Below are 288,358 nucleotides of genomic sequence, written 5' to 3' on the forward strand. Positions count from 1 at the left end.
TGAACAAATCTAAAGACAAAGAAAAATCTGAAGAAAGACAGATATAATGAAGGTTCTAGCTTAAGGACCTTACTCTATAGATGTCATAGGGAGCATCATAGATTTACCGCCATTGTTGTCTCCATGCCATTCAAAACTGAGCCTTCTTAGTTACATGTTGGATTTTGAACACTTCTTGGGAGAGAGGTACAGAAATGTGGAATCTTACAAGGAAAACAAAACAACTTATAGCAGTGAGAAGCTTGTATTTGACATGGTCACAAGTTATATCCTTACTCTCATCAGTCACTTCACAAAAGAAGGTTAGAAGCATGTGAGGATGAACTAAAAAAAGGACAAAAGAAGAATTGCTTTTGATGAAGTAGCAAAGAGAAGAACAACTGAGCAAGAATACCAATAACACAATAACATAAATATCAAGCCACATTGGAGGAGATTAATAACACCTTGATAAGATGAAAGAAGAATTTTGATAAAAAAATGTGTTGGAATTCCTATCTCATGAAGCAAAATCTTAGAGTCTATAGGCACAAGTCAGCCAACATGTTAAGAACTAAATATGCTCATTAATAGCACTAAGCCCCCTCCACACCAACTACTGAAGAAGATAAAGAGGGAGAAATGCTTACCATTATTGTAAGAAGATAAGGAGGGAGAAAATTCTTACCATTATTATACTTATCGCCTTAATAGGCCTCTACCTTCCAAACTCGTTTCCTCTCATCATCATGAGCCAGCACCTGACACTGAGGAACCTACTAACATAACTTCTTCTTCTCTTCATCATGACTTTCCCACTGACACTCTCATCCCCAAGGAGTCATTGACCTTGAAGCCGACCCCAACGGTGAGCTACACTAAGGTAACACCACCACATTTTACCATGCCTATAGAATATGCAAGAAGCAAAATCCCATGGGGACGTGAGGAGACTACTTAAAGATCAAGACAGATGAAGCCAAGGACTAAGATTGAATACTTTGACATTCAACCAGAATGGCAGAAAGAATTTTTAACAATGCCCAAGTATGACAATATATAGTAGGTGGACCCCCTCAATGTTTCAATCAAAAGCTGGTTCACCCTAGCAACATTTGTGGGGTAAAACAAAAGAGGGATTCCCATGCGTGTTTGAGCCAACATAATTTGACTACATAGAGATTTAAAGGAAGGGACTTCTTTTATATATCAAGACCTGGAGGAGAATTCCAAACCAAGCTGTGGTAGCTGGCTGTTGCTTCTTCATGGAGCTAATTATGGTGGTATTACTCAACCAACAAAAAAAAAAGCTAAAGACTTGTAATAAGGAAGTGCTTTTCTTTAACATGAACAAGGTTCTAGAAGAGAAAGTGATTTTTATATTATTATCATCATCCTCTGATGCTTTCCCAGATACATGCACATCACCTTTGAACACATGATTGATACCTCTTTCTAGATGCCCCATCTGTATTTCAGAGATGCACTTTTTGAAAGCTTTAGTTATAAACAAATTATAGATTCAAGCTTGGGTACATGGCTTTCAAGCCTTATAAATGCTCCGAGGATGGAACATCGGGGGGATTGTAATCCCATTTTGGCTTAACCTAGGCGCTCGTTACTATGAACAAGTTGTATAATAAGTGTTATGTAACGGCACTATAAAAATCATTGTATATATTGTGAGAAAATCCGGCAAATTACCAAGCTTAGTAGATCAGAGTTAAGTTTAGGTGCCCGAGTGTGATTAAGGGCCACTTATATATAAGCAAATTTCTCATAATGTAAATTCCCAAGCTTAGTAGATCAGAGTTAAGTTTAGTTGCCCAGGGCCACTTATATATAAGTGAATTTCTTATGAATGCTTCGAGGATGGAACATTGGGGGGATTTTAATCCCATTTTAGCTTAACCTAGACGCTCGTTACTATAAACGAGTTCTATAATAAGTGTTATGTAATGACTATAAAAAACATTGTATATATTATGAGAAAAGCCGTCAAATTACCAAGCTTAGTAGATCAAAGATAAGTTTAGGTGCCCAAGTGTGATTAAGGGCCACTTATATATAAGTGAATTTCTCATAATGTAAATTACCAAGCTTAGTAGACTAGTGTTAAGCATTAGGAAGTGAATGGGGTCTTCTTGGGCCCTTTACTTTGCCCAAGCCTAATCAAGGTAATTAAGGAATAGCCAAATGGGGGGTTGCCATGTAGACTGAAATGTTGGGTTTGTAAGAGAGGTGTAAGAGTGGTCAAAGGGTGCACTTTTTCCCCCAAAAAGGGGGGGGAGGCAATTTTACAATTTTCAGACCTCCATAACTTCTACATACAAGCTCCGATTTGAGCGGAGATTATAGATCCGCGATCTACGTATCAAGAGCTTTCCATAGATATGTTACATGATATGGTTTTGTCCGCTAGATTTTAAATTCCATTTTCCCTCCAAAATTCAAATTCGAATAAAGTAGCCGTTTTGAAGCTTCTAATTAGAAAACATTTCTTCTTAAGAGAAAAGGTTTGACTCCTTAAACTGCCAAATAAAAGGGCCCAAGAAGCCTTCCATTGAGGTCCTAATGTTTAGGTGCCCAAGTGTGAATAAGGGCCACTTATATATAAGTGAATTTCCCATAATGCAAAAAACACAATCCCCCTACCTATGTACTTGCTTTCTTGTGCTCTTGTCTTGTGTTGGGGAGAGAGAGAGAGAGAGAGAGAGAGAGAGAGAGAGTTGAGAGTTGAGACTATAGTGCATGAATCTTGGTGAATGTGCCTCTTGTTTGTTGTGTTCAGGTGTCATGCCATGAAGAACACAAGTCTTGTTCATAAATTTACTAATGTTAAAAACACAATCCCCCTACCTATGTACTTGCTCTCTTGTGCTCTTGTCTTGTGAGTTGGAGAGAGAGAGAGAGAGAGAGAGAGAGAGAGAGATGAGAGTTGAGAGTTGAGACTATAGTGCGCATGAATCTTGGTGAATGTGCCTCTTGTTTATTGTGTGTGTGTGAGAGAGTGAGAGAGAGTGAGAGAGGTGAGTTCTTGCAGGGAGGTGAAGCAAACTACTTGGAGGATATTTGAGAGATTGGAGCTATAAACTATTGGTGGTGCTTAGAGGTCAAGGAGATCCTAAGCCAAAAGCAAGGTAAGAATCCCACATCAATTATAGGCTATTTCATTATCTGCTAGAATGGGTGAGTTTTGTAAAGAGTAAAAATAGTCAATAACAAGGTCCACTAAGCACATGTGATTGCTACTCTCCATTCGTTGTTGCACATGTGATTTTTGGTGGAGGACTCTCTATATCCACTAAGCGCATGTGGTTGATCTTTCCATTTGTTGTTATAGCCACATTGTTGTTTACATCAGCCTCTATGGAATCCTTCACTGGTGCATACCAACTACTCATGTCACCAAAAACAACATCCTTGCTCACTTGCATCTCACGGGTAGTGGATTCCTCCCTCCAACTTTTGAGGTGTAAAGGTGTAAGAACCTTCCCTTCTGTTCTTGTAATTATTCCCCTCTCTGAAATAAAAGAAAGATCTTGTTTTACCCTGTTTTGGCCTAGAGAGAGATAATATCTAGAGAGAGATAATCCAAAATTAAGATATCTTTGAATATAAAAATCCTCCTAGTGTCTAAACATGATTCCCCTAAAACAAAAATTCAAAATGAACTTTCCAAGGTGCATTTGGACTTAACTGAAAATGTATATAAAGGACCTTAGCCTAAGGGTCTACATTTTCAGAAATTTTTGGATTATGGTCCAATTAAGGTTCTTATGGGCTAATAGGATTAATCCAAGTGTTGGGATGAGATAAATCTAAAGAATAAAAAAAATACCCAAAAATGAGTAAATGCTCACATAAGATGAAGAGTTGACTGAGTACAAGGTTTATTAGTTAAAAATTAAGAGAGATTACTTAAAAAATGAGATATTTTAGAATAATGATGCATTTTTGACACCTTGGTAAGGAGAGGGGGACTCTTGAGGTAGGCGCCTATTTCACACATGTGGAAGGGTTTTTAATTCAAAAAAATTGTGATATTTTTATCTCTCCACCAAATCAAAAAGGGAGCCAAACTGGTCCAAATCTTGTCCAAATTAAGTCAAACTAAACCTGGAAAATTCTAGAACCCAGTTGGACTTGGTTAGTGGCCTCCCTTACCTATAAATAGATCCTTAGTCTTTTGTAAAAAAAATCTGTGAACTATACCATGCCAGTATTACATTAAAATAATAATATTTTCTATTCTCCCTTTAAAATCCTCTACTTTTGGAGAGCTTGGAGCTTCTCTCTCTCTTCAACAACTCTAGGAGCTTTCTTCTCAACTCACTAAACTAATTGATTGGTTGGGGGCTTCACTTCTAGATAAAGAAGCAAGCCAAACCTAGAGGTAAGAAGGAATTTCATGGTTTTTATTAATATTCTCAAATGATTTCACTTCTCAACCCCTCTCAAGCTTGAGAAGTTTCTAATTATTTGTTTTTAATGCAAATCAAGCTTTCTCTAAGAACTTTAATGATAAATCACAAAAATAATAATCTTTATGCTTATTTTGAATGCTTTTTATGTATATCTCTCTCTCCTAAAAGAATATTCATTCCTATGGCTAATTCTTTAGAAAAAGAATGCTTCTCATTGATAAATTCTTAATTCAAAACCAAACTCTAAGCCTGTTAAGCTAGAGGTTAAGAAAATAATATTTTTATGCTTTTATGTTAATAAAATTATGGTAAATTTATGATTTAATTCTATAATTTGGATTTAAGTTTAAGGATAGTTCTTCTATCATAATTGTATTACAAAGTCTTATTCTTTTTTAGAAAAATTAAAAATTATCTGTAATAGCAGCGAAGCTATGGTAAATTTTTTAGAAATTAACACATATCTTATTTTTATGCATAATGCTAAAAGAGGACTTCCTACCATGTTCTAGGATTGGACATCCTATTCAAAAAGAATGACTTTCATCATATTCATGAGAAAGAAATTTTTTTAAATTATGCTTAATTAATTGATTAAGAGAAAAGAGTAATTTTTGGTAAATTTATTTTTATGAAAAAAGAGAAATTCCCATGATATTTGAGAATCAAGTAATTAAATGGAAAAAGAGAAATTTTGGTAAATTTATTTTTATGCAAAAAGAGGAATTCCCATGATATTTGAGAATCAAGTAATTAAATAGAAAAAGAGAAAATTTTGATAAATTTATTTTTATATAAAAAGAGGAATTCCCATGATAATTGAGATCCAAGAAATTAAATAGTAAAAGAGAAATTTTTAGCATAATTCAAATTATGAGTAAGTGAAATTTTGAGCATTATTAATTTTATTGGGAAATAGGGTAGAATTGATTTTTGTAAATCCCATGAATCTTTTACTCAAAAGAAGAATATTGAATATATTTCACTTGAGAAATTTGAGAAAGAATATGAAAATATCCATCGAGAAAAAGTACCTTTAACTAGGCCAAGCAGTTGGCAGAAATTTAGAAAAGTCCCATCATCGGTATCGAAAGTAGAAAATGTTACTAAAAATGAATAGATGTGAATACGATGTGATGAGATGTGAATACAATGTGATAAGATGTGTGGATGTGATAAGATGTAAATGCGATGTGATAGGATGTGATGAGATGTGGGTGGGATGTGATGTGATGTAAATGGATGTGGATGTGGATGTTGTTAAATTTGCAGCAATGTGATGAGCTATGGTGGATCAAATGCTAGAATCAACATCATTAGAAAAGAGATTAGATGATAATTAAGATGTGATTAGTGAGCAATTAACTGATAGCTTAATGTAGGCATGGATAATCAAAAAGAGATTAGATGATAATAAAGATGTGATTAGTGAGCAATTAACTGATAGCTTAATGTAGGCATGGATAATCAAAAACCAGCAAATTCTCATAAGGCCAATGCCTCAATTTATAGGGTTTACATCTCCAAGCATCTAATCCCACTAATCTCTCCCTGATTCACTCCACCTCTTTTGCTTGATTCTCTCCACCTCTTCCCAAAATATCTCTATCCCTCCTAAATCTCCTCATGCTACCCTTTATTCTCTCCCAGTAGATACTTCTCACCTTTTCGCAGCGCCTCTCACATTTACAGATTCTCTTTTACAGCCTCTTGCTAAGGGCTTGTTCCCGCACACACCCTATTCACTTGTATATTTCAACACCTCCCCTCAAGTGAATACTCCTAGCATACCTGGACCCTATACCAAGTTTCCCTCTTACTTGATAGTCTGCGACCACTACCTCAAGTCCCTAAACTCATAGTCCTTGACACTCTCTTTCTCTCTATGTGTCCAAGGCTACTACAAGTGCCCGTGACCTTGACTAAAGTGCTCACACATACATTTACCATATGGCCTACATCATCGGTGGCTCAGAGGTAGTTTTACTCTATTGGGGTAGGTTACATTGGGTTGTGGGGCTAGCAGTGCTTCTGAAGAGTGTGGACAAAGGTGAATATGAAAACATTGTAGCAACATTAAAGAATGTACCTGAATTGAAGCTGCACGAGATAGAAAGAGCTCTACTAGAGCAAGAGACCAGGGTCAAAGAGAAGAAATGGCTGAACTCAACAGCTGGAGAAGAAAAAGCATTCTTCACGCGAGGAGGATTCTCTCGAGGAGACGAGGACGAGGAAGAGGCAGAGTAGGAGGAAGGACCTTCACTTGCACAACTGTGGAAATCCAGGACACATGGCAAGAGACTGCTACAACAAACCCAGTGGAGAAGGAACGACATCAGCAAACTTCATGGAGGCTCCTAATAAGGAATTGGAGTCAGATCATCTTTTCTGAGAGAGAGAGAGAGAGAGAGAGAGAGAGAGAGAGAGAGAGAGAGAGAGAAACCCCACAATGGTTGACAGTTATTGCTTAATGCTTTTATATTTGTTCAAGTGTGTGATTAAAGGTTCACTTTCCTTCATATCCAGTTTGTAGAATTGCATTAACATATTTATCTTTGAATTTTTTGCTTGAATGCCAAATACTTTATTGAGTTCGTCCCATGCATCTTTTGCCCATTGTATCCTTGTGATATGAATGATTTCATCATACAAACTGAGTGCGATAAGTCCTAATGCTTTCTCATTCCTGCTCTTCCACTCATTTTTCCCGCTCACCTCTCGGCATTCATCCCTTCTCTCAACTAGCCCCCATAGATTTTTCCTCATGAGCATCTAGATACATGGTCTTTCTCTGCCATGTGTAAAACTACTCCCCATTAAATTTGGCTATCTCTTGTGCCATACTCATGAGATGATGTGAAGGGGGTCTTACCTCTTAATCCAATTTCAAGATTCAAGGGCAGTGTCTACCCTTTTACAACTCAATCTCGTGTTTAGGTGATGATTACAACAAATTTATCAGCATAAATTCACCAGAAATTACATTAAACCAAGGGTAACAAATCTATACGGAATGGTTGGAGTATCAAACCATCTCCGAATTGCAATTTGAAATATAGGGATCTGTATCAAACACCCAATGGTTAATTTGAACCCTCAATTGGACCAAAAAATAGTGATTAATGTTGATTAATCACTGATTAGCAAATTAAACCTGGATAGTTCTCTCCAAAGTTAAGAATTTCCTTGCAAAAAAAAGAACTTATCAAGACTTGGACTTTTGAGGACAAGCTATGAGGCCTAGCTATAAGGTTTGATATGTCCCAAGGGTGCATTATAGAGGTGTGCTAGGACCTATAAGGGAATACAACATGTAATGTATACTAGAGAACACTCACAAGAAGTAGGATCTTTCACAGTACAAATCTTTAAAACTCAAATTGCACAATAACAGAGATAGAGACGAATACTATATTATTGAAGTGATACAATAGATTGGCAAATCCCCACACTTGTGTACTTATATAAAGGGAGCTTCAAGCTGATGTGGAACTACTAAGATGGAGGTTTTATGCTAATAGAATCTAGGGAGGAGTAAACTCATAGTGATGATGAAGGTTGTATGCCAGTAGAATCTATGGAGTAAACTCATAGTTATGTGACTGATGAACTATGTGGAGAAGGGGTTAACCATGTATCTATATAGGCCTGTATATGTGGGGTTAACCATGTAACTATATAGGCATGTATATGTGGGGTGTCCCTAACATGACCGCATAGGTCAACAATCATAGTTGGTACCATCCACAGTGTAGACTTGGCCCATAAAGGCTCAGTGCCACATCCCACCACAACTACTTAGCCTAGTAGAATCTAGGGAGTAAACTCAGGTGATGATGAAGGCTACATGCTAGTAGAATCCATGGAGTAAACTCTGAGTATGACTAGTAGAATCTAGGGAGTAAACTCACAGTATGACTAGTAGAATCTAGGGAGTAAACTCACAATCTCATAGTTATGACTAGTAGAATCTAGGGAGTAAACTCGTAGTGATGATGAAGGTTCTATGCTAGTAGAATCGAGGGAGTAAACTCACAATTATGACAGATGAACTGTGTGGAGAAGGGGTTAACCCTGTATGTATATAGGCCTATATGCATGGGGCATCCATGGCATGACCGCATAGAGAAATCTAGGGAGTAAACTCATAGTGATGAGATGATGAAGGTTGTATGCTAGTAGAATCTAGGGAGTAAACTCACAGTGATGAGTGATGAAAGTTGTATGCTAGTAGAGTCTAAGGAGTAAGCTCATAGTTATGACTAATGAACTATGTGGAGAAGGGGTTAACTGTGTATCTATATAGACATGTATACGTGGGCATCCTTGACATGACCACGTAGGTTAGTGATCATAGTTGGTGCCACCATCCCCATAGTGTAGACTCGACCCATAAAGGCTCGATGCCACCTCCCAGGCCATTTGGGTTTATCTTGGAGCCTATTCAGGCCCCACAATGTCAGGGTAGGGTGTCCAAGAGTAAAGTCTACCTACTCCATGTGTGGACCATTATGAGATAATGTCCAATGTAGAATGTAGCTTATTTAGCAGTGTGCCAAATCTAATCCAAGCTATCTCTAAACCATATGGCCTCATAGGGATGCTAAATGCTATAGGCCCACCTTCCCCATGTGAATACAAGTATGCTATAGGCCCACCTTCCTCATGTGAATATACAAGTATGCTATAGGTCCACCTTCCCCGTGTGAATACAAGGATGCTATAGGGATTGTGCTCAGGTTGCTCAACCATGGCTACTCATAATAATGGGGCCTGTATAAACATGAGATAGCCTAGTGCTCAGGTTTCTCAACCATGGCTACTCCTCATTATAATGGGAGCCATATAAACATGAGCTAGCCTGGTGTTTGGATAATTTAATATGAGAGTGGAGCATTGATATTTCAATAGGACCTTTCTCTGTCGTATAAGGGATGTGCACTAAATCTTTCCCTAGGAGGTGGTGCCACCTCAAAGAAAATATTGTGATGATGACCCATGGAAGGCCAACTTTCACCTCCCATTGTGTGTGTGTGTGTGTGTGTGTCACACACACATAGACACACATGTAATTATACACACACATTATAATGACACAATCTTTTGTGTGTGTATAATTTCATGTATATGTGTGTAGTTAAGAGAGAGAAAGTATCCAAGCTCGACATGAAGAAATTCTTAAGGAAGTAGGTCTATCGGGTAGATCAATTTTATGCAAATTGTATGATCTCTATGGCTTTAATTTTCCCTTTAATCTAGTATATGATTGCATGCACGTACTAGCATTTTGTTAGCTAGATCCTTCTATGGCAGATTGGGGACACCCAAAATACTATTACACCATACTGGAAGTTGGTATTATGGGTGATTCCATATTAAATACTAACCGGCTAGTGTTATTGGTGTATGCACATTTGGGGTCATGCTAGTGTTATTTTTAGAGCTACTTCAAGCTTTTATTAGGAACCACTTTCAATGGTCACAATATCGCCAACCTTGACACAGATAGAGCATTACACTTTCATGTTCTTCTTTTTTGGACCTCTATTTCTTTTTCTTTAGCTTTTTCAGGGGCTACTAGGGCCTTTGGGGCTTGTACCTCAAACATTTTAGCTTATTACTTTGATGTTGAAGCTTGAACTTTCTTCTTATTAGCCTTAGATATTCCCTTGGATATTCCCCTCATCTTGGGGCTTCAACAACAAGCCTTATGATGTCATTAAAGGGGATTGTATGAATAAGGCCTCCTTGTACACACTCAACAAGTTAAGGTATGTCAAAATGGATAATGCTTGTCTTGTTGGGGTGATTATCACTTTGTTGGGATAATCCTTTTTTTAATAACTTTATATTTATATTAGGTTATCAGTTAGTCCCATAACATCTTACTAGCATCAACATTTGCATACCCAAAGAAAATATTCTCTTCCTTATATATTACATCAGGCCATACAAGATAGCTAACACAGAACTAGCATCAACATTTTCATATGCAAGGAAGAGACTCTCTTGCTTATACATTACATTAGGCCATACAAGATAGCTAACAACAAAAGGGGGAGGGGACCATATATGGGCTTTCCAAACTGCCACACCCATCCTTGCCAAATATGACCATATACATGACACTAATATTAGATGAATTGTGCTCAGTGTATCTCCATTTCTTATAATTGAATCCATCACACTCCACCCCTAGGCCATGATCATGCATAGATTTTGCGTCCACATCAATGAGCTAAAAGCCCTACAAACATCAAGGGTCAGTGTTCATGTCAAGAACATTTTTGCTCTCTAGAAAGAAACCATAATGCTAGAGCTTTTCTTGGATCATGGAAGAAATCCATATTGGAGAGGCTAAAGAGGGTCAATCCCTCTTGTGCCCTTCCTCTACCCTCAAATCAACTAAGTAATCCTTCCAAAAGGTAATGCTTATGCTAGAAATCTTAAACCAACTTCTTCTCCAATCATGCTCAATCACAGTCTCACTTAAGCAATCAAGCATGCATGCACACTCAACACACGCCATCTACACACACAAGCATAAACCTTATAATCAAGCAAGAAAGAAGTAAGAGCTCAAGAGAGCCCTTGAGAAATGATTTAATTCCCCCATTCACATTATGAAAAGTTGTATATATACAAATGGGCTTTGCCCAACCACCCAACTTAAGTGAGTGCCCATTGCCTATCTTTACTCATATATACAAGGCTTATGGACAAGGCTTATGGCTAGATTTTTATACATCATTGGACCATGGCCATACATAATATGAATAAATCCTAGGGTAGAGGCAGGGATTTTAGATGTACAAAAAAGAGTTAACAACCCCCTACCTAGACCTTCTATCCTTAGAAGCTATGAATGACGAGCATGTCAATGAAGGGATCTTCAAGTTATCTTCATGGACTGTATTATATGAAGTGTTGCACTACCTTTAGATGTTGGAGTGGTCTCTCATTGTTGTTGGTGATGAACATAAAATTGTAGCCAGAAAGCATGAACTTGGATAAGTTTGAAGGCTTACACCTTGAATGTTTTCGAAATTGGATGCACGTGAACAACCCATAGATTTGGCAAAGTATGGGACCAAGATTGATGTGAAAAGAAAGGCCCTACACATGAGATTCATCATATTTGTGACATTGCATATGAGATTTATCATATTTGTGACATGGGGCCCTTCTCTTCTTTGAAGTCTTGTAAGCAAACACGAATGGTGTCGAGAGAAACTTAATGGCAAGTTAGATGGCATCATCTCAAGCATCTTGATATGAGGTATATTATATGGATGGTGTTGAGGAACCTGATGGCAGGTTGGATGGCGTCATCTAGGGTGCCTTGATCTGAAGGAATAAATTGGACAATTAGGCCACACACCGATTCTTGTGTTGGGATCATGCTGAATGGTAGAGACTCAAGTTTAGGAAGAAGTTGAGGAGAGGTTGATATTTGTTTTGGCCTCATAGTCCTTCCACCATCATGTGCCTACACAGTGATATGTATATTGGATTTATTATTCGATTAAATCTTTGATTAACTAGGTGTAGCACAATATATGGCATAATATTCTAGATTACAGAGGTAGTGGAGCTACCACTTAGGCCCATTCTTCATCTCTACATTGTAAATGTCGGATCGTTTGGTGGCCTCATGTATCCTCTATGCTCTTTGGCAAGCGTGGTCTATAGCCATTGCTTGAAAGCTTTCTTAATGTCGACCCACACAAGTGGGACCTCAAGCATGTGGATACCAGGGCTATGAGCCTGGTTTTCATTGTTGAGTATTGTAATGTATTATTTTATGTGTGTGTTGCCGATTATCTACTAAAGTTACACCATGGGACTTTATGTTGAGGTTACTATCAATGGCTAAGTTTTTGCACTAGTGTAGGAGGCCTAGGATAGCTGAGGACATGATTTTTAAGCTTTGGCCACCCAAGGGTGTAAACCCTTTAAATGAATTAGATAAGGTCTCTTGTAACCAAAACCTCTTATTCTCTTATGCATAATCAAGAGTGCTCTTCTTCTATACTCTCTTGTCTCTTTCCTATCTCTTGCCTATTATGATTAGAGCTCTTGTATGCTCATTTCATGTGTGTGAGTGTGTGTGTGAGAGAGAGAGATTGAGTGAGAGGAGGGTTGAGTTTCTTTGGTGTGTGGCAGGGTGGTAACGGTAGAGTGGAGCCCATGGGTGCTTCTGTGCCGGTGACAAAACTACCTATGAGAATCCCAAGAAACCTTCTTTCAAGAGGTGAGTGACACACCCTGATTTTGCATTTGTAAGCTATCCCATAGCATAATAGTTTCTTGGTTGAGCTGTTTGTGCTCCCGAGTGCAGTTAGGCAAAGCCCCATGATATTGGGTTGGTCCATGTACATTACTTGAATGGTTTGGCATTGTAAATATAAGTCTTGTATATAAGACATTTTGACTAATGAGAAAACACATAATCCCATTAGTCCTGTGTCAGACACTTTTCTTCATGTGATCTCTCCTAAAAAGGGTCCTTCACTGACTCCTTGGAGAGGTTCTACTAGCATAGCTTGCTACTCATGCTCTAGGACACACCTTCTAAGTATTTGATTAATACTCATTCTCTAAAGTTGCCCAGTTATCACCATGAATGACTTACTCCTAAAGGTAGCTTTTTTTGTTGGTCCCTGAACATGTATTGTGGTGGAAAAGATAAGTTAGTCAAGAATTGCAGCATTTCTTCATACCAATTCAACTTTTCATCATCTACCACAAATAGCTATGCATCTAAAAAGTCATCTTTAACCCCCATTGGGACTCCATCTTGGATATGAAATCTACTACTACATGTTAATACCTAGGGTATGCTTGATCGTGAAGTTAAACTCCATTGTGTCAACTTTCCTACAAAATCTGGTTTGTTCATCACCAGATGCAAAAGTGCCTTATGGTCCACATGGAACTCAAAAGCATTCCCCAATAGATAGTGTCTAAACTTTTTAATGGGATAGATTATTCTAGATGATTCCTTTTCTTCTATGGTGGACCAATTCCTTTTTGCTTTGGACAACCTTCTTCTTCCCTAGTCCAAAAAACGGCCTTCTTGTGCTTCCTACATTAGGGCACTTTGAATTGCCACATCTGTGTGGTATCCACAAAGAGAGATGGAAGATGAGGTCATAGTTGGGTGGGCTATCAAAGTATGGGTGTAAAAGCGAGAATTTTCTTCAAATTTTGAAATGCTTCTTGACACCCTCCACCAAACATACTTTTCATCATTCAAAGTTAAGAGTATGAGGCATAACCAGAAATCTCATGAATCCACTATAAGGATTCACTGGTAACTACACAAGCGCACTTGGCTAGATTTAGGTTAAGCCTAATCTCTCTCTGCATTTTTCAAGGTGGCATAGTATAAGGTGGTGGAGGTGATCTACCTTTTTCCCAAACACACTAAAATCATCCATAAAGACTATTATGAAGGTGGTCTATATTGATCTTTAACTTCTTTTCTCACATGTAAGATAATCCAAGACACCTTCCAATCATTTCATGCTCGAATTGCCTCCAACATCCTCCTCCATTTGAGATACCCGAAGATGAGAGTAAGGGTTGCCCCACAGAGACCACAATCCCAAGCTCCAATACCATGTGAGAAGTCATAATAGTGCTACCCATGTCCAATCACAACCTAGGCCATTAGGATGACTAGGCAATGCACCACTAGTAGGCGACAACCGTCCATAATTAGGTCTTTAGTATCAAACATTGAAAGTTCCACCAACATTTATCTAAGTACTATTTTTTGGAGCATTTTTATCCTATAGCTAGGAAGAACCATATTCAAGAAGAGGCCTAGAGTAATATTGAGATTCATCTTGGTAAGATCTTCCCATAGCTCTCACTCTAGTTTCACTATTCTCTTGCTCAAGCAAGGACTTGTTTCTTGTTAATCCTACTCCACTTTGATCGAACCTTCCATATATTCCTTATCCAATTAACAGAAAATCTTGCTCCACTTTGATCTAACCTTCCATATATTCCTTGTCCAAATTAAAGAAATTATGTGATGCTTTTACTACTTGTTTCACATCTGGCTTAATAAACGTGTCTTTGCTACCTTTCCACCACCCTTGGGTTCCTATTCTTGGTATTGTAGTAGTTATTATCAATGGTGTGGTTGGTATTATCATTTTAGATAGCACACAACTTGGCAAAAAGAGAGATGGAACTCCTTCTTAGTGTTCTTCCTTAGTGTGATCCCCCTCATTCTTACACTTCATATACCAAACATCCGATCTTAATCCAGATCCATTTTTTCTTGTCTTCTGAGGCAAGATTGGCTAGGGAAACCTTCAGCTATTCATGAACATATACATGCTTCCTACCTTTCTATTAGAGGGCTTTCACTCTTCTTTGGTATCTGAATCTGAATTGAAAATCTAAACTGGAGTTTGAGTCAGAAGTGTTCTTTAGACTCCTCTTCTTTCTCTTCTCCTTTCTTAGATTTCTTCTTCTTCTTAGGACTCCTCTTCTTTCTCTTTTCCTTTCTCAGATTTCTTCTTCTTCTTAATTTTCCTCAGGATACTCTTTGCCTGACATTGCTCATGATACTACTTGCTCAAATGTGAGAGTTTCCAGGTCAGGTGATACCACAATTGTGAGCATCTTTTTACAATCCTCCCATAATCCATTGGCTTATAGTAGGTGTGGTGCTAGCTTGTTAACTTGATCCACTCTCATTTTAAGAATTTTTTGAACTCAAGAGCATAGTCTTATATATGGGCCTGTCTTTTGGGCTAGTTTTTGTAGCTTTATCACCAAAACTTTCATGGTTATCTTGCCCTTTTAAAATCTCTTTCAAAAAGCATGGTTGATCTCATCAAATGTCTAGAAGTTGTTTAGACCATACTGCATATACCAATTGGTTGCTTTACCTCCTAGCATTGTTCCAAAGAACCCTATCTATTGGGGCTTTGGTAAATATGTGGTTTCAAATAACACATGGGCATCTGGTTCTTGATCACTCTTCCCTTTGAACTTTGGGTGTTTTAGTGCCATTGCACTAAATGAGGTTGTCTAGCTTCCCTTTGTTCTTCTTGCCCTATGTCTTGTTGCTCTAGCTTTTCTTGATTGTTTCCTTATCCTTCTTGAAATTCTTGAGCTTCCTGAAATTCTTGAGCTTCTTGAACTCCTTGGTCCTGATCCTCTTGATATTGGAGTTGAGCTTCTCTTCCATCTTCTTATTGTTGTGCTCCTAATGCTACTTTATAAGCCTTCTCTCTAGAATTGATTTGTGTGCTATGGGTCACTATACCATTCTATTGTTGTTGTGTTGCTCATGCTATTTTGTAGGTCTTTTCTCTAGAGCTGATTTGTGTGCTATGGGTCACCACCATTTTATTATTGTGGACCTACATTAATAATGTATTGATCTAGATGAGTTTTCATCATTTTCCATGCAGCTTCGTCTCATGGATGTAGGTCCTATCACTCATGACAAATTAATCACATTCTCTCACTACATGATTGGAACCACTCCACTCAATTTTGCTTTCCTATGTAGGTTTTTGTACCCACGTGGTGCTTCTAACTTCTTAAACCTTCCTAGATTTCTAGCAATAAATTTCTAGCACTGGTCATCTTCCTTATAAGTTGTATCTCTCCGGCTTGTTAATTCCCATGAGTAAGACGTCCCCAGCATGATCACCAAAAGTCTCGATGTCTGGTTCAAGGCTCAACACTTCAGTGGTTCTAGACCACCAATTTGGCATAATCTAGCCACACTATCCATATGTGCTCAATGTCAAAAAAGTGTAAAACATACCCAGCACCAGTGTATATGAATGAAAGACATTCTAAAGGTTAGTCCAAATCAGATAGGGAACAATTTGAAAGGCTTTTGGGCAGGAGACAGGAGAGCCTATGGCTATTTATAGTGCAAGGAAGACTTAGCTATGTGAATTAAAATACTCATGGTACATAGATGATCTATATGTATTCTTAATGAAGACCTAATACATTGATTACAAGACTCATCTTCTTAACAAACTCGCAATATGCTACCACTTAGCATAGTAATCTCTTCTATCTATCCTAAACAACCAAAGTCTGACAAAAATGGTCCTTCTTCTATCCTATGAACTAGCCTTTTATCCATCTTAGCTCATCTAGGTACTGCCCATTGTAAAAGGTTGTTACAAAGACTACTAGCTTACGCAACGACGAGTTTGTTCAGGTCAAGCCACCATTCATTCATTGGTCATGAATTGTAGGGTTGTTCAACCACCAATAACCATTCTAGAAATGGGATCTTTTTATAGGTTCATTTAAATCTCCTACCCACCACCACTAGACCGGCAATAAATATATTCTAGCGAGACCAACGGATTATTGTACCAAGATGAGGCTCAGGTTTTAAGAGATAAAAAAGTTACTTTAGTGCCAAGTTTTTAATATGAGATGCTTATGAACATATTTGATTGTCCAATTGAATTAGTGATTGAAAATGAGGCCATCCAAATTGAATTAGTGATTGAAAATGAGGCCATCCAAATTCTGACAACATTATATGATTATTCATAAAATATATATATAGGGTATTACCCTCAATCAAATGGTAAGAGGCTAACCCTTTCAACAAAATCCTGTAGAATATTTTGAGTCGTTAGTGAGAATTGGATAGGTTGGGACCAAAAACTTTGTTCCACTCTTTGGGCATTCTAGACTGCTTATAAAAGTCACGGGGGTTAGGCACCACTTTCCATGGTATTTAGTCTTGAAGCAATGGTTCCCATGGAATTTGTAGTCCTCCCTAGTCTTTGGGTATAACAATATTTTAAAGAGTATCTTTGCAGCAATTTGAAGAGCATCAGATCCAATAATTAATTGCTCTCGAGGAAAAGTGGCTCCAGAGTGTTTGGACAACTAATATCATCTAGCATCTACGAGTAGATTGGAATACTAAATGTTGGATCTTCAAAGTGGTGATCTAGTCTTGTTGTTCAATTCATGGATGGGACTGGATCATAGAATGCTAAAGTGGTCCAAATATTCAAAAGAATTGGATCTAGAACTTTTGAGCTTATAATGCTTTAACAATTTGTATAGTTGTCCAAGCCAGTAAATGGATTTCGTCTTAAACATAATTTTAGAAATTTTCCTATATCAATTTTCTCATATTAAATTTATGCCAATTGCTTGCATGAAGAAACCTTAATGTCACATGTCATTCATGCCTAGATTTATGCAATTCATGATCTACATGTAATTATCATAGTTAGTCATGGGATCTTTGTTGATTTTTTTTAATCGCTCTATCGTTTAGTTTCATGATTTCTTCACTTTAGTGATTATGAATCTACATGGGACACTAATTCCCATTACATTATTCACTTATGCTATATTGTTTCCTTCTATAATTAATTGTTGTGTATTCCTCTCAAGTTTTCTTTATGTGTGTGTTCTCTATGCTCTTTGCGCTCTCTAGTTTTTGCCTTCTTTGTTTGTATGTTCATACCTACAACCATGGTGGAATTCAAGAAACTCTTTGCCATCCTTGGTATGCATATTAATTCCACAAGGATATGGCTAGAGTGAGTTAGAGTTTGTTGCACTTTGCCTCTCTTCCTTTAGGAAAATGCAATGCAAAATGCTAAGGCACCTATTCAGTTGGTAGTTGCTTCCCAAAGATAGAGTGTCTGTTATGGGCTTCCATCAATGGATTGGAAAGACAAGATACATAGGCATAATGGGGATAAGTGCAACGCCTTGTGTTTCATTTGATATATGTAAAAGATAATGAAACAAAAAGATGCTCAAATCATGGTGTATCGCCCCTTTCCCAAAGGCATACAACTTTGCCTAAAATAGCCATATCTTGGCTTTAAATGGAAAAATAAAGAGCTTTTGATTCCCTAATTGCTTCCTCCCCACTACTCCACTCTCTGTGTAACCTCTTGCATGTGTTATAACTTCTTGATCTTGATATGACTTTTAAATCACTAAGCCACCTTAAAACTAAGGATAATATGTTTATACTATTATGGACAACCAAATGCAAAGTCAACATCAGCACGCCTAAGGAAACAAGATAGCATTTGCGAACCCATGACATAGATTCATGTGCAACATATATTTCACTTAGGAGGTACAATGTGTACCAAATATGTTTGCTTAGGAGAGGTACAATGTGTACCATGTAAGACCAAATAATATGAATGGGTAGATGTGTAGCTTCTAAGACATGACAACTCAAAATTAATAAGTAAATGTGTAGCTGCATGATACATGGTAGATATGTAATTGTATGAGACATGGTAACCCAAAATAAAGGATTGGAGAGCATGTCTGGTAAGTATTGCAATATAGTTACCATCAAGTGCATCATATTTTGGAATAGAAATCAAGTCAAGGCCCTCTAAGAAAACCATTAGCAAACACTAAAAGAAGCTTGTAACTTTCCTCTCAATTCCAGAATTGTAAAAATAAGGGGCACTACTATGAACCACCTTAATTGTATGGTTTTCATGTGTGTCATTTTGCATCCATCATCCTCACTGGCATATGATTTCCTTGGTTCCCACCTTCTTCATTTTGACAAATAAAGGAAAAGAGCATGTTGGTGTGCAACTCACTACCTTAGAAAAATCAAGTTGAAATGATCGAGTAGTAGAACTTGGAAAGATAAAGATTTTAAAGAAGAAATCTCTCAATCCAATGTGGAGCTCCGTGAAGATGAATGAATATGAACCTACAATTAATAAAATAAAGACTAGGAATGCAGAGGAGTTGTATGTTGTCCATGTTGGAATTAGGGTTAGGGTTCCAACAATGCACACACACACAAGATAGAGAAGCTTGAGAGCACACAAACTCACTAGATTAGAATAATCAAATGTGTGCCAGATATACAAAAGATAAGTACACACCCCAAAATGAGTAAATAAGAGGGTGTACATACGCACGAGAGAAAAAACCTCCTAGTGAGGAAAAAAGTGTCCCGGCGCGGCGGCGATCCTAAGTGTGTTCACACACATCACTACCATATAATGCTACAATCCCCCTGGAGTGATGATGTGAACATGTACAGGGTATGGCCGATCAATCTTGAAAAGGCGGTAAGCCCAAAGCTTTACGAAAAGCTTTGAACTTTTCACGAGGAAGAGACTTCATGAATAAATCTGCCATGTTATCATGTGTAGGCACATAGACCAAGCTGATCTCTGCTGCAGTAGAGAGTCTTTCCCTGACATAGTACTAATGCACCTCAATGTGCTTAGTGCGAGCATGAAACATTGGGTTCCTCGCAACTGCTAATGCGCTTGGTTGTCAGTGAAAATCATAGTGCTAAACAACTATCCAACACCCAAATCAGCCACCATAAGACGTCTGAGCCACACACACTCAACTGTAGCTGTAAAAGCTACCCTAAACTCAGCTTCAGAGGAGCTAGAGGTGGCTACTGTATGCTACTTGTTTCTGAGCCATGATATACATGAATCACCAAGGCAAAAGCAAAACCCACTAGTGGACACTCGTGTGTCATAACATCCAGCCCAATATCTGAATCACTGAAAGCATGCAACTGTGACTCATCCCCCTTTGGATAAAATAATCCAAAATATTGAGTGCCCTGTAAATAGCGAAAAAACCCGCTTAATTGCCTGCCAATGCTTTATATGCAACTGTGACTCATCCCCCTTTGGATAAAATAATCCAAAATATTGAGTGCCCTATAAATAGCGAAAAACCCGCTTAATTGCCTGCCAATGCTTTATATCTAGGCTATGCAGAAATCTGCTCAACTATGAGACTGCATACTATATCTTGTCTCGTGGTGCACACATAAAGAAGGGATCCAACAGCTTGCTGATACAAACTAGCATCAAGAGAGACTCCTGCATCTTGAAGACTAAGTCGAGTACCTATCTCCATAGGTGTAGCCCCACAGGTTTACAGTCTTCAAGATTAAACCTCTTCAATAGCTTCTGTATATATTTAGACTGCAGCATAATAATGCCATCATTACACTGCATAAGCTGGATCCCCAAATAGTAATGCAAGGGTCCCAAATCTAACATCTCAAACGATGATTGCAAATCAGCCTTAAAGGCTAAACTCTGATCTATGTCGGGTCCCGTGAGCAACATGTCATCAATGTATAAAACAATGACAAAAATGGTGTCCTTTCTGTTGGATTGTTGCAAAAATTATTTGCAACCAAGTATGCATGAATCTTCTCATACCATGCTCTAGGAGCCTACTTAAGGCCATAAAGAGTCTTTTTCAACATGTATATTGTAGACTCTTCTCCTTTCACAACAAAACCAGGAGGCTGCGATACATACATCTCCTCATGTAAATCACCATTCAAGAATGTAGTCTTAATGTCCAACTGATGTACATTCCACCCATGATGTGATGCCAAAGCAATGAAACGCCTAATGGTAGTCATACAAGATGTGGTTGCAAAGGTCTCATCATAATCAATGCCCTTTTGTTGGGCATACCCCTTTGCAACAATTATGGCCTTGTAGAGCGATCAATGCTACCATCTGCTTTTCATGTTTTAACTTGTAAACCCACGTAGTACCAATGGCCTTCTTGCCCATGAGGTAGATCTGTCAAATACCAGGTGTCATTCTTGAGTATAGATTCTTGAGTATAGAGTTATACTCATCCTACATAGCATCCAATGATCATCATCAAAGGAAACAGGTTCCTCCTCCTTACATAAAGTAAAAATAACAACATGATCCACATGAGAATAATCTGCATGATGAGAACCTGCACGAGTTCTGCTAGGTAAAGGAGTTGCCAACTTATCCCTCAATGTCTATTGCACAAGCCATTTTTGGCATGCGCTTGGATTCTTTTATGGCTGCTCTCTCCTCATCCACTACATCTTCAATAATTGCCTCATCAAAAGGTTGATTTACAGGCTAAATTTCAACACTTGGTTAAGCATTCAATTGCTCTACATATGGTTGCCCTCCATTAAACAAAGATAGGAGCGAATCAAACATGTCATGTGAGCATATATTCTGCTATTTTTTGCATGAAAGCATGGGCTGAACTGAGTTTTTGACAAAAACAACATCTCTAGTTACCAAAATCCTCTTTGAGCCGGATGGTAGAGTCTATATCCCTTGCTTTTTGAACTGTATCCCACAAATATGCATTTAACTGCCTTATCACATCAAGCTTATTGCGTTGTTGCTTAGGCACAAGAGCATAAGCAAGACAACCAAAAACACGCAAATGAGCCATAGAGGGCTTCCTGCCATACCAAGCCTCATAAGGAGTTTTAGATTGCAAGGCCATGGTAGGGCATTTGTTCAACACATAGTTTGTGCACATAGTTGCCTCTAACCAAAAACCATGAGGTAAATCTTGGGCTTTTACCATACATCGTGCCATCTCCATGAGAGACATGTTCTTCCTCTCAGCCACACCATTTTTTGAGGTGTGTATGGCACTATACAGTGATGCCTTGGTCTTTTTTAGCGATTTATGCATGAAATTCCTTGGACATATACTCCCCCTCTTGATCTGAACGAAGGGTGACAACTTTACATTCACATACATTTTTAGCCATGGATACAAAGTGCCTAAAGTATATAAAAACCTCTGACTTCTACTTTTTAATGGATACACCCAGCTATATCTGGAGAGTAATCATCAATAAAAGTGACGAAGTAGAGATATCTCCCAATAGATAGTGTCCTCATAGGACCACATACATCACTATGTATAAGTTATAATTTCTTAACATCTCTCACAGATCCATCCTTTGGAAATGATTCCCGATATATTTTACCAAGAATACACCCCACATACATGTCTAGTAGGGGTCTCAAGAGTTGGCAACTCAAACACCATATCATGTCTTTGACGGTGTAACAAACTGTCATAATTCAGATGGCCAAATTGTGCATGCCATAATTCTGCATCTCTCATAGCACGAGTCATAGACACTGAGCAAGCATCATGCTGCAACTTCTCAAATACATCCATCTTGTATAGGCCATAAAACAAGGTACCTGAGGCAATGATAGAATAACCATTATTTCTATCCTCAACTGTACATCTGTCATCCACAAATTTCACCATCAAGCCTGAAAAGGCTAAGGTTGAAACTGACAGCAAGTTCTTGTTAATGCCTAGCACATATAAAACTTTAGAAAGAGTAAATGTGCCTCATATCCTATCAACTCCTTTGATAGGATATGAGGAACCACATGTGTCGGATGGATCCTACACTTGTTTGGGACAAATTCCAGAGATGAGAACAATTTTTTTTGTGAAGTAATGTGCTTACTAGCACCACTGTCAAAGTACCAAGCATCCGATTGTTCCACTGACATGCATACATCATGAAACAGAAGGGTCCTAACTGCAATGTACAGTCCATGCCAAATCATCTTGAGCAAGACTTGCAGATTTCTTCTTCTCTGCACTTGGTGTAGATGCATCAGCCATAGCCATGCCCGATTCTTTCTTTTTCTCCTTCTCTAGCCTTTTCTTACACTCATTTATGTAGTGCCCTAGTTTCCTGTAATAGTGACACTTGCCCTTCTTTTTAGGCTTATCACCTTCTTTCTCTGCATCCTTACCTGAGAATTCTGATTTTGGCTTATAGCCACCATGCGAAGTAGCTTTACCTTTGCCTTTCTGACTGGCAACAAAAGCTTGGTCACCAACTCGCATATTAGTTCTTTTTTGCCTAGACTACTCTTCGTGCAAGAGTACTGAAACCAGCTCATCAAATGTAAGGGCATTTGGATTTCCCTTCATCATGGGTCGATGTTGTTGAAGACACTGTAGATGCTGCTGCACACCAAATCTTTGCCGTCGTTGCACAACCCAAACACCCAAAATCAAGCAGAACCAATCCAAAATGACGCCTCTCCAGATCGTCTAGAAACCTTGTAGTGCCCAAAATGTGCCCGAAACGCGCCCAAATCGTGCCGCAGACCTCAAAAACTTAGCATATAGAACACTACAGTATATACCTTCTTCTCCTAAGAGGGTATCTCAATCGGAGACAAAAAACAAGGTCATGAAACAGGAGGGAGGTAGACTACTAGATTAAGTGTCAAGGAAGCTAGCTCTGATACTGGTTGTTGGAATTAGGATTAGGGTTGCAACAATGCACACACACAAGATAGAGAAGCTTGAGAGCACACAAACTCACTAGATTAGAATAATCAAATGTGTGCTAGATACAAAAGATAAGTACACACACCAAAATGAGTAGATAAGAGGTTGTACATATGCATGGGAGAAAACACCTCCTAGTGAGGAAAAAATGATACAAAAGATAAGTACACACACAAAAATGAGTAGATAAGAGGTTGTACATATGCATGGGAGAAAACACCTCCTAGTGAGGAAAAAAGTGCCCCAGCGGTCCTAAGTGTGTTCACACACATCACTACCATATAGTCCACATCTCTGAAACTTTACTGAAAGAGCGTGGGTTAAGTCCTAAAAAGAGAAATCTTTGAATGTTACACTTATTTCAACATTTCAGTTGAAAATTTAGAAGGAAATGATTTCATTGTATACCTTAGTCATATTACTCCATTCTAGTTTTTAATATCAACCACTAACTAATTATTTCTATACAATGATTGTTAGATATGTTATTTATGTTTTGATGATTAATTTATCTGTTTGTTTGTTTACTATGTTTGATTAGTATGTTGTGATGACTAGTTTATATGTTTGTTTGTTTACTATGTTTGATTAATCATCCTGTGTTGGTTATCCACCAACGGTAATATCAAAGGTGGGTTATCCCGTGTTGGTTATCTACCAACAATAATATCTAAGGTGGGTTATCCCATGTTGGTTATCCACCAATAGTAATACATGGATGTTATATATAGTATGATGATTTATTTAAATAAATATTTGTTTATTGTGTTTGATTGATATGTTAATCATCCCATATTGGTTATCCACATCAGCAGTAATAATAATGAAGGTGTGTATGACAACATGATGGTCTATACATATCTCTCGATTAAGGAGTTTTGGTAGGTAGGTAGAAGAGCTTATTAGGCTACAAAGTATCTAGTAGGGTTGGTAAGGCTAATGGTTACCTTGGCATAGAGAGCATCTGTCATGGTGTTGAAGTCCACCTTGTAGTGTTTCCTTTTGCTGTACCAACAATGACCTGCGTCATGGTTCTCATGGTGCATTAGCAATGAGAATCATACTATTATTGTCTAGGCCTTAGCAAACAAATTCTCTATGTTAAGGCCTAGAAAATGGTTATGGTGGTAAATTGCACACAAAACCATCTCTATGTGGGAATACGTAAGGGTGTCTAGCTTTTGCAAAACAACTAGGGCTAGCCCTGCCAATAATTGGTTGAGCGTATATTTGTCTGCCAACTCATCCATGCCCATATCCTTGATTAGGAATCTTTGGTGGCGGGCGGTTGGTCTCCCTTCACTATTGTAAATGCTTTGAAAGCACATCCTAGATGGCCAGCAACTCGATGTGATTGATGAGGTATCCCTTGTTGTTCAAAGATCCAAAAGACATAGCAGTAGAATGCAATTCAAGAGAATATCATCAACTATGCCATTATGAGTAAGGTGTTGAAGGTTCATGAGCGTAGCTCTCTTCCAGAGACACTAGATGAAGAGTGACTCCATTGTTCATTACCGCACTTGGGACATGATTGTTGAAAGAAATGCAAGATCATTAGTACCCAAGTGTGTGTGTAAATTCGCAAGTTCGATGGCAATTTGGACAAGTACAAGGAATAGCTCATCATAGAAGGATTTACTTAATTGAGGTTTTAAACTTTCAAGATACATTTGGTCTCATAGACAGGTTAACCAAGCTCCAAATGGTCTTTACCTTAAGAGAAGATACGTTTGGTCTCATAGAGACAGGTTAACCAAGCTCCAAACGGCCTTTACCTTAAGAGTAATGTAAATTTGGGTGGTGCTTCAAATGCATACGCCTTTTGCTTTCTTCAGTGAATTCCTAGAGGAGGTCTCCACTTCAACAAACAAGGTCTAGAAACTAAAATGATCACTTTAACAAATTAATGAAATAGTTTCCCTCCAAGGAATGATGCTTCCTTCATTATCAAAGGTCAAAATCGAAATCCATTCTATGACTTTATGAAGAAAGAACAATGCATGATTATTGCATTTTATGTGGAAGATCATGATAACCAAGAGTCACATGGAGAAGATATCACAAATGCAAGAGAGCACCCAAAGATATGGCTACATACACCTATGAACAAACCACCACCTATGGATGCTCATTCAAGAACCTAGGTAGTCACACTCATGATGGGGGATAACACAGCATAAACGGTTATGATAGGGCATATCGAGATAAGCCGTCAAAGAGTTAGTGCCTAATATAGTGAGCCATGGTGCATTTGTCTTTAGTGGAAACCTCTGCTTAGACGCTGTGATGGGGTATTATTGTGACCATTGATGATGGTTAAGAGATAGCCCGGGTTTGGGGGGGCAGGAACCCCCCGAGGCGACGGTATGAGGAATATTCCCTCGGATACCAGTCTATCATTAGTGGGTAGTGGTCGGTGGACCGCATTCTTGATACGCAAGCGATGACCGTGTCTATGTAGTGTAACCGCCGTTGTTGTATACACGTCTACCACACCGCGAACCCGCTCTAGTCTTTAGCGATTAGTGCGACTTATCATTGTCTTTCAGTACTCCGTCCGGATTGTACCACAAGCAAGCTTTGGCACGAGCGATTTGGTCACATTGGATTTGCAGTGCTAAAGGAGATGCAAAAAAGAGGTATGGTAGCTAATTTGCTTGCATTTTTAGAATTGCAGGAACCATGTGAAGCTTGCATGATGGGCAATCAACAAGGCACGACATTTCCACAAGAAAGCAGCAATCGGGCAAAGACTCCTCAAGAGCTAGTACATGTTGATCTTTGTGGTAAAATGTCTACTACTGCATTAGGGGGATCTTCTTACTTTATGCTATTAGTCGATGATTACACTAGGAAGATGTGGTTTATTTCCTTTGGGATAAGGCTGAAGCTTTTGGCAAGTTCAAACAGTGGCATAAGCTTGTGGAAAATGAGACAAGAAAGAAGGCAAAGAAGTTTCTCATGGATCAAGGAAGAGAATTCCTTTCAACGAAATTTGATAGCTACTGCAAGGAGAATGGCATTAAGCGCCAACTCACCACTGCTCACACACCTCAGCAAAATGGTGTTGTAGAACGCCGTGATCGAACTGTCATGGAGATTGCTCGTGAAGGCAAAGGGTTTGCCCAATATATTTTGGGTTGAAGCAGTCAACATAGTAGTTTATGTCCTCAATCGGAGCTACATAAAGGTAATTAAGGATGTTACACCTCAAGAGGCCTACTCTAGTAAGAAACCTTCGGTTTCTCATTTTAGAACATTTGGCTATGAATGTTATGTGCATATTCCACATGCATCCATGACCAAGCTAGATGCCAAAAGTAAGAAGTGTATCTTTCTCGGATATAGTCAAGAGTCGAAGGCATATCGGCTTTATGATATAGAGGGAAAGAAGATTATGTGGCTAACCGAGATGTGGTATTTGCAAAACAGCCACACTCAGTGGAGGAAGGAGGTCCGTCCACTCTATCATCAGCTGGATAAATAGTCCACCATGAGCCCGCCCTCCAATACTTTTTCTTGGACGAGCAAAAAGCAACCTACAGTGGTATCTTCTTCCATAGAGGCTGAGGATCAGGCAACTTACTTTGCTGCATGTGAGGTAGTATGGTTGAGGAGAATCTTGGTTGACATGGGAGTTCATATCAGGGAGGCTATAGTCTTGCGGCAGAGCAAAACCGCGCTGACATCTTCAACAAGGCTCTTGGGAAGGACCAACTCACTCGGCATCTTCATCGACTTGGCGTTGGGCCAAAAACCTAGTTCATCTTTGAGTGGACATGAAGGGGGTGTTAGTATACACTCAATGCCTGCCTCTCAGCATGTATCTCACTTTGATGTATAATGCACATTTGTTAGGCCCCCATTATGAGGAGTAGCCATGGTGCATATGTCTTTGGTGGGAACCCCGGCTTAGACGTCGATGGGGTCAATATTGTGACCATTAATGATGGTTAGAAGATGGTCAAGGCCCCCCTGGTAGGGGTTTGGTGGCGGGAGCCCCGAGGTGACAATATGAGGAATATTCCCTAGAATATTCCCTCAGATACCACGTCCACATTAGTGGGCGGTGGTCGGTGGGTCGCGTTCTTGATACGCGGGCGGTGATCGTGTCTATGCAGTGTAATCGCCCTCATTGTATACGCATCTACCACACTATCTCCAATACTATATATGAACATGGTTGTCATGAGCTAAGGCATCCAATGTTTGTGAGTATTCACCCCCTTTTGCACTTCGTACATCCTCTATCCCCAGTCTGTCTAGATCGCCGTCTAAGTTCTACTTAAGAGCGCATGAGTGGGCAGCACCAACACTTGTACCTCTTTCGTATAATCAGTATTTTTGAATTCTCTCCATTGTGTATCTATTGCATTGTCTATTATTGTGCTTTGTCTTGCTATCTCTTTTCGCTGTGCCATATTCTTATATTGGACTGGTGGGTTTGGGCGTTATTTATAAGCAGTAGTGCTAGATAGACACTAAAAGGTCTTAAATTTGATAGCTCTTAACTTGATGATCCACACAGGATCTACGTGTAGATAAAAACTATTGTCTCTCACTACTACTAGTAGCAATTGGGTGATTAATACACCTATTATTTTTTCAAAAAATAAATAAATACACATGCTTGTAAGAAATGGGGAAAAAAAGGTTGGATTCTAAACCAGATAGTTATTGTTCTATATAGGCCGTGAGGAATACATGCATAAGAAGACATTATTGTTGTAGTTTAATGAGAGAATGAAAGATAATCACACTTGAGAAGTTGAGACTAGGCACTAAAATCTCAATGTCTTCATAGTCTATTGATGTAAAAGAGGTGAGACCTTTATTGATGACACACATGCCATAGTCATGTATAGTACACGATTTATTTTGTTAAAAAAAAAGAGTAAACCTAGTAGTATTTGATCCTTTATGGTGCCATTTTGCATTGTGTAAAACTTAGTATAGTTGTCGATGCATGTGAGAGTACTTTTAACTAGCAAAATGACACAATGAGTGAGGTTTTAGATATGTTATGTATTTTCCTTTTGTACATGTACACTCAACATAATGTTGTTGATCTAAGATGTTAAGAAAGGCACGTTCTGTAAACATTGATGTGAACGATTTCAAGAAACATTCAGTAAAAAGCATGATTTGCATAATTTACTTGTGGTGGTACTTGGATTATATTCAACATGTTTGCCTCCATAGTAGTTGTACTTGATTATTGGCCTAGCAACATATGACTTTAAGTCTTGTTTAAAAGAGGCACCTTTGAATCAAGTGCGCATCCATCTCCTACCAAAGTCTTAAAAACTATATTTTGAGTGGAATGTTTCATTTGAGTAGGTTCATTACTTTATCATTCCTCGTTTCCATTCATGGGATTGTGTGCATAGTTTGACATGCATTGGTCCACATGCTCTTCATGTAGCACACATCACCCCTATGTAGTTTTCAAATGTGATGCAAACTACAAGTCTCCTAACAAGTTTTGAATTCAAATCTAGTTGAGAATCCTTTTGTTGCTAAACTGATGTGTTTGTTGTATATGTCACACATGTTGAATTAACCCTTGTGGATAGGAGAGCCAAGTTCAGAAGACGAATGGAACATTTTTGGCCATGCATAAGTGTATGCTAACTTTAAAAATAAAATAAAATTGAATGCACTGCCAACTCTTAAGGTTGCTTTCTTCCAGCAATGACATGTTTCATTATGCATGAGATGTCTAAGTGCACATTTTAGCTTATTGTTATGTAAATATAGAAGCATACATCATTTACAAAGAGAAATGATTGCCAGAATGTAGCTAACACAGCTTGAGAGACATTATTGCGAGAAGAAATGATTGAGAGAATGTGGCTACCACACCTTGAGAAACCCCCATAAGAAAATTGAGTTTTCATGAAGATTTGTATCCAATGGAGAAAAAAAAAACATAACAAACAAAGGATCCAAAATAGTAAAACCCAAAAAAGTGACATCAAGTCTTAAAAATCAGCTTAAGTATTGATTTTAATAATCGAGTTTCAATTTTAAAAAAGGATCAATAAGTTGAGGCCATCTTGATATCAATAAGAGAATAATGAATGGATCAGAGAAGTAAGAAGAGGAGGGAAAAATCAATAATAAGAACAAGTAATAGGTGGATAGAGCATACATACATCCATGTCACAACACACACACACACGCATGCGGGCACGCACACGCCCCCGCACATATACAACACACACAACACACACACACTTATAGCATACTTACACACACACACAACATACTTACACACACACACATAGCATACTTACACACACACACACACACTTATAGCATACTTACACACACACAACATACACATAATACAAACGCACTTATATATACATCACACACAACATACAGATAATACAAACGCACTTATACATACATCACACCTACACACACACATATAGATATACATATACATATATATAAATAGATATATATGTATATATATATATATACATATATATCTATATATATAGATATACATATCTATATATATAGATATACATATATATATGTATATCTAGATATGTATATCTATATATATATAGATATACATATCTAGATATGTATATCTATATATATATATGTATGTATATCTATATATATATATATGTATATCTATATATATATATATGTATATGTATATATATATGTATATCTATATATAGATATGTATATCTATATATATATATGTATGTATATCTATATATATATATATATATGTATGTATATCTATATATATATATGTATGTATATCTATATATATATATAGATATACATATCTATATGTATATCTATATATATAGATATATATATCTATATATATATATATGTATGTATATCTATATTTATATATATATATATACATACATGTATGTATATGTATATACATATACATACATGTATGTATATATATATATGTATATACATATACATACATATATATATATATATATATATATATATATATATAGATATACATATACATACATATATATATATATATATAGATATACATATATACATATATATAGATATATAGATATACATATATATAGATATAGATATAGATATACATACACATACAGAGAATACACACACTTAAATATACATCATACACACATACACACACATATACATATAGGTATAGATATAGATATAGATATATATAAATATAAATAAATAAATAATATAAATATATCACACACATACATACGTATGTACACAGAGAGAGAGAGAGAGAGAGAGAGAGAGAGAGAGGGCTACTCCGTGGCCCTTTTCGGGAGGAGTGATTACAGGTGGAGAAGGGCGGTGGAAAGAAGGCTGAAGGTCCAGTGAAGGGCATGTGTAACAAGGAACCTTTAGGTAGTGGGAATCCGAGTTGGAGTTTGCCACACGAAAATGGGGCAGGCGGCGGGTGGTGCATTGGAATTGGATGTACCCAAAAAAGGTGGATGACGTGGAAGAGCAGGGTGCAGCCCGTTTTTTCTCTGAGTAGGCAACACTTAACCCAAAAAAATAAAATAAAATTGGGGGTATACTCGGAGGTCGAATTTTTGCTCGTGGATGACGGAGAAGGCCAGGCTCATCATAGCCCAAGCAGAAAGCCAAAAACGGAGGGCGATTCTGAGTGGTAGGGGAAGTTTTTTCTGCGCGCTGGCTATGGCTGCTTTTGTTACACATCGCTCAGGCTTTTCCCTGCTGCCCTGATTGTGCCACAGTATCAGAATACTGCGAGATTTGCCCTAATCCGCTCACAGCATCGCAGGGGCCTCATACTGTGTTGAATCCACTTCGTGACCGCTTGCTGGTTCCTCTGTGATCTCTGAGCTCTTTTAGGGTTTTGATTAAGTCCTGCGAAGGATACAGAAAGAGGCGTCATGGCTAACCTGGTTGATCGAGCGACCAGTGACATGTTGAGTGGACCAGACTGGGCCATGAACATGGAGCTCTGCGACCTCATCAATAATGATCCAGGGTATGCTCACTCAACCTGTTGATTCCCTTTTTGTAGCTTGACCTTTGCTGTTATGAAGAGGCTAAAGTAGGCAGTCACTCACACGATGCATTTCCAACCAGCTTAAGAGAGAACAATTAGATGTTTAGCGCATACTGTGCCTGTGTTCCTTTCTTATATTGTACTCCCTGTAGCTCATTGTGTTACCTTGCCAGTATCAAAAACGTGCCCTTGGGGTTTAGGGTAAGGAAAAGGAAGCGGCATCCATCAGAGTCGCTTGCTGAATCTCTTCCACATTATGTTCTGCTTTTTGTTCACCAATATATAGTCCCTCATGCATTTCATGAGGTGCTTTCTTATTTCTACATTCATAAGTACGGTTGGGGCATGTTCTTGGATTCATCTAGGTATATCTTTATGCTGTATTAGCGGACATGCAAATTTCACATTGTGAAGTTTTCGTCCAGGTTGCGGCCATTTGATATTGTGTTAATTCTTTCTATCTTCAGTGGTATATATGCCCTATCAACTACCTTTTGGTTGTAATAATTCTTTCTATTTTTTACGATCCCTCAGTGCTAGGCTTCATTATCTTTGAGTCTGCCTTGCATCTCCGGAGCTTTGGACAGAAACTCAATACACAGACCTTTGTATGAATGTATGCTCTTATGTGTGTGCACTTGGGGGGAGGTGTGTGTGTGTGTGTGTGTGTGAGTGAGATCATATATTGATACCAAGTTCTGCACCCACTATTGGGCAATGATGATGTTAGTGGGGATGTTGTAGTATCTAGTTCACGCTATGCATGATGGAGTTGATGGTTTATTGTCTTGTGGATGACTACCATGAGGTTATAAATTGCACTTTCTTATAAGGTGAATTTGGGCATGTTCTTGGATTTATCTGGGTATATCTTTATAATGTATTAGTGGACATGCAAATTTCACATTGTGAAGTTTTTGTCCACGTTGTGTCCAGTTCTTTCCATCTTTAGTGGTGCATATGCCCTATCAACTACCTTTTGGTTGTAATAATTCTTTCTAGTTCTTACGATCCCTTGGTGCTAGGCTTCATTATGGCTGAGTTCACCTTGCATCTCCGGAGCTCTGACAAAAACTCAGTACAAAGACCTTTGTATGAATGTATGCTCTTATGTGTGTGTGTGTGCGTGCTTTGCGGGGGTAGGGGGGGTGTGTGTGTGTGAGATCATATATTGATACCAAGTTCTTGTCAGAATATGCAGCAGAGATGATGACCAAATCTTGGAACACAAGAGCAAGAACAGTGCAGAAAAACTAGCACAAGAGAAGGAGAGAGAGAGAGGGGCGTGTAACTGTGCTCTATATACACAAGATCCCGAGAATGTACAAGATACAAAAGTGGCAAGGGGTGTGGGGCCATTTATATGGCCCCCATAGTGCAATCGGCCTGCTCTAGGACAGGCCTATAAACTCCACGGCCAGCACATATACCAGTCGGCCAGCACTATGTACATGTCCACGATCAGTAACACTCAGTCGGCCAACACCAATAGGCGTACAGTTGCAGTCGGCCACCTACTAAGACCTCCTGCCACCACAGAAATGCCACCCAAGCCACAGAAAAATGGGAAAAAATACGGGGAGTGAGGAAAAATGAGAAAACACCTACAAAGGGTGGGCACACCCACAACAGAGGCCCTAGTGTCTGGTAAAGACGGAGATGGCTTCTAACAGTTCTACACCCACGATTGGGCACTGATGACATTAGTGGGGATGTCACAGTATCTAGTCCATACTATGCATGATGGAGTTGATGGTTTATTTTCTTATGGATGACTACTATGAGGTTATAAATTGCACTTTCTTATATGGTGAATTTGGGCATGTTCTCTAGTTATATCTTTATGCTGTATTAGTGGACATATAAATTTCACATTGTGAAGTTTTCGTCCAAGTTGCGACCAGTTGATATTGTCACTATTTGGTCCCTCACCCGCCTCGTCCAGTGTTTTATACACTAGGTAGAAACAAGGTGTGAACAGGGATTTTTCCACAGAAGCAGCAAAGCCACAGGATGGAAGACGCGTGTGTAAAGCCAAGTCTTGTCGCAGAACATGTGTGAAGGCTTGTCGCAGAACATGTGTGAAGGCTTATTTGGCATATTTCTATCTGAAGGCGGATTATAGGACATGAGTTTACAAGATTTCACTCACTTATATGGTTTATAAGGATTTTTGTTCACACTTATTTATAAGTGGGTGGACATGCGGGGATTTGGTCAAGGAATATATATATGAGGTGGACCTGATCTTTTAAACCTTGTGTGAACACCTTAAGTGGGCGCCTGTTTTTAACTCCCAAAAAGAGGGTTTTGTGGTATTTTTGGAGGGGCTGCCACTTTTAGCGATGGGAAAAGCAAGCATAGGCTTAAAATAGAGGGGGTTGACTCTATGAAGGAGGGGAGAAGTGATGCGCATACACACAGGAGAAGGGAGACAGCAAGGCTATCTCTGAATTCGCTGGCCGTACAGATCCTTCAAGCAACAGTCGGCGTTCTCTCTCTCCCCCGATGTTGGACTCTCTTTCTACAGCGCTGGCCGTAGAGAAAGGGCCCCTCTGAGTGTAGAAAACTCATGTGGGAAGCAAAACGCGGCCAAAACACTGCTATCCAGCAAAAATAACACTCCACCGCCAACAGAAGGCAAGGAACATGTAGAAACCGGGAAACCGTGAAGGCCAGGAACAAAACACAGGTATAGATGCTCCAAAATCAGCAAAACGCTGACTGAAATCTGAAATTCAGAATCCTCCTCAAGTACCAAACTGCCTCCAAAGCCACAATCCAAACAAGAAACCCCCTCTGCAAGAGATCTGTGTCCACTAGAGAAGAAAACGCACCCACACAAGGGCTAAAAACCTGAAAATTCAGGTCAACTAGTGTCCACACCTCCTATGAGGAAAAACGCTGAAGAGAAGGTACCTTCGGGTCCAATAGATGAAGCCCAAGTGAAGGTAGAGCTACCAGCAAGATCGGTTCAGAAAAACGCAGCAACCATGGCTGCAAATCTGAAAACGCAGAGGTAAAAGGGGCTGTAAAATAGGCTAAATATGGAAACGCTGAAGCCTCAGATCAAGAACTGCTGCAGAGAACAAGTACAATCAGGGGGGGAGGGATGGCACAAGATAACCAGAAGGGACAGGCAAAAGGGAGCCCAGGGAGCTCCAAGATCAGGGCGAGGGAAAACAAGCCCACACAGGCCAGAAACGCAGCTTGTTGGGACAGCTATGTTGCTGTCCAAACCTGAAAAAAAATGTTTGAGAACCCTGGAAGGTGTCGCCAAGAAGGGCAGGTATGCTGTCCAGAAAAAACCCCCCCTGTAAGGCTCCCTAGGGGCTGCAAACTGACGCCCTGATGAGGAGGATCTGCGAAAGAGGGATGAATCAACCCTTGAAAAGCTTCAACGCAAGCTTCAAAGCAAAAAACGCAGATCTGTCCATAGGCAGAAAAAACGCAGAATTGAAGAGGTAGAGGAGGGAGCATCCAACGCTGACAATCACTGGCGCTCTGATACCATGATAGAATGTGCAGCGGAAGAAGGGAAAGTGGAAACACGAGACAGTGTGAGAGAGAGAGATGGAGAGGAAACACAGGTGAGAACCTGCTCTCAATATCATCATCCAAAGGAATACATGTCCCGAGCAAGAGGGGAGAAAACCTCGTATGTGAGGGACTGCAGCTAGACAAGCTAGGCAAGCAATGAGATATGAGGGAGGCATGCTGGCTATATATACACCTACATGAAGACAGCCGACTGGAGCTAAAATATCTACACGATTGGGAATACCCAAGACCATAAATGGGGAATACATATGGGTAAAATATATATGTGAGGGGTGACCAGCCCCTCCGACTAACATGGTCAGCCCTAGAGGCTAAAGTAGGACACCAAATAGGAAGCCAGCAAGAAGGGGATGATATCTAACTCTATCCACCCTTGGATGCTCAGTGGATGGATCCAGAAGACCTTGAAGATCATCCAGAGGTATTGAACCCTTATTTGGATGCCTTTGAGTTGTGAACAACTGCAGTATAGGGGGGAGGTATGTCACCCACCTTTGTTTGTGACAAACCCTAACCATGTACATGGAATCTTGTATCAAGAATCTTGAAGATAAATATAACTTGGACATGTTGTTTGACCTAGCACGTCACACTTCATGATTAGACATGAGTTCCAAACCCATGAATGGACATGCTTCCATCCCTAAGCGGGGAAGTATGATTGGCCATGGACATACTTCCATCCCTAAGTGGGGAAGTGTGATTAGACATGCTTTATAAAGCATGATGGACTATGCACTCTTACCTTTATGGGGGAGAGTACAAAGTGTATTGAACGGATGGTATTCACCTTAGGCACATGCACATTAAGTTGCTTGATGAACTTGCATCGAATGATGTTTTGGGAATGCATGAACACATAGGCATTCATCCTTAAGCATCTAATGTCTACATGCTACTGGTTGTTGATCTAGCTACTTGTATTTTGCAGGAGGTTAATCATTCTTATCACCTAACAACTTTCAATTTCAACAATTTTTAAAGATATACTAACATTTAGGGTCGAAATCTGATTTAAGGGCTTTCTCTTCATCTTTTGGGAAAATGGAGGTCGGAATCAGAAACAGAACGGTTGAAACCCCCTAGGCAAAAAAAAAATATACTGATGGTTGATTGCTGTTCAAGAGAATTCAAGCTGGCCGACTGCAAGTAGGGACCAAGTGAGGCAGCCGACTGGCTACCTATCCAAGTAGTCTGCCAAATACTGGGGGTACTCCTGAAAGAACTCTTCATCCAGCCAAATTTCTTCATGGGTTCCGTGGTCTTTAAACTTTGTGTAAAACTGTTGTATTCTTTGACTAGATCCATGCTTTCATCTGTGGAGGAAAATTTGCTTTGGCTCTATGACTTCAGCTTCGTCGATCATATCTGGCTGTTGCTTTTTTGATATATCTTGCAATGCTGGACCTACATATGGCTTCAACTAAGAAACATGAAAGACATTGTGCATGGTCCAACTTTTCGGCAAAGAGACATCACTTAACTTTTGAATGACTGGAAATGGGCCGAAACTTCGGAATGAAAGTTTGGGACAACGCTTACCCACTTGCTTTAGCCGTTGTTTCATGATGCGGAGATATACCCAATCCCCTTTCTTAAAGTTGACATCTCGCCTGGATTTGTTGGCTTGCCGGGTATATGCTTCCCGAGCTTTGGCAAGGTGCTCCTTAACTGACTCCATGATTTCCTAGAATGTCTCGGTGGTTTTATTGGCCTCAAGAGATGGTGACACTTGTCTCGTCAAAAGAGAGGAGAACCGGTGACCAAATGTTGCCTCGTACGGCGTCCGACCAATACTCGATGAGTGAGTATCGTTTAGGATTGCCTGAACCAAAGGAAGATATTGTTCCCATTTCGATTGCTAGTCATGGCCGTATGATTTGAGAACGTCAAAGGCCAATTGACTGTATATTTTTGTGTTGGCCATCTGTTTGAGGATGGAATGCGTTAGACAACTGCAACTTAGTAAGCGAGCTATGTCCTCGGCTGAGGCTGTCTGCTTGCATTGAATGAGCATGCAAAACTTACTGAATCTGTCAAAAATTGTCATACATTGTATGTTTCTAGGTGCAACTGAGGCGGGAATCGTACACTAGCTTGGATGATATGCCCCAATACTTGATTTCTTGCAAAAAGAACTCTCTTCTTTGGATTTATGTGCAATTTATGTGCTCTTAACTCTTGAAATACTAAAGTTAAATGCTTCTTATATCCTCTTCATTTTGTGAAAAGACAATAATGTCATCAAAGAAAGTTCCACAAAATCTTCTATGTTAGCGAAAAATTCGATCCATCATTTGGTTGAAGGTAGCTGGTGCATTGGTTAGACCAAGGGCATGACCAAGAATTCATTGAGGCCAAAAGTGGTACGGAATGTTGTCTTGGAGATATCCTCTGGTGCAATTTGAACTTGATGATACCCACTCTTCAAATCAATCTGGCTAAAAACTGAAGCTCCACTTAGTGTGTCCAAGATATCATCAATTCTTGGAATAGGGTATCTATTCTTTATGGTAACCTTATTCAAGGATTGATAATCCACACACATCCTCCTTTTGCAGACGAGAAGCAAAACCAGAGGTAGGAGGGCACTCTGGTGCACACAGACAGGAGGGAGTACACTGCACAATCTGCATCATTAACGAAGGTAATGGGATTCAATCGAGCCCCACTGTGCACTCAGCAGGAGGAGTAGGGTAACGGGCCACATCTGTGCAATAATTGTATTGCATGAAGGTAGAGGTAACCCACTTGTAGCTGCCTTTCTCGTGCTCCTTCAGAGACCATGCCTCCGGCAGCAAAACTGGTGAGCAGTAAGGAGAGTGAGTAGGTCGGACCATGCCTTTCTATAGCAACTCTTGATTCATGATCTCTTCCCATTGTGAAGCACTCACACGGTAAGGGGCTTGATTCGGAGCCGAAATGAGATCTATCTTATGATCTTTAGGTCTCTCAGGCGGAAGTTCTCTTGGAATGGACTCACTAAAACAATCATTGAATCGCTGCAAAAAGTTCATATGTTCAAGTGATCTTGAGTTTGTCTTCATCTTGGCTGGAGAGTGGTACAACATTGACCTTGTGCATCCAAGGCATGCCAAGCATCTCATCACACCCTTGAGTAGGACCTATGAGAAAGTCCACTTGGACCCTCCACATGGTCCAAGTAACTTCCTAGGTGAATCCTCAAAGGATCCTTCACAGGAACAACTTGCGCTTGTTGTTGCCCAGAAAGTGTGTCAGCAATAGTGAATATACCTTTGTCTTTCTCCAATAGACCAACAGCTCGGGCTACTTCTTCAGAGATGAAGTTTTGAGTAGACCCAGAGTCAATCATAACAACCACGGGCTGGTTTCTCAACTTACCAAATGCTTTCCATGGTTTCCTTTCTTTAGCGTCGTGGCTGCATTCGAGAACTTGCACATCAGCGATGGTGCCAACCTTTGGCTTCGATATCTCTTTTTCTTCAGTCCTCTTTTCAGTGTCCTTCTTTTTGCACTCCCATGCCATGTGCCCTTTTTGTCCACATTGGAAGCATCTTCCTTCTTTGATGGGTTGCTCTAGCTCTTCCTTAGTCAGCTTCTTAAAGATTGGTTAGGCTTTTTGGCTTGATCTTTAAGATTGGATGATTTGGAGGCTGGGTAAGGCTTCTTTTCTTGCTTCTCTTGGTTCTTCGCCTTCTTTGAGTGTACTCCTCGGAAGAAGGCCCCTTTCTCTTAACCATCCACTTCATATCACGGCTTTAAGATAAACATCCTATAACCGATTAATGTACATTATCTCCTTGTTGATCCAACTTGTCCCACTCTATGCACACCTTCTTGAAGTCCGTGCGCAAGAATTGAGCTTTGAACATCTCCTTGAACTCCTCCCTGGTTTTTGGATTGAGGTTCCTGGTAACAAGTGCTAGATACCAATTACTAGCAACTTCTTTGAGATGTATAGCTACCTGATGGAGTTTCGATTCTTCTGAATAATTACGATTTTTGATGGCCAAATCAATCTCCGAAATGAAAGCTAAGATCTTTGTGATGTCAGTGTTCTTCCCATCATAATATGGTAATTTTACACTCGTATCTCCTAGCTTGCAAGTCTCTTGCTTCTCCTCCTTGATGTTTGGTACAGCCGCCTTTTTTACCATCATTGGTGACTCCGCTGGTGATAAACTAGAGGGAGCTAGGATGCATGGCTCCAAGAAAACCGCTTGCCGAGATGAATCCAGACCAATGATTCCCTTCTCGTGAAGATATTCCTTTGCAAACACCAAAGGATCACCTAACTTTGACTTCTTCACATAATCTTCGAAATTAGATACCTTTGAATGGATGATGGCCTTTCTTGATACCACTGCTTGCACATCCGGATCGGTTGATAAGTCCTCCATTTCTTTGAGTCGACGAAGGAGCGTCGCTTCACCATTGGCATGAGAAGTATACGGTGTGCGGCTTATCGACCTTGAGGATTGGGGCCCTTCATCATGTACCCTAGTTGCTCTGTCAGCATCACCACCTCTTCTTCTTGAAGATGAAACTTCTACGGACTCACTGAAATGGGCCAGTGATCTTGATCTCTCTCTGTGGTTAGACATCTTCTTAGCAGCAAAAGGTTTGTTCCCAGGGATTTGGGATCAGATCGGACATTTCGGCTCCTATTACTTTCTTTGAATTGTATTTTTAGTACCCATGATGATGTATTTCATGGACATGATGTAAGCTTTTGGTCTCATAGGTCATTTTGGCCTTTGTAGACGTTAATACAACTTTCTTTCTTTCTTTCTCCTCTCTATCCTTCCCACACACACACACACAAGACATGAAGATCTTTGAGCCACCATAGCTTAGCATTGTACTTGCAAACCCTAACCCTAGCTTTTACATTTGGTATCAGAGCTAGGATAAACCCCTATGCTTTAACATTGTTGACCATCCGTAAGCTTCTTCCGCCCTGAACTGGTGCGCGACCTTCATCCCTTTGCTGCCCATCTTCAGCTCGTGTGCACCTCCCGTGCGTGACCACTGACACCACCACGACACTCGTCTCATAAGGGTAGGGCTTCTTTACAGCGGCTTCAGGAGAGTTTCCCAGATAGCCCGTGGATTGAGAGTCAGATAGCCGCCGCCCGCACGGAGATTAGATCCATAGAGGAGAGGAGGGTGGAGTTCAAGTACCATGCCAGAGCTTCCTTTTGGACCCAAGCCGACGACAGAGTCACACAGGATTTCTTTCAGATAGCCGGCCCCCACACGAGAAGAGACAGCATTCGCAGGCTACGTGGCCAGGATGGAGCTATTGTTTCTGATCCCCCCATGTGAGCCATCGCCATTGATTTTTTCCAATCTCTTCTCATTGTTCCGAGTCTATGCTGTGTCGGTTATCTCTCTTTCATTCTTCTCTCTCAAGTAATTGCTGAAAATTTCTGAGTGGTAAGTTGGCTAAGTGTGATTAGCAGTGAATAGTTTGTTACACAACTGCATCAAGTTTCATTGGTATCAAAGCAATGTTATCTTCCTTACCTTGTTGGTAATTGAAGTGTCCAGCTCTCATATCACCCTAAAATATCCCGCATAGGATGTAACCCAATGTAGTAAAGTTGGGCTGGCGGGAGAAAGTCCTGTGGTGGTGGGAGATGATGGCTCTAATCCTCCTGTAGTGATGCGGGCGTGGGCGGGGACCACGAGGTCGAGGGCATCGGGCTCTCCATAGCTCAATGGCTTTGTCTAGTGTCAGTCCTCTCGGCCGAGCTCTTGCAGCAGCTGAGAGAGAGAGAGAGAGAGAGAGAGAGAGAGAGCACGCGTCTACTAAAGACCCAATGGGCCTATGAGACCAAAGTGATACAATAATGTCCATGGTGTATCTCATCATGGAATGGAAAATAAAACAGAAAGAAAACATAAACATAGCTATCTCATTGGGGTGATACAAAACTATCCATGGAAACTCATCATGGAATACTAAGAACATAGAAACAAGAGAGACAGACATAGAAACATGAGAGAGAGAGAGAGAGAGAACATAGAAACAAGAGAGACAGACATAGAAACATGAGAGAGAGACAGACAGAGAAACATGAGAGAGAGAAACTATCCATGGAAACTCATCATGGAATACTAAGAACATAGAAACAAGAGAGACAGACATAGAAACATGAGAGAGAGAGAGAGAGAGAGAACATAGAAACAAGAGAGAGAGACATAGAAACATGAGAGAGAGAGAGAGAGAGAGAGAGAAGAGCCCTTTAGCATTTATGGTAGGCAGCCAAGGCCAGCTACAGACCACGGTGGTCTCTTCCGTGGAGGACTATCGGGCTCCCTATTAGGGGGTGTGAATTGTAGGCTTCCATGACCACAAGTAGCACATTGACCCCTCCCCTCTCAAAGTGGCTTGAACTTCATTGTATCATTCCTCATGGGCTTTACCTCAAAGTAGCCTCCCTCATCTATTGTATCATTACCTCATGAGACAATTGCAATCTACTTTTAAGTGAACGCCATATTTCTACTAATAGGAGGAGCTTTTCTTTAAAAAAAGTAAGCCCCTTCCACCAAGCCACTTGACACAGTTTTTTTTTCCATACTTTTTTTTCTCTTCATTTACTAGCTTTCACAAATTGTGTTTTAAATTTCTTGATGCTGACCCATTTGTTTTCATTTTGTTTTGTTTTGATGTTCTAGCCAATAAAGTTGCGTTGGTCTAACAAGAATATTTTCCTGATCAGGCATGCAAAGGACATTGTAAAAGCTGTTAAGAGACGGTTGGGGAACAAGAATCCGAAGGTTCAACTTTTGGCTCTCACGGTATGATTCAGCTGAGCATATTGGTGCTAGGATTAATTAAGCTTTACCACTTATCAAAGGTGACACTTGGTATTGTGAGAGAAAAATTCAGGTGGAATGGAATATTTTTGGACTTTGGAGAGAGGAAGTGATGAAGAATTTGTTGTTAGCACTAGTCATCAGTGACCAGCATCTAGACTCTACATACGGTTTTAGATCTAGTAAGCGCGAAATTGAAGATGTTTTTAATTAGCAAATTGACAACCTGTACTATACATAGTGATTAAGCAAAACATAAGCAAGGCACGTACAAAGAATTTTTTTGGTAGAAGACGTAGGAATTATTGCAAGAGGATGCAGTTTCCTTGGTACCCGGGACAAAACCTAACCAAATTTTTAATTGGATCCCATCACTACAGTGGTTGGGCGGTTGGCTAACCCATGGGATTGGATGGGGTTAGGCTGGACTGATGGATCCGTAAATCGAGACTCAAACTTTTGTTTTTACGATAGAAAAAAAAAAAAAAATCCCGGACAGTAACTGTTCTATGGATAGGAATCAACGGCTGTGCCTCTTGAATGGGGAAAAAAGCGTTGATCCCAATGATCCAAGTGCAAGTTTCTAGATGTAATTGGATCATCTCGATCAGAAATGATCTTGACTACGTTAGAGTAAAAAGTTATCCTGGTGGAATCGCCCGTGCTTCCGGTTAAGAAAGTTTTTCCGGGTTCGGTTTTGGAACAACCGACGGATTAGTCTCTTCTCCGGATATCCGTGGGCGAGGCCCCGAGTGTGAGACCCTGTCCCGCGCGAGAAGCGCTACTTCCGCTGCCAGTACCCCGAATCCGTTGCTCAGTGGGAACAGGGATCTTACAAAAGAGAAGCCCTTTCTTCTTTATCATCGAAGCCTTCTTCTTCCTTTCCCTCTCGGAAAGTGATTTCTCCTTCCTATTCGGGTGCCATCCCTCTCCTCCCTCCCTGACAAATTTAGTTGGACTCTATTAGACTTGATCATAAATTATGGGACTTCTGCTGTGAGTTAAGCGTAGGAACAAGATCTTTTTGCTCCACTAGCCCATGACTCAAATGTTGGGGTTAACAGTATGAAGTAATCAACCACCGTGCTTCCTTAGCCCTCTTTTGTAAATTTTCCTATGAAGTAGTGGATCAATGTTGGTCCACAGTTATCCAAGAGGAGGGATGTTCTGTAGTCTTCGCGTTAGGGACAACAGTTAGAACAGTTTATAAACATGAGAGATGTGAGTGATCGCATGGAAAAGGGCATCAACAACTAGAGATGCTACTCCAAACGCTGCTAGGACGATCTCATGGGCTACCGAGGGCTTACTTGCACATCATAGCTGGTGTAACCAATGTGTCAAAGAGTCAGCTCTTTGCACACGGTTCTGGAAGTGTGCCTGAAAGCATTCTCTCTTCAAGCGAGCTTAGGCAGCATACCCTGTCACCAATCGTGCCTTGGCAGCCCGCTGCAAAGTGAATATTGGACCAGTGAAGGTGATGAGGGGACTATCTCAACTGCCTTGCCTGTGTATGAGAAAGCAGATTTGTCTGCAATTTGATGCGAGGTGTTAAAATCATAATCTTGATCTTTGCTAAATTCATGGTAAGGTCCTGCGCTTCACAAATGTCTGAAGTACATCCATATGTCTCTGTATTTTCTCCGCTGAATCTGGTACGAGGACAATGTCATCTGGATACAGTACGATAGATGTCACTGCCTGAACAAGTGGTGATTGTGTGCCTCCAAGCCTGTCAATGAAATCTGAAATCTCATCAATGTATAGACCAAAAAGAGTGAGGAGAGTGGGCAACCCTGTTGACCCCGATAGTTCAGTAGAGCTCGCTAGACATACCCTTGGGTTTCGGTACACGGCCCGTCATAGACTTGTATAATGCCATTTCTGAAGGGAAATGCAATTCCTGTAGGCGAGCAAAGAGCCTTGATCGTGGAAAGAAGTCAAAGGCCTTCCTGAATTCACAAGCAACAATAGACTTGTTGCCTTCGTTCTCTCACCTCGTTTCCTCAATGATTGATTGAAGAGCAAAGATGTGGTCTAGGCTCAGTTGTTCCTGTTGAACCTACAAGACTTGTGGCCGTCAACCGTTAGCTAACCTCAACATCCAAAACTGCTCCATATAATTTGGCCAACGTATGACCAATGGTAATAGTCTGGTAGTTATTCGGATTTAAGGAGTCTTCTGGAAGTGTTGGGAAAGCCCTTACCGTAACCAACCTCCTACTTTGTTCTTCAAATTGATCATTGTCTTGCTCAAAACTGTTCCATATGTGAGTTGGTAATTACCAGATAGCTCATGGAGCATGAATTGTGATTTTTATATATTTTAAGTAGCTAATTAAGCTAGAATGCTCATTTCCATTTCCAGGTGGCCATTGGCCAAAAGTTAGAATGCCCAAAGTTTTCCATAGACTAGATGCCCAGATGATTGGAATTAGCACTTGGGTGGTCAAATTGATCAGAACGCCTAGATGAGTGATGAGTGATTTCGAAGGTGAAATCAGATGCTCAAATCATTTGAAGAAACCATGAACATGTGAATCTTTACAAACGAAGTCTTCTTGGATCCAAAGTATGCAACTCCTAGAATCTAGGAGAGTTGCTATTTTTGGCAGACTGATGGAAATTCCGTTCGTATCAAAACATCCGGAATTTCGCAAGGATCAAGACTTACTAAAGCACCTTTGTCAAATTCTTTATGAGTTGGGATATTTTTAGCATAGAAGGTTATGGAAGAATCACTTCTTAAATGAAGGCATGTGGCATCTAGAATGGGACATGTGGCATCTAGAATAAGACAAGTGTCCCTACACTTATCAGTTTACCTTACACTTGTCAATTTGGCTTAACACTTGCCAATTAAAGTAGACACTTGTCATTTGGAGCTTACTCTATAGACACTTGTCATTTGGAGCTTACTCTTTCTATTCTAGAGCATTGAAGCCTCAAACCTATAAATTGGAGCACTCATTCACCATGTCAGGAGAAGGAGAGAAGAGTATTCATCAACAATTTGGAGGTTCTCGACTTTGACGGTGTCTTTTTCAGATTATGAGAAGATTCAAAGGTACAAAGAGCTCGAAGCATATCTAGAGATTCAATCTTTGATGGAGAGGAGCTAAAGCTAGAGTTGAAGGTAAAGTCTTTGAAGACTTTCTTACTGAGAAGGCTGTTGCGATTGATGGTGTTGCTGTAGCGAAAACCTATCTCAACATGAAAGGAGTCTCTACATCAGAAAAGTCAAATACCATGAAATTCACTTCACCCACCATCATCAGAGGAGGTAGTCAAGTTGTAACCTTGAAGTCCCACCATACCTAAGCCGCCTCATCTTGTCCTGAAAATCCACATAAGGACAAGAAGAAAGCCAAAGAACCACAAATGTCCATGGTGGCTGATTTGCCTAAGGTTGTTATGGCGAAAAGTGTAGCAAGGTGATTTTTGCAGTTGATTCTCCTTCTTTGACTTACTAGGGCACTCTCCAGCCATATATCCTTTTTCTCCATAGTTGAAGCATTTTCCTTGGTATACTCTGCCCGCTATTGATACATAAGCTTCCTTTTGGATGGCAGAGGTGGTTTACGACTGTCCTTCGGCTTCTGCTCTTGTTGTTCTGACTTCTTTTGGTCAAACACCTTGGCCTTCTTCTTTAGGGACTCTTCTTTGTAAGACTTCTCAATTGTCCAAGGCATATGCAATCTTTCCGTTTCTATGGTTGTATCTTGAGCTACTTAACCGTTGAAGCGTTAGATGTAAGCCATGGATAAACTTTCTCATCTCCATATTTGAGGGAATTTCATTGAGAGAGGTGAATTTGAGAGAGGTTGCAGCAAACTTATTGATATAAGTTTCAACATTCTCCCCTTGCTTCTGCTTCAATTCATCCCATTCCTGTTGCACATCAGCTTCAAAGAATGAGGATAAAAACTTCTTATTGAACATCTCCTGAGCCACCAATTCAAGGCGGCATCCTTCAAGTATATTCTCGCCATCCTGATCTTGGACTTTTCTGAATAATCTTCACCACCAAAAGCAGCATCGAATTGCCTAATGAAAGAAAAACCTTTTTAAGAATCTCTCTTACCATAAAAAGTATCAAACTTGACGCTCTTTTGTCCAGGCTTGAACACCTGCTTGGTAGCTACTTGTGAAGTTACTTCATGAACTAGGTGAATGCTCTCCGTGAAGAACTTGTGCAACTCGATGATACTCCTTCAGAGAAGAGGAAGTTGTTTATGGCTTGGGGCAAGGTTGCCAATCAGCCTGTTCTTATCCACTTTGATATTGGTGCTACTCACCTTTATATCCATCCTCAGATCATTAAAGCTCTCAAAGTGCCTAAGGAAAGGTTTGGCACTCCGGAAACGTTAGGTGTTGCCTTTGGAGGGATGGAATCTCAGATCACCCTAATCCTTGGGAAACTTGGGATTGAGATAGGGGAGTATGTAGATCATGAGAATTTTGTTATGGGAAATCTATGCCATTGTGATGTTGTACTCCGTATGCCTTGGCATAGGAGAATTGATCTAGCCATTGATTGGGACCGAAGCAAGTGTAGGTTTCCAAGTTTCCAAAGCAATGAAATCTTCTGTTCCGATTTTGTAAAAGACTCTAAAAATAAAGAGTCTGAGCCTAAAGATCCCCTCTCTAGTTTGAATACGGAGAGGATTGATTTTTAAAGAGGTATGAAGATTGTTTTGTAGATTCTTTACCAGATAAACTATTGCGAGAGAGTATAGAAGATCATTAGATCAACCTCTTTCTTGGGAGTTCGCCTCCAAACCGGTCACCTTACCCCGTAAGCCTAGCCCAGCAGAAAGAGATTATGAAGCACGTAAATTAGTTATTGGAAAAGGGTTTGATTAGGCCTAGTTCTTCACCTTTTTGCTTGCCAGTATTGTTAGTCCGGAAGAAGGATGGGTCTTGGCGCATGTGCGTGGATTATAGAGCCCTCAAATAATAAATTGATTACTATAAAGAACGGGTTTCCCATACCTAGGATTGATGATATCCTAGATAGGTTGCATGGATCCAAAGTGTTCAACACGATAGACTTGAAGAGTGGCTACCATCAAATCAGGATTGCTCCAAAGGATGTGCACAAAATAGCGTTCAGGACTACCTTTGGGCCATATGAATTTCTTCTGTTATCCTTTGGTCTCACCAATACTCCTGCTGAAAACCGGCCTGACGGGCGGTGAAACAAACACTCGTACATAAAACACTTCAACGCCATTGAGGACCTAGAAAAGGAAAACAAACAGGGGGAGCTAGAGTGCTCCTGCAAACAGTACACGGACACCGATTGGCCCCAAAACGCAGTGGCGCCCCTTGCGGTATTTCTTTAATTGATTATAAGAGCTTTGATTACAATATAAGGCTGGGAACTCAGTCGTCACAGTAGAACTCCTGAAGCCTGCAAAGAACCTGCATCATGGTTTCTTGTCCACTCGGCATCCACAAACAAGTTCAGCCATCGTTCACATCGAAAGACTCTCTCACATTGAGTTTGCATACAGAAGCTTTCTCCCATGATCAAGGCTGCCACAACCATCCATAGCCTCTCACACTATGAACAGCATCACACCCTGACACATCCAGTGCTTCTGCATCACAACACAGACTCCCAAACTGTCTCTCAAAAGAGTATCACAGCACAGCATACCATACAGTCGACACACCTGTACCAACCCTCTCTACCTTCCAAGGGTACTATCCATCTCTGTCATGGATTCCCTGTCCCCTGCCCAATCAGCTGCATGTGACCTATCTCCTGGAGAAACCCAAATACATGTTTCCTCGAGAAACCTACGACCTGTTTCCACATGAAACCCTTAGGCCTGTTTCCCTTTGAAACTTCTGGCAACATAGAGATGCCCATAACTGTAGGTCCCTCTGTTCCTTTCTAGCAGGAAGAAAACAATCTGCTCCATGAGCACGCAGCCATGCGAGCTTGCATCACTCCCATGCCAAGGAACATAACCAAATGACCTGTACTTGCAGCCAAAAACCCAAGCACATAGCTGAATTTGCAGCCAAACAAAAACAGCCCATAAACTGTCCGAAAACAGTCCCGGCTATGCGCCTCCTTCTGCCCGCCTCCTTCCAAGAGAAAGAGAGCGTGAGAATCTGTTGGCTGGGCGCTTTTTGCAGCCAGCCCACCAACCTCTCTTCCAAGCCAGTAAAGCACGTGTCTGTGCTGCATCTGCCCGCCCAGACCTTCCTGCAGGCCTATCCACTTTTCAGCAGAGAGAAAGAAAGAGAGAGAGAGAGAAAGCAGTACTGGCTGTCCCCACGTGTACGCCTTTGTTTCTCCTGCAGTCCCCTCTGTCCAAGAGAGCCTCCCATGCCCTGTTCAGTCCAACGCCTCTGCAGTTGTGCGCTACCTACAGCTGCCTGCAGCCCATCGCTTGCTTCCATGAGAGAGAGACAGAAGCACGAGAAAACCTGCTCCCCGTCCAGCACAACCTGCAGTCCAGCCCTGTTCGTACACTGTACCAGCAGTCGTACAGTATTGTACCTGTTGTCGTACCTGCCTGCGCTGCCTGTACTAGCAACTGCAGCCGCTTGTAGCAGCCGCCGCCAGTACCTTCAGCATCCGTACGCTGTACCTGTAGCAGCCGTACAGATCTGCATGAGTTCTCCTGTGCGCAGCCAACATAAGCAGTCCACTTCTCCTCCCTTCCATAGTTGCCAGGCGTTTCAGAAACGGCAGGTATGAAACGGGTTTCATACGTTTTGAAACGTTTCATAAAAGGTAAGAAACGGGTAAAAAAAGGTTTCATACAAAACAGAAAAAACATGTATATTTTTTTCTTGAAATATACAAAAGAAAAAAATATTGATAGAACTTTTAAGAGACCACATTGAATTCATTTCAATAAAAACAGAATACATGTAAGATATGATGATATCACAAATCACGTGGGTGATCACTGATGACTAAACAAAAATCAAAAGCATCACCACATGGGTGATGATTCATGACTCTAAATCCAAGATCAAAATAAATAACATGTCCAAAGTTCAAACTAAATAACATGTCCAAATAAAATGATACTGGCAGCTGCTAGCTACTATCTGCATCCTCATCTGCATCCTCATGCTCATCCTCATCTGCATCTTCTGCCTCTGTAGCCTCACTCTCAAGGTCACTGCCGGTAGCCGAGTCCTCAAAGGCCTCATCCTCTAGAGGTGCAGGTGCACCACTAGTACTAGCCTCTCGAGAAGATCGTGTAGTGCGAGCCGGAGCCATGATCTCCTCATAGAGCATAGAATAGATGTCTCTCTCCTCCTGAGGAATGTCGGGAATCTCCTTGCACTTCATGATATCAATCTTATCTGGATTCACTTGGCGAGGCTCAATGGGATGACCCTTTTGTTCTAGCAATCGGAGATTGCAATGACAAAAGACAAGCCTCTCCAATTGTGCTGAGGACAGTCTATTTCTCTTTTTCGTGTGAAAAAGAGCCCATGTACTCCAGTTTCTCTCACAAGGCCCTGAACTGCAATCTTGGGAGAGAACTCTCAGTGCAATCCGTCTCTACATTGCACAAAAAAGAATGTTAAGTTAGAGTCAAAAAGAGAGTAGCATTTGAATGTAGATTTTGAAAGAATAGGACTCACGAGACAAAGATACAAGATTCAAGAATCAAGAAACCTTACCAAGTTGGGTGTCCCAATACCGTATTTCTCCCACCAAGACACTGGCTCCAACTGTGTCTCCCTGAGCAATGCAGTAGCTCGCCCAAACATATGGCTACCGTTGCGGTAAATGAGAAGCTCATCCTCGAGCTTTCTCATCAGCTGTATATCACCTCCCACTCCCACCAACTTGGTAATGTACTCGATCCATCCTGACTCTAGCTCCTCATTGAGGTATTGCTCCTCATTCCTCCAAAGGGGATGCAAAATGTGAGCAACAGCATGGATTGGCCTATGAAACCAATCCCAACGCCGATTCCAGATCTCCTTAATATCTTGAACTCTGCATGTAACATGTGACACACATAAGAGATCAAGATTTATAAAATAACTCAAAGACTAAAGTTAAAGCCCAAGGGTGAGCACCTGTCACGCGACAAGGTAGTGAAATCATTGAGAGCTTCACCAATTCTGTCCATGAACTCATAAAGCAGCCCAATGGTACTTCCCTCCATGTCTGTGAGCCGAAGGACACTATACATGGGCTGAAGTGCCTTCACAAGTCCCTCTGCATCCTGCCACCAAGTATCTCTCATGACCATACGAGAGAATGCTATAGACTTGGGCTCATCCTTGTCCTCCCATGCTGTCCATTCACGACACACAACAGTGCGTAATAAGCCATGTCGCACTCTCACTAGTCTCTCCACCACAATAAACATATATGCAAACGGAGTTTTGGAGGGCTTTAGAAGCTCAAGATCACTATTGGCCCTGTACATGCTCAAAACCTTTGGCCTCTTTGTGACAAAGTTCACCATGGTAGATGCAGCTGAAAATACATGGCTCACCCAATCAAGCTTTCCCACATCCTCAATCATCAAGTCAAGGCTGTGTGCTGCACAAGGTGTCCACACAATCTTGGGGAACTCCTCCTCTAACATCCTGCCCATGGATACACAATTGGACCCATTGTCCGTGATCACCTGCACAATGTTATCAGGCCCAATTTCATTGATTGCCTGGCGCATGTGGGACATAATGAGCTCCCCTGTAACCACTATCCCTGGCACCGATGCATCTATGGCACGAATGAACATTGTGCCTTTGCAGGAGGACACAAGAATGTTGTACACATTTCTCTTCCGCGCATCTGTCCATCCATCACAAAGCAAAGTACAACCATACTTTGCCCAAGTGGCCTTGAGAGGCTCCATCTCCATCTCCACAGCCAGTTGCTCCTTGCGAAGCTCAGTAGTGCGCAATGTCTCGTAGGAGGGGCCATCCCACTCACACCCAATGCGGGAGATAGCTCTCATTGCCTTCTTCCATCGAGGAGTCCTGACAATGTGGAAGGATAATCCACATTGAATAAACAACTTCATCAACTCCCTCGTTGCCTCTTTCATGGCAGCCTTTTGCATCCCTGCCTGTACATGTCCTTTCTTGAACACTGGAAGACTAGTTCTTTTGGCTCGAGGTGCCGAGCTAGAACCACCTGCAACACCACCTGCAACCTCACCACTGGTATCTTCCTCTCTGATATTGCGAGTCCTCTTGGAGACACTTTGACGTGCTTCAGGCTCTCCCAGATTGGGGATATACCTAGCTGCATGGCCTTCCAAGCCTTGAGGCTATCATAGATTTCTTGTGGCACATGCTTACATGGCCCAATGTCGAAACCCTTTGTTTGTGAGAAATGTGCCTTCAACCTGGTGACACTGCCATGGTGCTTATCAGCACAAAAGTTGCATTTCCACTTTCCGGAGCCTGAGCCACCATATCTAGACTCGAAGGTGACATTGTTCCAAAGAGAATCACCTGTTCGAGGCATCCTACAAGACGAGGATAAATGCAGATTGTTGGCCGTGCAAGTGCGACACCGTGGAAGATATGCCATAAATATTGATGGAAGAGAAAAAAGTGTGCTGTTTTGTGAGTTGTGCAGAGAAAACCAACTTAAAGCAAAACAGGACTTTACCCCTTTGGAAGACCTCCACAAGGCCCAAGGACACCAAGGAGCTGGGGGTCGACAGATGCGATGGAAGGACAAGAAGGATGGCATGCAAATCGGCGAACTCGCATGCGGCGGCCACTGGGAAGCGTGATAATATGCGCCGTACGAATCCAGGAAAGAAAACGTTTTTTAAGGTTTTTAAAAACTGCATGTTGTATGAAACGCGTTTCATATTGTACGAAACGTTTAGAAACGTTTCGTACGTTTCAAAAGTGTATGAAACGCGTTTCTATGCAACACTGCTCCCTTCCACGCATGAGAAGTTGCACCCTTTTTTCCAAAAAGCTAGAGAGAGGGAGAAAAGAGAGAGATAGGCCTCCAAAAGTGGAGTAGCCTCTAAAAATTGCTTAGGGGCCTCCCAAGTTTTAAAACTTTTGAAACTTTAATTTTTGGTCACCAAAGGTTATAAAACCTTTTCAATTTAAAGTCTCTTTGCCCCCCTTCACACTTGGGGTTGTACACACATGGGTTTACTTTTTGACTCCAACCTGATGCCATTGACACTGTCCACCATGTCCCCGTGCACACCTGCATCTTGTCCAGAGAAAAAACACAGGGTCGTGACATACCCCCCTCTTGAAAAATGGCAAGCGTCCTCGATTGCACTCAATGGCACAGTAAAGCATCTTATGAGCAAAGACACCCCATATGGCAAAAACAATGGCCCTCCAATGCATCTGGGTGATAAAACAATCATCCTGCACAATAGGCCATACTGTCACACCAAAGTGACAAACACCTCTTGCTTGTTCCTTCAGAACCTACAACAAAAGTCTAAAATCAAATGGAAACACGTTAACTGTGTTAGCCAAAAACAAAACCATGCATCATTCTACATATGGCACACATATGCATGACACACATGCATTCGCAAACAATATGCTCCTCAAGTTGCTCTACCTACTCTAAAGTAACAGTCTAAGGGCTGCTCGCAAGCCTTACGCTTATGGACATCCCGCAGGACCCACGACTGAAGGTAAAACATGAGCATATGAAAGCACTCAATGCATCCAAACACTACATCCACTAAGTACTTTCCCACATATGTCTCATGGCCATCCCGCAGGAGTCACACCCAGTGGTGCATCCATGACATAATAAAGCACTTGATGAATCATACCAGCATACATGCATCACACCACACAGTCCAGAGTATTTCCCAATGTATTCTCAATGGTACCAGGATCCAATGGCACCAGAATACAAAAATACCTCTACCTCAAAAAGTGTATGCATACATGCACAAATAGAGTTCGATCCATATAGCCATGAACCAAACCAACTCTAGGATTGCTCGCAAGACATATGCCCTCCATAGAGTTATTCATAGTTGCAGTTATAGTTCAAGGTGCGGCCAACTATGAACCATACCCAACTTTACCATCTCATGTGTCTAGAACACAAGATCATAGAAGTCCCATAAGCAGATGTACTGTCGGCCTCAGTACCTTCGGGTGAATACAAAGATATCACCAAGCGACTCCTAGATATAAATGAGCCTGACTGTAACAAGGGAGTGGAGGTGCTACCCCCCTCTTGAGCATCAGGCAATGCTCCAGACCTATGCTCTGCTGAACCTGAATGAGCCGTAACAAGAGGCGACTCCAACTCAAAGGCATCAAGATAAAGCTGCAAATCCTGAGGTGAATCTGCTAAGTCACCCTCCTCCATCCACTTCGCATCCATCAGAGGCCAAGACAGATTCTAAGGGGGAGGGATGTAACTAGCCTCCTTCTTTGTTCTTCAAATTGATCATTGTCTTGCTCAAAACCGTTCCATATGTGAGTGGGTAATTACCAGATAGCTCATGGAGCATGAATTGTGATTTGTATATCTTTGAGTAGGTGATTATGTCCGGGTGGTCATTGGCCAGTTGGTTGGTCATAGACCAGACGCCCGGTTTCGAAGGCAAAAGCAGATGCTCAAATCATTTGAACAAACCACGAACAGGTGAATCTTTACAAACGAAGCCTTCTTGGACCCAAAGCATGCAACTCCTAGAATTTAGGAGAGTTGCTATTTTTGGCAGGCTTTGATGGAAATTCCCTTCACGTCAAAACCTTCGGAATTTCGCAAGGATCAAGACCTACTAAAGCACCTTTGTCAAATTCTTTACGAGTTGGGATATTTTTAGCATAGAAGGTTATGGAAGAATCACCTCTTAAATTAAGACGTGGTATCTAGAAGGAGAGAAGTGTTCCTACACTTGTCATTTCACCTTACACTTGTCAATTTAGCTTAACACTTGTCCATTAAAGTAGCCACTTGTCATTTGGAGCATACTCTTTCTATTCTAGAGCATTGAAGTCTCAAACCTTTAAATTGGACCACTCCCTCTTTATTTGGATAAAACACTTCTCCCGTGGTTTGATTGAATAGATTCCTGCAAAAGGTGACTATGTAACGAGCCTCCTACTTTGTTCTTCGAATTGATCATTGTCTTGCTCAAAACTGTTCCATATGTGAGTTGGTAATTACCAGATAGCTCATGAAGCATGAATTGTGATTTATATATCTTTGGAGTAACTAATTAAGCTAGAATGATAATGTCTATTTTAGTCGATTGGTCATAGATAAGATGCCTAGATGACTGGAATTAGCACTTGGGTGGTCAAATTGGCCAAAATGCCCAAAGTCTTCAGTTGATTGGTCATAGATAAGATGCCTAGATGACTGGAATTAGCACTCGGGTGGTCAAATTGACCAGAATGCCGAGATGAGTGATGAGTGGTTTCAAACGCGAAACCAGATGCTCAAATCATTTGAACAAACCATGAATAGGTGAATCTTTACAAACGAAGCCTTCTTGGACCCAAAGCATGCAACTCCTAGAATCCAGGAGAGTTGTTATTTTTGGCAGGCTCTGATGGAAATTCTGCTTGCGTCAAAACCTTTGGAATTTCGCAAGGATCAACTTTCAAGACTTACTAAAGCACCTATGTCAAATCCTTTACGAGTTGGGATATTTTTAGCATAGAAGCTTATGGAAGAATCACTTCTTAAATTAAGACAAGTGGCATCTAGAATGGGACAAGTGTCCCTACACTTCTCATTTCACCTTACACTTGTCAATTTAGCTTAACACTTGTCAATTAAAGTAGCCACTTGTCATTTGGATCTTACTCTTTCCATTCTAGAGCATTGAAGTCTCAAACCTATAAATTGGAGCACTCCCTCTTTATATTGATTTTAAAGATTGAGGCACTTTGTACCCATGGTTTGATTCAATAAATTCTTGCAAAAGGTGACTGAAACCGGCCTCTGGTAGAAACCAAAGTGCGGTAGACTAGTAGTCACCCAATCCAATTGTAGTCCAGCCAATAAACGAATAAACAGGAGCTAGAGTGCTCCAACACAAGAAAGAGAACGACACCTATTGGCCCCAAAGCTTGGCGCCCCTTTCGGTATTTCTTTATTCAATTTCAATGGAAAAGTTTTAGATGATTACAACATGGCCATTCATGGCTCGTATGTCTGCAAGTCCAATTTGCCAATCCTGAGGACCTTTTAGCATAGAGGTTACACAACCTTGTATCCCAAGAACACCACATTGTTATCTCCTCTAATTTGCTAAGTTTGTACATCCATGAGGCCTTGAATATGCATCTGATTGAACCATGCACATAGCCACAAACTCAGCCATGAAAACAGTCCACAAACTCTTTCAAATTAGCCCACAATTTTGTCCTGTTTCCACCCTCTAAACTGCCAAACCCTTCCTCTCACAAAGGGCCAGAGAAAACCACTCCGGAACAGTCACGAGCCAGTGAAAAGAGAGACTCCATAAGATACCACCTGCAGTCCCACCTGCTCACAAAGAGAGAGAGAAACTTACAGTCTTTATGCCACCTTTCTCCAGAGAGAGAAAGAGAGAAGTGAATCGTCAACTGTCGCCTACAGTCAGACCTGAATGCTTCCAACTTTCCAAGCAAGAGAGAGAGATAGACAGAAGTAGCAGGCTATATAGTGTGTGGCCTGCCGTCCACACTAGCCTGGCTGCCCATGACTCCGCATGGGCGTCCTCTCCCACTGAACCCCGGATGGCCACGTCCTCGGCGCTCTGGCCGAGGCGTTGACGCTAAAGCCCCGTCTGGCCATCTGGTCTGCCGTCAGTCACAGGCGTTACAGCCTACGTGACACACTCTTTTCCCAAAAAGCAAGAGATAGAGAGAGAGAGAGGGAGACGTGTACTCCAAAAGTAGAGTAGCCCCCTCCCCCCCCCCTAAATATCCTAGGGGCCACTTAAGGTTTTAAAACTTTCCTATGGGCCACCCAAGGTTATAAAACCTTATGAACTTTAATTCCTTGGTCCCCCTTCACTCTTGGGGTTGTCCACACATGGGTCAATAAACCTTAGTCCCAAATATGAACCTTTAAATCTTTATCCTGCTCACCGACCATCATGATCACACTTATGCTGTACCAATTTCACAGGGTCATAACTTAACCCTCTCTTGAAAAATGGCAAGCGTCCTCGATTGCAATCTGGTGATACAACAATTCAAAGCGGAACCACACTGATAACAAAGGCTGCCCAATACAGTAAGATATCAGCCATGTGATCCAACTAAAAGTGAAATGTACAATATGGCAAGATCAGCGTCCCAATCTCTCTAAGCCATGCATATGTAACAACAATCATAGCAAACCAATGGTGTAGTAATAGTCCAAGTTGTGATATGCAGCGGAAGTCTTTGTATTGGAAGATCCTGTCACACAAATGCTCACACCGTCTTCTGTATCCTGAGTTTCGTGAGTTTAGCAATCCACTTTAATACTTCAAACTTTAAAGAGTTGAGAGAGAGAGAGATGAGAACTGTACACCAGATTGGGTCCCGAATTACCCACTGAAGGGGCCCCTATCCCGATAACGAGATAGTATTTGCTTTATTTCTTTAGAGAGAATGACTTTGGACTGTAGATAAGCCAACGCAAGATCTCGGAGGATCGGAGAGTGGCTGATCTGTACACTGTTGTAGAAACACCTCGATGACTTGATCTCGAGCCTATGCACTCTTCCCAAGGGCATGAGGAAGGGCTGCACACCTGAGGCTGAGAGAAGAAGAAGGTGGACTGTTCTACACTATGTTAGAATGCTGAAAACACATATGAATGCTGTGTTACCTTCACCAGATGACTGTTGCATGTGTGGATGATGCATAGAAGGCTGGACATTGATGCAAACAACAGATTTAGGGCTGGAAACTGCTGTAGACTGAACCTTCAGGGCTGGAAACTGCTGTGGACAGAAACGTAGCCAAGTTATAAATCAAAAGTTGGCGATGGACGATGAGTTCAAAGCCACTTTTGTGTTATGCACTTTGCCAGAGAGTCGGGACACATTCAGGACAGCCACTAGCAATTCGCATGCTATGCTGTCATATTCAGATGTTGAGGGTGCTCTTCTTCAAGAAGAGATGAACAGGAAAAACAACTCTGTTGGAAAGTCCAATGCAATGAATGCACGTGGGAGATCCCAGCAAAGGGGGAAAAGCCAAGAAAGGGGAAGGAGCAAGTCTCGCTCCAAAAAGGATTTGGAATGTCATTATTGTGGCAAGAAGGGACACATTAAAAAGCAATGCTACAAATGGAAAAATGATCAAAAGGAAAAGGGAAAAGGCAAAGACAAAGAGAAAGATGAAGCCAAAGATGTAAAGCCAAAGGGCAAAAGTGGAGTCAAGATTGAAGAAATCAATGTGTCACATGCAGGTGGCAGTGAGGATGAGGTCCTATTTACGTCTTCACTTGATGCCCATTCACTTCTTACAGGTGGTCATGGTATGCACTCATGGATCATTGATTCAGGTGCCTCCTTTCATGTCACAGGTTGCAGAGACTTGTTTGTCAGGTATACTGCTGGCAATGAAGGAGTGGTTTATTTGGGTGATAACCATGCATGCAAGATTCTTGGCAGAGGTGATGTGAGGCTTGTGTTTTCAGATGGCTCACAGCTTATGCTCCATGATGTCAGGCATGTGCCTGAGATCAAGAAGAATCTGCTTTCTACTGGACAGCTTGATGATGCTGATTATGTTACCACATTTGGTAGTGGAAAGTGGAAAATTAGTAAGGGCTCACTGGTTGTTGCCAGAGGCTCTAAGGTGGACATTCTCTACTTTATGCATGCAGGTGTTTGTCACCATGCTAATGTAAATGCAACCGAGCTGCCGGAAATTTCTATGTGGCATAGCCGGTTGGGACACATGAGTGTCAAGGGAATGGAGCAATTGTCTCGTTTGGGTTACTTGCCTTCTCTAAAGTTTTCAAGTTTTCAGTTTTGTGAGCATTGTATATATGGTAGGCAACTACAGTGCCCCCACAAGAAAGCTCTTGGACAGAAAGATGCTCAGTTAGAGCTTGTGCATACAGATGTATGTGAGATGCCTCAGCTTTCTTTGGGAGGGGCAAAATATTTTGTGTCTTTTATAGATGATGCCACACGCAAGGTGTGGGTTTATCCTCTTCGTTTGAAGAGTGATACATTCTCAGTGTTTGAGAAGTTTGTTGCTCATGTTGAGAATCAAACTGGTAAAACACTGAAAGCTTTGCGTTCCGACAATGGTGGAGAGTATATGTCCAAACAATTTCAGGACTTTTGTGATGCTAAAGGCATCAAGAGGGAGCTCTCTACTCCTTATGATCCTCCACAAAACGGGACAGCAGAGAGGATGAACAGGACCATTCAGGAGAAGGTCCGTTCTATGTTGTCACATGCTGCATTACCTCATGGTTTTTGGGCTGAAGCTGTTATGACAGCCGTTCACCTTATAAACAGGTCACCTAACACGAGGCTTGGTGGGAAAGTGCCAGAGGAAGTATGGACAGGGAAGCCTCCGTCATACAAGCACTTGAGAGTGTTTGGTTGCGTTGTGTACGTGCACATACGCAGGGAAATGCGCACCAAACTTGATCCTAAGTCTCACAAATGCATATTCCTAGGATATGGTGACAGAGGTGAAATGGGGTATAGACTTTGGGATCCCATAAATAGAAAGATTATACGCAGCAATGATGTCATTTTTGATGAAACATGCATGTATAAGGAGCCTGCAAGGCAACAGGAGCCTGGCAGAGTCATCTTTGATGATGATGGACATCATGGACAACAACAAAGGGCTGTAAATCAGCCATTACTTTTTTTTTTTTTGGGGTATCAGTGCCAATCTGCAGCTCTCTGCATGTGCAGTCTTCTTCCAACACGATGGTGGGCTAGAGCTGGTGAAGCGGGAGACTAGGCAGTCGTAGGCCTTTGTCCATACTCAGGCGTAGCCAGGCGCCTACTCGCCTACAGCAACCAAGGCTAACACAGCGAGTGGCGCTAGGCGAATACGTCAACAAGCAGGCGGGCGTGAAGCGAAGGCTACCACGTCATCTGAAGTTCAGCACCACTAAGCGAAGAGCAGGCGGCGCACAGAGGCGGGTTCTGTGCAACAAATAGCGCCGACGCACTGAACTCCCAGCAGTGGCTGCAAAGCACATTAGCAATGGGCGTTAGACAACTGGTGTCGAGCGAGGAGCGAAGAGCAGGCGGCGCTCAAGTTAAGTGACGTGGAGTTCTAGCGCTGAGCGTTGGCGAACAGCGTGGAGCGAACCAGGCGAAGCAGGTCCCTCTGACTCGCCGCCCCCTCTCTGCCGCCTTCCTTCTCCCATTCCCAGTAGTCACGCTGGTCTTCTGTCGTTGTGCGTGCTGCCTCCGACAAGCCTGTGAAAGCCGACAGGCAGCTATGGGTCAGGGAGCTTCATAGCAGCCAACCATCTGAGCATCACCAACAATCTGCAGCAACCTCCCACTTAAGGGCACTTTGCCTTTAAGTGGGAGGTAGCTCATCGATATCTTCCCACTCTTCAGCAGTAAGAGAAGCGGGCATTACACCCCTTTCTTTGATAGGCTTGTGCTGCATTTTCTGGAGCAACACATTGTAGCACTGGGTTTGCCAAATATCATAATTATGCGAGCCTTCAAGCTTCTTGATGTGAAGCAATGAAGAGCTCTCACCTGTGGTTGCCATAGCAATATGCAACCTGTCAATGCCTGACTCCCTGCAAAATGTGCAAATACTGCACCAAAAGCACACAAAGTGCTTACAGTTTTTCTCCCAAGCTTTGTCTCCCACTGCGGAAGCACAAATGCAACTTTTCTCCCACTTTATGTGATGAAATCACCAAAATCTGGTTGCTGCAGATTTTGGACAGCACCTTAAATGTGCTCTGTTGCCCTTCCAAAGTACTGTACAGCAGTACCAAGTGCTCACCAATGATGTACCAAACCTGTACCGGCAAGTTCAGCAGCTGAAATTGAACCTTTTGGTCACTCAAAACAGTGTACAGCCATGCCAAAACTTGCACAAAGCTGTGCCAAATCTGTACCAGCAGGTACAATAGCAATAAATGCTCTCCTGGCTGTCCAAATGAGTGAAAATCAGACTTTTACAGTCCTGTACACTGCATACAACAGTCCCGAACAGAAATTGGGCAAAAGCCCCTTGACTGCAAGCTGATTTTTGAGGATTCAAGGCATAAATGTCTTGCATGCTGCTTTGCCAAGCTCAACAAGCATACGAACTTGAAAAGCCCCTTGATTTAAGATCAATTTCTGATCATACATGGTACATTAACGCACATGAAGGCATCCAGAGTCTTCACGATGCTTCCCCCTGGCCACATATACATCCAAATAATGAAAGCCCCTTGATTTACAGGCACATTGAGTGCTTGTAAGGCATCAACACATTATCCACAGCATCAAATGCGATTGCCTGCATGCAAATCAACCAAATCGGCACAAAAGCCCCTTGATTTGCACTGCAATTTGCTGCAATTTGCTGCAATTTTGCCCAAATGTGCGATTTTTCACATCATACAGCATGTATGAGTGCTTAATTGCACAATTACATCAAAATCCCCAAATTTCGACATCCAATTTCCTGCAAATTGATCCTGATTGTGACCAATGTTCTGCAAATTGACCCTGATTGTGACCAATGTCACCCAATTTTGCCAATTTCGCTCAAAATTGAGCAATTCGGCACCTGTATCTGCTCAATTGTTCATTGTACTTGCTCAATTGCAAATCCCAAAAAAAATTGAGGAAAATACCTTGTAATTTTTGATTTTTCTTCAATTTGCAGGCTGAATTTTGATTGCAGATGCTGTTGCAGGAGAGGGGGGCAATTCTTGCTGATGTTGCTGCAGAAAGAGTGCTGCTATTGATGCTGATGCTGATGCTTCTGCAGCTGTAGAGCTTGCGCGAATGGAGAGGGACTGGGCAGGAACAATTGAAAAGGATGAGGCAATTGAACATTTGAGGGACTACGCCATGAATTGGGGAAGCGCACTACACAAGGGACGCCGTGGAGCTTGTGAAGTGCAGAAGATGAGGAGGACCAGGCTACTGTGAGCTTCTTCAAGAAAGCGAGCTTGGCCTTCCCCAATCACAAGGCGTTGAATCATTCGCAGCCAGGCGTCTACGTGCAAATGGGTCTATGAGTCAAGCGCACAGGCGGGCATGACGACTCGAGCAGTTGTGGTGACGCCCAGCCAGCCGACGCTTCTTCGCTCGCCTAGTAGCCTTCGCCGTCGACTTCGCCTTGTTAATAACGATCAACGGCTGCTCAGTTGTGTGTGCTACGCGTAGCTTTGATTGTCAACCCCTAGTCGACCAAAGCTGCCGCCTGGGTTCCCTTCGTAGCCAGCTATCTTATGCTGTCAACTGACGCCTTGTCTGCCTGTTACGCCCAGCACAGTTTTTGCACGCCTCACCACGTCCAAGTGCTCCATGCCTTCGCTGAGCAACCAACGCCCTTCACAAAGCTTCAAGGGCGCCCTTCTCAACACCTACAGGCTCCGAATGAACCAGGCAAACCTCCCTCTAGCTCTGATACCAGTTGTGTGGGAGAGATGGAATTAGGGTTAGGTTAATTCATGTGTGGGAGACATACACAGAGAGAACAAAGGGAGAGAGAGAGAGAGAGTTGTGGGGATAAGTCAACACATAATGATATGAGTGTGTGACTCCCCTATCACACATGTATATTGCACTAGTACACAGTGTGCACTTAGTACATTAAAAGTACTAAGTGTACTATGTACTATAACTATGTATATTGCACTAGTACACAGTGTGCACTTAGTACATTAAAAGTACTAAGTGTACTATGTACTATGGGCTTGTACACACTATAAGGGTGGGCATAGTGCCTTTACCCCAACACGTTGAAGTGTAGGGATGCTGAGGAACTGAAACGCAGACCTGTAGGGCTGCTGTGGACTGAAACGCATGAGCAAGCAGAGGCTTGCAGGCTGCTGCTGTACGGCTGGAACAGAAACGCAGACTGCTGTACGGCTGTGCAAAAACGCAGAGAAGCTGCTGATTGCTGGCGTGGAACTGTGCTGAACTGTGGGCTGAATCTGGGCCTGAACTGTGTGCTGAATTCAGGGCTGAATGATGCTGAAGGCAGGCGCCTAGGGCTGGCTGAAGCTATGGTTCTCAAGGGGCTGGAGAAGAAAGCTTATGGGCTCTAGGGCTGGATTAGTCTTGGGCTGAAAGCAAGGGTGAGGAGAGCTCTTAGCACAATGAAGACTGAATGAGAAAAGAGGCTCTAGGCAAGCCTATTTATACTAACTGGAGGTTGGTCATTTAATAAAGTTAATATTTATAAATGCCCAATAATGCAAATAATGCTAAATAAATACTAATAAATATGGAAAAAATACCAGATAAATCCCAGTAAATTCCCTAAGGCTTTGGGGATGTTCTAAATGATGCACAAGCATATGAATGCATATTATGCAGGATGCAGAGTGCTTTTTGATGCAAACCCTAAGGCTTCTACTGACTCTACATGCATGAATGATTCTCTCCAAGTGGGTTAAGGGACTTGAGTGACTGACTGACCCGCTAAGGCTGAGGAATGACCTACGTAGCTCGTGCCTGACTTATCCTGGACTGAGGATGTACAATGGGGTCACGGCGTACGACAATTATCATCCTATTGGGTTCTAAAGCTGTACAACTGTTGCACTTCTAATGATGAGCCATCTTGTCACCATGCACTGAGTGCAGAGTGCATGTGACATTCCCTCCTGATTAGCTTGGCGGCAGGTTCATGGCTTCCAAGTAGTCCCCCAATAACTGGGGGTACTCCTGGAAGAACTCCTCATCGAGCCATACGGCTTCGTGGGTGCCTCGATCTCGGAACTTCGTATAGAACTGACGAATCCGTCGACCGGAACCATGCTTCCATCGATGAAGAAGGATCTGCTCAGGCTCAATCACTTCTGCCTCGTCTACCACGTCTGGCTGCTGTTCATCTGAAACATCAAACACTTCTGGACCAACATATGGTTTTAGCCAAGAAACATGGAAAATATCATGCATTGTCCAACTGGCAGGCAACTTTAACTTCATTGAGACATCACTTATCTTCTTAACTATTGGAAAAGGGCCAAAACTACGGAATGAAAGCTTGGGACAACGTTTGCCCCCTTGTTTCAATCTCTGCTTCATGATACGCAAATAGACCCAATCCCCTTCCTTGAAGTGGACATCTCGTCTAGATTTATTTGCCTGTCTGCTATATGCTTCCTGAGCTTTGGTCAAGCGGTCCTTGACTGACTCAATGATCTCGGAAAATGCTTCTGTGGTTTTATTAGCCTCTAAAGATGGAGACACCATTCTCGTCAAAAGAGAAGAAAAACGGCGACCGAAGGCTGCTTCATATGGAGTCCGTCCGACACTGGATGAATGAGTGTCGTTCAAGATAGCTTGGACCAAGGGAAGATAGTGCTCCCATTTGGACTGCTGGTCATGACAATATGACTTGAGGACATCAAAGGCCAACTGATTATAAATTTCTGTCTAGCCATCTGTCTGGGGATGGAATGCACTAGACAACTGCAACTTAGTTCCAAAGTTTTCAAATAATGCCCTCCAGAAATGCGAGGTAAACTTGGAATCTCTATCTGATGTTATGGTGCTACTAGCTAGGCAAACCACAAATTGGATACCAATGCTTGAGAAACAGACGTGCTACGTCCTCGGCTGTGGCCGTATGCTTGCATGGGATGAGCACGCAGAACTTACTAAAGCGATCCACAATGGTAAAACACTGAGTGTTACGGGATCCAGTGGATGCTGGTAGAGGCCCTACAAAGTCCATAGATATGTCGATGAAAGGTCCGTCGGGGATAGGCAAAGGTTGAAGTAAACCTGCCTTCTTTGTATGGGGAACCTTGACTTTTTGACAAATCTTACAGGCTTGTACATGTGCATAGACATCACGCCTCATCTTTGGCCAATAAAAGGACCGTTCTAATTTCTCGAGGGTACTGTTGATACCCCTATGTCCTCCAACTAAGGAGTCATGTGCATCGTGGAGAAGAGCGGAACGCTTTTCCCGAGTAACACAGAGACGATTCTTGTAGAACAACCAACCGTTCATACTGAATAGTGGCCAGACTCAGAAGCGAGGGCCAAACTATACTGAGTACCAAACTCAGGGGAGTCGACATATTGGTCTTTCATATTATCCAAGTCCTTCCCTGTGATTTCGAGAATGGTAGCTTCGTGGACTGCCTGGATGCTGGACTTTCGACTGAGAGCATCTGCTACTGGGTTATGCTTACCAGGGATGTATTCAATCATACCTCCAAACTGTTGGAAGATTTGACTCCACCTGGCGTGTCGATCACTCCACTGGGCACTTGGCATAGTCTGAAGCCACTTAAGTGCTTGGTGGTCTGTTTTCACTGTGAAAGCCTGTCCATAAAGAAAAGGCTTCCAATGTTTGAGCGCTGTGATCACACCCAAAAGCTCTTTGTCATATACCGAATAATTCTTTTTGGCGACATCCAACTTTCTGCTGTAATATGCCACGGGTCTATTGTCCTGCTGGAGGACTGCACCTATGGCTACATTGCTGGCATCGGTGATGACCTCGAAAGGTTCGTCCCATGATACTAACTTTAATACAGGTGCTTCTGAGGCAGCGTTCTGGAGTGCACGGAATGCATCAAGTGCCTTACCTGTAATTGAGACTTTCTGCTTGCGAGTCTTCACCCCCTTGAGCAAGTCGGTAAGAGGTGCTGCAAGGTTGGAAAACTGATGGACATGTGTGCTATAGGCTTGACAAAGACCTACGAATGAACGGATTTCTTGGGCGGTCTTAGGAATGTCCCAATCTAAGATCTCCTGAACCTTTGATGCGTCCAGCCTAATCCCATCGGAACCGATGATATAGCCCAAATACTGAACTTCCTTAACACCAAATATAGACTTTTTGGTGTTTATGTAGAGCTGATTATCTCGCAAAAGTTGCAAGACTTTCTCCACATCTTTCTCATGCTGCTTCGCAGTGGCTGAGAAGACTAGTATGTCATCAAGGAATATGAAAACACACTTCCCAATGTGGACTGCGAAAATCCTAGACATGATCTTATTGAACGTTGCGGGTGCATTTGTAAGCCCAAAAGGCATGACTACGAACTCATAGTGACCACGCTCTGTCCTGAAAGCTGTTTTTGGAATGTCAGCTGCAAAAATGCGGACCTGATGGTAACCACTCTTGAGGTCGATCTTAGTGAAAAACTTAGCACCGTCTAACTGCTCCAAAATGTACTCTATCCTGGGCATAGGAAACTTATTCTTGATAGTGAGTTTGTTTAATGCCCTGTAGTCTACACAAAGGCGTGCAGACTTGTCCTTCTTTTGGACAAATAGGATAGGTGCAGCAAATGGGGAGGAAGAAGGCCGAATGAATCCGGCTCGGAGAAGCTCAGATAACTGCTTTTCCAACTCGCCCTCTAAAGTCTTGGGAAGACGATAGGGAAACCTGCTAGGAGGATCTGATCCAGGGACCAAATCAATGTGATGGTCCTCAAAGCGAGAGGGTGGGAGACTGGGTGGGAGATCGTCCCTAAGCATAATGTCCTGGTGTCTGGATAGGAGGTCTGCTAACTGAGGGACTGAAGATGTAATGGATGCTACTAATGAGGGAGGGGCTGTTTGAGCACGAACATAAAGGAGTGCTCCTTCTGCTCCCTTACGGATAGCTCGTCTGGCCTGGAGATGTGAAATCAATGGGATGCCAAGAATGCTTCTATCCCCCCGAATCATGACAGGCTCAGGAAAACCTTTACAAATAGTAAAAGTGTCCTGCCCCCAATTGGGAATAGGCTCATACTGACGGAACCACTGAATTCCTAAGATCACGTCACACCCTAACAGAGGGGAGACGATGAAATCTCGATGAAATGAGGCCTTCTGAACTTCAAAGGCAAATTGCTGTGCCTTCTGGGAAATGTGGGTGCGAAGACCAGGTGTAAACCCGTCCACATCTAGATGATATGGGACTAAAGTGCAGTTCAATTTATTAGCCAACTGGGGAGAGATGGCGTCTTCAGAACTACCCATATCGAAAAGGACTACAAACTGTCGGCCCTGGGCAGAGCCATAAGCTCGGATCAGGCTCTTCTGCGCAGCATCGCTCTCACCCTCCTGCTTAGCATCAAATACCACGGATGGCATAGGATGCATGGAAGGTAAAAGTTGAACTGCATTTGAGGTAGTAGGCGAGGCTGGAGGAGCTGGGGAGGCTGTTGGCAGTTGTGGCAGAAGGGGCTTTGGCAGCTTGTGCCGCTTGCCATTTGTGGCAATCCTTCTTACCATGCCCTATAATATGACAGAAAAAACATCTATTTTCTGACTGGTACTTCCTTTGCTCCTCTGGAGGAAGGTAACCTCCAGTAATGCCTGCTTTAGCCTTTTCATCAGGGGTTTTCTTAGGTTCCATATCCTTCTTACCCCCTGAACTGGAGCTATTACCGCTGTCCTTCTTAGCATCTTTAGAAGCTGCGTTACCTTTCCCTGTCTGTGCAACTGATTGCTGCTGCTGGGGTTTGGTATTGGACTGAGATGCTTGCTTGGGCTTGCCCCCGTTAAGCTTCATTTCTTCATTCTGAGCGAGAGTCAGAGCCCGGTCATATGTACTTGGTTCAAAGTTACGAACTGTGAACCGAATGTTGGAGTCCAATCCACGAATGAATTGCTCCATCTTGGCCTGCTCAGATAACCCTAACTGCTGTGCTAAAGTAATAACCTTATCGGAAAACTGAAGCACTGGGGATCCGTTCTGTCTGAGTCCATAGAACTCGTCTTTCAGACCGGTCATGTACTGGGGCGGGAGAAATCTGGTCTTCAGGTCATGGACAAAGATGTCCCAGTCAAAGGCTGTGACACCTGTGGCCTGGTCAGTATGAATACTAGACCAATGCTGCCACCAAGTGACTGCCTCACCAGCACCAATTTGTACTTGGAGGCACTTGTATTCACAACTCTGCTTCACACATGTGCTTGTACTTGCCTGTATCCTCCTCCTGATGTTCACTCTTATGCTGTCCTTGAAAATACAGATCTGAAAATCAGCATTGTACCCGTCTGTACCGCCTCGGGATACGTGCCAGGAGTTGTACTTGCACAAACAGTCGGCTGTCCTGATTCTGGTCGCCTGAATTTGAGTAACTAGGCCTGTCCAGCACCAGTCCAGCACTTGTCAGCACCTCTGCAGCAACTGTACTTGCTGTACCTTGCTGCCCGTACACTGTACGGCAGCCGTACAATATGTACTTGCTGAAAAACTGACTGTACAGCCTGTACAGGTCCTCTGCGCAGCCAATCCAGCAGTGAAAAAGTCCTACAGCCCTGCGCTCCTCTGTCCACAGCAAAATCAGCAGTCGTACAGCACTGTACGGCTGCTGTACGGCCTGTTACAGCTCACAGCCAACAGAAAACAGCAACAAAACTGGTATTTTGCAGCCGCCTGGAGCTTCTATGCTTTTTCCACGCTAGTGGGTCTGTGATCTTAGCTAAAGGAAAATGAGCATTAAACTGATGAATAAATTGATTAACGAAGAATGATCACACTTACCATCATACTTACTGAAATTTGGTTGACTTCGAATGATGGTGGTTGATGCTGCAGCGGGATGCTGGCTGGTGACACCTATGACTGGGGAGACTGAGGAGAGCTGCTGATACCTCAAGTGTATGGCCTCCTTTTCCCGTTGGTGTTCGAGTAACATACGTTCTCGATCAAGCTCACGTTGGTGTTCCCGAGCGGCGAGTTCAGCCTGACGTCGGTCTTCGTCGATCCTGCGTTGGGCTTCCTCATAGTCCCGTCTTTCTTCTTTTTCTCTTCTCCTTCGGGCCTCGTCCTCTCTCCTTTGTTGTTCCATCTGAAAGAAGAGGGAGATGTAGTCGGGTGCTGCCGGAGGTGTAGAAGGACGTGCTGCTGCTGCTGCCTCCAAGAGTTGGAGACGCTCCATGAGTAGCTGGTTCTGAGCTCTAAGAAGAGCTATGGTGTCTGCTGTAGGCGGAAGAACAAGGTCTCCTTCGGGGGAGACGTCTTCCGGCTGATGAGTACTCTCTCTTGTAGACATGATGCTGAAGTCGGTGGTCGTGCCGGAACGCAATCTAACCATCCAAGGATGCCCCCACGCTAGGATACGGTGTGTGTGGACTATCTGAATCTGATACCAATGTGATATGCAGCGGAAGTCTTTGTATTGGAAGATCCTGTCACACAAATGCTCACACCGTCTTCTGTATCCTGAGTTTCGTGAGTTTAGCAATCCACTTTAATACTTCAAACTTTAAAGAGTTGAGAGAGAGAGATATGAGAACTGTACACCAGATTGGGTCCCGAATTACCCACTGAAGGGGCCCCTATCCCGATAACGAGATAGTATTTGCTTTATTTCTTTAGAGAGAATGACTTTGGACTGTAGATAAGCCAACACAAGATCTCGGAGGATCGGAGAGTGGCTGATCTGTACACTGCTGTAGAAACACCTCGATGACTTGATCTCGAGCCTATGCACTCTTCCCAAGGGCATGAGGAAGGGCTGCACACCTGAGGCTGAGAGAAGAAGAAGGTGGACTGTTCTACACTATGTTAGAATGCTGAAAACACATATGAATGCTGTGTTACCTTCACCAGATGACTGCTGCATGTGTGGATGATGCATAGAAGGCTGGACACTGATGCAAACAACAGATTCAGGGCTGGAAACTGCTGTAGACTGAACCTTCAGGGCTGGAAACTGCTGTGGACAGAAACGCTGAAGTGTAGGGATGCTGAGGAACTGAAACGCAGACCTGTAGGGTTGCTGTGGACTGAAACGCATGAGCAAGCAGAGGCTTGCAGGCTGCTGCTGTACGGCTGGAACAGAAACGCAGACTGCTGTACGGCTGTGCAAAAACGCAGAGAAGCTGCTGATTGCTGGCGTGGAACTGTGCTGAACTGTGGGCTGAATCTGGGCCTGAACTGTGTGCTGAATTCAGGGCTGAATGATGCTGAAGGCAGGCGCCTAGGGCTGGCTGAAGCTATGGTTCTCAAGGGGCTGGAGAAGAAAGCTTATGGGCTCTAGGCATAGTAGCAACAGAACGGGAACGGGAACGGAACGAAAGCCCCATCAGGGGAACGGGAACGGGCCACAAGGGGAACGAGAACGAGGGAGAACGGTAAGGGGGAACGAGAGAGAAAGAGAGAAGGAAAAGTTAAGTAGCCTTGCTGCCTTGCCTTGGAAAGTAGGAGTCGAATTCTAAAGAGAGTCGAGAGAGGAGCCCACTCGTGACTCAGAGCTGTCAAGTACGCACGCTGCACGGGCCTAGGAAGTATGCGGGCAGGCGACAATAGGGTACGTCTTTCAAGGATATCCACGGGCAGCTCGCAACAATAGGTACACTTTTTCTCTTTTTTTTTCTCTTGGCCAAACATAAAAAACGTTCCCCAAAGGGGGAACGGCAGCCAAACGTTCCATGAAACCGTTCCCCCACGTTCCCCTGGCCGTTCCCATGCCAAATCGTTCCCCCATGCACGTTCCACCCGGTTTAGGCATCTCAGCCTTGGGGGAACGCGTTCCATCGTTCCCAAGGGGTGGAAACGGCGTTCCCCTGCTACTATGGCTCTAGGGCTGGATTAGTCTTGGGCTGAAAGCAAGGGTGAGGAGAGCTCTTAGCACAATGAAGACTGAATGAGAAAAGAGGCTCTAGGCAAGCCTATTTATACTAACTGGAGGTTGGTCATTTAATAAAGTTAATATTTATAAATGTCCAATAATGCAAATAATGCTAAATAAATACTAATAAATATGGAAAAAATACCAGATAAATCCCAGTAAATTCCCTAAGGCTTTGGGGATGTTCTAAATGATGCACAAGCATATGAATGCATATTATGCAGGATGCAGAGTGCTTTTTGATGCAAACCCTAAGGCTTCTACTGACTCTACATGCATGAATGATTCTCTCCAAGTGGGTTAAGGGACTTGACTGACTGATTGACCCGCTAAGGCTGAGGAATGACCTACGTAGCTCGTGCCTGACTTATCCTGGACTGAGGATGTACAATGGGGTCACGGCGTACGACAATTATCATCCTATTGGGTTCTAAAGCTGTACAACTGTTGCACTTCTAATGATGAGCCATCTTGTCACCATGCACTGAGTGCAGAGTGCATGTGACATTCCCTCCTGATTAGCTTGGCGGCAGGTTCATGGCTTCCAAGTAGTCCCCCAATAACTGGGGGTACTCCTGGAAGAACTCCTCATCGAGCCATACGGCTTCGTGGGTGCCTCGATCTCGGAACTTCGTATAGAACTGACGAATCCGTCGACCGGAACCATGCTTCCATCGATGAAGAAGGATCTGCTCAGGCTCAATCACTTCTGCCTCGTCTACCACGTCTGGCTGCTGTTCATCTGAAACATCAAACACTTCTGGACCAACATATGGTTTTAGCCAAGAAACATGGAAAATATCATGCATTGTCCAACTGGCAGGCAACTTTAACTTCATTGAGACATCACTTATCTTCTTAACTATTGGAAAAGGGCCAAAACTACGGAATGAAAGCTTGGGACAACGTTTGCCCCCTTGTTTCAATCTCTGCTTCATGATACGCAAATAGACCCAATCCCCTTCCTTGAAGTGGACATCTCGTCTAGATTTATTTGCCTGTCTGCTATATGCTTCCTGAGCTTTGGTCAAGCGGTCCTTGACTGACTCAATGATCTCGGAAAATGCTTCCGTGGTTTTATTAGCCTCTAAAGATGGAGACACCATTCTCGTCAAAAGAGAAGAAAAACGGCGACCGAAGGCTGCTTCATATGGAGTCCGTCCGACACTGGATGAATGAGTGTCGTTCAAGATAGCTTGGACCAAGGGAAGATAGTGCTCCCATTTGGATTGCTGGTCATGACAATATGACTTGAGGACATCAAAGGCCAACTGATTATAAATTTCTGTCTGGCCATCTGTCTGGGGATGGAATGCACTAGACAACTGCAACTTAGTTCCAAAGTTTTCAAATAATGCCCTCCAGAAATGCGAGGTAAACTTGGAATCTCTATCTGATGTTATGGTGCTACTAGCTAGGCAAACCACAAATTGGATACCAATGCTTGAGAAACAGACGTGCTACGTCCTCGGCTGTGGCCGTATGCTTGCATGGGATGAGCACGCAGAACTTACTAAAGTGATCCACAATGGTAAAACACTGAGTGTTACGGGATCCAGTGGATGCTGGTAGAGGCCCTACAAAGTCCATAGATATGTCGATGAAAGGTCCGTCGGGGATAGGCAAAGGTTGAAGTAAACCTGCCTTCTTTGTATGGGGAACCTTGACTTTTTGACAAATCTTACAGGCTTGTACATGTGCATAGACATCACGCCTCATCTTTGGCCAATAAAAGGACCGTTCTAATTTCTCGAGGGTACTGTTGATACCCCTATGTCCTCCAACTAAGGAGTCATGTGCATCGTGGAGAAGAGCGGAACGCTTTTCCCGAGTAACACAGAGACGATTCTTGTAGAACAACCAACCGTTCATACTGAATAGTGGCCAGACTCAGAAGCGAGGGCCAAACTATACTGAGTACCAAACTCAGGGGAGTCGACATATTGGTCTTTCATACTATCCAAGTCCTTCCCTGTGATTTCGAGAATGGTAGCTTCGTGGACTGCCTGGATGCTGGACTTTCGACTGAGAGCATCTGCTACTGGGTTATGCTTACCAGGGATGTATTCAATCATACCTCCAAACTGTTGGAAGATTTGACTCCACCTGGCGTGTCGATCACTCCACTGGGCACTTGGCATAGTCTGAAGCCACTTAAGTGCTTGGTGGTCTGTTTTCACTGTGAAAGCCTGTCCATAAAGAAAAGGCTTCCAATGTTTGAGCGCTGTGATCACACCCAAAAGCTCTTTGTCATATACCGAATAATTCTTTTTGGCGACATCCAACTTTCTGCTGTAATATGCCACGGGTCTATTGTCCTGCTGGAGGACTGCACCTATGGCTACATTGCTGGCATCGGTGATGACCTCGAAAGGTACGTCCCATGATACTAACTTTAATACAGGTGCTTCTGAGGCAGCGTTCTGGAGTGCACGGAATGCATCAAGTGCCTTACCTGTAAGACTTTCTGCTTGCGAGTCTTCACCCCCTTGAGCAAGTCGGTAAGAGGTGCTGCAAGGTTGGAAAACTGATGGACATGTGTGCTATAGGCTTGACAAAGACCTACGAATGAACGGATTTCTTGGGCGGTCTTAGGAATGTCCCAATCTAAGATCTCCTGAACCTTTGATCCGTCCAGCCTAATCCCATCGGAACCGATGATATAGCCCAAATACTGAACTTCCTTAACACCAAATATAGACTTTTTGGTGTTTATGTAGAGCTGATTATCTCGCAAAAGTTGCAAGACTTTCTCCACATCTTTCTCATGCTGCTTCGCAGTGGCTGAGAAGACTAGTATGTCATCAAGGAATATGAAAACACACTTCCCAATGTGGACTGCGAAAATCCTAGACATCATCTTATTGAACGTTGCGGGTGCATTTATAAGCCCAAAAGGCATGACTACAAACTCGTAGTGACCATGCTCTGTCCTGAAAGCTGTTTTTGGAATGTCAGCTGCAAAAATGCGGACCTGATGGTAACCACTCTTGAGGTCGATCCTAGTGAAAAACTTAGCACCGTCTAACCGCTCCAAAATGTACTCTATCCTGGGCATAGGAAACTTATTCTTGATAGTGAGTTTGTTTAATGCCCTGTAGTCTACACAAAGGCGTGCAGACTTGTCCTTCTTTTGGACAAATAGGATAGGTGCAGCAAATGGGGAGGAAGAAGGCCGAATGAATTTGGCTCGGAGAAGCTCAGATAACTGCTTTTCCAACTCGCCCTCTAAAGTCTTGGAAAGACGATAGGGAAACCTGCTAGGAGGATCTGATCCAGGGACCAAATCAATGTGATGGTCCTCAAAGCGAGAGGGTGGGAGACTGGGTGGGAGATCGTCCCTAAGCATAATGTCCTGGTGTCTGGATAGGAGGTCTGCTAACTGAGGGACTGAAGATGTAATGGATGCTACTAATGAGGGAGGGGCTGTTTGAGCACGAACATAAAGGAGTGCTCCTTCTGCTCCCTTACGGATAGCTCGTCTGGCCTGGAGATGTGAAATCAATGGGATGCCAAGAATGCTTCATACTAAAAACCACTGAATTCCTAAGATCACGTCACACCCTAACAGAGGGGAGACGATGAAATCTCGTTGAAATGAGGCCTTCTGAACTTCAAAGGCAAATTGCTGTGCCTTCTGGGAAATGTGGGTGCGAAGACCAGGTGTAAGCCCGTCCACATCCAGATGATATGGGACTAAAGTGCAGTTCAATTTATTAGCCAACTGGGGAGAGATGGCGTCTTCAGAACTACCCATATCGAAAAGGACTACAAACTGTCGGCCCTGGGCAGAGCCATAAGGAAGGTAAAAGTTGAACTGCATTTGAGGTAGTAGGCGGGGCTGGAGGAGCTGGGGAGGCTGTGGCAGTTGTGGCAGAAGGGGCTTTGGCAGCTTGTGCCGCTTGCCATTTGTGGCAATCCTTCTTACCATGCCCTATAATATGACAGAAAAAACATCTATTTTCTGACTGGTACTTCCTTTGCTCCTCTGGAGGAAGATAACCTCCAGTAATGCCTGCTTTAGCCTTTTCATCAGGGGTTTTCTTAGGTTCTTTATCCTTCTTACCCCCTGAACTGGAGCTATTACCGCTGTCCTTCTTAGCATCTTTAGAAGATGCGTTACCTTTCCTTGTCTGTGCAACTGATTGCTGCTGCTGGGGTTTGGTACTGGACTGAGATGCTTGCTTAGGCTTGCCCCCGTTGAGCTTCATTTCTTCATTCTGAGCGAGAGTCAGAGCCCGGTCATATGTACTTGGTTCAAAGTTACGAACTGTGAACCGAATGTTGGAGTCCAATCCACGAATGAATTGCTCCATCTTGGCCTGCTCAGATAACCCTAACTGCTGTGCTAAAGTAATAACCTTATCGGAAAACTGAAGCACTGGGGATCCGTTCTGTCTGAGTCCATAGAACTCGTCTTTCAGACCGGTCATGTACTGGGGCGGGAGAAATCTGGTCTTCAGGTCATGGACAAAGATGTCCCAGTCAAAGGTTGTGACACCTGTGGCCTGGTCAGTATGAATACTAGACCAATGCTGCCACCAAGTGACTGCCTCACTAGTGAGATGGGGAGCCGCTAAGTGGACTTTGTCTTGTGGGTCTGTGATCTTAGCTAAAGGAAAATGAGCATTAAACTGATGAATAAATTGATTAACGAAGAATGATCACACTTACCATCATACTTACTGAAATTTGGTTGACTTCGAATGATGGTGGTTGATGCTGCAGCGGGATGCTGGCTGGTGACACCTATGATTGGGGAGACTGAGGAGAGCTGCTGATACCTCAAGTGTATGGCCTCCTTTTCCCGTTGGTGTTCGAGTAACATACGTTCTCGATCAAGCTCACGTTGGTGTTCCCGAGCGGCGAGTTCAGCCTGACGCCGGTCTTCGTCGATCCTGCGTTGGGCTTCCTCATAGTCCCGTCTTTCTTCTTTTTCTCTTCTCCTTCGGGCCTCGTCCTCTCTCCTTTGTTGTTCCATCTGAAAGAAGAGGGAGATGTAGTCGGGTGCTGCTGGAGGTGTAGAAGGACGTGCTGCTGCTGCCTCCAAGAGTTGGAGACGCTCCATGAGTAGCTGGTTCTGAGCTCTAAGAAGAGCTATGGTGTCTGCTGTAGGCGGAAGAACAAGGTCTCCTTCGGGGGAGACGTCTTCCGGCTGATGAGTACTCTCTCTTGTAGACATGATGCTGAAGTCGGTGGTCGTGCCGGAACGCAATCTAACCATCCAAGGATGTCCCCACGCTAGGATACGGTGTGTGTGGACTATCTGAATCTGATACCAATGTGATATGCAGCGGAAGTCTTTGTATTGGAAGATCCTGTCACACAAATGCTCACACGGTCTTCTGTATCCTGAGTTTCGTGAGTTTAGCAATCCACTTTAATACTTCAAACTTTAAAGAGTTGAGAGAGAGAGAGAGATGAGAACTGTACACCAGATTGGGTCCCGAATTACCCACTGAAGGGGCCCCTATCCCGATAACGAGATAGTATTTGCTTTATTTCTTTAGAGAGAATGACTTTGGACTGTAGATAAGCCAACGCAAGATCTCGGAGGATCGGAGAGTGGCTGATCTGTACACTGCTGTAGAAACACCTCGATGACTTGATCTCGAGTCTATGCACTCTTCCCAAGGGCATGAGGAAGGGCTGCACACCTGAGGCTGAGAGAAGAAGAAGGTGGACTGTTCTACACTATGTTAGAATGCTGAAAACACATATGAATGCTGTGTTACCTTCACCAGATGACTGCTGCATGTGTGGATGATGCATAGAAGGCTGGACATTGATGCAAACAACAGATTTAGGGCTGGAAACTGCTGTAGACTGAACCTTCAGGGCTGGAAACTGCTGTGGACAGAAACGCTGAAGTGTAGGGATGCTGAGGAACTGAAACGCAGACCTGTAGGGCTGCTGTGGACTGAAACGCATGAGCAAGCAGAGGCTTGCAGGCTGCTGCTGTACGGCTGGAACAGAAACGCAGACTGCTGTACGGCTGTGCAAAAACGCAGAGAAGCTGCTGATTGCTGGCGTGGAACTGTGCTGAACTGTGGGCTGAATTTGGGCCTGAACTGTGTGCTGAATTCAGGGCTGAATGATGCTGAAGGCAGGCGCCTAGGGCTGGCTGAAGCTATGGTTCTCAAGGGGCTGGAGAAGAAAGCTTATGGGCTCTAGGGCTGGATTAGTCTTGGGCTGAAAGCAAGGGTGAGGAGAGCTCTTAGCACAATGAAGACTGAATGAGAAAAGAGGCTCTAGGCAAGCCTATTTATACTAACTGGAGGTTGGTCATTTAATAAAGTTAATATTTTTAAATGCCCAATAATGCAAATAATGCTAAATAAATACTAATAAATATGGAAAAAATACCAGATAAATCCCAGTAAATTCCCTAAGGCTTTGGGGATGTTCTAAATGATGCACAAGCATATGAATGCATATTATGCAGGATGCAGAGTGCTTTCTAATGCAAACCCTAAGGCTTCTACTGCATGAATGATTCTCTCCAAGTGGGTTAAGGGACTTGATTGACTGACTGACCCGCTAAGGCTGAGGAATGACCTACGTAGCTCGTGCCTGACTTATCCTGGACTGAGGATGTACAATGGGGTCACGGCGTACGACAATTATCATCCTATTGGGTTCTAAAACTGTACAACTGTTGCACTTCTGATGATGAGCCATCTTGTCACCATGCACTGAGTGCACAGTGCATGTGACACAAGTTGTATACCACTGTGAACTATACACAATCGCAACATCCAATGTGACTAGTACACATATATCATAGATGTAAACCGGCCTCGGACTTCGGACGAAACCAAAGGGCGGTGCAAAAACAAACTTGCACACAAAACACGTCAACACCTTTGAGGACCAAGAAAAGGAAAACAAACAGGGGGAGTGAAACCGATCCCGTCAAGTGGGAAGACTCCGTTGGACACCCAGACGCGTGATAGCACAACTTTAAAACCACAATTTGAAATGGACAAGTTAATACATTTTGAAATTGAAATGAAATGAAATGGAAAGATGGACACCAGCACTGGGGCCGGAACGGGCCGACCCCCCCCTCAATATATGATATATTTATTGGGAGTATTTAACAAATACAATGCTCCATGGGTTCCAAGAACCAGATGATGTCCATGTACATATGAATACAGTACCAAACAAAAAGGCTCGAAGTCGAAATTCGATGTAGATGCTCGAAGCAGAACGACCACTAGCGTGGTCCAGTCTCTACGGTCCTGTGCTTTCACTGAACTGCGCGGAGAGCGCCTCACTGGTGTTCCGAGACCAAGCACAAACAGGCGCTCTCGTACTAACGCCTGGCTCTCCCGATCTCAGCACCTTTCGACCGAGGTTCTCCAATAGAGCTTGGACTACCCGGCACCGAACGGGTGTTACCGAGGGGAATGAATCCCTTATCAGATTTAACACAAAGTACTTTATTTAAATCTTAAAATTCACTTACTTGTGGATAGATGGAAGACCCATACCCGAGATATCTGTCTGTGTGCAGCTATTAGTGGAGGATACTAGGGATGTAGCCACCTGACTCTAAGAATTCACACACAGTCGCCTGGCTGGAGATGAACACCTTGGCTACAAAGAGAAGATGGAGGTGGTGTAGTCACTTGCAGCCTGCTGGACAGAAGGAGCAGCCACTTACAGTCGCCTGCTGCTGGAGATGGCGTAGAGGAGCAGCCGACTGTGGAAGAGCAGAGGCGTGGTTTGTTTGTAGAAGTCGTCTGCAGCCTGTGTTTGTTGTAGTGCAGAAAATTCAGCCACTTATATAGACCTCAGCCGCCTGGTTGTGTGCTGCCATAAACAGCCGCCTGAGATAACTGGCGCAGAGAGGGCAGCCTGCTGGGTGTGCAGTCCAGTTACGCTTGGCTGCAACCTGCGCAGCCCACCTGTAGGAGAGGAGACGGTGTAGGCGCCTAGTTGAGTATGCGCAGCAGTTCAACAGCCGCCTCAGAAAGCATGCGAAGAGATGGTCGCCGATTTCTCCATATTCCATGAAGGGTGATGGCTTCTTTTTTTTATAAAATTAAAGTGGAGTTACACGACTAATGATGGCTGGCTCCCCACGATTGCATGTGGGTGGCCAGTTCCAAAGTGGGTTGGGTAGGTGACCCACCCACACACACACACTTTAAGTGGGGCTCCCCACCTTGGCCCCAAAGGGGGTGCCCACTTTTAAGTGGGTGTGAACATGTAACCTTATAAATCAAAAGGTTAGAAATAAAGTATTAAAACAACATGTGCGATATACTTACCACCTGTTCACATGCACAAAAACTTGTCAGAAGACAGAGCAGACTTCACGACTCACTGGCAGGCGTCCCCGCTCAGTAAGTAACACGTCAAGCAGGCAAACACAAAAATACATGTCATGCGGAAACAGTTTCAAACATGCAAAACATGTGTGCATGTGCAAATAGTATCATGGACATATCTCCCGTTCATGGAACACGTACAAAATATCTCTCGACACAAAATGGCACGACGTGAAATATAAAAACCTGGTCTTCCTATGGAGTGACAGTCCCATAGGTAAGACACAGTTCCAGGCACGAGCCTCCCTATGGTGTGACAGTCCCATAGGCAAAACATGGCACGAATACTGGCTCTTCCATGGCGTGACAATCCCATGGGTCGAACACAGTCCAGGTCATACACGGGTGGCACCAGTCTGGCTCCCGTCCATACGACACCATCCTGCTAACACACGGGTGGCACCAGTCTGGCTCCCGTCCATGTAAGCAAAATACTGGCCTCTTCACATGAGACACTGGCCTGGCCTCAAGTGAACGAGACACAAAATCTGGAGATGGACCAAATGGTCGGCCAATTGGTGACATCCCCCCGGGCTTCTAAAGAGTTGTCCTCAACTGAAAAGCCTTAAGATATGCCTGCAACAACTGTGGGTAATCAACAAAATAATCCTCATTTACCCACTTTGCATCAATAGGCAAATAATTTTTAAACTTCACAAGGTATCTCCTGGAAAGCTTTCCTGCAGGTAGCTTTCTCTCCTTGTGAAAAACAATCTGTTCTGGCTGGAGGATCTCCTCAAGCTCTTCAATCTCTGGCGGATCTTCTGTGTGACAGGCTCATCAGGATCTGGCCCCACATATTTCCGAAATAGACTCACATGAAAAGCATTGTGAATCTTCCAATGACTAGGTAAAGCAAGCCTGTAGGACACTTCATTGATCTTTTGAATCACCTTGAAGGGTCCATAATAGCGAGGAGAAACCTTAGGATATGATCCTTCTCGTCCTGGCCTCTTCCGAAGCCTGGCTTTCTCAAATTTCAGCAAAACCCAATCACCTTCTTTGACTTCCATGTCCCTTCTATGCTTGTCAGCAGCCATTTTATGCTTATCTTGAGATCTTGCAATGGCTGTCTGCACTTGACCAAAGGCTACATCCAAGTCACGAACATATTCATCAGCTGCAAAAATCTCATCCTTGGTACGAAGGATGGGTGGCAATACCACTCTGCCATAGATAATCTCAAATGGAGCCTTTCCCGTGGAAGCATGGATCATATTGTTGTAGGCAAACTCAACAAGTGGAAGATACTTCTCCCATGCACTCTTTTGATCTGCCACATAACATTTCAATAAATCCAACACGGCTGAATTTGCAGCTTCACTTTGGCCATCCGTTTGGGGATGATAAGCTGATGAAAACTCAAGTTTAGTACCCATATTATCAAATAAAGCCCTCCAAAAGAGGCTCGTAGTCCTGGGATCTCTATCCCCAACAATGGATTTAGGCATACCATGATGCTTGAAAATATTAGCAAGAAAAAGCTTTACCATATGATCAGCTTTGATGGTTTTCTTGATGGGCAAGAAATGAGCTTGCTTGCTAAACTTGTCCACAATGGCCCAAATAGCATCATTCCCATGCTGGGATCTAGGCAAATCCATAATGAAATCCATAGTAATACTTTCCCAAGGTTGCGAGGGAATAGGCAATGGCTGAAGCAAACCTGGAGGTTTTTGCCTGTCAAATTTCACCTTTTGGCAAGTGATACATGCACGTTGTGACTTGTCATGTGCATAAGCAATGCCATGGACCTTCTCAAGGCTAAATCCAGAAGGGGCAAACAGATAAAGACCATGAACCAGTAGAAGATAGGTAGAACCAGAATGATCAGAGCTTCAGGTGTATCATCTGAAGTGGACGTGGAGCAGGACAAGTGGGATCATGGAAGGCAGCACACAGCTGAAGCGCATGATCCAGATAAGTGCAGTCGGCTGGCTGCAGAAGTGAGTCGGCTGCAGGACAGGAGGTATCGGCTGCCCATAACATGGTCGGCTGAACCAGCAGATAAGGGGGCAGCAGCATACGCAGGAGGATATCCAGTCGGCTGTGCTTAAAAAAGGCATTAATGAAGTATGAACTGGCCGACCAGCAGTCGGCCAGTTCCCCATGTAGTCCAAGGGCTATAAATACCCCCCCTTGCTCTATGTTGTAGTGATTCAATCCCACTAGGGGTTTGGATCCTTAGAGGTCCCATAGGGGACAGATTTTAGGGTTAACCACCTTTTTATGAAGGCAGCCCATGGCTGCAGATATGTACCTTTTTGCACCATAGTATATACTGAATTTCCAGCACTTCTCACTCTCTCTCTCTACTCTCTCTCTCTACCTGCGTTTTTGCATCAGATGGTGCGTTTTTGCATCAGAAGGTTTCCAAGAGTGTTTAGGGCTGAAAGAAGACTACGCAGAGCTTCCGCGTGTTACATTGGTATCAGAGCATCAGGCTCAGCAAAGCTAAACACTGATTCAGTCCCATATGACGGTGTACAGGTCCAAGGTACAGGAAAGTACACGGATTCGAAGCCCAAGGCGGGAACACAGAGCGGGAAGAACTCCCAGGAGGTTTGTTGGTGGTGTTCCACAGTGCCAGATGGGGATGGCAGTTCCGTGAGCCAGATAGGTTCTCAGGTAACGGTCCCAAGGGAGGTTGATCCTCCAAGGGTGATGTGAGAGTGCCAGACTTAGTTTCAGGAATGAAGTCCAAGACGGTGTTCAGAGTCAGGGCAGGAATGGATTGTGGACTAGAGGAAGACCAGATGCATAGATCTTCATCAGAGACAGAGTGGTTTGGAGAACAGGCCGGGTTTTCAGAGAAAAAGGTTTGCCAGGGATGGATGGATGACAGAGGGACTTCAGAAAAAGGATTGGGATGATGACAGTCATCCAAGAGCAGGTTGGATTCCCGTCATCAAGTTTAGCAGAGGGGGATGTCATGTGCATAAGCAATGCCATGGACCTTCTCAAGGCTAAATCCAGAAGGGGCAAACAGATAAAGACCATGAACCAGTAGAAGATAGGTAGAACCAGAATGATCAGAGCTTCAGGTGTATCATCTGAAGTGGACGTGGAGCAGGACAAGTGGGATCATGGAAGGCAGCAGACAGCTGAAGCGCATGATCCAGATAAGTGCAGTCGGCTGGTTGCAGAAGTGAGTCGGCTGCAAGACAGGAGGTGTCGGCTGCCCATAACATGGTCGGCTGAACCAGCAGATAAGGGGGCAGCAGCATACGCAGGAGGATATCCAGTCGGCTGTGCTTAAAAAAGGCATTAATGAAGTATGAACTGGCCGACCAGCAGTCTGCCAGTTCCCCATGTAGTCCAAGGGCTATAAATAGCCCCCCTTGCTCTATGTTGTAGTGATTCAATCCCACCAGGGGTTTGGATCCTTAGAGGTCCCATAGGGGACAGATTTTAGGGTTAACCACCTTTTTATGAAGGCAGCCCATGGCTGCAGATATGTACCTTTTTGCACCATAGTATATACTGAATTTCCAGCACTTCTCACTCTCTCTCTCTACTCTCTCTCTCTACCTGCGTTTTTGCATCAGATGGTGCGTTTTTGCATCATAAGGTTTCCAAGTGTGTTTAGGGCTGAAAGAAGACTACCCAGAGCTTCCGCGTGTTACACATGTACATAAGCCTCAATGTCTTTACGCATGCTTGGCCAAAAGAAATATCTCTGAATCATGCGTGTAGTAGGCATGATACCTCTATGACCAGCATAAGGTGGAGCGTGACATTTGTCCATAACCTTTGGACGCAAATCCTTCACCACACATAGGCAATTATCCTTCATAAGATAACCCTCGTTGATAACATAAGAGGCATGTGAATGACCAGCCATCAAATCAGTCCATATATGGCAAATATCAGCATCCAAATGATACAAATCTCGCATAGCAGATAAGTCTCCGTGAGAGGCCACTGAGACTGCAGCTACATAAGGCCTCCTAGATAGTGCATCGGCCACCACATTTTTCTTTCCTGGAGTATGCACAATCTGAAAATGAAACATGGAAAGAAAGTTTGCCATTCTCATCTGCTTCTCTGAAAGCTTTGTTTGAGATAGAAAGTATCTCAAGCTTTGATGAGCTGTCTTGACTACAAATTCAGCCCCAAGAAGATAATGTTTCCATATCTTTAAGGCATGAATTACAGCCAAGAGATCTTTCTCATAAATATCCATATGAAGCTCAGCATCATGCAAACGACGGCTCTCGTATGCAACTGCATGCCCTTCTTGATTTAGGACAGCTCCTATGCAATCACCACAAGCATCACATTCAACTACGAATGACTTGTGCAACTCAGGAACAATCAAAACTGGACCACATATGATGGCATGCTTGAGCTGCAAGAAAGCATCGTGTTCCTTTGAAGTCCATTTGAAAGTGATTTTCTTCTTTGTGAGATCATGTAGAGGAGTGGCTATCATAGCAAAATGCCGTATGAAACGCCTATAGTATGAACATAATCCCAGAAAACTACGTACTTGATGTACGTTTTGTAATTCGGGCCAATTCTGAATGGTCTCTATCTTTGCAGGATCCATTGGAACTCCATCCTTGGATACAATATGACCCAGATAATGAATCTCTGAAAGGAAAAACTCACTTTTCTTGGCATTAATGAAAAGTTTATGCTTCCGCAACTCTTCGAACACTGTGACCAAATGAGTTTTGTGTTCCTGCTCATTCTTGGAGAAAACCAAGATATCATCAAAGAAGACTCCTACGAACTTACGATGGGGTCGGAATATCCTATCCATCATACGGTTAAAGGTAGCAGGAGCATTGGTGAGACCAAAAGGCATTACCAAAAATTCATATAATCCGAAGGCTGTCCTGAATGCAGTTTTATGGACATCTTGTGGTACCACTCGTATCTGGTGATAACCACTCTTCAAGTCAAGTCGGCTAAAGCAAGCCGAACCATCAAGTTTATCCAAAATATCATCAATTCGCGGAATTGGGAATCTGTTCTTGATGGTAAGCTTGTTCAAAGCTCTATAGTCCACACACATACGGAATGATCCGTCCTTCTTTTGAACAAGAAGCATAGGGGAGCAGTAAAAGGTGAGGAACTGGGCTGAACCAAATCTTTCTCTAAAAGCTCGTTTACCTGCTTCATGATCTCTTCTTGTTGCGCCGCACTCACTCGGTATGCGGGTTTGTTGGGTGGAGAACTACCTGGCACAAGATCTATGCGGTGATCTTCGGGCCTTTGGGGAGGTAATTCTCTTGGCAAAGTATTAGCAAAACAGTCGTTGAATGCATTAAGAAAATTCAGCCTATCATTAGACATAGCATCCACATTTTGATGATTTGGCACAAGGCTATCACGTACAAAAACCAAGTACGCAGAAAGACTCTTTTTCATTGCTTTATTAATTTGGATGTGTGATACAAGTGGGATGGAATCCCCTTCTTTGTCAGCATCAATAAAATGCATGCGGCCTTTATGCATGAAAGAAATCATATTGGACTTGTAGTCTTTGCGAGGCTCAAGCCTATGATGCCACGGCTTGCCCAACAATACATCACATCCATTTAGTGGAGCAACTAGGAAATGTTCAATATCAAGGTAGCCCTGGATATGGATGCGCAACTTCCCTATCAACGGGGTAACCTGCACCTCTTTACCAATAAATGCAGCTTCGGCTTCAATCTGAGGTCCCATGTTCTCAACCTCAATACCCAATGCAGCTCTTTACCAATAAATGCAGCTTCGGCTTCAATCTGAGGTCCCATGTTCTCAACTTCAATACCCAATGCAGCTGCCGTTTGCATAGAGATGAAGTTATCGGTTGCACAGTCATCAAACATGAATAGTGCGGGCTGATCCTTGATTTGCCCCCAAGCCTTGCAAACCATCCGTTCTTTTGCATAATGACTTGTATTTCCTTGCACATCAGGAACTGCATGTACATTAGCCTTGGTCTGCTTGTCCTCGTGCTTTGGTTTACGATCTGGGCATTGTCGAAACATGTGGTCTTTGCTACCACAAGAAAAGCATTTTCCATCCTTGGCATAGACTGTGGAAGAGCAGAGGCGTGGTTTGTTTGTAGAAGTCGTCTGCAGCCTGTGTTTGTTGTAGTGCAGAAAATTCAGCCACTTATATAGACCTCAGCCGCCTGGTTGTGTGCTGCCATAAACAGCCGCCTGAGATAACTGGCGCAGAGAGGGCAGCCTGCTGGGTGTGCAGTCCAGTTACGCTTGGCTGCAACCTGCGCAGCCCACCTGTAGGAGAGGAGACGGTGTAGGCGCCTAGTTGAGTATGCGCAGCAGTTCAACAGCCGCCTCAGAAAGCATGCGAAGAGATGGTCGCCGATTTCTCCATATTCCATGAAGGGTGATGGCTTCTTTTTTTTATAAAATTAAAGTGGAGTTACACGACTAATGATGGCTGGCTCCCCACGATTGCATGTGGGTGGCCAGTTCCAAAGTGGGTTGGGTAGGTGACCCACCCACACACACACACTTTAAGTGGGGCTCCCCACCTTGGCCCCTAAGTGGGTGCCCAAAGGGGGTGCCCACTTTTAAGTGGGTGTGAACATGTAACCTTATAAATCAAAAGGTTAGAAATAAAGTATTAAAACAACATGTGCGATATACTTACCACATGTGCACATGCACAAAAACTTGTCAGAAGACATAGCATACTTCACGACTCACTGGCAGGCGTCCCCGCTCAGTAACACGTCAAGCAGGCAAACACAAAAATACATGTCATGCGAAAGCAGTTTCAAACATGCAAAACATGTGTGCATGTGCAAAATAGTATCATGGACATATCTCCCATTCATGGAACAAGTACAAAATATCTGTCGGCACAAAATGGCACGACGTAAAATATAAAAACCCGGTCTTCCTATGGAGTGACAGTCCCATAGGTAAGACAGTTTTCCAGGCACGAGCCTCCCTATGGTGTGACAGTCCCATAGGCAAAACACGGCACGAATACTGGCTCTTCCATGGCGTGACAATCCCATGGGTCGAACATAGTCCAGGTCATACACGGGTGGCACCAGTCTGGCTCCCGTCCATACGACACCATCCTGCTAACACACGGGTGGCACCAGTCTGGCTCCCGTCCATGTCAGCAAAATACTGGCCTCTTCACATGAGACACTGGCCTGGCCTCAAGTGAACGAGACACAAAATGTGGAGATGGACCAAATGGTCGGTCAATTGGTGAGAGGGAGCTAGAGTGCTCCTGCAAACAGTACACGGACACTGATTGGCCCTAAAACGCAGTGGCGCCCCTGGCGGTATTTCTTTAATTGATTATAAGAGCTTTGATTACAATAAGGCTGGAAACTCAACCGTCACAGTAGAACTCTTAAAGCCTGTAACTCCAGTAAAGACCCTGCATCATGGCTTCATATCCACTCGGCATCCTTAAATAACTCCAGCCATTGTTCACATCAAAAGACTTTTGACACATTGAGTCCTGCATACATAAGTTTTCTCCCATGATCAGGGTTGCCACAACCATCCATAGCCTTTCACCCTATGAATAGCATCACACCCTGACACATCCAGTGCTTCTGCACCACAAGAAAGACTCCCAAATTGTTTCGCAAAAGAGAACTGGCATTACCATACAGTCGACACACTTGTACCAACCCTCTTTACCAATAAAGCCACCCACAAAAGGCAATAAATGTGAGTACACCATTGTGGCTACTGACTATTTCACCAAGTGGGTTGGAAGACAAAGCTGTTAAAGAGCAACTCCGCAGAAGAGGTAGTGAAGCTCCTCTTCAAGGACATTATTGCTAGGCATGGGTTGTTGGTGGAAATAGTCAGTGAGCAGGGCACACATTTCATGAACAAAGTAATGAAAGGGTTGATGGAGCTCAATCACAAGAAGTCCTCACCCTATTACCCACAGTGCAATGGCCAGGCAGGATCTACCAACAAAGTTCTGACCAAAATTCTAAAGAAAATTATAAATTCCAACAAAAATGATTGGGACCAGAAGCTAGATGCTGCCCTATGGGCATTTCGCACATCTTACAAAGTCTCAATTTGTATTACACCATTCAAGCTGGTTTATGGGTTGGAAAAAGTAATATCCATCTCTGTCATGGATTCCCTGTCCCCTGTCCAATCAGTAGCAAGGCTGTACCAAACATGTGTCCATTCCTGTACCTTCTGCCTGCATGTGGCCTATCTCGTGGAGAACCATAAACATGTTTCTTGGAGAAACCTACGACCTGTTTCCACGTGAAACCCTTAGGCCTGTTTCCCTTTGAAACCTTTGTCCTGTTTCCATACAGAACCATTCACAGCACCATTCAACAATAGTGCCAACAACGTCATACATCTAGTTACCTCTTCCCTCATGAAACATCTGGAAACTTAGAGATGCCCATAACTGCAGGTCCCCCTGTTCCTTTCCAGCAGCAGGAAGAAAACAATCTGCTCCATGAGCATGCAGCCATGCGAGCTTGCATCACTCCCATGCCAAGAAACACATCCAAGTGACCTCTACTTGCAGCCGGAAACCCTAGCACATAGCTGAATTTGCAGCCAACCAAAAATAGCCCTTAAACAGTCCTCGAACTGATCTCAAAACAGTCCCGGAATTGCTCATGTTCGTAGCCACATGCACTGCCACGAAACAGTCCATAAACCCTTTCCAAAACAGTCGCGAACCAAAGCAAAGAGAAGCTGAAAGTTCCATCTGTTGAACGCCATCGACACGAGGTCTATGTTCATGAGGAACCAGCCCCCTGCCTTCTGTATGTCCAAAGAAACCAGCCCCCTGGCCACCTGTATGTCCAGAGAAACCAGCCCCCTGTCTTCTGCAAAAACACGCCCCCTCCAAAAAGCACCAGTGCTGCTGGGCGTTTCATAGCAAGCAAGGGAGGGAAAGAGAAAGCCAAGGTGCATGTGCAGTCCCACTGTTTTTCCACCAGTAGATAGGCGCACCCAGCCATCTGCTTTCTGCAATCCAGCCAGCCAGCGTGTAAGTGCTGTCCTGCGTGTGAGTGCTGTCCAGCCATCAAGAGGTGCTCTGTTTTTTGCAGTCCAGCGCTCTGCTTTTTCACCAATCAAAAAGGCGCCTAGCTGCCATCCCATCTGCTCGCCCTTCTGCAAGTGAGAGAGAGAGAGAAAAAGCCCCAGCGCATGTGTACCAGTAGAGAGGCGCCTCTTTTCTGCTTGCCAGCCCCTCTTTTTTGAAAAAGCACACACGTGGCCCCAATAATAGCATATGGGCCACATTTACTTTCATAAAGGGGATTATCAAGTTTTTAAAGGTTTTCAAATCTTTTGTCCCCTCCCCCCACATGGGGTTGTGAAAAAAAAACCTTGAGTCCTTTTTGACTTCCAAACCGATGCCATTCACACTGTCCACCATGTCCCCATGCACACCTGCATACTGTCCAGAGAAAAACAGAGGGTCGTGACAATAGAATTCCCATAAGCAGATGTACTGTCAGCTGTGAGTACCTTCGGGTGAGACAAAAGCTGCACCAAGCGAACTCTAGATGTCATCTGAGCCTGTCTGTATCAAGGGAGTGGAGGTGCTACCCCCCACTTGAGCATCAGGCAATGCTCCAGACCCATGCTCAGCTGAACCTGAATGAGCCGTAGCAAGAGTCGGCTCCAACTCAAAGGCATCGAGATAAAGCTGCAATACCTGAGGTGAATCTGCTAAGTCACCCTTCTCCATCCAGTTCGCATCCATCGGTGAATAGTTCTTGAACTTCACAAGATAGTGACGGGAAACTTTACCTCGTACCTTTCTTTCCTTATGTGCCAGTATCTGCTCTGGAATAAGAACCTCATCAAGTTCCTCAACTTCCGGCTAAGCCTCATCTAATACATCCTCAGGCACATCCCCACAGAAAGGTCTAAGTAGACTCACATGAAATGCATTGTGAATCCTACAGTGATCTGGTAGCTTCAAACGATAGGCCACCTCACCAATCTTTTCCAAAACTTGAAAAGGTCCATAATAGCGCATGCTCAACTTAGGGAATAAGCGCTCTTTACTCTTCATCTTTTTGAGCCTAGCTTTCTCAAATCGCAAAAGAACCCAATCACCCGATGCAAACTCTAATGCATGTTTGTGACGGTCTGCTGCCTTCTTTTGCTTTTGTTGAGTTTTTTGGAGTGCCAACTTAACTCTCCTATAAGCTTCATCCATGTTTTCCACATACTGGTCAGCCTCAAAGATCTTATCCTTTGTGTGCAAAATGGGTGGTACCTTCTTTCCTCCTTCCACAATCTCAAAAAAGGCGCCTTGCCCGTCGAGGTATGGATGGTGTTGTTATAAACGAACTCCACCAAAGGAAGATACTTTTCCCCTTGTTGCTTGTGCTCTGACACAACACTTAAGAAGATCTAACACTGTGGAGTTAGCCTCTTCCGACTGCCCCTCTGTCTATGAATGCAATAATGATGAAAACTTGAGAGTTGTACCCATGTTGTCAAACAACCCTCTCCAAAATAAACTCGTCATCCGTGGATCACGGTCACTAATGATAGACGAAGGCATGCCATGATACTTGAAGATGTTCGCCATGAACAACTTCACCATGTGATCAACTTTGATCTTCTTACGCATGGGAATGAAATGAGCCTGCTTACTGAACGTGCATATGATAGTCCAAATGCCATCATTCCCCATTTGTGTCCTTGGAAGATCAAATATAAAATCCATGGCAATGCTCCCCCATGGTCTATCTTGAATAGGTAAAGGCTGAAGTAGGTGTCTTCTGACGGTCGTACTTCACCTTCTCACATACGATGCATTGCCTAACAGAGAAGCATCAACATCTCTTCTCAATGTCGCCCAATAAAAGAAAGCTTCAAGTGCCTTTACCGTGGCGTCAATACCTCTATGACCTGCATACGGCGGAGCATGACATTCAATCATAACCTTGAGTCATAACTGTTGGGTTTTATGCTGTGTATGCACCCAGAGGAGTTCTAGTGATCATCAGTAGGTTACTGGGGCACTTTTTACTTCAGTTAGTGGAGGTTTTTTTCCCCAGTTTAGTTCAGTTTCACTTATATGCAGTTTATAAGTGTTTTGGTCCACCCGGCACATTTATGGCCGGACATGTGAACACTTATCCTTTAGGGGTCACTATCATGTGGCTTATACTTCACTTTTCTATCATTGAGATATACAGCAGTCGTGTTCACTCCCTCTCCTTGGTTTCCACGCCTGTTTGCTTTCTGTAAACCCTAACCCTAACCCTGTTTTGTCTTCAATTGGTATCAGAGCCATTGAAGCTTTGCCTTTGCCCATTGCTGTACACATTTACCTTTATCAACTGCCCGTACAACTGCCCGTACGTTTGTCCGTACCAGTCCGCCGTACTGCTGCTTCCGTACCTGACAGTGCCGCCGTACAGCAGCTTCTGTTCCTGTCAACGTCGCCGTACTGTAGCCTCCGTACCTGACAGCGCCGCCGTACTGCAACCTACGTGCCTGTAAGAGCCGACTGTCACCTGCGTGCGTCAACTGTACAAGACAGCGCAGTACTGTACTGCACGCCTGTACCAACTGTGCCTGGTCGCCTTCACTCTGCTATTCAACACGTGTACCTGAGCGCCACCTGCAAGACGTCGCCTGCAGCCCCAGACAGCGCCGACTGTCACCTGCGCTTCAATACAGTACCTGGTGTGTACCTGTTCGCACTGTTCAATACAGTGCTCCATACAGTACCAGCTGAGTACATCGCCGCCTGCAGCTGTGCGACGCCTTCTGTAAAGTGGTCGCCTTCAGACAGGTACTGCATCAGTCAAGCGCCGCCTTCGACTTGCTTCTGTACAGTCAGCGCTATTTGTCACCTGCACAGAGAAATGTGCACTGTGTACTTTCAGTGCAGCATTCAGTGCTGTGTATAAAAGACTGGATGAACTCTAACATGTGGAGGTAACTTAAGTTCATATGCAACCGTGCCAATCCGATGTATAAAATCAAAATGGACCACAATATCTAGGAGATAAATTCGAGCATTTTTCTTTTGACAAAGTCTGAGAATCTTTAGGAGCTTTTAAATAAACCAATGCTCCTGTTTCAAAAAACCAAGTTGAGCGTCCTCTATCAGCATAGAACCGTGCCCTATCTTGAGCACTCCTGATAGAATCCCGAGCTTCAGTCATTATTTCCTGCATATGACGGAAGAAAACAACCTACAGTGTCATTCGGTGGTAAGCATTAAAATTCAATTTTTGGGCATTTTTATTTTCTCTGTGAAAATATACAGGCACAACAGGCAGATTTTCTAGCAAGAAAATATACAAATTTTTGCACAGTTTGGGTGCAGCAAATTTGGGCATTTTTGGGGCATTTTGGCATTGTGTACGCCATTTGCTGCTCTACTCAGTCATTGGTGCATTAAGCTGCACATTCAGAGGATTGAGAGTGCAGGCAGATTTGGGTGAACTGTATTCAGTGGAGTACAGTTGTTATCAGGGTTTTTGCTATTGGGTTTTTTGGTAAACAGGTACAACATTGTGCGTAAAGCATAATGGCAAATCAACAGCAAAGTGATGTATTCACATATTTGTCTAAGGAAGACAAATTGGATGGCACGAACTACTCCTTGTGGAGTTTTATGCTGAAAAATGTGCTTGTGGCAAAAGGTCTTTGGGATTTTGTTAGTGGTGATGAACCACGTCCAGGTCCATTGGCTCCAGAGACTCCTCCTCAAGGGGGTGCTCGTGGACGAGGACAACAGGTACAGGCTCCAGGACAGCCATTGCCTGTTCAGAGAACAAATGCTCAAAAGACATGGGATGCCAGGGATGCACAAGCTTTGTCACTCATTGCATTGTCAGTTCAGAGGTCCATTATACCTCATATTCGTTCAGCTGGCTCTTCACAGAATGCATGGGTGACTTTGGAGCAAATGTATGCTGCTCGTAATGAGGCTAGGATCTCATTTTTGAAAAGAGAGCTGGAAAATCAGAAAATGAATGAAGGAGATGATATGTCTAGCCACTTAAACAAGCTGCAGGATTTGAGAGAGCAACTCATCAATGTGGATGAGATTATTCCTGAGACACAGCTTGTGTCCACCATCTTGCACTCTTTGCCAAGATCTTACTTGGCTTTCCATACCTCTTTGAACCTCAGCATGAGGAATGCTGTTGAACCCCTCAAGTATCAGGAACTTGTTGCTCTCTTACTACAAGAGGAGCAAATGAGGAAGAATATGAATATGAACACAAATGCTGAACAAGCATTTACTACAGGTCAAAAGGGGAAAGGGAAATCTCAGCCAAAGAGTGCAAATCAAAACTCAGGTGATGGTGGTTCTTCACAGGATACCAAGAAAGGTGATGGACAGCCCAAGAAGAAGGGCAAATGTCATTACTGTAAGAAGCCAGGTCACTACATCACGGAATGTAGGAAGAGGATTGCCAAAGAGAAGGCAAAGGAAGCTGGGATGTCTGTTAATGATGCTCCTAAAGCTCCTCCTGAGACTGCTTCTTTTGTTGAGGATAGGGATTACTGTTTTTTTACATGCAGCTATGATGCCTCTTGGTCTTCACAGGCACTCAGTTTGACAGAGCATGCATGTACTTGGTTTTTTGATAGTGGTGCCTCAAAGCATATCACATCTCGCAGGGATTTGTTTAGTCATGTTGGCCCTGCCCCTGTTGGCAAAACTGTTTAGTGTGCCAACAATGCTTCATATCCAGTGTGTGGCATTGGGGAGATTCAGCTTACAGCCATTGATGGCTCCATTCTCCGCCTTACAGATGCCTTATATGTACCAGGGATAAAGAAGAATTTGTTGTCCATTTCTTCTTTAGCACATTGTGGAATGCAAGTCCACTTTGATGATGATAAATGCATGGTCAGAGACAAAGCAAATGCCTTGACCTTGATGCTTACTGGTACATTATGTCATGGACTTTATGAGTTGGATGCATTTCAGCCAGTGGATCAGTCTGCTTATCATGCATTCACTCTTACTCCAGCTATGGTTGATGCGGAGTTATGGCATGCTCGCATGGGGCATGTAAATTTTGGTAGTCTTATGCTTATGCAGCGACATAATATGTTTACAGATCTACCTCTCATGGAGAAGCCTCCAGATCACATTTGTGAAGGATGTATTTTGGGAAAAATGCACAGGTTTTCCTTCCCACGTGATCAGGCTCTAAGAGCAACTGCAAAGTTGCAACTTATACACAGTGATCTTTGTGGTCCCATGCAGACAAAGTCATTAGGTGGTTGCTTTTATTTTGCAACATTTATTGATGACTTCTCTCGTATATGCTGGGTCTATCCTTTGACACAGAAATCACAGGTATATGATGCATTTTTGGCCTTTGTAGCACTTGCTGAGACAGAGTCAGGATGCAAGGTGAAGACTCTCCGTTCTGACCGAGGGGGGGAATATATGTCACATGTGCTGAATTCCTTTCTTGGGAGTAGAGGTATAAAACATCAGTATACTACTCCTTACACTCCACAGCAGAATGGGGTTGCAGAAAGGAAAAATCGGTCACTCATGGAGATGGCCAGATGTATGCTAAAGGCAAAAAGACTACCACATATCTTTTGGGTGGAAGCAGTAATGTGTGCTTGTCATATTTTGAATCGATGTCCCACAAAGGCATTGGTTTCTATTACTCCTTTTGAGGCTTGGCATGGCCGCAAGCCTTCTGTATCACATTTTCGTATCTTTGGGTGTCTCGCATATGCACACATACCCAAAGAGTTGAGGAGGAAGCTTGATGATAAAGCCACAAATGCATTTTTGTTGGGTATAGCCGTGAGAGCAAGGGCTACAGGTTATATGACCCACTATCCAGGAAGATATTCATCAGTCGGGATGTGATTTTTGATGAAAAATCAGAATTATCCATGGCTGGTTATGAGGCAAATCAAGCTGAAAATGATGTGTTTGAAGGTCTACTACCCATGGAGTTTCATTCCACAGTTGGTGATCCAACTCATGAGGGTACTGGACAGCCAGCAAATGATGTAGGTGGTGCAGAAATTCAGCAGCCAAATCAGCCAGAAGCTGAACCAAATATGGGACAGCAGGCACCACAGGTCAGACATATACCTAGATGGTATTTGAGGACATTACAGGACAGCCATTTAGAAGGTCCTCTTGCTGGTCGTACTCGTAGGGAGACAAGGACCAATGAGCATGCACACATCATGGATTTGAATCTGGTTATGGCAGCCAGTTTTGAGGATGATGATGAGCCTGATTCATTTGTGGACGCACGAGATAATGTGCATTGGAACAAAGCCATGCAGGATGAAATTGATTCTATTAAAAAGAATCAAACATGGGATTTGGTTGATCTGCCCAAAGGCAAGAAAGCCATTGGTACTAAATGGGTCTATAAGTTGAAAAGACATGCAGATGGATCCATTGACAGGTACAAAGCCCGTCTAGTTGCAAAGGGCTATGCACAGAAGAAGGGCATTGATTATGAGGAGACATTTGCTCCTACATCCCGTATGTCGACACTTAGGTGTGTCATTGCATTGGCTGCACATCGTGGTTGGGTTGTTCACCAGTTGGACATAAAGACTGCATTCCTACATGGGGACCTCGAGGAGGAAGTTTATGTATTTCAGCCCATGGGATTTGCAGAACATGGTCATGAGGGGAAAGTATGCAGGTTGAAAAAGGCCTTGTATGGTTTGAAACAAGCTCCACGAGCTTGGTATGCAAAAATAGATGCTTTTCTACTCACTCAGGGATTTGTGAACAGTCCATCAGAGACCACTTTGTATGTGAAGAAAGAAGAGACAGATCTGCTGGTCATCAGTCTTTATGTGGATGATCTCTTGCTCATGGGATCAAATGATGACAAAATTGCAGCATTTAAGGAGATACTGCAACAGACATTTGACATGTCTGACTTGGGCCTTGTACATTACTATTTGGGCATACAGTTTGTGCAGGATAACAGAGGCATTGGGTTGTTGCAATCACGTTATGTTGCTAAACTTCTGGAGAAGTTTAAATTTCAGGATTGCAAGCCTATTAGTACTCCTATGGAGCCTGGGATGAAACTGTCACTACAAGATGACAGTGTTTCCTTTGATGCCACTACATATGCTCAGGCTGTTGGGTGCCTCATTTACTTGTGTAATACAAGGCCAGATATTCAGTATGCAGTCTCTCAGTTGAGCAGATTCATGCACAGCCCACGGTTGTCACATTGGCAAGCTGTGAAGCGTGTATTCCGTTATTTGCAGGGTACCTTGTCTCTTGGGTTGCTTTATCCTGAGGGGGGTGACATGCAGTTACATGCTTACAGTGATTCAGATTGGGCTGGTGATTTTGATACCAGACATTCCACTAGTGGGAATTGTTTCTTCCTTGGCGCTTCATGCATTTCTTGGCTAAGCAAGAAACAGACCACAGTGGCCACTTCATCTTGTGAGGCAGAGTACAGAGCAGCCTACACTACTACTGTTGAGTGTGTTTGGCTGCGTCGTCTTATGACTGATATGGATATTTCAGTGGAGGAGCCTACACCTATCTATACTGATAGTCAGAGTGCCATTGCTGTGGCCAGGAATCCTGTGTTTCATGCTCGCACGAAACACATTGAGATTCACTATCATTTTGTTCGGGAGAGACTCCAGGCAGGAGATATCAGTCTGATCTACTGTCCTACAGATCAGAATGTGGCAGACATCTTCACCAAGGCATTACCACGTCCGAAATTTGAAGCATTCCGCAATGCTTTGAATTTGTTTCCTTATGGTGGATGATGTACAGTGATCACATATCACTCCAGGGGGGTTTGTTGGGTTTTATGCTGTGAATGCACCCAGAGGAGTGCTAGTGATCATCAGTAGGTTACTGGGGCACTTTTTACTTCAGTTAGTGGAGGTTTTTTCCCCCAGTTTAGTTCAGTTTCACTTATATGCAGTTTATAAGTGTTTTGGTCCACCCGGCACATTTATGGCCGGACATGTGAACACTTATCCTTTAGGGGTCACTATCATGTGGCTTGTACTTCACTTTTCTATCATTGAGATATTTAGCAGTCGTGTTCACTCCCTCTCCTTGGTTTCCACGCCTGTTTGCTTTCTGTAAACCCTAACCCTAACCCTGTTTTGTCTTCATAACTGTCTGGTAACACACAGACTACCATGCATCAACAAAAAGCCATCCCTGAGAGTATAATGATCATGTTGCTGACCCTCAGACATCTGATCATAGACCCTTCCAAAATCCTCATCCTGGGCATACTGCTCTTTCATCTCATCAAGCTCATGATGATAAGCAAGTGAAACTGTTGAGACCTGTGGCTTGCGTGACAAAGCATCTGCCACAACATTCTTTTTGCCTTCCACATGTACAATCTGAAAGTGGAACATAGACAAGAAGTTGGCCCATCTCATATGCTTCTCATAAAGTTTAGTTTGCGTGAGGAAATAATGCAAGGTTTGATGATCTGTCTGCACGGTGAAATCAGCCCCAAGCAAATAGTGTTTCCATGTAGAAAGAGCATGAATTACAGCCAACATCTCTTTCTCATAAACCTGTACATGCTTCTCGGCATTCTGTAATATACGACTCTCATAGGCTATCACATGTCCTTCCTGCATGAGATTCCTGCATGAGAACTGCCCCAATGCTGTTCCCACATGCATCACACTGGACAACAAAAGCCTTTCGGAGATCTGGTAATACCAATACGGGATCCGAAGTAAGCTTTTCTTTAAGCTTTTGAAAGGGTGCAATTTCTTGATCAGCCCATCGAAACGGAGTTCCCTTCTTTGTTAAAGCATGAAGAGGCGAAGCAATCTCAACAAAATACCGTATGTACCACTTGTAATAGGAACACAAGCCCAAAAAGCTGTGTACATCATGCACGGTCCTCAAATCTGGCCAATTGAGAATTGCTTACTTTCGAAGGATCCATACGGACTAATCTTTAGACACGATATGCCCCAAGAAGTGCATCTCTTCCAAGAAGAATTCACTCTTCTTGCCATTAATGACCAACCTATGCTTCTGGAGTTCTTCAAACACAGTGGCCAAATGTTTCCGATGCTCCTCCTCTGAGCGTGAATGCACAATTATATCATCAAAGAATGTGCCCACAAACGCTCTCTGAGGCCGGAAAATCCTATCCATCATCTTGTTAAGGTGGCGGGAGCATTTGTCAAGCCAAAGGGCATGACCAAGAACTCATATAGCCCAAAGGTGGTCCGAAATGATGTCTTATGCACATCCTCGGGTCTAATGCGTATCTGATGATACCCGCTTTTCAAGTCTATCCGACTAAAGACTGTGGAGCCTTGTAAGCGGTCCAATATGTCATCGATCCTCGGAATAGGGAATCGATTCTTGATGGTGTTCTTGTTTAGCGCCCTGTAGTCAATACACATGCGCCAAGAACCATCTTTCTTTTGCTCTAAGAGCACAGGTGAGCAAAAGGGTGATGAGCTAGGCTGAATCAATCCCTTTTTCAACAACTCCTGTACTTGGCTCATAATTTCCTCTTGTTGGGCTGCACTAACACGGTATGGCGGTCTATTTGGTGGGGTACTCCCCGGAATAAGATCAATAGCATGATCTTCTGGTCTTTCTGGAGGAAGTTCTCTTGGCAATGACTCGGAAAAACAATCTTGGTACTCACGTAGGAAATCAGTTCCGTCTTTATCTAACATAGACAAAGTAGATTTAGACTCATTATCTTTTGCATCCTTTACAAAAACCAAGTACGCGGAAAGATGCTTTTTCATTACTAATGAAATGGTCGAAGTCGATACAATAGGAATAGATTTCCCTTTAATTAAGCTTTACATCCAAAATATGCTCTTTCCCTCTATGAGTCAAAGTAATCTTCCTGTTGTACGTATCCACCACCGCATGTACTCTATGACACCATGGCATACCCAACAAAACATCACACCCATCAAGTGGCTTGATATAGAACTCCTCACTGTCCACATAACCCTGCACATGAAGACTCAGCTTCCCAATAATAGGGGTAACGGGTTTGGCATACACAAGACAAGCCATATTAGCCTCATACAAAGGCCCCATCTCCTCTGCACGGATCCCCAATCTCCAAGCCAAATCTGGTGAGATAAAGTTGGCTCTAGCACCTGTGTCAAAGAAAATCAATGCATTCTGATCTCTAACTTTACCCCATGCTGTGCACAACTCAGTCTCCTCACCACCTAGCTGTTCCCCAACAAGATCAGGAACTAACCCTGCAGAAGGCTTTGCTTTCTTAGACTTGGGCTCCCCTTTTGTGTCAGAGTTCTTTTGGGACTTTTGCTTGGGACAATTGAAAGACATATGTCCCTCCTCAGTACAGAAAAAGCACTTCTTAGCATCCATCAAAGCCTGTCTCTCCTCAGGAGTTCTCTTGGGTATTGGTAACTTCTTATACCGCTTCTCTGCAAGCACTGGTGCATCACGCGAAGCATGCCTTGACTTTTCAGTTTTCTACCTTGTGCGTTTGCTGCCCTTAAATCCAGATGAAACTCCAGTGAGTAATGCATTTGCCATCATGGCATTCTCTATCATCTGCGACATATTTGTTACTCGAGTCTTTATGCAATAATCATGCACTTCCTTAGGCAACCCACAACAATACTTCTCAACCTGCTCAGACAATGGCACTGCACGATAAGAAGTAACTGGGAGTAAAGCTTCCCAAAACTTCTTATTATAATCCTCAAGATTCTCACATTTCGATGCATCCAACTTGTGCCATGCTGTCATTACATCCACCTCAAATGTAGATGTGAGCCACACGGAAGAGAACACCTGTTTAAACTGTACCCAAGTAGATGGTGCTATGCCCTGCAAAAGAAGAGTGGACCACCACTGCAATACATTGCCCTTGAGAAAAGTCGCGGCTTTTCTCACTTTCGAGGATTCCGTGTAATTTCTACTAGAAAAAGCAACATCAAACTACTGGAAAAAGGTAAGTGCCTTGAGCTTGTCTTTGGCCCCCCACTGAATGTGTCAAATTTCACTGCAGCTCCCCCTTTCTTATAATCCTTCGCCTTACCCATAGGTGTTAGATTATTGTAAGGAAGTGGCCTCACAAGATTGCTACCCCCTGCATTCATGCCCATCATAGGGTCAACATTGCCAGTTCCCACACCTGGCATAACATGCATTCCTGCTGATCCTCCCATGTTTCCAAACATACCACTATGCATACCGGGCTGCATGCCCCCATACATGTTTCCTTGCATTCCGGGCTACATGCCCCCATACATATTCCCTTGCATTCTGGACTGCATACCACCATACATATTACTTTGCATACCAAGCTGAGGGTAACCCCCAATCATAGATTGGAACACGGAACCACCGCCAAAATAACCTGGATGCATAGATTGTTGCGGAATAGGTGGCTGTCCGAAAAAGGAACTCTGTGGGTTTGCACCATAAGTGTTCTGCATGTTAGGAAGCGGTCCAAAAGCAGGATCCTGTGGGAAGGCACCACTATTGCCCTAAGGTGGGTTCCTAGAACGCTCTTTCTTCTTCTTCTTCTTAGGCTCAGAAGGGGCTCTCATAAATTCAGCAAACTTCTCACTTTGCGTGAGCTGCATAAACACATCCACTGCCCTTTAAACTGGGCATCATCTTCCTCTTTACTTGGCATGTCTTCTGGCTGCGTTACATCCTCATAACGTGCATCTTCTGCTGCCTGTTCTCTTGCAAGTACATCCTCAGATTCAGTCCTCTCAGGAGTGGTCTCCTGCTCTTCATCATCATCATAAAAATAGTCATCTTCAGTGTCTGACATCTTGCTGAAATATTCAGCAATGGCTTTCCTCGAGACAACCACGAGCTCACCCCCTTAAGAAAGTTGATGATGTCCCAGCAACGGAACCTTGAAACTGGTCTCTGGTAGAAACCAAAGCGCGGTAGACTAGAAGTCACCCAATCCAATTGTAGTCCAACCAATAAACAAATAAACAGGAGCTAGAGTTCTCCAACACAAGAAAGAGAACGACACCTGTTGGCCCCAAAGCTTGGCGCCCCTTTCGGTATTTCTTTATTCGATTTCAATGGAAAAGTTTTAGATGATTACAACATGGCCATTCATGGCTCGTATGTCTGCAAGTCCAATCTGCCAATCCTCAGGATCTCTTAGCATAGAGGTTACACAGCCTTGTGTCCCAAGAACACCACACTGTTATTTCCTCTAATCTGCTAAGTCTGTACATCCACGAGGCCTTGAATATGCATCTGGCTGAACCATGCACATAGCCACAAACTCAGCCATGAAAACAGTCCACAAACTCTTCCAAATCAGCCCACAATCTTGTCCTGTTTCGACCCTCTGAACTGCCAAACCCTTCCTCTCACAAAGATCCAGAGAGAACCACTCCGGAACAGTCACGAGCCAGTGAAAAGAGAGACTCCATAAGATACCACCTGCAGTCCCACTTGCTCACAAAAGAGAGACTCCATAAGATACCACCTGCAGTCCCACTTGCTCACAAAGAGAGAGAAACTTACAGTCTTTATGCCACCTTCCTCTAGAGAGAGAAAGAGAGAAGTGAATAGTCAATTGTCGCCCTACAGTCAGCTTGAATGCTTCCAGCTTTCCAAGCAAGAGAGAGAGATAGACAGAAGTAGCAGTTCAGTTTCTATGCGCCGCGTGCAAGCAGCCTGCCGCCTTGCTGTTCAGTTTCTGTGCGTTGACTGAAAATAGTCCGCCGCCCCTACTGTCTCTCCTATGCTGTCACATGCACTCTGCACTCAGTGCATGGTGACAAGATGGCTCATCATCAGAAGTGCAACAGTTGTACAGTTTTAGAACCCAATAGGATGATAATTGTCGTATGCCGTGACCCCATTGTACATCCTCAGTCCAGGATAAGTCAGGCACGAGCTACGTAGGTCATTCCTCAGCCTTAGCGGGTCAGTCAGTCAGTTACGTCCCTTAACCCACTTGGAGAGAATCATTCATGCATGTAGAGTCAGTAGAAGCCTTAGGGTTTGCATTAGAACATCCCCGAAGCCTTAGGGAATTTACTGGGATTTATCTGGTATTTTTTCCATATTTATTAGTATTTATTTAGCATTATTTGCATTATTGGGCATTTATAAATATAAAACTTTATTGAATGACCAACCTCCAATTAGTATAAATAGGCTTGCCTAGAGCCTATTTTCTCATTCAGTCTTCATTGTGCTAAGAGCTCTCCTCCTCAGCCCTAGGAGCACCCTTGCTTTCAGCCCTAGACTAATCCAGCCCTAGAGCCCATAAGCTTGCTTCTCCAGCCCCTTGAGAAACCCTAGCTTCAGTCAGCCCTAGGTGCCTGCCTTCAGCATCCATTCAGCCCTGATTCAACATCAAGTCAGGCCCAGATTCAGCACACCATTCAGCCTAGTTCAACGCCAGCAAACAGCACAGCAGTCCTGCGTTTTTGCCCAGCCGTACAGCAGTCCTGCGTTCTCTGTCCAGCAGTACAGCAGCAGTCTGCAGCCTCTGTTTCCTCATGCGTTTCAGTCCACAGCATCTCTACAGGCTTGCGTTTCTGTCCACAGCAGTTTCCAGCCCTGAAGATTCAGTCTACAGCAGTTCCAGCCCTGAAGATTCAGTCTACAGCAGTTTCCAGCCCTGAATCTACAGTTTGCATCAGTGTCCAGCCTTCTGTGCATCATCCATACTTGCAGCAGTCATCTGGTGAAGGTAACACAGCATTCATAAGTGTTTTCAACATTCTAACATAGTGTAGAACAGTCCACCTTCTTCTTTTCTCAGCCTCAGGTGTGCAGCCCTTCCTCATGCCCTTGGGAAGAGTGCATAGGCTCGAGATCAGGTCATCGAGGTGTTTCTACAGCAGTGTACAGATCAGCCACTCTCCGATCCTCTGAGATCTTGCGTTGGCTTATCTACAGTCCAAAGCCATTCTCTCTAAAGAAATAAAGCAAATACTATCTCGTTATCGGGATAGGGGCCCCTTCAGTGGGTAATTCGGGACCCAATCTGGTGTACAGTTCTCATATCTCTCTCTCTCAACTCTTTAAAGTTTGAAGTATTAAAGTGGATTGCTAAACTCACGAAACTCAGGATACAGAAGACGGTGTGAGCATTTGTGTGACAGGATCTTCCAATACAAAGACTTCCGCTGCATATCACATTGGTATCGGATTCAGATAGTCCACACACACCGTATCCTAGCGTGGGGGCATCCTTGGATGGTTAGATTGCGTTCTGGCACGACCACCGACTTCAGCATCATGTCTACAGGAGAGAGTACTCATCAGCCGGAAGACGTCTCCCCCGAAGGAGACCTCGTTCTTCCGCCTACAGAGCAGACACCATAGCTCTTCTTAGAGCTCAGAACCAGCTACTCATGGAGCGTCTCCAACTCTTGGAGGCAGCAGCAGCACGTCCTTCTACACCTCCAGCAGCACCCGACTACATCTCCCTCTTCTTTCAGATGGAACAACAAAGGAGAGAGGACGAGGCCCGAAGGAGAAGAGAAAAAGAAGAAAGACGGGACTATGAGGAAGCCCAACGCAGGATCGACGAAGACCGGCGTCAGGCTGAACTCGCCGCTCGGGAACACCAACGTGAGCTTGATCGAGAACGTATGTTACTCGAACACCAACGGGAAAAGGAGGCCATACACTTGAGGTATCAGCAGCTCTCCTCAGTCTCCCCAGTCATAGGTGTCACCAGCCAGCATCCCGCTGCAGCATCAACCACCATCATTCGAAGTCAACCAAATTTCAGTAAGTATGATGGTAAGTGTGATCATTCTTCGTTAATCAATTTATTCATCAGTTTAATGCTCATTTTCCTTTAGCTAAGATCACAGACCCACAAGACAAAGTCCACTTAGCGGCTCCCCATCTCACTAGTGAGGCAGTCACTTGGTGGCAGCATTGGTCTAGTATTCATACTGACCAGGCCACAGGTGTCACAGCCTTTGACAGGGACATCTTTGTCCATGACCTGAAGACCAGATTTCTCCTGCCCCAGTACATGACCGGTCTGAAAGACGAGTTCTATGGACTCAGACAGAACGGATCCCCAGTGCTTCAGTTTTCCGGTAAGGTTATTACTTTAGCACAGCAGTTAGGGTTATCTGAGCAGGCCAAGATGGAGCAATTCATTCGTGGATTGGACTCCAACATTCGGTTCACAGTTCGTAACTTTGAACCAAGTACATATGACCGGGCTCTGACTCTCGCTCAGAATGAAGAAATGAAGCTCAACGGGGGCAAGCCCAAGCAAGCATCTCAGTCCAGTACCAAACCCCAGCAGCAACAATCAGCTGCACAGACAGGGAAAGGTAACGCATCTTCTAAAGATGCTAAGAAGGACAGCGGTAATAGCTCCAGTTCAGGGGGTAAGAAGGATAAAGAACCTAAGAAAACCCCTGATGAAAAGGCTAAAGCAGGCATTACTGGAGGTTATCTTCCTCCAGAGGAGCAAAGGAGGTACCAGTCAGAAAATAGATGTTTTTTCTGTCATATTATAGGGCATGGTAAGAAGATTGCCACAAATGGCAAGCGGCACAAGCGGCCAAAGCTCCTTCTGCCACAGTTGCCACAGCCTCCCCAGTTCCTCCAGTCCCGCCTACTACCTCAAATGCAGTTCAACTTTTACCTTCCCTGCATCCTATGCCATCCGTGGTATTTGATGCTAAGCAGGAGGGTGAGAGCGATGCTGCTCAGAACAGCCTCATCCGAGCTTATGGCTCTGCCCAAGGCCGACAGTTTGGTGTCCTTTTCGATATGGGCAGTTCTGAAGACGCCATCTCTCCCCAGCCAGTTGGCTAATAAATTGAAGTGCACTTTAGTCCCATATCATCTGGATGTGGACGGTTTACACCTGGTCTTCGCACCCACATTTCCGAGAAGGCACAGCAATTTGCCTTTGAAGTTCAGAAGGCCTCATTTCAACGAGATTTCATCGTCTCCCCTCTGTTAGGGTGTGACATGATCTTAGGAATTCAGTGGTTCTGTCAGTATGAGCCTATTCCCAATTGGGGGCAAGACACTTTTCCTTTTTGTAAAGGTTTTCCTGAGCCTGTCATGATTCAGGGGGATAGAAGCATTCTTGGCATCCCATTGATTTCCCATCTCCAGGCCAGACGAGCTATCCGCAAGGGAGCTGAAGGAGCACTCCTTTATGTTCGTGCTCAAACAGCCCCTCCCTCATTAGTAGCATCCATTACATCTTCAGTCCCTCAGTTAGCAGACCTCCTATCCAGACACCAGGACATTATGCTTAGGGACGATCTCCCGCCCAGTCTCCCACCCTCTCGCCTTGAGGACCATCACATTGATTTGGTCCCTGGATCAGATCCTCCTAGCAGGTTTCCCTATCGTCTTTCCAAGACTTTAGAGGGCGAGTTGGAAAAGCAGTTATCTGAGCTTCTCCGAGCCGGATTCATTCGGCCTTCTTCCTCCCCATTTGCTGCACCTATCCTATTTGTCCAAAAGAAGGACAAGTCTGCACGCCTTTGTGTAGACTACAGGGCATTAAACAAACTCACTATCAAGAATAAGTTTTCTATGCCCAGGATAGAGTACATTTTGGAGCGGTTGGACGGTGCTAAGTTTTTCACTAAGATCGACCTCAAGAGTGGTTACCATCAGGTCCGCATTTTTGCAGCTGACATTCCAAAAACAGCTTTCAGGACAGAGCGTGGTCACTATGAGTTCGTAGTCATGCCTTTTGGGCTTACAAATGCACCCGCAACGTTCAATAAGATGATGTCTAGGATTTTCGCAGTCCACATTGGGAAGTGTGTTTTCATATTCCTTGATGACATACTAGTCTTCTCAGCCACTGCATAGCAGCATTAGAAAGATGTGGAGAAAGTCTTGCAACTTTTGCGAGATAATCAGCTCTACATAAACGCCAAAAAGTCTATCTTTGGTGTTAAGGAAGTTCAGTATTTGGGCTACATCATCGGTTCCGATGGGATTAGACTGGACCCATCAAAGGTTCAGGAGATCTTGGATTGGGACATTCCTAAGACCGCCCAAGAAATCCGTTCATTCGTAGGTCTTTGTCAGGCCTATAGCACACATGTCCATCAGTTTTCCAACCTTGCAGCACCTCTTACCGACTTGCTCAAGGGGGTGAAGACTCACAAGCAGAAAGTCTCAGTTACAGGTAAGGCACTTGATGCATTCCGTGCACTCCAGAAAGCTGCCTCAGAAGCACCTGTATTAAAGTTAGCATCATGGGACGAACCTTTCGAGGTCATCACCGATGCCAGCAATGTAGCCATAGGTGTAGTCCTCTAGCAGGACAATAGACCCGTGGCATATTACAGCAGAAAGTTGGATGTCGCTGAAAAGAATTATTCGGTATATGACAAAGAGCTTTTGAGCCTGGCTACTATTCAGTACAGAACGGTTGGTTGTTCTACAAGAACCGTCTCTGTGTTACTCGGGAAAAGCGTTCCGCTCTTCTCCACGATGCCCATGACTCCTTAGTTGGAGGACAAAGGGGTATCAACAGTACCCTCGAGAAATTAGAACGGTCCTTTTATTGGCCAAAGATGAGGCGTGATGTCTATGCACATGTACAAGCCTGTAAGATTTGTCAAAAAGTCAAGGTTTCCCTTACAAAGAAGACAGGTTTACTTCAACCTTTGCCTATCCTCGACGGACCTTTTATCGACATATCTATGGACTTTGTAGGGCCTCTACCAGCATCCATTGGATCCCGTAACACTTAGTGTTTTACCATTGTGGATCGCTTTAGTAAGTTCTGCATGGTCATCCCATGCAAGCATACAGCCACAGCCGAGGACGTAGCCCGTCTGTTTCTCAAGCATTGGTATCCAATTTGTGGTTTGCCTAGCACCATAACATCAGATAGAGATTCCAAGTTTATCTCGCATTTCTGGAGGGCATTATTTGAAAGCTTTGGAACTAAGTTGCAGTTGTCTAGTGCATTCCATCCCCAGACAGATGGCCAGACAGAAATTTATAATCAGTTGGCCTTTGATGTCCTCAAGTCATACTGTCATGACCAGCAGTCCAAATGGGAGCACTATCTTCCCTTGGTCCAAGCTATCTTAAACGACACTCATTCATCCAGTGTCGGACGGACTCCATATGAAGCAGCCTTTGGTCGCCGTTTTTCTTCTCTTTTGACGAGAATGGTGTCTCCATCTTTAGAGGCTAATAAAACCACGGAAGTATTTTCCGAGATCATTGAGTCAGTCAAGGACCGCTTGACCAAAGCTCAGGAAGCATATAGTAGACAGGCAAATAAATCTAGACGAGATGTCCACTTCAAGGAAGGGGATTGGGTCTATTTGCGTATCATGAAGCAGAGATTGAAACAAGTGGGCAAACGTTGTCCCAAGCTTTCATTCCGTAGTTTTGGCCCTTTTCCAATAGTTAAGAAGATAAGTGATGTCTCAATGAAGTTAAAGTTGCCTGCCAGTTGGACAATGCATGATATTTTCCATGTTTCTTGGCTAAAACCATATGTTGGTCGAGAAGTGTTTGATGTTTCAGATGAACAGCAGCCAGACGTGGTAGACGAGGCAGAAGTGATTGAGCCTGAGCAGATCCTTCTTCATCGATGGAAGCATGGTTCCGGTCGACGGATTCGTCAATTCTATACGAAATTCCGAGATCGAGGCACCCACGAAGCCGTATGGCTCGACGAGGAGTTCTTCCAGGAGTACCCCCAGTTATTGGCGGACTAGTTGGAAGCCATGAACCTGCCGCCAAGCTAATCAGGAGGGAATGTCACATGCGCTCTGCACTCAGTGCATGGTGACAAGATGGCTCATCATCAGAAGTGCAACAGTTGTACAGTTTTAGAACCCAATAGGATGATAATTGTCGTACGCCGTGACCCCATTGTACATCCTCAATCCAGGATAAGTCAGGCACGAGCTACGTAGGTCATTCCTCAGCCTTAGCGGGTCAGTCAGTCAGTTAAGTCCCTTAACCCACTTGGAGAGAATCATTCATGCATGTAGAGTCAGCAGAAGCCTTAGGGTTTGCATCAGAAAGCACTCTGCATCCTGCATAATATGCATTCATATGTGCATCATTTAGAACATCCCCGAAGCCTTAGGGAATTTACTGGGATTTATCTGGTATTTTTTCCATATTTATTAGTATTTATTTAGCATTATTTGCATTATTGGGCATTTATAAATATAAAACTTTATTAAATGACCAACCTCCAGTTAGTATAAATAGGCTTGCCTAGAGCCTATTTTCTCATTCAGTCTTCATTGTGCTAAGAGCTCTCCTCCTCAGCCTTAGGAGCACCCTTGCTTTCAGCCCTAGAGCCCATAAGCTTGCTTCTCCAGCCCCTTGAGAAACCCTAGCTTCAGTCAGCCCTAGGGGCCTGCCTTCAGCATTCATTCAGCCCTGATTCAGCATCAAGTCAGGCCCAGATTCAGCACACCATTCAGCCCAGGTCAACGCCAGCAAACAGTGCAGCAGTCCTGCGTTTTTGCCCAGCCGTACAGCAGTCCTGCGTTTTCTGTCCAGCAGTACAGCAGCAGTCTGCAGCCTCTGTTTCCTCATGCGTTTCAGTCCACAGCATCTCTACAGGCTTGCATTTCTGTCCACAGCAGTTTCCAGCCCTGAAGATTCAGTCTACAGCAGTTTCCAGCGCTGAATCTACAGTTTGCATCAGTGTCCAGCCTTCTGTGCATCATCCATACTTGCAGCAGTCATCTGGTGAAGGTAACATATCATTCATAAGTGTTTTCAGCATTCTAACATAGTGTAGAACAGTCCACCTTCTTCTTTTCTCAGCCTCAGGTGTGCAGCCCTTCCTCATGCCCTTGGGAAGAGTGCATAGGCTCGAGATCAGGTCATCGAGGTGTTTCTACAGCAGTGTACAGATCAGCCACTCTCCGATCCTCCGAGATCTTGCGTTTGGCTTATCTATAGTCCACAGTCATTCTCTCTAAAGAAATAAAGCAAATACTATCTCGTTATCGGGATAGGGGGCCCTTCAGTGGGTAATTTGGGACCCAATCTGGTGTACAGTTCTCATATCTCTCTCTCTCATCTCTTTAAAGTTTGAAGTATTGAAATGGATTGCTAAACTCACGAAACTCAGGATACAGAAGACGGTGTAAGCATTTGTGTGACAGGATCTTCCAATACAAAGACTTCCGCTGCATATCACATATGCACTGCATGCAAATATTCCGCCTGTATGTTGTCGCCCCTTGCTCCTCTGTCCAGCCCGTGAGCAACCTCACACGCTTTCCCTGCAAGCAAGACTGTCGCCAGAGAGAGAGAGAGAGAGAGAGAGAGACAGCAAGCAATATATCTGCGCTGCTTGTAGCATGAGCCGGTTCCTGCTCTTCCCAAGTTGTTTTTCCAGGCTTCAAGAATAGCGCTGCCCGCCAGCCTCTCTTTTCCCAAAAAGCAAGAGAGAGAGAGAGAGAGAGAGGGAGGCGTGTACTCCAAAAGTAGAGTACCCCCCCCCCCCCTCCCCGTAAATATCCTAGGGACCACTTAAGGTTTTAAAACTTTCCTAGGGGCCACCCAAGGTTATAAAACCTTATGAACTTTAATTCCTTGGTCCCCCTTCACACTTGGGGTTGTCCACACATGGGTCAATAAACCTTAGCCCCAAATATGAACCTTTAAATATTTATCCTACTCACCGACCACCATGCTCACACTTATGCTGTACCAATTTCACAGGGTCATGACAGTGACTATGTAACCAGCCTCCTATTTTGTTCTTCAAATTGAACATTGTCTTGCTTAAAATTGTTCCATATGTGAGTTGGTAATTACTAGATAGCTCATGGAGCCTGAATTGTGATTTGTATAACTTTTAAGTAGCTAATTAAGCTAGAATGCTCATTTGTATGTCCAGGTTGCCATTGGTCAGAACGCCTAAAGTTTTTAGTTGGTTGGTCATAGACTAGATGCTGAGGTGATTGGAATTAGCACTCGGGTGGTCAAATCGACCAAAACGCCCAAATGAGTGATGAGTGGTTTTGAAGTCGGAACCAGATGCTCAAATCATTTGAACAAACCATGAATCTTTACAAACAAAGTCTTCTTGGACCAAAAGCATGCGACTTCTAGAATCTAGGAGTGTTGCTATTTTTGGCAGACTTTGATGGAAATTTTGTTTGTGTCAAGACCTCCGGAATTTCTCAAGGATCAAGACTTACTAAAGCACCTTTGTCAAATTCTTTACAAGTTGGGTATTTTTAGCATAGAAGGTTATGATAGAATCACCTCTTAAATTATGACATGTGGCATCCAGAATGAGACAAGTGTTCCTACACTTGTCATTTCACCTTATACTTGTCAATTATAGTAGCCACTTATCATTTGGAGCTTACTCTTTCCATTCTAGAGCATTGAAGCCTCAAATCTATAAATTGGAGCACTCTCTCTTCATTTGGATAACACACTTCTCATCTATTGTAAAGATTCAAGCACTTTGTGCCCTTGGTTTGATTCAATAACTTCGTGCAAAAGGGGGAGGGGCTTGTTCCCCTCTCGGTGAGTTCTCGTTTCTCTTTAATATGAATCCTACTTTCTTTCATTATTTGTGATTGTTGATTAAGTGGGTTTGTTACAAGTAGTTTATCAATTTTGTTGCTTTCACGGGTCTTTGCATTACACTTACAAAGAGCTCAATTAAAGATGTGAGCTAGAATAGGAGCTAGCGTTTCCAGCCATGTGCCAGATGCTCTGTGTGGAGTTCCTTTTACGATTCTTAAATCTAACTTTGTGTAGCTTTAATGGGACCTTTGGACAATGGATGTGGTGAAGAGGGTGGCCTTTGAGAGGCATAAGATGTGCGGCATATGGAAGGGGATGATCTTGGACATTATATAGCCCATGTGTGTATGTTTCCCATTCAGCGAGATTTATGCTAATGCTACTTAGCAAAACATACAATAGACAAGTTCCATGTAAGATCCCCCCAAGATCTCCCTAAACAGAAGAACATGATTAGTACCAAATAGGAGGAGTGTAGGCTAGCTCACCTCCCAACCGTAGGTCCGTCCATAAACCACACGGAGTCCTTTGGGCCAAGGCAACTTGGGACCGTGTCCTAGGTCTAGGGACAGGCTTGGCGTTAGCTAACCACACTGGTAAGATACAAAACAATACGGTAGTCCACACAATCGGTTCACTTCACTTATATAGTGTGAGTCAACCTATAAATAGCCGTTTACTCATAAATAGCTATAACTTATGGGATAACACTAAAAAACCTTAGTAGGAGCCTCTACAACACATGCCATTACGAGTAAGTGTCGGTTGTGGCACCATGGGTTTGACTACATACCTTTTAGTATTACATGACAAAGGTGACAAAGATTGACCTATGACTCTTATGCTCAAACATTATACTTATGTTGGTGGAAAGCCAACATGTACTGTTATTCATGTTAACGTATTACAGACAAAGAATATAAATGACTAACAGCACAAATAGAAATAAACAAAAGACAGGTAATCGGCAAACCATCAGTATTTACGTATATATTGTTTCTTCTGCTCTGAATCATACATATACTTGCGCTTTGCGCCATAAGATGTTAACAGGTGTGGTACAAAGCGACACACTTGGGCGCAATATTCTTAAGTTTTGCCTTTTGTTGCTGGCATAAAATTCTTGCCCAAGCAACTAGTTTTCTTGCAAATGCATATAAATATAGGCCCATGGCCCTTCTTGACATATATGTGACTTTATGAGTTAAAATTATCATTTGAATAATAAGCCTAAAATGTAATCTGTTATGTGCCTCATTGTGATTGTTGAGTTTGTATTCTTTTCTGGCACCCTTGGAGCCGAAGTAGAACTCTATATCTTCTTCAATTGTTGGTGGGACCTCCACTGTCCCTTCCAACGACAACTCGAATTTCTGAGAAACATATTCTACCGTGAATGGTAGGCTCCCCCTGCTGTTTTGATAATACTGTTTTTTTGCACCTCAAGCACCTGCTCCAAAACGGCTGGGCCAAGCACCTGTTGATTCCATGGCTGCGAAGCGTTGTAAGTGGCGGCCATTTTTCTGGAGATGATAAAAGATGCATGGAAATTTACTCGGAAGTGTGATGTTTGTAAGCGACTTGGCCAGCCCAACGGAGTGGATCGGACGCCACACAATCCACTGCTACGAATGGAACCTTTTCAGAAATGGGATCTAGATTTTGTCGGACCATGTAAGCCTCTAGCTCAACAAACAGGCAATACATATATTCTAGTGGCTACAGATGATCGTACCAAATGGGTGAAAGCTAAAGCATTAAGAGATAATAAAGCCGGTTCAGTAGCAAAATTTCTTTATGAAATGACCATGACCAGATTTGGGTGTCCAATTGAATTAGTCAGTGATCAAGGTGGACATTTTTTGAATGAAGTAATTAAGAAAGTAACTCAATAGCATATGATCATTCATAAAAAATCTACAATATATTATCCACAAGCCAATGGTCAGGCTGAATCCTCCACTAAAATTTTACAGAGAACTTTGAAAAAAGTGGTCAATGAGAACCGGACAGGTTGGGATCAAAAGCTGTATTCCGCATTATGAGTGTTCCGGACAGGTTACAAGTCAACAACAAGGCAAACACAATTTTCCATGGTCTACGGATTGGAAGCAATGGTTCCAATGGAATTTGTGGTACCTAGTTTAAGAGTGGTGGTGATTGCTTGATTATCTTCCGAAGAGTCCAAAGCAAAGCGATTGGAACAGTTATTGGATCTGGAGGAGAAACAGTTGCAGAGCATCTGGACGTCCAATGTCATCCAACGTCGGAGGAAGCTATGGATTGATCGAAACACAAAATTTCAATTTTTTGATGTTAATGATCCGGTTTAATTGTTTAATTCCAGAATGTGTCCACAATCGAGTAAACTTAAGTTGCAGTGGACGGGCCCATACCAGATATTTTTCAAACTCAGCACCGGCACATTCGAATTAGTGACATTGGATGGTGTGAAATTGCCGAAGCCCGTAAATGGTTTCCGATTAAAGCCTTATTTTGGACGGTTACCAGAACCAGTGTCTCTTCCAGTGTACACTATTTCTGTCATGCACATATCCACCACGTGTCCTAGTCCACGTTGCAATCATGCATTGGTTTGTGCATTTCCAAATTGGGCTATTATTACCATAAAATGAGGCGGCCTTTCTTTAACTTCCCTTCACTCACGTCGTCACCGTGTTCTTTCGAATGCTGTGCATCTTCATTATTGTCATCATCATGAAATCGTGTGCCAATCTTTTGCCTGTTTGGAATATTATTTCCGCATTTTAATGTTCTCATTACCTGCTTTTCATCTTTTGTTTACACTCTTCTATCATAGTTTATTTAGTTGTTCTGGCTTTCACTGCTTCTGTTGCCTTCTTCGATTTCATGGCTTTCATCGCCTTCTTCGCTTTTACTATTTTCATCACCATTAGACCTCATTAGTTATAGCCATGGTTGAGTTTGAGAGACTCGCTGCTATTCTTGATGTCAATTTGAATCTCAATCGAGTCTGGCTAGAGAAGGTGGGACTCCTACAGTTTCTTGATGAGCTTCCAATAAGACAGCTTGTTGCTCATGTGACTGTACACATCGGCGAATTATTTGATCAATGCCCATTTTATGTAGTTGGATTGCAATTACTAAAAAAGTTTTACCACGGAGATCTAAACACTTCCGATGACTTCTAGACATGTCTTCCGGAAAATTTCCTTCTGTCAAGAATATGAGCATTTTGACATACCAATCTCGAGTCACTGCAACGTGAAACAAATCTGCATGTGGTAATTGATCTGATACACCTTCCGGGCCTTTGCCAGTGTCAATGCGAGACAAAAAATCAGCCACTGCATGTTGATTACCAGGTGTATGACGAAGAATGGATTCAAACTCTTGCAATATCAGCATCCAGCTAGCTTATTTGCCTGATAAATTAGGTTATTGTTAGAATTAGGGTTAGGGTTGCAACAATGCACACACACACAAGATAGAGAAGCTTGAGAGCACACAAACTCACTAGATTAGAATGAACAAATGTGTGCCAGATACAAAAGATAAGTACACACCCCAAAATGAGTAGATAAGAGGATGTACATACGCACGGGGGAAAAAACCTCCTAGTGAGGGAAAAAGTGCCTCGGCGGTCCTAAGTGTGTTCACACACATTACTACCATATAATGCTACAAATCCTCCATGGAGTGATAATGTGAACATGTACAGGGTATGGCCAATCAATCATGAAAAGGCAGTAAGCCCAAAGCTTTACGAAAAGCTTCGAACTTTTCACGAGGAAGAGCCTTCGTGAATAAATCTGCCATGTTGTCATGTGTAGGTACATAGACCAAGCTGATCTCTGCTACAGAGAGTCTTTTCCTGACAAAGTGGTAATGCACCTCAATGTGCTTAGTGCCAGCATGAAACACTGGGTTCCTCGCAACTGCTAATGCGCTCTGGCTGTCAGTAAAAATCGTAGTGCTAGACGACTGTCCAACACCTAAATCAGCCATAAGATGTTTGAGCCACAGACACTCAACTGTAGCTGTAAAAGCTGTCATGTACTCAGTTGGAAGTGGCCACTGTAGGCTGCTTCTTGCTGAGCCATGATATACATGAATCACCAAGGCGAAAGCAAAACCCACTAGTGGACACTCGTGTGTCATAACATCCAGCCCAATCTGAATCACTAAAAGCATGCAGTTGTGACTCACCCCCTCTTTGGATAAAACAATCCAAAATACTGAGTGTCCTGCAAATAGTGGAAATTCCACTTGACAGTCTGCCAATGCTTTGTACTTACGCTATGCATAAATCTGCTCAATTGTGAGACCGCATACTGTATATCTGGCCTCGTGTTGCATACATAAAGAAGGGATCCAACAACCTGCTGATACAAACTAGCATCAAAAGAGTCTCTTGCATCTTGAAGACTAAGTCGAGTACGTCTCTCCATAGGTGTAGCCACAGGTTTACAGTCTTCAAGATTAAACCTCTTAGCTTCTGTATATATTTTGACTGCAGCATAACAATGCCATCATTAGCATAACAATGCCATCATTGCGCTGCATAAACTGAATCCCCCAAATAATAATGCAAGGGTCCCAAATGTGACATCTCAAACGATGACTGCAAATCAGCCTTAAAGGCTGAAATGTGATCTATATCGGGTCTCGTGAGCAGCATGTCATCAACGTATAGAACGATGACCAAAAATGTGTCCTTACATAGAGGGTACTCTTTGTTGGACTGTTGCAAAAATCATTTGCAACCAAGTAAGCATGAATCTTCTCATACCATGCTCTAGGAGCTTGCTTAAGGCCATAAAGAGCCTTTTTAACCAGCCAGATCTCTAATCCCAAGAAGAAGTGGAGTAAGCCTAAGTCGGTCATCTCAAACTCCTTTGACAAGGCAGCCTTCGTCACGCCAATGTGCTCCACATGACCTACCGGTGAGAATGAGATCATCCACATAAAGGATGATAATTGTAACCATGCCGTGTTCCTGAAAGAGATACAGGTTAGGATCTGCAATCGATCTCTGAAATCTAGTCTGAACAAAGAAGGAATCAATCTTTTGATTCCAAGCCCTGGGAGCCTGCTTAAGACCATACAAGGCCTTATGTAACGTGTAAACCATCCCTTCTGATCCTGGAACAACAAAGCCTGGAGGCTGCTCAACATACAACTCCTTCTGCAGGTCACCATTAAGGAACGCAGATTTTACATCCATTTGATACACGGGCCACCTCTGAGAAGAAGCAAGGGCAAGAACGGTCCGAATCGTGGACATCCGTGCTGTCGGTGCAAAGGTATCCTCGTAGTCGATGCCTGGCCGCTGAGCATAACCTTTAGCCACAAGTCTGGCTTTGTGTTTGTCCACCGACCCATCTGACGCATATTTGGTCTTAAAGACCCATTTGACACCAATGACTGACCGTTTCGACGGCCTCGGTACCAACTCCCATGTGTTGTTCTTCTCGATGGCATCAAGTTCAACCTGCATGGCTTTCCTCCAAGTATCCTGTGAGAGGGCTTCCTTGACGGAAGTGGGCTCCTTGTCCCGCATAATACGAGACATCAGAGCATGCTGTATTGCTTTTGTCTCAGACTCTGTGTGATCTTCGAGGGCCGTCCTCTGAGGGTAACTCCGTGACACCCGACTCCCGAAGGGTGTCCAACAACCACCTAGGTACTCGTGTTGGGGTAAAGGCGTTATGCCCACCCTTATAGTGTGTACAAGCCCATAAGTTATAGTACATAGTACACTTAGTACTTTTAATGTACTAAGTGCACTATGTGTACTAGTGCAATATACATGTGTGATAGGGGAGTCACACACTCATGCTTTTCATGAGTTGACTTATCCCCACAACTCTCTCTCTCTCTCTCCCTTGCTTCTCTGTGTATGTCTCCCATGAATGAACTCTAAACCCTAATTCTGGTTTTCTTTCCATCAACAACTGGTATCAGAGCAAGGTCTTCCCTCCCTCTTCCCTCTTCCTGCCTCTGTGTGAGCTGCTGGTCGTTTTTCTTCTGTGTGAGCCTATCAGAGTCGCAGCAGGCAGCCAGAAGCTTGCAAGAGAACAGAGGAGAAGAAGTCGAATACAGGACTGTCGACTTCAGGCTGGGCGAGCACGTGGCACAAGGCTAGGCGAAGCTAAGCGAAGTCAGCGCTTGGCGAAGGCAGCAGTACAAGGCGTATTAACCACTTCAGCGTGGAGCGAAGAAGGCGCCAGGGCGAGCGTTGAGCGTTCGCAGCCAACGAAGGCTTTCATGCGTCAACGTGGAGCGAACACAAGGTGGCGAGCGTTAGATTCAGGCGTGTAGCATCGGCTGGTCCAAAAGCGAGCGAAGGCAGCAGCCAAAGCAGGTGGCGCTCATAAGCGTGCGAATCAGTAAGCGACAGGCGAACGTCGAGCGTGGAGCACTGGCAGCAAGGCTAGTAGGCCCCGGCGCCCGTCAACTCGCGTAGCCAACCCGTAGCGTCGTCAACAGTACAGACGAGCGCCTGTAATCAGCAACGAGCACTCGTCATCTGAAGTTCCAAACGCAGAGAAGGGTCCTTCAAGACCGCTGGGCTGGAGTCTCAGAGCTGAATGAAAGCCTTCTGCACAAGGCTTGGCAAGACTCCCTTGTGTCCACCTGCACAGAAGCCTGCAAGCAGCAGCATCAACAGCAAAATCGACGCTCTCCTTTCCTGCAAGAAAAATCAGAAATTTCAGAGGTATTTTTGCTTCAATTTTGCGAATTTCTTATCAATTCAAGCAATTGAGCAGGTACAGGTGCCCAAATTGCTCAATTTTGAGCAAAATTGGCAAAATTGGGTGACATTGGTCACAATCAGGATAAATTTGCAGGAAATTGGTCAAATCAGGATCAATTTGCAGGAAATTGGATGTCGAAATTTGGGGCTTTTGATGTAATTGTGCAATTAAGCACTCATACATGCTGTATGATGTGAGAAATCGCACATTTGGGCAAAATTGCAGCAAATTGCAGCAAATCGCAGTGCAAATCAAGGGGCTTTTGTGCCGATTTGGTTGATTTGCATGCAGGCGATCGCATTTGATGCTGTGGATAATGTGCTGATGCCTTACAAGCACTCAATGTGCCTATACATCAAGGGGCTTTCATGTATTGGATGTATATGTGGCCAGGGGGAAGCATCGTGAACACTCTGGATGCCTTCATGTGCGCCAATGTACCATGCATGATCAGAAATTGATCTCAAATCAAGGGGCTTTTCAAGTTCGTATGCTTGTTGAGCTTGGCAAAGCAGCAGGCAAGCCATTTATGCCTTGAATCCTCAAAAAATCAGCTTCCAGTCAAGGGGCTTTTGCCCAATTTCTGTTCGGGACTGTTGTATGCAGTGTTCGTGACTGTAAAAGTCTGATTTTCACTCATTTGGACAGCCACGAGAGCATTTATTGCTATTGTACCTGCTGGTACAGATTTGGCACAGCTTTGTGCATGTTTTGGCATGGCTGTACACTGTTTTGAGTGATCAAAAGGTTCAAATTCAGCTGCTGAAATTGCCGGTACAGGTTTGGTACATCATTGGTGAGCGCTTAGTACTGCTGTACAGTACTTTGGAAGGGCAAAAGAGGACATTTAAGGTGCTGTCCAAAATCTGCAGCAACCAGATTTTGGTGTTTTCATCACAAAAAGTGGGAGAAAAGTTGCATTCTTGCTTCCGCAGTGGGAGATAAAGCTTGGGAGAATAACTGTGAGCACTTTGTGTGCTTTTGGTGCAGTGTTTGCACATTTGCAGGGAGTCAGGCATTGACAGGTTGCATTTTGCTATGGCAACCACAGGTGAGAGCTCTTCATTGCTTCACATCAAGAAACTTGAAGGCTCGCATAACTATGATATTTGGCAAACCCAGTGCTACAATGTGTTGCTTCAGAAAAAGCAGCACAAGCCAATCAAAGAAAGGGGTGTCATGCCCGCTTCTCTTACAGCTGAAGAGTGGGAAGATATGGATGAGCTGGCAAGATCTACTATCATGTTGTCTGTGTCAGACTCATTACTTTTCAGCATTCGTGAAGAGAAGACAGCTTGGGGAATGTGGCAGAGATTGCAGGACTTGTATGCCCAACAAAGTGCCTCAAGCAAAGTGTATTGGTTGAAGAAACTCATAGGCCTTCAGATGAAGGAAGGGGCGTCTATGACAGCCCATCTCAATGAGTTTAATGGTATTGTCAGCCAGGTCATCAATCAAAAGTTGGCGATGGACGATGAGTTCAAAGCCACTTTTTTGTTATGCACTTTGCCAGAGAGTTGGGACACATTCAGGACAGCCACTAGCAATTCGAATGCTATGCTGTCATATGCAGATGTTGAGGGTGCTCTTCTTCAAGAAGAGATGAACAGGAAAAACAACTCTGTTGGCAAGTCTAATGCAATGAATGCACGTGGGAGATCCCAGCAAAGGGGGAAAAGCCAAGAAAGGGGAAGGAGCAAGTCTCGCTCCAAAAAGGATTTGGAATGCCATTATTGTGGCAAAAAGGGACACATCAAAAAGCAATGCTACAAATGGAAAAATGATCAAAAGGAAAAGGGAAAAGGCAAAGACAAAGAGAAGGATGAAGCCAAAGATGTAAAGCCAAAGGGCAAAAGTGGAGTCAAGATCGAAGAAATCAATGTGTCACATGCAGGTGGCAGTGAGGATGAGGTCCTCTTTACGTCTTCACTTGATGCCCATTCACTTCTTACAGGTGGTCATGGTATGCACTCATGGATCATTGATTCAGGTGCCTCCTTTCATGTCACAGGTTGCAGAGACTTGTTTGTCAGGTACACTGCTGGCAATGAAGGAGTGGTTTATTTGGGTGATAACCATGCATGCAAAATTCTTGGCAGAGGTGATGTGAGGCTTGTATTTTCAGATGGCTCACAGCTTATGCTCCATGATGTCAGGCATGTGCCTGAGATCAAGAAGAATCTGCTTTCTACTGGACAGCTTGATGATGCTGATTATGTTACCACATTTGGTAGTGGAAAGTGGAAGATTAGTAAGGGCTCACTGGTTGTTGCCAGAGGCTCTAAAGTGGACACTCTTTACTTTATGCATGCAGGTGTTTGTCACCATGCTAATGTAAATGCAACCGAGCTGCCGGAAATTTCTATGTGGCATAGCCGGTTGGGACACATGAGTGTCAAGGGAATGGAGCAATTGTCTCGTTTGGGTTACTTGCCTTCTCTAAAGTTTTCAAGTTTTCAGTTTTGTGAGCATTGTATATATGGTAGGCAACTACAGTGCCCCCACAAGAAAGCTCTTGGACAAAAAGATGCTCAGTTAGAGCTTGTGCATACAGATGTATGTGAGATGCCTCAGCTTTCTTTGGGAGGGGCAAAATATTTTGTGTCTTTCATTGATGATGCCACACGCAAGGTGTGGGTCTATCCTCTTCGTTTGAAGAGTGATACATTCTCAGTGTTTCAGAAGTTTGTTGCTCTTGTTGAGAATCAAACTGGCAAAACACTGAAGGCTTTGCGTTCCGACAATGGTGGAGAGTATACGTCCAAACAGTTTCAGGACTTTTGTGATGCTAAAGGCATCAAGAGGGAGCTCTCTACTCCTTATGATCCTCCACAAAACGGGACAGCAGAGAGGATGAACAGGACCATTCAGGAGAAGGTCCGTTCTATGTTGTCACATGCTGCATTACCTCATGGTTTTTGGGCTGAAGCTGTTATGACAGCCGTTCACCTTATAAACAGGTCACCTAACACGAGGCTTGGTGGGAAAGTGCCAGAAGAAGTATGGACAGGGAAGCCTCCGTCATACAAGCACTTGAGAGTGTTTGGTTGCGTTGCGTACGTGCACATACGCAGGGAAATGCGCACCAAACTTGATCCTAAGTCTCACAAATGCATATTCCTAGGATATGGTGACAGAGGTGAAATGGGGTATAGACTTTGGGATCCCATGAATAGAAAGATCATACGCAGCAATGATGTCATTTTTGATGAAACATGCATGTATAAGGAGCCTGCAAGGCAACAGGAGCCTGGCAGAGTCATCTTTGATGATGATGGACATCATGGACAACAACAAAGGGCTGTAAATCAGCCATTACAGCAGGAAAACCAGCCCTTAAATGGTGCTGAAAATGGTCCAAATGGACAGCCAGATATGGCAGAAGATATCCCTATGGATATACCACAGTTGGAGGAGATACCGGGCATGATTTTTCAGCCTTATGGCATGGAACAGGAGCCACCAATGGGTGATATGCAGGCTGGACAGCAACCTGCAAATGATGGTCATTGGGTACGGAGGTCCACTAGACCCTCCAGAGCCCCTGACAGGTTTGTTCCAGGGGTTGACTATTTGATGCTTACTGACTGTGGAGAGCCCTCATGTTATAAAGAGGCTTTACAGAGGGCAGACAAAGCTCTATGGGAGCGTGCCATGAAGTCAGAGATGGATTCTCTGCATAAAAATGGAACATGGAAGTTGGTGCCTTTGCCTGCAGGCAAGAAGGTTTTGCTATGCAAGTGGGTATACAGGCTCAAAGTTGCATCAGATGCTAAGCCAAGATACAAAGCCAGGTTAGTGGCTAAGGGCTTCAAGCAGGAATATGGTGTGGACTTTGATGAGATCTTCTCTCCAGTGGTCAAAATGACCACACTTAGAGCTGTGTTGGCTTTGGTTGCGCATGATGATCTGGACTTGATTCAGATGGATGTGAAGACTGCTTTTCTTCACGGTGATCTCCATGAGGAGATATATATGCAGCAGCCAGAGGGTTATGCAATAAGTGGGAAGGAAAAGCTTGTATGCAAGCTGAAAAAGAGTCTTTATGGGCTCAAACAGGCACCAAGAGAATGGTATCATAAATTTGATACATTCATGAAATCTCAGAAATTCAGGAGAAGTGACATAGATCACTGCTTGTACACCAAGAAAGCTTTGGATGGCAGTCTCTTGATTCTCATTTTGTATGTTGATGATATGTTGATTGCCGGGAAATCTCGTAAAGAGATGGATGCCTTGAAGCAGAGGCTGCATCAAACCTTTGATATGAAGGATTTGGGTGATGCAAATCACATCTTGGGTATGCGGATACTTCGGGACAGAAATCAGCATGTGTTGTATTTGTCTCAGAAGGAATACATTGGCAAGGTCTTGCAGAGGTTCAATATGGACGGGGGGAAGAAAGCTAGTACTCCTTTGCCTCCATATGTGAAACTCAGTGCTATGGACAGCCCAGAGTCAGATAGAGACAGGGCTGATATGGCCAAGATTCCGTATGCTTCAGCTTGTGGCAGTCTCATGTATGCCATGGTTGCTAGTAGGCCGGACATTGCATTTGCAGTGGGAGTGGTTTCTAGATACATGGCCAACCCTGGCAAGAAGCATTGGGAAGCAGTGAAAGGTGTCATGAGATACCTGAAGGGCACACAGGATTTGTGCATTTGCTTTGGGAAACAGGATGCATTAGTGCATGGTTACACGGATTCGGATTATGCCGGTCATCCAGATAACCGGAAGTCTACTACCGGTTATGTATTTACATTCACAGGAGGTGCTGTGTCATGGATATCCAGGATGCAGAAGTGCACTGCCTTATCTACTACAGAGGCCGAGTATATTGCAGCCACAGAGGCTTGCAAGGAGGCATTATGGCTATCTCGGTTAGTGGTTGATTTGGGCTATACAGGGGATATTCCATTGTTGCATTGTGACAGTCAGAGTGCCATTCAGTTGGCAAAGAACCCTGTTTTTCATGCAAAGACGAAGCATGTGGATGTGAAGTATCACTTCATCAGAGAGGTGATAGAGAACAAGCAAATTCAGCTTGTTAAGATTCATACGGATGACAACCCGGCTGATCTGTTGACGAAGAGTTTGCCTCCGGAGCGGTTTGCTCATTGCAGACACTTGATGGGCATTGGATGAGGCCATTTTCAGCCTTGATATGGCCTTGTATATTATCATGTACATGCTGATTTTTTCTTTTCCTTTACTTAAGGGCACTTTGCCTTTAAGTGGGAGGTTGTTGGGGTAAAGGCGTTATGCCCACCCTTATAGTGTGTACAAGCCCATAAGTTATAGTACATAGTACACTTAGTACTTTTAATGTACTAAGTGCACTATGTGTACTAGTGCAATATACATGTGTGATAGGGGAGTCACACACTCATGCTTTTCATGAGTTGACTTATCCCCACAACTCTCTCTCTCTCTCTCCCGTGCTTCTCTGTGTATGTCTCCCATGAATGAACTCTAAACCCTAATTCTGGTTTTCTTTCCATCAACAACTCGAACAGATCGTGGAGCCTCCTGCTGTTGCGGGGGCTCTACTCCAGCTGCGGGCTCAACCTCTTGTGTTGACTGAGGTTGATCAACTGGAGCAATGGTCTCGGAATCATCATCAGACTCTTCTGGATCTCCAAGAAGTGGCGGCTCCTCGACAGTGGATACTGGAACATGCCATCAAAGACCACATCCCGGCTGACAACAATCTCGTTCCTGTCTGGATCATACAATCTGTATCCCTTGGAAAGAGAATTATACCCCACAAATATAAGCTTGCGGGATTTGGAGTCAAGCTTCCCCCTCTGCTTCTTCGGAATATGTACATACGCATCACTCCCAAAAACACGGAAGTGTGAGACATCAGGTTTCCTGCCAAAGTATGCCTCAAACGGAGTCATATTATCTGGCAAGCCAACCACCATCTGGTCTCGGAAAGCTCGCCGCAGTGCGTCCACATTTAAGTGGCCAAAACAAAAGTGCCACAGATCTCCGACCTGAGAACCTGTCAACGAGGAGAGTACAGAGAGCTTGTAGATACCATTCTCCCCACCGCCTTCCCAACAAACCTGGCCAGTCTCACGGTCCCGTAGAGCAAATGAATGCTCCTCAAAATCCACCCGAAAGCCAGTCTTGCATACCTCATGCACTGACAGAAGATGAAAACCCAGAGTAGGGACGTAAAGAACACGAGAAGCATGCTTGCTCCCCTTGCCGTCGGGAATAATCTTCATCCGGCCCTCACTGTGTATCGGAATAGTGGAGTTGTCGCCAATAAAAATGCAACCTGAGTGCCGTTTCAGATCCAAAAAGAAGTCACGGGACAGAGTCATGTGCCTGGAAGCACTACTGTCAAGAATCCATTCTCGGGTATCCTTTGCAGTGAAGCCAACTGCCTCCTCGCTCGAAGACGATGAACCATCGGAGTCCATCATCTCTAAGTGCACAAATGCAGGAGTCTTTGCAGCTGAGGCTGAAGAATCAGCACTCTTCCCAGTCCGCTTAGGACACTTCCTCCAATAGTGGCCTTGCCACAATCATTGCAGGATCGTTCGGCCTTCAGCTTTTCTCGTTCTGTGTAAGGCTTCTTCTCAGAAGACTTCTCCGGTGAAGCCTTCCCTTTGCCCTTGTTGTTATTTCGGCCTTTCGACCGTTGGCCAGATAAGGCCTCCGAACCTCCGTTGTGAGGAGGGTTCGTGAAACGTTCCTCCTGGTCCAAGACCATGGGCACAAGCTCCTCCCAGGTAATGGTGCTGAGCCTGCCACTCGTAATCAAAGAGGAGTAGAAAGCGGAATACTGAGCAGGCAAGTGGGACAGCAAAGTAATGGCCATGTCTTCAGATGATATCTCCTTCCTAGCCTGGAGGACTTCCTGCTGAAGGGCCTGCAGCTTGTTAATGTGCTCCTGCATTGTCGATGACTTTGCAGGGTTCATAACCCGCATCTGCACTTCCAAGGAGATCCTCTTCATGGGTGATACCCTGTTATAAAGAGAAGTCAAGTGCTGCCATATGCCTCTGGCCAGCGTCATATGCTTTACGTGATTGATTACTTGTGGTGTGCAATTGAGGAAAATAAATGACCGGACCCTGGCGTTGATACGATTCCACATCTGTGCCTATGCCTCGCGGTCCTTCTTCATTGACAGTAACTCCCCTTCCTCTGCTTCCGGCCTTGGAACCCTGATAACGATGAAATTAGCAAGGTCATATGACTCCAGCACAGACTCCATCATAACCTTCCAGATGCCGTAATGGCTCCCGTCCAATTGACAGTCCATTGGGAACGTGGGGAGACTCGGGATCTTCACATGCTTCTCAGCCATCTCTAACAAATCTGCCATCGCGGGGATGTAATTGAAATGGGTGGGTGGGTGGGAAAAAAAACTCTAAACCTGCAAGTGGCTGTCCAGCACCTTAGCCCGCCTTCCTCTTGCAACTTCTCTTCCCGAACAGTCCAAACAGTCCACCAATCACGAACGTAACTATCCCCCTCTTGCTCAGGAAACTCCCAAGATCTTTCAAGAGCCTAGGGCTCTGATACCATGTCAAAATACGCAGCGGAAATAATAACCAAATTTGAGACCACAAGAGCAAGTAGAGTGCAGAAAATAGATAGCACAAGAGAAGGAGAGAGAGAGGCGTATAACTCTTCTCTATACACAAGATCCCGAGGAAAACTGAATGAATACAATGTGGGGGCAATGGGGCCTATTTATATGGCCCCATGAGGGTAGTCGGCCAGTAGATGGACAGCCGACTAGACCTGAAATGCCCACGACCAGGAAATACAGCAGTCGGCAGCAGAGAGCAACTGGGACTGCCTGTGACCAGTCGGCCAACATCTGGTACAGCCGACAGGTCCTACACTGCCTCCCACACCCTAGAAAAATAGGGAAAAATGGGAAAAAAATACGGGGAGTGAGAAAAAATGATAAAACACCTATACAGGGCGGGCACACCCACACAGACGCCCTGGTGTCTGATAAAGACAGGAGATGACTTCTAACACATCTGCCCGGCGCTGCTTGTCGCTTGCCCGTCGTACGATGCCTTGTACCGTGCTCTGTACCTGCGCCTTGTGCGTCGTACGACTGTAAAGTGTACCCGCAGATCTGCACCACTCCTGCAAAGTGTACCTGCACACTGGAAAATTCGAGGTATTTGAAAATTTTCAAAAAAATTTCAATCCCATACAGATTTCTAGGTTAACTTTGTGAGATTTGCAAAGTTTTGACAATCCCATACAGATTTCCAGGTTAACTTTGTGAGATTTGCAAAGTTTTGACTTGAAATTGCACAAATTGCTTGTTTAAATTTGGGGCTTTTCACCATTGAGCCTGCAATTGCAACATTGGCACACATGGGCATTGATTTCAGCAGATTTGGTGCATAATTGCACTAGAAATTTGGGAATTTTGCAGAAATTGGCACTATTTTGCTGAAATTGATACGATTTTGCAGAAATTGGCACTATTTTGCAAAAATTGGCACTATTTTGCAGAAATTGGCACTATTTGCAGGCAATTTTGGGTATTACAGGCACATTTGGTTGGCATTGGGGCATTTCCCTCAATTTTTGGGCATTACAGCATTTGGTACAGGTGACAATCGCATTAGTAGATTTACAGGATTTGCGCAGTTGCAGCTCTTACAGGTGTCAGTTGATTGTGTTTTTCATGGCACATGTATACATTTGTGGTTTGCTGCAGTATATGTATGCCATTGTGGACACTTTAACAGATTTGCATCATCATGCAGTACACTTGCAGATTTGGGACATTCATATGTATTTCTCGTGGTGGAGGAGTTCCCTTTTAGTCCATTGGTTATCTTGCTATTTATCTTCCACATTCTTACGGTTTTGCTGGGCATTGCCTACTCTTGGTGACTTGTGACAGATTTGTTGTGTTACCATGGCCAATAGTAATAATGACCTCTTTGGAATGCTATCTCAAGAGGACAAGCTCAATGGGGACAACTACCCTATGTGGGCTTATATGATGCGTCATGTTTTGGTCGCCAAAAATGTATGGCTGTATGTGGATGGCACTGAGGAGCGTCCTCTTGCACCTGCTCCAACGGAAGGTGAAGTGATTCCCGCTCATCCTCCTGTAGGTCCACCTCCTAGTCAGCAGCAGCGTACTTGGGATGCTAGGGATGCTCAGGCCCATGCATTGATCGCTCTCTCGTGCCGCAGGAATATCATTCCACACATTCGTTCTTGCACCATTGCAAAGGGTGCTTGGGATACCTTGGCGGCATTGTATTCAGGTCGCAATGAGGCTCGTGTAGCTTACCTTCGGGGCAAGCTTGAGACTGACCGACTGACCTTCTAACTAGCCCTAGTGACCAACCATCTAACTAGCCCAGTCGAGATTGTGTAGGGGAGGCATGCTTGAAGGTGACTATCGATTAGTACCTTACGCATGTGAAGGACTTACGAGAGCATCTCATTAACATTGATGAGGTCTTGACAGATAGCTATCTTGTTCAGACAGTTATATCTTCATAACTCCAAGCAAATACATCCACATATGATTTTAATAATTATTGGAGATTTTGTTTAAATTCTACGTCAAGCTTACTGCTGACCCGAACAATCTTTGGATGCTGTGCATCTCCCAGATTCATGTCTTCCAGCCCATCTGCTGTGACCTGACGGATGTGCTTCATGTCTCTCTCGTGATTTTCTTCTGCCACGATGAGAGCTTGAACTTCTTCCGATACACCCGCATCATCCAAGACATTGTTTTGGGACGTTGGGGACTTGACCATATCCGGAGTCGGATTGTAATGGGAAATAATTTTATCACTCAATCTTCAATGCAATTTCTACCCTTTGTCCCAAGCAATTCCTCTAGCTTACTCCATGCTTCTAGAGATCACTCTTTGTCAGAGATATGATGAATGTAGTTGTCACTAAGTGCCAGTGCACGGATGGAAAAAGCTTTATCATCTCTAGTGACCCATGCAAGCTCAATATTTTTAGTAGTAGGCTTCTTTTCTTTCCCATTAAATACATTCTCCCTCATAAGATGATATGCTTAACCTTCATTTGCCATGTATGGAAGCCTTGACCATGAAATTTGGTCTAAGTGCATAGAATGGGATGTCGTTTTTATTGAGAAGGAAGGTCTTACCCTGTGGTTTTTCACGGTAGGGCAATGCTTAATCCTTTACAATAGAGATTAGGTGCTTAATGACACTCCGTAAGGACCATTAGTGCAATGCTCCCCCTTAATGAAATAGACAGAAATGCAATGTAAGTTGGAGGTTGTAGTTGAATTCCCAATCAAGGGGGTTTGAAAAAGAATGATGTAGCTTGAAATAACAACTTTCCAATTTCAAATTTGTTGATGCCCTTCGACATGGTGAGAGTTTAGGACCTTGGCAAGATGCCTATGTGGTTAGAATGCCTCAAAGAGGGAAATCTCAGTTGATCTGCTGAGAACAGAGAACTGTATTTTTGCTAAGAGAAAAAAAGCTTGTTTATCACTAATGATGGGCTTAATTATCTACAAATGAGGCTTGGATCAAGATATGCTTTGATACCACTGTTGAGTTGTGATGTTAGAGAGCTTAAGGTGGATAGAAATGATGATAAGACGGTGGTTAATCATGGGGCACACACTAAGCAACATGAGTAACACTAATGAGAAATAATTAAGACTAATGACTCGAATGATTAGCGTAAGTAAGTGTACTTCGTTCATTGATTCATGGTCGTAAATAGGCTCCAAGTACAATCCACTAGGATTGAGGATCCATGAGTTTTTGAGTAGCTAGGAATCAATTCAAATGACCCCATTCTCTCCACAATCATCTTCTTGAATATAGGGAAAAAGGTGGCTACCTTGGCATCTACTTTGTGGTGAATGTAACTAGGGATAACTTGATTCTTTTAAAAACAACCTTTGAACTTTTGCTCAGAAGATCCTAAGAACATTCAATAAACTATTTATGGAAAGGGAGCAAGAAGTAATTATGGCTTGTGTAATTACTTTCTCTATAAAATAATTTTTATAAAACAAAACAAAATACAAGTAATTGGAAACCCTAAAAGACTATGTGTAAGGTCTTTGCGATATAGCCTTTAAAATTATATTGAGAGACTAGATTAATAATGTAAAACAGACTAGTTTTAAGAAAATGCTTAATAAAATTGACAAGGCTTGACATATTGAAATGTTTACACCAAGGCAAGAAAGTACGTGTTCCCTAACCCAGGGTTACTACATCCCCTTATTCCCTAGTAATCATAAGCTCTTATATTCATTCTTAGGCACAAAGGTTCACATTTAATTATACTCCTCAGGTTTACTAGTTTGTTATATCTTAATGTAATGCTTTACACACCTTCAAGTTTTTAAATTCACAACTAAGCCAATTTCACCTTAGATATCTTCTCCTATAAAACACTTATACTCTACAAATCTGATTTTTGTTTCGATTTTTTAAAGATTTACATGATGGTTAGTCTTAACTTTAAATAGGTCCACACACTTTTAGATTTTTTAAGCTTACACATTGTAAAATACGTCTCATAATTTCTTTTGAACTGTTGTAAAGTACCATTTGTACTTCAATTATTGTTGTGGGTTACCATGAACTTCAAAGTGTGAAGCAAACCTAGTACATTTAATTTGCCTGTACACATGGGTATCTTTTCCTTGCTTATCCTATGGTTCCGAAGTAGCTAGTTTGAAATTCCAAATGCCAGGTGTAAATGTGGAAAACTATGCACCTTTAAGTTTTCTTTAAGATTTTGTAGTACTTTATGTTCATCTTTGCCAAGTTTCCTTTCAATTTGGATCTCAAGGTTGACAAGTAGGTGTTGTTTTTGCAGGTTCTAGAGATGATGATAAAAAATTCTGGTGATGTCGTTCATCATCAGGTTGCTGCTAAAGATGTTCTGCATGAGATGGTGAAAATAGCTAAAAAGAATGTAAGGCTATGTAGGGGACCCATGATTATACTTCTGACCATTTAGATTAAACAATGTTACTTCACTTTGCATTGAAAGACATTTCTAGTTTATGTGCATTTAATATTATTATCCTGTTTGATGAATACTTTTTATTGACAATATTTTAAATACTCCTCTTCCTAGTGCTGCTTCTGTCCTAGTGTTTTTGTAAAAGTTTTATGGTTATGATATCACTTTTGTAGGGTTGAGAGGAAGGACGATTCAACAGTCATTTAGCTTATGGCTCCATCAGTTTTAGGCAAACTGTCACAAATCTAGGCGTGCTCCTGTGTGAAAGGGCTCTGGGATTCTAGGGTGCCCAAAATAGTACAAGTACTGAGAATGGGGGATTTTCATCCTGCATGCATATGCATAAATCACGGATGCATGTAAATGCATAAGTAGAGAATGACGTGTTTTCGTGTCTTGCCTGCATGGATGTGTGAAGGGATAGGTAGGGCCAGGGACGCCTGGCATTACATACCGCTTATCCCACCCTTGTTTGCTAACAAATTTATGGTATTTTACAGGGTCTAAAGCATGTGAAAAGGGGCCAAAGAGGGTACATTTTATGGTGACCAAATTATAAGCTCTTGTGTTCATATTCACTTAAATGAGGCTGGACATTATAACTATTGTTGGGCATGTGAAGTGGGAAATTTAGTTAGGATTAAGGATTCGTGTAAAGAAAGAAAGGAGTGGAAGTTGCCAGCCGCCTCCAAAAAAAAAGAAACCTTCCCTTTACGGGGGCTTTCCAAAAACTGACCCGTCTGGACCAATAAAGCAGGTTGATGTGCTCTGCTTCCGCCATGAGCAAACGAAGGCTATGCGTACGGCTCTTTCCTAGTGGTGGCTCCTGCTGTGTGACACCTTTTCTTTCTTGGGGGACCTTATTGTATGGGAGATCACGGTCGCCTGCTGTACGGCTGTGTCCAGCCGTCGTACTTGCTGTATGGCTCATCCCAACTGAAGTAACTGCTGTGAACAGCCGCTCACAGTCGTGGTACCTGCTGTACGGCTATTTCTTCTGCTGCACCACCCTGTGTGACTACTCCATCTGCTGTACTGCCCTGTACGGCTGTATCTCCAGCTGTGCCACTTGTTTAGTGCATGTCAGGGCTACATAAAGGGTGAAAACTGTACGTCAGCACCTGGGCAAAGGATTATCCTGCAGTCCAATTTTGTTTTGAGCTGTTTTCAGGGTATAAACAGGTGCTGATCAACCACTCCGGCCAGACCAACTTGCTTCAGAAGCTGGTCCAAGTATGACAATGATCCAAGGTTCTAGCTGAAGGTGAACTCTTACCCATGGAAGGGTATTGAAGGTGAGCTTAGTGGTCAAGCTATTCACAGAGGACTTTCCAAGAAGAGAAAGAGTTTTTAAATTGTTGAAGGCTTCCCTAGAGGAGAGGATTCACCAGTATTGCTTATCATTGCTGAGTGGCTTGGATAAGCTATCTCTTGTTGTTTGTCTTTGTTTCCATGCATGTGTTGGAAATCTGGTGCATAGCACCCTCATACTTGTACTAAAGAAAATACTCGGAGGAATAAAGTTTTTCCTAGGGGGGGGGGGTCGGCCTGTCCCAGCCCCAGTGATGTGTTGAGTGAGGTTACCTTATCTTTAGTGAGTTTTCTATTCATTTGCAAGTGTATTCAATCTAGGATCGGTACTTTTGGGTGCCTGCACTGTTACACATACTTCTCAATGGCATGCTATTTGGATTGTGAGAAGGTGGTCTTGGCTTGTTGTCACCTCGGGGAAGCTTGTACTTGTTCGGGGGAGTGGCCTCTGAGGTGTCAATGATGCCAAAGGTGGGTATCATTAGGTGCGGATGTCAATCCAAAGAGGGTAGGATTGAGAAAGCTCAACAGGAGTTCATGGTTTATAGTGGTATTCACAAGATCAAAGAGCAACCTATGGAGGGTCAAAGATATCCATGACAGGTGTGTAAGAGTACAATGCAAATAGAGAGATAAGATGGAAGCTCAAGCCATGACAATGGTGTAGAGAGAGAGAGAGAGAGAGAGAGAGAGAGAGAGAGAGAGAGAGAGAAGAAATATATATTAAGCGTCTACTAAAGACTGAATGGGCCTATGAGACCAAAGTGATACAATAATGTCCATGGCAAATGGAAAATTAAATATGAGAGAGAGAAAGAAAGAAAGAAAGAAAGAAAGATATATTAACGTCCTGTCGAGGCCAAAGCTGACCTATAGGACAGATCAGAATACATCTTTGGTTACAATCCACTTCGGGGTATCGGTTAAAGAAAAGTGCATGTGGGATCAAAAAGAAACTAACTTCAAAGCTCTCATGACTCATGAGAGTTACATGTTACAATGGTAAAATCACCATGTGCTTAATGTGATTAGATATGTATAAGTATCAAGTTCATGTCCTTCAAAAGGAGGGTGGACCTTTAAAATCTTTGATGATAGCTTTTCCTCCTCTATAGACCGCCCACTTCCCTTGTTTCCTTGCTTCTCTGACTTTGGCCAGTTCCCCCGCTCTATTCTTTAGTTCTAGTGGGGTCAACTCATCAGAAATCCACACCGAGGTACCTTGCAATGATTTAGTCTGCTTCATTACCTTGATCTTATCAATCATATCATAGTATCGAACCCTAGCCTGTTTCCCTTTAATTTGAATGTCAGTTGGGTCACCAAGGTCTATAAAAGGTACCACTTTAGTGAGTCGTTCCTTTATGATATCTACATCCAAGATGTATCCCTCTAGCTGTTCATCTGTGTTGGTACCTACTGACCAATCTTCTGGCAAGCCCCCAATTCGAACAAAAGTTTCCAGGCTTTTGACCCTTTCATTTTCTTTCAGGACTGACAGTACTTCACTGACAAAGTTCTCTGATTTTACCTGAGGTTTTGTGCTTTCTTGTTGTGTTTCCTGTATTTTTTGGGTTGCTTCTTGGGCTGCTTCCTGAATCTCCTGCTTGTTCTTGATGTCCTGCAATTGAGCTTCGAGGCCAGCAATCCTTGTTTCTTGACTGGCAATCTTTGTTTCCTTGTGTGTCAGCTCAGTTTTGAGGGTGGAGACCTCCTGCTGCAATTTCTTCAGTTCTCCCATGATGAAGATCTCCCATGGGGATTGAGGTTTGATAAGGGGTGGAAGGGGGTGGAAGAGAGAGAGAGAGAGAGAGAGAGAGAGAGAGAAAGAAAACTATATTAACGTCCTTTAGAGGCCACATCTGACCTATAGGACTAATCAGATACATCCATGTGATTACATTCCACTTCGGGGGCAACAAAATGAAAATAGAGATAAAACAAAAAATAGTTCAAATTCCCTACATGACCGTAGGAGAATCCTAGATAACATGAAGGATTTCTCTAGCAGCTACTCTTCATTACCACCATGTTTGGTTGTCCTGAAATCTGCAATAATAGCTCTACCTCTACGGTAGACTACCCATTTTCCTTGTTTCCTTGCTTCGTATACTTTATTGAGTTCTTGTTTCCTGTTTTTTAGTTGTGTGGCTGTGAGTTCATCCGCCATCCACACCTTTGTTCCCTTAAGTGACCTTGTTTGCTTCATGACTTTAATTTTGTCTTTCATATCTGCGTACCTCAAAACCACATGTTTTCCTTTGATTGCCACTGAGGGATCTCCAATGTCGATGAAAGGGATAGCTCCGCACAGCTTTCTTTGTAGAATCTCGCATTCCGGGACATGAGTATCATTCGCAATCTCCTCGTCCTCCAATACCTCCACCTGTTCCCAACCCTCTGACAAACCACCCACCCTAATTTCTTTTGCAATCCATTGCTGCTCGTTCTCTTCATTAATCTGTGATATTACTTCTTTAATGAGAATTTCTTTAGGCTGTGGATCAAGTAAATTTACCTGTGTGATTTCCTCCCTGTTTTCTTTTTCGTGTTGTTGTTCTTTAATCTGTTTCTCCAGGGTTGAAAGATGTTGTTTTGTCTGATGTAGTTCATTTTGCAAGGCTGAATTTGTTTGCTGAAGATGTTGAATCATGCTCAGGAGGTACCGCTCCCATGGTGATGGTTTTTCATTTCTTACATCCGCATACCAAAGCAACCCGCCCTCGCTCTAAGCAGAGTAAAGAGGGAATGAAGAAGCATTACAAAAAGAAACCCAAAATATTCAGATTTTGGGGGACATCCCAGGCAAAGAACCCATGACTAATAACTGGAAATTGATAAATTTTTGGAAGTATAGAAACTTCTAGTGATGTGCTGATGAGGATATGTTCTTTTTCGTCAGCGTTGCCAAGCGATGGACACTCGAGCTATTTTTTTAGGCTTAGGAGCCAAGGCATAGAACGTGTGTATGTACAAATTGAGAGTAGCATAGGGAAAGCCCCAATTTTTTGTTGATGGAGAAGCTCTAATTTGATGCTAGAGGCTTAATGTTGAAAAAACCCCAAAACCTTGTGGGCACTAAATCTTCCATTTCAAACTTTGGTCTCATAGGTCACTTTGGCCTTTTGAAGACGTTAATATAACATTACATTTCATTTCATTTCATTTCTCCCTCTCTCCTCTCAATACTAGCCGTACAACTGACGCTTTGGTGGTTTTCTAGCGATGGCCGCACAATGCCTATTCTCTTTGAGCACTGGTCGTATGTCACCAGCCTAGACATTTCCCAGTATGAAAGGGGTCTGGTGGACTCCAGGATGTCTAAATATTTGGAAAGTACAAGCTTTGGGAATGGGGGATTATCCTAGAATACAAAGGACCACACTCCTAAAATTTAGGAGAGTTGCTATTTTTGGCCCGACTCCGATGGAAATTCTGTTCACGTCATTACATCTGGAATTGAGCAGATACCAAGAGTTGGCAAAGTGCCTATGACAGAATGTCTACCTGTTGGGATATTTTTAGAGAGAAAGCTTATGGAAGGACCCATCTCTTAGATTGGGACATGTGGCAAGAAAGTGGACCAAAGTGAGACAAGTGGCCTGACACTTGTTAGAAAATGGATCAAAGTAAGACAAGTGGCCTCACACTTGCCACTTCAGCTATTGTGTGGCTCTCCACTTCATTGTAGCCTTCTCTTGCCATTTTAGCTCATGGGAGACCCAAATCTATAAATTGGAGCCCTCTCTCTTCATTAATGGAGGCTCTCTTGCTGCACACTAGCCTCTACCACCGTTACAGGCTGCCCTAATGATGGCTACTCTCTTTCTCTCTCTCTTGAAGGCTGCCCATGAAGAATACCGGCTGTTGGGGATTGTTTTGGAGGCTTCCATCGCGAAGAAATACTAAAGGAAAGGGTATTTAATCATTTATTATGATTTCTAGCCATTGTACTTGTTGTACCGACTGTACCAGCTTCGATACTTGCTGTACCACCCATTGTACCGACTGTACCAGCTTTTGTACTTGCTGTACCAGCCACTGTACCTACTGTACTAGTCACTGTACATGCTATACCAGCATTTGTACCTGCTATACCTGCTATACCAACCATCGTACCTGTTGTACCAGCCACTATACCGGCTGTACCAGCCATTGTACCAAGATTTGGCAAAGTGCCTATGACAGAATGTCTACTAGTTGGGATATTTTTAGAGGTAAAGATTATGGGAGAACCCATCTCTTAGATTGGGACATGTGGCAAGAAAGTGGATCAAAGTGAGACAAGTGGCCTAATGATGGCTACTCTCTTTCTCTCTCTCTTGAAGGCTGCCCATGAAGAATACCGGCTGGTGGGGACTGTTTTGGAGGCTTCCATCGCGAAGAAATACTTAAGGCAAGGGTATTTAATCATTTTATTATGATTTATAGCCATTGTACTTGTTGTACCAACCCTTGTACTTTTTGTACCTGTTGTACCAGCCATTGTGTTGGTTGTACCAGACCTTGTACTTATTGTACCAACCATTGTACCGGTTGTACCAGCCATTGTACTAGCTGTACCAAACATTGAACTTGTTGTACCAGCCCTTGTACTTTCTGTACTTGCTATACCAGCCACTGTACTGGCTATACCAGCCCTTGCACCTACTGTACTAGGCACTGTATGGGCTGTACCAGTGTGGGTACTGATTCTTTCCCAAAAACCACGGAGGTATATGGATTATATTGTTGGTTCGGCATTTCTACAGCCTGTGTTCCGGCTTGGTAGCCTCGTGTTGGGCTGTGTTATGGTGTCACGACCATGTGTTTTTCTCTTGACAGTTTGCAGATGTGCCGGGGACATGGTGGACAATGTGTATGGCATCAGTTTGGGGCAAATTGCTTCATGGAAAGATTGTTAGAGTTTTTGGAATCAAAGGAGACTTTATAAAGTTTTTTAAGGTTTCTTTTTATTACCCCATGTGGGGGGAGGGGACAAAAGGTTTTAAAAACCTTTAAAAACATTATAATACCCTTTATGAAAGAAATCGTGGCCCATATGCTATTATTGGGGGCCACGTGTGTGCTTTTTCTGAGGAGGGACTGGCGGGCTGCCCGTAGGTGCCTCTCTATTAGTGAGAAGGCGGAGGGTTGAGCAGCAAGAAGATGCGGGCTGGAGCTGCGGCACATGCTCTCTCTCTCTCTCTCTCTCTCTCTCTTTCGCTGCCTGTCCCCGCTGCCTGCCTGCGCCCCCCCCCCTTCGCTGCCTGCCTCCGCCGCCTCGTCCTCCCTCTTCCCACGCCCCCCCTTCGCTCTCTGTCCCGCTGCCTGCCTGCGCGCCCCCCCCCCCTGCTGCCTGCCCTTTGCCCCTTTCGCTGCCTGTCTACCTGCGCCCCCCCTTCGCTGCCTGCCTCCGCCTCCTCGTCCTCGCTCTTCCCACCCACTCTACCTCAGGCCCCCAAGGCAGCAACATAACTCTCTCTCTCTCTGCTGAATCTCCTCTCTTTCCCTTTCCCCTACCCCCCCCCCCCCCCCCCCCCTTTTGCTGCTGTTTCGCGCTGGTGCCATGGATTAATTTTCAGTCCATTGGCTGTGGGAAGTTCTGCAAAAAGTCATGGCCAAGACCGGGTTTAAAGAGGAGCTCGTGAAGGTGGAGGACAAGCTCGGCACAATTATCAAAGAAAACAAGAAGATGGTCGACTCTTCTGTTACCGCAATCATAAACCGCCTCTCCAAACTCGAGAAGGGATTTGACAAAATCCAAGAGCTCGAAGAGAGATCTTCCAAGCAAGAGGCTGAGATTTTTGCCTTAAAGGAGGAACTAGTGGAGGCCAAATTGCATGCTAAAAGTCAAGCGGCTGAAATCTCTGCCCTCAAAAAGGAGTTGGAAGCTACTTCAAAAAGCAAGCTTGAGGATGGAAAATTTCAGCCTTCCTTTATTGAAGAGCTAAATACCGTCAAGGAACAAATGAGGATCATTCGAGAGCTGGAGCAACATAAAGAGAAGACATCTTCATGGGTGGAGGTGATCACAAAGACACAAAAGAAGATGGACGAGGCGGAGAAATGGATCGAGGTTGCCAAGAAAGGGAAAGGTAAAGAATCGCCACCCATCCCCACTCCCACCATCATCAACATGACCCTTGAAGAGGAGCAAAGGAGGAAGACCCGGGCCTTACATGTACGAGTGTCCGGTCTAAAAGACCGTGATGATGCGGAAGGGGAAACCAAGGAGCTCTTCTCTATGATGGGCATTGAAGCCACGCACACAAAGGCTTGGAGAGTGGGAGAGAAGAGAGAAGGTAGTGGCGAATCTTCTAAGGAGAGAGCACTTATCATTCGTTTCCCCTCCATGGAAGCGAAGAAGGACTTCTTGAAGAGACGTCCTACACTCAAGAAGACGGGAATATTTCTTGGAGATGACCTCACACTCTCGCAACTTGCCCACATGAAAGAAGTTATGCCCGAGATAAGGGCAGCCCGAGAGAAAGGGAAAGTGGCCTTCTATAGAGATGGTAGAGTGGTGATTATGGAGAGGCGCTCTTCATGACGGCGCGAGACCTATGGGACTACACTCAAAGTTGCTACTTGGAATTGTAATGGATCTCTACGCCTTGATGTAGGGGCTTTTGAGGATAGTTTCACTGGGAGGGACATCATCTTCTACTGTGAGACGCATCAGGCTCCTGGACAGTCCATGCCACATGTTAGTGGATACCGATGGGAGACAGCTTGTAGACAGGAGACTCGTTCAGAGCATAGAGGACGGGGCTCAGGAGGAGTGGCAGTATTGTTTAGAGAGGAGCTACAGCCACTGATACATATAGTCCGCAGAGATGAGCAGGCTAGGTACATGTGGGTTAGACTGAGGGCAGAGACGGGCAGATATCTCTACATTGCTATATGCTATTTTGCTCCTAGTACATCAGTGTATGCATCACCTAGCGGGCAGTCTCCCTTTTCTATTTTGGATGATGACATTTGGGAGTTCTCGAGGGATGGTGACATCATTCTCCTGGGGGACTTCAATGCCAGGACCGCCCATAACCAGACAGTATTTTATGATACCTCAGAGGAGATGTTGAGGGAGCTTGATGTCAGGGATATGGGCCTATCTAGACTCTCACAGGATGAGGAACATACTGTGTATGGGCGGTATTTGATAGACATGGGGACTGCACATGGATTGGCCATCCTGAATGGCCTATAGAGATTCCCGACATCGGGCGGTTTCACTAGCTTTCCACATCGGCATGGTGCTAGTACAGTGGACTATGTTATGGCTCAGCCCAGTCTCATTCCCTCTTTTCAGGATTTTATGGTAGGCACTAGGCCGGTTGGAATAGCAGTGGATCATGCTATCTTGTCCTTCACTCTCACATTTCAGTTCAGCACCGCTCCATTGGGACAGGTCTCCACACACACTCGTTATACCTTTAGGAGGGAGATTGACACCGTGTACACGGATGAGATATACAGACGCTTATGTGCCGAGGAGCCGGGACGACCATTAGATGAGCTCACTCAGATATTGATAGAGACGCTTCATGCTGCAGCATCAGAGGCATATCCCCATAGTCAGCCTACACGGAGACGATCTGGGAACATGCCCCAGAACAGTTGGTATGATGAGGAGTAGAGAGAGATGAGGATCAGATTACAGAGAGGTGCTCATGGGTGTTACCACTCACAGACAGTCTCACGGATTACCTTCCGGCACCTAGTGCGACGGAAGAAGAGGGCTTATCTTGCTCAGTTAGAGAGGGATTTGTATCAGTTATTTATGAGTCAAGACTCAGGCGAGGCATGGAGACTATTCCATGAGCATTCACCATCACTAGCCATTACCTCCACAGAGATTTGGGGTGAGTATGCAGCATCCCTGTACACAGCAGCAGGACAGCCGCCCCTGCCAGACCCATCGGAGCCATGCCCAGAGACATGTGCTTTCTTTACTGCTGAGATGGTAAGGAAAGCTATTGACAGGATGAGGACTGGGAGAGCATATGATCATGATGGTTTGGTAGAAGAGCACTTTATTCATGCCAGAGATAGGCTTGCAGAGCTTATTGCTATGATGTTTAACCGAGCCATGTGTGAGGGTTTTCCTGAGACTTGGAATATGTCCACGATTGTGCCTATCTTCAAGTCAGGGGATCCCATGCTTCTTGGGAATTATCGTACCATCATGATTGGTCACACATTGGCTAGATTATATGCATCTATTCTTGAGCAGGAGTTGAGTAGATGGACAGAGAGAGAGGGCATACGTGCATCAGGGCAGGCAGGGTTCAGGAGAGGTTTCTCCACTCTTGATCATATCTTGACACTCAGAGCTATTATTGAGGAGGGCAGATTATATGGCAGGAGGATTTATTGTTGCTTTGTGGATTTCCGCAAAGCTTTTGACACAATACCGAGAGCCAGACTGATGCGCAGACTACAGGAGATGGGAGTGCCTAGAGAGCTGATTTGGGGAATCATGGCTTTATACAGGACAGTTGTGGGGCAGGTACGTACTACTCAGGGTATATCTGAGATGGTTCACTCCACTATTGGGGTGAAATAGGGGTGCCCCCTTTCTCCCACCTTATTTGGGACGTATGTGGATAAGGTTTCGGACTATGTAGAGCAGGAGGGTGACAGAGGAGCACAGCTAGCAAGGACATGGATTCCGTTGTTATTGTATGCTGATGATCTTGTGCTGATCTCAGATTCTCCAGAGGGGATGTAGCGTCATTTGGATGCATTGCACACGTTTGCACAGGACAGTGGATTGTCTGTTAACCTTGGTAAAACCAAGGTGATGGTGTTTAACACCACAGCACAGTGGGTTAGGAGGTCAATACCCACCTTTACATATGGTCAGGAGACAGTGGAGTATACAGATGCATATACTTACCTTGGTGTGGTTTTTAGTGGCCCACTATTTTCCTTGAGGAGAGCAGCGGAGACCAAATTGACCAGAGCTTATGCAGCATTGGGGAGACTAGAGAGGATGTGTTCGCAGGTTCAGTTTCAGGAACCTCGACAAAGCTCTGGCTCTTTGACACTTTGGTCACTTCAGCCATGCTGAATGGAGTGGAGATATGGGGACCCTCAGTGGATCACCACAGCCGAGCTGGTAGCACTGATGGATGGAGACGTATGGAGAGGCCCTTGGTTTCTATGATTTCCCGGATGATTAGGGCCAAGGCCTCCGTACCACATGATATTATCCGTGCAGAGATGGCTGCCCCCCCATTGGTAGTAGAGGCACTCACTCGATCAGTCTCCTTTATACATAGCACTTGGGCTCTCCCTAGAGACAGATATGCTCGCTTAGCCCTGGAGTCTTCACGACAGTTGGCATCACAGGGAGACGAATCTTGTTGGTATGCACAGATGACAGCTTGGTTCCAGCTGCATGGCTTTAGTATGGACAGGCTACCTCCATTTCAGTACTCCCTGGATGGACCCTCCCTCTCGCTCACACGGGCAGAGATTACCAGACTTATCAGGCAGGACTTGATTCAGCTGGACACTAGGAGGACATGGATACAGTCGACACACGAGCTTGGTACGAAGATGGCTTTCTATAGAGATCATCTTCTCCAGCTCACGGAGGATGGGTTTGTGATTAGACCCAGCTACATGGATACTCATCTTTCTTATGGGGTACGGTGTGCTATTGGTCAGATGCGCACATCCTCACACGAGCTAGAGATTGAGACTGGCAGATTCAGAGGAGTACCAGCTGAGGCCAGGATTTGTCAGCTATGCCAGATGGAGCCAGAGACAGAGTTACATTACATATGTCACTGTCCAGTATATTATGAGATACGAGGCCGTTTTCACTGCTTGTTTAGAGAGGGTTTCAGACCACTTTCTAGAGTCATGAGATACCAGGATCAGAGATGCCTCGGATTATACTTGCTGGAGCTTCGTAGACATAGAGAGGGACTCTTGAGAGGGAGGGGATCAGAGAGGGAGAGACACCTACAGAGGCAGATTACAGACTTCTTTCGACCAGAGATTGAGCAGTCAGACCAGCAGGCATTGCAGATAGCCCCAGAGTATAGCCGCACCAGAGGTACACTGATTGATCGGGCTATAGAGCTGGGGCGGTCCAGGCGCCCCAAGATGAGAGGCCCATCTCGACATCGGCGGAGACTACAACAGAGGATCAGGACCATACTAGCACGGCATGGGAGACGTCCAGTGAGAGTACTCACCATGGAGGACATTGAGGATATCCGCCATCGACCGATGAGAGACATCTTTGGGTAGATATGTGTATGATGCTTGCCTTTGTTGCTGGAGTTTTCCTCCCAGATGTTATCCATTAGGAGCTCCTAGTACCGTACTTTTCCTCATAGTTGTTTCAGTTTCAGTTAGTTGTTTAGTTGTTTTTAGCTTTTCTTACACAGACATTGTATCAGATCCACCAATTGTTGTAACCTTTTTGGTCTCATAGGTCATTTTGGCCTTCTGAAGACGTTAATATATCATTTCATTTCATTTTTCTCTCTCTCTCTCTCTCTCTCTCTCTCTCCAATGACTGTCGGCTGCATGTCGAGGGCTGACACAGGTTTTTGGAAGACTGGCGAGCAGTTTTGCAGGGGCGCATAGGGGCTGAACAGCAGGTTCTTTACCTATTTGCAATAGGCCGGCTGCAACTGCATGTGTGTGCTTTTTTCTCAAGGGAAGGCTGGTGGGCTGAAGTGGCAGCATGCGCTAACTCAATCTCTCTTGGAAGGAGGAGCACAGCCGGGACTGTTTTGAGACTGATTATGGGCTGTTTTGCCTTGCTGCAAATACACTGTGTACATGGGTTATTGGCTGCAAGTACAAGTTCACCTGGTTATGTTTCTTGGCATGGGAGCGACGCAAACTCTCATGGGTGCATACCCATGGAGCAGATTGCTTTCTTCCTGCATGGAAGGAACAGAGGGACCTGCAGTTTTGGGCAAACCTATATAACATAGTTGTGGGGCAGAAATACAGCCAGACATATTTAGTAAGAGCTCTCTCTTTTGTTTGTGTGTTGTGTTGGCACCACATTTGAATATGTGCCGAGAATGTTTTCACGTGGAAACAGGACTTGGGTTTCATGCTGGGCCAGACCAGATGTTTAATGGGAAAACAGGTCCCCGATGTTTGATGAAAAACAGGTCTTTTTTTCATGTGGAAACATGTTTTTGGGTTTCTCCATGAGATAGGTCACATGCAGGTAGAGGGTACAAGAATGGACACATGTTTGGTTTAGCCTTGCTGTTGATTGGACAGGGGTTCGGGAATCCATGACTGAGATGGATAGTATCCTTGGAAGGCAGAGAGGGTTGGTACAGGTGTGTTGACTGTATGGTATGCTCTGCTATGATGCGAGTTCTCTTTTGGGAAACAGTTTGGAGTCGTCCTTGTGATGCAGGAGCACTGGATGTGTTAGGTTGTGATGCTGTTCATAGGGTGAGAGGCTATGGATGGTTGTGGCAGCCTTGATCATGGGAGAAAGCTTCTATATACAAGACTCATGTGAAAGAGTCTTTTGATGTGAACAATGGCCGGACTTGTTTGTGGATGCCGAGTGGACAAGAAGCCATGATGCAGGGTCTTTGCAGGCTTCAGGAGTTCTACTATGACGGTTGAGTTTCCAGCCTTATTGTAATCAAAGCTCTCTTATAATCAATTAAAGAAATACCGCAAGGAGCGCCAATGCGTTTTGGGGCCAATCGGTGTCCGCGTACTATTTTCAGGAGCACTCTAGCTCCCCCTGTTTGTTTTCCTTTTCTTGGTCCTCAAAGGTGTTGAAGTGTTTTGTATGCAAGTTTGTTTTTGCACTGCCCGTTGGTTTTGTCTGAAGACCGAGGCCGGTTTACATATGGCATTTGTATATGGATAATCTGGCATCTCCCGTGGGGAGAGTAAGGTCCTCAAAGCTTGTACATGAAATTATTCTCCTTGGGTAATAAAATACTCCAAGGGGGGGGGGGGGATCGGCCCATTCTGGCCTCTATGTGGTGTCACATGTGCAAGCTCCATTTTCAGCATTTGTGGATGTTTTGTCCAGCTTTTATGTTTTATGCAAAGTGATGATGCGAGTTACATCGCACACAACCGACTGCAGTTGGTTTCTTTTCCTTTTAGCGGTGGCCGTCCCGGGATCTCAAATAATCCATCCTCGGAGAGTCTCAAGAAGTGATCTCTGTAGAACTAACACTTCTTACCAATCTCTGGTAGAGTCACCCATGTCTGGTGTATGTGTAGTCCGAGTAGATTTAATCGGATGATCCGGTTGATCTTTTGTCATGAGAGATCAAGGTAGGGGGAATCCAAGCTATACTAAAACGGGGGGAGACAGTCCATATGTATGCCATGTGCACTAAACCACTTGACTATCGTTGAGGAGGAGTGCAGTCCAGCTGCTCCCTCTCTCTCTCGCAGTAAAATTGCACAGAGGACTCTAGTGCTAGTCATGGGAGACAATCTTTGTCAAGCGTGTAAACATGCTGAATATAACTGACCGTCTGAAAAAGGGCATCTGTAACCAATGGGGCCACCCCAAACTCTGCATGTAGAATGTCATGTGGTACAAATGGCTTACTCTTGATCATGCGTGAAAACATCATCTCCTGTAGCCTCTCTATGCTTCTCCAGTGATCCTTCCCCAGGCCTTGCCCTGAGAAGACTGCACCATACATAGCCGTTGGTCGTACTAGAGTATAAAAGAGCCAGCACCACTTAGTGCGAGGTTCTTGGAAATGTGTTGGAAACTATGGTTGCATTAAATGGAAACGGCAACGACAACGGTCGGCCTTTGGGAAACGGCAATGGCTCAAAACTAGGAAACGGAAACGGCTAGGAAACGGTTGATGTATGATACATACTATAAAAATAATGAGAAAATTAATAACTAGGGTAGTACACCATCATAATTTGAAATAAATAGTGAGCAAAATTTGTAGAAAATCACTAAGAAAGCACTAGATGAGACAAATCAATGGGTGACTTTATTCGAGATACGGAAATGAAGAAACGGAAACAGAAACGATAACTTTAGAGAAACGGTGTTCCGCGTTTCTAGGCTACTATGCTGGAAACGAAACAGTCTCTCCATACGGGCTAGGGAGGTGTGCCCCCTCGCAAGTCGGTCAGTGGCGGCTATGGTCATGCAAAACAAAGGGCCTGTAACTATGACTCCTAGATACACATACTTTTGCACAATCTCCACTGGGGCATCTTTGTATATGAAAGAAAATTGTGAGGCGACTGCATAAGATGTGTTGAAGACCATAACCTTGGTTTTGCCTAAATTGACCGTAAGGTCTCTCTCCTTGCAAAATCTGTCCAATGCATTAAGTGTTTTTGTAAACCCTCGGCTGAATCTGAGATCAAGACAATGTCGTTAGCATATAGCAATATGGGCACTACTATCTGAGCCAATGTTGAACCTCTACCTCCGAAACTATCCACAAATACTGCGATCTCATCAATGTATAGGCCAAAGAGTGTAGGTGAGAGTGGGCAGCCTTGCTTAACCCCAATAGTGCTACATATATCTCTCGAGGTCCCACCGGGTGCACGTACTCAGCTGAATACTGCCTCATATAGTGCCATCACACCCCATGTCATCTCATGTGAGAACTAGAGCTCTTGGAAGCGTCCTATTTGACGAGATCGAGGGGTGGAGTCAAAGGCTTTGTGGAAATCCACAAAACAACAATACACACGTCTCCTCGAGGACCTCGGCTCCTCTTATGATAGCTCGTAAAGTAAAGATATGGTCTAGCATGGAGAAGTTTCTCTTGAAGCCTGCCTGGCCTGATGCTCTGTTTCCCATCCTCTCTGTCATAGAGCTCATCATGTCCTCTAGTGTTGCCGCATAGATTTTGGCCAGTGTGTGACCCGTCATGATAGTCTTGTAGTTACTTGGGTCCGTGGGGTCTCCTGCTTTGTGGTTGGGGACAATGGTGTTGGTAGTCCAGGAGGGTGGGAAGCCTTCACAGAGTGCTCTGTTAAAAGGATTGGCAATAATGGGAGCCAATATGTGGTGCCCGTGGGCAAAATCTTCCACGCGTAGATCCTCATGATCTTTTCCTCTCCCATTATGCATCTTTTTAAGAGCCCTAGTGATATTGGGGGAATCAAAGAGATAAGATGATGTAGGCCGAGGGATGTGTGACATTTGTGTTATAGGTTGGTCTAGCACATCATATAGCTGTCGTGTATAGGCTTCCCAAACGCTAGGGTTTGGGATAGGTGTAGGTGCTCTTTTTTCTTCAAGAATGCACCAATCTTCTGAGTTGTTCTTGCTCAAAAAGAGCTGGTATAACTCTTGTTCTTGTCTGGCGAGAAATAACCGTTTCTTTCAGCGAGAATTCAGCCCATGTTCCCTCTCGCGTAAGAGGCGAAGCCTGGTGGTTTTGCTTCATCATACTATCCATTTTGGGGTTGGGATCCCACTGGCAAACTTGTTGTGGAGAGAGAGAGAGAAAGAAAGAAAGAAAGAAAGAAAGCTGTATTAATGTCTACTAGAGGCCGAACTCGACCTATGAGACAAATCAATGTACAACTGTCAATGTCTTTTGGATGTCCAAAAAAAAAAGGACAAAATGAACGTGAAATAAAGTATGAAAGTACTGAGCTAGTGGGGGGGTGTGATGGATGGAGCACTACTGCTAGAGGCTCAGTATGCAACCTATATGCGTAGGGTATACAAGAATGCAATGCAGATCTGTCTAGCTCCAACCAGTACCATAATGGGGGTTTAATATGTGATACATAGGCGATGGCGAGGCAAAAATACCTTGGAGCATGATCTCCGGGTGTGAGTGTAAGTGAGCTAGCCGCTCCTGGATATGGTGCTGATGTCAAGCCTGTATCTCTGTGATCTCCCTTTGATGTAGTCTGGGAGTCTGGAAGCCTGGTGCTCTCGGTCTCCGTCTGGCTCGGAGGTCCACAACGCGCTGAAGTGTAACCCCCTCGTGTGTCAGGGTAGGCTCTGGGATAGATCTCTGGAAGAAATCAGTGAGCTGGAGCTGTCACCCACCTCTTCCTGTGGTATGAGTCCGTATCAGTGTCTCTCTGTGGCACTGTGTCTCTAACAAGAATTGGCCAAATCTGCGCTGGTCTGCGGACTCCATGATCTGGTGCAGTGAGGGATGTCCACTGAAGATGGTGGTGTATCTCTCTCTAATGACACTAGATGCTCTGCATCTGCATACATAATGTTCCTCACTCTCAACCTCCTCCTGGCATAGTCGGCATATCCTCTCTGCTCTGGGGATCCGTGTTGCCCTACCTGCCTCAATCGAGAGAGAGAGAGAGAGAGAGAGAGAGAGAGAGAGAGCACAATGGAGAGACTCGAGAGATTACACAACACAATGATTAATGAATTATGATAATACTTCTACCGTGTACGTTGCTTTTATAGGCATCGAGCCTCATCTTTTGACCTAGACCTTAATAAGGATTGTTCACACCAATGGACACACTACTAGACTCCGAAATGCCCAACAGTTTATGTTGTGCAGCTTGACCAATATCTTTAAATGAATGATTTGATGAGTGCTATGTGGAAAAATGTTAATCCCTACTAGGGTTCATCCTTTTGAGATGACATCATAGTTCTAAAGGTAGCACCACAAGAATTGGGAGGAAATTCTCAAGATTATGAATTGATGGAAAGACGTCTTGGATTTTATTTGTTATAGATTGTAATTTGGGCTACATTGTCAATCTTGAACCTCCAAGATCGAGGACTTCATGACTTAAGAAATTCCCTGTAAAGCGTAATGTGTTTATGAGGATGTGCAAAACATACCTTTGTGAAATTGACCTGTCCAATGACTTCTGAGCTTCTTTCTTTAGTTTATTGTTTTGATGGCTGTGGAATCTCTGATTTTTGATGGATAGCTTCCATGTGCAATTGTTTTAATCATCCACGTTAGTGTGACCGACCTCGAATTCTTGTCATCTAGTGAGTGCTCTGAGGTTGAAGGCTTGCAATCGTGACTACCTTGAAAACTTTTACATTGGTTGATCCAATCAAATAACTTAAGTGGAGATGTGTCAGTAGAAAATCTGAGGAAAGTGTTGGAGCTAGTTGGCTCTTTCATGTTGCTGTGTGCAGCTTTTGTGGCTTGTATCGGAAGTGAATTGATCAACAGGCAGTTGCTTTCTTCAAGAAAGCCATCTTTGGGCATGCTGTCTGGCAAGTTGCTCTCTTCTTTTGGCAGATGCTACTCTTGCTGAGCCTGACTCCTTGTTTCTATATCAATTCTTATTCTAAGTGCATTGCCATCACTTCATATGCATTGTCTAGATGCCAAGATCATCTCGATCTATATGAAAAAAATATGGCAAATAAACTTCCATGCTAGAAATTGACACTGAATTTATTGTTTCTCAATAGACATCTACAGATTGAAGAGACGTTCAGCAAGATGAGAAAGGAAGAAAGAAAGTTATATTAAAGGTCTTCACAATCCATTGCACTTAGAGAACGAACAAGAAGCTCAAAATTTGTGTTAATTGCACAAAGCAAGATCACTACCCCTTGCCATTTCAATGGGGGTCGCTGGCTCAAAGGTGTATATCTCTTGGACAAATTCATCGGGTACAATCAAGTGATCCAAGGATCATCACAAAATTGCAGGGTTCAAGGAGAGAGAGGAAGCTCAATCCATGACAATGGTGAAGAGAGAGAGAGAGTTTAAGCGTCTTCAAAAGACCCAGTGGATCTATGAGATCAAAAGTGATACAATAGTGTCCATGTAATCTCTTGTCTATTTCTTTCAATCAAGACCATGGCTGCTATGCCTGTGCAACAAACAAGAGTTCCGCATGTACAACTAGAGGGTGTTCATACCAACTAACACCGAAATCCCAATGCCCTCCTTTGGAGAGATGGAGGAGTTGCTTTGATAGCCTTCAATAGTCTCAATACTCCAACACTAGCAAAGAAGCAAGACATGTTCCCCACAACAACTGGCTCAAAGGCTCACGAGCATGACTCAGAGGCTCATGTTGTAACTCGCGGCGGGTGCCCACCGGGCGGGGGACTAGGGCCTTTGACACACTTGTTGATACCATCAATGCATATTAAAACATTTAAACATGGCCACAGCCTTAACACATCCATCATCACTTTGCATAAAACATAAAGCTGGACAAAATATCCACAAATGCTGAAAATGGAGCTTGCACATGTGACACCACATAGAGGCCGGAATGGGCCGACCCCCTCCTTGGAGTATTTTATTACCCAAGGAGAATAATATCATGTACAAGCTTTGAGGGCCTTACTCTCCCCACGGGAGATGCCGGATTATCCATATACAAATGCCATAACACAGCCCAACCCGAGGCAACTAAGCCGGAACATAGACTGTAGAAATGCCGAGCCAACAATATAATCCATATACCTCCGTGTGGGTACTGATTCTTCCCCAAAAACCACAGGTCTTCATGCAATAGAGCTGGTATAGCAAGTACAACTCTCCATTCAGCCGGTATAGTAGGTACAATGGCTGGTACAGCCGGTACAGTGGTTGGTATAGCAGGTACGGTGGTTGGTACAGTAGGCATAGCAAGTACAAATGCTGGTACAACATGTACAGTGACTAGTACAGTAGGTACAGTGGTTGGTACAGCAAGTACAAAAGCTGGTACAGTTGGTACAATGGGTGGTACAACAAGTATAGAAGCTGGGATAACCGGTACAAGGATTGGTACAACAAGTACAATGGCTAGAAATCATAATAAATGATTAAATACCCTTTCCTTTGGATTGCCATTGGAGTCGGGCCAAAAATAGCAACTCTCCTAAATTTTAGGAGTGTGGTCCTTTGTATTCTAGGATAATCCCCCATTCCCAAAGCTTGTACTTTCCAAATATTCAGACATCCTGGAGTCCACCATACCCCTTTTATACTGGGAAATGTCCAAGCTAGTGACATCCTCCCCAGCTTCTTAAAAGTTGTTCGCAACTTAAAGCTTCAAGTCATATATTCAAGATATAATCATGTCCCATTAAGTGGGCGAGACAAGACCGTCTCAAAAATCCAATATAATTGAAGAATCCATGTCCCAAAGAAATGGGTGAGACTAAATAAGTCTCCATAATACCAATATCAAAATCATGTCCTAAAATAAATGGGCGAAACAAATCAGTCCCATAAGTCCAGATATCGTAATCCATGTCCCAAGTAAATGGGCGAGACAAAATAAGTCTCTTGCCAATAAGGCATCGGTCCACATGACCCTTGGCATAGATATAAGTTCCGTGCCCAACCAGGCGTCATGTCCACTTTACCACTTGCACTCCGTGTTGGTACTCTGACCACAATCACTCGCAGGCATAGATAACCTGGTGTTCCATAAGCATTTCTGCTACACATAGTATATAGGCATTTCAGCCACCTACTCACACTACCCTCTCAAGTGCCCATATTCCCTTCCATCTGCTCTCTATTGTTCCACCCACACATGGTAGAAACAATCTTTAAGAGAGCACGTAGGACAAGAGAACACTACACAGGGTATGTTGTGCTTGTCACTACTCTTTGAAGTGCCCATGTTCCCTTCCATTTGCTCTCTATTGTTCCACCCACACATGGTAGAAACAATCTTCAAGAGAGCACGTAGAACAAGAGAACACTACACAAGGTATGTGAACCATGAGTTTCATAAGTCCAATGCATCCCAAATAAAGGGAGCTATAAAGAATAATCCATAAACCTGAGGATAGATCCAAATCCCTAGAAAAGAAGTCGAGGAATCCATAGACCTGGATACCATAATTCTTGTATACCATAACTCTTACCGCATACTCCGTGCTAACCACACACCTTGGAGTAGAGGTGGACTTTATCCATAAAAGCATCATATCCATGAGATATCCAAAGATTTCTTCTTTATAAATTCGGACAGATTCGTCCATAGAAATTGCTTGTGAAGTCCAATATCTATATAAATCTCGTCCAAGAAAGAAATCTCCATAGATATAATCCATCCCAATAAAGGGAGCCCTGAAAAGAATTCATCCCATTAAAGGGAGCCATAAACAATGTTTCCCTGAAACCATCTCAAGGCAAACAACAACACCTTTCTCCTTGCATAGCTATACAAGGGTTAGTGAACATCAAAAACACTTCATAGCAAAAGCACTTTGCAAACTAAAAAAATACTGTTGGTCATGAAGCCAAAAGAAATATCTCGTCACCATATCCTTAAGATATCCTGAGATATATCTCCGTATAGCTTGCCTGTAAGCTTGATAATATAATCCACAATATCCATATGGAAAGAGTGCTAAACGTGTGCACATAAAGCCAATGCCATACTTCCAAGATAAATTTTGTGAATTCATAAATCCTTAGACCAAGCTGTCTATTGCTCATGCTCTTGCTACATAGGCTCTGAAGTGGCTGGCCATGCTTAATAGCAATGATAGTAAGTGTGGTCCCCACTTGAGATCTTTTCTCTTCCTTATTGATAGAAGGAAGCCTCCGCTTCCAAGAAAGCCTATGCTGTGATACCAATGTAACTCGCGGCGGGTGCCCGGGAGACTAGGACCTTTGACATGCTTGTTGATACCATCAATGCATATTAAAACATTTAAACATGGCCACAGCCTTAACACATCCATCATCACTTTGCATAAAACATAAAGCTGGACAAAATATCCACAAATGCTGAAAATGGAGCTTGCACATGTGACACCACATAGAGGCCGGAATGGGCCGATAACCCCTTGGAGTATTTTATTACCCAAGGAGAATAATATCATGTACAAACTTTGAGGGCCTTACTCTCCCCACGGGAGATGCCGGATTATCCATATACAAATGCCATAACACAGCCCAACACGAGGCAACCAAGCCAGAACATAGGCTGTAGAAATACCGAGCCAACAATATAATCCATATACCTCCGTGTGGGTACTGATTCTTCCCCGGAAACCACGGGTGTTCATGCAATAGAGCTGGTACAGCAAGTACAACTCTCCATTCAGCCGGTACAACAAGTACAATGGCTGGTACAGTCGGTATAGTGGCTGGTACAACAGGTACAGTGGTTGGTACAGTAGGTATAGCAAGTACAAATGCTGGTATAGCATGTACAGTGACTAGTATAGCAGGTACAGTGGTTGGTACAGCAAGTACAGAAGCTGGTACAGCCGGTACAATGGGTGGTACTGCAAGTATAGAAGTTGGTATAGCCGGTACAAGGGCTGGTACAACAAGTACAATGGCTAGAAATCATAATAAATGATTAAATACCCTTTCCTTTAGTATTTCTTCGTGATGGAAGCCTCCAAAACAGTCCCCAACAGCCGGTATTCTTCATGGGCAGCCTTCAAGAGAGAGAGAAAGAGAGTAGCCATCATTAGGGCAGCCTGTAATGGTGGTAGAGGCTAGTGTGTAGCAAGAGAGCCACCATTAATGAAGAGAGAGGGCTCCAATTTATAGATTTGGGCCTCCCATGAGCTAAAACGGCAAGAGAAGGCTACAATGACAAGTGGAGAGCCACACAATAGCTGAAGTGACGAGTGTGAGGCCACTTGTGTCACTTTGATCCATTTTCTAACAAGTGTCAGGCCACTTGTCTCACTTTGGTCCACTTTCTTGCCACATGTCCCAATCTAAGAGATGGGTCCTTCCATAAGCTTTATCTCTAAAAATATCCCAACTGGTAGACATTCTGTCATAGGCACTTGTCTCACTTTGGTCCACTTTCTTGCCACATGTCCCAATCTAAGAGATGGGTCCTTCCATAAGCTTTATCTCTAAAAATATCCCAACTGGTAGACATTCTGTCATAGGCACTTTGCCAACTCTTGGTATCTGCTTAATTCTAGATGTAATGACGCGAACAGAATTTCCATTGGAGTCGGGCCAAAAATAGCAACTGTCCTAAATTTTAGGAGTGTGGTCCTTTGTATTCTAGGATAATCCCCCATTCCCAAAGCTTGTACTTTCCAAATATTCAGACATTTGGAGTCCACCAGACCCCTTTCATACTGGGAAATGTCCAGGCTAGTGACACATGTAGTATGGATCAGTGCGAAGGAATCATGATCTCTACGTGATATAGTGCGGCCATGAGAAGCATAAATCAAGTGTTGAAATACATCTTTGCAAGAAGTGATATGGCTCAAATCAGCACTATCAAAATTTCGTCTTTGCTGTGGGATGCAATCAAAGACATATTGTGTTTTGTAGCACTTGGTAGTGCTTGTGACCAAGAATGTCCACTCCTCATGGACTACATTAGGAGAGTGCTCTGTTTTGTCATTAGAGGTTTCAGCTACTCCAATACCCGATTACCTGAATCTTTCTTCTTCTATTTTGCCATCCGCTTTGTACATTCATTTATGTAGTGGCTAAACTTATGACAGAAGTGACATTGGCCCTTCTTTTTGGGCTTGCTCTAGCATCCCCTTTTTCAAACGTATCACCTCCAGAAGAGGGTTGTCCATGACCAGCCTTATTGGACTGGTGTCCTCCATGCTTAAAGCTCTTTGATTTCCCCTTATCCTTGGCTGAAAATGCCTTGTCACCACCACGGTTACTTGATAGATTTGCTCTTGTTTGTTCCTCTTGCAAGAGTAAACCCACCAACTCTTCAAAAGTGACAGCTTCAACACCTTCTCTCATAGAGAGATTGAGAGAGGTATGAAAGCCCAAATACAAGGGAGGCAAAGAAAGCAAAGTATTGGTGACCAGCTCTTTGTTTGGGATAACCTCATCAATGTTCAACAACTGTTTCTGTAAATCTTTCACTTTGGTGAGGTGAACTGTCATAGGGTCACCCTCATCCATAGAAAGAGTATCCAATTGGCTCTTCAAGTAGGCAACTCTTTCCTTGTTGCGTGTTTGATACATTGCATCCAAAGTGTCCCATGCAAGCTTTGCAGTCTTGCAGGACCGTATGTGTGGAATGATAGACCTTTTGAGAGAAAGTGCTATCATGAACATGGCATGTGCATCCCTGGAATCCCATCTTCTCTGCTCGTGATGTTCTACCTCAGCTTGTGGAGCTCTTTGAGCAACTCCCTCGAGGTGTTGCTGGTTGCAATGTAGGTGGCCATGTGTCATCACCACACATGATGCTCCAAAGCCCTTTTGGCTACGAGCGAATTCCGAATCATGAAACTCCATAGGGAGTATTTGATCCATCTAGCTTATTTATCCTTGTGGGATAGCACACCAAATACATCTGTAGGATTTTGAGCCATGATATCAGAATCCACAATCTAACACCTGCAAGCAAACCAAGAAGCACTTACATGTACTGCTAGGCAACCCAATGTTCCTGTGCAAACTTTCTGCCTGCAAAAATGGAACCTCAAGCAAGAGTATTTACAGATTCTTATGCTCCGTGTAGTACGTGCTGTTTTTATGAAATCAAATGGGTGAACCGTGAAGGTTAGGTAACACTTCTCTTTAGTACAGATGGATAGTTAGGCAACCCCACAGAGTGAGTACTGCCCAGTCCTGTGGCATGCTGGCACCACACTTTCGCAGAGTCCTTCGAGAGAGAGCACATGCCCTTTAAAGAGCTTGACGCCCTTGCTACCCCAGATCCTCTTCTTGTCAGCTTTAGACTTGGGACGTTCTCCAGCACCACCGAGCGGCTCCCCCATGGACAATGGACATTGCTTCCATGTGCATTGTCATAAGAGACATGACATATGATGACTTTCAGGCAGTGTATATTACCTCCTTGTTTATAGAGGAGGATGACACATGATGAGCCCCACTGGTTTCACTGGTTTTATAGGCCCTTCTACTCATTGTACACAATTGGCTGTTCTACATTTTCTACGTTTCCATGTTTACGTTCATGATCTTGTTTACACATGGAACATATGTAACAGTTTTGGTCTCTGACCCATTGGGTCTTTAGTAGAGGTTAATAAAATCGTTCTTTCTTTCTTTCTTTCTGCTCTAGTTGGAAGTTCACTGACTAAAGCTTGCCTCTTATTGTTGTTTGCCATAGCCATGGCCCATAGACCATCTCAAGATAAGGCGGGTTTCACAGCCTATTACATTAAATTTATAAGTTCATTTAGTGGTAAATTTGTATTTGTTTTTTTGTTTTTAAGTGGGTGTTGGGAACTCACAACCTTTGTGGTAGGGAGTGAATTGAGATAACCATTTGGGTAAGAGCCTGCTGCTGGTCTTGTATGTATGGTTTTGTAGCTCTAAACATTGTGATATGCTTGTTCCTAGAGCTGGTTTTAAGATTTATTAATGAATGCTGCTTGTTTTTCTGTTGCAGAAAGGTCTTTAGTAGTGGTTAATAAAATCTTTCTTCTTTCTTTCTTTCTGCTCTAGTTGGAAGTTCACTGACTAAGGCTTGCCTCTTATCGTTGTTTGCCATAGCCAAGGTCCATAGACCATCTTAAGATAAGGCGGGTTTCACAATCTATTACATTAAATTTATAAGTTCATTTAGTGGTAAATTTGTATTTGTTTTTTTGTTTTTAAGTGGGTGTTGGGAACTCACAACCTTTGTGGTAGGGAGTGAATTGAGATAACCATTCGGGTAAGAGCCTGCTGCTGGTCTTGTATGCATAGTTGTTACGAGGCGTGCCTCTAACGGTTAGAGGCGTTCGAGGCGTACGACTGCCTGATCGAGGCGTCCACAAAAAAAATAAAAAATAAAAATATTATTATTATTATTTTTTGCTGGTTTGAGTCTTTCGATGGGGGCTTTAAGGGCCCGAGGCAGCCCCTCTCACACACACTCTCTCTCTCCGTCATTCTCTCCCTCCCTCCCTCAAGCCTTTCTCAAGACTCAAAGTTCAAACTTCAAACACTCTAGGATGATGATGTTTTTTATACCCACTTTTGGAGCTCTCTCTATACTCTACCGGTTCATTTCAGTTCATTTCATTTTACTTTCTACCCTTGAATCTTGATGATGTATCCAGATGATGATGGATGCTCCCTACTGATGTATTGTAGGGCTAGATACTTACCTTCAGTTCTTTCTTTTCTTTTCCAGATAGTGTATCAGATGTCACGTGGTTGTAACTTTGGTCTCATAGGTCAGTTTGGCCTTTTGAAGACGTTAATATTATTAACATTTCATTTCTCCCTCCCTCAAGGCTCATACATGCACACTCTAGTCTCTCTCTCTCTCTCTCTCTCTCTCTCTCTCTCTCTCAACTTTCACTATATATATATATATATATATATATATATATATATATATATATATATATATATATATATATATATATATATATATATATATATATATATATATATATATATATATACGCCTCTAACACGCCTCTAATGTCTCTAAAAAAAATGAGTCTTTCGAGGCGCGTACCATACCCGCCTCGTACCAAACGCCTATGACGCCTCTAACAACCTTGCTTGTATGTATGGTTTTGTAGCTCTAAACATTGTGATATGCTTTTTCCTAGAGCTGTTTTAAAATTTATTAACGAATGCTGCTTGTTTTTCTGTTGCAGAAAGATATGCAAGTGAAGGACAAAATTTTATTGCTTCTAGACTCATGGCAAGAAGCTTTTGGTGGACCGAATGGAAGATATCCCCAGTACTTCATAGCGTATGATGAGTTGCGGGTATGTTGCATGACATAATATGGTTAGGTGGAGTTGTCACAGTTTCTCCCCCCTTTGCGCATCTCTGCTCATAGTGTGCAGATTTTTAGGTGTCGTCAAGTCTCATGAACTTTGCTTACTATTGGTTTCTGTAAAGTTGCTTTTATAGTTATTTGACTATTTTACTTGTGCCAATCTTACAGCGTTCAGGGGTCATGTTTCCTAGGAGGGCTGAAACTGTTGCTCCAATATTCACTCCTCCTCAAACACACCCTATTGCAGCAAGTTTTCCGTCCCCTCAACGCTCACCTCACAATGTTGATTCAAGGACAGATGCATCTAGGCCATCTGACTTGCCTGGATATTAAGGTATGAATCTGTTATGAACCACATCTTTTGGGTTCCACAAGTGCTTCCTAGTCAGATCAGAAGCATTGTAGTTTCCATACACATACAAGATCCCCTATCACGTTGTAAACCCTTCAAAGCCATTTTACTTGACTGGATTAGGATACATATTTGCTTTCAGCCATATCTTTGGGGTGCCATATATACACTACTGCCATAGCAGAAGCATCATAGACCATACATATACAAAACACCTCACCGTGAAGGACGTGGATTCCATACATTTCTTCATCCTGCTTTCCATTTAAAAATAATATGCTTGCTAATCTGCATCCTGGGATCTCTCCCAGACTCTATTAATAGAGAAAAAATTTCTGAAAAACCAGATTACAGCCCTCATATAGATGTAATTTACTTTATGGTAGTGCTAAAAGATGCAGCCCTTGTGGTGGGGACGGAGCACTAGGCATGAAGAAGAAAGTATCTCCTCTCTTTTGTGCAGCTGCCATGAATGTGCTCCCAGTGGCGGCGAAGAGTGTGGATGACATTGGTCCACATAGCTCAGATGACTTCTACAGGAGTTGTCACCGAGCCCTCTATGGTCTAACGGCACTGTGCCCTTCAAATCTTCTACACGTCTATACTTCTGATCAACTCCCAGAGAGAGTCTGGGGGAGTTGTTGGAAGCCTGGGCCGTGCTGGTATTCGCTGGGACAACGTGACATATATCTGCTGGTGTGATAGATGAGGAGCTAGTCCTGTGCCATCCACCTCGTAGTTGGTTTTACATCTGATGAGTAGCGAGCTACATTCGAAGCTAGAATTGCAGAGGTAAACTTAACATGATGTGCATTGAACTCTTAATGTCCTGGTAGAAAACAACTCAAGACAAGCTCAAACTTGATTGTTCAAGAGGTACATATATAGATGAAGAAGAACAATGCTATAGTATGATTCAAGAGAAAGGCAAGAACTCGCCTTGTTTTCAATGGTAGAGGTAAGAGAAGAGGAACGAGGTAAGAGAAGAAAGAAAGAAAGATATATTAAGCGTCTACTAAAGACCCAATGGGCCTATGAGACCAAAGTGATACAATAATGTCCATGGCGTATCTCATCATGGAATGGAAAATAAAACAGAAAGAAAACATAAACATAGCTATCTCACTGGGGTGATACAAAACTGTCCATGGAAACTCATCATGGAATACTAAGAACATAGAAACATGAGAGCAACATCAGCTGTGAGTAGATGGTATACCACTCTCCAAAATGTCAAGCATGGGGCTGATGAGTATGGCCGAGAGGTCTCCCTCAGCTATGTCACATGGAAAGGTAGCTCGATGGCGGTGGAGCATGTCCTGGATCTGGAGCTGATGAGGTGATCGTGGCCGACGGGGGGGTCGAGGGCGTCTGGCACGCTGGAGTGTAGAGGCTTGGTCCGAGGTAACTCCTCTTGGGCGAGGTAGGCCCAGAGCAGCTCGTGGAGGGTCCACAAGATCCACTATGTTGGTGTCCTCCACCTCCTGGGTCCGGAAGAAACTGGTGATGGTTGGCTAGCGATGGAGGGGGCAGGGTGGCTAGGGCCGAGGCTCTCTCAAGAAGGTGTTTCTGTGTTTGCGGAGCTCAAGCAAGAAGAGACCCGGGCAACGCTGGTCCTGGAAGTCAATGATCCTGGAGAGTGGACCGAATCCATCACGAAATAGACAATGAAACCTCCTGCGGATCTCATAGTATACTGGGCAGCGGCATATGTAATGCTCCTCCGTCTCAACCTCTGTGTGGCATAGTCGGCAGATCTTCTCCTCTTTGGGTCTCCGTTTGAGCTTCCCGCTCTGAAGATGTGCTCAGCTCTACCTGTCTCCGCTCTGAGGTGGTGGGATGAAACCCGTATTTGGCCAATCGCAATCCGCATGGCATGGGACATGTGAACACTCAAGTAGCCCAGCTGTTGGATGAATCCATCCTCAGTGAGTGTGAGGAAGTGATCTCTGTAGAAGTGCATCTTCGTGGGGAGCTCCGGAGGTGTGATCCATGTGCAATGTGTGTAGAGGTTGAGAAGATCTAACTGGATAACCCGGTTGGTATCCTCGTGAGACAGCCGGAGAAAAGGGGAGTCCAAACTGTACTGAAGGGGGGGTAGGCGCTCCATGCAGAGCCCATATACTGAGAACCAAGTGGAAACTAGTGCATACCATACTCTAGAGTGCCCCTCAAGTGCTAGCTGTCTGGAGGACTCTAGGGCAAGCCTCGGGTATCTGTGGGGATCCATGTGGCTGATGCGATGGAGGTATGTGATTGTCTGAAAGAGTGCATCCACTACCATTGGGGCTGCAGCAAACTTTGCCTGGATAATCTGGTGTGGGACTGATGGTTTGTGGCGGATCATACGGGAGAACATCATGACAAGGGGCCTCTCAACTCGTTGCCAATCCTCATCGGATAAATCTGGCCCCCAGAAGGCTGCTCCATACATCAAGGCTGGTGTGACGAGGGTGTCAAAAAGCCAACCCTTCGTCTTGGGCTCCTAGAAATGTGCCGCCGCTCAAGTAAGCTCAAGGCTACATATCCCCGCGTCACTCTGGCATGTGCTACGGGAACCATGGTAAAGCGTGGGCCACTGAAAGTGACACCAAGGTAGACATAGGATGAGACAATCTCCACAAGATCCCCTCTATATGTGAAGCTCAATCTGGATGTGAAGGGGCGAGAGGTATTGAAGACCATTACCTTGGTTTTACCAAGGTTAATAGAGAGGTCCCGCTGAGTGCCAAAGTCATGTAAGGCATCCAACTGTCTCTGAAGCCCTTCGGCTGAGTCTGAGAGGAGGACGATGTCATCTGCATAAAGTAGTATGGGGATCAATATGCCCCACCTAATCCATCAATAAGCTCGAGATCTCATCAATGTAGAGGCTGAAAAGAGTGGGTGATAGAGGGCAGCCTTGTTTCACCCCAATAGTGCTGGAAATCTCCTGTGATGTACCTCCTGGGGCTCTCACTCGTCCGGTGACGGACTCATAGAGGGCAATGATGCTCCAAACCATGTTAGATGGGACTCCGATCTCTTGTAGACGGTGTAGGAGGCGGGCTCAGGGTACAGTATCAAAAGCTTTGCGGAAATTCACAAAGCAGCAGTAAATCCTCTGATGTCGTGCTCTACCCTCCTCGATGATGGCACGGAGGGTGAAGATGTGGTCAAGAGGAACCCACACAGAAATTGTTTGTGAAGGAATTTAAGCCAAAGCTTATGCCTGTACCACAAAGGGAAGTGCTCACTTTGAGAGATTGCAATATCAGAAAAACAAATAGAGAGGATACTGGGTTGTTTTCTCACAAAAGAATTGAAGATGTGTGGAAATGGATTATGACGTAGCTATAGGAGGCAGGGAGCATATCTGCATCTAATGAGGTAGCTTGTGAAGAGAGTAACGATGAACATATTTTGGATCATTGATGTCATTTGTACACTGAGTATCAGAAATTGGAAAAAGCAGAAAGAGTAGTGTCTAGCTCTTATTTTTTTCACAATTGAATCCAGGACTACATATTAATGCTTCATATGCATGTAATTTGCTGATGGCATCAGCTGCTTCCATGAGGCAGACGTGTCACACTCAGGGGAAGGTGAAAACGTTTGAACTTGTAATATCTGCTGTATATGTAACTTCCATATCTGGTATCTCAGAGTGAAACACAAGTTTCTCATTTCATGAAAGTCTGAACGCCCCACCTGCAGACTGCAGTGTACTACTTCAGCATCATGATCCGAAATCTGTGGAAAATAGAGGCATGCAGGTGGGAGTTAAATAATCTGTTTGTTTTGTTGTCGTTTTGAAAGGATTTGGGGCTTTGAATAATTTTGGGATCCTTCAGCTGTCTCAGATCGAAGAAGTTTGCATCTTGAACTTTGCTGAGACAGTAGCACCTGTTCCTCCTTTGAAAGGTAGTTCCAGTGATTCATGGCTACTTCCGAGACAGAAGTAGATGTGTCATGTGGAGGTGCTTCTTGCCAACTTAGTTATGCAGCATGGTTGCAAGTGGTTGCGGGGTCATTGCACGGCCCGTAAGTGTTTGGGGTCATTGTACTGCTTGTACAGTCTCAAATCATTGTGCTGCACTATGTCTACTTGAATGCTTCAGCCATCTAGGCAGTTGGGCATGCTTAGAGTTTTGGTCCATTCACTATTAACATTCAAGGTTTGTACGCAATACATTCTTGCAAGTTGCTAAAACAGCAGCAGTCTTTTTCTTGTCTTTTGTCCCTTTGTCGCTTGCACATAAGACTTTGTGTGTGTGTGGAAAAAAGACCACTTTTCAACAATTTGTACACACACACACACACACACACACACACACTCTCTTTTTTTTTTGGTAATATCCAGTACACACACACACACACACACACACACACACACACACACTCTTTTTTTTTGGTAATATCCAGTACACACACACACACACACACACACATATGTATATGCATATGTGTACACACACACACACACACACACACACACACACACACATATGAACTATAAAATTGGGCCTTCCATATTTAAGATTGTGCTTTCAAGTGACGATCTTTGCATTCAGCTTGTCAGATATACACAACGCTCGAAGCGGGATGGAAGTGCTTGCAGAGATGCTAAGTGCGATAGATCCTCGAAACAGACAGGTACTTCTTCAATCTTGTTGTCTGCATAGGTTTGTGCAGTGTGTTAATAACCTCTCTGCAAACAAGAATTTGTTTTATAGCAAAAGGAGTGGTTTTGAAGGTTATAACAACTACTTTCTTATAAAGGCAAAGGCTCCAATGACACCACCTTAGAGGCGCCCAAACCCCAAATAGGCTGCACGTGTATGACGGCATAGCCTTTTTGCTGAAAAACGGCCACTTCTCTCTCCTTGGCTTAGCGTAAGGTTTTATAACCTTTGGAAAATAAACTAAAAGCCTTGCCTAAGCTTTTCGAAGAAGGGATGCCGCCTGCATAGCCATCCTCTCCATGTGGACCTGCGCACATTTAGCCTGCAGCTGACTTCATCTCCATGCTTTAATCCTTGCACACGGCCAGCCCGACCAGCATGTCTTGTCTACACAGATCCTTTCTCTTGTGTTATCATTTCTTTAAGTCCTCCGTCACCTACATTTTCTACACTTGCTTATGATGTGTGATCCCCTACATTGGGCTAAGGCTCTCTCCAATGCTTCTTCGAGGGATGTTGAATATTTTCTCTCTGCAATGGTTCTCCCATAGGCCACATTGATAAATGCTCTGATACCAATTTAATGTTTAAATAATCAGATGAATGATTAAACAATTAACTCCATGAAGCCTTTAATGCCGCAATTAGAGTAGTGTTGACATAGGAAGCACCATACATTGCATTGTATTGAATGAAACGATTACAATTGCATGTGTTAGAAGAGAGGTTGATGCACATACTTTTTCATGGCTGAAAGTTAAACAAAGTGTTCAAACCTAATAAATGTCCCAAAGTGACTTATCTTGTCCATACATTAAAAACATGAATATAATTCTAATAAATGAGAATGTCCTATGCATCCTATATATAATCTTGTCCATACATTAAAAACATGAATAGAATTTTAATAAATGAGAATGTTCTATGCATACTATGTATAATCTCGAAGCTCTTGACGAGTACTACACAAACTATACACAGCTAATCTGCATATGCTGATCTGCATATTTGAAAATAAGAGAGCATTATTTCCATCACAAACCAGGAAAGTGTTGAATCCACATGTCGAGGTTGACCAAGAGGTGCAATTTGTTAGAAAGAAAGAGCAATGGAAGGCTTGAACTACAGGTTAGAGGAACACAGTAGACACACATAGGTTGGCAGTGGAAGAGTCTCTCACGTAAGGAGGTGAGGGGGAATAATACTTAGCAAAAGTAAAATGCCCCTGGTCCTACCAACATGTGCCATGTGTCCCGATAGTAAAGGGAGGTGCTACTAAGGTTATAAACCACCCAAATGTGTGTGCTAATAAAAGCCTAATGTCCTAGCACAATAACCCCTAACACCTACATATAATTCCACTGGTAATGTGAATATCTCCTACAAATCCCCCCCTTTGTATATGTAGAGAGTAGATGTAACCGCTCCCTACAGGAGGCCTACAAATCGGAAGATAAAATACATATATTTTAAATCACTTAACTAAATACATACATATTTTAAATACATGTATCTTGATACAAAGTTCTACATCCACTATTGGGCACTGATGACGTTAGTGGGGATGTCGTAGTATCTAGTCCATACTATGCATGATGGAGTTGATAGTTATAGTCTTGTGGGTTGACTACCATGAGTATATAACATGCAAGTTCGTAAAAGGTGAATTTGGGCATGTTCTTGGATTCATCTAGGTATATATATTTTAAATCACTTAACTAATTCAAACAATGGACAATACTTGCAACAATAAAATTGAAAATGATATAGAACACTTGACACCATCACCGGGGCCGGAAAGCAGCCCTCCCCCTTCCCCTTCCCCTTCCCCTCAATACAGTTGTATTTCTTGGAGTATTTATATATGTACAAGTGTCCACGGGCCCTAGCCCAGATTTCTCCATAACAAGGAGTGAGTACAACTGGTAAACAATAAGATTTTGTCGGTGAATCAGTTGTCGGAGTAGACTAAGTCATAGGTAATCTTCCACCTTCACTGGGTGAACACCTGTCCTCACTGGTCTTTCGGGACCGTGCACCAACAACAGGCACGCTCGTACTAATGCCTGGCAAGGTGACACCACGGAGAGGGAGTAATACCTGGTGCCCCCGAATCAGCTTCGCTCCGAGTTTTCCTCATATCCCAAAGAAGTGCAAAAAGGGTAATACTTACTACTTGTTCACACGCCACACCAACTCGCCAACAGATAGCACACCCACTGTACACTGGGGGTGTCCCCGTCCAGTGTACTGGCACGACATAGTAGGCAAACACACGAAAGCAAGTCATGCGAAAACAAGTTTATGCATGCAAACATAAATGCATGTGCACATGTAATGGACGAAATTTCCCTTTCATGAAACTTGTACAAAGATTTCTTGTTGGGCACCAAACTGGCGCGACAGAAACGTGAACTCCTGGCAAACACACGAAAGCAAGTCATGCGAAAACAAGTTTATGTATACAAACATAAATGCATGTGCACATGTAATGGACGAAATCTCCCTTTCATGAAACTTGTACAAAGATTTCTTGTTGGGCACCAAACTGGCGCGACAGAAACGTGAACTCTTGGTTTTCCTATGGAGTGACAGTCCCATAGGCAAAACACCAGTCCTGGCACAAGTCTTCCTATGGAGTGACAATCCCATAGACAAGGTCGGCACAAATATCAGTCCTACCATGGAGTGACAGGCCCATGGATAAGATGCAATCCTGGTCATACACGGGTGGCAGCAAACAGGCTCCCATCCATATGGCACAATACTGGTCACACATGGGTGGCACAAAACTGGTTCCCATCCATGTAACACCAAATGACTGATCCTTTCACATTGGGCACTGACCTGGCCACATGTGAACATGGTACAAATCTGGCCGCTCTATGGAGTGACAGTCCCATAGAAGTGGCTCGAGAAATGGAGATGGACCAAATGGTGAAAAGCCTCAAGATATGCCTGCAAAAGCTGCAGGTAATTAGTAAAATAATCCTCATCTACCCACTTTGCATCAATGGGTAAGTAGTTCTTAAATTTCACAAGGTTCTCTGGGAAAGCTTCGCATGTGGTAGCTTTCTCTCCTTGTGAAAAACAATTTGCTTTGGTTGGAGGATCTTCTCAAGCTCATCAATCTCGGGCGGATCTTCTGTGATGACAGGCTCTTCCGGATTTGGCCCCACATACTTCCGCAAAAGACTCATGTGAAAAGCATTGTGAATCTTCCAATGGTTGGGTAAAGCAAGCATGTAGGACACTTCATTGATCTTTTCATTCACTTTGAAGGGTCCATAATATCGAGTAGAAAGCTTTGGATATGATCCCTCTCGTCCTCGCCTCTTCCGAAGCCTAGCTTTCTCAAATTTCAGCAATACTCAATCGCCTTCCTTGACTTGCATGTCCCGTCTATGCTTGTCGGCAACCCTCTTATGCTTGTGTTGTGACCTTGCAATGGCTGACCGCACCTGAGCAAAGGCTACATCCAAGTCACGGACATACTCATCGGCTGCAAAAATCTCATCTTTTGTACGAACGATGAATGGCAAGATCACTCTGCCATAAATAATCTCAAATGGAGCCTTTCTCGTGGAGGCATGTACTGTGTTATTTTAGGCAAACTCTACAAGTGGAAGATACTTCTCCGAGGCACTCTTTTGATTTGCCACATAACACTTCAATAAATCCAACATAGCAGAATTTGCAGCCTCACTTTGACCATCTGTTTGAGGGTGATAAGCATATGAAAACTCAAGCTTAGTGTCCATGTTATCAAATAAAGCCCTCCAAAAGAGGCTCGTAGTCCTGGGATCTCTATCCCCAACAATGGACTTAGGCATACCATGATGCTTGAATATGTGAGCAAGAAAAAACTTCACCATATGATCAACTTTAATGGTTTTCTTGACGGGCAAAAAGTGAGCTTGCTTGCTAAACTTGTCAACTATGGTCCAAATAGCATCATTCCCATGCTGGGATCTAGGCAAATCCATAATGAAGTCCATAGTAATGCTTTCCCATGGCTGCGAGAGAATAGGCAATGGCTGAAGCAAACCGGGAGGCTTTTGCCTATCAAATTTCACCTTTTGACAGGTAATACATGCACGTACATAAGCCTCAATGTCCTTACTGCGCATGCTGGGCCAAACAAAATATCTTTCTATCATGCGTGTCGTAGGTAAAATACCTCTATGATCAGCATAAGGTGGAGCGTGACATTCCTCCATAACCTTTGGAAGCATATCCTTCACCACACATAGGCAATTATCTTTCATAAGATAACCCTCTTTGATCACATAAGAGGCATGTGAGTTACCAGCCATCAAATCAGTCCATATATGGGGAAGAATCAGCATCCAAATGATACAAATCACGTATGGCTGATAAGTCCCCATGAGAGGCCACTGAAACTGTAGCTATATAAGGCTTCCTGGACAAAGGATCTGCCACTAGGTTCTTCTTTCTCGGAGTATGTACAATCTGAAAATGAAACATGGAAAGAAAGTTTGCCATTCTCATTTGTTTCTCTGAGAGCTTTGTTTGAGATAGAAAGTGCCTCAAGCTTTGATGATCTGTCTTGACTACACATTCAGCCCCAAGAAGATAATGTTTCCGTATCTTTAAGGCATGAACTACAGCCAAGAGCTCTTTTTCATAAATGTCCATATGGATCTCGGCATCATGCAATCGACGGCTCTCATAAGCAATTGCATGATCCTCTTGATTCCCTATACAAGTCCCACATGCATCACATTCTACCGTGAATGGCTTTTGCAAGTCGGGAACAATCAAAATGGGCCCACAAATGATAGCATTTTTGAGGTGCAAGAAGGCATCTTGCTCATTCGAAGTCCATTGATAGGTGCCTTTCTTCTTTGTAAGATCATGCAATGGCGAGGCAATCTTAGCGAAATGCCTTATGAATTGCCTATAGTATGAACATAACCCAAGAAAGCTACGCACTTGATGTACATTTTGCAACTCTGGCCAATTCCGATGGTTTTAATCTTAGTAGGATCCATTCTTACACCCTCTTTGGATACGATGTGCCCCAAATAGTGTATCTCTGAGAGGAAGAACTCACTTTTTTTAGCATTTATGAAGAGTTTATGCATTCACAACTCTTCAAACACTGTAGCCAAATGAGTTTTATGCTCCTCCTCATTCTTGGAGAAAAACAAGATATCATCAAAGAATACCCCTGTGAATTTACGATGGGGTCAAAATATCCTATCCATCATACGATTGAATGTTGTCGGGGCATTGGTAAGGCCAAAAGGCATCACCAAGAACTCATACAATCCAAAAGCTGTCTTGAATGCGGTTTTATGGACATCTTGGGATAGCACACGAATCTGGTGATAGCCACTCTTCAAATCTATACGCCTGAAACAAGCCGAGCCATCAAGCTTATCCAAGATGTCATCTATGCGTGAGATTGGGAACCTGTTCTTGATGGTGAGCTTGTTTAGAGCTCGATAATCCACACATGCGGAAAGACCCATCCTTCTTTTGCACAAGAAGCACAAGAGAACAAAAGGGTGAGGAGCTTGGTTGTACCCAACCCTTCTCTAAAAGCTCATTAACCTACTTCATAATCTTCTCTTGTTGTGCGGCACTCACACGCTATGCAGGTTTGTTAGGTGGGGAACTACGTGGCACAAGATCTATGCGATGATTCTCGGGTCTCTCATGAGGTAGCTCTCTTGGCAATGCATCGGCAAAACAATCTTTATAAGTATTAAGAAAATTCAGCCTTTCTTGAGTCAATACATCCACATTCACATTATTTTGTTCAATTTTGTCACGAACAAAAACCGAGTACGCAGAAAGACTCTTTTTCATTGCCTTATTAATTTGGATGTGAGATACAACTGGGATGGAATCCCCTTCTTTGCTAGCATCAATGACATGCATGCGGCCTCTATGCATAAAGGTGATCCTGTTGGTTTTATATTCTTTGCGGGGCTCAAGTATATGATGCCAAGGCTTGCCAAGCAATACATCACATCGATTGAGAGGGGCAATCAAAAAATGCTCATGATCCAAATAACCCTGTATATGTATGTGCAACTTGCCAATAAGAGGAGTTACCAGGTGGCTGTCCACCTTTTTGCAGGTTTGGGACAGCTAGAACTCACTTGATCCTGCGTAATTTTAAGCACTAATTGCTCCATAGCAAGAGCAAATGCTATGAGCTGCTGAAGGGTATGTTTCGGGTGCAATTCGATGCCCGAACGGTAAGCTGGTTGCAATCCAGAGCGAAACTTCCTCTTCCTTTCATCGTCGGAGAGTTGCATAAAGGGAGTTACCTCAAGCAAGACTTTCCAAAATTTGTTGACATATTGCTGCACACTCTCATTGTCTTTTTGCTCAAGTCTATCCCACTTTTGTGTGAGAGTTTGCTCTGCATTTGGAGACAAAAATTATGCATAAAATCTGTCCTTGAACTCTTTCCAAGTGAAATGGGATCTTTGGTGGTCTTTTCAGTGATCCACCAATGGCCAGCTGTCTCCTTCAAAAACATGCTTGCATGACGAATTTTAGACTTCTCAGTGAAGTCCTTATCACTAAAAGCAATATCAAACTGTGCCATGAAAGCAAACACCTTGGAGACATCATACTCTCCATGAAAGGCATCAAACTTCACAGACTTGTCCCCTGCCTTGAACTCCTTGAGCTTTTTGGGATGTGATTCATGTTCTTCTCTCTTACTCTTCCCCTTACCCAACGGGGCAGCCCTCTCTGCGTGGGCTTCATGGGCAACCAAGGATGTTTCATGAGGCACGGTGGCATGTGCATTATGAATATGTGGCCCAGATGCATGTGACCTCCCCAAAAGATGCAATGTCTCACCCCGAGACACTCAATGGGCAAAGTCTTTTGGCTTGTATGCTAACCACTCTCTCCATGATATACATCCTTTGAATCCACAAGGCCATCATGTCGCCCACTAGCTCCAACATGCACATACTTGTTTCCTCCTGCCCCATGAGGAGTAGATGCATGGTGAGAAGTGACTGATACCTCTTCCTTGTGTAGAAAAGACCTCAACCGTTGAGATGCTGGGTCTCCTTGCTTCAAACGAGGCGGATTCTTGAATACTAACTCCCCATCCTCTCCTTTGAGATCACCCTTTCAGATGAGATAGGAGAGTGCCAACTCCCTTGGCTTCTTGCCCACTTCATGAGCCATAGACTCAAAGGTCATATCCACTATAGCATCAGCTTTCCTTGCTTCAATGACACTTTGTACATGGGGATCTTCATGCAAGAATTTCAGCTCTTGCTCCTTTGCCTGCAAAAGCTTCATCATGTGCTCCAAATCAGCCCTCAATGCATTGGGCTCATCCTCATGCACAAGCTCTTTTCCACGGGATGGCTGTCCCATGAATGCACTGTCATAAACTCTCTCAAGAGGCTTGTGCCTTACATGCAATGCATTGGAATCACAAGAAGCACTAGATTGGCCTCTTGAGTTTGGCACTTCCAAAGGGTTGCCCTGGCTGTCCATTGAGTCAAGTGTCTGTGTTTGCTTCGGATCTCAAAACACCGTGTCTCCTCTTGAGAAAGAGAGACAACTGGGCTCTGATACCAATGTAACTGCTCCCTACATGAGACCTACAAATCGGAAGATAAAATACACATATTTTAGATCACTTAAATAATTCAAACAATGGACAATACTTCAAACATTAAAACTGAAAATGATATAGAACACTTGACACCATCACCGGGGCCGGAAAGCCTTCCCCCCCTCAATACAGTTATATTTCTTGGAGTATTTATATATGTACAAGTGTCCATGGGCCCTAGGCCAGATTTCTCCATAACAAGGAGTGAGTACAACTGGTAAACAATAAGATTTTGTTGGTGAAGAATTAGTTGTCGGAGTAGAGCAAGTCAGAGGTAATCTCCCACCTTCACTGGGTGAACACCTGCCCCCCTCACTGGTCTTCCAGGACCGTGCACCAACATGTACGCCTGTATGAACGCTTAGCAAGGTGAAACACCGTAGAGGGAGTAATACCTGGTGCTCCCGAGTCAGCTTTGCTCCCAGTTTTCCTCATACCCCAAAGGACTTTCATTGGCTCCTCAAAGTGTGAGGGCGCGGTTAGGGTAATCATGGGAAAAAGTCACCGTCCCGATGGCCTTACTTAATAAAGGCAATGGGATGTGATAATGTTGCTTGACAAGACTTGTGTAAACAACATTTAATTTTAAGAATTACTGAATCTGAAAATACAGAGATAAATACCTGAGAAATATTCCAATTCAATCCTCAAGAGAGAAGCTTATCCCGTTTTTAATGCACTCTCAAATTGTAGGGTTGCAGGTACAAGCTGGGCACAGGGCAGGAACTGACACAAGGGCAGCAACTGACACAACTTAGTAGGCGGGTTCTCGCAACAGTAGATGCTGGACAGCAGTTGGTACAACTGTAGGTACAAGGGTTGCAGGTACAGTTGGGCACAGGGCAGCAACTGACACAACTTAGTAGGCGGGTTCTCGCAACAGTAGATGCTGGACAGCAGTTAGTACAACTGTAGGTACAATCGGGTACTCTAGTAGCAGGTACAGTCGGGTACAATTGCAAGTTTCAAGGTGGGTACTGGTTGCAAGTCAGAGGCGGGTACAGGCAGCTGGACAGAGGCGGGTACAGGCTGCTGGACAGAGGCGTATAGGTTGCTGGACAGAGGCGGGTACTTTCCATCTACCACCCTCCCACCATGTGGGGAAAAAGAATTTCCTAATGCAATACTAATTATAAATATTATTAATAATGTTGGGCACCCACATTAGAGAAAATGTCGAGCCAATGTTTAAATGTGTATGCACACCGAACCTTATAAACAAGTAACCTCCTCAACCATATGCACTCAACCATGGTTGTGAAGACGGCTCTGGACTTAGCTTCACATGAAGATGCCGCCACTATAGGTTGCTTTTTGCTAAGACATGAGATGAAAGAATTCCCCAACGGAAAGCAAAAACCATTGGTCAATTGTTGTGTATTAAAGTCTCCAGCCTAGTCTGTGTACCATGGAGGTATCTGAAAATGCACTTGACAGCTTGCCAATGTTAAGTCCCTGGGCTATGCAAAAATTCTCTCGATAGGGAAACGCCAGAAGCTATATTTGGCCATATAAGGCATCCCTTCGCCTGGCTATACATGATACCGTCAAAAGGCTCACGTCCATCAAAGCTACTGTGCTTTATATACCTAGGTGTGGCAACAGGCTTGCAATCCTCCATGCAAATCCTTTTCAAAAGCCCCTCTTGATTGAGACATAACAATGCCACCATCCTTTTGCATAAACTATATGCCCAAAAGAAATGTAAACTACCAGGATCTCACATCTCAAATGCCTTTTTACTTTTCAGCCTTGAAAGCTGAAATTTTCAACTCACTATTCCCTGACAAGATCACATCATCCACATATAAGATGACTATCACAATGTTTGAACCATCTCTTTGCACATAAAGAGTACTCTCACTGGGACTATTCTGGAATCCTTGGCGAAATGTGCATGAATCTTTGCATACCAAGCTTGAGGAGCTTTCTAGACTATAGAGTGCCTTCTTTAAAAGACACACCTTGCTTCCATGTCCTGCAACTACAAAGCCTAGAGGTGGTTGTACGAACATCTCTTCCCAAGAGATCCCCATTGAAGAATGTAGTCTTAATGTCCAACTGATGCATACTCCAACCATGATGAGCTGCCAATGCAGGGACTGCTCGAATGGTTGTCATTTTTGAAGTTGGGGCAAAGGTTTTATCATAGTCTATCCCCTTCTCTTGGGAATAACTGCTAGCAACAAGCCTTGATTTTTTACCTATCAATTGATCCATCTGGCTTGCGTTTGATCTTGTACACCCACTTTATACCAATCACATTCTTGCTTGGAGTCAAGTCAACTAGTTCCCATGTATTGTTTTTTTGTATGGAACTAAACTCTTCGTGCATGGTTGTCTCCCAATGCTCATCGCCATGAGCCTGCTCATAAGAGAACGCTTCCTCAGAATCAAACATGCTACCCATGCAAGCATAAATCACTTCATGCCTACTAGATTCACCTCTTCTTGATGCCCTTGCCCTGCTCTCAAAAGGAGCAACAAATTTGCTTTTTTCAAGGGTACGAATCAGTCATCTAGGGACTGTTCTAGCCTCCTCTATGGCTGTCCGTTCATCCCTTTCAGCTTCATCAACACCTGCATGACCATAGGACTCATTTCTGGGCTGATTTCCAAGCTCATTTGGAGGTGTTTGCTGTCCCCAATCTTGCTGTCCAGAAATTTCAGAATGTGGGAATGTCAACGAAACATATCATTTGGTTCACCAAAAACTTGCTTATGTGAAGAGGCAAGAGACTAAGCCAAAATTTCAGCAAATGTGACATCTCTACTGATGATAATCTTATGAGTAGACAGACCATAGAGTTTGTAACCCTTACTCTCATGACTGCAGCCCATGAAAAGGCATTTCACGGCCTTATCATCCAGCTTGGTCTTTTTCTCTTGGAGTACATGTGCATATGCCAAACTACCAAACACATGAAAGTAATCAACTTTGGGATTCCGATCATACGAAGCCACAAACAGAAAGTAACAAAATACATGCGAGCTGTAATTTACTTTCAGCTCTCACCATAGTACATACCATCACGAGGCAAGGGATTTCTATGTATTTTTCCCAGAATGCAGCCCTCACATACATGATCTGCAAGGATCTCAACATGAGGCATACATTCAACCATATTATGCTTTTGTAGAAGCATCAAACTTGCTAAGTTTACATGCCCAAAGCGTGCATGCCACAATTCAGCTGCCTGCGTAGAGGAAATATCACTTGCAACTGAACATGTATTATGTGCCTGCAACTCATAGGTATCCAACTTATATAACCCATTGCATAATGTACCAGTGGAGACAATCTGAAACCTGTTGGAAGCGTCTTTGATGAAACACTTCTCGCCCTTGAATTCCATATGCAAACCTTGCATAGCAATAGAAGACAGTGACACCAAGTTCTTTTTTATGCTTGGCACAGAAAGCACATCCTTTATTTGATTTTGCTTGCCATTAGCAAGCACCGAAGGCACCTTGCCTATGCCTTCAACATGGTATGAAGAGTGATTTGTACATGAGACACTTCTCTCCAATTATCCACATCTTGCATGGAGCTGAATACATGCTAGGAAGCTCCGCTATCTATGTACCAAACATGTCGACTCTTCTCATGTGCACCTAGAGACAACTCATTATTGACCTCTCCTATGGTCAAAAACACCCAGTCATCCTCCACAAGGTTGGTTGAATTCTCGCTTTTGTCATTTGAAGAATCCATCACATTGCCAGACTCCTTGCCTCCATCGGGCAATCATCTTGTGATACTCAAAGCTGCAGATGAAGAAACTAAGATTTTCATTGATACATCAGCTTCAATTTGATGCACAATGCCTGATTTTGGAAAATCCCCAACTTCTTGTGTCTTTGGGGAGCTTGATTTTCTCCATATTTGGGAAAAAACCCCAAATTTTTACTGAGGCAATGCCTCCGATTTGATGATTTAATAAACATTTATGGGAAAGCCCAAGATTTATTGTACTAAAACGGCCTCAATTTTGCAAATTTTCCCTGATTTTTGAAAACCCCCAAAATTTTTAGAATGCTTGATTTTCAACTTGGCTGATTTTCACTGTTTTTGGCAAAAAGCCGTAAATTTTGAAAAATGTGGGAGCTTCAGTTTCACGGATTGTACTTTATTTCTGAGAAACCCTAATTTGCAAGTACTGGTGGAGTCATTGCAGCAAGGTGGATGAGGAGAAGTGGAGCCAAAGATTGGAGGGGAGCGCCTACATGCGTGAGCTGAAGGTGGGCAGGAAGGTCCAAGCGGTGGTCGCACAGTCCACAGGTCAAGGAGATAGGTTGTAGCTGGGCGAAGATTTGGCGGAGGAGGAGCTAGGCGGAGAAGGCTAGGCGGCAAAGCAATTGGACGGTGACAGGCGGTCGGCACTGGTGCCCCCAGCTAAACGGGTGGCGCCCATAGTCACAGGGGACACCCATCTTGGGCCCTAGGGACGGGGGAACGCCGTCCCAGCCTCCCTTTCTCACGGGGAGCATCCCTTTGTACGGGGGACGTCCCATGTGCACCCATCCTGGGCCTTAGGGACGGGGGAACGCCGTCCCAGCCTCCCTTTCTCACGGGGAGCATCCCTTTGTACGGGGGACGTCCCATGTGCCGTCCCTCACCAGGGACAGCTGTCCCCTGCCAGGGGATGTCTTAAATTTGTGGGACGGGGGAGTGTTTGGGGACGTGAAGAGAAAAACACGATTTTTCCTTTTTGGAAGGCTTTGCCTCTTAGGTTTTAAGTTTTAAGTTTTAATGTAAAAAAAAAAGCCCATGCTGAATGATCTTTGCTCTCCTCCATTTTTGTTGTGCACACTTGCTCTCCTCCGTCTCTCCTTTGGAGTGTGCACAGTGCACAAGTTCTTGAGGCATGAGCCTGCCAAAGCTCCATCTAAGCTGCCGTCAACCTTCAATGGCCTCTTCCTCGCGAGCACTAGCAACCCGTGTTGGGGGCAAGGGTTCAGGTTGGTCTTGGTGGGAAGAGGTGAATGCCCAAAGTCCCGTCCCGTCCCGTCCCCGTTCCCGTTCCCTGCCTCCAGGCGTTCCTCATCCCCCAAACCCTTCCCCGTCCCCGTTCCCATCCCTCGACCCATGTGACTATGGTGGTGCCACCAATGGGCTTGGTGGCGATCGTGCGCCCAACACTGGTGCCGCCAACTTTGGTGGTGGATGGCTCTTGGCAACAAGAAGTTGAGAACCTGGTTGCTTTGATACCATTTGTGGGAAAGTAGGTTTAGGGTTAGCAGAGCCAACAACTATGCAGGTTTGAAGATATCCATGGTGAAGTGTGTGATAGAGAGAGAGTGAGAGAAAATAACAAGCTGAAAGAAAGAGTGATAGTGATTGCATGACTCAATGAAGCTTTGATTGATTGACAACCTTACATCAAGTACAATGCTTTTGTAGGCTAATATACATATATATATATACCTAGATGAATCCAGGAACATACCCAAATTCACCTTTTAGGAACGTGCATGTTATATACTCATGGTAGTCAACCCACAAGACTATATAACTATCAACTCCATTATACATAGTATGGACCAGATACTACGACATCCCCACTAACATCATCAGTGCCCAATAGTGGGTGTAGAACTTTGTATCAAGATATGCTCTACACACACACACACACACACACACACACAAGAGCATATATTCACACAAAGCTCTTCATACTAAGTTTTTGTCAAACCTCTGGAAATGCAAGGCAAACTCAATCATAATGAAGCCTAGTACCAAGGGAAGTAGCAAATAGAAAGAATTAGTATAGCAAATAAGTAGTTGATAGTGCACCGCTAAAGATAGAAAAAATTAGCACAAATTGGCCGCAACTCGGACGAAAACTTCACAATGTGAAATCTGCATGTCCGCTAATATGACTGAATTATATACCTAGATGAATCTAGGAACATGCCCAAATTCACCTTTTAGGAACGTGCATGTTATATACTCATTGTAGTCAACCCACAAGACTATATAACTATCAACTCCATTATGCATAGTATGGACTAGATACTACGACATCCCCACTAACGTCATCAGTGCCCATAGTGGGTGTAGAACTCTGTATCAAGATATGCTCACACGCGCACTCCACACACACACACACACACACACACACACACACACACACACACGAGCATATATTCACACAAAGCCCTTTGTACTAAGTTTCCGTCAAACCTCCAGAGATGCAGGGCAGACTCAACCATAATGAAGCCTAGCACTAAGGGAAGTAGCAAATAGAAAGAATTAGTACAGCAAATAAGTAGTTGATAGGGCACATAAAAGGGGGCAATGAAATGACACATGGCTAGGCCAAAGACATCACTGCTTCACACACACACTTACTCACTTACTCACATAAATGAGTGTTTATACACGCATACAAGGGCTTGTTCACACATAGACACAAGAGCGGGTACACAAACAGAGGTGCACGTATACAATGGGATGCACACACAGGCTTCGAATACCCAACAGCCCTTGCCACATTCCGTGTTTGATACAAATTGTCTAGTGTATCCCATGCTTGTTTTGCAGATCTACATGACCTTATATGAGGTATGATAGACCTCTTCAATGATAAGGCAATCAACGACATAGCGTGTGCATCATGAGAATCCCACCTCGTTTGTTCCCGCATAGGGGGAGGAGGATCTGCAATCTGTACATCTGCAACCCTTTGTGCAGCTGTTCTCTGAGGTGTAGCCGGCTGAAGTGTTGGTGGGCATGTGTCATCACCAAACACAATATCCCAAAGCCCTTTGGCCACCAAAACATTATAGATTATAAAACTCCATAACGAGTAGTTGGTTTCGTCCAACTTATCCACTTTGGGTTAACATCCGAAATATATCCTATACCTGTGCCATCACTACTCAACAATGCAAAATGTTGGGGTAAAGGCATTATGCCCACCCTTATAGTGTGTACAAGCCCATAAGTTATAGTACATAGTACACTTAGTACTTTTAATGTACTAAGTGCACTATGTGTACTAGTGCAATATACATGTGTGATAGGGGAGTCACACACTCATACTTTTCATGAGTCGACTTATCCCCACAACTCTCTCTCTCTCTCCCTTGCTTCTCTGTGTATGTCTCCCATGAATGAACTCTAAACCCTAATTCTGGTTTTCTCCCCATCAACTGGTATCAGAGCAATGCAATGAATGCACGTGGGAGATCCCAGCAAAGGGGAAAAAGCCAAGAAAGGGGAAGGAGCAAGTCTCGCCCCAAAAAGGATTTGGAATGCCATTATTGTGGCAAGAAGGGACACATTAAAAAGCAATGCTACAAATGGAAAAATGATCAAAAGGAAAAGGGAAAAGGCAAAGACAAAGAGAAAGATGAAGCCAAAGATGTAAAGCCAAAGGGCAAAAGTGGAGTCAAGATTGAAGAAATCAATGTGTCACATGCAGGTGGCAGTGAGGATGAGGTCCTCTTTACGTCTTCACTTGATGCCCATTCACTTCTTACAGGTGGTCATGGTATGCACTCATGGATCATTGATTCAGGTGCCTCCTTTCATGTCACAGGTTGCAGAGACTTGTTTGTCAGGTACACTGCTGGCAATGAAGGAGTGGTTTATTTGGGTGATAACCATGCATGCAAGATACTTGGCAGAGGTGATGTGAGGCTTGTATTTTCAGATGGCTCACAGCTTATGCTCCATGATGTCAGGCATGTGCCTGAGATCAAGAAGAATCTGCTTTCTACTGGACAGCTTGATGATGCTGATTATGTTACCACATTTGGTCGTGGAAAGTGGAAAATTAGTAAGGGCTCACTGGTTGTTGCCAGAGGCTCTAAGGTGGACACTCTTTACTTTATGCATGCAGGTGTTTGTCACCATGCTAATGTAAATGCAACCGAGCTGCCGGAAATCTCTATGTGGCATAGCCGGTTGGGACACATGAGTGTCAAGGGAATGGAGCAATTGTCTCGTTTGGGTTACTTGCCTTCTCTAAAGTTTTCAAGTTTTCAGTTTTGTGAGCATTGTATATATGGTAGGCAACTACAGTGCCCCCACAAGAAAGCTCTTGGACAGAAAGATGCTCAGTTAGAGCTTGTGCATACAGATGTATGTGAGATGCCTCAGCTTTCTTTGGGAGGGGCAAAATATTTTGTGTCATTTATTGATGATGCCACACGCAAAGTGTGGGTTTATCCTCTTCGTTTGAAGAGTGATACATTCTCAGTGTTTCAGAAGTTTGTTGCTCTTGTTGAGAATCAAACTGGCAAAACACTGAAGGCTTTGCGTTCCGACAATGGTGGAGAGTATATGTCCAAACAGTTTCAGGACTTTTGTGATGCTAAAGGCATCAAGAGGGAGCTCTCTACTCCTTATGATCCTCCACAAAACGGGACAGCAGAGAGGATGAACAGGACCATACAGGAGAAGGTCCGTTCTATGTTGTCACATGCTGCATTACCTCATGGTTTTTGGGCTGAAGCTGTTATGACAGCCGTTCACCTTATAAACAGGTCACCTAACACGAGGCTTGGTGGGAAAGTGCCAGAAGAAGTATGGACAGGGAAGCCTCCGTCATACAAGCACTTGAGAGTGTTTGGTTGCGTTGCGTACGTGCACATACGCAGGGAAATGCGCACCAAACTTGATCCTAAGTCTCATAAATGCATATTCCTAGGATATGGTGACAGAGGTGAAATGGGGTATAGACTTTGGGATCCCATGAATAGAAAGATCATACGCAGCAATGATGTCATTTTTGATGAAACATGCATGTATAAGGAGCCTGCAAGGCAACAGGAGCCTGGCAGAGTCATCTTTGATGATGATGGACATCATGGACAACAATAAAGGGCTGTAAATCAGCCATTACAGCAGGAAAACCAGCCCTTAAATGGTGCTGAAAATGGTCCAAATGGACAGCCAGAGATGGCAGAAGATATCCCTATGGATATACCACAGTTAGAGGAGATACCGGGCATGATTTTTCAGCCTTATGGCATGGAACAGGAGCCACCAATGGGTGATATGCAGGCTGGACAGCAACCTGCAAATGATGGTCATTGGGTACGGAGGTCCACTAGACCCTCCAGAGCCCCTGACAGGTTTGTTCCAGGGGTTGACTACTTGATGCTTACTGACTGTGGGGAGCCCTCATGTTATAAAGAGGCTTTACAGAGGGCAGACAAGGCTCTATGGGAGCGTGCCATGAAGTCAGAGATGGATTCTCTGCATAAAAATGGAACTTGGACGTTGGTGTCTTTGCCTGCAGGCAAGAAGGTTTTGCCATGCAAGTGGGTATACAGGCCTAAAGTTGCACTAGATGCAAAGCCAAGATACAAAGCCAGGTTAGTGGCTAAGGGCTTTAAACAGGAATATGGTGTGGACTTTGATGAGATCTTCTCTCCAGTGGTCAAAATGACCACACTTAGAGCTGTGTTGGCTTTGGTTGCGCATGATGATCTGGACTTGATTCAGATGGATGTGAAGACTGCTTTTCTTCACGGTGATCTCCATGAGGAGATATATATGCAGCAGCCAGAGGGTTATGCAGTAAGTGGAAAGGAGAAGCTTGTATGCAAGCTGAAAAAGAGTCTTTATGGGCTCAAACAGGCACCAAGAGAATGGTATCATAAATTTGATACATTCATGAAATCTCAGAAATTCAGGAGAAGTGACATTGATCACTGCTTGTACACCAAGAAAGCTTTAAATGGCAGTCTATTGATTCTCATTTTGTATGTTGATGATATGTTGATTGCCGGGAAATCTCGTAAAGAGATGGATGCCTTGAAGAAGAGGCTGCATGAGACCTTTGATATGAAGGATTTGGGTGATGCAAATCACATTTTGGGTATGCGGATACTTCGAGACAGAAATCAGCATGTGTTGTATTTGTCTCAGAAGGAATACATTGGCAAAGTCTTGCAGAGGTTCAATATGGACGGGGGGAAGAAAGCTAGTACTCCTTTGCCTCCATATGTGAAACTCAGTGCTATGGACAGCCCACAGTCAGATAGAGACAGGGTTGATATGGCCAAGATTCCGTATGCTTCAGCTTGTGGCAGTCTCATGTATGCCATGGTTGCTACTAGGCCGGACATTGCATTTGCAGTGGGAGTGGTTTCTAGATACATGGCCAACCCTGGCAAGAAGCATTGGGAAGCAGTGAAAGGTGTCATGAGATACCTGAAGGGCACACAGGATTTGTGCATTTGCTTTGGCAAACAGGATGCATTAGTGCATGGTTACACGGATTCGGATTATGCCGGTCATCCAGATAACCGGAAGTCTACTACCGGTTATGTATTTACATTCACAGGAGGTGCTGTGTCATGGATATCCAGGATGCAGAAGTGCACAGCCTTATCTACTACAGAGGCCGAGTATATTGCAGCCACAGAGGCTTGCAAGGAGGCATTATGGCTATCTCGGTTAGTGGTTGATTTGGGTTATACAGGGGATATTCCATTGTTGCATTGTGACAGTCAGAGTGCCATCCAGCTGGCAAAGAACCCTGTCTTTCATGCAAAGACGAAGCATGTGGATGTGAAGTATCACTTCATCAGAGAGGTGATAGAGAACAAGCAAATTCAGCTTGTTAAGATTCACACGGATGACAACCCGGCTGATCTGTTGACGAAGAGTTTGCCTCCGGAGCGGTTTGCTCATTGCAGACACTTGATGGGCATTGGATGAGGCCAGTTTCAGCCTTGATATGGCCTTGTATATTATCATGTACATGCTGATTTTTTCTTTTCCTTTACTTAAGGGCACTTTGCCTTTAAGTGGGAGGTTGTTGGGGTAAAGGCATTATGCCCACCCTTATAGTGTGTACAAGCCCATAAGTTATAGTACATAGTACACTTAGTACTTTTAATGTACTAAGTGCACTATGTGTACTAGTGCAATATACATGTGTGATAGGGGAGTCACACACTCATACTTTTCATGAGTTGACTTATCCCCACAACTCTCTCTCTCTCCCCCTTGCTTCTCTGTGTGTCTCCCATGAATGAACTCTAAACCCTAATTCTGGTTTTCTCCCCATCACAAAAAATCCCAGTGCTCTACTGCAAACACAAATGCTTGAGCAAAAATCCCCAACACTGAACTGCAAGTGTAATGACTTGTAGCACCAAGATGCTCAAATGCATTGGATCAAAAATACTTGATGACTTGCAATGTTTGTTGATGTAGATTAATGTTGCCAAACTCTCCCGCCCGTGAGCTGTGTTGCGCCACCTAGTGTCGCCCGTTGCCGTCTATGTCCGCCTGTGCAACACCTCTTGCCACTGGTCGCCGCCTGTGTAGCGCCCAGGTTTTTGCTTGCTCCGCATGTCAGCGCCACCTGTGCCGCCCATTAACAGTGGTGCGCCGCTCTGATGTGAGCGGTCTTCAGTCGCCTCCTGCTGATGTGTTAGCCTCTATAGTCACCCGCTCTGGCTGACAAGGTCTGTATACAACGCTGCTTGTGTCAGTACATGTCATCACCTGCTCTGGCCGACAAGTATTGTATACAGTGCCGCTGTCATTAACACTCAAGCTAGCTGCTCTATCACACCTTTATAGAGTGCGCCCTTTGCGTGTTACAGAGCCACCTATCACTGCCCGACAAAAGCTGTTGCTTCTGATGCCTGCGTCACACCCGTTGTGTGGTACAGCACCTTCCACCGCTTCCTTGCACAAAGCGATGGTCGCTTCCTTGCTCACGTGGTCAACATACGCAACAGCACTACAGTCACCAAGAGTCGACTTGCTCTGATGCCAAATGTTAGAAAGATAGAGCAATGGAAGGCTTGAACTGCAGGTTAGAGAAACACACAGGTTGGCGGTGGAAGTGTCTCACATAAGGAGGTGAGGTGAATAATACTTAGCAAAAGTAAAATGCCCCTAATACAAGGACTAAAGGGGTCCTACCAACATGTGCCATGTGTCCCTATAATACAGGGAGGTGCTACTAAGGTTATAAGCCATCCAAATGTGTGCTAATAAAAGCCTAATGTCCTAGCACTACCACTTCTAATACCTACATACAATTCCAGTAAGGTCGAGCAGGTACAATTGAATGTGTGAGGCGCCTAGCCTGGGTGAGGCTTGGAGATGTTGGTAGTTGGGATAGGTGGCCACTCATGTCGAGTGTTGGGCAGTCACTAAATAGCCCATACTTTCTTAAAATGTGCTTGGGCACCCCACATAGGAAATAGAAGAGGGCACTTGTATCAAATGAAGTATATCCCTTCCTGCTCAAATGCCGCGTACCCAGTGACCCACTATAAAGGTGTTCACACTGATTTATTAATGAGTGTGAACACAATGCTGAAAATTTGTCTAGGTCACAAAACAAAGCTTTTTGGCTGAATTCTGGTATCACTTGAGAGCCCTACAAAACGCCAATCACTAGTCAACACACAAGGGCACTCACGCGGTCTTGTAGCCACCAGTAGTTCTGAGTGTCCCTGGCGCTACAAGACTGCTCCACAACAGTACAAGAAAAACTCTTTGTACGGCCTGTTCAAAGGGGAGAGGAGAGAGAGAGAGAACTTGCTGCAGCCGCCTGTGTCCCTGTGCATAAACATACCATACATCTAGCAAATCATTTAATGATGCAAATGCATATATACTTTGGAAATCTCATGTTCTCAGTAGTTGCATCTGGACGTCCAGTCTCATTGAGCATGAAGGGGTCAGGACCACATGGTGACACAATGTAATTGGGTGCCACATAGACATGACTATTTCTCACAGCCATCTTAGAGGATAAGTTTGAGGCCATATGTGGGCAGTTTGGAGCAGTTTTGACAGCCCTATAGACATGCACCAATGTTTGGGACAAGTATTGTGCAAAATATGAACACAATTTATGACATTTTTGATAACTTTTTATGGCCTGAAAAGGGCTGGTCAACCTGCATACGACTTGCTATCAAGATCTCTATAAAAAGGCACGTCATGGTCATTTTCAAGCATTGAGAAAAAGAGAATGCAGGACCAAGACCAAGGGCATGCAACCATACCATGGGGATCATCATAGTACACCTCCATATCAGTGTTTTCCATTATTTCATAGAGAAGGACGATAAGCTTCTGTTTATGCATAGCATTAGATTTGTTTTCCATGAAGCAAACAAAGCACCTGTTATCCATGGTCACCAATGCATCAATAGAACCGAGAGGACCATAGGTTGGTTTGGCTAGCACTTGTCAGCCAACTGGAAACAAGGGGAAGTCATCCCCGAGCAGCATAGCCTGGCTACAGCATATTCTGGCATTAAAGTCCCCTGTGTTACATCTTTTTCTTTGGAAGAAGATTGTGTGCCATGTCGATGGGGCTACGGGTATGATAGTATGTGCATATATATTTGCATCAAGCCTTTCTATTTTGGTGACATTGTTCATACTTTTTCTGTTGTATAGCAAGAGTGTGTGGCACTTCTTTCCTACATGAATATGTCAGCTGCTGATGAAGTGAGTGGGGATGGCTGTAGCACATAGTCTGTGCTATGCATGATGGAGTTGCTTATTTGAAGTTTTGTGAGTAGACTCTTACGGAGCCAAGCCCAGATCACACTTTGGTTTTTGTAAAGTTTGAGAAATAACCTGAACTTCCCATTGGTATATCAATACCTCAATAGGAAGGACTTATTCTAACTGTGCGTTTTTTCCTTCTGAAAGTGATTATGTCAACTTTGACTACCGATGCTTGAATTAGAGAGCTGGAAAGTAGGATGGAAGTTCACCTTCATGCATCATATGGAATGGTTTTATGGTGTTTTTGATTGTGGGGTGTAGGCTCTTAGAGATGAAGTGATAATGGAGCTAGTAGAACAATGCCACACTGCAGAGAGACGTGTGATGCAGCTTGTCAATTCAACATCGTAAGTCTTTTGATCACCTCACCTAGTCAACCTTATCTTTTTGTTTTTGGCTTTTGTTCCTTAATAATTTAACACAATCTTATCTTCTTCCCTTTTTTTTTTTTTCCTTTCTTTCTTTCTTTCTTTCTTTCGTTACTTAGTATAACACAACTGCATGACTTGTTTGTAACGAGGCAATGTACTTTTTCTTTCCTGTGCTAATTAGTATAGCATGCAACTAAAACACACACTTAATTTGTTGTCCCTGTATGTGTGCTCTATACACTGTATTGGGGTCTGAAGGTTGGCCAGTCCCCTGTCAGGGTATTATTCTATGATCAAACTTTGATTCATTACTTTGCGGAAGCCTGGTGAAAAGTTTTCAGGCAGGCCTCAGATCTTTATCAAAAAAACATGCAAAAAACTTGGCGGGTGAGGACAAACTCATTTTAAATCTCTTCCTACGCAAAAGCACATGCTTCCTACACATGTGACTTGTTTTTGAGCATTGCACGTGCTGTCCTTACATGCAATCACAACCCTCTTGGACCTTGCCACTTGTTTTGAATCCTTTGACATGTGCAAAAGCAGCCCACACCTTTGCAAAAGCAGACCCTGTTTAGCCCTTTTTCTGGTCTACATTTTGTCTATGCAACAAATAGCCATACGTGCAATGCTAGCTGCTTTTTGGAACTGCCCATACGTCCTCAACTTCATGCGTGCTTCCTTGCAAGCCACGAGGTGCACAACCCAAAGCCTGTACATACATTGGTACGGCACATATTATGAGATGGAGGCACCTCCATAGTGTACCCCTCCGTCCCACATGATATTGTATCCCCTCACTATATTCCACTCACCTCCATAGCGTACCCTCCCCTCACTATATTCCAGTTCCAGTTTCATTTTCTAGGTGCCAGTAGTATCATCTTTATTTTTCATTTTCTGGGTTTTTTTATCCAGACATTGTATCAGATCCACCATGATGTAACTTTTGGTCTCATAGGTCATTATGGCCTTTTGAAGACGTTAATATAACATTTCATTTCATTTCATTTCTCTCTCTCTCTCTCTCTCTCTCTCTCTCTCTCTCTCATTTCGCCTGTTTGCCCGCCTCTCCCATTTCGCCTGTCTGCCCGCCTCTCCCATTCCACAGTTCGCCTCTGCCCGCCTCTGCTCTGCTCGCTGCTCAGCCATTTCGCCTCTGGCGGCTCCCCATTCCCATTTCGCCTGTCTGCCCGCCTCTCCCATTTCGCCTGTCTGCCCTGCTCGCCATTCACATTTCGCCCGTTTGCCCCCTTTCCATTTCGCCTCTGCCGCCCCTTTCCACAGTTCGCCTCTGCCCGCCTCTGCTCTGCTCGCTGCTCAGCCATTTCGCCTCTGGCGGCTCCCCATTCCCATTTCGCCTGTCTGCCCGCCTCTCCCATTTCGCCTGTCTGCCCTGCTCGCCATTCACATTTCGCCTGTTTGCTCCCTTTCCCCACCCACCCTTGCTCAGGCCCCCAAGGCAGCAACATAACTCTCTCTCTCTCTCTCCTCCCTGCCTGTGGGAAGGACTGCAGAGTGATCTGGAGGAATGGCCCCGAGTCTCCAAGAGAAACTCGAGGCCCTCGAGATGGCAATGAAGGCACTAATCAAGGAGAACAAGAAGACAGCCGATTCCAACCTCAATGAGGTGGAAAACAAACTACATCGGCACATCATAGCTCTCGAAGCACGGGTCACAAACCTCGAACAAGAGAACACAGCACTCAAGGAGGAGGTGAGTGCATTGAAAGTGGAAATGGTAGCCATCAAGAATGCTGAGAAGGAAGAAGGGGAGATCAATGACAACACTCTCACGGCCATCAAAGAAGAGATCTCCAAGGAGATCACCAAGGACATGGAGGGAAAGCTCGAAGCCAAGCAATCAGGATGGGTCGAGGTGGTGAAGAAGAACATCCGAAAAGAAGTGAGGGAGGAGACTCAAAGGGAAGAACACCAAATCATTCACACCACCATTGAGGAGGAGAAGATGAGGCATGCTCGCCGCCTCAACATTCGAGTCACAGGTATAGCCGAGACACCCGACTCCACCCCCGAGAAAGATGGACAGCTTCTATGCATGAAGCTCGGCTACAAGGAAGAGCACCCTCTCCCCTTCACCAAAGCGTGGAGAGCCGGGAAAGACTCAACACGCAAGCGAGCCCTCATCCTGCAGTTTGCAGGAGAGATGGAGAGGGTCACCTTCATGAGGAAGAGGGTCGTACTACGGGGTTTAGAGGGAGCTCCTATTTTCTTGGATGATGATCTCACGAGGATGCAGCTTGAGCATAGGAGGACTTGCATGCCACGAGTCTTACACGCGAGGAGAGAAGGCAAGAAGGCCTTCTATCGAGATGGTCGGGTCATCATTGATGGCCGGCCCATGGATTAGCGGTTTGGGGTCTATGGGACACAGACCAGGCCACTGACAGAGATACACATGGCAGTATGGAACTGTAATGGTTCACTATGGGTGCAGCCTGGACGACTGGAGCATGTTATGGTGGGGAGAGACATCATACTTCTGACAGAGACACATCAGAGCCCAGAGAGAGGGCTACCTCGAGTAGAGGGATTCCAGTGGGAGTCAGCATACAGGAGGACCACACGCCAGGGTACCTCGAGAGGGTCGGGGGGAGTAGCAGTCCTATTCAGACGGGAGCTACAGGGGAGACTGAGAGTGGTAGCACAGGATCCAGAGGCTAGATACATGTGGATCAGCTTACAGCTCTCACAGGACAGGGTTATATACATAGCTTTATGTTACTTTTCTCCATTAGGATCATCCTATGTCATTACAGAGGACATGCCACAGGAGGAGGAGACAGGAGCCTCGCCATACACTTGTCTGTCAGAGGAGATTATGCATTATTCTACACTAGGGGAAGTATTTCTTACGGGCGACTTCAATGCCCACACACAGAGCAGACAGTGTGAGGTGTATGACTATGATGACATGGAGATCCTCCACCCTGTGGATCCAGAGGAGATAGGGGCTAGTCGGGCATCAGAGGACACTGGACCAGATAGAGGACATTATGGGGACCACTTACTAGAGTTGGGAGCCAGGCATCGTCTCGTTATTTATAACGGGATGCTACAGTGGCCGGGATCAGGAGGGCTGACATGCTTTCCACATGGGGGTCATACACGGACCGGAGGCACGGTGGTAGACTACATTATGGGGTCTTTGGAGGCATCACAGCTTGTCACCTCATTCTCCATTCCACCTCGTCCTATTGGGGCAGATCATACATACTTGGCATTTTCACTAGCCGGATCACCAGTATCACTGGCCCCCCACATACCGACGCCACACACTACCATCTACTTCACACATGACATGGCAGACATATACACTGGCAGAGTAGAGGATGGGCTCCTACTCATGGATCCCCTGGCACCTATGGATACCATTACAGCCCAGCTCGCATCACTCCTACACACGGCTGCATTACAGAGCTTCCCACATCGTGTACACTTAGGAGAGCCTGCGAGACCTGGGACTATGCCCCAGAACAGATGGTATGATGACGAGTGCAGAGCCCTATACTCACGGCTGCGCATACAGAGAGCCTTGGGAGCCATCACAGAGCAGGAGTCGAGGAGAGAGATGAGGAGACTTACTCGCCGCAAAAGGCGGGCCTTCGCAGAGATACAGGAGCTAGAGATCTTTCATTTCTTCATGAGTAGAGATAGCCCTGTCTCATGGCGGCACTTTAGAGAGCCCCGGACCCCGACACCTATTGCAGACCCACAGACATGGCACACATATGCAGAGGGACTATACCATGCCCCACAGCAGCCACCTATACCTCAGCCACAGGAGCCTCGACCTACCACAGCTAGCTTCTTTACCCACTCGATGGTACAGGAAGCTATCCGCCGCCTACAGCATGGACGGGCCGCCGACCATATGGGCCTGCAGGGTGAGCATCTCATATATGCAGTAGATTCTTTAGCTCCTTTTCTTGCACACCTGTTTAACAGGGCACTAGCAGAGGGTTTGCCTGCAGAGTGGACGATGCATACCATTGTGCCGATTCACAAAACAGGGGATATGCTCGATCCGAGCAACTACAGGACGGTTATGGTTGGCCACGTGCTGGCCAAACTGTATGGTGCAGTGCTGGAGCAGGAGCTTAGCTTATATGCTGAGCGAGCAGGTTTACGCTCATCAGGGCAGGCAGGCTTCAGGAGAGCTTTCTCTACCACCGACCATGTATTCACTTTGAGATGTATGATTGATCAGGCCAGAGTGAGGAAGAGAAAGCTCTATTGCTGCTTCGTGGATTTCCGCAAGGCATTTGACACAGTACCACGAGAGAGGCTCTTTCAGCGCCTGCAGTCTCTTGGCATACCAGCAGATATGACATGGGGCATCTATGCATTATATGAGCAGGTTTTTGGGCGAGTCAGATGTCCAGGAGGCATGTCCGAGACTATTGCTAGCACCATTGGTGTGAAGCAGGGATGCCCACTTTCCCCCACGCTATTTGGGTTATACATTGATGAGGTGGCTGACTTCATTACACGGGGAGGCGGAGATGGAGTTGATTTAGCAGGTACCTCAGTACATATTATGCTCTATGCTGATGATATTGTATTAGTGTCTGAGTCTCCAGGTGGTCTACAGCAGCATTTACATGCACTCCATGATTTTTGCACACAGAGGGGTCTTACTGTGAACCTTGGGAAAACCAAGGTTATGGTCTTTCATACATCGAGACAGGGCAGGAGTCAGCTGACATTTACTCTCGCAGGATGCCAGGTGGAGGTGGTGACATCATACGTGTACCTAGGGGTTACCTTCTCTGCAGCAGCCACACGCTTCACCATGGGTTCAGCAGCCAGAGCTAGATTGACACGGGGATATGCAGCATTGGCTATGCTAGAGAGACAATGCCACCAGGCGCATTTTCAGGAGCCCCGGACGAAGGGGTGGCTATTTGACACATTAGTCACACCGGCATTGATGTATGGAGCAGCGGTATGGGCGCCAGGCCTTGCTACCCATTGGTGGACACAGATAGAGAGACCACAGGCCCTCATGATGGCACGCATGATACGCAGCAAACCGTCAGTACCTCATGACATTATCCGAGCAGAGTTTGCTGCGCCTCCTATGATGGTAGAGGCCATATTTCAGACTATATGCCTGCTAGACAGATTCAGAGAGATGCCACAGGACAGATTGTCGTACAGAGCTTTTGAGGCATCTAGACAGCTGGCTGAGGCAGGAGACAGAGGATCATGGTATGCACAGGTCACACATTGGTTCTCACAGCATGGCCTAGACATGGATCATCTACCACCATTCCAGTATGATAGGGATGCACCACATATCCGTCTCTCTCATAGTGAGAGGAACAGAGTATTGAGACAGGATCTATGGCAGCTCTATACACGAGAGACATGGATATCGCCTACACAGCCTCTTCCACCGAAGATGCTATACTACAGAGATCACTTCATGAGTATCACTGATGATGGATTTATAGAGAGGCCTAGATACATGGAGGGCTTTTTATCACACGGCTCCCGAGTGGCTATTGGTCAACTCAGAGTTTCATCACACCGATTGGAGATTGAGACTGGCAGAGCAGCACGGATCCCCCGAGAGGAGAGGGTATGCAGATTGTGCAGAGAGGAGGTGGAGAGTGAGGAGCATTATGTATGCAGATGCAGAGCATATACAGCCATCAGAGAGAGATATCCCATTCTATTCAGAGAGCCACGTTCCCTACGCCAGATCTTTGAGGCAGCAGACCAGCGCATACTGGGGAGATACATTCTAGACATACAGCGCCACAGAGAGACATTATTACAGGCTCAGACAGCTCCAGAGGGGGGGAGACAGACACAGATTACTGCATTTTTTCAGAGATCCATCCCCCTCCCAGCCCCTACACGGCAGGGAATTACTCTCCAGAGAGCAGAGACACTTAGAGCCCGCAGGAGACAGAGGGCACCTGGCTTTCGGACACCACGCCTATACCAGAGAGAGATGACAGCGATCAGAGCTCAGTTTCACAGAGAGGGTGCGGAGCGACTGGCTCGCTTCAGAGCACACCCAGGCATGTTCTTCAGGGAGCTGTGGACACCCCCTTCACTGATGTATACCATTCTATACCCCCAGTATGGTACAGGATGGAGCTAGCTAGGTTGCATATCATGATTGTATACTCCATGCATATAGCTTTGCATTTTTCTCCTAGTAGTAGAGCTCCATCCCCCGCACACCCAGATTCAGCTTTTTTTTTGTTCAGTACTTTTTCATTTTGTTGGGATGACAGAGGATACCCCATACAGGTACTCCGATTTGTCTCATAGGCCGAGTTCGGTCTTTTGGAAGACGTTAATAAAATCTTTCTTTCTTTCTTTCTTTCTCTCTCTCTCTCTCTTACACCAGAGGAGTGGATATGCAGAGTATGCACTGTCGGGGGGTAAGAAGACGAGGCCCACTATATGTTGAGATGCCCAGCGTATTATGAGATACGGGGGAGATTTCACTGCTTATTCCGAGAGGGGTTTGGGCCACTGGCATGGGTGATGCAGTATGAGGACTAAAGATGTCTCGGGATGTACCTGATAGACCTCAGATGACATGGGGACGGAGCATCGAGAGGACATGTTGAGAGACAAGGCTAGTCCATACAAGACGTTGCTTCAGACATCCATCCCTGATTTCTTCATGGCACGAGTGTATACATCAGCCACCCGCTACATCGACATCAGCTCATACCAGCTGTACGAAGGAGCCATATGCATCCCAATGTAGTGAGTAGGCCTGCTCCATCTCATGTACCAGGTGCCCGAGGTGCCCCCGACCAAGAGCACCAATGATCTTCACAACATAGAGGCAGATCCATGAGATTCTGTGACGACATGACATGCCCTCACCATAGCCACATCTGCCATCAGGAGACTCATGTTTCAGTTTTCAATTTTCATGTTCTTTTGTAGTTTTCCCATGGCACTGTATACCCTCATTCGTCTGAGTGTCCTACTCTTGGAGAGAGAGAGAGAGAGAGAGAGAGAGAGAGAGAGAGAGAGAAATGAAATGAAATGAAATGTTATATTAACGTCTTCAAAAGGCCATAATGACCTATGAGACCAAAAGTTACATCATGGTGGATCTGATACAATGTCTGGATAAAAAAACCCAGAAAATGAAAAATAAAGATGATACTACTGGCACCTAGAAAATGAAACTGGAAGTGGAAGGTACACTATGGAGGTACCTCCATCTCATAATAACGTCTACAAAAGACCTGAAGGGCGTATTGAGACCATGAATAGTACAATGATACCATGGCCACCACAGTAGCGACGAGGGGCCCACCATCTCGCCCCTCGTCTTGAGTTACTTGCCTCCTGCCACCGCAGTTTGGAGAGCTAGATGGTCTCACCCTCCTGGACCTCGAGCACCATAGGCTCAACAGCCCCAGATTGATGTGATCCTTGCCCACCACCGAGCATCTGTAGTTGCTACCTCGTCCGAGCTTCTCCTCGACCTTGCAGATCTAGGGGCCCTTCTCATCCCCTCTCGCCGATGCTAGACATCGTCCCTACCACTCATTGATGGATAGCTCCCTCTCCAAACTCACACCCCAGGATGGTGATCCTCCATGATGAGGATGGGGATGACGATGATGATCCATACATATCTACATTACCTAGGGATTAGTGTTAGTTTTTTTTGTTATGTTGTCTTTTTTTTTTTTTCCATCATGAGATTCCATGGACACATCGTACACCTTTTGTCAGAGTCACAAGGGATGGGGACGGGACGGCCGTATGTAGGGAACGGGGACGGGGGATGGTAACGGGGGACGGGGACAGGACGGGGGATGGCCGTATGTAGGGAACGAGGACGGGGGTAGGAACGGCACTTCAAAATTACTTTGTCGGCGCCACCCACTCACCTATACGGGCTAAGCTTGTATGCCCATGGTCGTGCACCGCCTCCATGAGGGGATGGGGTGTGATTGACCTCATCCCACCATTTCCATCCCGTCGTCCTATGGGAACTTTAAGTGCTGCTGCCAGGTGAGGAGGATGCCATGGATGATGGATGCCTCCTTGTCACTTGATAGATTGAGAGAGAGAGAGAGAGAGAGAGAGAGAGAGAGAGAGAGTGAGGCTTGAGCCTTGAAAGTTGAGGGAGAACTTGAGTGTGAGGGTGGGTGTGTGGTGTGTGTGTGTGTGTGTGAAGCTTGAGAGAGAGTGTATGTGAGGGAGAGTGTGTGTGAGTCTTGAGAGGCTAGAGCTTGCTTGTGTGAGAGCTTGAAACTTGAGACCTTGGCCCTTGAGGCTTGCCGCTTGAGGGAGAGAGAGTGTGTGTGTGTGTGTGAAGCTTAAGCTTGAAGTGTGAGAGGGAGTGTGTGTGTGTATGTGTGTTCTTATAGGGAGGGAGGCAAGAGAGGCCAAGGCCCAAAGCCTCTATGGCTCAAGGCCCACGAAAAGCCCCCCCCCCCCCCCCCCCCCCCCCCCCAAAACGGCCAGAAAAAAAGAAATGTGACCGTTGCCCAAACGGTAACATGGGGCGTTCCCATGCAGCCGTCCCCTCCTTGATCCGTCCGCAGAATGCTGTCCCTAGTGAGGGACGCCCAGCTGGTGACGTCCGTCCGTCCGTCCCCGTCCCAAAGTGTTCCACGGATGGTGTCCCCCCATTCCAAGGGTCCGTCCCCTCCGTCCCCTATGACTATGCCTTTTGTCCCATAGACCCGCTGGGTCGATGAGTCAATGTTGCCCAGTCTGATGAAGATCCATTTGGAGCTCAAATCATTCTGGCGGTCATTCAGCAAGATCATCATTTGGGTTTCTTAAATGATGGTGCCACCGTGCCACCAGATACATGTGATGAAGATTGCTGACGAAGCACATGATGGTGAGTTGTTCACTATCATTCCCATTTCTTCTTTCATTTGAAGAGCCTTTATAATGTCGGGTCTTTTTACATCAAAGAGTTTAAAAAAATATATATAATCAAGGTTTGAGACCTAGAGTCTTTAAGACTTCTCACACAAAGAATAGAGTTTGTCTCTCTTCCGCTTGGTTCTTTGGGCTGCTGAAGTTTCGAGAGGGAGGCAGAGCTTGATGGAGGCCTGTGCTACTGCAACTGAGGATGGAGAGCTGCAGGTCATGGAGATGGCGGCGTAGGGGAGCAATGCTGCCAGCTAGGGAGTTGAGATGCTTTGAAAGACCTGGAGCCGGCGGCTGCTTTTGAGGTGGCAGACAAAGAGGTCTCCTCCTGGAATCTGATCATTTGCACAGAACTTCTGATTGCTGTGCAGTTCCTCTCTTAATCTCTGACCGCCAAGCTGATACTATGGTCACTGTCATGTGCTTTGGGTTGCCTGTGTCTGCTGCCAAATGCACTTGCTTTGCCTAGATGCACACAAACTGTTAATCACAAATCATACAGAAAAGGAACATCACAGACACTCTCTCCTCCCCTCTAAACAGCAGAACTAGATAGGGCTAGATGCTTTCCTCTCTCTCAAGACAGAAAAGGGGGGCATGATGGAACTTGGAAGAGGAGAAAGAGAGAATAAATTTTCCTAACCGTGATTTATCACTAATCCTACCCTAATCAGAATGCTAAATACACTAATCTCAACTAGCTAAAACGACCATAATCTCCTTGGCTGGCTAATTTCTCTATCATTGTTTGCAATGGAGTTTTACTTAGTTTGAACCACCATGAGTTTTATAATGATCCTTGTGATTAAGCTCAATAATAAATGATGAACTCAAGGTAAAAGCTTAACTTCCATTGCAAAATCTCTCATATAAACTATCTCCAATTTTACAATGATACAACTCTTATCAGCTTCTGATCACTACAAGGAGTGGCACATGACATGCCACGTATGTGGCCCCAAATGCCCACATCACCTCAATCTCAACCACAACTTTTACACACTCGTGGTATCTTCTCCCTTTTTCCCCTTTCACAAATCACCAAACACAAGTAACCTTTGACCAAATGAATCATACAATTACACACAATAAAACCAAGATTTATTACCCCCCTCCATCTATGCAGGCATATGAGATCACATTCCAAGATTGATGCATGCGATCTGTCAAGGTTATCGAAGAATTCAAGTAATAAGCTGCTTGTGGAGGAAAGGTTCTTTGGATCAATGACGTGAATAACAAAATTCATATAGGGATGAATGTGTTGTTTTGAGGAATTTCTGTGCTTCCATTCACACTTGTATTTAGAACTGATTATTTTCATTCATTGCGTTCTTGGAGAAACAGTAGAACTAGAAGTGTGATTTAAGGGAATGAGTCTGGTGCACATGAAGATGGTTTTTTTATAACAGGGATGAAGAACTCCTACGCCAAGGCTTATCTTTGAATGATGATTTGAAAAGAGTGCTGGCAAAGCATGATGCCATTGCATCAGAAGCTCCTTTGCCACAGGAGCATTCAACTGCTCCACCGCTTCTTATTGATAACCAGTCACAAGAGGATCCCGATGATGTGTTATCTCAGCTTTCTCACAGGTAAAAATTGTCTTAGAAAGAACACACTTCATTGTTCCATGTTGTCACTTGGTAGTAGAAAGATGTAAACAAAAGACTCTATTTCCCCAAAGTTCTAAATTGCTTTTGCTCTGAGGGTTTGTATGTGGGTAATCGTCGATTGTATGAAGTCTATAGAGAGTGGGAGGTTATATCGTGCCGGTAATGATATATCTATGAGGTACAAATGCATGTGAGTGTTGTGTCCTTAAATGTGTGCATAGACATGTACAGCTGTAAATGTAATAAATGGGTAAGTTATACACCTTGACTATGCACATAATCAATGAGGAGTAAGATATAGACCCTAACTATCCATGTAAGGAATGAAACGAGGAGTAACATACACACTCTGAGGTTGAAAAGACGCATTCAAAATGTACAAACAATTAAACTTTTGTTTTTCTTTCTTTAGTGGATTTTTTTTTTTCAAAAAGAGACTTCTATTAAGTATGAGAAAAACATACAAGAATCACAGCTATAAGCCGGAAGAGAATAGAGTCACCCCAATATGTAAGGTGATTTCAACCACTGAGGAGCATCATGATGCCATGTAAGACCTGTGGTACTAGAGGAAAAGAAGATGCCATGGTCCCATTCCCGCATAAATATCACACGCTTCGCCTGCGAGGGCCTCTGAATGCGAGCCCAAGTAGCCATAAGAGTGTGGATGATATCACCCCATATAGTACTAATGCACTGAGACCCAAAAATCTGGACACCCTCAATAGCCTTCGTGCATCTAGCTCTCCAGATCTGCCATGCTATAATATTGGCAATAATCTCCCAACTGGTGTCAATCCTCTGTCTAGGGGGTGTATAATCAGAGTGAGGAACATCCTGCAATAAACCATGCTGGGCAATACCTCTACGAATGAAAAAAACAGAATCTGTACCACTGCTCTCATAAAAAAGTTGCGGACCGGACTGGGAGAGCCAAGCAACTGCCCCCCAAGTCACATGCATGGCTCGGCCACTCAATTTGCCCATAAGTTGGGCTACAGGACCCCAAATCTGTTGTGCAATGCTGCATCTGCATAGACAATGTTGTACGGACTCAGAATCTGCCGCACATCTAGGACAGGAAGGTGCTACACCGAAAATTGATCTCCACTAATTGGTGGGGAGACCACCATGTAAGAATAACCAAAAGAAATGAGAGATCTGGCTCCTTTTGTATGAGTGCCAAAAGAAATGAGAGATCTGGCTCCTTCTGTATGAGTGCCAAAATCTATGCCAATATCTGCGCTGTATCACTGGAGAAATATCATAGCTCTCCCAATGAGGCTTGAGAGTAGGGATCTTATGCATCTGTCGGGTGAGGAGAAGCCTGGCATTCCAAACAGTAAAACTGAAAAAAAGGAAGGCTTTTCAAAGGATCGAAGGCATCAATCCACTCCCACTCTCCTGGATCCCACTGAAGATATCTGATAGGACTGCCACCATATAGCCACAAACACCAAGAGTCATGAGTCACTATCTGAGGAGAAGGGTCAATGAACTTGTGCTTCCCCGAGCGACCAACAATCCTCACTGGACTAAGCCTAGTATTTGGTATAATCTCCCCCATACTATATCTCCTCAATCTCCCACCAGGCATGATAGAATAAATGAGGAAATCTGTATCCTCCTGGCTTGGCAGAGCAATGACATGCAGAGGTATGCCTATCCTCGAAAAAACTCCCAGCCAACTCCGATGATAGTCTCCGTGAAAGGTCCCAGAAAGCAACTCATGTGGAATAGCTGCATCAATGTGATCAATACGAATTCGAGAGCCCCTAAGATGCCGAGTGGATGTAACTCTCCGATCCTCCGAAAGACTCTTAAAGGTCTTCCAAGCAAGAACTGTGTATGCACATCTCTTCCATCCTGACCATTGCATATAACGAGATGCACCAAGTGGCCGACCAGCCTCATCCCTAATGAACTCGTTCCACATAATAGGTTGTCGGTCAGCCTCATCCAAAGACCTAGGAAGCCTTTGTCGCAAAAAATATCTCATGCTTCTCCATGCTCTGACAATGGCTGCAATAAGAGGGGAAGATGGTGCCCCAATATCAGCCTTTGTGAACAAAAAAGGTGTGTTGGGTATCCAGTCTGTCCCGACCCTGGGTGTACATCTGGAAATCTGAGACAAGAAAAAATCATTCCAAGGCTCAGTGCCTGGTAGGAAACCTCTGACCGCAAGTTTGCAAAGCAACGCCCTGCACTGAACATCCGGATCGATAATATTCAAGCCCCCCTCTCTTTTGGACTGAATAACTGTGAGCCAAGCTACCCTGGCACAAGTGTCTGAGGTGCCATCCAAGCTCGACCAGAGAAAATTGCGGACCAATCTCCGCAATTGGCCAATGCACGCACGAGAGAAGCACAACAAGAGGCAATAAACCAAGCTGAGGCAAGCAAAACCTGATTAGCCACCAAAGCTCTGGAGGCTAAATCTAATCTCTTGGAGCTCGAATGGAGGAGCTTCTTTCGGATACTCATAAAAGTACCGGAGCAAACTGCTGTGCAGGAGAAATATCAATCCCAACTTGGCATCCCAAATATCTAGCAGTGCATCCTCTGCTGATCCAAGTAAAACCAAGCTTTGCATCCCAATGAACTCTCGGTGAATCACTAACCCAAAGACCAACAGATTTGTGCCAATTAATGAGTGCCCCTGCTGCCAAACAGAACTCCTCTAGTGCTACCCGGAAGGAACATAAGCATATATGTGAAGCCTCCAAAAACAGGGCTGTGTCATGAGCTAACTCAGAGGCAACCAACTCCTCATGACTACGAAGAGGTAATCTCAATCCTGAAATACTAGTAGTGGAGCGGAGAAAGATGCTTATGGCCTCTGCAACTATGATATATAATAAAGGGGCTAATGGGCAGCCCTGTCGTACTGAGTGAGAAATCTGAAATCGCTCTCCTCTATCACCGCAAGCAAGAACTCTACTGTGGGCATCACGATACATGCATGAAACTCCCTTGATCCATCTCTGAGAGAAGCCCATATGACTAAGAGTACCCTCAAGGAAGTCCCAATCCACTCTATCATCATAGGCCTTCTCAAAATCCAAGAGCAGAATGGCTAAGGGCTGATTGCTCGCTCTAGCCCATTCAACGGCCTTCCAAAACGAGAAAATGTTATCAAAGATACTCCTGCTGTGTAAGAATCCATTCTGGGTATCATGAATAACATCCTGCAAAATTGGCTGTAACTTGATGCTCACTGCCTTAGCAAGAATCTTATAGGCAGTCTCAAGTAAGGTGATAGGTCTCCACTGGCCAATCAATGTCTTATCCCCGCTCTTAGGAATAAGATAAATAAGCCCCTCAGGGAGAGAAGAAGGCATAGAACGTGTGTCCCACATCTCCTGCAAAGCCGATGTTATCTCAGCCCCAATTTAATCCCAAAAAGTAGTGAAAAAAACAGGGGAGAGGCCATCCTCCCTTGGACACTTACCATGAGGGAAGGCATGAAGAGCATGACTGAACTCCTGCATAGAAAAAGGGGCATCCAGAGCGGCACACATCTCCTCGGTGATCAAATGTGGCAATGCATTCCAAACCTTCCTCTGTGTCCTATGTCCCAGATCAGAATGCGGCTTAGCACTAAGAAGCTTGCAATAGAAATCGGTGGCAATCTGTCTAACCATAAGAGGATCTGAGTGAAGAGTGCCATGTGAATCCGGCAACTGCCTGACACTATCTCTGGCATGAGATGGGCCGTGAGAAGCAAAGAAATGTTTGTTACATCTGCCACCCATCTGTGTCCAAAAGGATTCCTGGGCATGGAAACGGTACTCCGCGTGCTGCTCAAGAGAGTTATGAAGTTCTGCTCTAACAGTACATAAAGAATCTGCAACCCATTGAGCATGAGGATGTTTCTCGTGCTCTTTCTGCAAGGCAACCAATCTACGTCTAATAGCCCTTTCTAAGTCCAAGGCCTCTTGCCTCTTAGACAGGGCACATGTGTGATAAAAGTCACTAATATCACAGAGCAGAGGCCAGGCTTTGAGAGGCCTGTAAGAAGTCATGAGATCTCCAAATATCAAGCATACGACACGATAGTTCTGCATCTGAAAACAAATGATCAGGGATGCGTACATGGGGTGCTGATCCATGGCAATTCGGATCTCTAATACATAAAACCACTGGGCAATGATCCGATTTGAAGGTGCCTGTACAATCAAAGTATGCCCACCTCTGTCAAGCACCCAATCATCCACATAAAATCTGTCCAACTATGCATAGATACATCCTACATCTCTTCTCCTGTTAGACCATGAATAAAGAAGAGTGGATGGACTCCTCAAAATGTCATCGTGATGCCAACAATCTCTACCATGAATGGAGAGTATAAACCTCTCCCAAGACGCTCTTTCAAGAGGATGCACCAAGCCCTCATGTCCACCTCTTTTATCCGTTGGCATCTCAACCATGTTAAAATCCCCACCAATAATCCAATGGTCGGCAAGAGGCATCAATGTAGTGAGAGATTTCCAAAAGGCAATCCTCTCACCTCTATGGTTAGGAGCATAGAGGTTGAGAATACCAATGCGTGTAGTACCCTCCATAAGAAGGATCCACTGCGCTCTCGTAGGCAAAATGACACCATGTCCAATGATGCAAGGCGAGATCAAAGCTGAAAAAGAGATACAAACACCACCCTTGGTACCAACAGCCGGTGACCAAAAGGTGTGTCCCGAGAGAAGCTTGCTTGATCTCCCACACTGACTAGCATCCAATTTACGGCAGAAAAAGCCATAAGACCAATCAAGAAAAGTGGGCGGCCGACTTGAATCCAGATAAAATAGCTGCTGGGAAAACAGGAGCAGAGGAAGGGGGGCAAAGGCGGGGAGCAGCTGGGGAAGCAAGGGCAAAGGGGCAGGCAGGGACAGCAGAGGGGCAGGCGGGGACTGAAGAAGGCAGGGGGCGGGCAGCAAAGGGGGAGGCGGGGCAGCAAAAGGGGGGCTGGCGGGGGCAGCAAAAGGGGGCAGGCGAAGGCAGGAGGCAGCAGAGGGGCTGACGGGGGCAGCTGAAGGGCAGGCGGGGCAGCAAAAGGGGCAGGCGAAGGCAGGCGGGGGGCAGCAGAGGGGCTAGCGGGGGCAGCTGAAGGGCAGGCGGGGACTGAGAGGCTAGTGAAGGGCAGGCGAAGGGGGGTTGCGAAGGCAGCAGTTGGGCAGGCGAAGGCAGCAGAGGCAGGCGGGAGCAGCAAAGAAGCAGGCGGAGGCAACAGAGGGCAGGCGGGGGCAGCAGCGCAGGTTCACGTCACTTCAGCACGCCGTCACTTCAGCAGCGCAGGTCTCAGACTCATCAGCAGCGGCGATTCCTTATTCTCCCTTTAGTGGATAGTTTTTGGAATCAATTAACTTGGAAGATTAATTTAAAAAAAGTGCATTAGAGGTGTGCTATCCCGTTGGGCAAGGTAAAGTCATGGGTCCAGGTTTTTGATAGTGAGATCTTAGACAAGCTTCTCATACCCTTGTTAATGGAATTGAGTGTGACCAATATCTGGCTGATGCCTAACTGTCAAATAAAGGAATCGAAGGCGTCTTCTTTATTTCTTAGAGAAGTGGAAGCACTGAGCTGGAAAGCTGTGAGCATGGCAAGGCCCATGGTAACTTATAACAGGGACTGCTGAAGACTGCTTTGAACCAAAGAATGAACAAAATAATCTTGAAGCCTGACTTACATTGAAATGGCACAGAGCAGTCATGGTTAACCATCTGATCCATACTATACCTACAGCACCGTACGAAACATTTCGTACCCACGCTTCAATATTCCAACTGGGAGATCATTAAACTCATGCATAATGACAACCAAATAGGTATTTGAGTTGCCAAGGCATGAGCTAAAGTTGTGTAATTCTAAGGATTTCTGTAGTAGTGTGCAACACTATGCATGTTTGAAAACATTGCAGCGTACTAGATTTACTCGTAGGCATGAGCTTAAGTTGTGTATTCCTCAAGATTTCTGTAGTATAGTGTGCGTAACTATATGTGCATGCATGTATGTTTGAAAACAATGTAGCGTCCTTGATGTGCTTGTGGTGGTGCGTGGGGGTGGGGGTTGTGTAGCACCCAGTCCAGGGAAAGCTCAAACTTATCCCGGATAAGATTTTGATGACTTGTATGGTTGGTGTCCACCACTACGAACTTTGTGGTTTGAAATTTTGTGTGGAGAAGATTGCAGCTGTCTGACAGTCCTAACGACTTCTCTCAGAAATAGTATGTAGTGGGCCTGGTTTTGGCAGTTCATGTACATGCTATTAAGTCGTGACAAACATTGCCCAGGCCCTGAATGACTTCAAAGTAACGCTGAACTATTCTCACATTCGTGTTCTGAGTCTTATAGAAAGGAGAGTGGTCCTATTTCTGCTTAGTAGTTTCTCATTTGTGTTCTCAGTCTTATAGAAAAGAGAGAGGTCCTAATTCTGCTTAGTAGTTTCTCAGTGTGAATTTTGTGGGATAGTAAATCACTGGGGCTTCTCCTCAGTATGCAAGGTGTAGAAACAGTCGTTCTGCATTCTCTGAGCTCTCTCTTGTTTTTCCTTCTGCAGATCCACATCCAGGGCCAAGGCAAGTTCAACTTCCTCCGGCAGTTCTCAGCAGCTGGCGCTACTTCCGCCTGCTCAACCACAGAACAAGATGGTACCTCCTGCAACAACACGTGCTCAAACAATAGATCTCCTAAGCGGTGAATCGTTTCAGGGTCCAACTGAGTTATCTTCTCCTGTACCTCCACCTAGTGTCCAACAAAATGAGCAGAGTTATTTGCAACCCAATGGAATGCATTCAGGGCAGTTCGGAGCACCCTCCCAGCAGAGCAACTATGGCCAAACTCCACAAGTTCATATTGCAAACCAGTCACCAGGGCAGTTCCACAACAGCAATTACATGGTGTCTTGGGCACAGCCGACCTCACCTTTGTCAGGCTCGTACCAACAAATATCAGAGTTTGGTACAGGACAGCCTAGTCCCCACCCAAGTGGGTCTTCATTAAATCCACAACAGGCAGCTTTGATATATGGTACAAATCAATTTGCTCCTCAACAGACTGGACCTTCACTTAGTCCTCAACAACAAGCTATAATCTATGGTGCTGAGCAGTCCAGTCCCCAACTACAAAGGCCACAGCTCGACTCCCCTTATGTAACACAGGTACCAAACATGTCACAGCCTGGACCTTTACAAGCTTACGGCTCTCCTCTTCAATCACAGCAGCCTTACAGATCTTCCCAAGTTCATCCAGAACAAAACCTGAATTCAGGTCCCTATGCATATAGCCCACTCTCTGTGCAACCCCAGCAAGGTTTCAGTCCGCAGTCAATAAACAGCCATTTACCACCTGCACCTTGGAGTACTGAGAGCACACAAACTCTGGTGTCCCAGGAAGGCTCAAATTTATATGAAAATGTCATGGTATCATCCCTACCTCAACCCTCTATACAAGCTACTGACAGGCAACAGCAGCAGGGAATGTTATCTGCCGGGCAGTTTCCTCAGGGTGTCCATCCCAATTTAGCTGGACAAATGCAAAACCTTTCACTCCAAGGACCAGGAAGCTATTACTCATCTATGCAACCACCAGGACCCTACATGCAGCAATCTGATTACACATTTTTCCAGAAGCAGGGTGTTCCTAAGAAAGAAGAAAAGGCAGAAGATAGATTGTTTAAAGATTTGGTTGACCTGGCAAAGACCAATAAAGGAGGAACGTCAAGCAAATGATAGAGATGCTGTGTTCTGTCGGTTACTGCCTGTGACTTGCTGAAGATTGGTTTGCCCTCTTTGCAGATTGTTTTACCTTTCTGCAGTAGGTTTCTTCCTGTATATCACAATTGTTTAAACCTGTAGAATCTATCAAGCAGTTTGACGATCAGTCCCTTCATAGACTTCATCTGTGATGCCTTCCTTCCTCCCATGGCGAGTGTAAAAATTGCTTGTGTGAACAGTATAATAATGAACCAGCATTTTTTCACGTTTTTACTGAAACTAGTAACCACTGACTTTTCTACTGCAAATTCAAATTTTTATCCTTCTGCAGCTGTAACATTATCGACGGACATTGTGCACACTTTTCTTATCATTGAAGGTAAGCAGAAGATGAGGTTGTGATGGATTTTTTCTGCTGCATAATCTTGGGTGAAGCTTGACTATGAAGATAAATTGGGGGAATCAATTTGGCCTTTTTACCTATGTGATGAAGCTTACATATGCTTCATGTTATTGTATAAGCAACAAAAGTTAGTGTGGATCTGCTTTAGCAGCCAGCAATAAGTACACACTGTATTGTCATGCTCATTTAGCGACAGTCATTTCTGGGTAGCTTTGAATGTTGAAAAAAAATCTTTTATAGATGCAGGAAGTGGGATTATGACTCATATTCTTATCTGGTTTGATGGCTTGTCAAGTTTTACTTCACGAGTCAGTGAGAGATTAGACATTTCTTTGGCAAGATGTATGCTGAAGTTTTGCTTGTATCTAGACATGGTCTCGCTTTCCAACATTCCAGCCAGCTTTTTGCATTTTTAATGTACATACCATGGCCACCAATAGGGGTAAACACCCTGTGAGTTTATAGTGTTTACTTGCTGCTGCTTGTCTCTACATCATTTCTGTCATTTATAATCCTATCATTTTCTCACAAATTAGAAAAAAGCTGGTAGAGGGAAACCTACCCTGTTTGAATAATCCCAAATCATCTTGTCAGTGGAGCATATCTTTAGTCAGCTTGCTAATGAGTTCTCAATCTTATTTACAGAGAAAAGCAGATGATGTGCCTTTTCTGGTCACACAAGTTCTGTTCTGAAGCTCTTTCAAGAGTCTGCGCTGGACAGCAGCTTATTGATCTTTCTTGCGTTGGGCTCATCACATTGGTAAGATGGATTTTAGGACAAGCATAAATTGATACTTGTCCACAAAGGTTCTGCGGGAGCCTTGTGAGGGCTAGGGTAAAGCATTTTATGGGGTAGACTGGCATGACATGCCAACAATCTTGATTATTGCTGCTTAACTTTTGTATGTCTGTAATAAAGAGGCTGCAGAGAAACTCTAATGACCATTTAACTTTTATGATTCGGAGTCAGGAAGGTCAATACTTGAAGGTATGATCACCAGCCTTGCAACCATTTAAGCTACGGTAAGGGTATCGTGGAAGCTTCAGTTCCTAACGTCAAGGGTGTACTCTGATGTGTATAACTACATTGCATGTGTACTTCAGTTCTTGATTCACGAGTTTGAACGTCAGAGAGATAGGTACGGAGTTTAAACTCTGTGTTTGTAAAGCATGGAGATAGGTAGGTAGAGAAGAGGTGTAGGTAGGAAGGTAGGGGAGGGAGGGAGGGAGGGACAAAACAGATATAAAAAGTGGATTATGGATAGATGGCTAGATAATTCATATGCCATTTATGAATTTTCTTTATTTATTTGATTTGCTGTGTGGTGTTCATCTAGCTTTTCGGTGTCTGCTTGGATCGATTTTGGAAGGACAGTTTTTTTCTTAGCCTGCTCATAGTCAAAGAAGTCCCCTACTTGTTTCTTCTCAAGTTAGAACCCCTAGCCACGGAGGTCTTGAAAATAGAACAATGGATACTGAAATTCTGCGTGCACTCTCAGCAAGGTTGCTACAGATATGCAAGGTTAGCTAGGTTCCAGTCTTATGAGAGCAAACTCTTAAACTTGGGTGGATGACAGGCAACAAATGCTTTGCTAGGCAACGTTTCCGTACTAGGACTTGTATGAAAACACAAGGAGTGGTGTAACAATTTTCACACTCACTATGAGAATCAATCATAAATCAAAGGAGACCTTACACAATAGAAGAGAACAACAAAACTCTAACTGCTTTTGCAGTTGATTACAAAAGATGGTCTCCCTTAGCAATGCATTTTTCATTTGAAAACTTCAGAGAAGAATACATTTTAGGGTACAAGAGGAAATTCTGGACTTATATAAAATCTCATTAACTTTCAGCCTCGAAAATGAGGAATTGGAACACATATCTAGCTCCAACCAAGATGAGACGGCCTCCAAACTTGATCAAGCAAGGTGCTTGGGGTTGCGGACCTCTCGTCTTGAATATTTAACACTGATACGACAATGTATGCTACCCATCTGGTGGATAACTAGACCTATACAAAGTTCAGTACCAGCGTAGTTACATGGCTTCTCTTGATGCCTATTCCCAGATGATGGGTGCTGCGTGATTGCCCGATCATGGCTATGCCTCATATAGGGGGAAGTACACACTAGAGCAGGTTAGAAACCAGATTGCAAAGTGAATGATGAGAAAAAGAGCATCGATTCGTAACATACACAATTCCCTCACTCCCTCCCTCCCCCCCTCCCCGACCACCCTCTCCCACAAAATGACTATTTGAAGGTGATCATTGTTGCAATCAAGGCTTCATGTTGACTTGTGCTAAAGTGCATGTATAAAAAAAGTGCATGTGTAAGCTTAATTATAGCCAAGTTGTGTACTAAATTTGAATGTGCTACATGCAAGCTTAAAACATGGGGGGTTATTTCTCTAGTGGGGCTCGTGTGTCTTTGAGAATCTGTGTGACATAAGCAACATTTTACTTGGCTTTTAAAATGCCTCAAGAACAACTTTGGAACAAGTGTGTAGCAATACTGTATTTTTGAGCGCTTGTTGACGTTGGACTAGTTTGATCCAAAATATTCACCAAAGGTTACGCTTGACATATAAAATGATGCCATACTCTCAAGTATGTTGGTGGATTTGAGTACTTGCAATTCTCCGTTCTCCTTCGGTGTATTTGAGAACTTAACACTCCCAAAGTATAATGGGTGAAACTAAGCTCGTTAGAATTTGCTTGATAAACTCTTGCATTTTTCATATCTTCACCATGGACTTCTTGTTATCATGATCTTCCACACACAACAATAACCATACACTAGAGTTGGGAGTTGGACTTTTGCTAATGAAAAAGCATGAATCCTTTAGTGCCATGTTCTTGAAGGTAAAGTTACAATTGGAAATCTCGATTCCAAGTAGAAGTGGATCAAATGGTGGTCTGTAGTCTCAACCTCTACTTCTGCATGCTAATACTCACAACCATTGGTGTAGGACATGTCTCTTTTGCAATACCATTAGGGTGGGAAATCTAGAAACCGGTTTGTAAGCACACATAGTTCAAGAACGAGTACCACCTCTTAAAGGAGCCCATTATGGAAGCTTCTTCACTAAGTTCTAGGTCCTCTATATTCAGATGAGAAAGAAGGAATATGAGGAAAGGTAAAAACCTAGTTAGAAGGACTACTTCCAACCTAGGTATTCCACAAGAGATATCACCTAATGTGCTCTCAGTCATACTCTAAGCCCATAGCCTCAAAGCTTGGTAGGCATAGGGAAGGATTAATGATCTAACCAAGATTTGCAAAGCCATGGGAAGTTCAATCAAGTTTGCAAAGCCATGGGAAGGATTAATGATCAAACCAAGATTTGCTCATCGCCATGTGAATATGCAAAAGACATACTAAGGATTTCATTTAAAATAGGAAGGGATTTCTCAAAAATACAACACCTAGAGGATCTTAGATTTGGGCAAAACTAAGCCAATCCATATCTCAAGTATGATGACCAAATTTGATGGAACTTAAGATCCCATTCAATATGTAGAGAAGTTCAATCAAGTTTGCAAAGCCATGGGAAGGATTATTGATCCAACCAAGATTTTCTCATTTGGACTTTTCCTTGAAAGAAAAAGGCCATGCCATTTGTTTAGGGCACTAAAACCACTTGAAAGGGTTAACTATGAGGTCTTAAGACACACCTTCACTGTGGGAGCCATTTTGTGTAAATTTACAACCTCAAGCAAGAGGAATATGAGACCGCGTGAGACTACATTGCCCAAGCCAAGTATCTCCACATGAGATGGAGTCCCTAGATGATTATTACTCATCAATTAATTCATGATCAGTCTTAAGATAAAGAGGCTTCATGACCATATCTACTACAGGTTTGGATACTATATCTTTGTTGAGTGTATAGCACCGTGCGAAGGCAGTAGTGAACCTAGCAGTAGACAATCTATAAGAATGGATGTAAACATCCACCCAAACTAAGAGATAGGGGATGTATCATCCAAAGCCTTTAAAATAGTGAAGGAGGGAGCCCAACCACCACCAAAGAGTCCTAAGCAAGGACATGAGCATGGATGAGTTGGTAAAACAAATATACCTTACAAAACCAATTAGTGGTAGGGCCAACCCTCCTTATTCCTCAAGCCAGACAACCTCACTTATTCTCATGTAGAGATATGGTCTGGTGTGCATAAAGTTTTTGTTTGCTAAGGCCTAAATAATAATAGTATTGTGCTTATTTCTAGCACACCACGAGCACTACGACATATGGCACCTGATGCCAAGGTAACCATTTGCCTTACCAACCCCACCAGCTACTTCGTAGTCACATAAGCTCCTGTGCATGCTTACGAAAATCCCTTATCAAGAGGTATGTATAGATCGTCATGTTATTGTACTCACCTCCGATATTACTGTTGATGGATAACCAACATGGGATGATTAACATAGTAGTTAAGCATAATAAATAAATGATTATTTAACTTAATCATCATACTACATATAACATCTGTGTATTACCGTTGGTGTGAATAACCAACATGGGATAACCCACCTTTGGTATTACTATTGGTGGATAAACCAATAGTAATACCGACACAAGATAACCCACCTTCGGTATTACTATTGGTGGATAACTAACACTGGATGATAAATCAAATAGAGAACAAACAAACAGATAAATTAATCATCATAACATATTAAGTAAACATAGTAAACAAGCAAACAAATTAATCATCTCATAACACAGATAACATATATAACAATCATTACAATCATCAAAAACTCGAATAGAGTAATACAACTAAGGTATACATTGAAATGTATGCTAAAGGTTTTATCCTAGGCCAACACACCTGGCACTCTCCATGGTGGGTCATCTACCTCATGGATAAAGGGCATACAACTGATGCAATGGGTTGTGTGCCCCGTGGGGATAAAGGTTAGATCCACATAGTTGTGTAGCAGGGTGATTAATAACAAAGATAGAATGGCTAACCCTATTCTATCCTTTGTCCATGGACCTTTTTCTAGCCCACTGCTGATAAATGTTGGACCCACATAGTTGTAACATGCTAATTAATGACATAGCTAGAATAGCCTAATCCTATTGTATCCTAGCTATAATATTTATAACATTCTTATGTGGATGAAGAAATCTATATTCGATTATCAACATATTTTTGTAAAAGAATGTGGTTGATATGGATTTGGATCTTCAGGAGGTTGTTCTAGATCTAACTATTGGTTGTCAATGCTCTAGCAGTTTAGTCAAGTAAACAACACTGCATCCCTTCGTGTAAGTGCACGATCCGCTATAATCTTTTCCATAGCAAACACAGAGCTCCACACTGGATTGAGAGCTTTCTTCTTTAAAAATTTTATCTTTCCGATTTCTACTACTCGATCATTTCAGCTTGATTTTTCTCTACTTTTGTTGGTTAGCCATCCTCAAAGACAATTTTCATCATGCACTTTTTTGACTCACATGTGCCGATAATTGCAAATTTTTGAACATGCCTAGCATCATGCAATTTCGAGGCAGTCGGTTGCTCACTAATGGGCTCTTTTTCTTTATTTATCTATGTGGTCATAGATGATTTGGTGGTGTCCTTGATAGTTTGGGAAGTTGGAGCATTAGACTGGCCTCCAGATACCCCACTAGATCCACCGGTGCACCATCATTTGATTGTTTATTCTATAAGCTTTTTGACTGGTAATCCAAATCTATGAGAAGTCAAAATTGCTATAAGTATCCAGCTGACATTATTGCATTCCATAATGATGTATGTGGTGAGGATGATGCTGCCATATATCCACAAAAGGAGGAAAGGTTATGTGATGTTTATGATGAACATGTTAATGCAATGATGCCCTTATGATTACACATGATGATATTGATACTAGTGATGATGCACATGATGCTATTTTGTTTGACATGATGATATTATTGCAATGATGATGCACATGATGGTATTTTGATGATAGTGTGAAATAGTCAAGAACATTTCGATTGAAGACTCAAAACCAAGGAAATCATATGCCTGTGAGGATGATGCTTGTAATGACACACATGAAAACCATGCAATAACAAACATGAAAACCATGCACTTGTGTTTTTTTAAAAATGTTATGGCTTATGCTGAAAATAGATTGATAGATGCAATAACACACATGAAAACCATGCACGTGTTTTTTTATGCTATGAAAATAGCTTGATAGATGCATGTGATATGATGAATAATGTGAATATACACGATGATGCACAAGGATAATGAGCATGATGCCTTGAGTTTTTCTTGTTGCACATGATTATAAGATCTATGATGCTTTGCCTTGTCCTAATACTCCAAAGTCTCACATAGTGGTTTTCAACTACGATAACGCACCAACACTTCAATGACCAGTTACAAATCATGTATAAGATATTATTAAACCTAATGAGGCCACCTTATGTCAAACTATTGCCAACTTACTACACTTGTCTTGCATGCATGCTTAAAAGAATCCATTTGATCCAACTAGAAGAGTTCAACACAGGAGGCGTAGTGTATAGTAGTGTCCCTTGTAATAATTATCATTTGATTGAAAATTCTTCCATGTCTAAACATAAAGAGTGTAAGCATAGGAGGCGGTCTATATCAATGCCCCTTATTTTTACGATTAGAAGGGTACACTAGAGCTTCCAAAATCCAACTTATCTAGTTTTCCAACCCTAGAGTTCTCAGATTTTGATCTAACCACTGTAGCAATAAGGCTGGTTAGACAAAGACTGTGCATGTACAATGAAACCTATGCTAAGGCGATCAAAGACAAAGTCAACAGACTTATCAATGTAGGTTCCATTTATGAGATTAAGCACATAGATTGGGTGTCACTAGTCATGATTATGCCCAAGAAGAATGGTAAGATCCACGTGTGTGTTAACTTGAAAAAAATAAGACTTCATTATTCACTACCATACACCAAAAATGTGCTTTAAAGAGTGGCAAGAAAAGAAGCCTATAGCTTCTTAGATGGATTTTTTTGGGTACAACCAAGTATCCATAGACCCAAAAGACTAGCATAAGACTACATTTGCTATAGAATGGGGAACATTCCCATATAAAGTACTGTCATTTGGTCTCTATTCTCACTTATGATCCATTGTTTCCTTCTATCATTCATTGTTGTGTATCCCTCTCAAGTTTGCTTTCTTTTTGTTCTTTGTGCTCTTTAGTTTCCGATTTCTTTGTTTGCATGTTCTTACCTACTCTGCAACCATGGTGGAATTCAAGAAACTCTTTGCCATCCTCGGTGTGAATACTAATTTCACAAGGGTATGGCTAGAGCAAGTTAGATCTTGTTACACTTTGCCTCTCTCCCTTGAGAAATTACAATGCAAAACTCTAAGGCAGCTATTCACTTGGTAGTTACTTATGAAGGATAGAGTGTCTTCTATGGTTAGGAGCACCCTTTGTTGCTTGTTGCGACATATTGATCTCCAGCTTTAAGGGTGGTAAGGGGCTTTCATAAGACTGGATAGACCTTATCGGTTCTTTCTTATAGATGAGCATTGTCGAGATGACACTTGCAATTTCTATTTGCATAGTGCGTCGCTCTAGGGAAACCAATGGGGTTTGAGGCTGGATAACGAACAAGGGTTTCGTAACATCTTCTGAAGTAGAAGCTTCCCCATCAATCTCCCTGCCTCTTGAGATAGGGTTTCTTAGGGATCTAGACTTGTTTGGGTGATGGTGGTGAAGGTTTATCTACAGTAGTCTTCTCTTTGTTTGAATTTGACCCTATGAAGCTCTTGTTCACCAGTGAGGAGACTTGGGAATTGGCAAGCGAGGCTAGTGGTTTGTTTTGGGATATAAATACAACAACGGTTAGCCTTCTGCTTCCAATAAGCATTTAGGTATCCATTTTGGAGTAACCTAAAGTTTGGACTTTATGTGTCGGTTATTTTGTTGAGGCCTACTTTGCTTGGTTGGTACGGATGGAGAAATCTTGGGAACCCATTGCAAGGTAGATTCGGGTTGCCACTTTTTAGCATGTTGTATTAGCTAGTACTTTTGACATTGAGGTGTTAGCCATGTGGTGGGAAAAGAATCAAGAGTCCTTTGAACAGTAGATGATGAGGTGGAGGGGGTTTCTTTAGATTTGGCTGATGTGTTGAAGCTTCCTCCTCATTCTTTTGACTTTTGATAAGAGTGAGAGGTGATAAGGGGGTTATGAGTAGAATGTTCAGCCATGGGGGTTAAGGCTTCACCCATAGAGACATGCCCCATTGACTAGTCAATCATACATCCAACAGTCTTCATCCATGTGTGACCAAGTATTACTAGTTGAGATAATGTTCTTGTTTGCAGGCATAACTAGGAAGTCTCTCACTAGGTTCTTGTTATCACAATATGTTTCAATTTGTAGTAGCCCAAGGAGCTTGGTGTTCCTACCATTGATACCTTTTATCGTCAAAGAGCTGTCTATATGAGTTGAAGTTTCACAACTAGTTTCATGCATTGAAGGAAGTAATTTGTGACTAGCCCCCGTGTCAAGCAATGCATTATACAACACTTTACCATAGGGGCTAGGCAATTTAATGGATGTTCATAGAGGTGCTATGTGCTCATCTCTGTCTCCTTCAACTTCTCCAAACAAAAAAGGCTTGCGTGTCAAGAAATGCATTATAGAGAAGTTTACCATAGGGACTAGGTAATTGAATGGATGTTCATAGAGGTTCTATGTGGTCATCTGTTTCTCCTTCAACTTCTCCAACAAAGGCTTGTGTAGATCCAAGGATTGCTATTGTTGTATTTGCCTTTCCTTAGCTTCTTGTTGTCATCCTTGAGCTTTCTTTAATTTTGCTTTTTCCTTGGCTTCCTTCTCATCATGTGTAGCCAATAAGGCTTTCTCAGTAAGAGAACCATATAACTTCTTGAATTTACTGCCATTAAGGAAGCCTAGGATTTCAACCCTGTCAAGAGTTTTAACACGCATGGTATCTTGAGGTGTTATTTCACAGACTTGAAATGGTCATTTTCCGGTGTACTTGAGTTTCTTTTTCTCACTATTGCTGCTGTGCAGGCTCCATACATAAGTACAAGGTCTCCCTCATTCCTTGAAATTGTTATCAAACCACTTTTTTTAGCGATCCTTTTTTGTCATGTTTTACACAACATTTGCCTTTCTTCCTCTAGTTGTTCATTCTTGAACAACTAGTCGGCACATGTTACCCTCAAGTCTCTCAGCCCATTGCTACCCTTAAGCTGGGTATCATGAATTGCCAAGGCATTATTGCCTCAACCTTGTATACCATCTTAAATGGTGTGCAACCAATTGCACTTTATAAGAGGTTTGGTAATCCCATAAAGCCATTGTGAGATTGAATCCCTAATCATTGTGTTGAGCCTAAACAATTTTTGTCAATTTGGAAATGTGGACTTTGTTGGTACTCTTGGCTTGACCATTTGCTTTACGGGGGTAGTATGGAGTGGACTTGCAGTGTGAGATTATGAATGTTGTGTGTGTGGTGAGATGTTGGATTACATCACTTATAAAATGTTTTCCTTGGTCACTCACCAGCTCGAAAGGATAACCAAATCGGGTAATGATATTCTCATAAAGAAATCTAGCTGTAGCCACAATGTCTGCTTTTTTTTAAAGCTCTTGCTCTTCAGCCCATTTTGTGACATAATCAGCTATTAAAATGTACCTTGCTTGGGTTCTACATGTAACTAGATTGGTAGGTCCCACAAAATCAATGCCCTATTTCATAAAGGGTTCTAGAACTTCAACAGGGTGCAAGGGCATCACGCCCTTCTTTTGTGGTTTAGCGCATCATTGGAACTCGTCACATCCTCTGACAAATAGTGCATAATCTTTGAAGCGCATGAGCCACCAATACCCCGATTAGAGTATTTTCCTTGTAGTAATATCTATTGAAAAGTATCCACGAGCTTGTTGGTGTGCTTGTTCAATGATGTATAAGTATTCATCCTCCCTAGGGTAACTTGTCAATATGCCATCCTTACCTCTTCTATAAAGGGTTCTAGAACTTCAACAGGGTGCAAGGGCATCACGCCCTTCTTTTGTGGTTTAGCGCATCATTGGAACTCGTCACATCCTCTGACAAATAGTGCATAATCTTTGAAGCGCATGAGCCACCAATACCCCGATTAGAGTATTTTCCTTGTAGTAATATCTATTGAAAAGTATCCACGAGCTTGTTGGTGTGCTTGTTCAATGATGTATAAGTATTCATCCTCCCTAGGGTAACGTCTCAATATGCCATCCTTACCTCTTCTATAAAAAGTTCCAGTAATCAATTGGTAAGGTTCTACTTCTTTAAGCAACCTCCTTGCTAGATCTTGCCTTAGGTTCTATCCCTCTAGAAAACCATTAGTCAGAAAGTTAATAATTTTCTCACTCCATGCTGGTATAGCCTCAACTTTGAATGATGTAGTGTCAGGTAGATCATCATCTATTCCAATTGGTGCTTCACCATTAGGTACACGAGATAGATGATCAGCCATGACATTTTTCTTGCAAGTTTTATTACAAACACTATGAATTCAAATTCAAGAAGAATAAAAAAGTGTGGTCTTTTGCTATAAAGATTGGTTTAGGGTCTTCCCCATGTTTAACCAAGTCTACTTGCTTTACTTCAACCTGACCATCATAGACTCCTTCTACCTCACTCATCGGTTTTGTGTGGCATTGTCAACACTAACTTGCGGTCTCCAATAATAAAGGAGTTATAATGCTCTCTAGGGCAAGGTGCAAATTAGGTGTTGGCTCTTGATTTTCTTCAGCCGTCTTAGGTGCAGCTTTCGCTTCCTTCTCTTTTTGTGCTAACTCTTTGTACTTCTTCTGCCTAGCAAAACGATTAAGCTTTAGTTCTTTTTGGTGACATCAATTTTGGTTATTAACTTAGTGGGAGGAGGGTTGCGGTACATGGCTCTTTGTAGTTCCTCTCCCCAATCCTTAATGAATTTGTGATACATATCAAATCCTCCAACATATAAGTTGTCCTCTCTTATAGCCTTTTATGATTATTGGTTGCATGTCCTTTTCATTTTCACCATTTTCGGAGATACTTTTTGGTGTTTTGAGAGGAACTTCATCCCACATTGGGACTCAGTATCAGATTCAGAGCTATTCCTTGAAGTTTCAATTTCACTTTCCATAGTTTCTCTTTATGTTGCCACCAGCTCTTTTTTGCTTGTAGTATCTAAGTTAGTGTCATGTCTGATCTCTGTTTCAGACTCCTCAACCACCATTGGTGCTTGTGTCAAAGTCATCCCATGTGGACTCAAGCTCACTATAACCAATCCCTTCGACATTGAAATGTAGAGAATGAGTCATTCGTAATGGGCACAACCTTGGGGCCATCAGGTGTAACCCATGTAGATCCTTTGGTTCCCCAACTATCGATTGCAACGTATGCAATTTATATCATGTTCAACATCCTTGTAGGGTGGGTTCTTCCCTACATCGGTCTCTTCTTTGCAAGTATAGTAGTATTGCAATGGGGATGAATGAGTTATGGTATCCCAATGATTTTCAAAAAGTCCTCCAATACCCATAGGATGTATGTGGCTAGTCACAAGATTAACCTTGATTATGGAATCGTTGAATTGGAGGTAGACATGGTTCTTAGACCAGTTATGCACCATATTTTTCTCTCTCATAAAGGGCATCCTAATATCATCTTATATGATTTGGAACGTTTGGAAAAGTATAAAAAACAATGAAAGTATGTTTAACTCGATGTTTAAGAATCTTGATCTTAAAATCTCATAATATCCGATAGGTTTGGCGACAATCCCGTAGTCAGCCATCTTGACAATGATATCTGAGACTTCCAGATGTAGCTTGGCCATCTTCTCCTAGCATTTCTTGGTGATTATGCTCACTCCTACACCACCATCTAGGACTCCCATTATTGTGATGCTCTTTTGGCGGTGTGACTAGTGTAGTAATGTATTAGACTTATTACCTTCAAACTATTATCCTAGTTTATTAAGTGGAATTTTAACCATAGATTTGGCATTTTCTTCTTCCATTGGGATTGTTGATTCGGGCACGACTCGAGGTGTCTCCATTGTATAGTGGGGACATGCCTTATGTATGTCAGGAAATGGTGGTAATCCTACATTGAGTTCTCCATCATTAAGGAGAGCTCTCATTGCTTCAAACAATTTAGGATATCCACTCAATCAGCAGAGGTAGTTATTGTTATACTTGTTTGTGAGGCCATAAACCCAACAATTTGGGAATGTTTAGTGGTGGGAGAACTCATGAAATCCTTTCCATAGAAAGGGTGAGACTGGAAAATCCATCTCTGAGACAGGCTCATGGTTCAGGGATCAAACTATCAGTGGTGTTGAAACTGGGCACATCTGAGGGTTTGTGAGTTTCAATAGTAGTCGTTAAGGTACTAGGGTGTATAGTATCTGAGACTCTCACTTGCTTGGGCTTTGATTCCAGTTTCTCTTATGTTTTAGTAACTAAATCATTGAGTTCTTGGACTTGCTCAATCTCCTTCTGAGGGTCAGAATAAGAGCCAAGTTTTGTCATCTATGATTTAATTTCTGGAATTACAGGTTCCCTTTCTCATGTTCTTGGTTTAGGGCGGTATATCTTCGTGCCAAGTTTAGAATTGACTCTTGTGTCCAAGGATTCCAAGTCCTCATCCAGGTCCCTAATGAATACTATCTCTTGAGGTGTTCCCAGATTTGTCTTTTTGGTCTCTTTTGTTTTTCCATTCTTAATCAAGTTTTTTCTCATAGCTATGTCCCTTCTTCTTCTTAGACTTTGCTACTACTGAGGCCACAGGTTGTTGCTGTTGGTTCTGAGTTTGTAGCCAGGTGATAGCATTCAAAGGTGTGGGATTTAGATTTTTTAAGATTTGTCTTTGTGTTTGATTACTTACTCCAATCATGTTTAGGGGTGTCATGATGGGTCCCATATGTGGACTTGTCACACCACTCACAAACTTGTTGGGGCAGTCTTTAATCAAATGATCTATACCACAAAGGTTATAAGTAGTCGGTGGCATGTTTGAGGGCACATCTTGGTTGAGTTGAGGAAACTTTACATGGCATTCCAAAACTTGATGGGGACCTTGACAGTGGTAACATTGAAGAGGCATTCTCCTTCCTTTTGCATTAATGTCTTGATCCCCTTCCCACAACAAGTTGGTAAACTGGCTTGACTCCCCCTCTCCCATCCACTATATAATAGTCTAGATGAAGCTCCGTGGGGATCTCAAAGAAGTGTGGAATGGGTTTGACATCCACCTCATATTCTTGGTAATTAGTAGGCTCCTCAAAGCTTACTTGATTAAGAGATGTCACCCTTAGTTGAGGTGGTTGCAGTCCTAAGACTGGTGGAGGTAATGGCACATTGGGTGCATTGTACATGTCCTTTGATAGGATTTGTTGCATGGGATGCTCAACCATTGCTCGATTTGTTACAGGACCAAGGGGGCTAGTGTTTATGGCAATGCTAGTAAGGTTAGTTGTGGTCTTGCTATGTGTTGGCAATAACCTATAGGCATGTTTGTTGGCAATCTCGGGCTTTGTTACCATAGCACCCACAAAAGCCACAATTACCATTGTAAATGAGCCCTTAAGATTGGACATTCTCTAGTGATATGTTCTTGAAATGGAACACCAATGAAGCTCTCTCCTTGGGTATGTGTGTACATTGTTTAGATATTTGTTGGTCTTCATTTCCTCTTAGAGAGCTTTTGAGTAGTCAGTTCAAGTCATTTTTGCTAAGGTATTATGTTTAGCTTCTGCAGGTTTCATAGTGGTGGTGCTAGGATCGACGCGGCGGTTGCTCTACTGCTGCTGATGCAATAGACTTAAAATTTGAAGCTTTGAATTCCCTTATCAACATTAGGTTATCCTCAAGTTGGATGACATTATTTGTGACATCCTCGTGGTGATACCTCTAATGACCAAACCATTATAAATATCTTCATGTTTAAGTCTGTGGATGAATTAATCAAGCAGTTAATTATTGGAAAAGCACACACACATGTAGAGCACAACAAGAGTTCCAATGCTTGAGATGACTAATAAAATCTCTCATTAACTCATCTTCTTCTCTCTTAGCTTTGTGCAACTGTGAAGCCATGCTCCACAAAGCTCCCTCATGCACAAATTGCTTTAGAAATAACTGTCGAGCGAAGACCAATAAAGTTTAGACATTCTTCAACTCTCAGGGTCTGATACCAATCACCATCCTTGTCATATAGTGTAAGGCTAAAGGTGTTAGTCTCTGCAAGCTCATTCCTATCACATAAGGCCTTGCAAACTTGATTGAAGACCTTGAGATGTCTTCTAGGATCACCCTCTCCATTGAACTTGTGTGTCAGCTTCGTGATTTGGGTAGCCTTTCCAGAGCTTCTCTGTCCGTTATCTCTCATGGTTGGCTCCATAATTTCAGCCTCTGCTCTCCCCAATGCTTATGCAAAGGCATAGTGGATCAGTGCTGCTTGCTCGAAGTATTGGTACAATAGGGTCAGCATCATGTGGTACAAAGGGCACTTCCTACATGCATAATGGCATAAACCCCAGAGGAGTAACATGAGTCCAATAGGTGGGGGGTCATACAAAAATTCCCATAAGCACCAATGACATATGAGCCAAGAGCACCACCAATATAGTCATTGTGTGAGGATGTCCCCCTTGCTCTAGGTTGCAATGGAAAAGTAGAGGGAGATGCAAGGAATCAAGGATTTTGGGTGAAGATTCCTCCGTCTGTGGCCCTAGCAAGATGATATGGATGTGTTAACTATGCATGGAGCCATAGAGACTACTACAACCATGGTGTCATAGTTGTGACCGAGGGCATGAAACTAATAGGCAATGTTATGTGGTTAATCACAGGTGGTTCCATTATGAGTGGTGTTGTACCTAATACCATAGAGTATTATGCTAATGGCATTTTGAGTGGGTGTTATGGCTTATCCTAACCCCCCTTGAAACACATCCCCCAACAAGAGATTACCTGGTAAACCATAACTGTCAATCATCTCTTGAGGATCTTTCCAATGGCCAAGCTTGTAACCCTTGAGGTCTCCAAGATCCACAACTCCTTGAGAAGCAATTCTACCACACCTCTTGCCCCACGAACGTTGTCACACCGTCGCGTTGCACTACGGGTACTCGTTCCTCCTCTCACCTCACTTCACTGTTGATGAAGACCTTTGTGGGGGGAGAATGGACAAGCTTTGTCGATGGCTTTGATGTTGAGTGACGTTCAATGGTCTTTGTCCCTCTCCGGAAGGAATGAGAAAGGTTAGTTAGTAAATGAAAAGGTTAGTGGTTTATTGGGAATTCCTAACGGGGTGGGGGGGTGGATTTTTTTGCGAATGATTGCATTTTTATATTTGTGTGAGCTTTTTTTGGCTCACTTTGTTTTTTGCAATCATAAGCAAGGTTACATGTGATTTGTGTTAGTGGGGATGCTAAGAGATGTTAAAAACGGGAGAGAAGAAAAGGAAGGATCTGGAGAAACGTAGACATAATCATCAGAATGAGATGGTGATTCTCAGTTCCTCATTTGATTCATTGAAGCGACATTCATCATTTGAAGAAATTGGCTTTCGATGATGATGTCCCTTTGTGTGGCAAGATTCTTGTCAAATGTTGTTGAGTAGGACCTATTCCTGCATGATTCTTCCCATGTGCTTTTTATGTTTTTATGTGTATTTAATTACTGTTATGAAGTAGATATACATGAAGTATAAGAATTGAGTCAAATAGACTCTTATTAAGTTGCTGATTTTTGTTGAAGTAGCCACTTGTTGGCGCAAGGATTGAAAGAATTACGTTGACTTGCGAGACTAATATAGATATATTCACTTAGGATTGAAGATCATTGATTTGTGAAGATGGTAGCCTCGTTTGGAGAGGTTTGTAATTTGAAGGAAAATTCCCGGCGATGGGTTGTACCATTGACCAGGGTTTCGCCCACCATGGCCCCCCATCTTGAGATGTACCTGGAAGTTGTCGATATGGTGAGGATTTGGTGCAAATGTTCTCCAGTGCGCATGAGTATGGATATGTACTCATGGAGTAGCTGCTACATTAATATAGCCAGAAGAATAGTAAGCAATAAGCTTATAATGGCTATTGAAGATCCTTGGGAGTTGCCATATGCGTTACTCCCTTGTTTTTGTGTTTTTTTTTTGACACCACCTCATGAGCAATAGGTTCATATGGCTACTCTCCTTTTTGTTGAGAGGGGTTGACGTTGGTGGTGAGGCTTTCTTCACGTTGTTCAATTTTGGTAACCATATGCTGGGATTACCATCATAGTATCCTTGTTGTTGAAGCACATGCACAAACACCCATCTTTGATGAAAATTATAAACTAGTAGTAGCTGATGCCTTTGGTGCTGGCATTTGTTTCTTTGAACAGGTTGAGGGGACTTTTTAATTCACTTGGGAATCCAAGCTTTGGTATTATCTTGGTATTATCCTTGTGCTTGTAGTAATCTTTTTAGTACCCACACTTGTTGACTTGGTGGAGTTCTTTGAGGAGCTCGCATAGGCTTTTTTGGACAGTGTTGTGGAGTACTTTTCTTTTTCCTGGACCTGTAAGTGCTGCATCATTGAGAGGAAGAGGATTTGACTGTCGAGGCACCCAAATTTAATTGGTAACTTCATAGTAGCCGCCGTAAGCTTCAAGTAGCTTCTTCTCCACCCACATTTTGATACTATAAAGATACCTTGATTTTTGTTGTCTTGGTGGATTTTTCTTTTCGGTTGCTGTGGAAGGTTTTGTGATCTCCTTCACATTGGTTGGCATTGAGGCTATAGGTTTGAGACTCATGGGCATTGATGATGATGATGAGGCTAGAGTCTCTTGTGGAGTGGTTATCGAGATGAGGCTTTCGAGCATGCGGTTGTCTCCTTTGGTGGGGTTTGTCGATGAAGAGGCATAGACTCGATGGCTTTTCCTTTGAGTTCCTTGTTGTTAGAGATAGATGGTTGCGTGGGGGAGACTTCTTCAAGAATAGCTTTTGATTACGAGGTTTGGGCATCAAACTTCGTTTTGTGAGGATGGGGTTGAAGGAGTAGATGTTTATTGGAGTTGGTTGTTGAAGCAAATGGTAGGTCATTGTGTAGAGGGGCTTCTGTGGGGAAGAGGCTTGTAACCTTTTCCATTCAACATCATACAAATCCATTAAAGTTGGGTCCTCTTCCTTGCAATATGGTATTGTCATTTTTTTGTCATTGGCCATCATGAGATGACCCTATCATTAGCAAAAGCACAGTGGTGCTTGGGTAGCAATAGTCCATTTATGCCCCAAGATCAAATCTGCTTCCAACACATATTTAACCACAAAAAACTTGCAAGTAAGGGGGTTAGTTTCTATATACATTGTATGTTCAAAGTACCCCAAACATGGCATGCTCAAGTCTTGCTCAAGTCTTGTGTAAAGGGAATTCTTTCAGGATGAGCCGTGAGTGTTGGTTGACCTAACAAATCCCATAACTTGAGGGTTATGAGATTGTGTTCTTGTGTTGGATAAAGCTGTGCTTGAGCTATGGTGATTTTATAAGAAAGTTCCAATCCAACTAGAATCCTATGAATCTTTTCGGTAAGATATGTTGGAAGTTCCAACTCCTCCAAGGTCTCTTTCTCTCGTATAGCAGTTGTACATTGCGTGCATGAGTATTCAAGGTGACTGTTTGCATGGATTCATCTATTGAATACAACGAGTCACTTATCCAAGTTCCACCAGGGATGACATCATAATCAAGGGAATCTAGGATATAACATAGTATGTAAATTCCACATCTCCACCAATTGTTTGAGTAGCATAGCTAAAGTAACTAGGAACTTCAATGTTTTGTCCATTGGCTCCTCATGCAAGACCATTGTCTGTAGGGACGAGTTTAGGTTGTCCAATGACACCTAAGTGTCTATTGTCATGATGTTATGACTAGCTCGAGGGCTAATCAATGTGTGTTTGTGCTTAACATCATTGCTTGTAGAGAAATCCAACCATATCATGATAGAATCTTCAAGAGGAACCATGGATGTTTCAGTTTTTGTTTCAGCTTCAGATCTTGTTTCGGTTTTATATTCCCATTCACTTTCATCTATTTTTTGGCTCTCAATTTTTTCAAGAGTACCCAATGTGTACACCGGCACGCTGGGTCCTCTGACAATTCTAAATGATGTATATTTGGAACTTGGAATCCTCACAGTCTCATTCTATGGAGCTCTTTATATCTTGGTATAACTCAAGTTGATTCCTTAAAGGTGCAAGTGGTGATGTTATGCTAGCTTCCATGAGAGAAGAACATTTTTCCAAATGAGGTTTTGAGAGACTTCTTTAATTTGATAAGGGATTCATCAAAGTCCTCACGTGCTTTCTCAACCACATACTTCTTGAAATCCGTCTCTCTAATGACTCTTCTGTAGAGAGCATGTCTTCCTCTTGAAAGGAGAAGCGATTCTCCTCTGGGTTTTGTATTTTGGTTGCTTTTTTAGGTTTGACATTATTAGGTTCGATCACAATCAGTGATCCTGTAAGACACTCAACCATGCTAAGCATGCTCTCCTAAGCTTGCCTTTTGCGTTTTACATATGTCTTATGATCATGATTTTCAATTTGGTGTGATTGGGCAGGTTCTAGTTTCTTGATTGGTCTATTAAGTGTACTTAGTGAACGAATTAGAACTTGTTTCATCCTCACTTGTGATGTACGAGAACTTGTTTCATTTTCTGACTTTCTTTGGATCGTCGGTTTTTCATTATATTTGCCCATGTGACGAGAACTAATTTTGGTTTTTGTTATTTGTGTGGTGGCCTTTGAGGTGGACGCTTCTGCATCATGTGTAGCTTTTGGCTCTTTTGGGTTTATGTCCTCCATAGGCTCCTTTTTCCTGTCCTTTAATTCAACCTTAGTTTTGATAGTTTGTTGTCCCTTGTTTTCCTTGGGTTTAGAAGGTTTTGTTTTTTGTTTTGGGTTTTGCTTTAAAGCATGTTCTTCTACCCATGTTGAGGTATTGTCTTTTGTGTTCTTTTTTTGACCATTTCTTGTGCCTTGGCTTATAAGCGTGTAAGGACATTCAAGGGTACCATGGACAATTTTGTATTTTGTACACTTAAGATATTAAGAGTTATATTTTGTGAGACAAGTTACATATTGAAGCAACTTGTCTTGGAAAATCTTGGAACATGTGATCAATGCCACATCATTCACACATGGGTTGCAAAGTGTCAGTGACCATGGGCATGGAAGTATTTCAAAATGTGCAGTCACCCACCTTGTGAGGTCCATGATAATAGAAACACTGAAGTGTTCGATTAACTGCTTCCTGAGTAGTTTCTACCCTTTGGACTATTTATGTTTGATGCACGGGAGATGGGGGTTCACTCAATCTCTCTCTCTCACACACTCACACATATGCAATGAGCATACAAGAGTTCTACTCATAATAGACAAGAGATAAGCAAGAGGCAAGAGAGTAGAGAAGAAGAGCACTCCTAGATTATGTATAAGAGAACGAGAGGTTTTGGTTACAAGAGGCCTTATCTAATTTGTTTTTAGGGTTTATACCCTTGGATGACCAAAGCTTAAAAATCAGGTCCTCATGCATCATAGGCCTCCTACACTAGTGCAAACACTTAGCCATTAATAGTAACCTCAACATAAAGTCCCATGGTGTACCTTTAATAGACAATTAGCAACACACATGTAAAATAATACATTACAATACTCAACAATGAAAACTAGGCTTCCAAGCACTTGTGGGGCGGCCAATATGAGGTAGAAGTTGTTCGGGTGGCATTGATGCCAAGAAAGTCTCAAAAAAGGGTTAACAGGCCCAAAAGCTTGTCTAGGCTAATTTCCTAGTTCTAAGAATATAATACTGACATTACATAAATTGTAAGCTCAATTTTGACTATCTATCGGCATTACACAAATCGTAAGCCTAGAGATTTTCCATAATCATTTACATGAAGCGCATTTCATAGTACAAAAAGTATGGCTCAAGAAGTGTTGTCGCATATTCAGAGTAATGTCAGCCAATGTGGTTAACAACATAAACAGAGATGGATAGCTAAATTTTCTTCTATTCTCTTCTCTTCTCTACAACCACTAACATAAAAAGATAAGAGTACATACTATAAGGGAAAGTACTCTCCTACTATAACGTATAAAGGTAGGTCCATACTATGAACTAGACTAGATGAGGTGGCACTATAATTATGCCATAAGTCTAGTACACCAAAGTGGCTATCATAGAACCTATAAACCATTGGTTGCATATCACCCATAATCTCACCAATGATGCCAATGGAGTAAGTGTGGAAGCTATCACCCAAGCGGGTCATTTAATGTCCACATCACTAGGTGTGCTCGATATCTCAACATTGTTCATACTTGGGATTCACGTGGTAGGCTCTTTGGTTAGATGGTTTTGCGCCTTCGTGGAGAGGGATAGTCGTCGAGAAGAATTCCCTCCATGTTAGTGAAAAAAACATCTTGAAATTATTTGACAGATTCTCCTTTTCTTACTAGGGTGAGGCTATCAATTCTCCTTTTCTTAGTAGGGTGAGGCTATCAATTCTCCTTCTTGCTCAGGGGTGAGGTCACTGGAAATAAAGACTAGCTTAGGTTCTTCACCAAGGCTAACCAGATTTACTCCTTGGTTGATATCTACGGGACCGTTACATGAAACATGATGAGAGGCTCTCTACCCAAGCTTCTTTGAGCCTTATTGTCATATACCAATATGTCCCCAATATTGTAAGACTTAAAGTACTCAAGTACTTGCCTTATATCTTTCTCTTAAGGCTCGGCAAGCTCCTTGAGATTTTTGGCTTCCTCTACTTGGGCCTTGACTTTGTTGAGCTTGTGTTTGGAGCCTTAATAGACCTTTTATTCTTCGGCTTTTTGGCTTCCTTCTCTGCTTGAGCCTTGACTTTCCTTAATTTGTTGAGCTTGTGCTCAGAGCCTCGATAGATCTTTTCTTGCTCAGAGCTTGGGGGCTCCTCGTCACCTTTTTTGGCCATTGTCTTAGCCTAAAGGGTGATCTTATTTAGGTTAGACCACTACCTTGAGTAGTGACCTTACTTTCCATACATATACCCAATAGCAACTTTAAGACCTCTTTGCAGTACACACAGTGTCTACACAACCAATCGCCCTTCTTGTAGTCCCAAAAAACAAAGTTCTGTAGAGAATCGAAACTTACTCATAGTGCCCGTGAACACTCTGCAAACTAAAAAACGGAGGTCCAGATGGTGCCCAAAATGCATTTTCGACCCGAAAAATGTTGTTCAACAAAATATATAGTTGCCCTGTAGCTTTTCTCCTGCGAAGAAAGCTCCTCAATTGGAGTTCGTTTTTGCCACAGTGCCTCCCGAAGAGCTCCTGACAAGGGTGTAGTAGTCAACATAAAGGGGGAAGAGTAGATGAAGCTCTTACCCTCGTACCGTCTCCTGTGCTTCTCTTGCTTGGCGCTCAGCCCTTAGCATTAACCAAGCTCTGATACCATGAAAAGATGTAGTGGAGGAGAGAGCTTGAGCTCTTGCAAGCACACACAAACCCTAGAAGAGAACACACAAGGTGAGAGGCTGAAAATTCTTCTTCTTCTTCACACAACAAAAGAGGTCTACAAAGAAGATAAAGTTACTAACACATAATAGAGAATATACAAGCGGTCCATAATGTGAACACGCTAAGAGGAGTGGGTAGATGTAGACTTGTCGATGTAGTCCAGTTGTAGAAGCTCTGACAAAGATATGTTGGTGCCAGCTACCAAACCCGTCAGTGATGTAAATATCGAACGGTCATGCAGGCACCTCGTGAGTGTCAACTCATGTTGAGCTTGACATCTCAACATGCAAAGGCACTCAAGATTTTGGATTTTTGTATTCCAAGACAAGGGGGTGATTTAGAATTGTAGTCCTTTAGTGATTCCAATTGGGACAACGATTAATGATAATCCACATTTGGTAATTGTTTATTTATCGGCTATCTTGGCTAAGCAAGAAAACTGTGTGGCAACATCATCCTATGAACTTGAATATAGAGCATCATTCACACTGTGACAGTTAAATGTGTATCATGAGATGATTGATGAAGGATCTGTGTCCCTTCAGACACCCCTACTCCTATTCTCAACTGACAATGAGTGCACAATGAAAATTGCAAAGAAGAATCATGTCTTTATGCTAAAAACAATCATGTCTTTTATGCTAAAAACAAGCACATTGTAGTGCATTAGTGCTATGTTAGAGAGAGGCTCCATGCATGAGAGATTATGACTTTCATGCTAGGACCAAGCACATTGAAGTGCATTACCACTCTGTTAGAGAGAGGCTCCATGCATAAGAGATCAATCTGATCTACTGCAGTACACATGCTAATGTGGCATATCTTTTCACTAAATCCTTCTTACATGAAAAGTTTGAGGCCTTCTACAAAGCCTTGGGCCTCTTACCTTTCAAATATTGATCTACATATCTATAAACCTTACATTTGTACCATAGGGGGGTTTGTTAGATATATGGTAGTATTACTCTATGAGGTCATGCACTTATGCCATGGGCACTTTTATCCAAATTATTGGGTTTTTTCTTATGGCCATCCAGGTGTGAGCGGGCACCTTTAGGATTAGCTAGTATATAAGCAACCTTATTCACAATTTAGAGTTACTTACTCCTTTGAGCTTGCCAATCTCTCTTGCTCTACACCTTAATGTTCTTGTCTTTGAGCATTGTGTGTGTGTGTGTGTGTGATTTCAGCTCTCCATTTTGTGTGTGTGTGTGTGTGATTTCAGCTCTCCATTTTGTGTGACCTAACAGAGATGAGAGATTTGAGCTCATTGCATTATTATTTTGGGCATACATTTTATGCAGCGTGATGATGATAGTGTGATGTTGCAGTCAAAATATGTACGGAGATTGCTTACTACTATGAGCCTCCAAATTTGTTGCTAAATTTGGCACTCCATGGTTTACATCGACAAATCTCTAGTATTTTGGCTATAAAAATATTTAATTTCTATGCTTTTCATTATAAAAACCTTTGTAAATCGGCATGGAAAAATATAGTAGGTCCGCACATTCTTATGCCATGTCTAATATGTGTGTGTCTCTCAAATTTGGAAAGTTTAGGAGTTATTTTCTTCATTTCAAATAAAGGCCTCTTTTTAAAGGTCTAAAAAATATATGTGAAGATAGTTTTTTTCAAGAAATGCAAAAAGGAGACCTGTGTGGTTTTGGGTGGTTGGGGGAGTTACAACCTCCTCGTTCCTTTTTCTACCCATGCACATGGGTACTCTCTCTCTCTCTCTCTCTCTCTCTCTCTCTCTCTCTCGGTTCTTTGCAAAGCAAACTCTCACTTGTTCTTCTTATTTTGTATCCAGAGAGTGATAGTGAGAGTGAGGATAACGATAATGGTTTTTTATTTCTCATAATTGCTGAATGGGTGTGGGTAGATTTCTTTGGTAAGAGAGCATGTCTTGCAGATTTTGGGATGAAGGGCTCAACCCTCTGCATATATTTTGCAGGCTTTTATCCTAGTTTGTGTGGTAATAATTACACCATGGCAGGGTAAACCATTTTTGGCACACTGGGTGGGAAAAGGCTAGTCTTAAAATCTATAGGAAGAGAAAGAGATGCAAGAAACTCTGTAGTCTTAAAATTCCTAGGAAAAGAGGAGGAGATATATGAGTTTCCAACATGCAGGTATTCAAAAGAAGATTTGGCCTAAGGAAGTAGGGGCCGATCCTTGCAAATCAAGCCCAAGTGGAGAAGGCCAACACAATGAAGGCCATGTGAAGAGGGTTGCCCTAACTCTTGGGCGCCTATTCTAAGTTGAGAGAGAGAGAGAGAGAGAGAGAGAGAGAGAGAGAGATTTCATGGTAGAGAAGAAAGATTATCAGTAGAGATATCATGAGGCTTGCTTTCACTCATCAACGGTAGCACTATCGTTTCCTTCAAGGAGGTCGACGGTACTCTGATAAGGATGATGGTCCTAATCGAGAGAAGAAGAAGAAGAAGAAATGACCAACAACCAAGGCGTGCTTTTGTGTGACACTTGTGTAGGCTGCCAACACTAATTTGAGCATCACCTGCTGCCATTCAAAGCAAAAGATAAGAAGAAGAGGACGAGATGATGTTTGGAAGACGAAGAAGCAATGTTGTGGCTACAGAAATGACGGCCTTCTCCTCTGCAACACGGCCTACAACAAAAAAATTGATAAAATAAAAAAACCCTAATCATTAATCTATCACAAGCTGCCTTTTCTAGTGAGAATATGTTTTATCTTTAGAGGCAGTTAGGGTATTCTACTTTAATTTTTGATATTCAACTCACATTTTGTGTTCCTTACACATGGAAATTGCATTCTCTCTTACGTACTCTTAAGCTAAGAAGGCTAAACCCATCATCACATAAGAACCTATAACCTTTAAAATAAGGCCATTAGGTTAGATTTCTTTTCTACTCAATAACATCTCCTTCTTTGCTTTGGGTTTGGGAATACACACTACATAAAAGGGCGGAGTTCTTCATGATGGATCTTTGTGAGGATGTGCTTAATGTTGATCTTTAAGGGGATTTCAACCATGAAAAACTCATGGTTTGATATGCTTCAAGATGGAGGTTTCCATTTGTCATGACAATGGAATTAGTAGAGAGCTCGACCGTCTGAGCAAGGCACAAGCGGGGTTTAGGTGAACCAAAAAGACCAGTTGTTCGGAGTGGTCGGGCATGTGTGAAGGGCACTATGCTATTAAAAGAGGTAGGGGTCCAATCTTGGAGGGATCTCTTTTGGCTGTGGTAGAGAACAAGGTTACTGGCAAGTCTGAAAGCCGCCATCTTGCAGGGAAGCAGGGACGACATATCCATAGATTTTTTTTGTTAAAAAAAAGGATATTTCAAAAGAGAAAATTCAAAGGTTTTTAAAGCTTTGGAGATAAGAGGTTATTCCCAAAAGGTTTAAACCTTTTTTTCCAAGAGCTTGTTCCCATGGAGATTGGGAGGTATTCTGCAAACAACGAGTTCCCACAAAGGAATTAATAAGTGAAGCTTTGAGGCTATTTGACGATCGAGAGGTGTCTCGTCCCACAACAACTCTCAAATTTTCATACCACGCCGATGATTTTGCTTTGAGCTAACAATCTGGTTGCCTTCTTAGAGCTTGGACTTGAGGTTGGTGCTTGTGTTATTCTTTTGCATCACATTTAGAGGGTTCACATAGAGTCTAATAACCCTAATGAGCCCATAAGTAGATATCCTAGTTGTTTGTCGGACACGAAGAAGGTAGTGGCCGATCCTAATGTCACGCGATGACCTACGACGATCTTCTTGATGATAATTTGGTCAGCACTAAACAATTTAAGGCTCTAGAGTCCCGTACTTTGGACATTGAGGCCAAGTACGATAAGATACTCCTCTTTCTTTAGGAGTGAAAAGATAATATGCAAGCTTCTACCATTGTAAGTGCTTTAGTGGGAGGGATGCCAGTGGCTCCCGCCCAAGGAGGCAGTATGAATGTCAGTACATCTCACTCTAGGGATACTGCTGCTATTCTAAAAGATTTGAAACCTCCGACCTTTAATGAGGAGGAGAAAGAACACAATAAGGATATGGTCAACACTTTCTTACAAAAGTGACAGGACTTGCATCGATTGCATCATACTCCAGAGGAGATATATGCGCTTGAAGCGAGCTTAACTCTAGGAGGTAAAGCATACAAGTGGTGGATGAGTTTGGAGTCCGAAAATCGACCTACTACATGGGTTGAATTTGAAAGTGCATTCATGAAAGAATTTCTTCCAGAGAATGAGATGGATCGTAATTGGGAAGCAAGGGACAATTACGAGACGAGAAATCTCACATTGACTCTGTATATCTCCAATTATCGAGAAATTATTCTTAAGTTAAAAGGTATGGATGACGCCAAAAGTACCAGGACAATAAAGTAGAATGCCTAAAAGTAGGTGATTTATTACGTCTACTAGAGATCCCAAATGGTAAGTGGGAGAGTATCTCAATGGACTTTATAGTTGGAGTACCTAAAACGAACAAAGGCCACGATTCGGCTTGGTTTGGGTGGTTGTAGATAGGTTGACTAAAATGTGTCGGTTTATTCCGACAAAAACGATAGTGAATATGCTTGAGTTAGTAAGGTTATTCATTGAAACTATCTATGGCTTACCTATCGATATAGTCAATGATAGAGATACAAAATTTAATAGTCACTTTTGGCGTGCTGTGTTCAAAAGATTGGACACCATGCTAAGTATGAGTATGGTTGATCATCCTTAAAGTGATGGTCAAACTGAGAGAGTTAACCAAGTCTTGGAAGACATGCTACAAGCATATGTAAGCAAAAATAAAACCAAATGGAAAGAATATTTGCCCATATTGGAATTTGCTTAACATTCAACCATGGGATTTAGTCCATCTATGTTGATGTATGGTTTTCAACCACGAGCTCCAGTGGTTGTTGGACTCGAGAAAGAAAAGATACAAAAGGTTAAGAGCAAGGAAAAAGGTATCTCCAAATGTACACAAGTGTGCCCACACCTTGAGCAAAGAAAGGCAATAGGGTTAGTGCAGCCTACGACTGCACTTCTTCTTCTTCACCTCAAGGGGTGCTGAGAGCTCTCTACTGCACCCAACCATAGCCAAAAGAGACTCCTCCAAGTAACTCTTTTAATAGCCACTCTCAATAGTGGACTCTTGGGTGCGCACTTGGTCTTTTTGGCTCCCCTAAACCCCACCCTTGCCCGAACGGTCGAGCTCTCTAGGCTCCTACTAATTCCGTTGTCATGACATTACTCCCCCCTTAAGAAGAGTTTTCGTCCTCGAAAACGAAATTCGAAAACCTCTTTCTAAGTGTGCTTACCTTTTCCCAGGTAGAACCTTCTTCTGGTCTATCTTTCTGAGCGTGCTACCTTTTCCCAGGTAGAACCTTCTTCTAGTCTATCCTTCCACTTGACTAAACACTCATGTCGTACAGAGTGTCGAGTTCTTTTCTCTTAGAAATCCAGGACGTTTTTTGGTTCATGTGGTAAGGATGGGGGTTCGATAAGTTCTACTAGGATCTCTTGACAATGAGATTATCGTCTCATCACCCAATGTCTTTTTCAGTCTACTGACATGAAAAACTAGTTGAACTTTAGAGCTTTTTGGTGAAGCTAACTTGTAAGCAACACCACCTACTTTTTTAAGTATTGTAAATGGACCACAATACCTTGGAGATAGCTTCAGTATTCTCCCCGTTTTCAAAGATTCGGAATGTGCGGAAACCTTTTAAAACACTTTATCACCTTCCTCAAAGATGATTTGCCTCTACGATTTTTGTCGGCAAATTATTTAGCACAATCATGTGCTCTCGTACAGTCTTTTATGATTTTCATCATCTCTTGGAGATCTTGAAGATCATTTAGAAGTGTTGATGTGAAGAATAAAGTGAAGTTGAGATGTGAGGTATGAAGTGTGTGAAGAAATGTTGGAGTTTTGGATAAGTAAGTAGTGATTGAGGTGGTCCAAGGTGGAGTGAAGTGAAGTGTTTGAGATGTGGTTTCTTCATCGACATGAAGTGTTAATTCCAAGGCAAGGTTCTTTTCAAAGTGCAAGGAGGACACTCATAGTTTAAGTGGAGGAGGAATGTAAGCCACCAAATTTGTGCTACATTTGGCACATTTCCATGGTTTACATTGATAAATCTCTGGCATTTTGGCTATAAAAATATTTAACTTCTATAATTTTCATCGTGAAATCCTTTGTAAATTGGTGTGGCAAAATATAGCAGGTCTGCACATGTCTAATATGTTCGTGTCTTTCAAATTTGGAAAGTTTAGGAGTTCTTTTCTTCATTTCAAATAAAGGCCTCTTTTCCAAGGTCTAAAAATACATGTAAAGATCAAATTTTTCAAGAAATGTAAAAAGGAGATTTGAGGAGTCTATGATTTCGCTGGTTGGGGGAGTTGCAACCTCCTTCTTCCTTTTTCTACCCATGCACATGAGTCCTCTCTCTCTCTCTCTCTCTCTCTCTCTCTCTCTCTCTCTCTCTCTCTCTCTCTCTCTCTCTCTCTCTCTCTCTCGGTTCTTTGCAGCAAACTCTCACTTGTTCTTTTTGTTTTGTATCAATGGAGGGAGAGAGTTATGGTAAGAGTGAGGATGACGATAATAATTTTTATCTCATAACTGCTAAATGGGTGGGGTAGGTTTCATGTCTTGCAGATTTTGGGATTAAGGGCTCAGCCCTGTGCATATATTTTGCACGCTTTTATCCTAGTTTATGTGGCAAGAATTACACCATGGTAGGGTATACCACTTACATGGTTTGGTCTTGTGAATACTGTAAGCCTGTTGCTACACCAGTAAAGTGCTAGGCTCAGTCTCTAGTATGTAAGTGAACCATTTGATATATCACTTTATTAAGTGGTTGTTGGGTCTCCTAGTTGAGCAGGTATATACAGTCCTGGAAGTAAGCATTAGGAGGTTTCCAAGCGAGTACTCTGATACTTACAGGGCACTCAGCTTCTTGGCCTATTCTATTCTAAGTGGGGTGATATTCAGTTACATGCTTTTGGTGATTCTGATTGGGTTGGATGTTATGACACGCAAGTGTCCACTAGTGGCTTTTGCTTTGATCTTGGTGATTCATGTATATCATGGCTCAACAAGAAGCAACTGACAATGACCACCTCGAGCTATGAAGTTGAGTACATGGCATCTTTTTTCAACAATTGGGGAGTGTGTATGGCTTAGATGCCTTTTATGAACAGATCTTGGTATTGGAAAACAGTTTTCCACCTCCATCTTCATTGACAGCCAGAGTGCATTAACAGTTGGTTTTGTGAGGAACCTAGTGTTTCATGTTCGCCATAAAGCACATTGAGGTGCATTATCACTATGTTAGAGAGAGGCTCATTCTAGGAGAGATTAGCTTAGCTTATGTCTTTACACATGACCATGTGCCAGATATCTTCGTGAAGGCTCTCTCATGAGAGAAGATTGAAGCTTTTTGCGTAAAGCTTTCAGCTTATTATCATTTAGGGATTGATCAATCACATGATCCCTGTACATGTTCACATCATCACTATAGAGTGGATTTGTAGCCATTTTTATGGTAGTGATGTGTGGATGTAGGCTAATAATGGGCCGGGACGCTTATTCTCTCTTTAGGAGGTATTTCCCCCCGAACATATATACACACTCTTATGAGTGTGTGTAAGTGGCTTTATCATGTCACTTCACTTACACTTTCCTTATACTTCACTTATTCTCATCAAGGCTACTTGAGTGCCGTACTTCTCTCTATCTCTCATTGCTTAATGCATGTGTGTGTTGTGTGTGTTGTGTGTGTTGCTACCTTGGTCTCCACTCTAACACATATGCTCACATAAGCATCCATTCACATTTTAAATAAATTCCATAACTTCAACTTAAGACCCTTCATTCTAGGTCTCAAAAAGAACCTTAGCATTTCAACCCTTGGTCTCACAAGCCTTTAGATTATTGTTTTCACACATTTAACTTCAATTAATTCTAAAAATAAAGTATATTAATTCAACTTTAGACATAAGAATAGTAATGCTCATAATCCTTCTATTATGTTCTAAGTCAAAAACGTAGCTCATTATTTCCACAGTGATAGTTTATAATTTGACCTTTTTAAGGTGCAAAGGGGTTCATTATCACTTAGCCCTTAAACAAGGTTAAGAATCCTTAATTCCTAGAGGTGCCTTAGCCCTTAAACAAGGTCAAGAACCCTTAATTATTATTGGTCCGAGCTAAACTTCAAGATTCCTAGAGGTGCCTTAGCCCTTAAACAAGGTCAAGAACCCTTAATTATCATTGATCTGAGCTAAACTTCAAGATTAGTATTTTCTTGGCTTATCTGAAAATTTTTCTAAGTTCTCCTAACCTTTAAGTTTAGGTTTGCATGGTTAATTTACGTAAATTTGATAATCCATTATTAATCCTTTTTTAAAGAGACTAAAGTCCTTAAGTACAATTTAAAAAATCTAAGTAATCTAAGCATATGAGAGCCTCAATACTCATAAAAGGATCTTAGCTATGTAGTTAAAACTCACTTTAATCTCACTAATAATCCTTAATTATATTAAAAAGACATTAATAAATAATAAGTAAGAGATAGACCTAATTTCAAATTTGAAAGAACAGGAGACTTAACTTTTAGGATTGATTCATGGCCCTAGCTTTAATTTCTCAAATTACCCTCTTAATTCTTTGCCCCATTACAAAATAAGCTCATTAATCACATTATTTTAAAATTCTAATTAAGAGGATATTTTCCTTGGGTTTTTTTTTAAGGTTTAGCAATGACCTAAAGATTAATATACAATCAATAAATCACTCAAGAAGAAAGAAAAATGATTTAACAAGAAATTTAGGTATTTTTCAAAATGACATTAAGAGAAGGTTATGGCTATGTGAAGCATCAAAACGACTCACTAATTAAGAGGAGATTTCCCTTGGGAATTTTCTAAGGTTTAGAAATGAACTAAATCAAGAAAGCAAAATAATTTCACAAGAAATTTAGATATTTTTTCCAATTCAACCTTTAGAGAATATTTTGGCTATGTGAAGCATCAAAATGACTACTTGATAAAATCTTGGGCAAATTTGGCAGTGATTTGATGCCCAATTGAACACCCTCTCTCTGAAATTTCCTAGTAGAAGCAAAGCTTCAGCTAAAAGATGATGAAGATAACTCTTAGAGTCCCCTCCCTCACTTGTATAGGGATTAGAGGGCTCATCCATGCAGAAAGAGGTGGTCCAAAGGAGTGGAGTACATGAAGGATGAGCATGCACAACACTAGCTGCTCTCTATTTGCTTTTCTTTTCATGCATAACTATTCATTTTTTTCAAATTTTCTTATCCTAAGCCTAAAGTCATATCCTATTCATTTTTTTAAAATTTTCTTATCTTAAGCCTAAGTCATAAGACCGTTTAATTTGAAAAGCTTTATTATTTAAATTGTTTACTCTACACTTCCCCTATATAATATAGGCCTTGCACAAACATCATTGTTTGCTTTCTTATTTAAATTGTTTGCTCTACACTTCCCCTATATATAATATAGGCCTTGCACAAACGTCATTCCAAGGCTTAGGTAAGTCTTCTCATCAATTCTCACACTTCTTGGCATATTTATTTTTATTTAAAGATTAATTACCAAAAGACTTCAAAATCTCATTTATGTCCCAAAATCAACTTTTGGGTTTTAGCATTTTATTTTCTCCTCATATTTGACCTAGTTAGATCTTGCCCTTTCCAACAAGCACCCACATGACCCTGTTCTGTGAGTGTGGCTTGTCTGTTTAACTCACATGTGTGGAAACGTTAAAAATAGGCTTCTCATCAAGGTCTGTTAGTCATAATCTCTATGGTCGAATGGGGACGCCTATGCGATCATTACTTACACATGGAAATGTGCCTTTTATTTATATCATTTTCCAGGATTAACGTGTTTAATCAGCTGTGTGCGCTGGTATGATATAGACAGGATTAATGTGTTTAATCAGCTATGTGCACTGATCAATATTATTTTGATATAGGTGATGATTGAGTGGAAAACTATTTATTCGTTGGGTGGGTGGAACATTTGTAAACACCTATCTATTTATTAGTCGTGGTGGGTGATACATTTATTTATTAGTCTCACGAGCGGTGGGAACATTTGTGAGCCACAATGAGATATCTTGGAAGACATGTGAACACCTATTATGATTACATAATTTGTCATTTGTATTTTTTGAAGGCTAAGGCCTCAAACCTTTGTACATTCCAATTAGTATTTATACTTTTGGTAGACCCAAAACTTGATAAGTTTAGCTTGCTATATTTTTGGAAGAGCTTGTATGCTCAAAAACTCAAAAAGCTCTTAAGCTTTACTTTTGGAGTTGTCTTTTTGAAAAGCAAGCTTTAATACATATAAATATGGATGAGTGGTATAACAGGCCACACTCATCCGGGGAAATTGAACCCAATCTTGTGTCGAACGGTGATCTCTCTCTTATTTTCAAGCTTTCATGTTTATTTATTTTGGTATAAATTTGTTTACGTAAGGTTCATGGTACTAATTTGTTTCAAGTCTATGGTTTGCTCTAATTTTTGTGTTTGAGAAAAACAATTCTTCTTCAACTGTCATAAGGTCTTGACAGTGGTATCAGAGCTTTGGGGACCACTCAAGGAGAGGAATTTTCTAGAGAAAAATTCAAAACAAACTTTTTACACAAGCTTTTGGAGCAAAGGAGACCAAGGAAATAATTTTTGGAAACTCTTAAGGCTTCAACAAATCAAGAAATCATTGCACGAGAAGAGGCAAAAGGGTGCAAGGCACTGTCAATAAGTACTAGTGAATTGGAAAGGTTAAGTTACATGATTTTGGAGACCTTTGGACAAAGACGAAGGAGTTTTGGACCATTGGGTAAATTCTTCTTCACCACCTTCATCGAATCCACCTTGTAAAACCACTAACAAGCTCAAAACCACCTTCCTCATCTCTTTACCTCTCCAAGATCATAAGCCATGGATGCAGTTAAAAAGGAGAAAACTTCACTTTTCTCTTCTCAGAATCATTAAAGCTTCACAATTGGGATTTTTGACTAATCAACGGCAAGGGTGATTCTCTCTTCAAGGCCAATTCTCTCTTCACAGCGTTTTCTTAAAAAAAAAAATCTAGATTAGTTCATTGATTCTCACTCCCATGCCAGTTTCTTCCTTTTGTGTTGCTAGACATTGCCTACCTCGTAAGCTTTTGCTAATTGAAAGCTTTAAAGCTTTACACTCAAAAGCTTTAATGTCTTATTAGGCTTAAAGCTTTACACTCAAAAGCTTTAATCTCTTATTAGGCTTAAAGCTAAGCCTTAGCTTAAGGTCAAGCTTTTTAAAGCCTATGAGCTTTAATAGTAAGGCTTCTAAAAGGTCTCTCTGATGTGTTAAAAGAGAGTTCTCAAAAGGGTAAAAAGCTTGCACTTGTGACACAACAAAGAGGAGAATTTCAACAAAGGACTTTCCAAAGCTTGCTATTTTGGAGAATCAACCATAGGTTTCATGAGCGATTGAGCTTCATGATTCTCCACATTTTGGGCTTCTTCGACATCTTTTTCTCAAGCTCTAAACGAAGCTCACAAAACCACTCTTATGGGCTTTTTGACAAGTCTTGAAGATCTTTGATTCTTACTCCACAAAATTGGTCCAACCTACGACTTCATCAAATTCGAAGAAAGGCCCGTAAGTATTATTTCACACATATTATTTTCTTGCTTATCGTAATTACTATCAAATATCTACAATTTTAATTTTCCTTCTTCATTCCTTATCATAACAAACCCACAAACACCTTCTATTTTGGAGCAACTTCTATCTATTCAAGCTCAATTAAATGAGGAACGAGCTAAGAGAATAGAATTGGAAGGGCAGGAAACAAGCTACTAAAAGTGTTGAACCTGACATTCGACGTACCATCAATGAGACTTTTGAAGAGTAAGAACAACAAAAAGGAAAGAAAATAAGCTATAAATCTTTTACATTCCAGAATTTTGATGGTAAGAATGATGCAAAGATGGTGTTGCCATGGATTAGCCATCTTTATGATTATTTTTCTGGGGAAGAATTTTTGAGGAGGATAAGATTAAGTGTACTGCAAATCATTTGGTCGAAAGTGCATCATTATAGTTGACTGTAATCAAACAAAGATGAGAATGGCCAAAAACTTGGAAGGAGCTCCAAAAGGTCATCAAAAGGAATTTCTTGCTACCTCAGTACAAAGCGCACGTCAACAATGGGATATGTTTTGCCAACTTGACAAAGAGATTGTGCAAGTATATGTGGACAAGTTTTGGCAAATTCTCACCCAACTACAAGCCATTGAAGAGTGAGATTCAAGGATCAAAAGCAAAAATTTATTTCCGAATTGAAGCCTACTCTTAGATGGAGATCAATATGTTTCAACCTCATTCTCTATCCACGAAAATCTCTTCGCTTATAATTATGAGAGAAAGAATGGAGTTACAAGGGAGAACAAACCACCTCAAGATTCTCATACTAACAAATTTAAAAAGTTTGTTCCTTTTCGTCATAAGTTTCACAATCACACCAGTGATACTAAAGGTGTTGTTTATAACAACGATAATTGTGATGCTAACAACAACAACAACAACAAGGGTGATGATGCAAAGAAGAAGCAAGATTGCGTACCTAGAAATGTGACATGCTACAAATGTTGACAAAAAGGTCATATTGCAACCAATTACCCAGAGAAGAAGAAGTGACCAACTACACGAGTAAACATGATGGATGGTGAGGAAGATATGGAGAATGATGACTTCTCTCTCGAGCAAAAGGGTAATTTTGAACATGAGGATACTTTCGATGATCTAGGTATGCCTAAACCTATTGAAAAGAAAGTTTCACCTCATATGCTTCAAAAAATGAAAGGAAATATTAAAGACAAGGAAGTAAATATATTGCATGATGATGGAAGTATGCATGATTTTATTTCCGAAAAACTTGTGCATGCTCTTAAGTTGAATGCTATTCCCTCAAAGTATAAGATCAAGACTGCTTTTCAAGGAACAAAGTATAACTGCACTAAAGAAGTGAAAGATGTGGTGAGTCATTTCAAACTACAACAAAATCACCAAAACTACACTCCACTTGAAGTTTTACCTAAAAAATCCAAAAACATGCATTTTTAAAATGAAAATAGCCAAAATTGATTAAAAATGCATCAAAATACTACTAATTTATAAATTTTTAAAACATTCCATATCACAATAAGGTACACTCCATGTCAAAGATAGCATGTTTTATTAATAAAAAACGTTACGTATTACTATGAAAATGTGTTACAACTCATATCCCTTGAGATAAATCATTTATTTTTTCCATTGAGATTTTCTCAGTTTCTTGACATAGACTACCATACGTTTTCAAAGTGAATCCATGAACAAGGATTTCAACGTCTTGGAGGTTTAGCTTATCTAACATTGATTCTCACATGATTTCTTCTCCTTTGTCCTTCTAACCATCTCCAGATATAATAACAAAAAACCTTACGTATTACTATGAAAAGGTGCTATAGTGACAAAAGTGAACATTTTGGCACCTCATATTCCTTGAGATAAATCGTTTATTTTTTCCATTGAGATTTTCTCAATTTCTTTACATAGACTATCATACGTTTTCACAGTGAATCCATGAACAAGGATTTCAACATCTTGGAGGTTTAGCTTATCTATTTAACATTGATTCTCACATTATTTCTTCTCCTTTGTCTGTCTAACCATCCCCAGATCATATCTCTTGTTAATTAATCAAAACCTATTTTTTTGTACTAATCAATTCATATTGCATGTACATGCCTATTCTACTCATACACACTAGTGATTTTTGTCATCAAAATATTTTATTTTTGGCTCTTTAATGAGTTTTTCTTGTTCTATAAAAAAGCCTTACCATCACTCCTATGATTTTTGTCATTTAAAATAAATCATTTTTGGCTCTTCAACGAGTCTTTCTTGTTTTTTAAAATAGCCTTGCCACCACCACTCCAATGAGCTTGCTATAAAATACACATATGCAACATGTACTGTCTTGTTAATCTCTGCCAAACTTTCAAAGATATTCAATCGTGCAGTTCTCTTTTTGTATAGTTTTCAAATTATGACTTCTGACAGAGGATCTCAAAAATATATTTTGACACTCTTTTCAATGCAAAGAATTTTTTGCATTCTTGTATGATTTTGACTAACCCAAAATTTCTCAAATAATTTTTGGCGTAGCAGTAACTTTGACATATTAGTCTAATTGATATTATTGACATGAACCTTTTGTTTTGCGAAATTTGTAATATTTATACCTCTTGGGATTCAAAATCACATTCATTTGAACACTCCAAGTTTTTTTTTTCAAAAAAAAACTTGTCACATTGTTATCACTTTGAGAGAACCATTTGTTAGAGACATTAAAGAAGATGGAGGCCGAAATGTGTTGAAAGGGCTAGAAATAGAGAAGCTTAAACTCTTCATTTCCTTACAAATACTTTCTAACAAAGGTGAGAAATGAAAATAACAAATATATGCTTAAAACTGAGTTAGAGTCAAGTTAGGTGAATGTATAAACATTTAAAAAAGCGATAAGATTGTAGTTAAGTGAAAAGATATTAAAGAATATTAAAGTAAATCAATTTTCCCCTTTAGAAGGGGGTGGAGAGGTTGTTTTTTCCTCACTCTTAAGTGGATTGGAGAGCATAAGAACACTCAAGATCCCTTTTTGCAATTTTGAGGTTTTGTGAGTACACCTTTTCTTCAGTTTTTTGTTGGAATATAGAGAGATTTGTCTTTTTTTTCTCTCAATGTTTGTAAAAAAATATATTTCATTTTAAAAAAATAAGAAATATCTCAGTAGACCCTTTTATAGTTCACACCAACCTAAACAAGAAAAGAAATAATTCTATTGTCATTTGATTTTTGTGACTTTTTTTTTTTGTTGTCAAACTTTTATTCCAAGCTTTTTAAAATTTAAATATGAGATTTAACAAAAAAAATCTAGGTAGTTAGTTGTTTAGTCATCTATATATGGGATTTTAATACTTAAGCGTTTTAAATTACACACACACACACACACACACAGTGCTCTCGTGCACGCACACACAAATGTAAGATGTTAAGATGGATTCTAGAATCTAACCTTGTGAGTGAACATGGTTCAATTACAAATTTTAATTTAAGTTTAGGCTTTGAGTCACAAAAAAATGTTTATGTAGATTAGGACAATGTTGTTTGATTTCTCAGACCCACATATAGGTTGTTTTTCTTAAGAGCACTCCATAGAAAACTAATAAAGCATCAAATTTGAAAGGTTTTTTAGTAAGATTTTATCCTTCGTACTCTTATTCCTTAAAAAATAAGAAAATCTTTTTAGACTAGTTAGCATTTTGGAGTCCGGTGAGGCAATTTGTTGGTATTGTAAATTTTAATAAAGAGACTTCTTAGCATGTTGAATAGCATCATTGTATTCTAGAATACACCTCTATGCTCAAAATAAAAAGTTTTTATAGAATAATATCCTTGTTTTTGTAGATTTTAAAAAATTTATACCATGATGTCATGTTTCTTTACTTTATGATGTATTCTGGAATGAACCTTGTGGTTCCCTTGTATTCTGGAATACACTCATGCTTCACATGCTTTCTCCTTTTGTATTCTAGAATACCAATTGGTAGTTGTCCATGACATCTTTGTTTGTTTGGGTATATTTACATGCCTTGCCCTACCCATCAGTGGGTGTGTCCACTTGCATGCCTCTATTGGCTTGTTTCCACACCCATCCACTTAAGCATTTGCCTTGCTAGGGCCACCACCCGCCCGCCGCTTGCAAACGTGTGCTCATTGGGGACACGCCTATCCACTCATGTACTCCCCTTACCAGGGCCACACCTGGCCTATGCTTAGACCCGCACCACTCCCCTCCTCTTGCCCCTCAACCATGCCTCGTGTTGCGCCCGATGCCCACCTACCACGTGAATGTTCTTCATGGCTGCCTTCCCCCTTGTTGAGAATGGACCACAACCCCCTCCCCCCTACCACCTTCCTATTCATGCCCACCCTGCCTCCTTGTTGAGCACGGGTCACAGTCCCCTTCCTCCTCCTCCCCGATGCTGCCCACCCTCCTACCTATGTATGTGTTTATGCCCGCACACCCGCTTGCTAAAACAAACGTGCCCCCTCCTCTCCAATGCTTTCCCTCCTGTCTACGTGCGTGTTTTTGCTTGCAAACCTGTGCCAAAGGTGAGTCCACCCTCCCTCCCGTTTTGCTAGTTGGATTCTAGAATACCAACTTTAAGATTCTCAAATCTAATTGGTATAGTGAAATATTAATTTTGGTGCTCTTAAATTTAGTTGGTATTCTAGAATCCACTTGGTATTTTAGAATACAAATTTACTTACTTTTTTCTCTCAACAAAAGAGCAAACTTTGTAAGAGGAGGCCGTTATCTTTTCATGTACTTAAAATTTGATTTTGATCAAAACACATAACTTTTAAATTATAAAAAGTTCTTTGAAAATGTCTACATGAATGTGGCCAAATTATTCATAACTTTGGAGATAAAGGATGACAAAATAGAGAAGTTTACTATTTTGAATAGTTCAAACTAGGATTTCAGCCATTTTTTAGGCTCCTAAATAGGCTTTAAAACACATTTTTTGAGAATCTTCCCAAGGACATGTTTTTTAGATAATTCAAAGTACTTCAACTTTCATTATTTGAATTTTCTCTAGTTCTTAATGGTTTGGAATATATGGCTCTTCAAAAGTGCCCTTTTTTATAGATTGAGGACCTGCTTGATAGGAAACCTATTAGGCCTGGTAGTTCACCACATGGAGCATATGTCTTCTTGTAAAAAAGAAGAATGGGACATTTCGCATTTACCTAGACTATCGAGCTTTAAATAAGAATACTGTCAAGAATAGATATTCTATAAGAATACTGTCAAGAATAGATATTCTATCCCACGCATGAATGATCTTTTAGATAAGTTAAGGAGACAAGGGAATTTCCAAAATTGACCTTAAATCAGGCTATAATCGGTAGAATGGCAATTGAAGATGTCTATAAGACTGCCTTTTGCACGTAAACGGGTCATTATGAGTTTTTAGTAATGTCTTTAGTACACAAACGGGTCATTGCGAGTTTTCAATAATGCCTTTTGGACTTACTAACACTTCGACTACATTTAGTCACATGATGAACCGCATATTTCTGAAGCATCAGTATTTTGTTGGTTATTTTCTTTGATGATACCTTGGTCTTTAGCAAAGACGAAGATGAGCACGAAAAACACCTAGATATAGTATTCAATATTTTGGAAAAAAAATCAACTTTATGCCAATCTGAATAAGAATGATTTCTTTCAAAAAGAAATTTAATACCTTGGGCATATTGTGTCTACTGAGATGGAATTCGTGTAGATCCTAAAAAGATAAAGAAAATTAGATTATGGCCTAAACCAAAAAACATTCATGAGTTGAGATATTTTCTTAGTTTATGTTCTTATTATAGAAGATTTATGAAAAACTTTGCTTACAAAACACATTACTTGACTGAAATGTTGAATAAGGCTAAGGTTTTCATTGGACTGACATGCATTAAAAATCTTTCAATGCTCTTAAGTATGCAAACCCATGCACCTATTTTAACTTACATGATTTCCTTATATTATTCTTTGTGCTAGTGATGACTGATGCTAGTGGACATGGAATTGGTGTTGTACACACTTATTATGGTTACATATTTTGGTATTTATATATTTCGAAGGCTAAGGCCTCAAACCTTTGTACATACCAATTAGTATTTATACTTTTGGTAGATCCAAGAATTGATAATTTTAGCTTGCTATATTTTTGGAAGAGCTTGTATGCTCAAAAACTCAAAAATCTCTCAAGAAAAGTACATGAAATATGCAAAAAGCTCTCAAGAAAAGTACACAAAATATGCAAATCGTAAATGTAAACATGTTATCTTCAATGAAGGCGAATATGTACTTCTTTGCATTGAGAAAAGGAGACTTAAGTCCGTAGAGACCAACCCTGTGGTAAAGTTAGCTCCTAGAATTTATGGACTATTCTAAATTATTTCAAAGATAAATGACAATGCATCTAAGTTGAAGCTACCCTCCAATTGCATATCCATAATTCTTTTCATGTTAGTCTTTTGAGACCTTTTAGAAGAGCTCTACCTTCTTATCCTTTATTAGAAGAGCCTCCTGACTTAGTAGATGAAGAAGATCTTGTGCCTAAGTCTATTATTGAGACCATCAGACCACTACTACATGCACATGTAACACTTATGTTAAGTATCTTGTGACTTTCAAGAATCATCCTATTGAAAATGCTAAATGGATGCTAAAAAGGTTTTTTCGTTCTTACCTGAAAATGCTAAATCTCATCCACTTATATCATCCATCCAATTGAGGTCAATTGCAACCGAGTAAGAGAAAATGTTAGTCATAACCTCTATGGTCAAATGGAGATGCCTATGCAACTATTGCTCACATATGAAAATGTATGTGCCAGGGATAGTTTATGTGTGGGATGTACCTTTTATTTATATCATTTTCCAAGACTAATGTGTTTGATCACCTGTGTACACTAGTATAATATAGTCAAGATTGATGTGTTTAATTCATTGTATGCATTGACTAATATTATTTTGATATAGGGGATGATCAAGTGGGGGACTATTTGTTAGTTGTCGTAGGATAGAACATTTGTTGATGAACCACAATGAGATATCTTGGAAGACATGTGAACACCTATTATAGTTATATTTTTTGACATTTATATTTTTTGAAAGCTAAGGCTTCAAACCTGTGTACATACCAATTAGCTAGTAATTATACTTTTGGTAGGCCCAAAACTTGATAATTTTAGCTTGCTATATTTTTGAAAGAGCTTGTACGTTCAAAAACTCAAAAAGCTCTTAAACTTTATTTTTGGAGTTATCTTTTTGAAAAACAAGCTTTAATATATATAAGTATGGATGAGTGGTATGATGAGCCACACTCATCTAAGGGAGATTGAACTCAATCTTGTGTCCAGAATGATCTTTTGTTATTTTCAAGATTTCATGTTTATTTATTTTGGTATAAATTTGTTTACATGAGATTCATGTTACTAATTTGTTTCAAGTCTATGCTTTACTCTAATTTTTGTGCTTAAGATTTTTTTTTCGAAGGGTCATAAAGGTCTTGACAAGGTCGTCTGATTTTTGTCATTTTCGGTCCGAATGTTAATCTTAGTTCGAATATCAAGGTTTGAACTCCGAAAAACATTTTTCTTCAAAAAATAGCATAGTATAGAACTATTGGGTTTTTACCCAAAAAAAAAATTTACATAGAATTTTCTTTCTCTAGAAAAAAATACACGTGGGATGTTAATTTTCCTCTCCCAATAAATTATAAAAGAGAGATCTTATATATTAGAAAGGAAGTTATAATCTGATAGTAGCCAACTCTGTTAGAATGGCAATGGTAAATGAATTGAGTTTTACTAAATTTTCTAAAGAATTCTTAGAGTCCATTAACTTGGCTAGAAGTGAGCATGATCCCCTACTATGAGGTTTGAAAAGGAGTTATGGAGAGGGAACCTAAAGGAGAAGGATCAAGGATGGATGCTAAGTAACCAAGGCAAAAATGTCTGAAGGTAGGTGATCTCCTGGCAGATGGGAGAGTAATTCCATGGATTTTGTTGTAGGACTACAAAGAACAGAAAGGGGACATGATTCAATGTGGGTGGTAGCTGACTAACAAAGATGACTCATTTCATTCCAACCACCTCCTAGCATGAAAAGGACATTTGCAAGATTTGCTCTCTGAACAAATTGGGCACCCTCTAGTGTCTAAACAATGTCCAACTGCCCAAGAACAAAGTGACATGGGGTTATCGATTGAGTTGTATTACACTCAGGTTAGACAAGCTAGGACAAGCACTTCTTAAGGTCAGACAAGCTAGAACAAGCACTTCTTAACCTTGCAAGAAAAAAGAGGGGGGAAGAATAAAAAGAGGATTGATTTTGTTGGAAGCTCTCCTTTGTGAGCAAGAAAAATAGAGCATTGAATAAATGTGATGAACTTTGCAAATGCAGAACATGATCTTTCAAAGGTGGGATTATATGTCGTATGCCCTAGTGTGAGGATGCAGGGTATGATGACATTACTCTTGATGATTAATGCTTTAGCTCAACAAGAAGGTGGGATTATAGGTTGTATGCCCTAGTGTGAGGATGCAGAGTATGGCATTACTCTTGATATGCTTTTAAGCTCAACAAGACATTAAGGCTGTGTCCAAACCATTGTAATTGTGTATAATACAAATGAATTTTGTTGTTGAGTTCTATAGTTCTAAGACTCTACTTGCTCTTGGTTTAAGGTATAATAGCTGCACAGTCCATGTTTTACAAACTCTGCATCCAAGAACTTCGCCACAAAAGCCCAGAGTCTGTACACATCCTCAAAGTTGGTGAAGAAACCAAGGGCTGCTGTCACAACCCTGAACCTGGGCGAGCTTCCATGGTTTTCCAAACGACTTGGGGATGATGCCGTATCATGGCAATGTGGTTCCAGTTGGAATTGCAAATCAGTACACTTCACAGGGGATCGAATGTGAGAGAGCACACCCATCCCAAGCGAGATGTTGTTTCTGTCAGCCAGCTGCTGCACCAATACTGGTCTTATCAGAGTTCCATTGCGGTCAAAAAGATTGAATGCCAAAGAAGCACCCCGATCATGCTTAGCCTTTGGCCCATATAAATGCACCAAGGGTATGAACTTGTTTGACACTCGATGCTGAAGCTTCAGCATCGAGCTGATGAGCCAGTTTATTAGAAACCTCAACCTATCATTTGTTTTGTTCAGCCCAAGAGAGTCCGCATGGTTAAGACCCCTGCAGTAAATCTCTGGCTCCCTCCTAACTATGGAGGCATCATCATCTTCTGCAATGTCAAACTCGCTGCTCTGCTCATCCTCGTCATATAGGGAGGACGAGAATTCAAGCTCCTCTTGGCTGCCAGCATAGTACAAAGAGCCATCGCTGTGAGCTAGGGAGAAATTTCGTTGTTTGATGTCGTGAGAAATCAATGGCTGCGAAGAGGCTCCCGGATTGATAAATGAATCTGCACCACGAGCTATCTCATGGCTGTGGTAGGCCAAAAACAACCTCTTATCCAGAGCTTTTTGAGGACTATGAATGGGTACTAAAGTGGAATCCATGGCCTGAAGGGATTGAAGATCTGACAGCACACTTTCTTTAGAGGAGGCCTCACCAGGCTCAAAATGATGAAATCGCTCCTCTCGCCTTGTAAGCCTGCTGTCAATGCTTTCATCTAATTCAAGACTCTCTCCATCATAGCTTTGGTCTTGTCCTTCCATAAGGCTTTCCTCCAAGACCGACCTTGGAGTGATAGGTATCTTACCCTTTCCAAGATCCACTGTCCCATCTTTCAATGTCCTCCCAACATCATTTATTCCATCACCAGTAGAGCCTTGGAGTGCATTCGTTGACAGTGTCGACGACGCAGCATCCTCAACCCCAGATTCATTCACTTTGCCACTTTTCTCCAAACATTCACCCATCTTATTAGTATCAGCACGACGTGATTGCCTCCACTTGAAGAAGGTAGAAACAGAACCAGAGAAAGCTATCTCTGCATGTCCACCAGGCTCTTCCTTTATGCTTTTCTTCTCTGCAACAAGTATTTCCCCCTGGACCATTTCCATCCCAGGTGATATTTTCTCCTCCTCAACCCCAGATTCATTCACTTTGCCACTTTTCTCTAAACATTCACCCATCTTATTAGTACCAGCACGACGTGATTGCCTCCACCTGAAGAAGGTAGAAACAGAACCAGAGAATGCTACCTCTGCATGTCCACCAGGCTCTTCCTTTATGCTTTTCTTCTCTGCAAGTATTTCCCCCTGGACCATTTCCATCCCAGGTGATGTTTTCTCCTCTTCTCTTAAGGACTCAGAGAAACTGTTGGGGGAAGACATGCCAGGTAATGGGATCAGCCTCACCATGCCTATGCCCCTTGCAGCCGAAGACTGACAGAGAATGCCCATGGATGAGTTCTTGACAAATAGGCAGCCGAAACCTGTTGGATCAGAACCGAACACCTTGTAAAAGGAGGTCACAATAAAATCTGGCTGAAAGAGAGAGAGCCCAAGAGAGTCCATGTCTTTGGGCCCAAGAGCCGAGGCATCCAAGAGCACATGCCAGCCATTATCTTGTGCAAGAGACATCCATTGGTAGGAGTACTTGGTGCCAGTCACACGAGATTGCACAGGGAAAACAAACAAGCCCTTCCCTTTTCCCTTCTTTCTCTCCGGTCCACCTTGCTCTATCTTCTTCTTCTTCTTCCTCTGCTCTTCCCAATTGTCCATCCTCTCCAAATCCTTGACTTTTTTCTTGTTCTTCTCCTTGTCCATCTTCTTGTTCAGTATTTGGGCTTTGAGATCAGCCGAGCACACTGTTAAAGATGGGAAATTGAAGGAGGCATTAAGAGTTTGGGCCCCTTGCCTTTGGGCAATCTCTTCCATCCAACCCACAGCCTCGCTCTCGTAGTCAAACATTGTCAAGAGGCTTCTCTGTGCATCAAAAGGGTATGATTCGGCCAAAAGCTTGAAAGCAGAGCCTTTACTGGCCGTGAAGACCATGCCATACTCCCCCTCTTGGATGTTGAGGAAGCGCATGACCCTCCTCCTTATGTCAAACTCTACAGTGCCTTCCTCTGGCTCACCATAAAGAGCTTGGATGGAGAGGTCCCCAGATATGTATGATATGGCAAAGGAGGACGAGGCCGAATCCAGCTCTTGCTGCAGTTGGGAGAAGAGGCCATAGCCACTGTAGTCCAGGCACACATGCCCTTCCTCTTGAAGTTCACCATACTCTTCCTCCCGAAGCTCATCCACCACGAGGGTTTCAAGGTAGCTTGGATGCATGGCTGTGAAACTGGCAAACTCTTCTTCCTCGGATGGGATGCCATCAGGGCTCACAAAAACTTCATCCTCAAATCCTAAGCCAAAGCTCTGTTGCTTCTTTCTCCTACTACTCCTGCTCATCTCCGGAGGCTCCTCACGCCAGCTTCTCAAGCTTGAGAGTGTAGGAATGTTAAGACTCCTTAGTCTTCCCACACAGCCAACAGCATGTCTACAGCTGGGGCGCCTCTTTCTCTTGGAAAGGGAATGCAAACGGAGGAGGAGAGACCTGCAAACACAGGGTTGAAAATGGATCAAAGGACAGCCATGGTGCAAAAGGGAAACCAAACAAGCACATAAGTTACAACATAGGGTGTACTAATTTCTGAACGAATGTGTGTGTGTGAGAGAGAGAGAGAGAGAGAGAGAGTGTGTGTGTGTGTGTGAGAGAGAGAGAGAGAGAGAGAGAGAGAGAGAGAGTGTGTGTGTGTGTGTGTGAGAGAGAGAGAGACAGTCAAAGCCTAGGTGTTTGCTTAACACATGATCAAATACCCTGGTCCCTGATATATTGTGATTTGTAACGCTTGAGGCCTAGCAGTGTAGCACACATAAGTCTGTGCTATACAGGTAACGCATTAAATGCAAATTCCTGGCGTTATGTTTTGGCTCGTACTTCGTGCAATCTCTCTCTGATCAGAAATTCAGAATACAACTCAAGTCTCTCTGTATGTGCACTCTGTAGCAGTTACAGTCCACCCTTAAATGCATGCATCCCAACTAGTATTGTACTGATCCTACTACTATGTGCAGGTTAACATCCAATTCAACAACCTAATTCCTACACTAAACACATCCTCAAATAATCTCAAACACTCAATCACCTTATGAAATCCAATTGGGAGGAGAAGCCCATCTTCTTCTTCTCTGCATTGATTGAGCAAGCTGCTACAAACTCAGAGGAAATGCAGACAATGGAAAGCCTTGCACTCTAAGTAGGTGATAGCCTGGGCTTGTAGGTAGGTAGCATGGCAGCCTTCGCCCATATGCCCAGTGCCCACTTCACCTACAGGCTACATGGTCATATAGGGTGTTGTTGCATGTTGGGCGCTTTTCAAAAATGTCTGGAGGCCTGGCACACAGAGTCCTGGTCGTTCACCAAATTCTAGGTGGGTGTGGGTGTGTCTCCATGTGGGAAAAGTAATAAGCAATGTAATGGGTATATTTTTCCGTATATATAACCACACTCTGCCCTAGAAAAGGAAGCAGTACTCCGGACTTTCACAGAAAACCTGCAAACTATATACAAGGGACTATAATTTATGTACCTGGAACGTTTTCTTATATGTACCTGGAACCTTTTAAAAAAACGTTCCAATTTGTAAAATTTAAGGCATTACGGTAATTATAATGCAGCTAAAAAAATCTACAATATATATGCCTTTTAAAATTTCAGGGGTTAAAGCCCACGAGTGCGAGTGGTTGAGTTGCTAGAATGGTTTAGAATGGTTGAGTTCCCGCGAGAGAAGACTAGGGTTTGATGCCATCAAGGCTAAACGACGTGGATATGTGTGTGTTCGAATATATATATGGATCGCCAGGGTTTTAAAAAAAGAGCATTTTTTCAAAACCTGCAGCAATCTAGGGCCTTTTGGACCTTAAGAAGTCAAAAACCTGCAAACTATATTATGTACCGGCAACATTTTAAAAAATAATAATATTTTTCCAACTTGTAAAATTTAAGGCATTACTGAGTCTGTGATTACAATTCAGCTTTAAAAATCTACAAAATATATGCCTTGTAAAATTTCAGGGCTTTTTTTATGGACCTGCAGGTTTTTTTTTTTAAATTTCAAAAGCTGCAGCAATCCCAAAAATCTGCAAATTTTCAGAAATAAGAAAAACCCAATTGTTGAGAGAAAAACGTTGGAAAAAAAAACCAACAATGCCTTTGAAATCCGCTTCAATCAAAGACAATTCAAATGCTTTTTACGAGGAAGGAAAGGTGAGGGACACGGGTTTGCAGGCGAAACAGAATAACTCGACAGGCAGAGACAGACAGCAGTCCTGGTCTGCTTCTGCACTTTTTGCACTGCACAGGCAAAAGCACGCACGCAAGCACCCCACAACCACCACAACACACGATTTGATGCGGATTTTGAACCCCCACCCTGGTCCCCTTCTGCCTGTAGACTACTTTTTCACAAAAATGGCATCCCCCCAGGCCGCTCTTTTTGTTCCACTTCCCTCTACGACCTTTCCTTCCTATTCACGGGAAAGCTGCTCGTACACGGCATCGTCTCCACGTAGAAGTTTGAACCTTGAGGGTCCTCAACATCATCACACTTTTAAGCGGCTGTTCACGCGCCGAAAACGCTCTCCATATTTTAAGAAGGGTCCATATGTGTATGTGAGAGAGAGAGATGCATATATGTGAGAGAGAGAGAGAGAGAGATCTTTAAAAGGGTCCATATGTGTGGTGTGTGTGTGTGTGAGAGAGCGAGAGAGAGGAAGGAGGAAAAAAAGGAATGCTTTAGCGTCAAAATGACCTACACGACTACATAAGACCATGCATGTCTTGAGCCAATTTGGAGAGAGAGAGAGAGAGAGAGGAGAAGAAGAAGATTGTAATACGACCCATGTGATCGACCAACTAGTACATGACAAAAAAAAGTCTCCTTTTGTTATTACAAAGGGTAAAACTAGCAAGCTAGTGTGTGACATAATGTGAGTCAAGCTCCTCTCTATGTTTGAAGAGTCAAGTGATGAATGCCCCCAAAACAGTGGGTGTGATTGTAAGTAATACTTGTCGCAGTTGTGTGTAGCCTTCAAGGAGTTTGGTAAAACCGCCTCGAATATGTGTATATCGAGGAACAAACCATGACCATATGTTCTTCTGTCTCCATGGCCTTCATGTCACAGAATTTGCAGATTCTTTCCTACCTTGGCACCTTTTGCCATGCTCCTCTTTCAATCTCAAGATTGTGTGATCTTGTCCGAAGACATGCTATATTCCTACATGCATGGGGTGGCATTGGTGTGTGTATGTATATGCTTGAGTGTTGTTCTCTCCTTGTGTGTAGAATGACCAAAAAATAGGATTAATGGCATCACAATAGAGATAGAGAGAGAGAGAGAGAGAGAGAGAGAGAGAGAGGAATTTGTCTTTACCACCATTGAATAAAATGATATGAACAAGAAGATTCTTTTACCATCTGGAGAATAATCCTAACTATTATTTGGCATATCAGATAGTTAGCGACTTTTGAAGAGAGAGAAGAAGAAGATTCTTTTTTAACACCTCGAGAATAATCCCAATTGCTATTCAGACGATCAATGAATTTTGAATGAGAGAGAGTAATTACCTTAGTGTAAAACACCTTAGTATTATTAGCGAAAGAAGCCAACCCTTTAACTTATTGCTCGCTCAACATTGCTGTCCTTGATTTTAGTGCCTTGGCAAAGCCAACTATCCACATTTTCCACTCCATGGGCTGCTATGTGCTAGCTTCCTTACTACAAAGCCTTGAACTTTTTAGGAAGAACTTGTTTAACAATTTGAAAACAATTGAAGATTAAATGATAGTTCAGATTGAAATTCCATAAATGGAAGATCATGTAAGCGCCCAAGGCACTACTATTGAAAAAGGATATGTAATTGTATATTTAATGCCACTTCTATGATGAATCTAAATGGGGCATTTTCCAAACATGGATATCTTGAAGATTGTTAAAATTTATGAAAGTAGACCATTTTGTTGTCTTGGATAGACAAAAAAAATATCTCACAACAACACACATTTAAATGTTTTTGCACTATTGCTAAGAGGTGCTCTAAGAGATCACCTTTCCTATTAACATCGATAAAGTCTCAAAGTATTATAGGGTGGTAATATGAGTTGCAATCTTCAATGAAAGTAGTCTAATAACATTGATGTATTTTGAAATTCACTTTAGACATTCAAACTATTGCTATGTACATGTGTGTTGGCACACATATATGCGGTCACATGCACACACCATATGAAATTTAATGATTATATCATGATACAATATCACATCCTAAGTTTATGTATGATTAATTTTACTTACGAGTAAAATATGTTACTAATAGGCCATCCATAACCTACCATAATATATCATACCACAATATTCATTGGTAGGTCATAACCTACCATCGTATATCATTCCATTCACATTATTAACGATATTATAGTGCATATTGCGAAATCATAATCAAATGAAGGTGAACTTCTTAATAATTATTTCTTTCCTAACATGGTCATCCTAACTTCCCTCTACAGCCTTCCTCTCTCTACTATTCATGGGAAAGCCTCCATGGCTGCTCGTACACAGCATTGTCTCCACTTAGAAGTTTAGACCTTGATGGTCCTCACACTTTTAAGCGGCTCTTCATGCGTGGAAAACACTTTCCATATTTTAAGAAGGGTCCATATGTGTGTGTGAGAGAGAGAGAGAGATGCATGTGTGTGTGTGTAAGAGAGAGAGAGATTTTTAAAAGGGTCCATGTGTATGTGTGTGTGTGTGTGTGTGTGTGTGTGTGAGAGAGAGAGAGAGAGAGAGAGAGAGAGAGAGAGAGAGGAATTTGTTTTTACAACCATTGAATAAAATGATATGACGAAGAAGATTCTTTTACCATCTGGAGAATAATCCTATCTACTATTTAGCACATCAGACAGTTAGCAACTTTTGAAGAGAGAGAAGAAGAAGATTCTTTTTTAACACCTCAAGAATAATCCCAATTCCTATTTAGCATATCAGACAATCAACGAATTTTGAATGAGAGAGAGTAATTACCATCGATGTATGACCATTAGTGTAAAACAAGTTAGTATTATTAGCAAAAGAAGCCAACCCTTTAACTTATTGCTCGCTCAACATTGCTGTCCTTGATTTTCGTGCCTTGGCAAAGCCAACTATTCACATTTTCCACTCCATGAGCTACTATGTGCTAGCTTCCTTATTGCAAAGCCTTGAACTTTTTGGGAAGAACTTGTTTAACAATTTGAAAACAATTGAAATTCCATAAATGGAAGATCATGTAAGCCCAAGGCACTACTATTGAAAAAGGATATGTAATTGTATATTTAATGCCACTTCTATGATGAATCTAAATGGGGCGTTTTCCAAACATGGATATCTTGAAGATTGTTGAAGATTGTTGAAATTTATGAAAGTAGACCATTTTGTTGTCTTGGATAGACAAAAAAAAAATCTCTCACAAACAACACACATTTAAATGTTTTTGCACTAGGTGCTAAAAGGTCACACTTTCCTATTAACACTGATAAAGTCTCAAAGTATTATAGGGTGGTAATATGAGTTGCAATCTTCAATGAAAGTTGACTAATAACATTGATGTATTTTGAAATTCACTTTAGACATTCACTCAAAATGAACTATTGAAAAACACTATGTACACGTGTGTTGGCACACATATATGTGCTCACATGCACACACCATATGATATTTAATGATTACATCATGATTCGTCGCATCCTAAGTTTATGTATGATTAATTTTACTTTTACGAGTAAAATATGTTCCCAATATCCATAACCTACCATAATATATCATACCAAAATATTCATTGGTAGGTTATAACCTACTATAGTATATCATTCCATTCACATTATTATCAATAATATAGTGCATATTGCAAAATCATGATCAAATGAAGGTGAAGTTCTTAATAATTCTTTCTTTCCTGACATGGTCACCCACATAACATTCACTAGATCAAAATAACTATGACTTTATGATAGACCATCATGCTTGAAAGAATTTTTAAGCATGCTTGATAAGAGGCACTTGGTATCATACGTCAATAAAAAACTAGAGAAAGGTTGATATTGTGTGACAAGGGAGTAGGCACATAATGCATTTGAGATTCTAAAAATGCTTGACACGCTCAAAGCTAATAACAACACATGATAGGAAGTCAATGTAGGATTCTAAAAATGCTTGACAAGTTCAAAGCTAATAACAACACATGATAGGAAGTCAATGTAAGATTTAATGAAAGGTGAAGATATATTTTATTTGTAAAAATTCACATGAGGAGAAAGAACACTTAAAATTATGAACCAAAAAAGTTTACAATACATTACGAAGAGAACAAGAGAGCCTAATACACAATGAATATATGTGCATTTTAAAACTCATTATTGAATGATAAAGGTTTGCAAAGTTTGACCTTTTGTTTTAGGATTCCCCCTTCCCATCATGCTGGGATATCATGATGGAAGTGTTAAAACTTCTTTGGTGGGAGAATTGAATGATAAAGGTTTGCAAAACTCATTATTGAATGATAAAGGTTCGCAAAGTTTGACCTTTTGTTTTGGGATTCCCCCTTCATCACATCATGATGGGATAGTAATGGTGGAAGTGTTAGAACTTCCTTTGGTGGGAGCATTGGTGGGGTTTTAATTAGTAGAATTTTTGGTAAGTATCACGATGTAGACTAGGCTCTTGGTCCTTGGGTTTAAAAGCTTTCTTTGACCTTTCTGTTTTTGGGATTCTCCCTTTCACATCATATTGAGATAATGGTGAAAGTGTTATAATTTTTTGGAGAGTAGTTGGTGGGGTTTTAGGTAGTGGAAAAAATTGTAAGTATCACTATGTAGACTATGCTCTTGGCACTTTGTATTGTAGCATATTAATTATGGACTAGTGCCTATGGCATGGAAGAGAGGGTTGCTAATACCGAGATAGTAGTGAAGTGTTAGATCTTTCTTTGGAGGGAGAAATGGTGGGGTTTTAAGTAGTAGAAAACATTGTAAGTATCACTATGTAGACAATGCTCTAGGCCCTTGGGTCTAAGGGCTATGTATTGTAACATACTAATAATGGAGTAGTACCTATGGCATGGAAGAGAGGGTTGCTAATACACATGAGGAATTTTTCTTTAAGCTAGGAAAAAAGATATTGCAACGTGTGGGTTGTGCCAATAACAATTCATGTTGCTAGTTTTTTATTATTATTTAAATTTCTATAGTGATGTGTGTGAAATTCGAGAGAGTGTTATGCGAATGCAAACTCATGACACTTAAATCAAGATGGGTAGCACTCCAAACCATCTATATTAAGATCCTCTGATCATTATTTGGTTGTTATGGGCATATACAAATGTTCTTCTCATGTTGGTGAAATCTCTACGGGTTTAGGAGCTTACTTGGAGTGTAGTGTGTGGAGTTGAGCTCGAGGGGGGAGGGGGGGGGAGGGGATGTTGAGATATGCGTAGCAGTTGTCCCAATGGTATTTGCACAGAAGTGGACAGTATAACCGCGAGGCTTCCTATGTCTCTAGGTTCTTGGGCAACTAAGGGTTCCTTCCATGTGTGTGTCTCATATCCATCCCTAGGGAAGGAATGGATGCAAATTTAGTTAACCCACACCCAAATCTCATCATTTCTTAATTATTCCATGAGAGTTTGTGAATCTCATGCATTCCATCACTTCCCTTTAGTGATTCATTTTTCTATGAGTGCAAAAAACTTCAATAACCAAACAATCTAATGCAAATTTCAAGCCAAGCCACAAAGATTTAGCCCAAATACAAGGGAAAGCCTTCTTGTTCAATAGAAAAAACATGAAAAGATAAATAACTTCTTAGATTTGTAAAGGATTATCACAAAGATGATGAAGAATGTGGTTCAATTGTATATACTAGTATACAATAAAGATTTTTTTATCCACTTAGCTAAAGTTGTAGATTTTTTCATCCACTTGGCAAGGAGGGTAGGCCTAGGGCACCACCTTATTCCTTGTCCAAGAAAAAGGAATAAGGGAGGGTAGGCCTAGGGCACCACCTTATTCCTTGTCCAAGGACAAGTGTATTATTGTAGTCACATGGTTCCACGTGACATATGAGCAATGTTATGGGTCATGTAGATTAAAATAATGTCTTCTCATAATAAACCTTCTTAAGTGATATTTTGTCCACCTTTGCAAACCTTGGTGGAGAGAGAGAGAGAGAGAGAGAGGTATATTAGTTTCTACAAAAAAGACCAAAGAGTCTATGAGGCTAAAAGTATTAAAGTGAATCCATGAAGTAAGATAGAGATAAAGATAAGATAGATATCATGGAAAAGATAAAGCAAACTAGCTAAATAAAACAAAATGTTCATTTGGCAGAGTTAAAAGGGACAATGTAGTGAATAATAATAATTACTTATACAAGTATATCAAGGCACCTGAAGAATCTTGAGGTTGCACTTCTATCATTCCCATATTAGCTTAGCTTGGCTGTCACACCAGCACTACTTATTACCAAATAAGCTAACCACTAGGTGGAACCCTTGGGTTGTCCAGTCCCAAGGTAAAGCTCCATAGCTATAATTGCTCACACAAATGAGCTATAATCCCAACTATATGGCCACTTGACGAGTTCACACTGTTACAAGAATTATTTGATTGGCCTCTAACACTAGCTACATTATGTCCGCATAATACGAGACATAACATGAGGTCTAATTACCATGAGTCTTCTTGGTACCAATGGCTCCAACCTAGTATCCCATACCACTAGGTCGAACCACCCACCTTGTGCTACATGGCCACGAGATTTTGCATGCTTTCTTCGTAGCCCCAAGCCACCGCATGACTACTTGACCACTTATGTCTAATAAGTGACCCTTGTAGCTTTTAGACCATTTGCAGTTGTGCTTTGCAGCCTCTTTGCATGATGTAAGGTTTATGTGTAGACATCTTAAGGGAGTGTTAGTTCAAAATATCTTTGTTTGATTTTAGGTTTTCTGCATTGCAACATCATAAATTTGGTGTGCAGACATTATGCGCATATGCCATAAGTGTTATAAGCACTCACACCATTGTCTCATCGATCACATCTTTGAGCTCATTCATAGGTTAGCGTTCGGGCATTTGAATGAGGGTGACTTCAATGGATGTGTTTCTCATAAGGAACAAATATCTTTGATAGCCAACTTGTATGTATTGGTGAGGCCTATCTGAGAAGTTGACTGCTGTCTACTATTCTCATAGCTTTATCGTATTCATATCGGGTTTTTCATCCACACTTCAACTTATGATAAAGGGTAACCCCAATGCCCTTAAACTTGTTGATGAGTTGGTTCTAGTGCTCTTACAAGAAGAAAAACCAAACTAGTATGCTTGTGGGAGATGATAAGAGCGAGAAAAGAGTGAGGGAAACAAAGTTTGCTTTTAGAAAAGAAAGAGAGGTAAAGAGATAAGATAAGGAAAACTTTTAGGGTTTAGAAAAAGAGAGGGGAAAAAGTGAGAGAAGAAAAGTTTACTTATATAAAAAGGGGGAGGGAGAGAGAGGAGAGAGAAAGGGAGGGAGAGAGGAAGGAGGAGGTAGTCATTGGTGAGAGAGAGAGAGAGAGAAGAGAGAGAGAGGGGCGAGAGAGGTGCAAGAGGGGGGCGAGAGAGGGAGGGTCATCACCCTCACTTAGTTAGGGTGACTCACAAAGGTCACCCTTACTACTATAAGGCGACCCACGAAGGTCTCTCTTACTAAGGGCAACGTCGCCCTTAAGGGTGACCGGGTATGGTGACCCTCACTATGGGTGACGTCGCCCTTAGTGAGGGCGACTCACTAATCGCCCTTGCTAAGGGCGATGTCACCCTTAGTGAGGGTGACGTCGCCCTTAGTGAGGGCGACTCACTAATTGCCCTTGCTAAGGGCGATGTCACCCTTAGTGAGGGTGACCTACTAGGGCACTCTCACTAAGGGCGGCTTACTAAGGTCTCTCTTACTAAGGGCGACATTGCCCTTAGCAAGGCCGACCTATTAAGGTTGCCCTTAGTGAAGGTGACCTATCAAGGTCACCCTTATCAAGGGGCAACCTATCAAGGTCACCCTTAGTGAAGGCGAACTATCAAGGTCACCCTTATCAAGGGGTAACCTATCAAGGTTTCCCTTAGTAGTACGAGGCAACATTGCCCTTAGTAAGGGTCACCTATTACGGTAGCCCATAGTGAGGGGGGTAACCTATCAAGGCCGCCCTTAGCAAGGGGTGACCTATCAAGGTTTCCCATAGTGAGGGCGACCTACTAGAGTCTCTCTCACTAAGGGTGACCTACTAAGGTCGCTCTTACTAAGGGCGACGTCGCCCTTAGTAAGGGTGACGTATCAAGGTCACCCTTAGCAAGGGGCAACCCATCAAGGTTGTCCTTAGTAAGGGGTGACCTAATAAGGTTGCCCTCTCTCTCTCTCTCTCTCTCTCACTTTCCTCACTCTTCTCTCTCTGTCTCTGTCTCTCTCTCTCTCTCTGTCTCTCTCTCTCTCTCTCTCTCTCGCTCTCTCTCTCTCTCACTTTCCTCTCTCTTCTATTCTTTCTCCTTTCTCCCTCTCTCACTTATCTTAAAGCAATACTTTTTTTCACTTGATTTAAAGCAATTAAAATTGTTTAAAAGAAAGAGATTAAAAGAGGGAAAAATTTTAGAAAGAATTATTTTAGTTATAATTGAATAAAATAATTATATTTATAATTAAAATAATATATATATGAGAGTTAGTTATGTATACATTTAATACTAAATATTCTCATTAAAAAAGAATTTTAGATTTTGCATATTGATGACATTATTTATAATGATTGAAGAACGTTCTTATGATTGTCAATAGTAATATATTATTTTATATATGAATATGTATATATATATATGTGTATTTTAATTTTATATATATATTAGGATCTATTGTTTAAAATGTAAATCCATTTTTTATAGCTTATTGTGCATTTATGGTTATCTTGATTTGTGTTTTTTTAGACATATAATACTTTACAAAGACAGATCTCTTTATGTTCTTGTTTATTGAGATAGAGAACACAACATTTCATATTTTTGTAAAAAGATTGTTTTAAAGACAGCTGAATCTATGAAAAAGGCAATTTCATATTGGGTGTGTAAGTGGTGTGACTATCTTGAACTTTGCTTGAAACGTTGGCTAGGGAGCCTGAAAACTCTTTTCCCTGGTACCCGGGGCAAAACATAACCAAATTCCTAAATGGATCCTATCACTACAGTGGTTGGGAGGTTGGCTAACCCATGTGATTATATGGGGTTAGGCTGGACTGATGGATCCCTAAAATGAGACTCAATTTTGTTAAATTACAATAGTTGAAGTAAATCCTGGATAACCATTGTTCTATGGAAAAGAATAGGATTGTTGTGCGCTTTTACCGCACAGGTCGTAGCTGGGGACTTGCCGGACACCGTATGCGAGCCACGAATGGCTGCAAGCATACAACCAGGGAAGGAAGCTCAAAACAGAATGCAAAAGGTGTGTCACTCACCGCTTAACCTGCCGCCTTGAAGGATTCCCGCGTCGCAGCTGTGAAGGAGGAGCCGCCGTCGCCGCTCTACCGCCTCTCCGCCGCCGTGCCGCTACACAGTGCTCAATCGCTCTCACTCTCTCTCTCTCTCTCACATACACGCAGGAGAAGGAAACCAAAGAGATAAGGCAAGAGCACTCTTGTATTCACAACACATGAGAATGAGGATTTTAGGGTTACATTTGACTCATATAGGTGACTTGGCTGTTCACACTTGGGTGCCCATACATGGCCGGCCGACCCTAACCCTTATCCTACTGATATCCAAGGTGCGCCTCTCATCGGCGATCACCCAATCCCTTCATCCTTAACATATGGTGCCGACAAGCCCGGCCCATGACTCAGAATATTTAAATTAATGACGTAAAATATAGTACGTCGCCATGTCCGCCATGGGTTAACATGCCCCCCTTCCTGATGTAGATTCCGTCCTCGGAAGCTATGGTATGGTAAGCTTGAGAGGGTGTTGTGGTAGACCGTCTGCAAAACAGGGAAGTAGAGTGAAGGTATGCTAGAATTCAAAAGATATAAAGTGTATAAATTCAAGCATGTGAGACCACAATGGATGTTGCTATGAGAACTTAGTTTAAGGGTCACATGAGTGAGCTAGTGTAGCAAATTAATAGGAGTTTAAAATTATTGAAAGGAATTCAAGAGTTAGCAAGGTGTCAAAGGTTAATCAAGGTTTATAACTGGCCTAAGTCAAGGAAAATAACCAAGCTTAATAAATAAACAGATGACCACACTGTGTCTACTCTAAGAACAAGTTAATACCACAAGCCTTGGGACACAAGAAACATCAGAGTTACAGGAGCTTTTTGCCTTCTTTTTTTTAAAAAAAATTAATGCACGTGACAATTTTTACACACAATGGCGACCTTCCTAAGGCAAAACTAACATCGATCCTGGTACCATGTTTAACACAAGGCATTATCCAGGAATCTATTAGCTTACTTTAGGCAAGGCTACCCCCTACCAACCAAGGCATCGGTCTGGAGTAGAATACTCCTCGCCTACCAAGTATCAATAAGGCGATAGGCCAACATTAAAGCACATCATAGACTTGTATTGCCATTTATTGTAGGCTTTTTTTTTTCTATAATCTATTTCTTTTGATCTTCGCTCCTGAACTATAATTTGTCTTGCATCCTTTCGACAAAGGGGTAATAGCTATGTCCTAGAGGTCAACACACACATGGCCAGGTGTCAAACATTAAGATGGTTTGACCCTAGACCTAAGACAATCGTATTCCAAGGTTAACTAAAGACGTCATGCTGCCTAGGAATATTTCCAATAAAGTCAAGCTCATTAATGATTTACACTAGCATGCAAGCAACTTCAAAAACTAAGTAGTACATTGACAATTTCCACGTGGTCATGCATTATAGTTTATGCAATTGATTGAATAGTAAAAACGAAAGAGAGTGGGTATGGAAGAATTATACCTGTAATTGGAGATCTCCTTGATTTGACGAGACAGCTTGCAATTTGATGTAGATATATTTTGATGAACGTTGCAGCAGTCGCAAACCCACCTCAAACTTTTCAACCTGTACAATCAACTAACAAGCACTATACCTCGAGAGGCACATCAGTGTGAAAATTTCAAGACTTGTTTAAGGAATCTAAACTAGAAAAAACTTGCAAACACTAACCTACCTACCAGTCACCACACTACTACTGAGGATACGGTAAGAGGATGTTGTAGAGTCCTGGCTCTAGCCCTAAGGCTAAGCCTCTATCCGCATCATCCAAACAAATAAAGTCAACCTCAGTAGTGCCATGAGTTTCATCCGTCCATTCATCATTGTCAGATATTTCCTTTTCATTTTCCCATCCACATAAACTCATCAAAAATGTAACCATGCGAGGATAGTCATCTTGTGGAAAAGGAAAGCATTGGGCTATCGGGGATATGTCCTCTACGGAGTAGGGGTCAGTCATGGTCAATAGGCGAATTAGCCATTCTAATTCCTCAACATTTTCCTCTCTGGCTAGTACATCTATATGATCCCATTCAGTTTCAATTATAGGATAGCACATGTGGAATATTTGAGAAAGGTACAGATGATACCTCTCACCAAAGGTAGGAGTGGATGAAGTGTATGATGATCGTGCATCTGCCATATCTGCAAACACAGATATAGCATCAGTAGGTTTGTGAGACAGGTCAATCTAGTTCTTGATTGGATATTGCTCCTCTTTTTGTGCTCTTGCTCTTTTTACTATTTTTTGTTTTTCTTTTCTTTGTTTTTAAAAAAAAACGTATGAAGCTATATATATACATCCCCTTGAATTTGGCAATTACATGGTCAGGGGATAAGGTTAAGGAGGAAGCATTAGAATGTCGAGCGTGCGTACATACTCCCCCTTTCCTTGGGTAGATCATATTATTTGCAATGATGTTGCAGCCTCTTGGAACCAATTTGTCCAGCGGGTCATAGGTTGTGATGTGGACATATAGCTTTTTATGACCCTTGTGGCCACATCCAATTGCAAAGATGGTAGTGAACGCTCCCATTGACGAATGGAGGAAATGGTTTCCGACGATACTATTACAAGGGGAGACGTAGACTCATCGTTGGTTTTTTGTTGGGTGTTGACAAGAGTAGGTGTAGAGCATGTAGAAACTTCTATATCAGCGTGTGCCTGGCATGAGGAGCTAGAAGCTTCATGTGGCTCCCCCCTTCCTGAGCTAGGTGGTAATGATCGATATCGTTTGGGAATCCAAACTAACTCTGGAAGAAGTGGTGTGGAGCACTCTATTACCTTTCCCTTACCACGGTCTTGAATTGTCATTGGGGTGGCAACAATTGGTTTGCAAGGTTTTACAGGTGATGTAGAGGGATTCACCTTATGTTTAGGGACCCAAATCTGGTCATTCCCCTCGTAGTACCCTTGGGCTACTAATAATTTTTTAGGGATCCATCGCGATGTTACATTGCCCTTTCTCGGGTGGGTAGCTACTTTCCTTTTACGAGGCTTCTTGGTGGCTGAACGAGATTGAGCAGGGGAAGTAGCTGTTAACGAAGCTTTGGGGACCCACTTGTATGTACTCTTTGGCATAGTAAGCGAAGCTTTAGGGAACACTTTGCCTGTTTCCATTCTTGGCATTGAAGCGTTAGAGGGGTGGCCAACAATCGAAGATGGTTTTGCCACTGGACTTTGTGATTTTTCATTATCTAATATTTGAATGGATGACTTAGGTGCGGGATTTTGAGCGGTCAGACCTAGTGTTGGTTCTTGCGTTGTGACTCGTCTGGTTGCCCAATCGATATTGCACTTGGTGGCCATCATCCATTTGCGCCCTAAGATTACAGTCCCTTCCATGGTACCAGCAGGCATAACCAAAAAGCTTTGAATTATGGTTCCCTTGTCATAAGCAACCAGAGTGTGCAGAATTCCTGAGACAGGGGTTTTCTTCTTGTTGATTCCTTGAACTTGGATAGAACTCTTGGTTAAAGGTGGTTTTCCCAGTTGACACCACACGCCATATGATAGCAAATTGTGTTGAGCTCCTGTATCCAATAATGCATTATACAGCACCTCCCCGTAAGGACTCTGAACTCAATTGGGTATCTTAGAGGTGGGTCAGATTCCAGTGCATCCTCCTCTGCTTCCTCGAAAAATACTTGCGTAATTCCCAAGTTGGCTTCTCGTTGTCGCCTAGCACGCTGTTGACGTTCTTTTGCTTCGACTCTTGCTTGTACCTTTTTAAGCTCAGCTTGTTCTTTGGCTGCCTTCTTTTGATGGATTGCATGTAACTCCTCTTGGCTCAGGGGGTCATAGTACCTTTTGAATTTACTCCCATTAAGGAATCCAATGGTTTCAACTCCGTCGAGAGTCTCCACTCTGATGGTACCTTGCGGGGTAATTTCACATACTCTATATGGTCCCTTACCAGCATATTTGAGCTTCTTCTTTTCGTTTCGCACTCCATACATCAGGACTTTATCCCCAACCTTGATGTCCTTGTCCTTTAGATGGCGATCAAACCATTTTTTCCTTCTATCCTTCTCCACAAGGGCATTGTATATAGCTAATTGTCTTTCTTCATTTAGCCGCTCAAGGATATACAGACGCTCTGCTAAGGGATTACCATCCCAACCCTCTTGAGTAGCAACACGAAGACTAGGAATGACAAATTCCCACGGCATGACTACTTCTTGGCCATATACCATTTTGAATGGTGTGCAATTAATAGCCACTTTGTACGCAGTACGATAGGCCCATAAAGCTGTCGTAAGCTTTAGATCCCAATCCGTGCGATGAGCTTCAACTGTCTTTGTCAAAACAGAGATTAATGTCTTGTTTGTACTCTCGGCTTGGCCATTCGCTTGCGGATAATAAGGAGTAGATTTATGATGGGATATCATGAAATTTGTTGTGAGCTCCTTAATCACTTCATTTATAAAATGCGTACCATTGTCGCTCACAAGTTCAAAAGGACAACCGAAGCGTGTGATTATATTTTCAAAGAGGAACTTGGCTGTTGTCCTCGCATCTGCCTTACGTGTCGCTTTCGCTTCAGCCCATTTGGTCATATAGTCAGTGGCCACAATAATATAGCGAGATTGTGTGTTTCGGGCCGCTGGACTAATTGGACCTACAAAGTCTAAACCCCACTTTTCAAATGGTTGGTTTACTTTGATCGGATGTAGGGGCATCTGATCTTTCCTCTGCGGTTTCTTGTATCGTTGGCATTCATCGCAACCCTTCACAAAGAGTGATGCATCTTGGAACATAGTGGGCCACCAATACCCTGATTGTAAGATCTTTCGCGCAGTTAAGTCGCCTGAGAAGTGACCACCGGCTACGCCCATATGTGCCTCTTGCAAAATGTATAGATACTCATCCTCTCGGGCACAACGCCTAAGAACGTCATCCTTTCCTCTTTTATAAAGAGTCCCGGCTATCAGGCAATAGGGTTCGCATTCTTTGATTAGCTTTCGAGCTAGATCTTTACGAAGCTCCTTGGGTGGAAAGCCATTAACCAAAAAGTTAACAATCTTCTCACTCCATTCAGGCATTGTCTCCACCATGAACAGGGAAGTGTCCGGTAAGTCATCATCAATCCCCGTAGGAGCCTCACCATTAGGTATGCGAGACAAATGATCAGCCATAACATGTTTTTTGCCAGGTCTCACAACAACAGTGAAATCAAACTCAAGAAGAATCAATAGCCATCGTGTGATTCTTCCTGTGGAGCATGGTTTGTTTACCAGATACAACAATGCTTGATGATCCACATAGAAAACAAACTTGGTGGCAAGGAGGTAATAACGAAATTTCCTTACTGCATATATCATTGCCAACCCTTTTCGCTCCGTAGTGGTGTAGTTTATCTCAGCATCATTCAACTGGCGAGACTGGCAAAGCTAATGGGGTAGTCTAGCTTGTGTTCTCCAGGTTGAGTTAACACACACCCAATAGCAAAGTTTGATGCATCAATATGCACATGGAAGAGTAAATCCCAGTTAGGCATTCTCAAGATTGGAGCACTCGCCAAGGCCTTCTTTAATAGCTCATAGGCACGGTCACATTCTTCGGTCCAAATAAACTCGATGAGAAGCTTATACAATGGTCGAGCTATCTCGGCGAAGAAGAGAATAAACCTTCGATAATAACCAACGTGGCCCATAAAGCGTTGGACTCCCTTGTAGTTGGTGGGTGGGGGTAATTCCAGAATGACCTTGATTTTACTCTCGTCAGTGGAAATCCCATTTTTGGACACTATATGCCCTAAGATAACTCCGTGTTTAACCCAGAATTGGCATTTGAAAGGATTCAAGGAGATGCGATATAATCTACACCTTTCAAATATTTTTCTTAAACACATCAAGTGCTCATCCCAAGAGGAATGAACACAAAGATCATCTAAGAAAGCTTCACAGAAGTCCCTTAGATATTCCTTAAAGGCCGTGTTTATCAATCGTTGGAACGTTGCAGGTGCATTGGTCAAGCCAAAAGCCATGACGCGAAAGGCAAACACTCCAAACTCCGTGATAAATGCTGTTTTAGCTTGGTCCTCGACTGCAATTGTGATCTGATTGTAACCCGAGTACCCATTTAAAAAGCTATATGCCTCCTTGCCTGCCACTCTTTCAAGCACATGTTCAAAATATGGCAAGGGGTAATGATCCCTTCTGGTGGCTGCATTAACCTTTTTGAGATCAACGCACACTCTGAGTTTCCCATTCTTCTTTGGCACGATGACTATCGGAGAAACCCATTCTGAGTGCTCAATAGGATATATGAATCCAGATTTTACCAGCTTTTCAATTTCCTCTTGTACAATCTTTGCGTACTTAGGATTCATTGGGTAGGGACGTTGCTGGACTGGTTTAGCAGTGCTAATCATTGGAATCGTGTGTTGCACCACCGAGGGTGGAACACCCTTCATATCATGATATGTCCAAGCAAATATGTCCTTGAATTCTTTAAGAAGCTTCGTAAGTGCAGCTTCTTCCGCCTTGGTGAGGTCTTGAGCAATAAAAACTGGTTTAGACTCCTCACCCGGATCTGCTAAGTCTATCTCCTTAACTACCGCAGGGCCATCGTAGACACCGCTACTCCCATTGGTAGGCGTTCGTTGGGCTTTTGTGTAGACTACTTTACGTTCCCCTGTGGTGAATGATTTGAAATGCTCGGGTGCGGGGTGTAAGTCTACTGGTTCTTGTTGTGCCAGGCTTTTTTCATTCAATTCCGCTTCCTTTTGTTGTTGAGCCAACTCTTGGTTTTGCCGCCTTCTTGCAGTACGACTTAGTTTCGGCTTCTCTTCGATTTCTAATTGGGCGACGTCATGAGGTTGCGGAATACACCACATGACACTTTGGAGGTATTGTCCCCAATTATCCGCTATCTTCCGATGAGCATCAATGGCTCCTACATAACTAAGCCATTCTGCAGTGGATCGCTCCTTGTTTATTGCAGTTCGTACATTAGCTCGATAGCGTTGGCGCTTATGTCTCGTTTTCTTCTTACCAAGTTTTTGATTTTTGTTTCTATCAGATTCGAACTCACTTGGTCGATCTTCACTTTCGGATGAACTGCAGGAGGTCATTGTCCTAGGCCTTGAGCACCTTGCTTCCACATTTGGGTGAATATTTGATTCATTTTCCCCATCAGGCTTAGGGTCAGTTTCTTCTTGAGATTCATACTCAGAGTTGCATTGGTCAGAGTCTTCGCTACTTTCAGTGTCGGTGGAGTTTGCCACGTTCTCGCCATCAGGAGTCAAGTGCATAACACCTATCATGTTTATTGGCACTAACGGTGGCATATCTTGCCCCTCAGGTGTTACCCACAACTTGTGCCTCTATTTCCCCATGTGTCTATGGTTGCCGCTAGGTGTACCCAATCCACGTTATCCGACTCAGTCATACCCGGTAGGACATCCATATAAGGAGAATCTTTCCCATCATCAGTCTCTTTTTTGCATGTATAGCAATACCTTAATGGGGCGGAGTGAATAGTGGTATCCGATCGATTATCAATGATAACCTTGCTTCCTAAAGGATGTGCACGACCATTCTCAAGATCAACTCGAATGACAGAGTCCTGGAATTGTAGGTAGACATGGTTTTTCGACCAGTCATGTACCATTTGTGCTTCCCTCATGAAAGGACGTCCTAAGATCATTTGATATGACATAGGATGCTTGGAGAAATCCATTACAATGAAGGTATGTTTTACCTTGTATCCCAGGACCTTGATCTTGAGGTCCCTTAACATTCCAATAGGTTTAGCTATGGTTCCGTTTGCCATCTTAACCACTATGTTTGTGACTTCGAGGTGAGGTCTTCCCATGGATTCCCAACAGTTTTTAGTCACAATGCTCACTCCAGCACCACCATCAAGGATTCCCTTTAGAGTTAATCCCTTGGTAGTAATGGGGAGGGTGGCATTAGATTCGTCCCCTTCAAAGTACTGTCCCAACTGGTTAACAGGTATTTCAATGACCGAATCTTCATCTAAGTTGGGTTGTAGATCCCAATGTTCCTCATCTTGAAGCGTGTCGGGTCTATCCATATTTGCAAATTGTGGTAGCCCCGCCTTAAGTTCTCCATTGAGAAATGCCCGAAGAGCTAAGAATAGCTCAGGATCTCCGTATAATTTGGATATGATCGTGGTTCTGATTTCGGAAGACATGAAATCCATTAGCTTGGACACATTCAATGGTACTTTTCGAGATATTGCCCCTTGACTAGGGACTGGTGAAGATGGAATCACTTCCTCTTCAATGGGGTCAGGCATTCCCTCACTAAACATTCTTTCCAGCAAGAAGGGTGTTTGTCCACTTCCTGATGTCCTATCCTCACTTCCTTCCTGAGAATGATACTAGGTATCGCTAACGGTTTATGGTTCCTGTGAGGTTGAACTTGCGTAGGAAACACTGTATCTCGAATTTTGACTTTTCTCGTGTTTGGTTCCAGTTCTCTTTGTGTTTCTTCCACCAAACCCCTTAAGTGTTGCACTTGTTCAATCTCCTCAACTGGGTTTGGGTAAGTACCAATCTTTTTCTTGAGGGTTTTTGGCCCACGTGGCTTGTCTTGGGGAGTCTCAGTCAGTTTGGGAGGTCGAGAGGGCATTAACTGACTTGGTTGTGGGGCCGAGGAAGTTTCCTTCTGTTTCCCCTTATTTATGTACTCGCTTGATTCTCCTTCGTTGAGCTCCCGAGTGGGTTCCTTCCTTAAGGTAGTGGCTTTGGTCCCCATGGTTTCTATTGAATCAGAATCATCTTCAGGATCATTCATATACACGGGGTCGTCTCCTGTCCCTATGTTAGTCTTTGAACTGGGCTTGGAGCTCGTGGCATTAAGCGATCTCTTTCGTCGTGTTTTCTTTTTCTTTGCCTGAGTGATTGATGCAGTATCCCTCTCTTCAAGAATGTAGTTTTGATTTTGAAGCATTGACCGTGTAACTACATTCGCGGGTACAACGGGTGTGGTTCTTCGTGCTTGGTTGGTGACCTCAACCAAATTCAATGGTGTAATCTTGGGTGCATTAGGATTATGTGGACATTGAGCGATCAAATGATCTATGCCACAACGATTACATGTAAGTACCGACATTCCCGATGTGCTCCCTTGATTTGGTTGCATCTGAGTAGCGATCTTTTGTAACCTATTAGGGCACTCCGCTACACGATACGGTCCACCACACTCGTAGCATTGAAGAGGTGGTCTCCTCGCCAAGGTATTAAGGTTTTGCCCCCTTGTGGCGAGAGCAGCCGCTTGATATACAGGCTTAACTTGCCCGAAATGATCCTCCATGTAGTACTGGGGAATCATTTCAAACGTATCAATCCCGTATGGAGCAGTGGAGTCTATCTCCTCTTCATAATCCCCACACGCACTGTGTGACTCACAACCCATCTGGTTTATAGGGGTAATCCTTGGATGTGGAGGTTGTGGTCCTAGCACTGGCGGTGGTAACGGCACAGACTGGACTACATTCGGATTCCTTGGAACTATGTGCTGTGACGGTTGCTCGATAGGTTGTGCAGGCATTAGCGCGGGTACTTGAGGTGTGTTTGACCAAGCTAGTGGTGCCTGGTTTGCCAACATTCGCTTAAGTGTTAGGCAATCTTTAGATTGATGGCCATACTTACCACATGCATTGCAATTCCCATTGAATTTGACTCTGAATGTGGGACATTCACTCGTGCTATGTGGTCCTAAGCACACCGAACACCATTGTTGCTCTCTTCTTGGGTACATATGGCTATTCTGAGGAGCTCGATTACCCCTAAAGTATTCTTGGAGAGCCTTAGTAAGGTCGGTCCCACAGACATTTCAGATATCTTGGGCTCCTTGGCAATAGGTTTCACCGTCATTGGCTCGTGCCCAGATACTTGCGAACTAACGGATTTTGTTTCTGAAGACACCTTTTTACCTGCAATCATCAAGTTGTCTTCTAACTGGATTGCATTGGCAGTGACTGCTTCCCACGTTGTAAGACCTCTAATGACTAGGCCATTGTAAATGTCCTCGTGGCGCAATCCTCGGATGAATCTATCGAGGAGTTGGTTGTTATTGAAGCGTTCATCGAGAGTGCAGCGAGAATTTAGATGCTTCAATCGACTTATAAAGTCTCTCACTGACTCTCCTTCCTCGCGTTCAGCTTTTTGGAGTTGAGATGCTACTCCCCAAAGCACACCCTCACGTATGTATTCTTTCAAGAACAATCTCTTGAGAGTGGGGTAGTGAGTGCGCTCTTCAACCCTTAAGGTTCGATACCAATCTCCGGCCTTCCCACTCAAGGTTAAGCCTAGGGCTTTACACTTATGCAGCTCATTGTGCTCTTCCAAGGAATCACACACGTGTTCAAAGACTTCAATGTGCTTCCTAACATCCTCGTTACCACTGAAGTTTTGAGTGAGCTTAGCCACTTGTACTGCCTTGCTTCTAGGTTCTCTCTCAGGAATACCCCGCATGTTTTCTGCAATGGATCGTCCGATCGTCTGAGCAAATGCTGCGAGATCACCTAAGTGAGCAGGCATAGTTGGTGAAGGCACTTCTGGGATAGCCTGGCTGATAGGAGTTGGCGTTGGTCTGAGTAGGTTGGCAAATGACGTAGGATATGATATGTGACTAGGCCTAGCTCCCCTTGGATAATGGTTATGATAAGGCGGTCGTGGAGCATACGCCATTGGCATACTAAGAGGCGTAGGAGCTACCTGAGCATGAGTAGCGATAGGTACATAGGGTCGATAGGCACTGGCACGCACTGTTGTAGGTACTGTTCCACTAGGTAGTGGTGTCGTACTAACTACAGCGGTAACAGGTGCACTTTCAGCTATGCTCATCATTGGGGTAGGCATTGCGGATTCCCTAATGGAAAGTTGAGCCAAGGTTGGAAAGCTAAAGTTACTACTCGTGGGCTCAACCTGCATTGAGACTCGAGGCGAAACAACATATGAAGGGTCTATGGGACTCACCGAGGGAGTCTCCAATTGTGATAGGGTTGGTTGTTTGGCCTTGCCCGTATCCAAAAACCTCATAGGGCCAGTGGAAACTAGGTTCACTCCCCTATTTTGCCTCTCAATTTGGATAATTCTATGAATCACCTCACATATCATGTGTTGTTGCTCCTCTAGATTAGTGGCGCTAGATGTAGATCGTAGGACTTCTAACCAACTTACATGGTATGTGTAACCTGTGTATAGGTCAGTTAGAGTCTCTGTGTGTAGATCATATTCCCAATTTTCATTGAGAAATATCCCATCTAGACTTGGTGTGCCAAATGGTTCTCTTGAAGTGGACGCAATGTCACTTCTTATGGATTGGCTTCTAGGGACCTCTACTTTAGGAAGAGCATCGGAATGTGGTAGCTCAGTAGGGCCCTCATTAAACGAAGTGGGTAGAATATCCACATGGACACTCTTTGGGAGGGTAGGGTCTACATAAGATGTGAATGGCGAATCTACTACCCCTCCCTCCTCATTTACTTCGCTTGTCGCATGTTCAGAGCGTGTAGCTCTACTAAAGGTCTCTATTAGACGACTAAACATGCTATATCCGGGTTGTGGGGCCCACACTGGCATGTTTTGGCTTGTCTCCTCAGGATTCTTGATAGAGTGCCCTTCCATGGCTTCTGAGTCAGAGGATGAGTCACTATCCACTATTCGTGGATCTTGGGTTGCACTCCCTTGGGTTCCAGCCGAAGGCCAAGATGCCAACGTGGAGGGATGGTGTGAGCCTGCGTAAACTGAAACACTTTCTAGTGGTTCAGGCTCTAGCACCCGACCAGAACGTAGATGCATGTGATGTGGGTACCCTACGTGCGTTGTAACTACCCTTGAAACTCACACAAGTGGTTTCTTAGGTGTTTCGCACCCCGTTTTTACTTGTTTTTGTATTGTTTTTAACTCGTTTTTGACCCCCTTACTTACAGTCGAACTTGGACTAGGGCGTATGATAGCTCAAAACGAGCGTATCGTTCAAAGGATCCTAGTGTGCTTTACAGCACCGTGTTCGCCTATCTAGAGCTCCTGTAGTCCTCAAAACAGTCCGTTTCCCTTGGGGGGAAGGGGCAAAAGCCTATTTGCTTGTGGAGGAAAGGGTGAGGGCTTTATCCCACATGCTCACTTTACTCCTTGGGGAGTGGGCTACATATAGGGCACGACTTCCCATAAGCTCTCACTTGAAAGAAAGCTATGGAGGCTCACTCTCCTATATATATATATCAAAAGACCGAGATCGAGACCGAGGCCGGGGTCGTGGGTAATTTGGGGTTCTTTCTTTTCAAAATTTTTTTCTCCAATTAGAAAATCTTTCATCTCTTCCTCTCCACATGTTTGGTTCTTTCTTTAAAAATAAAATTTATTTTTTTTGTTTTTTATTTTTTGATTTTTTTTAAAATTTTTATTTTCTGTTTTTTTTATAGATAAGTTTTCTAGGGTTTCTTTAGGGTTCAGCCTTGGCCGCGGCGCAGTTCACACACAGCACAGGTCTGGGGATTCAGAAATCCCCCCTCACACGCAGAAAACCAGATAACAGATCACACGCCCACACGCGGAGCGGAAAAATAACAAAGAAACAGAAATGCAGAAGACAAATTGCAGAAACAGATTGTTAAACACAGAAACACCTCAACAACAAACACACAATCGCTTTCCTACAGTGTGGATTAAACTTCACGCAGCAGCCGAGCTGCAAACTGGAGCTTGGTGCAGGGCAACTCCCCGGCAGCGGCGCCAAAAATGTGCGCTTTTACCGCACAGGTCGTAGCTGGGGACTTGCCGGTCACCGTATGCGAGCCACGAATGGCTGCAAGCATACAACCAGGGAAGGAAGCTCAAAACAGAATGCAAAAGGTGTGTCACTCACTGCTTAACCTGCCGCCTTGAAGGATTCCCGCGTCGCAGCTGTGAAGGAGGAGCCGCCGTCGCCGCTCTACCGCCTCTCCGCCGCCGTGCCACTACACAGTGCTCAATCGCTCTCACTCTCTCTCTCTCTCTCACATACACGCAGGAGAAGGAAACCAAAGAGATAAGGCAAGAGCACTCTTGTATTCACAACACATGAGAATGAGGATTTTAGGGTTACATTTGACTCATATAGGTGACTTGGCTGTTCACACTTGGGCGCCCATACATGGCCGGCCGACCCTAACCCTTATCCTACTGATATCCAAGGTGCGCCTCTCATCGGCGATCACCCAATCCCTTCATCCTTAACATATGGTGCCGACAAGCCCGGCCCATGACTCAGAATATTTAAATTAATGACGTAAAATATAGTACGTCGCCATGTCCGCCATGGGTTAACAATTGTGCAAGGGTGTTTTTATATTTCTAAACTTGATGATTATGTTAGAATGTTAACTACTCATTTTGGGTTAAAGGTTTTTGCAATCAAACCAGAAGATGATGGTGTAGATCATCTTATACATATCCACTGATCGAGACCCGCTGGAGAGGAACCATGTTATATCTTCGATAAATGTATAATGATAGAATACCTTATGGTTCCAATAATAGGGGAGTCAAGTAACACTACAACAAGTACACTAAAGCAAGCTATTATTGATCTTACAATAGAAGGTTCTTCTACAAATACACCATATTAGAAGAGTGTGGTAAAATACTTGCTATATCTGAGGAAACTCATGTAGGTGTTCTTTGGCTGAATGTTATTAGCATGCATGCATATTGAGAAAGTGGAAGAGATTCCACAGATTTACAATGGCAATGTGGCTTTTAAATTACCCTAAGTACGTGATCCTTCATCCTCATCAATGTAAGGAATGAAGCAAGCACATGATGGCCATTGTTGGGTGAAACCCGGGGAGAGTCATGTAAAGTTTCTCAGAGTAGTCCAAAATAGTTCTTATGAAGGATTATTTGAGTGCACTTATGTCTTGTATGGAAGCAGGACTATGAATGGCACACTGAATAGAACATCATGAATTGGTAACTTTATACCGTATTTCAATTACCTTATTTCAATTTCACTAAACATTAATAGATAAGAGTACTTATTGGGACTTTGTATTTTTAATATAATAGGAAAGCTCACATAGAAGCTTCCCTCACTTATCTTAACATCGGATGGATATGTCTCTCTAGCTTGTTTCTACTACAAGGCCAGAATAGTATGCAAAAGCATGTGTGACGCTACATTGTACTAAAAATTATGAACTTCTTTGTAACTATTATATGATGGCATGCAGTTTGCAAGAGCTTATGACAATTCCTTCTTGCAAAATGAAAGAAGAACACAATGGCATGAGTTCTATTTTGGGAGATGATTAATGATGCTATGGTGCACAAAGGTTTTTCCAAACTAGATTTTTATGGCTTTATGGCTGATGAGGTGGGATCTAATTGGAGGGTAGTAAGGACATTCTATAACAATGGACCGGAGAATATATTGGAAGGTTCTGAGTGGTCATATCTTTTTTATTGGGAACAAGCTAGAACATCCATACAGTACTCAGGAATTTTCAAGAAGATCACAAGTGACTGCCGACAGTGGTATTGTGCATTGAGCAAAGAAGAGGAACTTTTGAAGTATAAGCACATAGATCATGGTGGATGAATGGTAAAGTCACTGATGGAAACTTACTAGCCATGGATTGTTGGCTTATAGCATATTAGATATCCCGATTGGAGGAAGCACCTTATAGAGGTAAGTATTACTTTCAGGGTTTTCAAAACACACAGAGCTTACACTTTGGATTCTCAATTCTTAAGTTAATCTTTTGTTATGAGTTATGGTTGGAGCTTACACTTTGGATTCTTATAATTTAACTTAATCTCTTATTTATAGCATGTGGACGATGGCACTTTGTCACACATGCCAACCACCAATCTAGTTGACACAAAACATGAAAGTTGGTTGGCAAGAGAGGGTTTCAAGGGAACCATCAGTTTATATGATGCTATTATTTCAGATCTTGTAATTCCCTCTTGCAATCCACAAAGAAGCGTGCATTCATGCAAGGAAAATATCACGGAGCAGCTCTATCATAACAAAGTTGATGGAGAAGGCTAGTTGGACAAGGTACAAACTTTAATATGGATGAGATCTGAGAATTGGAGTCTAGAGGATTTGTGTTGAAAAAGGCATTACACCAAGAAACAAATGATGCCTATCTGTCAACAAAGTATGGAAGTAGCATATTAGATATGGCGGCTAAGAGAATAGATTCAATAATTTTCTAACCCCTTGAAATGTAAGATTTATATGTTAAACTATGTGTTAGAAGTGGATTTTATCCTAGGAAAGGATTGAGCTACCTTGGTGCAAGCTAACCGAACTTCATCAACCAAATATGGGCCATGAAAATTTTTGATAAAGAAGTGGTGGTGCCGTTCTATGACAAGGATGAAATAACACTCAATGCTCTTTATATGATCTTGTTCGAAAGAAACAACTAGCTTCTACATGAGGAGATAGTTGTCTCCTCTTGAAGGCCCATCCTCTCCATCAAAAATCCTTTGTGATGCACTCTTTAAATCAGTCACACCATGTCCCCAAAGAAGGAACCAGCCCTAAATCTACATATTCAGAGTCCTCAAACTATCTCCATGAAGGTGACCATTCGCAAACCCTTTTAGAAGCACATTGTTCATGCTATTGCTAAGCCACACCTCCAAGGATCAATTAGGGTTTAATTTAGTGTGTTAAACATTAGAAGCACTAAATGAAGCATACACACTACTTGCATTTATGTTGTTTAAAGTACCCATGTTTGAAAGTTGTATGATAATAGACAATGCCAATTGAAGCTTCATAAGCTCATTGTTGGTAAGACCTTCTCATTATGGAAACATCAACAAGCATCAATTCGGATGTAGAGAAGTTCAATGGGAAAGGGTTTCACACCTGGGCTACACAGATGAAGTACCTTCTAATCCATAAGAAATTGTGAAAAATCATTAAGGAAAGTGTGCCAAATGAACCAAGTAAAGGGTGGGTTGAAAAACATGAGCAAGCATTGTCACCTATTGGTTTTCACTTGGGCATTAGTCTTATTCATCACATGACTCTAAGGAACATGCAAAGGATGCATGGGATACATTGAATCTCGTGTTTGGAGCTAAGGAAAATAACCAGAAAATTCACTTAAATATTGAATTCTATGGTCTACAAATGTTCTTTAATGAGTCTTTGGCTCAATTTGGCATTAAAATGAAAAGAATCATGACCTAGTTAGATGGCATAGATGCTAAGATTGGAGATAAAGATGCAGTTGACAATAATCTTAAAAAACATGCCAAAGGTATATAATACACTTGTCACAACCTTGAAGAATCTACCGGAGCCAACATTTGATAGATGTGTCTCCTCCCTCTTGGAGAAGGAGAAATAATTAAAAGGAAGTAATCCCAACACCGCATTGTTCAACAAAAGCAATGTGAAATGTCATAGTTGTGGCAGGAAAGAACACTTTCAAAATGAATGCAAGTTCAAAGACAAGACAAAGTGTAACTATTGCAACAAGTTCAAGCACAAAGAAGAAGATTGTAGATTGAAGAAAAACAAAGGCAACTTTTTATGGGGATTACTTCGACCACCCAATATAAATAGATCCCTAGTGATCAGCTCTTCTAAAGAGCAAGGAGGAAAACACCACCACTACCCCAGCCATCTGTTGTAAAAGAGGAGTCACCATATAAGTAGACACCCATATTATCATTTCATCTTGTTTGTTGTGTGTATCCACTCGACCACCTAAGAGTAGCCATCTGAGCACGCAGAGGGGTAATGTTTGTTATAACTTATATTTGACCACCTTGAGTAGCCCAAAGATATGGTACCAAGGGGGGGTGTTGAGAAGTGTGGTTCCACAACAGAGCATATGTAGAGGTAGGAAGTGAGCAGATAAGCATGAAGTCATATGGTAAACTAGATTATCCCACATGCATGGAACAAGCAAATATGTACTCTACCCATATAAAAGGGGTCATTTTTAAGCAATAAAAAGTACAAGCACTTACACATATCTTAAGTCTCTCTATGAGTCCAAGCTAATCTATCTTGGAACCTAATTAATTTGAGTTTATTGCACATAAACATCATCATGGGGGTAATTAGACACCATCAAACTTAGCTTAGTATAATCATCATTAGCATGTGATTAGCTTAATCTATTTGCATTAGTGAAGGTACCATGGATTTTAACAGGAGAGTGAGATTGAGGGTGCTGTATGGGCTCTAGTGGTTATGTACCTAGATACACTCGTATATTGGATGGTGAGATGAGGACAATAGAGAGGTTTTTGGAGGTGCATTGTCATGCACCACCAGAATACAAGAAGGCATGTCAACATAGGGTTCATCGTGGGGTGTACATAGTGCATGGGACTTGCTTTCTTGAGATGACTCAGAGAGAGTTATACTTTGAGTTCTAGTCTTCACACCCTGAGATCACCATCAACTAGCATTCATTCAAGGTTTCTAAGCCATGGTTTGTGCATTACTCGAGGCAACATGACACATTTCTTTGTAGGTGCCATGTTGGATTTCAGATTTTGCATGATGTCTTTCGTGGCTTGCCTCATTCTCAATTTAAGGTCTTCTAGATATTTTATATTACTATTGTCTACAAATTTGACATTTCCTATTCTTGTGTGCTTGACTAGGTGACCATCATGGTACATATTAGTTATCGACATGTAGTCATGGTAGTTGGATGGCATAGTGAGCACCCCAGGGGAGCGAGTCATCATTAGAGAGTATCACTTCTACATTAGCAATGATCGCTCTCATAGCGCCCACTTTGTGTAACATTACTTCTAACACCATGGTGACGTTTTGAGAGTGTGGGGTCACATGGATAGGACAGTGGATATGGTTGAATGAATAGGGCCATGGATATGGTCAGATCGATATGGGGCACACTTTAAGAGTGCTCGTTAGTTTTTTAAGCTATATCCTTGGCATCGTATGACAGGTTTACTAGGTAATTTGTAGTTTTCTTGAGACACAGCATGGAAAGTGGGATCATGATGGTGCGAGTGCGTGTGTCAAAACACGCTCTTAGACATCACCAAATCTGCTAAGATCGTGAGTGCTTTTGAGATGCATGGTAGGTGTAATGCACATTTGCACATTTGACCACCACTAGTGCTGCCTCTTACTTCCCTTAGCAAGATGCCAGGATTGTCAGGAGGCTCTTTTGGTGTGTTGATAGTAGTGATATTGATGGTTTTTCTCTAGACTGTATGATAGTGGATGGCACACTTAAGCTACACTCCATCAGGAGGACATCCTATGACAACCCCACCATCTTCACATAGCATTATTTAAGCTTTTGTGGGCCATGCATCAATGGTGACTACTCACTATACAAGATGTGAGAGTGGGTTGATCCTTGGTTCGAGCAGGTGTTGAGGCTAGAGTGAGAAGCATTAGCCCCCCACTATTGATACTCGCACATTACCTAATGGGGAAGATTATGATTATTTTAATATATATTTTGACAGTGGGTGATGCTTTTACTGTCTTGTTGATGATGAGGGCAATGAGGAGGAGGTGGACAACTACATTCTATGGTGCACTAGGTCCAAGTGTACCCTTGAGAGCACACTGTGATAGATGATTATAGAATCTTATTTGATGCCTACAACATGATAGTTGCATGTCACTACTATGTGCAGGGTTAGACGCGTAAGGGAAACATTGAGTTTTTATAGTATGAGTGGGGCAAGGAGGTGATTATATACTCTCATCTAGTTCTTGCTATGAAACTCATGCTTCAGTGAGCTAATAACAAGAAGGGAGCCCCCCCACATCATGGACCTTGGCCCATGACCACTCTTTTTTGCATATGTACCCCTTGGGCCATATATAAAAAAGAGCGAGTAACAACACACCATCACACCCATTGGGTGAAATTTTGCAAGTAATAGGAAAAAAGAGAAAACTCATGGAACCACTTTCAAAGTTTCACCCCCATCGGTTACCATATAGGTGTGATGTCCTACCTAAACCTACTCTTTTTTTATAGGGGACCCTTTCAAAGTTTCACCCCCATCGGTTACCATATAGGTGTGATGTCCTACCTAAACCTACTCTTTTTTTATAGGGGACCCCTTGGGCACTATGCAAAAAAAAAAAGCATGTGCCAACACACCATTACACCCATCCAATGCATTTGATTAGGGATAAAACTTTTCAAGTGGGGGGAGAGCAGTCCGATGGACCCACTTACAAAGTTTCACCCCCATCGGACACCTAAGAGGTGTGATGTCCTACCCGAACCTTCTCATTTTTGCATACGGGACCCCTTGGGCCATATGCAAAAAAGAGTAGGTGGCAACACACCATCACACCCATCCCGATGATGATGGAAATTTGTAAGTGGGGGGAAGAGTAGCCCTATGGATCCACTTGCAAAGTTTCACCCCTATTATCAGACGGATGGGTGTAATGTCCTACCCAAATCCACTCTTTTTTGCATATGGGCCATATGCAAAAAAGAGAGAGTGGCAACACACTATCACATCTATCCAATATTCCTCAAATGGGGATAAAACTTTGCAAGTGGAGAGAGAGCATCCCCCCACTTTGCAAGTGGGTCCATGGGAAGAGCATCCCCATGGACCCACTTGTAAAGTCTCACCCCCCCACTACACTGGGGATGCTAGATGGGGACATCACACCCATCATCCCATGGGGGTGACAATTTGCAAGTGGTTCCATGGGGCTGCTCTTTCCCTCTTTGCAAAGTTTTACCCCCATTTGATATCTGATGGGTGTGACAGTGTATTGCCACCCGCCCATTTTTGCATATGGCCCAAGGGATCATGTATGAAATAAAGAGTAGGTTTGGGTAAGACATCACACCCCCCAATGGTGGTAAAACTTTGCAAGTGGGTCCATGGGGCTGCTCTCCCCCCACGTGCAAAGTTTTACCCCATTGGATGCTAGATGGTTATGACGGTGTGTTGCCACCCATTCTTATTTGCATATGGTGCAAGGGATCCTGTATGCAAAAGAAGAGCGGGTTTAGGTAAGACATCACACCCATCTAGCATTTTGATGATAATGGTGAAACTTTGCAAGTAGATCTATGGGGCTATTGTCCCCTCACTTGCAAAGTTTCACCCCCATCAGACATCAGTAAATGGGTAATGGTGTGTTGCCACCCGCTCTTTTTTGCATATGGCCCAAGGGGTTGTGTATACAAAAAAGAGCAGGTTTGGGTAAGACATTAACGACAAATTGATGGGGGTAAAACTTTACAAGTGGGTCCGTAAGGCTACTCTCCCCCTGCCCACTTGCTGGATGGGTGTGACGGTTGCTACCCGCACTGCATATGGTCCAGGGGGTCTTGTATGCAAAAAAAGGGTTTAGATAAGACATCACACCCATTAGGTGTCTGATGGGGGTAAAACTTTTCAAGTGGGTCCATGGTACTGCTCTTCCCCCACTTTACAAAGTCTCATACCCATCAAATGCTAGATGGGTGTGACGGTGTATTGCTATCATCTTTTTTGTATATGGTCCAAGGGGTATCATATGCAAAAAAGAGTGGTTTGGGTTGGACATCACACCCATCTGGCATTCCGATGGGGGTGAAACTTTCCAAGTGGGTCCATGGGGATGCTCTCCCCCCACTTGCAAAGTTTCAACCCCATCCATCTGATGCCGAATGAGTGTGACGTGAGTTGCCACCTGCTCTTTTTTTGAAGAGTGCCCAAGGGGTCCCCTATGCTAAAAGAGAGTGTTTAGGTAGGACATCACAATAAAACTTTACAAGTTGGTCCATGGGTCTTCTCTCCCCCCACTTGCAAAGTTCTTATCGATGCAGACATTGGATGGGTGTGACGGTGCGTTGCCACCACCACCCGCTCTTTTTTACATATGGCCCAAGGGGTTGCGTATGCAAAAAAGAATGAGTTTGGGTAGGACATCACACACATTTGGTATCCGATGGGTGTGAAACTTTACAAGTGGGTCCATGGAGCTACTCTCTTCCCACTTATAAAGTTTTACTCTATTGTACATTGGCTGGGTGTGACGGTGTGTTGCCACCTGCTTTTTTTTACATATGGCCTAAGGGGTCGCGTATGCAAAAAAGAGTGGGTTTGGGTAAGACATCACACCTAACTTTTCAAGTGGGTCCATGATGTGACTACTCTCCCCCACTCCTAAAGTTTTATCCCAATTGGATGCTTGATGGGTGTGACGGTGTGTTGCCACCCGTTCTTTTTTACATATGGCACAAGGGGTCATGTATGCAAAAAAAGAGCGAGTTTAGGTAGGACATCAAACCCATCTAGAATCCGATGGGGGTGAAAATTTGCAAGTAGGTCCATGGGATTTCTCTCCCTCTACTTGTAAAGTTTCACCCCTAGATGGGTGTGATGTTGTGTTACCACACACTCTTTTTTGCATATGGCCCAAGGGATCTCGTATACAAAAAAGAGCGGGTTCGCGTAGGAAATCACACCCATTTAATGGGGGTGAAACTTTACAAGTGGTCCCTTGGGACTACTCTCCCCCCACTTGAAAAGTTTTATCCCCCCATCGAGATATCAGATGGGGATAACAGTGTGTTGCCACTCGCTCTTTTTTGCACGCAATGCAAGGGATCCCCTATGCAAAAAGAGCACCCATCATTCGACATTCACCCATCAATGGGGGTGAAAATTTATAATTGGATCTGTGGGATTGCTCTACCCCCACTTGAAAAGTTTTATCCCCCACGGATGAGTGTGACGATGTGTTGCCACCCTTTTTTACGTATGGCCCAAGGGGTCGTACATAAAAAAAGAGCGGGTTTATGTGGGACATCACACCCACATCGATGGGGTTAAAACTTTACAAGTAGGTCCATAGGGCTCCTCTCCCCCCCACTTGCAAAGTTTCACTCCCATTGGTGGATGCTAGATGGGTGTGACGATGTGTAGGCATGCATTCTTTTTGAATATGGTCAAAGTACAAACTTTTTAAAAATTCAAAATGGCATAATGTCCAATATATAAAACAAAATGTTGTATACTAGTGGATGTCATATACTGAAACATGAGGTCATAGATACAACTATAAAATACAAAAAATATGATAGAATTTACATCTACATGATGTCTAATCCTCATTTGAGAGGACCTGGTAAGCTCTATGATGGTGTGCCTATCGTCGCTGTCTCCTCCTTGGCTCCTATACAACTCGCTCTCTACAATGGTCTTTTGAGTGATACATGTTGAGATATCGAGCTCAACAACTAGTGCTACGTCGAACATTGATGACCCGCCTAGGTGATAGATTCCGCATCTACACCATTGGCATGGTTGGTAAGATTATGGGTGATATGCAGCAGTGGGATGACAGGCTATGCGATAGCCGTTTTGGATTACTAGAGACTGGCATAGTTATAGCGCCAGCTCATTTAATCGGGTTCACATTATGGACCGACCCTTGTGTGTTGTAGTAGTTAAGTACCAACCCCCCATATAGTGTGTACTCTTATCTTTACGCTATGTTGGTTGAGTAGAGAAGAAGAAGATCGAAGAAAATTCAGCTATCCATCTCTCTCTTGTGTGTGTGTATTTGCTTGCTAGGGTTTGAAGCTCTCCCTCTCCCCCACATTCTCTTTATGGTATCAGAGCTTGGTTCGTGTGTGAGAGCTAAGGAGGCAAGCAAGAGGCACGAACAAGCAAGGAAGGAAGCGGTACTACACGGGTAAGAGAACCATCATCTCTTTCCCCTTCTTGGTTTAAGTACAACACCCCCTCAATAGCTCTGGGAGCTACTGAGAAGATGTGTAGCTCTGGGAGCTACACATCTCTGATTGAGGAGTTGTCTTTGCTCGGGAGAGGAGCTCTAGGGCAGGTAAACTGTCTTATTAAATAAAGTTTTTTTAGCCAAATTCGCGTTTCGAGTGCATTACGGGTCTCGTTTCGTCACTGCAGGGTATTTTCGGGCAGTTTTCTGGAAGTTCTGGTAGAGAATTATTTTTGCTCAAAATTTGGTTATTGTAGTGCATCAGTGCATTTTGGAAGTGCAGACAGGGTTTGTACATGTATTATTGATACTGGGTGTATGTACATGTACTTTGGTCACATTTGGTGACACACAGGCTGTGCTAAAGTACCGTGCTACAACAGTTATAAGAGATACTGCTGTATTACAGGTTGCATACAGAAGTTGTCTGTTTGTAGGTTATTTGATTGCTGTAGGAAAAAATGTCTGAAGATGGAATTAATTAGATTGTTAGTGAGAATCTGGATGAGAATAACTTCCATGCTGCCTGGAAGTTCAGAATGACCAACTTCCTAATGCGTAAAGGATTTTGGGATTATGTAGTAGGAGACAATGAGGAGCCTCTAGAGTTATCTGAGGAGAATGCTACTCCTGTAGATATAAAGGCATTCAAGGATTGGAATCAAGGTGCAAGAAAAGTCATGTACTAGCTTTCAATTAGTGTCACAGACACTATGATAGGACACATACAAGATGCAAAAACTTTGGTAGTTGCATGGCAGAATCTGGTTTAGATATTCCAGACTAACACAAAGGCAAGGAAGTTGCAGTTAAAGCAAGAGTTGCATACTATGGAAAATAAAAGCATGTCCATCAATGAATATGCCTTAAAGATCAAGGGCATTGTTGAATCCCTTGGGTCTATCAATGTGTCACTGTGGGGAGGATGATGATTTGGTGAGTGTCTGTCATCTGAATGGACTTGGCAAAGAGTACAAGCAATTCAAGACCTCCATTGCAGTTAGGGAGAATATTCCCAACTTTTGGGACTTGATATCTATGCTGATCATAGAAGAAAAGGCTTTAGGTGAGGATTCTTCTTTACAAATCAAGAACACATCGGAACATGCCTTCTACTCTAATTCAGGTAGAGGCAGACAAGGTGGTGGCCGATAAGGAAATTAGAATTATGGACAACAACAGTCTAATGATTCAATTTTATCACATGATCTACTTCCTGAATTAGAGGCATCTCCATTAATTCTGCTAGGAATAAATCATCATAATCACTTAACCATTCAGGTTCTTTAGCTTTTAACTTTGTGTCTACTGGATTCATTTTGACAAGATAAATGAGCTGCTTCTTTCTAAGTCCTTTTAGTAACTTAGAAGCCTTTACTAATTGGGGATCCTGAAAATCTGGTTCCTTGAACTTTATTTCCGTGAAGGTCACGGAAGGAAATGGTTCCATTATGACAGTGAATGTCAGCTTGATTTTTGTGGAGCCAATCCATTCCAAGGATCCCATCGAAAACTCCCAAAGGTATAACTCTGAACTGACAGTCAGTTAAATTCCCATCTAGATTGAACTAAATACAATCTGTCTCAAGGTGAGTAAAAAGAATCTTCCCACTGGCCAATTCAACTTGCATAGGTTTCCCTAATTTCTGTTCTAAGACTAGCTTACACAAGCATCCTGGGAAAATGAAAGAATGAGTGCCTGAATCAATCAAAAGCTTAAAAGGATTACCCTGATACTCAGCTGGAGTATGAATGACGGAGAATTGGTGATTTGGTCCTTGGTTTTCAATTGCTGCATAAATCTGTCCTCTTTTCTCTTCTACTACTTCTGCTATTATGACTGCTCTGGCTGCTGCAGTCTGAGGCAGAACTCTTTCTCTTTGGTTGCCCCAGTTCTGGGAAGGAGTTCTGAGGCTACTCTGGATAGAGGCAGATGGCTGAGTTGGAGTTCTCCTGGGATTTCCCTGATTTTGACGAGATGGACCCTGATTTGACTGATAGGAAGGGGCTGGTCTCTGCATTCTCGGTCCTTGACTTCCCTGTCCCCTTGACATGATAGGAGTCGAGCAGTCTTTCAGCTGGTGACCAAAACCCTAACATCCAAAACACCGGTTCTCACTTCTGAGCTCATCCCTCTGAATCCTTGAAGAGGTGGGGCTCCTAAGAAAGTGTTCTATGGGAAGGGTCTTCAATCACTTCTGAATCTCCCAGTATCTTGATTCTAATTTGGGATTTGCTGCCTCTTTGGGGGAGGAAAGTTTGAAGTACTTCCCGGGGTTTGGAATCTTTTAAAGTTAGAGGGTGCAGGCTTCGACGGGACCTTAACTACAAAGGCTTTGGCAAAGTCCTTTGCCATTCGTACAGCTTTGGCCCATTGAGACAGGTCTGGCATTCTTCACTAAGGTGTCTAATGGCTCGTTCATTCCTTGAATGAATCTGGCCATCAGCTCTGCTATTCATCCAATTGCGGGGAATATTTGAGGAGAAAGGCAAAAGCTTGATGGTACTCTTCAATTGTCCGGCTATTCTGCTTTAGTTCCAAGAACTCATTCATTTTAGTTTCAAGGAAAGCCCAGAGGGCAAAACCTCTTTCTGAGGTAAGCTTTAAGATCAGTCCAGGTCTGGGTATTCCGGTCGAGACGGTTAGTCTCGCAATGATTCCTCCAAGCAACCCTGACCGTTTCCACAATCTTTAACCTGGCGAGAGCCATCTTGCTTCTCTCATTGTAGCTAATCCACTTCTCCACTACTTCACCTAACTGCTCCCCTTCACCCTTGAAGGGACCAGGCTGGGATCTGTGCAGGGCTTTTCAAATATCTGGATCTAACTCTTCGTTCATCGGTTAGAGGATCCGGTTGCCTTGCACGGGCCGCGCACCTCATGATTCTGACAAAACGAGATTTTCGTCATCAACTTAACTTTGACAATAGATTAAGATTATTTAATTTTTACGATTTATCTTTAAACAGATAATTATTTCATCATACTTCATGAAACAAGATTTACTCTGATAATTTTATCAACCATATTCACAATCATGAGAAAACAATTTGGATTTTTTTTTTGTTGCAAAACATCGTTTATTATCAAAAGTCTTTGATATATACATAGAGTATCACGGCTCCCAAAATCACTGCCTCAATCGCGTACGCATAAAGAAGAGAAACTATGAAGGAGACATACCATGGTACACACGATTCATTATAGAAAGAGGTGCTGTAATTCTACTTCTAGGGATAAAGCGGCTAAGAAGCCTAAAAACTCGACATGAAATTTTGAAGTTCCTGGGTGAATGATCAAAGAGTTGCACATGCTAAACAAGCCCTTATGAGAAGATTCAAGCATGGTTGGCTGCAAATGATTTTTGCAATAGTCCAACAAAGAGTACCCTTTATGTGAAGAGGAGTGAGGACACATTTTTGGTCATCATTCTATGCGTTGATGACATGCTGCTCACTAGCCTTTAAGGTTGATTTGTAGTCATCATTTGAGATGTCAGATTTGCGACCCTTGCATTACTATTTGGGGATTCAGTTTATGCAGTGCAATGATGGCATTGTTATGCTGCAGTCTAAATATATATATAAGTTATTGAAGGGGATTGAGTTTATGCAGTGCAATGATGGCATTGTTATGCTGCAGTCTAAATATATATATAAGTTATTGAAGTTATTGAAGGGGTTTAATCTTGAAGACTGTAAACCTGTGGTGGCTACACCTATAGAGACACGTACTCGACTTAGTCTTCAAGATGCAGGAGACTCTTTTGATGCTAGTTTGTATCAGCAGGCTATTGGATCCCTTCTTTATGTGTGTAACACGAGGCAAAATAGATAGTATGCGGTCTCACAGTTGAGCTGATTTATGCATAGCCTAGGTCCAAAGCATTGGCAGGCTGTTAAGCGGGTTTTCCGTTATTTACAGGGCACTTAGTATTTTGGATTATTTTATCCAAAGGGGGGCGAGTCACAACTGCATGCTTTCAGTAATTTAGATTGGGCTGGATGTTATGACACACGAGTGTCCACTAGTGGGTTTTGCTTTCGCATTGGTGATTCATGTATACTATGGCTCACCCAAGAAGCATCCTACAATGGCCACTTCTAGAGCTATGAAGCTGAGTACAGAGCAACTTTTATAGCTATAGTTGAGTGTGTGGCTCAGACGTCTTATGGCTTATGTAGGTGTTGGACAACTATAGTTGAGTGTGTGGCTCAGATGTCTTATGGCTGATGTGGGTGTTGGACAGTCGTCTAGCACTATGATTTTCACTGACAGCTAGAGTACATTAGCAGTTGTGTGAGGAACCCAGTGTTTCATGCTCGCAGTAAGAACATTGAGGTGCATTATCACTATGTCAGGGAAAGACTCTCTGCAGTAGAGATCAACTTGGTCTATGTGCCTACACAGGAAAACATGGCAGATTTATTCACAAAGGCTCTTCCACGTGAAAAGCTTGAAGCTTTTCGTAAAGCTTTGGGCGTATTGCCTTTTCAGGAATGATCGGCCATACCTTGTATATGTTCACATCATCACTCTAGGGGGGATTTGTAGAATTATATGGTAGTGATATGTGTGACCACACTTAGGACCGCCGGGGCACTTTTTCCCTTACTAGGAGGTTTTTTTGCCCGTGCATATGTACACCCTCTTATCTACTCATTTTGGGGTGTGTACTTATCTTTTGTATCTGGCACACATTTGTTGATTCTAGTCTAGTGAGTTTGTGTTCTCTCAAGCTTCTCTATCTTGTGTATGCATTGTTGCAACCCTAGCCCTAATTCCAACAAGTATGCTTATGCTTTTAACTATGGATTCTTCCTTGAACCAATAAATACAACAGTAGGTCCAGATCTAACCGCAGGATTACATCATCCTATTCCCACCTACACTCACCCACAAGTTTACACAATGCCACCTGGGAGTGGCGTAGCAGTGAGGACTCATGTTCCTCCACCACTAGATAGACCAATTCTTGTAGAGCCTCCAATTAATCCTACACCACCACCAAGAATGGTATCGACTGAGGATGCCATAAGGATAGCATAAGCTATTGTGAGAACCGTTGCAGCTAGAGAACCTCCAGCTCCTATGGTAGCTTTGCCACATGGACCTTGAGAAAGGGAACGTGATAGATAAAACTCTAGATTTTGGAGTGTATCCCATGGCTATGCACAAATTCAATGCGATAGGAGATGGCTAGTCTTCTTGAAGTTCCTATTAATAAATTAGGAGAATACCAATATTATGAAAGTGAAGACATGAATGCTACACTTTCGATCTCATATAAGGGATACAAAATTCCAGCCATACTTGATGGCAGGGCTTGGGTGAGCATAGCCACTAAGACATGTTGGGAGAAGTGGGGAAATCCAAAACTTGAGCCCACTAGTGTATCAGTTAAAATGGCAGATGGTTCTCTTGAGCAACCATTTAGCAAGGTTAGTCGAATGTGGATGTAAACATTTGGCATAAGTTTTGAGCATACTTTTGCTATCATGGATTTCCCAAGGTGTTATGTGCACATTATATGTGCATATACTAGGAGGCTAACCCACATTAGGCTTGTGAGCATGGGAGCATGGAACAAGCTCTAGTGGAGCATGGGTTAGGACTAACCTTAAGGGTTAAGGTTAGGGCTAGGCATCCAAGGGTCACACATGGGAAATGAAGAGTCAAGAGTCACTTGAGGATCCTCCTATATAATAGGAGCATGGGGCACACTCAAGAGATGTTATCTTGAGGCTAGGTTATGATATGATGTTCTCTTGTGTAGAAGATTATATCTACTCACCTACCATTTCACACTATAGCTACATGCTGCTGGCATTGGAGTCATACCTCTTGATGGTATGGGACATCAAGGTAAAGGTATGATATACTTCATTGTAATTTATGTGTGCATCCCTTGGGCTCGGGTGGATGAGTTTATGCCTAATTTATGCATGTTTATGAATGACAATTATCTAGAGAGATCTTAGGGTTTTAACACAAGGCCAACTAACTATGATGTTATTTTAGAAAGGCCATTCATAAGATCCTTGTTGATGATTCACGACTGGGGGACTTATAATATTTATCTTTTAAAAGAAGAGCAATTGATCAAAGTCAATGTGGCTAATCACAATGCTCACCCAGTCTCTAGATCTCCAATAGATCTAGATTCTGATACTACTTCTCATTCAAGAGAATCCATTGTAACTAGTGTATGTCTTATGTGTAAAGAAAAGATTAATCGTCTCAAGAAGAAGATTTATGGTGAAAAAGCACATGTTATAAATGGAGACCTAGACATTAATCTTAACCAAATTGCACAAAAATCAATAAAGATAACCATAAGATAGCGTCTATTCCAGATCTAACTTACTATGAAAATTGGTTGCAATTATTGATAACTATGGATGTAGTACCCTAGAAAATTGATACCAAATTCTGGAAGGATGAAAAGACAGAAGCTAATTTGTTTATGATGAATCTCGTATTGATAAAGGAAATATCTAGTGATGAAGCTTCAAGTGGAAGTGATTGCAAAGATATCCTTTACCAGAGCCAGATTTGGAGACATTGTTACCCCCTGAAGCTGAAAACTTTCTGGATTCTGACCAAGTTCTTGCTAAAGAATCTCCTAAAGCCTCAATTCTTCTAAATGTAGACATGCCCAATGCAATGGTAAATGGCATAGAAACATTTAGTGAATCCAGCTTCGCCTAAGTATAAAACTTCTTTTGGGTTCCCAAAAAGCAAGTACATCACTTGTCAGGAAAAGATGAATGGAACCCTCTAGTAGTGAAACCTCAAAGAAATAAAAAAAGGCAGCAAAGTAAGTCTACTAAAATCGCTTTACTAAAAATAGCAAGAGCTATTGGAGAACAATGTTAAAGTGGATTCTTGCTGGGAAGTTAGCTGTAGTAACATGGAAACCCACAAATGCACACTTATATATAGTCAATGAAAGAAGAATCAAGCTAGAAGTGATTAGTGAATTGTTTGCTAAAAAATAGACTACAAGTCAGCTCTAGGAGAAGACAACCTAATCCCACAATGGAAATCCACTGGGAAGACGTGTAAAGTCACATGGCTTTCACTTGACAAAGACGAAGCTACAACCACGGTTCAAAATGACAAAGGCAAAAGAACTTTGGATGGAGAACTTTCTCTGGTACATTTATAAGTCATTGAAGAGTTGATAAAAACCTTACCCTCAAGCTCTGGACCAGATTTTGGTATAACAGACACTCCTATGAGTCTACCAAGTGTAATACTAGAGGCCTGAGCGCCACAAATGCAGGTATAATGCTTAAAATCAAAGAAATCATAAAAAATGTACTTGTGGTTAACTGGATATATAGGCAAAACTAGGATTTTCCTGAACAGCTTTAACTTTTGATAGAGAACCTAGTTTTGCAAACTAATTACAGAAATGAAAGCTTGTTTTCTCTAGATAACTTTTGTCTATAAGAACATCCCAATCAGAGCTGGGAGTCGAGTTTTCTCACAAATTGCAATTATGGCCAAACTGATGACCACACCTGGTAGTTTGAGAGCATAATAAAGTCAATATTAGATAAGGCTAAGTATGTGTGTTATTAATAGTATGTACTTTAATCATACTAAATCTCATGGTCATCAAAGACTGGGAACCATATTTTTGAAGCACTCCAAAAAACCTCCTGACCAATGTTGCATACTAGGCCCCTTTGAGCACAAATTCTTGGATAAATTTTCCCGAACATCAATAACTTCTACAAAAGTGCCCAGTGTTAAAAAATAATTACATGAATGGAAAGCTTGGAATCAGTATATATATTTTGACTAAAAGAAACACCCCGATCGAAGATGTACAACTCAAGTTTGGTCTCGGCAAGTTGGGGTTGTTTCTGGAGCAATTAGGTGCCTGGGACCAAACAGATGTCCATGTCTGGTTGAGAAAGGGGCCTAGCAATGTCAGATGCAATGAAGGAGTTAAATGTGTTAAGAAAAATGTCTAAGCTTGATTCATACCAAACCTTGGCTCATGTTGGGTATGTTTGCTATATTTTTGGAGCACTCCAAAAGACCTCCCACAAAGATTTGGCAGATTGGCACATAAGGTAAAAAACTTGTTTACACCAAGACAAAAAGAGGACAAATCATTTTAGAATGGAACAAGAACTAGTATGGTAGTTTATGTCATCAAGGAGCTCAGGCATACTAAGTCTCATGACATTTAGACAACTCTAGCCAAAAGGCTACCCTTGGGAGGCAGGGTCGACACCACACTAAAATTGCTCTATTTTGGCAATTTACTTTTTTTAGATGGTACCATGCTGAGATGGAGTTGAAATTTGATACAAACATTCTTTAGCACAAAAAAGGCACATAAACAAAGGATGCCAAGTTTCAGACAGAAAAAGCCTATTTTTGGTCCAGTCACATTAACGATACAAAGTTGTTCACACCTGGCTATATCTAGGAAAAGATAAGCTCAAAAGTAATCAAAATATTACATACAACCTTGAAATGATGTTTACTAACCATGGTTCAACCAATTTCTTGATTGGGTAATGACAAGTCACTTGTTAGCTTATCAGACTGCCAAAAATAGGTCATATGCTACTTTAATTCAAATCCCATCTGGTACAATATCTTATCTCAATATAATGCTTAAGCATATAAATTTTCACCACTATAGGATGCCTACATTATATGGCTGCACTAATAGGTCACATGTGGGACAGTGTGAAAATAGGTCAGAAAAGGCAAAAAGTTGTTCACACCTGGACATTTGGTCGGCATTAATTATTCATTTTTCAACAAGCTTTTGCAAACTTCAAAATCTAATCATAATTCATAGGTAGATGAAGTTTTGAACCATTCTGAACCAGGTAAGCGGGTCACAGAGGCTAGAACAGCTTCTGGGCGCACTGGCCGGACAGTAGTAGAGCCACACCAGGACCCCAACAGATCTCCATGCCTGATAAAATTCACCCTTCCACTGCCCTATCTAATACACAAACTAGTATGTCTACTATCAAACATCTGTTCTAGGTGCATAACAAACCTCGTTCTAATCCAAATAATTTTAGCATATTTTTAAGGTAGTCAAACTGGGCACCGAACACTTGATAATTTGGAGAATATGTCCATGCATGGTAAAAATCTAGCCTTCTCATCATCAGTTTCTACCATGCTCATACACATATGTTCATCTATAGTGGAACTACATGCATACCAAATTCTAGCAATTTTTCAGGCAACCAAGGCAACACAACAGATCAAAATATATGTTATTGGAAGCAGCTTGTATGCAAGAACACCCAGTAGCAAGTGTCTATACACGCCCAGTAAAAAGAGGGTGCATATGGTCTCAGTTGGCTACATGGCTTCACATGTGTGGAAACAAACCCCCAGGCTAGGCACATGCCAAATCTTAAATCATTTATGAGTGAGTAATGCTATTTTTCCAAGCTGTTCAAACAGGCTAAGGGGCCATGTTTCTCTAGACTCATCCCCTTGTAAAAAGTTGTTCACAACTAGTAGAAAGGAGGCCTTAACAGTATCAAATTTAAATGCAGCTAAGTATAGGAGTTTATATCAACTTGAACTAGCCTTGTGCCAAATATCAACTTCATTGGACACTCTGGGATATGGGCTGTCTTGAGTCAAAAACTAGTACATATGTGATTCTATGCCTAGCACATGTCAGATTCACATGAGATTTCAAAGTGTTGTTTTGCAATGCATGGAGATGCCACATATCAGTTTTTGGTCGCATTGGATATGCTTAGCTGGCTATTTTTAGCCAGTCATCAACATATTCCCCGCCAAGCACAAGGACACTTGGGACATTAGTAGATCCATGCCAAAAGGACAAGATACCTCTAAGAGATACTAGATCTGTGCTACAATGATAAGGAGGAGGCCCACCAAGGGAGATTCATGCCATAAGGTTAAGGGGAGCATTAAAAAAATAGCACCACAAGGACAAAGGGAGGGGAGACTAGGGACCAAGCAAATTACAGTGGTACCACAGATCAGGGTAGAGGAATCACCAAAGAGATTATGGTGAGACCACACATGCACCAAAAACATGATACACGAGAAGTGAAAGAGGGATTGAATGACATCTAAAATACGTGTGCTTGACAAACTATTGCACAGGCCCGTGGGACCTCACATGCATCATGGTGGGACCACACACGCACCAAAAACATGATAAGCATGAAGTGAAAGAGGGATTGAATGACATCTAAAAATATGTATGCTCGACAAACTATTGCACAACCTAGTGTGGGACCTCCCTTTTTCTTTGCTTTGCCTACTTTTTATCTTGCTTTTGTAAGTCCATCTCACTGATGCATCCTATAGTTTCTGCATCGGTACCCTATGGTGTTGGTGGTTCTTATATCAAGTCACCAGTGTCAATGATCCTCATGACATTGTCCTCTATTAAAAACACTCATTTGCAATAAAAATGAGTAAAAAACTATTGGGGCTCTCTCTTTTTCTCTCTCTCTCTCTACAATAGGATACACCCAAAATCTTCTCTCTCCGATATTTACTCTATGTTACACTATTTCCCTTCCCCTTTTTGTAATATATATACAATTCTTAAAATACTAAGAATTAAAAAAATCAAAAGGGATAGAGCAAGTGCATTGATGTTACAGTTGTTGCATTCCTTAATCATCCAAGCATAAATGGTGGTCTCAAATTGTTGTAAGACAATAAGGCTAGAAACAATAGGAAAGTGTTAGAATAAAAATATTAACTCCAAAAATCCTAAAAGAAATAAGAAGGCAAGAATAGTTTTATTAAGAGATAAGTATCTCCAAACATAGAAATTCAAATTTAGGTGATAAGAGGTCATATTTAGAGTACTTTTACACATTTAGAGTCCATGCATACTAAAAATGTGGAAAAACAACGCGTTTCTAAAGATGGCACGTTTGTGACTATATACAGACGTTTTTGCCTATTCTACCCGCGCTAGCTTGTAGACTAGATGCCTTCCCGTTCTTTTGACTAGTTATATAACCATATTCTGAGTTTTTCTTAGAGAGTTATGGCCGAAACAATTTGCTGTTTCTGTCAAGGTCTCTACACAGAGAAAACTGTGAGAAGGCAGCAAGTAGCCTCAAGATCTTAGAAAGAGAGAGGAGTCACAGTATGAGTAAGAGGAGATAAAGCTTGGGGATGATTGGATGATTTCAATCATAAGAGAAGGTATTAGAAGACTCTATGTTCTAAAGCTCTTGTTAACGAGCAAAGGCAATGATAAACGATAAATTTCTATAAGGTATATACATATTTTGTTTTTCAATTATATATCATTCTTAGGGGTTGAGGTATGGCCCCGGCTTCTCTATTAATTGTTAATAGTGATCTATTTGATTGATTTACTATTTAAAGTTTGTATTCTTTTAAGCAATAGCATATGCCTTAATAAAGAATGTCGTATCGCAATCTCAAGTTAAAATGCTAAAATCTTTGTGAAAAGGATTTTTTTCTTAAAGAAGGTGACATGGATCCTAGTCCTATGGTTTAGTGAGTAAATGGATTGTTATCTTGGTTAAATTAAGGTACAGGTATAACTTCTCCCTGTCTTGACGCTGCCCCGTTCTTGTGCTTGTGTAGCCGGACGGCGGAGA

General features: G+C 42.8%; 2 protein-coding genes, 1 long non-coding RNA gene and 1 pseudogene across 5 annotated transcripts; 2 read left to right on the plus strand and 2 right to left on the minus strand.

The window, feature by feature from the left end:
- Positions 1-30,980: 30,980 nt before the first annotated feature.
- On the plus strand, positions 30,981-198,097 carry LOC147604067 (TOM1-like protein 3; annotated as a pseudogene). The gene is made up of 9 exons (XR_015265436.1): positions 30,981-31,563; positions 41,859-41,937; positions 127,014-127,112; positions 152,932-153,045; positions 153,228-153,393; positions 157,946-158,046; positions 179,477-179,562; positions 189,906-190,088; positions 196,663-198,097. The product of XR_015265436.1 is annotated as a TOM1-like protein 3 (transcript).
- Positions 48,911-98,719, minus strand: LOC147604068 (uncharacterized). Its single transcript, XM_086795273.1, has 7 exons — positions 98,594-98,719; positions 89,726-89,788; positions 89,543-89,635; positions 89,261-89,459; positions 50,026-51,208; positions 49,621-49,942; positions 48,911-49,498 (listed from the first exon to the last, which is right to left on the minus strand). The coding sequence occupies exons 1-7, from the start codon at positions 98,717-98,719 to the stop codon at positions 49,025-49,027; spliced, it is 2,460 nt and encodes an 819-aa protein (XP_086651399.1). The 3' UTR covers positions 48,911-49,024.
- Positions 198,026-199,218, plus strand: LOC147604069 (uncharacterized). 2 transcript variants are annotated; one of them, XR_015265435.1, is made up of 3 exons: positions 198,026-198,197; positions 198,867-198,981; positions 199,192-199,218. It is a non-coding gene; the product is annotated as an uncharacterized LOC147604069 (long non-coding RNA). The 2 variants fall into 2 exon arrangements; XR_015265434.1 differs by lacking the exon at positions 199,192-199,218 and having other exon boundaries at positions 198,867-199,177.
- Positions 199,219-239,823: 40,605 nt separating this feature from the next.
- Positions 239,824-244,678, minus strand: LOC147604070 (uncharacterized). Its single transcript, XM_086795138.1, has 2 exons — positions 243,588-244,678; positions 239,824-242,995 (listed from the first exon to the last, which is right to left on the minus strand). Exons 1-2 carry the CDS (start codon positions 243,617-243,619, stop codon positions 240,136-240,138), a joined length of 2,892 nt encoding a protein of 963 aa, XP_086651264.1. The 5' UTR covers positions 243,620-244,678; the 3' UTR covers positions 239,824-240,135.
- Positions 244,679-288,358: the final 43,680 nt, after the last annotated feature.

This window comes from Cibotium barometz, chromosome 62, assembly GCF_041138505.1.
Source record: "Cibotium barometz isolate CiBa-2024 chromosome 62, ASM4113850v1, whole genome shotgun sequence".
Classification (NCBI taxonomy): Eukaryota; Viridiplantae; Streptophyta; class Polypodiopsida; order Cyatheales; family Cibotiaceae; genus Cibotium; species Cibotium barometz.

Excerpts from the sequence above, each read along its gene's own strand:
- LOC147604068 (XM_086795273.1), bottom strand. The coding sequence starts at position 98,719 with ATGTCAGACACTGAAGATGACTATTTTTATGATGATGATGAAGAGCAG. Across the intron at positions 89,460-89,542 it reads GTCTTGCAGGTGGCGCTCAG|TTGACGCACGCAGGTGACAG; the intron begins GTACACGTGTTG and ends TGTCTTGTACAG. Across the intron at positions 51,209-89,260 it reads TGTACGGGCAGTTGATAAAG|CTAGGTATATCCCCAATCTG; the intron begins GTAAATGTGTAC and ends AAGGCCATGCAG.
- LOC147604070 (XM_086795138.1), bottom strand. The coding sequence starts at position 243,619 with ATGGGCTTCTCCTCCCAATTGGATTTCATAAG. Across the intron at positions 242,996-243,587 it reads TCCCAATTGGATTTCATAAG|GTCTCTCCTCCTCCGTTTGC; the intron begins GTGATTGAGTGT and ends CTGTGTTTGCAG.